This window comes from Castor canadensis, chromosome 5, assembly GCF_047511655.1.
Source record: "Castor canadensis chromosome 5, mCasCan1.hap1v2, whole genome shotgun sequence".
Classification (NCBI taxonomy): domain Eukaryota; kingdom Metazoa; phylum Chordata; class Mammalia; order Rodentia; family Castoridae; genus Castor; species Castor canadensis.
In genome coordinates this window covers 62,009,194-62,297,551 of record NC_133390.1, presented here as the reverse complement: position 1 = coordinate 62,297,551, position 288,358 = coordinate 62,009,194, and the positions used below count along the sequence as shown (strand labels likewise).

Sequence of the window (288,358 nt, the reverse complement as noted above, 5' to 3'; positions counted from 1 at the left end):
CACAAGGTAAGCACTAGAAAGAGGAAAGGAAGAAGAAATGAATGGGAATGTACATTAAGTGAGTCTAATGGTGGGAAACAGAAGAGTTTCAAATCTCACAATCTCTAATTCCTTAGTGAAGGCTCTATCATGATCATTTGTAGAGAAAAGAGACAAAAGGGTAGAGTTGGAGATCTGAGGCAAGTAGAGCAGTGTGAAGTAGCTGCTGAGAACAGGAGAGAATCATAACTAGGGAAATGTAGGACCGTTACACAGCAGTAAGGTTAGATACCACTTAAACTGATTTACTGATTTTCTCAGCAGCTTGTGTGCAGTTAGATAGATAGCTGGACTGACTGACAGTTTGGATTGTGCCAGGACAGTGTACAGAATACAGAGGAATAAGATTTACTACTGGTAAATATTCATAGGAATGATAGACTACAGAGTCTAAGCTAAATAATAAAGGATATAGAAACAGGAGGCTCTGACTAAGAAGGATGGAGATCGTCTGAGAGAGTAACAGTCAGAGCAACTCAGAGAGCTCTGAAGGATCAGAGATGGCAATAAGAGTGCATGGAAGGGCTGCAGATGTAGTTCAGTGATACAGTGCCTGCTTAGCCTGTGGGAGGCCCTGGGCTTTAGCCTCAGCACCAAAAGAAAAAAAAAAAAAGAGAGTTTATGAGTTGAGGGAGTTCCTGCCTCATAGCTTCAGTCTTTTCTGTGAATTATATGATGAAGTTATTTGTTAAAAATAAAGCAGACTATGATAAAGTCTGAGATTTAAAGAGAAAGGAGAAGGTTTTTAAGAAAATGGAAAACAGCAGACTAACAAATTAAAATTGCTGGCAGCATACAGAACTTAGTTGGTTATAGAAATCAATTTATAGTAATACCAATCTACTAATTCTAGGATAACTTAAGAAAGGTAGTTATATTGTTTTGGCATAGATATTGTTCTGGAAATTTAACTTTTTTTCAGAAAGTTTTATAAGTAATGCTTTTTGTACACTTGTGTGTGGGGAAAAACCTTTTTCAAGTTTGACTCTGAACTATTGGCAAAAGATAAATACATTCAACTAGTGCACCATTATTTCTGTAGATAAAGTTTATGATTGTATTAAATACATAAAACCTTTATCTTTACAGATAATGAAAAGATAAATACATATAATGATTGAGGGAAAACTGTGAAATACATGTCAAACTTACGGAAAAAGGGCATCAAGGACTCTCTGGCCAGTGAGTAAAGGATGATTGGCTGGCAGTTTCTCAGTGACAGGCCGAACCTGGCGGACAGGCCACACCTGGACCATGCTGAACTTCTCCTTTACACCTTCAAACTCGAGCTCCAATACAACATCCTATAGAAGCAGCGAGATTTTAAGTATGGTCAAGTTTACCAATGTCTCTTTCTCCAAAATTTTAAGTATCTCCAGATTCTTCTTGGGGATAGAAAGGTGATACACAGAAGTAAGAAAGGAGATTTATTCTTTTAATTGTGAATCTTTATATAAGGTCCTATTTTTTAAGCAGGTACATTACAATTTTAATGATTAAAAAAGTTTAGTGAAAGTTTTTTGGAAAGGAGTATACAAAGGAACAGAGTAGTCAAATTATATGTAAACGCACAGGAAAGTCTCAAAGGATATACAAGATGCTGCTTAGACTAGGGCGAGGTGAAAGTTTCATAATTACTTTCTATTCTGTTTTGTTTATTTTATTATAATGATCTTAAATGAAAAATATCTGAGCCAGGGGTGGGGCAGCACCCCTGTTAAGAACCCTAAAATATTAAATAATATTAGATGTTTTGAAGTATTTAAATTAAATATTTACAAAAACAAAAAGGTAAAGATAACATGATGACACTTGTAAACACTGAGATGGTTTCAGCTACTCACAAAGTTCAAGGCCCTGTGGAAATCTGCAATTTTGTTGATACATGAATTTGAGTTGTCTGCTGTAGGGCTGTTCCTCCATTTGGGATGAGTGAGTTTCTAAGCTACAGAGGAAGTCTAGAAGATTGCCTAGAATTCCAATCTTAACTCTTGTTCTCTGTATGTTGTAGAGCACAGACTTATGCTTGTGAAATGATAAAAATTATTCCTTACTACATTTTATAAGAAGGAAATTATGTTATAATGGTTTTCTCATAGTTATCTTTATACCTATAGACACTACTATTACTACTACAGCTCTATTGTGTTTAATATTATGTAAGTATAAACAAAATTAAAGGGTTAAATTTTAAAGGAGGATTTCACATAATCCATTAAACAATTAACTATGTGATTACTGATTAACAATTAAAAATCAAGGCTTGTTCATTCTATGCCTAAATAAATAAAGGATTTAAGCAAATGTACTAGCAGCTGGGTGCCAGTGGCTCACACCTGTAATCTTCACTACTTGGGACGCAGAGATAAGGAGGATGACGATTTATGCTAACCTGGGCAGACAGTTCACAAGACCCTATCTCAAAAAAATCCACCACAAAGAAGGGCTGGCAGAGTGGCTCAAGTGGTAGAGTGCCTGTCTAGCAAGTGTGAGGCCCTGAGTTCAGACCCTGGTACCAAAAATAAAGTAAAATAAATATACTCTCAGTTAAGAAGTTAGGAAAATGTTATACTTCTTTAAAAAGAAACCCTATGATCCACTTTTTGTATTCCCAAGTCCAAGTTAAATAAAAACACTCTTAAGAATAACTGTAGGTCTGGAGATGTAGCTCAGTGGTACAGTACTTGCTTACTACGTATAAAGATCTGCGCTTGATCTCCAGCACAAAAACATATATATATATATATATATATATACGCATATACATATGCAAATATATGAGTTACTCAAAACCTTTACATTAAATATTATTTCTTTAACTACTTAGTGCGCTAAAACTAGTTGTGTATAGAAAGGGCCATCCTTTTATACATAAAGTCCAAAAGATACTTACAGAAGTATCATAATTCCCAGGTGGAGCAATGTAAGTTACGGTTCCCCTGTTTCGTGGAGGTAACATGATTTTGTGTTTGATGAGTGAGTTTTCTTTGACAATTCCATAAATATCTCCACCAGTGATATGACTGCCAACCTTGAGAATAAATGCATTTACTGTTTAATGTTCAAATAAATGTCAAGTAGACTCACCCCTGCTCCTATACTTTAAATCATTTTGCATTACTTATCAAGAAAACATCAGTTCTACAATTATTAGTGCATTTAAGAAAAAACTTTAACTTGTATTTCCATAGTCTAATTTTATTTGGACTGAATACACTTAACATTCATTTCACATTCTTTCACCAGCTTTAGAAATTTTAGGTTATACAGACATACCCGTAGGTTTTTGCATGGTGTAAAATCCCATTTGAGATCTCTGCTAAGAGCAGACACATTCACTCCTCTGGGAATGTAGATACTTTGGGTCTGACTACTGATATCTGACAGAGGCCTTTGAATGCCATCAAAAATGGCTCCCATAATGCCAGGACCAAGTTCTACTGAGAGGGGTTTACCAGTGCGCAGTACAGGGTCTCCAACAGACACACCAGCTAGAAACAGTGATTAAGGAAAACTTACACCAGCAGAGTAATATATATGACTTGAAAGAAAACAAGAATATTAATTTGAGTCTTAAATAACCACAATTCTTTTGAAAAGGAGAAGGTATTTGCTTGATTGGGCACTGTTTAATTTTCAAATCTTGTAATTCAGATTGATTTTATCTACTTGCTTTTTAGCTTAGCAATATCAAAAAACTGAGCTTAGGGCTGGCAGAGTGGCTCAAGTGGTAGAGTACCTGCCTACCCAGTGTGAAGCCCTGACTTCAAGTCCCAGTACAGCCAAAAATTGAGGCTGGGATGCAGTTCAATGGTAAATTGCTTGCTTAGTATGCATGAGGCTCAGGGTTCAATCCCCAGGACCAAAAAATAAAAGACAAAAACAAACAAACAAAAAACCTGAGCTTTACAAACATATGACACTATTGACAAGAAAAATGAAGCAAAATAATGAAACTGTCTATTATCTTAACCTACTAGTTCATGTAGTGTCTGACAAGATATCTACTATTCTTGTGTTAACCTCAAAAATTTAAAGTATCCTGGGCACCACATGAGTTTGCTGCAGTTGCCCAGACTACCTTTGCACAATTTTGGAACCACAGGACTAAAAATAGAAGCAAAAAAACCTCTCACTAATTCATCATTTCAAACATACTACTAAAGAGTAGCAGTATACTTCTAAGAAGAATAGTAGTATCTGGGCAAAAACTTAAAATCTTACTAGCTGAGGAAGTGACTTTGAGAAGGAAAAGAATAAAACTTGCAAATATGCATAGTGAATCCACCTTGTTCTCTAGCACTCATTGGTTGGAGAAAAATAGTACAACTTTAATTGAGAGCAATTTAGCAATATCTATCAGAGTTAAAAATGGATAAACTGTGAATTCATACTACAGCTACACTATAGCACTATTGATAACACAAAATTTCTATCAAGAGACTTGATTAATTATGGTAAACCCATAGGATGGAATTCTATGTAGCTATAAAAAAGAATAGGAACTTTGATGAATTGCTCTAGAAAGGGTCTCCCAAATACATGATTTCATTCCCAATATCTGATTATGAATTTTTTTCTTTTAAAAATCTGTAAACCTACAACAAAACTGAAAGAATTTTTCAGTGAATACCACTAACTCAACTACCTAGATTTTATAATTAACATTTTATATATTTCTCACATTATCTACTCATCTACAGTACAGATACTTTTAGGTGAAAATAAGTAAAGTACAGAGTAGTACATGTCTATGCTATCTTGTGGGGGAAGGGAGGAAGGAAAAACACGTATTTTCATTTGTTCAGAAATGCAATTTAAAAACTAGAAGGATACACAATAAAAGGAACTAATAAAAGTGGCTACGCATGTGCGTGTGTGCTTTGAAAACTGGCCAGATAGGACAACAAAGGTAGGGAGAGTTGTTACTGTACACATTTTCATTTATTTTAGATCTTCAATTTATACAAAGGAGAGATTAAATATGGGCTCGAGGTGTATCGTGGTTCTGAGTGCATGTTTAGCATGTGTGAGACCCTGGGTTTAATCCTGAGCATCCCTGCTAAACATGACTTCTATTTTTTTAGGTGTGATTTTGTTTTTCATTAGGTTACTAGTTATAGGGAAACTAGTAACCTTCAAGTATACATTTTAGAATGGCAAAAATGTGGTGTGAAATAAAACATGATTAAACACCCAATGAATTAAGGCTGATCTTGAGAATAAACTAAGTAAAAGACATATATTAAAAACATGATTCTTCACAAGGTTAACTCTTATCTCTTTTTTCCATAGGAAACTGAAAATGACAGTATGCTTAAAAGCCAACATGATACTAATCAAAAAGGATTTCCTAGCACTGAGGCTGTAACATAACATGTCATCCAGTGCTACCCATTAGAATAAAGATAGAGACTACTGACTGGGTTTAATTATGGATTTTTTTTTTAAAACAGAAAGCACAATTGGAGGACTTTAACTACACAAATCAATACTGTTATTATATTTATGCCATCTACAATATGCGTCCTTCTAAAAAGAAAGTCCTATTGGATCTCCCAAAGTTTGTGAACCACTAAGGCATTAAGAACAGTGAGAGTTCAGAACATAGTACTAATTTCTTCAAATAACAGCACTAATTCCAGTGCTTTTTTTCCTTTTTAACATACTCATGTAAATCAGGTCTCTTCAGAACATCTACATTTCATGCTTCTAATGTCACTGGTTAGTGGTATCTTTGGCTTAAATCATAAATTTCAACAGAGAAAGTGGCAGAAAACTTTACAAAAAAAGGATACATGTTTCTTCATATACTTGAATAGTAGCCATGTCACCTTCTAATCGAATAATCTCTCCAACCAACTCACTGTGGCCCACTCTCACCAATTCATACATGGCTGCACCTGCCATGTCACAGGCTGTAACCACTGAGGAGAACAAGAGACTGTTTTGATGACTTAAGACTTTAATGCTCTGTGAATGATTACAGATAATTTAAACATAACAGTAAATCCAACAGCATGTCCTTTCATAAATTCATAACTCCCACTTTGGAACATTCCCACAGTTTCACATAAAGATGTATTTTTAAAAATGATATAAAGAGGTAAACAGAACAAACCTGTTAGACTAAAGGTTATTGATTTACATAATATAAATGAAAACTAGTTTCAAATGTTTGACGTTCTATGTGCAAACTTTTATGTGGTAATATTGAGGTCCATGCTGACCAACCCAGGTTACTGTAATACATGTAATGATGGATTTTGGGACAATAAAAAACCAAAATTTTAAAATTAGAATAAGAGTTTTAGAATGCCACACAGTTAACAGTTTGCTAAACTGTCACCATTTCTCTTGAGAGGTAGCATTTTTGAAGTAGCATCTTTTCTCTTAACATGTAAGAACAGAGATTCTTAAAACTTTGTTGGGACAAGGACATTTTTGATAACTAATGATAGCTATACATAGAAAAACTCACACATGCAACTCTAAATAGTTTCTTAGATCATAGGATGTTTATAATTAGTCATCATCACTGGACAAGATACCAAGTAAGAATCCCTATTTCTTATAAATACGGAACTAGAATTAGAACTTACTCTTTTGGACCATATTATCTAATAAGCAAAATTTATTTTTTTGGAAGAAAGAAGGTTGCATTTTAAGAGATTCATTCATAATAATTAGCCTCCTGATGTAACTGATTAGAACCATGGGGCCTGGCAGAGTGGTAGAGTGTCTGCCTAGCAAGTGTGAGGTCAAGTTCAAACCTCAATACTGCCCGCCGTCTCCCCCCAAAAAAAATACACAAGAGAAAAAAAGAACTATGGAGAGACATTATTTCAGTATTAATACTACCAAAGTATTGATATTTAATTAAACTACATTAGAAAACAAAAGATTTCTTCATTTCAAAAGTACTTCTACATCTTACATATAGGAAAAATTAAGATGCACTGAAATGGTATTTCATAAGCCAATAAGGATGTCATTTCTACATTATTAAGTACTTAGGAATTAGAAATTGGGGCAGTATATGGCACATTTCCACACAATATTTTTACCTAAACTCTTTGGTGTTGTTCTTTTGCCTTTTCTCTAAAAGTTCTATGTGTAGTCTGTTTGTCCTAAAGACCTTTATGATTGTTGAGGTGAAAACTATTTCTCTAAATGGCAAAAGAAACTGAAAACAGTGAAATGTTTAACTTTTTATTACTTGCCAAAGAAGCTCAAGATCAAACAGCAGTTCTTGGAGAGGAAAAACAAAAAGCGTGGGGGAAGGGAGATGTAACAGTAACAAATCAATGAGAAGGTTTCATCTCAGGAAACTATGAATAGCTTTTTGCAGTGGCATTATTTAATTACCAAAATGAATATTGAAATGAGTGTATTATTCAAAAAGAAATACACCAAGGTTTGGCAGAATGGATATTAAGTTTAAAACTGCTTTCCAGGAATGAAGGCATGGCTCAAGTGGTACAATGCCTGTTTCACAAGTGCAAAGCCCTGAGTAAAACCCCAGTTCCACCAAAAAAATAAAATAAAATAAAATAAAAAATTCTTTCCACTATCAGTATCAGGTCATAAGACTTCTTTTCCATAGGTAGCAAGTTATGTGACATCTAAAGTAATCATTCAGGTGAATGTATAAACCCACAGAGGAAAAGCTGGTATTAAGAAATGCTCTGAAGACAATTATTAAAGTTCAAAGTAAATTAACAGAGATTAGCTGAATGTCTATAATTTGTAAGGTAACACATATTAAAAACCATAAACTTTAAAGCTTTTTATTTCAGATTTAACAAAAAAATTAAGATATACAGGTAAAACTCTAAACACTAGTTATACATTGACTTAAAATAAACAGTATCACAAAGTAGCACTTCAGTAACTATCAAATTTATATGCTCAATGCTAGATGAAGCCTTATGATGCAGATATTACTTCAGTTTTACAGCCATTATACAATCTTTTAAGAACAACAACAACAAAAATCACGTATGTGAACAGAAACTTGTGTATTTCTACTTAAATCACCTTGAAAAGCCACTAATCAAAGTTGAAAATCCTTAGGCTTGAGATGATTAAGTCTTACTTACCAGGTCCTGAGACCCCATGCACATAACCAAATGTGCTTTCTCTATCTTCATCAAGTATTTTGGGTAGCTTGGAGAAATCCATTATGTTAATTTACCTAAGGCAAAAAAAATTAAGTTATAATTATAAACCCTAAAACAAAAGAACATAGGTGGCCAACTCTCATCTTTGTTGTATTCTTAAATTGTTATATTTTTTCACAGTAAAATATAGAATTCTTAAAACTTAGCTAAAACTAAGTCATTCCTAGATGTTTTATGGTTATAAATTATAATAGCCAAATTATATCTCTATGCTGCATATTCCATAGGAAATACCAAGGAAAAACAACAAAATCTTTTCAATTATTCATCCATCCCTTCAATACCTTCTTTTTCCTAATTATCTCTGACTTCCTTGCGAAGTATTCCTAATTATTTCATACAGCCTCACAGCCTTTTTTGTACAGGCTGTTCCCTTCTCCTAGAATGCTTTTTTTCCCAGCTCTAAATCTCCTTCAGGTCTCTATTCAAATGTCACCATCAGAGGCTGCTCTGCCTATCTATTTAAATTGTAACTTCCCTCTTTCATTCCTTGCTTTATTTTTTAGTACAGCATGTTTCACTATGTAACAAATTATATATTTTATACTTAATTTTTTATTAACTCTCTTTAAATAGAAAGTTTACTTTTGGCTGCTTGTCTAACTTAATAATTATTGACAATTTAATATGAGAGATGAAATACATGTCCTCAAACTGCTATAAAGTTAGAATCGAAATCATTAGGTGATAAAGTGTCAAGTTATATATACTAACTTAGTAAATGTTCAAGGATTATAATGTTTAAGGAAGACATCTTGAAGGTCAGGTAGAAATTGCATAATACGGTAGGAAAGGAATGATAGCAAACACATTCCAGATGAGGCAATGATAAAAGAGATAGAATATTCAAGAATAGCAAAGAGAATGACTGGTACAAAAAGTTTATATTAGGGCAACAGTGAGAAAGAAGGATAAACTAATAGATAAATCAACTGAATGTCAAGAAAAGTAGTATACTTTACTCTATGAAAAAAAGAAATGGCTGGAGATTGAAAGAGTACTAATGAGAAGACCGGTGTTCAATTCTCGCATATCAATGGAATTCAATCTATTAAATGCATGCTGAGGGAGCTACTGGCTTCTGGGCTCCACTACTTCTCTAGCTGTAGCCTTTCCTTTCTCTCTAATAAATCCCACTTTATATAAAAAAATAAATTAAATAAATGCACGCTGAGTGCTTCTTAAGGGAAAGGTACCTATGTTAAGCTTAGGAATGAGTTGAGTCAAACACTTGACTATTTTCAAGGAGCCTTTGCTGGCTTTACAAATTTGCACAAAAGCAAAATATCCTAGGTGCTCAATTGAGGTAAAATCAATATATTGAGAACAAAGGAGAAACTGACTCCAACATGGAGGAGAATGTGGGAGAAATACAAGTCAATGTAGCAGAAGTATAACTGAGGTCAGTTGAGTCTAGATAAAAAGAACAGAGCAGAAAACCAAATCCTAAGCTTCAGTGACTAACCTAAGCAGGACTGAGCAGTGTTTTTCAGTATTTTGGAGCCACTGAAGGACTGGCAACCATATATATTCCATGGTACATAATTTGTAATCTACTAGTTAAGATATCAAAAAATTGGGGAGGCAATATAACAGTGAAGTCATTAACGGTGAAGTATTGGTTTGATTTAGTGCTATAAGAAGGGGGATGCTTGACAAGGCTAAAAAAGTAGAACTGAATGATTCTAACCAAACTATGGAGACAGTAAAGTGATCAATAGTTACCGGAGCTCATAAGGAGTGAAGGATGAATGACCAAGCAGAGTAGAGGGTTTTGGAGCAGTGAAGCCTCATGACATTGTAGTGGGAAGACACATCACTAAACATTTGTCCAGGTACAAGGAGTAACAGTGATGTGTCATGCGAGTTTCGTTAATTTTAATAGCATACTGCTCTGTTTGTGATGTCGATAATGAGGAAGGCTACTACCCCTGTGCTGGGCAGGGGTGGAGTATATGGGAAATCTCTGTACCTTCTGTTCAATATTATTGTTATTCTAAAACTGATCTGAATATAAAGCCTTTTTTTTTTTTCTGAAGAGTCAGGGTGAAAACAAAGATTAAAACCACACAGAGAAATGGGAAGCCTTACAGGTGAGCAGAATATGGTGAAGAGGTTACAGAAAACAAGAACACAGAGATAGGAGACTAGCAGCAAGTTGGTAGTTATTGATACAAGATGAAGATAGGGTTCAAGTAGTTGGACATAATGGAACTGAATTAGAAAGAACCAAACAAACCACATAGTATAGTCACCAATGCCATAAAGGAAACAGATTCTAGTGTCCTTGTAGGGAAATTAAATTGGAAGATGAATAGTCAAAAAAGGAAGTAAAGAATAGAGAAAATTAGTTTACTAGGAAATTTGGCTTCCTGAGTAAGAGCAGGTATGGGATTGAAAAGACTAACATATAAAGAGTCAAAACAAGATTGTCTTGTCTACAAACTACTAGGTGATAGGACCAAAGTGAAACAAAATGTAAAGATAGACACAGAGAGTTAGGAAATGGGTTGTGAAAATCTTCAAAAAGTAGTGGACAAACTAGTAAGGTCGAATATCAGTCTTCAGAAAAATCAAACACTTTTCAAAGTCACCTGACAATCATCTAGACTACCTTCCTCCCCAAATATGGGTATTTCCTCTTTAGCATTCATGATACATGGTCATCTGCCTATATTAAAAGTGGAAACACCATCAGATCATGAGTCAGCAGACTTGGGATTATATTCTAGTTCTACCATTACATTCTAGTCTACTGTAAGACAAACCGGACAAATCAAAATCTCTTAGTATCTTCATTTGAAGAATAAACTACTACTTAAGTTGTGATTAAATCACACGTTTTAATTTTCCTTGCAAAATAATGCTTACAACAATTTCATCAGTAATACCATTCGAACAGCACCTCAACTTTGAAAAAGCTGTTCTACTTTCAGAAATTTCCTCTTAAGAATTTTGCCTCTCTACAACAGTTTAAATCCATTTCCCTATAACTTTCACCCTCTTGTCCTCTCAATTTCGGAAGCCAGAGTATGTTCCCTCTTCAAACAAATCCTCCTTAGGGCCTCTGCTGTCCCTCAAAGAGCAATTTTTTTCAGGTCCCTCACATCCTAGGCTACCCTTTTCTGGAAGTATTGCATGATGTCAGTCAGTGTTTCTTTTAAAACAAAGCAATGAAAATAAAAACTGATATTCAAGTTGTTGTTTAAGTGATACTAAAGAGTATCACTTCATCTATTCTGGATACTTTTCGTTGAGAGATAAACCATAGTTTTGAGCCAGACAGATTGAGTTTGAATTTGTAAATTGTGTCTTGGGCAAACCAAATTCTGTTACCTCTTGAGCCTCAGTTTCATCTGTAAAATCTAGTGGGGTTGTGGGAGACACCTAACAGAATGCCTAACAGAAAAGAGATACTGATGACAACAAATTTTATTCTATTAATACAAGCTAAGATTCTCTAATTTCTAAAAAGTGTCTAATGCATTATTCTCTTCTTATTAGAGCAAAATCTAGTCACTTAGCTAGTTTTTTCCTATAGCTAAAATGTGTAATGTACTATAACTTTATTTTCTAAAAACAAATGGATTTTTAAGCATCAATGATGTGCCAGCTGCTATATTATAGATAGAAAATATAATGGAGGAAGACACAGTCTTTCTTCTAGTCCTCTTCTGGCACAGTGGGGTAAAAGAGAAACAGGCAGTTAAAATTAGGTAATACATGTTTTCTCATAGGAGCAACACAGCCTGGTTTTGAATGCAAAGCAAAGCTATCTAATCTAAACTGGGGCAGTAAGAAGGTGACTTAGAGGAGGTTATGCTGAGACTAGAAAGATAAACAAGGAGGCATTAGATTATACAGTAAAGCACTGGGAGGAGGCAGGGAGGTGTTCTAAAAAGTTTAGAGGCAAAAAACATTCCTGTTGTGATTTTAATTTTTATTTACATACTTTCTCTTTAAAACTGAACAGTGAGGGCATCAAGTGTATGAGTAGTGATTAGTGGAAATCAAATGGATCTGTTCATGATTCACCTGTCTTGTGGGTTTGTCAGTCTGCTGGATAATCCTAGCAACCATGGGAATTGTGATGAATCTGTGGTTTTTAACTTCTTAAAATTTTTGAGCATATTTTATTTAATTTATGCTAAAGATAGCTGACATCAGGAACAATGACATTAAACTAGTAAGAGAATCAAGAGTCTAAGTGATCATTCTGCAAATTTACCAAGCTGATTTTTTAGCAGATACACAAATTTGTGTCCATCTGATTGATATTCTTATACAGCAAAACAAAACTTTTTTTCCTGTAGTTCTGGGATGATTTTGCTTTTTAATAGTCAATGTTAAGAGGAGAAAAACATAAGGATTCTGAGTAATTTAGCTTTGTTTACTTCATTATATTATATGCAGAGTAGTGGTTGCAAATACATCCGCCAAACAGCTCTTATCACTTTATTATTTTTATCAGAACATAAGACAATTATTGAAAACATCAGTTTTTAAGGTATAAAATTCTTTTTTCCATTCTGATGTTTTAACACATTTAAATTTTAACCTCTGCTACAGCCAACACAGACCTTTATATGTGCTGTGCTGAGGCCTGGAATATTCATTCTTTCCTTAGACCTTGCCTTGGCTTATTTCTTCTTCTTATTTGTGTCTTTGCTCAAATGTCCAGGCCCAAGTTCACTCATGTAAAACAGTCTTTCTCCTACCATTGTCATTCTAAGTTCTCTAACCCTGCTTTTGCTCACAGCACTTGTGACATCTGAAATAATGTATTTTTCTTTTTAATTTACCTACTTACTGCCTATGTACTCCCAAGAAGGCTAAGTTTCATGAAGGCAAAGAAAAATAAGCACTAAGTGAACAGTTGCTGAATAATTTTACATTGCTATAATCACCTCAATTTCACAAATGGGAAAACTGAAGAACGGAGCATTTAAGTAACTTTACTCAAGGTAACAAAGCTAGCCAGTGATAAGACTTCTATATAATCTTTCTTCCTTCTACTGGAAGTGCTAACAACAGAAACGGTCAAAAGAGTACAGGTAAAATACCAAAGGAAGGTAACATTGAGATCCTTGTGTAGATATGAGATGCAGAACCCATACTCTTCTTCAATGAGTAACAGGGAAGTGTGGTCAGTGGAGAGCCAGCAGCTAGCTGTCTGCCCCTCAGGGTCCTCCTCAGCTGCAGGTAGCAGCCTTGCTCACATTTGCACCCTTCAAGAAACTGAAAAATGCAAAGGCATAAAGGCTCACCCAGCACAGCCATCATGATGGATGATACTCTCACTTGCAATACTCCAGTTCTCTCCAATGGAATGGCTGAGCATTTTTTTTCTTGGTGGTACTGGGGTTTAAACTCAGAGCTTCACACTTGCAAAGCAGGCGCTCTATTGCTTGACCCACACTTCTAGTCCTTAGGCTTTGTGTTTTTGACCTCTTCCTCTGCCCAAATCTGTTTTCACCCCATTTCTTTTACATGTTATTAATCCCTAGTAAACATCTTCCACAACAAATTTTTTTCTTGGCACCTGTATTTGGAGAACCCAAAACACTGAAATAATGAACAAATTGGAGAGCTCCTTGGATAATTGAAAACTACCTGACACTGGAACCAGCACAATTTTTGGCCTGTTTTCTGCTTTAGTTTTTTTGTAATTCATTATTTTGCAAATGGGGAAAGGGAATTCAAATGTGAATTTAGAAAACAAGTCACACAGAGTGTAGGGTTGCGCTCAGTCTCAAACAACTGACATGGAGGTCAGTGAGGCACCCAAAGGACCAAAGGCTCACTTTCTGCAAGAACTTGCTGCCCCTCACCCTTCAGTGTAAACTGTAAGGCCAACCAATGGTAGTTATGGACTCCTAAGATTCTATTTAGTTTCTATAGTACTATTTTATGAGGACACTTGGAAAATGTTTTCCTAGCTCCAGGAGTTTGAGGCTCCAACCTCTTAACAATTAAACACTGCAAGAAACTTCCAGAATTGGTCCAAGGTAATAGGCCATCTTGAAGCATTAAAATTTTAATTTCCATTGTGCTAATATAAGGGTTCTTATTATACTTCTCAGGTTTTTTTCACCAAAATCACCCCAATTATAGAAAAATATCCCACCAACATAACAGATTCTGGACAAGAAGTAGGATGCTATAGCAGTCTACTGTAGGCAGAGAAATTTCTTGGTATCCATTTGTATATTCTCTTAAATTCAAGCAAGTTTTGCATTCTACTCACCACATACAATATCTGTTTTACAAATAAAATATGAGAGCACTTTCTCTCCAGAAATAAAAATGATTCACCAGGTAGACCTGTTATAAAGACATGTTATAAGCAGTTTCATAAACACTGATACAGCATAGCAACCCTTCTTCATTATCTATAAAAAGAGCCAAAAATAACCTACTAAAATCTTCTACTTTTCTTTTAAATGCTTATGTCTCTGTGAAATAGCACAGGTTTTAAAAAATGTTAAAATAAAATCTCCTCAAACACTAACTTTCAGTCAGCAAATTATACAGCAAGATACATTTACATTAAAATTAATCTTTGGGCCTAGCGCTAATGGTTCATGCCTGTAATCCTAGCTACTCAGGAGGCAGAGATCAGGAGGATTGAGGTTCAAAGCCAGCTAGGGCAACTAGTTCACAAGACCCTATCTCAAAACAAACAAACAACAAAAAAAAAACACTATTAAAAAAGGGTCTGGTAGAGTGTTCAAGGTGTAGGCCCTGAGTTCAAACCCCAGTACCATAAAAAAAAAAAAAAGTAATCTTTGGGCAGTGTGTCATTCCTGTAATCCCAGCTATAGGGGAGGCACAAATAAAAGAATCACAGCCTGAGGGGAAGAAGTATGAGAGCTGATCTGAGAAATAACTAAAATAAAAAGGGCTGGGGGGTATGGCTCAAGTGGTAGAGTGCTTGCAGCAAGCACAAGATTGTGAGTTCAAAACCCCAGTACTAAAAAAAAGTTAGTGTTATCCCAAATCTGTGATATAAAGTTTAACTATTATATGAATTAATGCTACATAAAATCATTTATAGGACTTTTAATAACTTCTTCTTTATGAAATATACCATTATTCTTGCTGTTTTCAATCATGAGAAAAATAAAAGAATAAATACTGGGGTTGGAGATGAAGCTCAGTAGTAAGAGGGCATGCTGGAGACTGGGGTTCCATCTCTGGCATTGCCAAAACAAATAAGCAAACCTAAACCAAAGAATACTTACTACATTCTTTCATGAAAAGTATGACATACATGGCTGCCATTCATAGAAAAATCAACTCAATGATTACAATTAAAAACTGACCTTTTTCACCCCTAGTATAAGAATAAAAAATAAAAGTAGTAAATACAATTTACTTTTTATAAATTCCTGTAGTCACAAATTACAGGTGCCTCCCAACATTTGTGAAAGACAAAAAAAAAAAATTTTAAAAAGACCCCCAAACCAAAAAACAAACCCTGCTGCAGAAAAGGAAAAACCCAGAAGGCAGCAGAGGCAACCATCTGACTAATGACTCATCAACTCCTCCCCCAGAGGCACTGTGGAACACTGCAGAGGGAAATAACACCAGAGGCATTTTTTCCCCCTTCCATTTTACAAGGTAGACTATACTCCAAATTGCTACTGGTACTATACCTAGTAATGTCATTATTTAAAAAATAATTCTTTTTACTACCAGAGTTTTATATGATACAGCTGCTGAAAGAGAGGAGAAGGTGATAAGTAAAAGCTAAGTACTAAGTTTCCAACACAATATATACTCACATACAAAATCTTGGGCAGCTTCTTTAAGTACACTCTAATTCATTAAAGAATGTCTTTGGCAATCATAGATTTTTTTCTTAAAATAAAGAATCCAGTAGATTAATCACATATCATTTTCTTTCATGAATTATCTGTGGCACAGAAGGAGTTATACTCCCAGCCCCAAAGACTTTAACATAGATGTTCATAGCAGTTTTATTCATGATGGCCAAATAATGTAAACACAAACCAAATATCCATAAACAGGTAAATGGAGCAATAGTCAGCAGTAAAAGGAAACTAAATGACACATGTAATGACCTGAAAGAATCACAAGGTAATTACACTGAAGAACCTCAAAGTAATTACCCCTAAGGTTACATATGTATAAGATTCTAACAATGCAAACTAACCTAGAGAGATAGGTCAGTGGAGGTTGCTTGAGAATGGGGCACAGGAAAGAATGGAAGGAAAGGATTACAAAGAGGTCAAAGGAAACTTCTGGGGTTGATGTTATATTTAATATGGATATACCAATTGTAATGAGGGTTTCATGGTGATATATATATACATCAAAACTTACCCAACTGTATGTTTTAAATACATGCAGGAATGTCAATTATACCTCAGCAAAACTGTTTGTAAAACAAAGCACAAAGTGTTGGCAGTATGACTCTTACAAGGGCATAGTGTTTACACAGAATATGTATTTATTCTTGATTTTACTTGTCAACTAGTGGGAGTAGTTACAAAAGTCTATGTCCTGGGAGAACCTAGTAAGAAAATCTTTTAACCTTGGGAACATAGTAAGGCAATAGATGAAAACTTAACCAAACTGTTTTTGTCTTTTTTTTTTTTTTTTTAAAGAATCAATGTATGACTCCTGATGAGACTGTGTGGGAACCCATTAGTCAGGTTCAACCTATCCTGGGATTTTCCACATAGTTTAGGAGCATAGAAATCAGATATGCATCTGAAATACTTTGTCCTCTTTCTTTTCACAGTAGGGTCTAATAATTTATCAGCTTATAGTATGTTGGGTGAACATTTATGAACATCTTAACCCTATTTGAGATTTTGTGATGCTAGGCATAGAAGGGTTTGTCTTGAGACACAGGCTAAGCTCTTCACATTTTGGGTATCAAAGCTGAGCTGGTTCAATGGCTCATTTGGAGGCAGAAGATAGAGGAAGAGTTACTTCCTGTTGTTTTATACTGCTCTAATGTGAGACAGAATTAGTAAGTAATAAAGAATTGTTATTGACAGCCTGATTATCTCTACTTACAGCTATTTCCCCAACTCTCCCTTTTCCAATACAATATCTTTGGGAGGATGAGATCATATTTAAAACAAACATACACACCCCACTGAACAATAGTGGGCATTGTATATCCACATTCAAACCCTACAGCTATTCTGGCTGGAAACCAACGGATTCTGTAGTTTTGAGTGTCTACTTTGTTAATTGAAGAGTTTGGTGTCAATTAGCCTGCCTTTTAAATTCAAGATTGTGAAATCTCTTACATAATTGTTTTGGTACACAAAATCAGCAACTTTCACAATTATCAACAATTTAGCATTTTACTACTTCAATAATATACATTCAATCTTCAATTGCTAGTATTTCAATGTAAATCAGATAAGGAACATTTCAAGTTATATTTAAAATACTTCTTGTTAAATTTAAAAGTTGGAAGCCCAGGACTAGGGGGATGGCTCAAGTGGCAGAATGCTTCAAATGCAAGACCCTGAGTCCAATTCCCAAAACTGCAAAACAAAACACTAAACATTTTGATGATCATTCTTTTTCTGCAATTCACTGCACACACAGACATGCACAAACACGTAGTTCTACATACATGTTTCTATGGATACTCTTTCCTCTCCCTTTTTTCTCCCTTCTTTTCTTCTTATTTCCACATAAGCACACACACAAATGTTTTTCACAGTTTCATAAAAAATGGAATCACTTAAATTTTTCTCTACACTTTGCCATTATCATTTGATACATGATGGAAATCCTTTCAGAATTATTTGGAAATCCTTCCAAGTCACTAATATAGATTCAACTTCTACCATTTAATGATTTCATAACATACCATAATATGGGTGTGCCCTAATTTATATAATACTCCTATTAATAGGCATTCCCATTCCCAGGATTTTGCCACTACCTACATTGTGGCAATCAACATTTAAGAGAAAAACTTTCTCACTTACTTACTGGTGTTTTTATTTCTAAGGAAAAGATTCCATGGCATGAGACTGAACTGACTGATGAAAGAATATATGTATTTTCAGTACTGACACATGCCTTATTGTTTATTAAAAAACCTCTGTCACAACTCACATCTCCATTATTGTTTTATGAGAAAATTCTTCCTTGCACATCCCCACCAGCAGTATTAGCACCTAATTTTTCCTAATTAGAGATGTATTTCATTATTATGTATTAGCAGTAAGGTTATACTTTTCATGTTTGTTGAATGTTAGGTTTTTCTGTGTACATCTGGTTATATGTTTTATCTGTTTCTATCATGTGGACTTTTTCTTAATTTGTAAGAATTTTTATAAATGTTAACTCTCCATTTGTTACATGTATTTCAAATATTTCTTTCAATTACTTGTCCTGAGTTTTATCACAGAATTCTTTACTTATATGTAGTCTCGTATGTCTGTCTTTACTTATATTATTTTCAGGGTTTTTTTTGTTGTTGTTGTTGTTAAAGCACTAGTGGGGTTTAAACTCAGGGCCTCCTACCTAAGTCCTCCTGTGCACCTCACAGGTACACACCACCATGACTGACTTGTTGGTTGAGACAGTGTCTCACTAACTTTTTACACAGGCTGAACCTGAACCATGGTCCTCCTAATTCCAAATAGCTGAGATTACAATCAGCCACTATGCCTGATTGACTTTTAAGTGTTCTGCCTTTGTTTGCATCTTATATATAAAGGAAATTTGGGACATTAATATTTTAAATGTTTTCTTGTTGACACTTAAATCTTTCATCAATCTGCATAGACATCTGCATATGTTGCAAGGTACTGGCTCAGTTTTATTTTCTTCTAGATGCACAAATTGAATCATTTACTTTTACCACATATATGCCTTTCCTCTGCCAGGGATGAAATGTCACTTTGTCACAAAGTAAATTCATTTAACTACTGGGATTTACTTCTGTTTTGCCACATTTAGGGCCGGAGGTGGTAGCTCTATGGTAGAGCACCAAACTACCAAGCCACAAGCAGAGTTCAAATCCCCTGTGCCATGGAAAAAAACAAAAAAAAGGTAAGAAAATTTCGCTGCACTAACATGCTTGCATCTAAAAATGTATTTACATCTAAGAAAATGAAATAACTTAGTTATATAAGTCAAAAACAATTTCTCGATATTCAAGTAATTTTAAAATGAATTATTTCAATCTCTTAATTTCTATATCAAATTAACAAAATTGCAATGTCTATGGATTGTAGGAACTCAAAAACACAGAAAGTATAAAAACAAATTTTAAATCTTTCTTTCATGTCGTAACGTAGTAGAGATAATTGCTATTTTACCTTCCAACTTTTTCACTGTATATGTACAAACCCTACTACACATATGCCCTTTTTTCAATTTGAAAGCTATCTCCAATCTAAGCGTTCTCTATTTTATCTTTAAATAAGCATTTTTTGAAAATTAAAGTAAAAAATAGCTAAAACAAAACTTATAAAATCTAGTTGCTTTTCACTGCTCAAGTACTTCTGGAACTCTTCTGAATCATATTAGGCACCACTCACTTTATTCTCAATGAAATGAGTCTAATAATTTTTCAGAAAGGAAACAAAGCATAGCATGTTGTACACCTACTTTTTCAAAAGGTTTTTCATCAAAAGAGCAATAGTTTCAGAACTGGGACCAGTACCACAAGCCTGTAATCCCAGCACTCAGAAGGCAAAGGCAGGAGGATTGAGTTCAAGGTCAGCCTGAGCTACGTAAAAAAAATAAGTTTCTACAGATACCATTAAGATTCGAAATTGAAAATTTTAGTCATAATAATGATACAAAAAATAGCAATAAATACTCATAGACTATCAGAATTAAAAGCATAGGTATAAGAATTCAAATATGAAAATATTTATGATATTCCATCAATTATTAAAAATGATTAATTTCAGCAATTAAATTTTAAAAAGCTAAAACAAGAAACAGACAGGAGGGATGTTTCAAATAAATCATTAGATAATTTTATTTATAGTAGCAACTAATTTTACAGGTACTTCTACTGTATACTATATATACTACATATAGAAGAAAATACATAAACCAAAGGCGTTTGTTTTACAATAAGAAAAAGAGAATAGCAAAACTTCAAATTCTCTATAAAAATTAAATGAAAAACATTCTTATTGGTCAGAATTCATTTATTTATAATAAATATAATAAAAGTGAATAAATTCATTTATAATATTTCACTTATTTTAATAGAGATGTCATTAAAGAAAATATTCAATAATTTCTTAATAAAATACTTTCCTTAAAGCAAAGGGATACTATTTTTGTCAGGGTTAAAGTAAAATATAAACTCATGATAGCTATACTTCAGTTGTTATTTAATTTGCTGACACTTTCCATTGCAAAACCACTAATCCCTGCGTCATCCATTTAGGAAGGGATAATTTTTACTTTAGTTCATGTCTCTAACTGCTCCCTATATTCGTCTATTTCATCAGGCTAAAAGTAGATATTATAACATTTACTTTTTTTAGGCAAAAATTGTAAACTTTTAAGTATTAACTCAAAAGTCCTTGCTTTACATCTGTATAATTTTAATATAGTTCTATCATCTACTGTAAGAATAAAAATTTTGAATTAGAAGAACTGTCTGCTTAACTTGATCCCATGTACTAATGATCACAAGATTTAGAAAATCTTTAAATAGAAAATACTAAAATCATTGCAGTTACCAAAACAGGGGACTTTATACTGAACTTTCTCAGCTCCTACTAATAAATACATTTTTGAGCCCAGGAGATGCAGTGAGATCTAGGGCTCAAAATACAAATAAGGAAAATTAAAAAAAAAGGAATCTTTCTTAGAAGTAAATTTTTTTCTGTTCCTTTGTTCCCCATAATAGTCTCATTTCAAACTCTACTCCCTTTTCTGTACCTTAAACTTGTTGCTCAAAAGGGGATATTCATCAATTTTGTATGGTATCTTAGGTCTCCTTTCGAAATTCAATATATAAGCCAAAAATGGTGGTGCATGCCTGTAATCCTAACCCTAGGAATGAAGGCATCCCTTGAAGGCTGAGGCAGGAGGATAGAGAGTTTGAGGCCATCTTGGGCTATCATCCAAAACCCAACCAACCAACCAAGAATTCAGTATATGAAATCAAAGTAGATGTAAAGTAAGTAATTAGGTATTTTCCCTGGCATGATGACACATACCTGTGGGTCCAGCACTCAGGAGGCTGAAGCAGGAGGATGACAAGTTGAGGCCAGTCTGGGCAACATAGTAAGACCCAGTCTGGAAAAAAAACCTAAATTAATTTTACAAAGTGTGTACTAAACACTGTACATTCATGATCTAATTTAAAATATCTATGGGGCAGATTTAACTATGAGTAAACTTAACCTTATATCCATAGCTGATAAGACGGAGGGCTAAAATCTAAACCCAGGTCTCTGTGGTTGGGAAATCTATCTGGGTGAGGTCAATTGTGTGTTGCTCTACATTCACATACCACTTAGTTTTCAAGATGCTTTTGCTGAATGAAGATCCTCTCACGTACAGTCTACTGCTATGCCACTGCAGCACATGCAGAGCTGCTTTCTTCATTCACAACAGCTCACTCCTCTTCCAGTCCCTCCCACATCTGCATGATAGCCACCTGCTGTGAAAGTTAGTAGGTCACTGTATCCATTCTATTGACTACAATTTGGAAAATTAGTATTACTGAAGAAAAAACAGAGGAATACAAAATATTGTGCAGTGGCTCATACCTGTAAACCCAGCTACTTGGGAGGCACAGATCAAGAGGATAGACATAGAACTTCAAGGTCAATGAGGCCAAAAAAGTTAGAGGCCCCCATCTCAACTAATAAGCTGGGAATGGTAGTGTGTCCTTGTGGTTCCAGCTAAACAGGAGACCAGAAATTGGAGGACTGAAGTCCAGGCCAGCCAGGACAAAAACTGCAAGACCCTATCTGAAAAATAACTAAAGCAAAAAGGGCTGGGGCCATGGCTCAAGTGATAAAGTACCTGCAAGTGCAAGGCACCGAGTTCAAACTCCAGTACAGCCAAAAAGGAAAGAAAAAAAAAAAGACTGTGTAGTAGTCTCTAGGACCGAGTGGCTACTTTAGTTCAAGGGAGAAGGACACATTCATAGTGATGATGATAATCTGTAAAGGCAGGGAAAACAAGAAGGACCTCAAGGTAAGAAAACAAAATGTCAGGGGCCATAATCCTTATGGGTTATCTAGTGGTGGACATTATTGCATAATTCCTCAAATAAATATTAAGATTCCTACCTGTAACATTCAAACTGATAAAACTAGTCTCAAAAATGTCTTCCAAACTTCAAATCACCTGTGTGTGTCAAAGCTGTTTTTTCACTTTCAATCCCCCAGCAATTTAGTCACTAATTCCTGCTGGTATTCTTCCAGATTTCATCAGTGGTCTAAGTTGTTGCCTTCACAAGTTCCCTACAATTACAGGAATTGTGAAGTAAAACTGCAGACTCACTCAACCTCTTCCATATTGCCATTTTCCCCACTAGTGCTCAATGCTTTTTTAGCTAGTTTTCTCATGCCCATTTTGGTACACTTGGACAGAACTGGTTTGGACTTCCAGAGCACTTAAGGAATTTTTATTCAGTGGAATGTCACCTAGGCAAGGAAGCAACATGATTGATTTTTTTCTTTCTGTAGAGATCAAGGACCCTCATTCTGGAGAAAACTAATGGATAAAAGTTATATTTACATTTGCAATAGTATGGCTTATATAAACCCATCAACACATTAGTTCTACTGTCCAGTATAGATAATAACTACAAAATGCTAAAACTGTAAACTCAGCAAGACTATATTATCTATAGTGCTTTGGCACAGCAAGGCAGCAAGATCATCCAGGTTATGTTTTCTAGTAAGGAGTATCAAATAGGCCAGTTTTTCTTTTTTATTAAATTGCTAACATTCAAGAGTTTTAACTTGTAGCTTTCCTTAGCAAAACAGGACTGGGATTTATTGTACAGAATTTGGAATACACAGAAACTAACAAAAATAAGTCAGTCTTACCCATTACTCAAAGGTAATGCTCTTACTTCCTCATTTTCAGCTGACTTTTTAATATTCTTCAATTACATTGGTTAGAAGACTATGAAATTTAACTGAGAAAAAGGTTTTTTCATATTAAGAAGGGGTACAATTCAAATTTTATAAATCAAATTTCAATTTTGTGACACCTTTCAACTTGAAAGAAACAAGGAACTTTCTAAGTTTGCAGCACAAATAAAAGAGTTTAGCCCCAGACTGAAAAACATTCTTTCCAGAACATTGTTTGGAGTTAAAACATTGGCTACTACTTTACATATAAAATGGGAGTACACTGGGTAAGGCAAAACAATTTCTGTTTTTTCACAAAATACCATCCACCAACATCAGAAGAGGTCACCTAGAGTTTTACAAAAGGGAAAAGCTAAGGAGGAACACGAATGTTACCTAACAAATTTGCTGCAAAGCTGGTCACAGAATTCATTGTGGGCGGCAAATTAAGTAGGATTTTTCAGGGAGAAAAAGCAGAAGGAAGCCAAAGGCAGAAAATATCAAAGTATGCAGAATCTAGACTTAATCTCTTTGCCTTTAAGCTATGGTCAAATAAATTTGGTTTAATTTCCAGCCCGTTCAGATTCCAAGGGATTATTTCCCTTTCAGGAAAACCTAGTCACTTTTCCACAAGCTAGCCTGGGCCTCCTGCAGACCCACAACATGGCCACACCATCTTTCAACGCCTCCCCATTCGATGAGACTGTCGCATTACCAACACCCCCGTTCTGAAGACAGTGTTTTTAGTCCTTTAACCGTCCTCTCTCTTAGGGAAGAAAAAAGCGTAAGCCTTGCTTTTACCATTCGACCCCACCCGAAGCATGTGAATACTCACAGAACCTCTCCTGCAAGGATGTCAGATAAAACCCTTATGATCACTGAGAAAGCACATTCGCAGCGAAGCTTTCCAGTGACTGCAGTGAGGGCCGTATTAGTGACATTCCCTCCCAAGCCTGTCTCACTGGAGACGCCTCTGCCTCCAGGGTTTTTCCTACCTTCCTGCTCACCAGGTGAAGGCCTTGCCAAAGAACTGAGCTTTGGGGAATGGGACTTGGCGGCTGTTGCAGACCCCGAGGAATGGTTGAAGCAATGATATACTACATGAAGCCCCAAAGTCTCCAGATAGGAAACCATAATGGCCGCACTCACTCTCAACCCCGGGAAGGTGGACATCTCAAGCCCCATGTAGAGGGGCGATCACAGTGAGGGGTCGGGGGGGTCAGGATATCTGTAGAAATAAATGAGCTCCTTGCCAGCGCAGAGTGACAGCGGAGAAGCCCGAAGCAGCAAAGGCCACGGTTCACCCTCTCCCTTCTCTATCTCCTCCTACCCCTCTTGGATCCCCACCAGTCGCCAGTTACCGGTTGCCGCTCACCTGCGGAGGCGCGAGGTGCAGAAACAGTACAGACCAGGGACCCAGAGAGTCTGTCACTGAGGGAGGGGAAGTCTTCAGCAGCAGGGGGGCGGGGCGGGCTGGCCAGTCACGTGACACCCAAAGCTCCGCCCTGCCTCCCCCGCCCAGGCGCGCTGGGTCTCAGAGGCTTGAATTATTGTACATCGCTTGAATGTTATTTTACTATTAAAGAAGAAAGCAAACGTGATAAAAAAAAAAAACCAACAACAAAGTCTGTGTGGTAAAGCTGCAGTGCAGAAGGCGAGGATGGCAAGGGTTAAAGTGCATTGCTAAGGAAGTGACGTTCGAGCCACAATGTAGGGACCGGAAATGGCGATGGAGTTCCGTCCCTGTGGGGCCCACCGGTAAAATCCCAGGCTGTAAAGCTTAGGCCAATCACGTGATTTCAAAACTTGAGGCGTGCTGGAGGGTAGCCAAGTTATCCGGCCGACTGTTAATTACGTTTGCTTTAAAATCACATGAGTTTTCCACGGGCTTCTTTGTATGTAGAAGAATCGATTTTATAAAACCTTATTAGGAGACGAGCGACTGAAGGTCACTCCAGACTACAGACTGGAAAGAAGGTGGCGGGAAGAGATTGTGTTTGCTGATGTGGGAAAGCAGGAAGGGTGGAAAAATCCGGATTTTACCGCCAGGGCCTACCAAGCAAGCCACACAAGTTGTGTCGTAATGGGTGGGAGGAGGAGCGTGACGATCGTAGGCACAACCCTGGGGAAAGATGGAGGTTCAATAGTGAGGTGGGGGGTGGGGGTGGGGGGGGTGTGCGTGAGGCGCGCAGTGCGGCTGCGCAAGAGGCGGCGGACGCGCCGGCGCGCAGAGGGGGCGGGGTGAAAGGTCACAGCGCGGCGGCGGGTCTGGCTGGCTGCGGCGGCGGGCGGGAGCCGAGTGCACCGTGTGCACGTGTGGAGGAGCGGCAGCAGCAGCAGCAGCGCGGCGGCGGGAGCCCTCTCCGCCCCCTTCCGATACTCAGGGCAGTGCTGGGTATCCGCGGCCTCCGTCACTCACTCAGCTCTTTCTCGCGGCGAGGAGGCGGGCTTGTGGGGTAGAGTGGCCTGAGCTGAGGGCGCGGAGAGCTCGGGGCGGCGGGGACGACGGCTTCGAGAGCGGTGGTAACGACGGCCTCAACAGGCGGGGAAGATGAAAGGGTGAGGAAGGGCAGCCGGGCCGGGCCCAGGGGCAGGGTAGAGGGATGTGTGGAGAGAGGCCCGGGACGAAGACCCGGCGGAGGGTGTTCGGCGCCCGGAGGGGGCGGAGGCGAGGCGAGGCTGTTGGCGGGCGGAGGAGCCGGCGCGGGCAGGGGGTGGGGAGGCCAGGGTTGGGGCCCGCCGGACGAGTGTGGGCTCAGTGGGGAGCCGGGGAAGCTATTGTGAGGCGCCTAGGGCACCCTGCTCCCGGCCCACACGGTGTCCGGGTTCCTCTTGTTCACATCCAGACTCCGTTTTATTCACACTTGCGGGCCGTGCAGAACCTTTTTTTGGCGGGGAGGACTTGCTCTTTATGCACAGGGATGAGTATTAGGAGCTGGTGAGTCAACTAGATTAGGGTTGGGTCAGAACGAGTGGAGGAGGGGGAGTGAGCGCGAGCTGTGTGGACTTGGGGTGCCAAAATGTTTAAGGAAGTCCTGCGGGGTCAGTAGGTGGAGCTATTGCTCTAGGAGTTTGGGTTGCCGGGGGTTCTGAGTTACTACGCCTTCTGCAGTTGACTGGCGAAGTTAGGCTTTGATCTCTCGGTTTCCCTCTTGGATAAGATTAGGAATAGTTTTAGTATAACTGTTTCCGTGTGAATAAAATGTCTCCTTGGCATTCGTTTATGTAGTGTTTTAACAATAGGGAAAGAAGTGGGAGCTTATAAATGTTGGACTCGGTAGGAAATGCCCGAGTTTTTCCTGTTACCGTAAGTCGGTTAAGACTTGTAACTGATTTAAGTTAGTGAAGCTGGTCGAACTCTTTTGAGAGTGAAGTTAAATCACTTTTCCAGGCAATGTCATACTGCCTAAAATAAGGGTCTAAAGATTATCTCCGTGTGTCTGTTTGTAGTTGCAGCAGATTCCGAGAATGTTTGATTTGCTTTTAGATCTGTAATATATTTTCTCACTGTGATTTTAACTAATTTTAACTATTGGATATTCATTTCAATGTTGAAAGTCTTGGAAATATTTGCTTCACTTGAATCTGATACAGAAATTTGATTATTTTATATGTGATCCAACATATTTGCGAAGTCTTGTTTTTCTGGTAAATGGTAATCCTTAGGTATGGATGCTGTCTCTGTTCATTTTTTGTATCCTAGTTGCCATACACTCATGTTCTGTTAAAACAATAAAAATGAGGCTGAAGAGTCCCCAGGGTTGAAACTATGTGATGGTTTTAGAAAGGTGGACTCCAAGAACATTCTGAATGTTTAGTTCCAAAATCTTTGATCTAGCTCAGTCGCCGTAGGGTGTACTGTTCTTTCTGATACTTGGCAATAGAAATGGGGCCAAACAATTCTATTTACTATCTACTTTGAATTAGTACACTCATGAAACATTTGTAGGCAGATCCCTACAAATAGTTAGTAGTCAAATAAAACTTTTTAAGAGTTGCAGAATCTAAACCTTACGCCAGCATCCATGCATGAAATTGAGGCTTCAGTTATAGTTCTTACTATGTATGATCAGTAGCTTAGAATTCTGTTCTTGACCGAACAGTTTTAAGATGATTTCATAGAATATTGAATTCTCCGCTTAACTCTCAGGTAAGATGGGGTTTTTATTTTATTTTTGCTTCTTAGATTTTTTTTGTTTGTTTGTTTGCTTTTTTGGTGTTAACTGGGGTTTGAACTCAGGGCCTCACTTGCTAGGCAAGTACTTCACCACTTGAGCCACTCTAACAGCTGTTTTTTGTGTTGGGTATTTTTGAGATAAAGGCGTTAAAAAGATATTAAAAGTTCTTGAGTTCCAGAACTTGTATCACCAGTCACAATGTGGTCAGTCTCCTGATTCTTGATTTGGAAAGTCCTCTGGAAGACTGGTCCTGTTCCATGGTTTGCTAAGTGTTTTATAATATATTGCACTAACTGGACAGTAAGTTGAATAGAATATCTGAAATTCGAACCTGCAGAATCCCCATCTCCAAATCAATCTATTTAAATGTTGAACATTAGTGCCTCTTTAAGCTCTTAAAACTTACCTGGTTTTCCCTCATACTTTTAGTATTTTTATTAATAGTTGCAGTAGAACATTCCATTGTATTGACATGTATTTGCCTTTCCTTCATAGTAGATAAATTTCCAGTTACTAAATACTGCATGTGTTTATATACATGTCTGGAAATGTGAGATATATTAGAGATATTACTCCATTTAAATGAAGTGATGTTTTTTAGTAACCAAGGACATTGTGGCTTGAATTTGTGGATGGTAAGCTGATTATTTATATCTCTTATTCCTCTCTAGGGAAGATGACATTCAAGCAAGAAGAATGCCATAGACAGCCAAGACTGGGGTGGCAATGTAATTAGTCATCAGAGTAATAGTAAAACTAAAGCCATTTTCTCTTCAATTATAGTAAAGAGGTCCAAATTAGTTCTAATAAGAGTGTCTTTAAAAGGGATACGAATGCATGTTGCCAAAGTAAAATTGGGAAAGTAGGTAGAACTAATATATAGAACCATGTCCATTACTAATTGAAACATTAAAGGGAGCCACTTTGACCAAAAATTACTAGAAAATAAAGTAATAGATTGTGTAGTCAGAAATGAAACCATGCTAAAGAATTCAGAATAATGATTACCTCTGAGGGCCTATGGACTGGGGAGGGGCATAGGACATCTTCTCAAGTGCTGGAAATAACTCTGTATCTTTGTTGATTACTAGGCCATACATGTAAAATGTTGAATTGTAAACAAGGTCTGTGATGTCTTCCATATGTATCTTTGGATTTTTTAAGGCAGGGTCTCACTTTGTTGCCAAAACAGTCCTCTTGTCATAGCAATCCAAGTAACTGAGATGACCACTGTGCCTGGCTGCTATGTCAGTAAAATTCTTTTTTAAATATGATACTGCTGTTTTTTGTCAGCCAAACAAAAGCCTGAAGTAGCTTTGACAAATTTTATATACCTGCAATTCACACTCCTCGTTTCTGTAAAACTAATAATTTGTGGATTGTTGGTTAAATGCTGAATTTTAACAAATACTTTGTAATGTCTCCTTTGCTATGTTGAGATGAATTCATATAAAAAAATCTATATGCAGGCGGGGGGGGGGGGTGGGTGGGAGAAATGACCCAAACAATGTATGCACATGTGAATAAACGAATAAAGAAAAATTTACATGCAACACAATTTTTAAAAGTCAATGCAATGTCCTAAAAGAAAGGAGAAATAAACTGAAAATTAATTATAATAAGATCTATTCCAGAATGTAATGACCAGGTACAATTACACTTTAAAGTGTAAGAAGGTCATTTATTTGCATATATCTGTAAATAGTCATTGTATAATTTAGAAAATATATCAGCTACCTATCCTGGTGTGTACATCAGTGACTTGTGCTGTGTTGCCATCAGTGGAGTGATTTCTTTTCTGAAATGTGGGTGACTGTTAGTAAAGCTCTGAACAAAGTGTAATCAAGAATTTCTGTATTAGACTATTTCACTGTCATTCAGACTGAGCACTCATCTATTTCATCAAGATATATATTCCCTATTTATCGTAATTTCAAACATTTTGACCACTGTTTAATATTTCTGCATTTGTAATCAGCAGAGTGGGAAATCGGGACTACTATTGTGATCGGTATAAATTATGTGTTTCTGTTACTGCAATTTATGACCAAATTAATTTTATATTATTGCACAGTAACTTATAGTCAATTAAAAATCTCTTCAAAGTCTTATAAAGCATTATTTTTCAAACTTGGTGTTTTTGCCAGACCAACCTCATAGCTATGTTAAATTTCACTTTGCTATTTCATCCTGTGGATATCCTTCTGTGGATTAGTTATGGCTGTCAACTTTGACATTTGAAGAGAAGTACTTAATTACCCAAATGCTTTTCCTTCATCTTTTTTTTTTCTTTAAATAACATGGCCTGTAGACCAGTAGAAACATTCTTTCCATAATGTAAATGGATTGTAGTTTAAAGCTACAAAATTATATAATGGTACTATCACCCAGCCCTACTTTCTGCCTTCTTCTTTCTATCAATTACTAAAATTAATTTAGTGCTTAACTTACTGGCGAAATATTTGTCTTGTCCAGTTGGCTATTGTGCAGTTGAAATGGGCCTTGTATTGTTAAGTAATTGAACTTTAAAGTTTAATTTAAAAAGTTGGTTATTGGACAATTTGAAGTATATTTGAAATGTAAATATGTATCAATATTTCCTGGAAATATTAGCATCTGAATTGAAGTATGCTATATTAAAAAAAAACCCAACAACTGGGATTTAAGCATTTGGTTTTGGAAAAAAAGTCTTTCAAGTAACTACATATAATCTTAATATATTATTTCTGAGGTGTGAGTTTTTTTTAAGTGAAAAGGTACTGGCATTTTTTTTTTTTTTTTAAGCTCCTATACTTGTTACCAGTTGACTTCCAATTTATACTGTCAGCGGTGTATTAGAGTGCCCTTCTTTTTCCACGGGCAGAATCTGAAAGGGAAATTTGAAAAACTGTAAGAAAATGGAGGAAGGTAGTGGCTACCATCTCAGTCAAAAGTTGTATAAATTTTCATCTGGGATGTGCTGTGTACACTTGAACGTTTGTGAAATGATACAAATAGCTAGTAGCTTCCTTACACATTCGTTTTAAGTACATACTCATGTATAGCCTTTTACTTTGCTGACTAGATGATAAATGCATTTTTCCCTTTTTAAAAAAAATTTGTTATTTAGTGAAGTTAGACATTTTCCACCTTCAGTGGTCATTTATATGTATCTTTGTCATTTAGCCTATTTGTGTAATTACTTGTTTTTAATTGGGATATTGGTTGCCTGAACGTCAGATTACAAAACAATCAAAGATAATGCTCTTGAGATAATGGGTTAAGACATTCAGATTAGTAAATATTGTCAGAGTGATGTCAGTTAAGACCCAGATCATTTGAAAGAAAATTTAAGGTATATTTGCATTGTTCCCCTTTTAATCTATATGGCTTATTTATCTTAAGAACAGAAGCTTACTGTGATACAAACAGCATTAACTAAAAGCAACCAAGTTTTAGTTCATTGTGCTAAATGATAGCTAGCAGTAGTATTACTTCTAAGTTTCTTGAAGTCTGAGCTTTGTTTCATTGTCTTTAAAAGGAATGGCTTGATCTTGAAAAGAGTGGCCAGAGATTTTAAATCACAGGCAAATTCTAATCTAAGTGGTTGATATCTTTGAGTTTTCAGACTACAATAAGAGGTGTTACTAATACCTTGTATGACTTCTATACATGTCACATGTTTGGCATTTCTAGTCTTTGTCTGCACTGCCCCTCTCTGTAAAGTAACAAAAAATGAAACCTTGGAGTTAATATTTGAATTTTTTTCTTTAAAGTACTTTCTTATTTTGTTACTCTGCCTGTCTTCTTCATGACTCTTAATCTTTACTCTCTGTAACAATGTTGTGGCGTCCATAATCTATTAATGAAAAAATTGGTACAGAAGCTAGCCAAGGAGGCTGTGTGTGGTGCTCATGTCTTTAATTCTAGCTACTTGGGAGGTGGAATTTGGGAGGATCTTGATTTTAGGCCAGCCCAGGCAAAAAGTTAGCAGGTGCTCACCTGCCATCCCAGCTGTGCAGGAAGCAGAAATGGGAGGATCATTGTCTAGGCCAGCCCAGCATAATAAAAATAAAACACAAAGCGCTGGGGGCATGGTTCAAGTGGTAGATCCACAGCCTAGCAAGCATTCAAGGCCCTGAGTTCAGACTCCAGTTCTGGGATTTTTAAAGTAGTTTTGTATGGCAAAAAAAATCACCATCATCGTCAGTGGGGTAAACTAAATGAGTGACCATAGCTAGGTGATGAAGGGCTCTGTATGTGTGCAATGTTAAATACATTTCAGTTGGTAGGATATGTATAGCAATTGAAAGATTTTAAGCAGAGAAGTAGTCATTAGGTGGGTGTTGTAGAAAGATTATTCTGATTACATTGTGATGGCATTATCTCCTTGGCTTTGTCATTAGACTTATTAGAATTCAAGCTGAAATGATGGCCTGAACCATCATGCTAAGAGAAAGGGTATAGAAACAGGCAGTGGAGACAGTTGGAAGCAGAACTGATAGGGATTAAAATAGGACAAAACGTGTTTTTTGTCGCTGTGACAAAATACCTTATGTAAACAATTCAAAAGGAAAAGTTTTTGTTTTGTGTGGTTTTGACTCATGGTTTCAGAGGTTTCTGTCCGTGGTTAGCTTGGTTCATTGGGCCTGTTGTGAGGCAGGACATCATGGTCGTTGAAGCATGTGGCAAAGGAGGCTGCTCACCTCATGGTAGCCAGGAAGCAGACAAACACAGGAAGGGGCAGGGACTAGAAATACATTTTGAAGGTACCCTCCCCCCGACCCCCCCAGTGACCTGCTTCCAACCAGGCCTTACTTTCTAACACCCATTGAATGTGAACTCATCAATGGATTGGCCCATTGATAAAGTTAGTTTTCTCTTGATCCATTAATCTCAATAGTGCCACCAGCTGAGGACCAAGCCTTCAACACATGAACCATTTGGGGAGATACTGGATATCTAAAAAGCACATAAGAATACATCAAAGCTGAATTTGTATATTGGATGAAGTAGACACTACGAAAGATGATGTGGTCAATTTTGAGTAAATTGAATTTTAGATAACTATGGAGATCACCAATAAGCAGACAGAAACTATGGAGATCACCAATAAATAATCAGAAATAATATGCTTGAAGCCTAAAATTTGGAAATAGAAACATTAACATTTACATGATAGTAAAAGGAAAAGCCACCTCTTTGAAGGAACTCTCCTAACTGAATGTGAGAATGGGAATGGAAGAAATTTTGACAGTAATTTGAATAGATTATGTCCTCGAGTTGTGTGTACTTTATTAGTAACCAACCAAATGGTGAAATTTTTTAGAGAGCTGGTCCACTTTACCACCACTTTTTTGTTGATGCCTTGCTAAACCTTCAGAGCAGTGACTCAACCATAGGCATACTTCCCAGCACCCCTCCATGCCTTTCCAATTAGTGGTAAATGTGGAAATTTTTTTCACTCAGTAATGGGAGAGTTTTGATACCTAGTGGGTAGAGACTAGGGATGCTGGTAAACATCCTTCATCCCTCTCTTCCTCCCCCAACAAGAATTATTCCCACTCCAAATGTAAATAGTACTGAAATTGAGAAATGCTACTCCAAAATCTAGATGAAATGAGAAAGCCCATCTGAAATTATTGAAAGTAATTAAGTAATTACTTGAAATATGTGAGGGCCTTCTCTACATCTTATAATTTAGTAGAAAAGATAAAAGTATAAAAATAACTGCTTGAAGCAGTGCAGAGATGTTGAGTCTTGGAGGGCAGAAACAATATATTTCACATGAGGTTGAAATCTCTGGGATAAAAGCCTCATGAGTTAATATTTAAGCTATGCTTTGATAAATCCTTTAGGCTTTTAGGTTGAAGGAATTTATTCTCTAGAGAAGTCTTTTGTTCATGTACTATACTAAAGGGAAAAGTTTAGCACTAGATTACTACTAAGAAAAATTACCTACCCTCTAACTTCTGGAAAGTTTTTAATCAGACTGATCCTTGCTAAAAAATGCTTTTGAGTTTCATGCAAATACACCTTTATCAGTACATATCAACACACACACACACACACACCCTGGGGAGTGAAGATGACTCTTTTAAGAGAATGCAGTATGGCTGATCTTGCACTACAATGGGAGTTATTGAACAAAGATCTGATTTCAGCTTTATTGATAATTGTAGCTACGAGCACATTTGTCTCAGGCTTTTATCATCTGTAAAATAAAAGCAGAATAGACCCAATGGTTTCTAAAGGCCCTCTTCCAGATGAAACTACACAAGAAGGGACTAAGTAGTTAAGATTCTATGCCAAGGTATGCCGTATCCATTGAAAATAAAAGCTTTTTATTTTATTTTCAGTTTTTGCTATATAACTTTAAAAAGTCACATTTTATATGGAATCTACTTTTGTGGAGTCCTACCTCCATCTTGTGGCCTTTCAGAAAATTGCCATTAAATTCGTTTTTGCACCTATGGACATGACTGGCATTATTACCTTTAATAATTCAAAACATACAATGTTTGCTGTAATGTGAAGGTCCTCATCAAACTTAGTTGAAAAATTAGTTGCCATTGTAACAGTTTTAATAGGTAAAAGTCTACCTATTATAGGGGACTCTACTTTCTGTGATAAGACCTTTGTCACAGAAATAAGTCCATTATAAAGGGGGTAAATTGGGTCCCATTTTCTCTCACCCCTTTTCACCATTTTATGATGCAATAAGAAGACTTTAGCAAGATGTGTGCCATTGAACTGTGAGTCACATGTAAAGTTCTGTTGTTTATAAATTTATCCAGTCTATGGTATTGTGTTACTGTTGCTGAAGATGGACTAAGATAAGGTGCTGCCTTTTTGGGGGAGAGGACAGGTGTTTGAACTCAGGGCTTTGTGTTTGCTAGGCAAGTGCCTTACCATGTGAGCCACACCACCAGCCCTTTTTTCTCTTTAGGTTATTTTTCATATAAAGTCTTGGTTTTTGCTTGGGCAGTCCTCAGACCACAATCCTCCTGTCTATGCCTCCTGTATGGCTGGGATATTAGGCACATGCCACCATAACTTGCCTTGTTTTTGAGATAGGGTCTTACTAACTTTCTGCCCTGGCTGGCCTCAAACCATGGTTGTCCTGATCTCTGCCTCTCAGTAGCTATGGCATAAGCCACTGTACCTGGCCAAAACAGTACTTCTTGTCTGAGATATGAGTCTCTTCATTTTATGACATGGCTTGTTTTGTAAGCCGTGAGTAAATGTTTCTCACTTCCATGTTGAAAGCTCAAATGTATGTAAGATACAACTAAAAAAAAGATTAGTTTTGTGCTGACACAGTTGATAGTTGATGGGCTGTATAAAGAGGCAGGCAACTAGCAGCATCTTATAGGGCTTAGTACAATTATCTGTGGGTACTTTTGCAATTGGCTGTTGTTTCTGTCAAAGTCTGTCCCACTTTTAAATCCTGAGTCTAAAAACATATATGAAGGTGACCTGGGATGATTATAGATTTGAAAATCAAAAGAAGATAGCATGTCACATGAAATTATTGAGCAAAGAATAATGTAGTTCTTGTAATTGCTGTCTTCAGTTTCTATATTTAGGGTTGTAAAAGTCAAAGAAAAACAGTGGGTCACTTGGCTGATTTAACTTTGACACCTACAACTTGAGGCTTATCCACAGAGAAGTCAAACTAGTGATAAATGAAGGCAGTCTACATTGTTAAATTTACTAGAAGTAAGCTGGCAATCACTGTACTGGTCCAAAAAAAAAAAAAACAAAACATGTTTCTGGGTCAAACAATACTAAATTTGAGCCACAGCTGCTCTATTAGTTTGTGTCATTCATAAATCAACATACAGTATACCAAAGTAAAATCAGCTCTGATCATGTAGCATAATTTTTCCAGGGACATACTCCATTTCTTTATGCCTATCTTCAGCCTCTATTTCCCTCACAGTATTCCCAGATTTAGAATTGTACACATGCAGTGGGAATTTTACCAAAAATAGTTTCTTTATTCTTGGGGAATAGTTAGGAGTCCTTGAGTGGATGGCCTGAAGCCAGAGAATACTGAATCCTATACATACTCTTTTCCTATACATACAAATCTCTAATGAAGTTTAACTTACAAATTAGGCACAGTAAGACACTAGTAACAATAACAGTAAGATAGAAGAGTTTTAACATACTGTAATAAAATGTGAATGTGGTTTCTCAAAATGTCCTATTGTACTGTATCCTTCCGATATGAGATTATACAGTACCTATGTGATGAAATAAAGTTGAGGTGAATGACATAGGCATTAAGCAATTAATTAAGAGTTACTTGATTACAATCACTGCATAACCAAGATGGCTACTACAGGTAGGTACCATATACAGTGCAGGTACACTGGACCAGAGGATGGTTCATGGCCCAGGTGGGCCTTGAGTGGGAAACCAAAAGGATTTGGCTTGCTGTTTAGAATATTGTTTAGTTTAAAACCTGTGGATTGTCTTTTTCTGGAATTTTCCACTTAATTTTCAGGCTGTAGGAAAACAAACTCTAGAAAACAAAACCCCAGATAAGGGAGGACTACTATAATTTAAGTGAGTGTTAAACTGGATAGCATACATAATAAGCTTAATTACAAAAGAAAAGGTTCTAAGGTGGAACTTTTCACTTGGGAACTCCCTAATAATACATTACTGCTGGAAATGTAAATGATGCAGCCACCATGGCAAATAGTAGTCTAGTGATGTATTGCTATTCTATTACTACTGGAACAATTACTACAAACTTCATGGCTTAAATAACACACGTCCATTGCTGTTCTTGATATAAATGTCTGAAATGGATGTCACTGGACTTAAAAGTGTTGGCAAGTATAGTAATTTAAATAGTATGCAAAAAAACTGATGACGACCTAGAATCTCAGCATATGACCTTGTTTAGAGACAGAGTCTTTGGAAATGAAATAGTGGTCATACTGGATTAGAGAGGATCCTAAATCCAATAACCAGTAACCTTCTGAGAGGACATAGTGGGACAGAGTCCATGCTGCAGAGAACACAAGACCACATAAAAGTAGAGCAGAGATTAGAGTTTGAACGCTACAAGCCAAGAAATGCCTAGGGCAACCAGAGGCTAAAAGAAAACGAGGGATTCTTACCTAGAGGCCATGAACCTATTGATAGCCTGTTTTCAGACGTCTAACCTCCTGAGTGGTGTTTCTGTTGCTTTAATCCACTGATTTGTGGTCATTTGTTAAACCAGCCCTATGAAAGTAATACAACAGAACTCTGTTTATTCTAGAGTTTCTAGGGGAGAGTCCATTTCCAGGTTCTTACAATGCGTCTGTATTCTTTAGCTCATTCTTTATCTCATTCTTCACTCCTCCCCATCTTCAAAGTTGGTGTATGGAGTGTCATGAAAACTCTTGTATCTTCCTATTGCCACATTACTCTAGTTCTTAAGGACTTCTGTGATTACATTGGATCCATCTGGATAATCTTCACATATTTTACATCTAAAAGGTACTTCATCCATGTAAAACAATTTATGCAGTGTACTTTGGATTAGGACATTTTCATCCTTTGGGAGCCATTTCATGCAGTTTAGTTTAGTTTTGCTTTTTTTTAAATTGCCATACAGCACTGTAATCCTACATCTTATTTATCTATATCATAATGAAATACTGATATTCAGCAACAAAAGAACCTGGGAAACCTTGAAAACATGCTACATGAAAGAATACTAGTGGGAAGGATCACATTATTATGTGATTTCATGTATATGAGATATCCAAAAAGGGCAAATCTGTAGAAAGAGAAAGTAAATTTTGACTGGCTGGGGTTAACAAAAGGATTGCAGTATAAACAATTTTGGGTCTGGTGGGAATGTTTTAAAGCTAAATTGAGGTGATAGTTGTACATCTTTAGAAATAGTCAAAAAAATCGTTGAATTTAGCACTTAAATCAGGTGAATTTTATGGTACATCTATTATACCTTAAGAAGGCTATCATACATCTAAGTTGAAAGCTTGTAAAAGAAAACCAAAGTCTTTGTGACCTTGAATTAGGCAATGTTTTGTTCCTCCCCCAAACCCTAAGGTATTGGTGATTGAACCTAAGGCCTTACAAATCGCCCAAATGCTAGGCATTCATTTTACCATTCCATCCCAGACCTTTTTAAATTTGAGACAATGTCTCACCTTAATTACTCAAGCTGGCCTTGAACTTATTATCCTCCTATCTGAGCCTCCCAAATAGCTGCTGGGCAAAAATTTCTTGGGTAAGACACTAAAGACACTAAAAACCATAATTCTAAGAGACAGTTATCAAAATGTGAAACTTCTCTTAAAAAGTACTATTAAGAAATGCAAAAGGCCAGCTGAGGTGGTGAGACATGCCTGTAATCGCAGCTAGCAGAAATCAGGCAGATCACAGTTCAGAGCCAGCACAAGTAAAAAAGTTAGCAAGTCCACATCTTAGTCAATAAGCCATACTGGATGGCACATTCTTGTGGTCCCTCCCAGGTATACCAGAGGCCATAAAAGAAGGGATAGTGGTCTATAGCCAGCCAGGGGAAAAACAAAACCTACCTGAAAAATAACTAAAGCAAGAAAGGGTTGCTTTCTAAAGGGTTGGGGGCTGGGGTCAAGTGGTAGAGTGAGCCCCCCCCCCCAAAAAAAATAAATAAAAAGCTGCAGGCTGGGGAAAATTCATTGCAACATGCATAACTTACAGAAGTCATACCCATGATATATATGTATTCAAAACTAAGAAAAGTCAGTTTAAAAAAATCAGTAAAAGATTTGAACAGATGTTTTTATTACTGAAAGGCATATAATAAATTAAAGCTACAGCAAGATATCACTACAACCTATTTAAAAAATTTTAAAATAAAATTTAAAGGTTGATAATGCCAGATGTTGGTGAGAATGCAGAACTGGAATTCTCCTCCTCTTACAGTACTCACACTCATCATAGGTATTTACTAAAAGAAATAAAAACTTACATTTACACCAAACCTGTATACAAATGTTTATATCAAGGTTATTCATAATCACCAAAAACACGCCTGCACAAGGCCCTGGATTTAATTCCCAGTACTGAAAAAAACAAAGAAAAATGATAAACCGTGGTGTACCTATGCAATTGAAAGCTACTCAATAACAAGCAGAAATGAACAAGTACCAGTACAATAATGTGGTGAATTGCAGAGACATTAGGCTGAATCAAAAGCCAAACAAGGGCATATATTTTGTGATACCATTTATTTGACATTCTTGAAAAGACAAAGTTAAATAAAGCTAAGAGAAAATGAGCCCTAAAAAACTGGAAAATAAAGAACAACTATTAATTGATACAAACTGAAAATTGCAAGCTGGTGTGCTTGAGTAAACTAAATCAGTAATTAACATTAAATTTGACTGAAACAGTTATTCCGGTTGTCTCATTAAAGGAATAGGGCTCAAGTATATGCTTTGTACATACAGATACACTGTTTGTTTGCTAAGAGATGGGGGTTTCATTGTGTTGCTCAGAGTAGCCCAAACTTCCAGGTTTAAGCAGTCCTTCTGTCTCTACCTCCTAACTAGCCAGGACTTGAGGTGTGTACCATGTCATCTGGCCATACTTTGAATCTAAGGATACAGGGAAGTTAAAATTATAAAGTATATATGACAGAACATTGATTAGATGAAAGCTGTACATTTGTATGATGAACAAAATAAGATGAGTATCATCAGCAAAAAGGAGAGATATTTCAAAATTATGAAAGGGTCAAGTTATCAGCAGCTCATTACATTCCCAAATTCTTAGGTTCCTGCTAACAACTTGAAAATACATAAAGTAGAAAAAATTTTAAAATACACAGAAACGTTCCTGAAGCAAACATGGACAGAGCTAGAAAAGCAAGAAAGAACACTTCCAAACTTTTGTTGAGGCCAACATAATCCAGAGAAGAAAGCCTATCAAGAAGATTGATTACAAGGAAAGAAAACCAGGTGTAAGCTTTCTTGAAATATCATTTGGACAAAGAGGAGGTAAAAGAGGAATACAGCCAAGGATCGAATCCTTCAACAGAGATTGGGAAAGCTACAGCTGAAACAGATTTGGGGAAGATCAGAAATTCAGTTTTCAATATGTTTACTTTAGGCTGTCTACCAGAGATGCTTCAGATGTGAGAATTTGGAACTCTGGAGTTGCACTTTAGGCTAAAATCTGGAAGTTGGCAACATAACATTGTGAGACTAAGATCATCTAAGTATTTTATGTAGAGAAGGTAAAGTTAGGATTTGAATGTGAAGTATCCATCAAAAAGAGCCCATACTGGAGTTTGGTCCCTAAAGGTGGTACTGTTTTGTGAGGTTCCTTATTCTTTGGGAGATGGGGCCTACATAGAGGAAATGGGTCACTGGGAGGTATCCTTGAAGGTCTGTATCTTGTGTGTGTGTCTGCTCCACCCGTAGAATTGGTTCTCCTCCATTACCCAGCTTCTTTGTATACACATACAAGCACACTATATATCTTTATCAAACTTACTATATATTGTTGCTATTTTGATTGTTTTACTTTCTCCTTATACTGTATCTCTCTACCTTCCCACAGAAAAAAATCCTAGTCATCTTTCAAGACCTTCCCCAAGGTCTCTTCCACTCTATTTTAGTACTATTAATAGAAAATTGTACTGTATATACTTATCTTTTCCTAGTAGGTATAAAAAAACTCCTTTGCATATTTATTAAAAGATCATTGGTTTATGATGAAACCCCTTACTATGTACAGTTTCATGTACACCAATAAAAAACTGATTTATGCTTTGAGTGAATAATTCTGATTTCATACAACTGTAGAAAAGTGTGAGGAAAACAGTCTAACAAGGATTTATAGTCACAGAATTCTCAAAAGCTCTATTGAATTTTCTCAGCTGTTTGTGGTGTTATACACCTATAGTCTCAGCTACTCAGGAGGCAAAGATAGTAGGATCACTGTTCAAGACCAGCCAGGGCAAAAAAACAACCTGGGAATGGTGTTTCATGCATGTAATCCCAGCTGCTTGGGAGCAGAATCAGAAGGGTCATAGTCCTAAGGCTGGCTTGGGCAAAAGTGCAAAACCTTATATGAAAAACTATACTAAAAAGCAAAAGGACTTGGGCATGGTTTAAGTGGTAGAGTGCCAGTACCACTAAAAAAAAATCCAAAACAACAAAAAACTATTAGAGATGTTGAAGTTAAACAAAACAAAAACTTAAATTGAAAGTTCTTTTGTTTGGTTGTTTATGGTTGCATGACTATATGGTCATTTTCTTGACATTTCTACATATCCCTTAGGCTTATACTGTTAATATTACACATCACAGGCTTTTAAAAAAAGAGTTAAACAAGGAAAGTAAAAGCTGCCTATTCTCCCATCTAGTACTAACCAGGCCCGACCCAGCTTAGCTTCTGAGATCAGATGAAATCAGGAGTGTTCAGGGTGGTATGGCTGTAGACAAGCTGCCTATTCAGTAAGGATTCAATGTTATTTATTGTATTTAGGCTTTCTCTGTCTATCCTAATGGAAACTTTTTTGTTTTAATAGTTAACTTTTATTAGACCCATTCTATCTTACTGTGCTATATAACCACCTTTTATCTTCATGTAAGAAGTTGAGAAATACCTGGTCGTTATCCTTCAAGAATACACTTGAACTCAGGAGACAGAGATCAGGAAGACAGCAATTTGAAGCCAGCTCCAGGCAAATAGTTCCAGAGACCCTATCTCAAAAAACCCATAATGAAAAAAGGGTTGAGTGGCTCCAGCAATAGAGTGCCTATCTAGCAAGACTGAGGCCCTGAGTTCAAACTCCAGGGCTGCCAAAAAACAAACAAACAAACAAAACACCAAAAAATTTGAAGCCTAGTAATTAGTAATCACCAAGAAATCATTCTTGAAGATTTTAAAGCCTCAAGTTCTTCTTACCATTTAGAAGCTTAACATCTTAGCTAAGTTACTCTTTATTGTTGTTTACATTTAAGCTTCATAATGTAATTTTTCAATCACTTCTAAAATACAAAGTTTAATAGGACTTAACAACAAAAAAAACGTAATTAGGGGATCTGCGGAGACTGGCGCTGCAAGTTGTGTTGCAACATTGGGTTGGTTTCAGGGTTTGTTCCACACCTTGTGGAGAGCACTGTCAAAGGAGGTGAAGGTTACAGACCACCTCTGGGACAAATACTATCATATCCCAGAGTACAAGAACTGGAGAGAAAAGGATTGTAGAAGCAGCAAGTAAAAAACCGACTCTGAAGTTAGAGGGCCATCCCAACAGAATGAAAAGCTTGGATTAGAAGAACAAAAAAGATTCCACACCTCCTATGGAGGAAATACTAAAGAATGAAATACACAGAAAAGAAATGAAAATAAAAAGCAAAAGATTTTTATGAAAAAGGAAAACTCAGTAAAGAGACCAAGGAAGAACTTCTGCCTCCACATATTCAAAGTGAGGTTGAAGGGCATGCCTCTAAGTCCATTCAGAAAATGCAATGGGGTGATTTTTTTTTTTAGTTGTATGAAATGAATCACCACACCCATTAGTGGCACAATGGTAAAAGTGTAGGTAAGGCATGATCCCCTTATTTTAAAGAGTCCTGTATTTTACAGAGTAACAGTATTTGCAGATTTTTTTTTTTTTAAAGATATGAGCGGTAGACAGTAGGGAAGTGAGCCCAGTAGATATTCATAAACCCAGTTTTAGGGAAAGTGTCATTTACTTCAGCCTTAAAGAAGAAAAAAATCAGGGTGTGCTTTATTTTATGAGGAAGGCAAGAATCCTACACAGGAAATTCATGAGAGTTTTCAAGTACTTAGAAGAAGACCCTATTTACTCGTGGCTAGAATGCAAAGGAAAATTTTTTACTTTAAATCTAGAATTGGAAAGGAAATTAAAAAACAAACCTGTGTCTGCTAAGAAGATTCATGTGCTGAGATTTTTAAACAGAAGACGTACACTAATATAAAATAATTGCTTGAAAATTTAAAAATTGAGACAGGAAGGCTGAAGTTCTAAGTGATAGTTAACTAAGCCTAAAAAGGGTACTTGATACTATAATTTGTATGTTGGAGCTAGAGTCTAAAATAGAACAAAATTTCTTTCCTCAAATTTTGCTTCTAATTCCTTAGCAAGCAAAATGTTATCCAAACTTGACATTGCAGAGTGATACATCTTAAAGAATTACAGCATAATATACTGCATCATATTTACCCCTGACCAATTACATTAACTTTAAAATTTTATTTTTTTCCTTAGTCCTTGGGTTTTATTTGCTTTGATTTTTAATTATTTTATTTTGCTTTTTTCAGTACTGGGGCTGGAACTGAGGGCCTTCAACCTTGAGCCACTCCACCAGGCCTATTTTTGTGAAGGGTTTTTCGAGATAGGGTCCAATGAACTATTTGGCGGGGCTGGTTTTGAACTTCAGTCTTCCTGATCTCGCCCTCCTGAGTAGCTAGGATTATAGGAATGAGCCACTGATACACCTGGCTTACCTTAAATTTAACATTCCAGAAAATACTGTTTTAAAAACTACTATACATTTAAAAACATCTTTTCAAGTATTTTTTTTCTGTATAAACAAAAGTCAGATTGTCAGAGTTAGGGTGTACTTTTTTCTTCACAAAACAATGTATTACAATATTTGTGTTAATAATATGTACGTAGGCTGGGTGCTGGTTTTTCCCAGCAACACAAAAAAAGGCAAATAATGTATATAAGCAACTCTGTTAATAATAGTGCTCGCAGTAAAAATTGTGTAGATTTATATTCAAGTTTATCCCATTTGATCAGACTTAGTTAATAGGACATATTAAAATTGGGTTGCTGTTAAAAATTTCTTTTTTTGATACTTTTACAGGCAAAACAACTTTTTATGAATCTGAAACTTTTTAGCTTTAATCCCTTTTTCCATGGAACCAGTTGTTTTGATTACCTGTGATTTCTTAGAAATGCTCCTATTACATTCTTGATAGTAATTTTTAAACTGTTATCTTTCAAAATGTGGATTCCCTTGTTTTAAGAGATTTCTGGTTCTGAAAGGGTCTTGGAAGTATCTAGGAATGTAAAGCTGAAGCACCCTATTTGTGATTCTGGTGTAGGTGGTTCCTGGACCACAGTTCTTAATGAACAGAATGCACATAATTATCATGGACTTGAGTTATTTTCTTAGTATAAATTTCTGGAAGTAGGATTAGTTGAACAAAGGAGATGTACTTTTTAGGCTTCTTCTTTGTATTCATAGTGCTAGAGTGTTCTCAAGAGATATATCTGTTTACATTCTCATCTGCAAGGTATAGTATAAGAATACCAGTTGTGTATGCCTTGCTGAAGTTAGGTATTATCAGTCTTTTTGACCAAGTAATATACACATATCTAAATTTTTTGAACTGAAAACTACGTGGAAAATTTTGGCATTTATTGTAGCTATTAATTTGGTCTTCTTAGTAGCTGTTATAAGTTAGTATATTTGTCCCTAAATGTGTACAAAAGCCCTAAATAGAATTTGGGTTGAATGCCTGTAAAATTTGCTTGTAAGTGGAATCTTTCTAGGAATATAAAGTCACAATAAAGGAAGTCACAATAAAGGGTTGGACTTGTCAATCTTAAGAAAAATAACTTGGTACCCTTTAAATATGATCATCTTAACAAATGAAGCTAATTATATATTATTGAGTACATTTTGGTTTGTTCCAGTAGCCGGATCGAGCTGGGAGATGTGACACCACACAATATTAAACAGTTGAAGAGACTGAACCAGGTCATCTTTCCAGTCAGCTACAATGACAAGTTCTACAAGGATGTGCTGGAGGTTGGCGAGCTAGCAAAACTTGGTATAATATGGTTTTTTCCTTCCTTTTAAAAATTTGTGTTCTTCAACAGTACCTGTTAACATTAGTGGATGAGTTAGTAATTTAGTTTACTGTTTTTACAAGTGAGGAAATTAGAGCTGGTCTAGGTTTTGAGAAAAATCAAGATAAAAATACTTGAATTTTTAAAGGAAATACTTAGTGTTTTTTATTATTTAGTGTGCACATATATGTTATCACAGATCAGCTTTATTACAGAGAAAGCTTACCTTAGTGTAAGAGGTTTGAGGCCATTGATAATGATAGGATAGCTGATTAAAATTTAATGCTGATAGCAACAACTTAGTCTTTTAGAAGGGGAGGGGGAGATTAAATAAAATATGTTATTTTGTCTACTGAACTTTGTATCTTTATATTTTCCATGGCAGCCTATTTCAATGATATAGCTGTAGGTGCAGTATGCTGCAGGGTGGATCATTCACAGAATCAGAAGAGACTTTACATCATGACACTAGGATGTCTTGCACCTTACCGGAGACTAGGAATAGGTAAAATTGTGGGGGGTGTTTTGTTTTGTTTACTTCTTCAGAAAAGCATAAGTACATTGTTACTGATTTGAACTATTAAGTCAACTTCTTATTTCTTTCAGGAATACTGGGAAAAGGGTTACTGAATTTTATAGAATGAAGTGAAAATTAGTACTATATTAATATAATTCAATTGGAAACCCTGTATAAAGTTGTCCCCTTTTGTTCACATTTTGCTTTTTATCTATCTGGAAGTGTTTGTATAAAAAGGTTGCTCTTCTAATAGTTTTAAACATATATAGCTATTATAGACAGAGAACAAAAATTGGAAAAGTAAGGATGTCTAGTATATACCTCATAAATTCTGTATTAGGACTCAATAAGGACTTAAAGATGACAAATAGGTGTGGAATTTAAAGGTTGATTTATGAGGTTACTTACTTGTTGTTTGTCTTAATAGGAACTAAAATGTTAAATCATGTTTTAAACATCTGTGAAAAAGATGGCACTTTTGACAACATCTATCTGTAAGTAAAATAATGTTCTTATCTAAAGAGTTTAGTAAATTGTCAGTAGAAATACTATTTAAAACTTTGGAAACTGCTCACTTACTGTATATTTGAAAATGCCATGAAAGTATAGTTATCCCTTGATATCTGAAGGGGATTGATTTCAGGACCCTCTACAGATTACAAGCATCTGAGAATGTTCCATCCCTATAGAAAATGGGATACTAGTTACATAAGGCCTAAGCATATTCTCCCATATACTTTTTAAATTTTTTTATTATTTTTTTTTAATTATAGAATTTTTATTAGGATATATTTTTAAAAAATTTTTATTGTTTTATTATTCATATGTGCATACAATGGTTGGGTCATTTCTCCCCCCCGCCCCCACCCCCTCCCTTATCACCCACTCCGCCCCCTCCCTTTCCCCCCCACCCCCTCAATACCTGGCAGAAACTATTTTGCCCTTATCTCTAATTTTGTTGAAGAGAGAGTATAAGCAATAATAGGTAGGAACAAGGGTTTTTGCTGGTTGAGATAAGGATAGCTATACAGGGAGTTGACTCACATTAATTTCCTCTGCATGTGTGTTACCTTCTAGGTTAATTCTTTTTGATCTAACCTTTTCTCTAGTTCCTGGTCCCCTTCTCCTATTGGCCTCAGTTGCTTTTAAGGTATCTGCTTTAGTTTCTCTGCGTTGAGGGCAACAAATGCTAGCTAATTTTTTAGGTGTCTTATCTATCCTCACACCTCCCTTGTGTGCTCTCGCTTTTATCATGTGCTCAAAGTCCAATCCCCTTGTTGTGTTTGCCCTTGATCTAATGTCCGCATATGAGGGAGAACATACGATTTTTGGTTTTTTGGGCCAGGCTAACCTCACTCAGAATGATGTTCTTCAATTCCACCCATTTACCAGCGAACGATAACATTTCGTTCTTCTTCATGGCTGCATAAAATTTCATTGTGTATAAATACCACATTTTCTTGATCCATTCATCAGTAGTGGGGCATCTTGGCTGTTTCCATAATTTGGCTATTGTGAATAGTGCTGCAATAAACATGGGTGTGCAGGTGCTTCTGGAGTAACCTGTGTCACAGTTTTTTGGGTATATCCCCGAGAGTGGTATTGCTGGATCAAATGGTAGATCAATATTTAGCTTTTTAAGTAGCCTCCAAATTTTTTTCCAGAGTGGTTGTACTAGTTTACATTCACACCAGCAGTGTAAGAGGGTTCCTTTTTCCCCGCATCCTTGCCAACACCTGTTGGTGGTGGTGTTGCTGATGATGGCTATTCTAACAGGGGTGAGGTGGAATCTTAGTGTGGTTTTAATTTGCATTTCCTTTATTGCTAGAGATGGTGAGCATTTTTTCATGTGATTTTTGGCCATTTGAATTTCTTCTTTTGAGGAAGTTCTGTTTAATTCACTTGCCCATTTCTTTATTTCTCCCATATACTTTAAATCAACTTAGATTACTTATTATAACAGTGCAATGTAAGTGCTATGTAAGTATTTGTTATACTACATTGTTTCAGGAGTGATAAGGAAACAATAGTGTACATGTTGAGTACAGGTGTAGTTTTTTTCCTGAATACTTTTAATCCAGGATTGGCTGAATCCACAGATGCAAAAACCATGGATATGGAGGGTGGGCTATAGTTAAGATGTTTTATTTTAATAATAGTCATGGAACCTCAGACAAAACACATATTGAGAACTTCAAAGTCATACAGATAAAACCTGGATTGCAACCCAAGTGTTCAGAGTTCAAGATCACTAATACCATTATATTATCTTTTCTCATGTCATACTGTTTGCAGTCTTGTGTGTTTTGTTCAGGGTTGTCAGTTACTTGCTCATTTGTACTAGAGTTTAATCAAAATCAGGGATGGCCTAACTGAGATTATACTAGGATCTCACAAAACTGCAGTTTAAGGGCCAAGACTGAGATCACAGCCAGGAATTTGTTCATAATTCATTGTAGTGATGAAAGATACTAAATTATGCAATGTTATTTTGAGGAGTGATTAAGAATGCTCAAATTTCTTCATTTTAAAATGCAGCATATTTTCTGTTAGTCATAATAGGGCTTTTGACTCATCCCTGTGGTTATTTAAGTCATTTTTAATTACAGGAATCTTTTCTCCTTTTACAGTCAAGTATGAAAGAGCCCTGTCTGTTAACTGTTAGACTAAGGACTATTAATGAGCCTCCTAATCTTAATCATCTACCTGGCCAATGGAAGAATTAGTTTAAAAGTATAAGATTGTCAGATAGTTTTCTGATATAATTAACTAATCTTGTTGACTACTGGTAGTGTAAAGAATGTAAAAGATGTCATGATATTCTGATTTCAACCAGTTTGAAGCCATTCGTGATAAAGACTTAAAAACTGATGAAATTTTAAATTACATTTTGTTTGTTGTTACCCTCTTACATCTTAGGCACGTCCAGATCAGCAATGAGTCAGCAATTGACTTCTACAGGAAGTTTGGCTTTGAGATTATTGAGACAAAGAAGAACTACTATAAGAGGATAGAGCCTGCAGATGCTCATGTGCTTCAGAAAAATCTCAAAGTCCCTTCTGGTCAGAATGCAGATGTGCAAAAGACAGACAACTGAACAAATTATAAATGAACTTTCTTGCACTTGCTTGTCGCCAAATAAAAGAGAGGCCCGTTGATTCCCCCCTGCCCCCTCTTTCTTAAGCTTTCTGTCTCTTTGTTCTTGTTTTTCTTTTCTTTCCTCTAAAAGTTTTAATACTTTCAAAGACTTTTAAAAAATAATCATGTTTGGATTGTTTTAGGTTTTTTTGTTGTTTTTGTAAGGTGGTTGGATTGAAGAAAGGACAGTAGATTTGTTTAGTTTCATAGTTAAGATGTGGTCCCAAATATTTGGGCATCAGATGATTTCAAATTTTTTAGCTGATTTTTTTTTTTTTTATGTCCTGCTTTCACATTGAAGGGCAGAGTCTACAAATATTTGTTTATTTGAAAAGATAAAAAGAAGCAGCAATATCCTGTTCTCTAATTCATAGACAAGTTTAGTGTGTTTGTGGTACTTTTGAGTTTTTAAAGACTTAATTTGTGGGATGTTAATCCCTAGACAATGCCTTCACTCCACCTTTAGTCCTTCTGAGCATTCTCAGGAGTTAGACCTTGTTATCTTAGTAAAAAAAAAAAACAAAAAAATACTAAGCTTATTTAGGTTTTTAAAGCAATTGTTTTTTCTTTTGCTGATGGGTGGGGCAGTTTGGTAGGTAGGTAGTGTTATATTTTGGTCTAAGTATTTTGAGTTAATTGAGTATTTGCTTTTTTGCTGATGAGTGGGCTGGTTGTTAGCAGGTTTGTTTTTCCTGCTATTGATTGTTACTAGAGGCATTAACTTCTAGAGTGTGGGTTGGTGAGATTAATTTTTTTTTTTTTAATATCCCAGCTAGAGAGATGGCCTTTAACTGACCTAAAGAAGTTTGTTGTGATTTAATTATTTCCTACTATCCTTTTCTTTCAGTAAGTCCAACAATAGTTAGTCTACCCTTAAAAATTGAGTTGATGTCCTTGTAAGTCAGTATCCCTAAATAAACCTGAAGCAGGTATTTTCTCTTGGACATATTAAGAAATACCTAAAAGGAAGCTTATATACATTTGGCACAATAAATTCATTTAATATCAACTAATTCAGGCTGTTAAAAATATGGCCACTGAACATTTGATTATATAGGAAAGAATATCTAGACAGTATTTTTGAGAATAAAATAGCTATGCTATTGCTTATCTGTTGGAGAACATCCCAGATTTGCTTACACTCTGTGCCTACAATATTGAGTTTAAGGATTTGGAATAAGAGGAATTGTTAAGCAGATTGCTTCTATTCTTGGAAAGGTAGAAGTATAAAGTGTTAATGATGCAAATATCACTGTGATCTCCTCTACTGACAGGTCTAGTTTATGCTAGATCATTTTCTGGCACGTAGGGAGTAGCTTTGACAGGTTGATAACTTTTTGTAAGATGCGAGATGTCTGAAATTCATTTTCTACCCATTGTCCCATCTTTAATATTTAGAATTTTTAGATTGTCAGTAGTGATGGTTCAAGAAATGTTCTCATTTGACTTTAAAAGAAAGTTTGAGTCATAATATTTGTCCTTTTATGTAAAATTCTAATGTAAAAGTCTCATCATCTCTGAATAGGTTAAATGATAATTACTTCACAAAATGTTTGTGTACACTTTATAACCTTAAGTTTCTGAGAATGTGAAAGTATAAAGTAAAATAGACTTCAGCAGTCTTAATTGAGTGCCAAGAAAAATACAGAAAAGGAAGGTGATGGATAAACAAGTTTATAAGGTTCTAATCTTAAGGTAGTAAAAATGGAGAAAGATCATGTTGGTTTCTTGGGTATCAGTTCCTTAAAAGTCTAAATCTGAGCTTAAAGAAAAGTTTAGCAGTAAGCACCTTTACCTTCATGGATAAGCTTCAGCTTGCTCTTGCCAAGAGAAGAGTGCTTGAGTTACAGAAAACATAATTAGTTTGAAAAGTCCGCCTTTTTGTAAACTTCCAAATATCAAAATAGATTTTGATATATGAATGAGTTTTCTGAGATGACACTGCCTCTATTTCTATAACATTTCACCTGGACTATCTAAGCAGTCCTATGAATGTATCCCTAAATGCGGTTATTGAAAACCGAATAGCTGCCTCATGAACTTAAGTACATGTTATTTAAAGAGGGAAAAAATATTAAGTTTGAATTGAGTACATAGGCTTCCTATCATTAGTTTCTTTTTCCACACCAGTCAATGACTTAACCTAAATTCTCAGTATGTATAATGGACTAATTGTCCTACATCAAAGTTGTATTAAATAATTCCATCCACTTACAGAGGAGGAAGATGTGGAAGAGGTAGAAGCTAGGCACCAGTTCATATACCTATGAGTTAAGCAATTAGTTGAGTTGGTTATTTTTGAATGATAAAAATACCTTTGAGGTAAAACAGCTCTATTAACTGGAAGATCACAGGATATATCCATCATATTTTTCAGGACAGATAGTTTTTATTTGGGGCAAATAGGTTAAAATTATACTATATGGTATTTGCATTTAGGTTCTAAAAGAATCTGTAGAGAAATCTGTGCAATATGTAACTTGCCCAGATTAGTTTTCATTTGGGGAAATGAGTTCTGAAGTATCTCCAAAGCAGTTTACTCATCAATTGAAAGTCCTCCAGAGAACTATTGGGAAACCGTGGTGTATGGTGGTAGAAAACAAAAGCTCCCTCAGTTTTTTGGAGGGAAAAATACTTAAATGGCTAAGTTTACTTGGTGCAGTTAAGAATTAAATTTGTCAATTTAACATTGCTGTTACATCTGAAATAAACTATGTGATGTTCTGCTAGTGATCTGTGATGTCTATAAATGTCAAAGGAAACCCTGCATTGTGCCGAATTCTGCAGTCTATAATTATACGTAGTCATTTTGTACTGTTGCCATACTGTTTTACTTACTTTCATACTACTTTAAGATCTAGTTTAAGACTCATGAGAACAGTCTAGGTGTAATTGAGGCACCCTAATCAGATCTTTTGGAACTTAATCAAAATACTGCCCAGTATCTGTAGTTTAATCACAGTGAGAGAAAAACAGATCCAAGGAGATGTCCTGCTTTATTATCAGTGTAATTGTTTAAAATGCCTGTCACTTTAGGCTGCAGTTGCCTAATTAGTAATATGTATTGAGTATAAAGGATATTCAGATATTTTTCTTTTTTGTAGTGAGTTTAGTAGTTCAGTGAGTTTGAGAATTGCTTTGTGCTTGTTTGTCTTCTAATACCAAAAAAAAAATTAATTTTAAAGATTTTCCTTAGGGATTGGAGATATGTAGCTCAGTGATAGAGTGCCTGCTCAAGATTCTAGGTTTGATCCCTAGCATCGACCCTCCTTTCACCCCATCCTCCCAAAAATGTCTTTAGTGAAATTAATTCCATATGCTTAATACTTCTAGACAAAATAGTTTTAATTAGGAGTTTGCTTATTCTGCTGAAGAAACAATGGATGATCATTATCCATTGTCTTAGTTGGCAGCCATGACTGCATCATCTTGAAGGCTTCATTGGAGCTGGAGAACAACTTTTGTTTGCTCACATGGCCTCAGTTCCTCACTATGTGGGTGTCGCCATAGGTCTGCCTGACTTAGCTGGTAGCATCTGGCTTTCCACAGAGGCCTTAATCCTCCAGAATCAAATTTTATCCAGCAATAAGTGGGAGGAGAGGGTTAATGTGAAGCAGTTGCTATTTACACAGTTTAGGAATTTAAATCTTGAAAAAATAATGGCTTTTTAAAAATTAATTTGTGATGAAAACCTAAATCTAATTTGGGAAGATGAACTATTGGATAGAATATTTTGGTGTTTCTGAACATTGACTTATATGCTCCTTGTTTATTTTACCGTCCTCAAAAACTTAAGATGTCTGAGCTCATGAAGGAGCTAAGTAAATGAAAGCTTGTGTTAAATGGCTGTAGCTTTAACAGGATATCTGATTAAAAGGTTTTTATTTCTTTGGAGCTTATCTAGTTAGCTAATCTTTGAGATACCATACTGGCAATATCGAAAGTCCTTTATTGTAAAGATCTGAACAATCTTCAACGCTACTTGTCACTATCACTATCAGTCTTCTACCCTGAAGCATTGTAAAACTGTCAGGTACTACATGTGTTTCACTTAAAATTTTTTGTACAAATGTATTGAGTAACTGTTAAGTTCTGGAAATACAGTAGTGACCAAGGCAGATAAGGTCTATGGAACTTTAAAAAGTAAGTAAAATTGTATTTTAAGTAGAATTCATGCCTAAGTGAAGGTGTCTCTCTACTAAAGTGAAAAACAAGTCCTCCATGAATCTTGATTGTCCTTTAGCTTTGGGAGGGACTTGGAGAGAAATATTCCCTACAGTGACCTGTTTTTAACATTTAACATTAGCTCAAATATAAACAAAAAAGCCTTAATTCCTATAAAAGGACTGAGTATGAAAGGGAATGGAAAAGGTGTAAGTTCAGAATTTATACCCGAGAAGCTATGTATTGTAAAAGTTTGACACCATTGTACATAATTTGTTTCCCTAGACTTGTAGCTTACCCATTCTACACTGCCTCCCTCAAGCTACAATTTAGAAATAGCAGACTAGCTCAAATCTGGTGATATTTTAGCAGTAGATCAAGTCAGACAAATGAGTGAGTGACCTCCCATATAACACAGTTTAATCTGTTGAAGAGCATATTGCAAATATACATACCTTTATCTATCTATCCAAAAAGTAAACAGCTGCTGCAGGTTGCTGGTGCCTCCTGCCTATAATCATAGGTACTCAGAAGGCAGAAATCAGGAGGATTACAGTTATAGGCTAGCCCAGGAAATAGTTCATGAGACCCTATCTCAAAAATACCAAACACAAAAATGATCTGGCATAGTGACTCAAATGGTAATGGTGCCTGCCTTGTAAGTGTGAGGCCCTGAGTTCAAACCCCCACACTCCCCCCCTGCACGCGCACACACATACACACAACCTCTTTCTTCATAAGTTTGGTTTCTGGTAATGTATCTTCCTGATGTAGTCAACTGTAGGAATATAACTTATTAGGAACTTTATTCAATTTATGTTCTGTATAAGCAAATCTCCATGAGCTCTGTTTACACTTAGCCTGTGCAAGTGACTTCATGCTGTCTTATTAGTTAAAACACGTAATACCTATAAGTGCAACTAATACCACTACTCAGTACCTACTAGCTTCCCCTTAACAGTTTAAGGCCATCCCTGAGAAACGGTTCACGAGACCCCATCTCCAAAACAACCAGAGCAAAATGGACTGGAGGTATGGCTCAAGTGGTAGAGCATCTGCTTTGCAAGTGGGAAGTCCTGAATTCAAACCCCAGTTGCCCCCCTCCCAAAAAAAGGGGGGGACTGGATCTGCTCTGGTGATGCCTAATACTGCTAGGAAACATTACATTGTTTTCATTTGTCAGGTACTGTATTGAGGTGGGTGGCATAATTTTACAAAATTTTGGAGAAATTTTTTAGTTTGACTCAGTACACAAAAGGAATAATCTTTTTAAATCTCTTTATCCACTCAGGTTACAAAACAGTTTGCCTGAGTTTTGAAAGGTTAAATCCTTTGCTGTCTGAATAACCAATAGGAACATAAGTACAATTAGAGTGAAGAGGGAAAATTTTATTTTTTTTAAACAGCTGAGTGGATGAGGAACTGAAAAACTTGACAGTGTTATTTCAGTACAGGAACTAAAAGATGAAAACATACCAGGAGCATTCTTTTCACCAGTTAACAGCCATTTACACTGATCACAAAGGAGTTCTTCAGTAAAAACTGTGCTTTATATCTTTGTACTTTATACAAAGTACAAGGTTCCTTTGGAGCTTACAAAGGAAGATGTATTGAGTGAATTTACAGAAGATGAAGAGACAGCATATTACAACATGCATACCCACCAGGAAAGTTAGAATTAAGGTTAGATCATTGAAAATAAATGTGTTTAGAGAATTATCTCTATAGAGATAGGTCACAAGAAAGAGGTATGTCCCTTAACAGGTAACTGATTAGCAAATAAAAAAATACTCTAGGACCAAAGTAATTGAAACAGGAAATACTAGGGAAAAGATAATATGGTAATTGCACATATAATTTTCAAAGTGTTGGATCTGGGCTACAAGCAATAGCAATCAGATTTTTAGGCAGTAAGAGATTTAAATAAATTATAAATGTGTGCCTTAAGCTCAAATTTTTTTTATTAAGAACTAAAATTTACTTCATGCTTTAAGACCTTATATATAAGGAAAGCATTGAGATACTTTGATAATAGGGTTCACAGCCGGTGGCTCATGCCTGTAATCCTAACTACTCAGGAGGCACAGATCGCAGAAGGATTGTGGCAAATATTTGCTCAGGCAAATAGTTCGTGAGACCCTATCTAGAAAAACTCTTCACAAAAATGGGGCTGGCAGAGTGACTCAAGGTGAAGGCCCCTGAGTTCAAGTACCACATGCATAAATAAATAAAATACAATGAGGGTTCACAAAGGAAATTAGTAATGTAAGTGGAGTTCCAATAAATAAGTAGTTAACAACAGGATTCTTGTCTTATGTGAATTTTATTTTTATCCTGCCTGGTCTAACTCCACTGCTTGTGCTGGATGCATATATTACACATTAACTGGGTTGGGCACTGTGATGCTATTGCACAGCATTGCCTGTAGCTAACAGTACTATATGTATTTAAAAGTTTGCCATGTCTTAGGTAAGCATTCTTGTCACAAGATAATAAACGGGGTGGAAGTAAACTGGGAAGTGATGAATATTTTATGACATTGTGGTGATGGTTTCCCAATTCTTTCCCAAATTCTTTTTGGAACTTTTCCAAATTCTTCAACTTGTATATACAAGTGTTCAGCTTATTGTTATGTCAGTCAAGAAATTAGGAAATAGGAATGCTGTATCAGAAGCTGTGTGGTGTAACTACAGAAATACAAGATAATTAATGCATATGTGAAAGAAAGGAGCTCGGTTTACATAAACTGGAAAAAGGAGAGCCCTTAAGGGAAGTGGGAGAAGGAAAGAAATAGAATGCAATAAATTTATAACAATAGAAAAATCAAGCAAAAGCCATTTTGAAAAAAATGATAGATGGGCCAAAAAAATAGACACAAATCGACAATATCAGAAAGAAGAGACATTACTACAGAATACATGATAAAATACTATGAACAACTCGGATGAATTTAGATGAAGCAAATTTTTTGGGAGGACAAATTACTAAGGTTACTTGAAAGGCTAGCAAACGTTAGATTCATGGTAGAACTTCACTCCTTGGAATATATGCCTGTGAAAGTAACAAAAAAAAGTACATTGATATTTGTTGCAGGATTACTTAGAGTAGAAACAAGCAGGTGCTGTAACTTAGGAGGAGGCTGCGATGACGGTTGGAGGCCAGTCCATATATATAGTTTACAAGACCCCATCACCAAAGTAACCAGAGCAAATGAAGGTGTGGCTCAAGCGGTAGAGTGCTTGCTTTGATACTGCAAAGCCCTGAGTTCAAACCCCAGTCCCATCCCTCCATAAAACAATACAAATGTCCTTCAACAGATGAGGATACAGAAAATGCGCAATGTCCATTCAATGGAATATTGAGTTGTAAGTGAATTATTTCAATAAGTAAGTTTTCAAAAGAAACAGTGAACATATGTATACAAAATGTAGGAAACTGAATTTGTAGTTAAATTCTTTCCCACAAAAATTCATGCCTAAATAGTGAATTTTATCAAATGAAGAAATAATACCAATTTTAGATATCCAAGAAAATGGAGTATTGCCCAACCCATTTTATGAGAACATTACTGGTATCAAAAGTAGACAAAGACATTACAAGAAAATTATAAACCAAGATTCCTCATGAATATAAAGACAGACAAATCCTTAAGAAACTTAGCAAATGAAATCCACTAATATATTGAAAAGATGTGTCATGATCAAATAGGATTAGTTCTAGGAGTGAAAGTCTGATTTAATGATTGAAACGTCAATTTGTGTAATTCATATTAACCTTAAAAAATTATCTAAATATATGTAGGAAAAAGTACTGGACAATGAATTCAACACATTTATAAAAAAAATAGAGGAATAAAAAGGAACTTAACATGAAAAGGCTATCTATACAAGCTTACAGCTACTGTATCATACTGGTGAGAGATGAATCCTTTACCCTTACCGTTGGAAAGATGACAAGGATAACTGCTGTCACTGCTCTTTGTATTAGATGCCCTAAGCCAATGAGAAAAAAAGCAGGGAGTTGGGAAGAAAGAAGTAAAAACAGTATTTGCAGATAACAATTTTTTTAAAGATGCTAAGATATCTTTATTATTGAAATTAATAAATGCAGCAGGTTCACAAATATCAATTGTGTTCTCACCAGCAAAAATTAGAAATTGAAATAAAAACAGGGTTGTGGATTTAGCTCAGTGGTAGAGCGTTTGCCTACCATGTGCAAAGACCTGTGTTCAATCTCCAGCACCAAAAATAAAAACATTTAAGGGATGAGTTACAGAACCCAGCAAGGTCCCAGATTTGATCCCCAGCCCCCCCAAAAAATAACATTTATAATACAGAAAATACGAAGTATTTAGGGCTGGTAGAGTGGCTCAAGCAGTAAGACTGCTTAGGAAGCGTGAGACCCCAAGTTCAAATGCCAGTGCCACCCCCCCAAAAAAAAACCTATTTAGGGATATACTTGAAATATATGCAAGATGTACACAGAAAGCTAACACATTGCTGGGGAAAGTACAGACTCAAGTGGAGAGAGACAATATGTTCATAGAACTGAAGATTTAATATTGAGTTGTCACCTCTCCTCAAATTATAGATCCTAGTCAAAATTTTAGCAAGCTTTTCTCTTTTTAACTTGGTAAGATTCAGTCTATATGGAAATGCAAGGGACCTAAAGCAGTTTAAACTGTTTTCAAAAGAAGAAAACTGAAAAACTTACAGTACTTCATGACTTACAAAGCTGCAAAAAGATAATGATGTTGACATAGATAAATGATCAGTCCTACAGAACAGTCTGCATCTGCACTTTCAGGGTCATCTGAGTTTTGTACAAGGTACAAGTGCAGTTTAGTGGAGAAAGGATAGTCCCGTCAACAATTAGTGTTGGACAAATCAGATTTCCCAATACAAAAGTATGAACTTTGACCCATACCTCCACACGATACAAAAATTAATTTAAAATGCACCATGGCCAGGAATGATAGCACATGCCTGTGTACTCCCAGTTACTTGAGTAGCTGAGATAGGAAGACTGCTTGAACCCACAGAGTCTGAGACCAGCTTGGGCAACACAGTGAGACCTACTGCAAGAAAAATTAATAAATGCTCCTTAGATATAAAGGAAAACATAAAGCTAAAACATCTACACAACCTGTTAGAGATTTCTTACATACAATGCCATAAAAATAGTTGATAAATTGGACTTAGCGATACTGTCTGAACAACAGTGTTGAGAAAATGAAAAGGAGCCAGGCATGATGGTGATATACACCTGTAGTTCCAGCACTCTGGAGGCTGGAAAACAGGTCACAAATGAGACTGGGGGGTGCAAGGAAGAGCTTGTAAAGCATGCAAATAATCTTTGAGCAACACTGAAGATCAGATTCTGTCTAAAAGTGGACTTGACCTAGAGACAGAGTTCTCTTGGCCACTGTATTTTATCACCATATAGGCACTGTAAGTGCCTAACACCTAGCCTGAAAACAGCTGTAGTGTGGTTATATGTTGTCAATCATCTCATATCTAGTGCAGTAAACCAGTGTTAAATGGGCAAAGCTAATGAACAGATAGATCCCTGGCTGGGATTTTACTCTTCACTTACAACATGAAGAGTAAATTAAAAAGCTAATATTCTGATCTTTATCAAACAAATTGCAATTATTTTCCACTTCCGAACCATGACAGAATGTTATTAATGTCTATTTTTAAACAGGGATTCACAGAACTCTTAAATTGTTTTATGGATCATCATAACTACTTGTTTGGTTCAATTTTAAAATTGATGCACTGTAGTTTAGGAAATTATGTATACCTTAGGTTTGATGTGTATTAACCCAAATGCCTATATTCTTACAACAGTAGAAATCATTTCTTATAGTTGAACATATTAGTATTATACAATTTCAAGTGGTGGTATTAGTATTACTGGTTATGGTTTTGATTCGTAGGGTCTCATCTGCAGCTTGGATTTGGGAGTGTTAAGTGCATTCTAAGGCTAATTAAAACTTCATTTGCCTAGGTGGGAAGAATTTTTTTAAATTTCAGACTGCTTATTAATTGCTATAGTTCTAAAGCAACCTTAAAGACCTGCTTCATCATAGCTTTTCAAAACGCGCACGAGTGTAAGATGGGAGCTACTGTTGGCCTTTACCCCATTTCTCAATGGCAATTTCTGCTTTCTCTGTACACAGGCTCAAGTTAATTCCCCCTCTTCTATGTATGCACCTTCTGGAAGTTACATGGATATGTGGTTGAGGAAGAGCTTGGCAATCTTTCACCACCACTAGGTGGAGGGCACCTTTTTCGGGGTGGGAGGGGTGGAGAAGCAGAGCGAAACTAGGAAAAGGTAGCTGTGACCCCAGTTCCAGGGCTCTAAACCCACCTCGGGGTTAAGAGGGCCCACGGGATTCCATTCTAAGACTCGCGGCCCTACGCCTCCAGCGTACAGGGCTCTAGTAATCCGAGTTTAGAGTTCCAAACCCCATCCCCCAACACCACACGCTCCCTTCCCTCTGCTGGGAACACCCCAGGGCATTTCTGAACAAGGCCATCTCCAGTTCGCAGGAATCATGCTTTGTTACAAATAAAGGACGACCAGTCCACAGCGCACGAACTCGAGCAGCACCAGTTGGACAACCATCTTCCAGTGAAAGGGAAGCCAAGACGTCCTTTCTCCACCACGTCTTCTGACCGAGCGGACCTCCCGCCTTCCGCCCTTCCAGGCTCAGAAGCGCGGTCTAATTCCGAAAGCCTCCTGTGCCGCTTCCTCTTTACTTTTTCGACTTCCAAACTCCCACTGAAAAACGTGAAAAGCAGAACAGAGAGGAGGATACAAAAGAAGTTTCTGAAAACATCTTCTTTTCTAGGTTCTCAAGGCGTCCCCTTTAAGGAACCAGGCCCACCTCTTTCCCATTTACCTACTGGCTTTCCTTCCTGCCTGTCACTCTACCTTTAAGAATATTTCCTGTTCTTTCAACCCAACTTGCACACCTCCGGCCCCCCTCCCCGTCCGGCCCTCCTCATTGGGCAGCCCCAGGCCCGCTCCCTCCTAGGTTTTCTCTCCGCCTCTTCCCGCCCTCTAGCCTAACACAACGGCGTCTCCGATTCTGATTGGGTCTTACGGAAGCCTCCCTAACACCGGACTGGTATGATGAGGGGCAGGGGCGGGGCCACGGCGCACCCAGGGTAGGCTGTTCGCGTGCCGAGCAGTGGCCGCGGGAGGGGCGGGGAGGGGCGGGGGGAGGGGGGCTGGGAAAGTTGAGGCCGCTCTGCCGCCGGGTCTCCGGCCTTGAGGGCTAGGGCTCGCTGCGGCTGCGGTGGCCGCAAGAAGAGGCAGCGGGGGCGGGGGGAGAGGAGGGCTTGGGCCCGCGCTCCCCCAGCCCCGGAGGAGCAGGCAGCGGCTGCGGACGGGGAGATTCGTCCGGGCGGTCACATACCCCTGCTTTCCCCGTCTGGGATCATGACCCAGGCGGGGGTCCCCGCCGCCGCCACCCTCGCGGCCGAGAGCGCGCAGTTGGCGGGTAAGTGGCTGCGGGAGGGGGCGCTGACAGCCGGGGCGGGGGGCGGGGGCCGGGGCTGCGGGGGCGGCTCCGGGGGGCGGCTCCGGGCTCAGCTCCACCCACCCCCTCCTTGCTCCGGGAGGCGAGAGCTAGGCAAAGTGTGCCTCCTTCCTGGGGATCCCTGAGTGCGGAGCCTGACCCTGTGTGAGCGCTAAGCGGTGTGTGCACCCCTCTTCTCCCCGACCTCCCCGCGCCCCCTGGTGCCAGGCCCGTGGGGCGTTTGCCCAGCCCCCCCCCGATGCGCGCGGGACGAGCGAGGCCCCATGCGGTCTCGGGTGCATAAAGAGCCGGGCAGCCAGGTCCGCACCGGATGGCCTGTGCCTGCCCCCTCCACCTTTCGTGTCCCCGTCACCTCTGTCCGTGGCCTCTGACTTTCCTTCCGACCCGCTCGTCAAACTCAAGCAGCTTGCTTTTATCTCTCACCCCTGTGTCGGAGAGTTAGGCTTGCGTTTTTCTTTTGAGAAATCCATCTTTTTGCTATCTGAATAGGAATCTTTCAAGCGAATAGCAAACTCCTATAATCTACTTCCATATTTCCTGAAGAAACATGAGGTTTCTGGCTCTTGTTCAAGTTTAATAATTTGATTATTGAGTTCTGCCCTACTCACTCTTCCACTCCACTTCACCCCTTTACTTTGAGACGTGGGCCTTTGCCTTTATTAACTTAATCTGGAAATTAGAGACTACATAAATCTACCTGCCAAGTCCTAAATAATATTCAGATAACATTTTTTACCTTTAAGTACGTATAGGGACCTAACACCGCACACAAACAAGACATTTGGCCAACTTTGCAGGTAACAAAGATAGTTGCTTACTTATAAACAAACGTTCAGATTTCTTGAGTGAACCTTATGGTGAGTAATTGGCTCTTGAAAGGTATCCCCGAGTTTGCACTAAGCAAACAGACTTGCTTTTGAAGGATCAACAGGCTGTCATATTCTCAATCACTTTGATGACTTTCTCCCTCCCCCACAGGACTCTTGTTTAATGTGGTTCAGAGTTGCTGTGTGGGATGCTTGTGTTTTCCTTTATTTGTAAAGTATTCTGCAAGTATTTGTTAAAAAATAAGTAAAATACATGTAGCTATTGCACAAAGAGTAGTGTAGCGTTTCCAGGTACTACAAGAATGAATACTTAACATCACATTTTGCTCTACTCTAAGCAATATGGTTTTTTTTTTTTTTTTTGTATAAATCAGTATTAGATTCTCTTGGTGTTTAAGAGAAGTTTTGCAGAATCTGAACATGGATGCAGCATTCTCTAAGGCAAAAACACTGAACTGTGGGGATGAAAAGCAGCTTCGAATTGAATAGTTGTTTTCTTTTTTTTTTTTTTCTTTCATTTTTCTTTTATTATTCATATGTGCATACAAGGCTTGGTTCATTTCTCCCCCCTGCCCCCATCCCCTCCCTTACCACCCACTCCGCCCCCTCCCTCTCCCTGCCCCAATACCCAACAGAAACTATTTTGCCCTTATTTCTAATTTTGTTGTAGAGAGAGTATAAGCAATAATAGGAAGGAACAAGGGTTTTTGCTGGTTGAGATAAGGATAGCTATACAGGGCATTGACTCACATTGATTTCCTGTGCGTGGGTGTTACCTTCTAGGTTAATTCTTTTTGATCTAACCTTTTCTCTAGTACCTGTTCCCCTTTTCCTATTGGCCTCAGTTGCTTTAAGGTGTCTGCTTAAGTTTCTCTGCGTTAAGGGCAACAAATGCTAGCTAGTTTTTTAGGTGTCTTACCTATCCTCACCCCTTCCTTGTGTGCTCTCGCTTTTATCATGTGCTCATAGTCCAATCCCCTTGTTGTGTTTGCCCTTGATCTAATGTCCACATATGAGGGAGAACATACGATTTTTGGTCTTTTGGGCCAGGCTAACCTCACTCAGAATGATGTTCTCCAATTCCATCCATTTACCAGCGAATGATAACATTTCGTTCTTCTTCATGGCTGCATAAAATTCCATTGTGTATAGATACCACATTTTCTTAATCCATTCGTCAGTGCTGGGGCATCTTGGCTGTTTCCATAACTTGGCTTGAATAGTTGTTTTCTAAAATAGCTGTTTATGGATCATCACAGAGGTAAAATGCTAAAGTTACAGACTGTGCAGTTAGTGAGCAGATAATGTATGAGAAATCGATGGGTTGTTTTCCTATTTTCAGAGTTTACCCTGTCGACAAGGGGAAAGAAAGATTAAAGAAACTGAGTATTTAACTCAGTTTAGAAGATAAGCTTCAACAGGTAATCAGCTTAGATTTCTTGCTTATAAACAGGGTCTTTAATCAAGCTTGGATCTTAACTATCTCTCACAGTTACCCATTGCCCAGTGGTTCTCAGACTGAACTGTTGATTAGAATCACGTTGTGTAAAGGTGATTCTCCTAAATTTTAATGACTGTGTCATTTCCCTCCGAGATTACTTTTGTATTGAGGAAAGGCTGACCATCAGCATATTTTTTAAAGCTTTCCAGGGCTGAGAACTATCTTTGTATAGAACAAAGTCCAAACTGCTAGGGCTGTATTCCAGGCTTTTCTTTTTCTTTTTTTTTTTTTTCTTCAGGGAGGGAGGCAGTACTGGGGTTTGAATTCAGGCCTCCTGCTTGCTAGGCATGCACTCTACCACTTGAGCCATTCTTTCAGCCCTTTTCGGTGTTGGGTATTTGTAAGATAGGGTCTCAGAAACTATTTGCTGTGGTCTCAAGCTACGATTCTCCTAATCTTTGCCTGCTGAGTATTTAGGATTACAGGTGTGAGCCACCAGCACCAGCTCACATGATATTCTTAAATACCATTGCAGCATGGCAGGACTAGAACCCCACCACCACAGGAACTGTGTTCTCTTTATCTTTGTAGTCCCAGTGCCTAACATTGAATTTGTCGTTAACAGGCACTTAATAAATGTGTGCTGAATGTGTGAATGACTGCCATGTTATGTATTATACAAAGAAAACTAAATACATCTTTAACATGGGTTGATTTGGCATTAGTTGACTTTGCTATTAAATATTATGTCTTGTACTTCTGTTATAGATTTTTTAAGGATTGGGGAGGGAGTGTAATTATAATTGTGACAGACCATTTAAATATATAATTTTGTATCCAGCATACACAGGCATGTATCTTGAGTCTTTTGCTGTGATCATGTTATCCATAAAATATTTGTGAAACTCTTGCTAAGAGAAAAGCTGCTAACTGTCCAATTGGGTAATTTTTCTTTTTCTCATTAAATTTTCCATATGGGTACAATTGCACTTATTCAGAAGCCCAGATCTTTTAATTAGATTGGTAAGGCACGATAAGTTACTCTTATTAATGTGCTAATACTGTGTTTTTAATTCAGTTCATCAAGTATTTATTGAGTACTTACCATGTGTCCAGTGTCATTAGGTGCTGAAAAGAATACAGAAATAGTAAGTGGTGAACTCAGCTCATAGGAACTTTTTGAGAGGATGGGGCACCACTCTCAGCAAATAATTAAGGCACTTACTGTAGTATTCATTAGATGCTAAATTAAACAAAAATACCTAAAATCGATGATGTCATAATTAATAATGAAAAATTAGGAAAGAGTAGATACTCTTTCAAAAGACATTTATTACACTCCTTGTAGCATGTTTGCTTGTCCCAGGGGTAAGGCAGTTTAGAAGCTAGCACCCTATGTTCCCAGTGCGAGACACTGGCCCTGGACCTGGAGGAAGCAGAGAAAACCTTATTCACAGATTACTGTGTGTCTATTCTAACTTGTTCAGAGGCTTCCTGAAGGACTGTGCAAGCTGCTTGTCTCTGTTTCACCTACCTCAGAACCTTACTCAGGGCAGAAAAGCAGTGAGCATCCATCTGCATACAGTAAAAAACCAAAACCCAAAAAAAAAAAAATAAAAAAAAAATAAAATACACTCTTGTTGTGTACTAATTGTTGAGAACAACACAAATATGAAAAATGTGATTTCTAGTACTTAGAAGCTTAGGGTCTAGTGGGAAGAGCTAAGTTTATAGAGTATACTTATGTTAATTCATTATGTAATGTTGGGACCTGTGAAGAAGGATATTTAGTCTAACCGCTGAGGATCAGAAAAAGTTTCAAAAAGGATAATATGAGTTCCCAGTTGGAAAATTGATGCGGGCATTCCATTAAAAATAACAGGTATAGACACATGGACATGAGAGAGCATTCCTTGCTTAAGTTCCTTCAAGTAGACTGATAGGAATAGAAAGTGGGGGGTTAAAGAGCGGTAACAGATGTTCTCAAACTTTCATCCCTGAGAGGTCTGAGCCTTTGTAGGACAGAAGTAGTTTACTCGTAACTTCTCTCTAGTCTCAGTACCAAGAGGTGTTGTCCTGATGTGCCTTCTCCTGACTGACCTATATGCTCCTGTAATCTCTTTTGTGTCTCATTGCCTGGCTGCGTGCGGAGCCCTGCACAGCATTACTTCGCAGTTAATGAAGTCTTTATTGGGTCCCTGGTGAAAAAATTCTCACATCAGCTACTATCATTTCTCTCTCTCTCTTTTTTTTTTTTTCCTTTTTTTTTGGCAGCATTGGGGTTTGAACTCAGGGCCTCATGCTTACTAGGCAGGCACTCTACTACTTGAGCCACTCTGCCAGCCCTAGCTACTATAATTTCTAAAACAGCAAAAGTCACAGAGAAGGAGACAAAAATTTGTGGTGCCACCATGGTAGGTACCACTTTTACCTCTACATCACTTGCAGGACCAATATCTCTGGTTATAAACAACAGAAATTGCCAGGCATGGTGGCACATGCCTATAAATTTAGCCTTTGGGAGGTGGAGGCAGAGGGATTGGATAGTGCATTTGAGGTTAGTCTGGGCAAAACCATGTCTCGTTATAGGTGTGCATACTGGTGCACACCTATAATTCCAGCTACTTGGGCGGAAGAGATAAGGGGATCTCAGTTCAAAACCAGTCCCAGGCAAAAAGTTATCAAAATCCTATCTCAATAACAAAGCCTTGGTATGGTGACATACACCTGCAATCCCAATTACTTGGGAAGTAAATATTATTTTGTTTTGTTTGTTTGTTTGTTTGTAGTACTGAGGCTTGAACTCAGAGCCTTCACCTTGAGACACTCCACCAGCCCTTTTTTGTGATGGGTTTCTTTGAGATAGGGTCTCATGAACTATTTGCCTAGACTGGCTTTGAACTACAGTCCTGATCTCTGCCTTCTGAGTAGCTAGGATTGTAGGCATGAGCCACCTGTGGCCGGCTTGTTTTATTTATTTATTTATTTTGACACAGAGTCTCACTGTATAGCCAAGGCTGTACTCAAATTTGTAATCCTCCTGCCTCAACAACCTGAGTGCTGGGATTACAGGTATATACCACCATACCTAGTTAATACTGTGCTCTTTAGGGAATAATGACAAGGAGAAAAGTCTACCTATGTTCAATATAGATACAGTTCCCAATATTTTCAATCCAAGGTTAGTTGAATCCATGAATGTAGAACCCTTATATATTGAAGGCTGGTTGTACTGTAGATTCTGGAGGATGAGAGGAACATGATGAATTTGATGAATTAGAAAGAAGTATTAATAAGACAATGGGATCTAAAATCCACTGGAGAACAGGGAAAAGGTTGAGAGCAAAAAAGACTGAAGAACCAGACATGTGCAAAAGGGGACTGAATCTAAGGTGTTATAATAAACAGGAAGAAATGAACAGTGTAAAATGAATTGCTAGGATTTGGTGAAATGATTTGAAGGTTTGAGGGAAGTTAGAGCTAAGTTAAAGTTTTGGTGTCACTGATAAAATGGAGAACTTCAAAGTAGGTCTCTCCAAACAGACTTGTTTTATAATTAAATGTTCTGAACAGTTTTGCCTAGCCAAAGATTTGGAGCAAGATCAAAGTTGAAAGGTAGCTTTATAAAAAGATAATGGTTTATACACAGAAAAAATTGGAAACTTTTTATGGAGAAAAGAAACAGGAAAAGGGAGAGCACTGAGACTTGGAATTCAAATGAGAAAGAAAAAGGGTTCTTATTAGCAAACAAAGATGCATATGTGAAAAAAAGGAATACAGCCTGGAAGAGAGCATTTGAGGGAAAGGGAGAGATCAGAGGCCTCAAATGCTTTTGTGAGTACACTGTAACAGAGAAAAGATCTGTGATGTGATGAAAATAGTCTCTGGCCTCCAGGGAAGAAGTTTTGGTTGGTTGGAGCAATCTGAAGACATACTGCTATGGGCTTAGGAGGGATTGGCCAATGCTAAGAAGTTTCACGGGTGGAGCAAAATAGAATGGAATGATAGAACATTCTTGTTTAATATGAGGGAAATCTTTTCATTGTGGAAGCAAAAGGCAGATGATTAAGAAGAAAATAAAGTGCTCATGAGGAAAGAATCAATGATAGTGTCCCTCTTTACAGTTTTAGGGAGATATGGAGGGGTAACAGATTAGATGTATAGAAATAAATAGGGGTGTCTTAGGGCCCAGTTAAGGAAATCATACTGGATGATCCCCATCTTCTCAGTTAGGGGGAAAGGAAGAAAGATAACCAACATTGAGCCCCTGCTATGTACTAGGAAGCTTGCTACAACCATTGAGTGTATTATCATGTAAACTCATAATAGTCCTTTAGGGGCTGGTGATACTATCCCAGTTTTAAAAAGAGTGTGCTGAGATCAAGAGTACTTATTTCAAAACCAAATAGTAGGTGTCAGCCTTGAGGTGACATCAAAGGCTATTCCCATAGTTCAGTGGTTGATGTGGAGTGAAGGATACATGGAAGCTTGACAGCAGTTGTATTAATGGTTGCAGTGATTGTGCCTGAGAATCATTTTAGGAGCTTTTTGTGTATATGTGTGTGTGTGGTACTGGGGTTTGGACTCAGGGTTTTATGCTTTAGTCATGCCCTGGCCTTTTTCGCTCTGGTTATTTTGGAGATAAGACTCTTGCTGCTTTTTGCCCAGACTGGCCTGGACCACCATCCTCCTATTTTATGCTTCCCCTTGTCACTGGGATGACAAGGTTGTGCCTGTGGGCCACCATGTCCAGCTGTTTTTGTTTTTTGACATGGGGTTTGTCTATATTGCCCAGGCTGTCCTTGAACTCTTGGACTCAAGGGATCCTCCTGCCTCAGTCTTTTGAGTAGCTGGGACTACAGGTGCTTGTCACTGTACCCTGTTCCATTTTAGGAGCTTTAAAAAAATTTGGAGATGGGGTACTAGCAGAGTGGCTCAAGTGGTAGAATGCCTTCCTAGCAAGTGTGAGAGTCTAAGTTCAAACCCCAGTACTGCAAAAGAAAGAAAAACATCAAAACCAAAAAATTTCATAGCTGGGCACTTGGGAGGCTGAGGCAAGGAGGATCACAAGTTCAAGGCTAGCTACATATTGAGACCATCTCAAGACACACATAAAAAATTCCTACATCCTACCTTTCATCCAGTAAATTCTTATTATCTATTATGTGTCTAACATGGTTCTAAGCACTAAGAATATGTCAGCGAATGAAACATATGGAGATGTCTGCCCTCGAGGTCATTACATCTGCTGAATCAATCTCTACAGTTGAATCTTTGGTGGTCCTGACCATTATTCAAGTTTTAGAATCATTGCTATAGCAGTAAGTGATGAAAGACAGCTTACTGAGTGTGGCTTCATAGTGAGCTTCCTCTACACAGATGACACTCAGAGCATCAGTAACAGAAAACATTACTGGAAGGTGTTCCCTGTCCTGTGTTAAGGGAGTAGCATAAGATCAAGGAGCTGGACTTTGAATTCACTGACCCTGGAGTCAGTTATACTACAGGGGAAGCTTATTCATGATCATAATAATATTCAGCATTTGTATAGATTTAGCTGTATTAGCTACCAGGGACCATTGTTCATTCAACAGTCAGTGGTATAACAACACAGTGTGCACGTTGTGTTAGGTCCTTGCGATACAAAGTCGTCTCTGCTCTAAGGAGCTTGGACATGTATGGATATCAGTTGATCATTAAAAAGAACCCTGTGAGTAGTGTGAGGGAGCCACTCTAGAAATACTTTATGTAGCTATTAGGGTTGAACAAATCAAAAAAATGATTGTAGATACTGGTTTCTCACTGTCAGAGAGAAAGATGTTATAGGTCACTAAGGAAAGACTGTATTGAGTCCTGTAGTGCTAGATTAGAATCAGAGATATAGGTATAAACTCATGTTTATTTTAATATAAATACAGATAGATACAGAAATTAGGATAGATATATGTGTCTGTATGGGTTAGTAGACATGCATATATTTGCTAACTTTGTCTGCTGAGAGGGTCTAGAAGAAGTGATATCCCAGTAGCAATTAGTACACTCAACACCCAGATCTTGGTTTTTAAATTCCATTCTCTACTAAAAAGAGCAGACTTTCCCTAGAGAAATAGCTGATTCTATGATGAGAGCAAGGAAAGAATAAAATGAGCCTTGAGCTTTTCACAGTGCTAAAAAGTAAGGAAGTACTAAAAGGGCACAAAAACCAATCCAAAAGAGCACTCTGTGGCCAAAGGTTGAACAATTTGAGCAACAAAATAACTTTAGCACTGAGTTATGACCAAAAATAAAATAAATGTCCATATTGATATAAATAAATGATTGAATAAGTTCCTTGCAGAAGAATTCTTTAAAAATCTATTTAAATAGTTCCTCTCCAAGAGGTACAGATTAATTCTGTCTCTATGAGTATGAGCTAGACTTAGTACTCACTCTTTCTATCCTCTATTCCAGGGAATAGAAAGGGGTATACAGTGACATAACAGTAATTGTTTGAGAAGTGTTTCAAGGAAATTGAGGAGGGAAATTGGGAGGAGGATAAAAACTTTTTATAACTTAAATCCTTTAGCATAAGCTGAGTAGTTCAAAATAAGCATATTTTATTTTTATAATTACAAATAAGGCAAACAATAAAGAATTAGAAATAGGACAGAAATGGGAAGGGTAGTGTGTACAGATTAAAAGCACTGAGGAACTTGTGAAAAACACAAAGCACATGGATTCAAATTAATGGCTAAACCTTGTGTGGAACCTGCAGCCTAAACTGCAACCTAATTCAGGATCAAAGTGAGTTTGCCAAATTCAATTCTGGAAAACTCCAAGGCACAGACACTATGAAATTCAAAGTGGATTGAGGGTGGTCAAAAGGTATCAGGTATCATTAATTACCAGCCTTCAAAACAGCTATACCAGGACTTACTAGAATACCTAATTACATTTGCACATAGGCTAAGCTGCTAGAGCATATCTACATAAATGTATCTCCAATATGGGCTTTAGTTCCAGAGAGGACATCAGTACCCTACTTTACAGAATTCGGATTGCCTCTGTGACTGTGGAGCTCTTTCCTTCAGAGGCATCACCTGGATATGACCTCTTCTATGCGTGATACTTTCCATAGCAGAACTCCTATAATGGACATGCACATTCAAGGCAGGGAGGAGTAATTTTCACATGTATTAAAGCAGCGGTTCTTAGTGGTAGGTGCACATTAGAATACCGAGAGAGGTGTTTTTGTTTTATTTTGTTTAGATTGGGGGGGGTGTGCATTGTGGAGTTCTTTTGGGTAGGACTGGCGTTTCAACTCAGGGCCTGTGGTTGCTCAGCAGGCGCACTACTACTTGATCCACATCACCAGCCTGGAACGCTTTTTATTTTAACTCAGATTGAAAAAGATAAAAAAAATTGGAATTATGAGGAAGAAAAAGTTGAGGTAATAAAACAAGAACATCACAGAAGAAGAAATATAAATGATTCATAACGTGAACTGGCTTTCAGCCTCATTGGTCATTACATACAATAGTATGATACCTTTTGTTGCCTTTGGATTCATAAAACTTTAAAAGGTTTTTACTGCAGTATTTTTCCAGCATTGTTTTCAGTAATAAAAAAGAAAAAAGAGAGAGTAAAGATATATTTATCAGTTATGGGTCATTTATTCTATGAGGTACCATATAGATATTTAAAAGAATAAGGTAAATTGACATGTGCTTACCTGGAAAGAGACCTGTTATATATTTTAATGTTAAAGCATGTTTTAGAGTGACACATAGGATGCCTCTTTTTAATAAAAAATTTCTGCAGATGAGATAATACGTATATGTAGATAACCTGTAGAGAACTAGAAAAATTGATTACAAATCTGTTCCAATGGGAAAAGATAGAACTGACTAGCTGGTAATGGGTACTTTAATTCTCTCCTCAAAAAAAAAAAAAGTGTTGATCGTGTTTATTGTGTTATTTTACAGTATTTGTTTATTTACTTAGTGTTGTGTTGAACACAGGGCCTTACAAAGCTAAACACATGAGCTACGATCCCAGTCCCTTTTTCAGTGTTTTAAAAATAATTTAACTGAAACTACATATTATTTAGAAATCAATAACTATGAAAATATTGCATCAAAAAAAGACTGAGGCCAAAGTTGTACCTTGAGAAAATAATATAGCCAAAATACATTTATGAAAAAGACTAAAAACTGAATTTGTATTTTGGAATAGAAGTGCATTTATGTGGCAAAAATTAAAATTTTATGTAGGAATATATAAGCTTTCCTCAAAGACAGTCTTTATAGAGATACTCTGTGCATTTATAAACATATTTTCTCCCCATTCTAAAAAGAGAAGTATTCTATGCAACAATTGGTAATCTAAAATTTAAAACAGTATCATGTACAATAGCAGTAGTTTACTAGGGCTGCCATAATAAAATTCCACATACTGAGTAACTCAAACAGTAGAAACTTACTTTTTTCACAGTTCTGGATGCTAGCAGTCAAGATGAAGATCAAGCTGTTGGCAGATTTAGTTTCTTTTTTTATTGGTGGAAGTGGGGTTTGAACTCAGGGCCTTGCACTTGCTAGGCAGGCACTCTGCCACCTGAGCCAAACCTCCAGCCCCAGATTTGGCTTCTTATGCTTGGGTTAGAGGCTAAGCTTCTTGCTGTGTCCTTACATAGTCATCTGTGTTGTCTGTGTCATATATCCTTGTAAAAAGGTTCCAGTTATATTAGATTGATTCCTACCTAATGACTCCATTTTAGCTTAATTACATTTTAAAATGTTCTTTTTCCATATGAACTGCAGATGGGGGAAGTACATGATCCAGCTATAGATAGATAGATAGATAGATAGATAGATAGATAGATAGATAGATAGCTGCAGAGTGCCTTGTATGCTAGAAATACTAGATTGAACCATCTGAAACTACAATTTCAAGAGGTCAAAAGGGGCTTAGGGATGTAGCTCAGTGATAGAGCACTTGCCTAATATGTGTGTGCCAGACCTTGGGTTCTGTTCCCAGCATGGAAAAAAAAAAAAAGGGAAAGTTGAATATGGTTAGCTTCAGATGATTCACTATCATACTATGACATTTCATCAGTCTCCTTTTTGATGAGCCTTTTGGGTGTTTTCTTGTCTTTTGCTACTTCAAACAATATTGCAGTGACTGTCTTTGAATAAATGTCTTTTTGTGCAAATATGAATATATATGTAGAGTAAATTTCCAGGAGTTGCTGCATCAAAGAGTTGTGTTTCTGTAGACTGGTTGTGGGCTGCTCAAGAGGGAGTCAGGCTATGCACCCTTCCAGAGGCCTCTGACAGAAAGGACTGGAGGTGGACTGTCCATATAAGGCCACTGGTCCTTCTCTATAAGGCCAGAGGTGGACATTGGGGACAGAGAGAGTATAAGATTCCAGGTGGGGAGAAGCATTACCCACATCAAAGTACTGTGTTGAGATGTTCTCAGTGCATTATTTTGTGAGGAAAATTACTGGAGCATTTTTTATTACATAATTGCATCCACAGTGTTATAGATCTGCCCTAAATTTTATCCAAGGAGTGTGATCACTGTACGGAGGAGATTTGAACTGGCAGTGGAGAGTATTTCACACTATTTGAATTTGATGTGTCCTGTTCTTTCAGTGTGTCAGTTACTAATGGATACATAACTAATTGCTTGGGGATATGTAGGAAGTATCTGGAATTGATACCACCAGATGGTTAAAAGTGGAGAGGCATTGAGGTATACCATATTATAGGTATTTTGTTTAAAATTTCTACAACGGCCAGGGATTGTACGATTTAATTTTTTAAGACCCGATGTTCTCTTTGAGTTTTGTTATGGAATAATTTCTGTATTAGAAGTATTTGCAGTTTATATGTGGAAGAGTGAAAAGAAGGTCTAAAAACTGCCACACAATTTACAGTTGTTATCCCTGGAGAGTGGGACTATACGCAAAGAAACTTTTCCATTTAAATTTATACATTTCTGTACTCTTTGAAAGTAATTTTTATGCAAGGAATTAATATATAGTTTAAAAATAAAAATTAAAAACTATATCCAGTTAATTATGCCTTTGGCTTTTTTCTTCTCTAAATACAGGTTGGCTGAGATTCAGTGAAAGACAGTTCTAGTGGCAGAACTTTAGTATTTCATGTTCTTCTAGCACATGTCATTGTATCTCAAGATTGACATTATGAACCTTTGCAGCTAGAAGTGTCAAATAGAATAGTGATATGATTGACAAGAAGGTTCCAGCAGACATTGTTGATGGACAAAAGAAATTGGACTTCAGGTAGCAGTTACAGAAAGCCTAAGACAGTGTAATACATCATAAGCAGGTCCTCAAGTTCTCTCTAAGATACAGAAAATAGCTGCTGAAACTTCATCACAGCATTCTTCTGGGTGTGACAGCACCCTGTCCTGTCCCTGCATTGCCATGTAGATACAGTCATGCTCTGTGTAATAGGCTTTGGTCAGTGATGGACCACATACAGCTGTGGTCCTATAAGATGTATCACCCAGTGAAGTCTAGTTTGTGCAAGTACACGCCATCATGATGTTTGCCCAGTGACAATATCACTTAATGACACAGTTCTCAGAAGGTATCCTGGTAGTTAAGCAATGCATGTATGTCCAAAGATTTCAACATTAAGGAATTGAACCAGGTAGATGTGATAATAGGTCATGACATGAAGAGGATTTTTTTTAACCTAAAATGTTGAAAAGAGAATTGCAAATAATAGCCCATATGGCAAAATACAGGCAGAAAGCACTAAACAGAATGATAGAAATTAGAGTATGATTAGAAATGATGTAATTATGACTGAAATTTAATGAAATGGAGAAATACTCAGGTTAAATAAAAAGCAGAACGCAAAATTGTTTATGGTCCAACATTTGTGAAAAATCAGGTTTATATGAAAAAAAAAATCCAGAAGGGAATCTATAAACATCTACAGTGACTTTTGTTGATTCTAACTGAGAGATGTGATAGAGGGTAGTTTTAACATTTTTATTTTTCTTGTTCATCTAAGTATGTATTACTTGGTATTATAAGGAAAGACTTGGAGCAAGGTGAGGAAGATACAGCTCTTTTGTTATGGAGTGTAAAATGGACTGTGTTGCAGTGGCTGTGACCCAGCCAGGGACTCATGCTTAGGTGTGATATAATTTCAGCGCATCATATTCTAGTCCAGTGGGGTAAGTCAGTTTGACTGTAGAGGACTGAGGGTTTCCTGGGGAGCTTGGATAAACAGAACACATTTAAAAACTGCACATCTATGTACACATTCCATAAAATGTTTTAAATAATGATAGAGCATTTAGGAATGCATTCAACAATAGCAAAGCAATTAAACATAGAGATTGAAAAGACTGTCCTAAAACCATGGACAAATGATATTTAGGCAATGCATTGTAAAAATGTTTCTTTATCTACTTTGTGGTACTGGGATTTGAATTCAATGCCTGTGCTTCCTAGGCAGGCGCTGTAGTACTTGAGCCACAACCGCAACCAGTCCTTTTTGCTTTAGGGTTTCTTTTTTTTAGTATTTGATTTTGAACTAAGAGCTTGGTCCTTGCGAGGCAATTGCTCTACTGCTTGATTCACACCTCCAGCCCATGCTTTAGGTATTTTTCATACAGGGTCTTATATTTATGCCCAGACCAGCCTGGACTCTGATCCTCCTATTTTTGCTTCCCATGTAGGTAAGATGGCAAGCATGTGCCATTATACCCAGCTTTTATTGGTTGAGATGGGGGTTTCATGAACTTTTTCCGCAGGCCAACCTCAAATTCATAATCCTCCTGCCTCCACTTCCTGCATAGCTGGGATTACAGACACTTCTGTAATCTACCATCCTGGCATGTTTTATTGCAATAATGTCTCACTAACTTTTTTGTCTGTGTTGGCCGTGAACTGCAGTCCTCTTATCTCTGCCTCCCGTGTAACTGGGAGCATGTGCCATCACAACCAGCCCTTTCAGTATTTTAATTGGAAATATTTGGGGCTCAAGTGCTTTTAAAACACTTGATAAGCCCTGAGTTTAATCTTTAGAACTGACAAAAAAAGTAAAATAATATCTAACTTGAAGTTGTAATGGTAAGGAAGTTAGATTCTTTATTGTATCCAAATACATAACTTAAATGAACCCTTCCCAGTGCTGTAATTTGCTTTTTTGGTGGTAAGAAAACACAGTTTGCCCCTGAACAGTTAGACCTCATTTTTTCCTAAATAAATGCCAGCATTTATTTTGGTTATGTCACATTTTCTTTATAGTGGGAGATTGGAGATGATAAATCACTAAATAGAATTTTGGAAGTATATGCTGAAAGAAATCAGATACACACAATGATGAGAAAAAGGATGAATGGAGAATTTCAGATTATTCGGAGACTTTTATCAAAGAGTTGCCTTTTTTTTTAAAACAGCTCAATTAGTATTATTCAGCAGTTTATGTTCATAGAGTTCTGTAACAATTACTATAATCTAATTTTAGAATACTTCATAAGAAGTCCTACCCATTCGCAGTCATTCCTCATCTCACCTTCTGCCTATGGATTTTCCTGTGGACAATTAATGAAAGTGGGGTTGTACAATATGTAGTCTTCCGTGACTGGCTTCTTTCTGACAATGCTTTCAAGCTTCAGGCTGTGGCATGCATTTGTACTTCATATCTTTCTGTCACTCAATAATTTTCCATTGTGTGAACACATCAAATTTTATTTTTCCCTTCATCAGTTGATAGACATTTGGGTTTTTTCTGCCTTTTGGTTGGTAAAAATATTGCTGCTGTGAACACTTTCGGTTCTTTTGGGTATATATCTAAGAGTAATGGGTCATAGAGTAACTCTGTGTTTAAATTTTGATGTGGTGACAAACTATTTTACAGTGTGATTGTACCATTTTTCAGTTCTACCATCAATATATGAAGACTTCAGCTCTTCTGCATTCTCACCATCACTTGTTATTGAATGGTATTTGTCTGTCTGTCTATCTTTATCTATCTATCTATCTATCCATTCACAGCTATGCTAGTAGATTTACATTCCTTAGTGGTCAATAATGTTTGGTATCCTTTCATGTGCTTATTGGCTGTTTGTACATCTTTGGAGAAATGTCTATTCAAATCCTGTGTCCATTTTCTTTCTTTTTCTTCCTTTCCTTTCTTCCTTTCTTTCCCTCCCCTCACCTTTTGGATTGAGCACTAGGCAATCACTCCACTACTGAATTATAACCCCACCCTCTGCCCATTTTTAAGACTCAGATGTCCTTTATTTATTGAATTATATAAGTTCTTTATGTAGTCTATGTGTGATTTCTTATTAGATTTAAGATTTGTAAATATTTTCTCCTTTTCTAAGGTTTGTTTTTTTTTTAGACAGGTTCTTGCTATGGAGCCCTAGACTTGCAGTGTAGCTCAGATTGTCCTCAAACTTGTCATCTTCCTGCATTAGCCTCCCAAGTGCCAGTATTACCAGGCCTGGCTCTTTCCACTTTCTTGATGGTGTCATTTAAAAAACAGAAGTTCTTAATATTGATGAATTCCAGTTTACTATTTTTCTTCTGTCTCTTGTGCTTTTGGTGTCATATCTAAGAACTTTATGTATTATTGCACTGAGCTATTACATATAATTCATTTTGACTTAAATTTTACATGTATTTTGAGGTAAAGGTCTAACTTCATTCTTTTGCATGCTCCAGCAACCTTTGTTGAAGTCTGGTATTAACATACTTGTCAGAAACCAGCTGGTCAAAAATGTGAGGGGTTACTTCTGTGCTCTTTATTCTATTGATCTGTGCATTGTCCTGCACTGGTTCTTCTCTGTCTTGATTAATGTAGTTTTTATAGTAAGTTTTGAAATTGAATACTTCATCTTTGTTCATCTTTCTTGTATTTTTACTTTTAAAACTGTGCCAACAGTAGAATTCCATTTTAAACATGTAACACATGTCTAAAGCAGATGATTTGAATGTTTTATGGAAAAATTATAAATCAAGTTGCTTTTTATTTACTTATGGCTTTTAGTTGATTTTTTATTTTCTGTGAGCCAGGTCTGTAGAAAAGTTTTCTGAGCTAGATATTGCAATCTACTTATCTCCAGGAGCATAAGATGTTGATTGAAAAAGAGAAAGTATGACAGTTGGAGACATAGTCTTGTGTACACATGTACAGTACTGCATTCATTAATGTGAGAGAAGTACTGTGAAAATAGTTAAGGACTTGAGCTCCACAGTTTGATAGAGCTAACAATCCTACCTCCACATTTATTAAATACATGTCTTTAGGCAAATTGATTAATGATTTTCAAACCATTTACATTATAAATTAGTGACTGTTAAATGAAAAATGTATAAATCAGAAGATTTAAGATTAAATAATACTTTTGTTTTCATTAGTATATATTAATGGCACAAAATAATGGATTTCATTTTGACATTTTCCTACATGCATAATGTATTTCAATAATATTTACCCCCATTACCTTCATGTGTTCCCCCTCCCTCTTCTCCTGATCCCCTTCCTCTTCTCTAATAGCCCCCTTCTACTTTTATGACCGTTTTTCCCTGTATTCCACATGTGAGAAAAACATTGGATACTTGTCCTTCTGAGTCAGACTTTTTCACTTAACATGATGATTTCCAGTTCTATCCACTCTCCTGCAAGTGGATGTCAAATATTGTTTGTTCACAGAACATTCTTTTTGCTTTTCCTTTTTTTTTTTTTTTTTTTGGTGGAACTGGGGTTTGAACTCAGGGCCTCACACTTATAGGCAGGCGCTCTACCATTTGAGCCATACCCCCAGTCCCTCTGTTTCACTTTATTATTTCTATTTATTCACCCTTTAAAGTGTACAATTCACTTCTTTTAAAGTATATTCACAAAGTTATGCAGTTCTCTTCACAGTCTAACTCAAGAGCACCATCCCAGAAAGAAATCCATACCCATTAGCAGTCACTCTTCATTTCCCCCCCTCCTGACCCTGGCAACCACTAATGTACTTTCTGTTTATTTTTTAAGACTTGCCTATTTTGGATATGTCATATAAATGCAGTAATATAATATGTGGCTTTTAATGTCAGTCTTCTTTCACTTAGCATAAGTGAACCTAATTTTTAAGTTTCATCTGTGCTATTGTGTGTATCACTACTTCGTATCTTTTTATTGCTGAATAATGTTCCATTGTCTGTGTATATCACATTTTGTTTATCCATTCATCATTTAATGGACATTTTGGTTGGCTCAGCTCATTTGTGAATGAACTTTTGTGTGAACATATGTTTTCAGTTCTCTTGGGTAGATACTTAAGAGAAGAATTTCTAGGTCATGCAGGAACTCTGTAACCTGAGGAAGTGCCAAACTGTTTTCCAAAAAGCCTAGCTACATCAGCTGGGCACCCATGGCTCACGCCTTTAATTCTAGCTACTCAGGAGGCAGAGATTAAGAGGACTATGGTCCTGGCAAATAGTTCGTGAGATCCTATATGGGAAAAAACCCATCACAAAAAAGGGCTGGGGGAGTGGCTCAAGCACTAAGAGTGCCTGCCTATCAAGGATGAGACCCTGAGTTCAAACCCCAGTGCCAAGAAACAAACAAAAAGACCTACATCATTTTACATTCCCACCAGCAATGTTTGAGATAACAAAACATTTTTGAGTGTGTATTTTTTTAAAAGAAACTTCAGGGGATTAAGTGCCAGGGACTACAAGAGAACTGTTTGAGATACTAGCAATATTCTATATGTTACATGGGGACATTCATATATAAAAATCATTGAGCAGTGTACTTAATGTTAATGGCTTTCTATATGTAAATTAAATATTTATAATAAATAAATTCTTATTTCACTATGTTCCTTTTCATTTGCCAACTTATGGATTGATGTTTGGAAGCCACTAAAGTCAAGATAAAATCTGAACACATTCATTAGGTATAGAAACTTCCCTTACATTCAGTCCAAGTTCTCCTTGTGCCCTCCCTGCCACTTTCCCTCCCTCCTTCCTGTGTCTCCAACAGTCCTACTACAGACCAGAGACTCACTATACTTTTTTTTAATTGCAGTGCCTTCTACATAACCTTTTTCCTTTCACCTCCACTTGACAAAATTCTACTTATTTTCCAAGACATCACTTTTTTTGAACACTTAGAACTCCTAAGAAACATACTTAGTATTCTGTTCTCGCATACTATTTTATTACCACTTTTTATATTCATTTAAAATTTTAGTTTTTTATTTTTAGAAAACAACACCGTGATATCTTTCACATACCATGCAGTTTGCTCATTTAAAGTGTACACCCCAGTGGTTTTAATTTGTTCATAGAGTTGTGCAACCATCACCACAGTCAATTTTAGAACATTTTCATCACCCCAGAAAGAAACTCCATGACCATTACTAGTTGTTTCAGAAAAACCCAGTGTATGAGAACCAGCCACCAAAGGCAGAAGGTGCTGAGACTGAAGAAAGAGGCAGACAAATCCAGGATTGCACAAAATGCAATTTACTAGTGACTTATGCACAGAAACATGTCTTGGGCATCAGTAAGACAGGAGGATCCCTGCACAGTGAGGCCGGAGGAAGGGGTTTATGTGCTAAGCTAGACAAAGGTAGCCTTCTGCTAGCCAAAGTGTACCTGGACTTTCTCAAGGAAAAAAAAAAAAAAGTACCTATTAATATGTCAAATGTCAGCTAAGAAACTGTCCAGACCTCAGTGACCAGTACAAAATGCTCAGCTGACTTATCTTAACGACTTTGTTTATCCCACAGTGTTTGGAATGTTTACCAAGGTCACCTGGTAGGCAAAATGGCAGTTACAACCAAGATGACTGCAGTCAACTATAACAGTCATTCTCCATTTCTCTCCTCCCACACCTTAATTCACTTTTTAAAACTTTTAATTTTAAATAGGTGTAGACTGACCAGATGTTACAAAAATAATGCAGAGTCCATGCATGTACTCTTCACCTAGCCTCCCCCAGTGGTGATATCTTACATAGCTGTAGAACAGTATAGAAATGTGGAAGTTGACATTCACTAATGGATTTGTTACTCATCTTTTACTTATCTTTTAAAACATTTCCATTTCACTAGCCATGTGTATCTATTAAAGTTTATAATAAAGTTACTTAAAATTATACAAAATTTGGAATTTAGTTCTGTGGTCTCACTGGCCACATTTCAAGCCACATGCGAGTAATGGTGACTATATCGAACCACACAGATAAGGAGTATTTTCAGTATTGCACAGAAGTCTTTTGGGCAGCATTGAGCTAGTCTGTGCTTTCACTGAGGAAAGATACACCTTACTCATTTTTATATTTGCAATTCTTAGGACAGTGTAGGTACTCAACCTATACTTAATGACCTAGTCTAATCCTATCCTCTTGATTTACATGTGAAGTAACTCAGACACTGTTGTAAGGTGATACCTAGCTATTCAGTGAGGAACAAAAATGAGTTTTGACCCCTGTCTCATGCTGGTAATAATATGGATCACAGAAGAGCATCCTGACATTGGGTAAAGGTGTTTTGGATGGGGATCAAAAAAGAGTAATTGCAAAAGAAAAATTTATTTAGAGTTACATTTCATCAGGAACTTTTGCTCACCAAAAGACACTATTAAGAAAAGGAATAGGCAGGCCACATAATGGGAAATCATATTTGCAAAATATATTTCAATCAATGGACAGGTATCCAGAAGGTATAAAGAATACAATATAGCTGGGCACCTATAATCCTAGCTACTCAGGCAGCAGAGCTCAGGAGAATTGCGGTTCGAAGCCAGCCTAGGCAAATAGTTCCCAAGACCCTATATTGAAAAAAACCCATCACAAAAAATTGCTGGTGGAGTGGCTCAAGGTGAAGGCCCTGGATTCAAACCCCAGTACTAAAATAATAATAATAATAATAATAATAATAATAATAATACAGTATATAGAGACTTTCTATAAAGAGAACCCAGTTTAAAAATCAGCAAAAATTATTAACAGACAAAAGAAGATCTACAAGTAGACATAATATGCACATGAAGTGCGTTCAGTGTCATTAAGTATCTAGGGGATGCAAATTAGATTATTAGATGCCGCTGTGTGCCAACCAGATTGGCTAAAATTAATAGATTGACAGCACCAACTGTTGGTGAGGATGTGGAGCAACCAGAAATTTCTTACACTGGGGGTCAGAGTGTAGAATAGTATTATCACTAAGGAAAGAGTGAGATAAATGTTCTTATACACGTCTTTTTGTGGATATTGTCTTTCATTTCTCTTGGGTAATGATCAGAGTAGAATTGCAGAATGTATGATAAACAGTTTCACTCCTAGATACTTACCCAAGAGAAATGAAAGACAATATCCATAAAGAGATTCCTACAAGAATATTTCTGGCAGGTTTATTCACGATAGCCCAAATATGCAAACAACCCATGTGTCCACCTGTAGAAAAAGGGTAAACAGACTGTTGTAAATTAACACACAGTTAGAGATTCATACTTAGGAATAAAAAAAAAACTACTGGATTAATTTAAAAAATATTATGCTGAGTGAACACTTGAGGCAAAAGACTTCTCAGTAAATTTAATACAAAATTTTATGGAGGAAGCAATTAGGATAGTGTTTGCGTCTAGAGTAGGGGAAGAGATTGACTAGGAAAAGTCATGAAAGAACTTCTGGTGGTAATGTTCTGTACTTTGATGAAGGTTTGTCACATAGTTGTGTGAATTGTCAAAACTCATTGTATATTATATTTGTGAATTGTGCATTTATGTGAGTTTCACATTAAGGGAAAAAAGTTATAAAAGAAATCATTTTGATGTAAGTGATCTGAGGACCATATCAGAGAACCATTGAGTTTAACTGTATATCTATATATGTGTATGTATATGTGTATAAATACACACACACACGTGTGTGTGGGAGTGTGTGTGTGGTACTGGAGTTTGAATTCAGTGCTCTGTGCTTGCTAGGCAAGCACTATATCACTTGAGCCACACCTCTAGCCCTTTTGGCTTTTAAGTTATTTTTCAGATAGGATCTTACTTTTTTGCCCAGGCCATCCTCAGACTACTGTCCTCCTACTTGTGACCGCCCACGTACCTGTGAAACCCACATATAAGATGGCTGACTCTACCTCTAGATAATTCTTACTATCAGTAAAGTAGGACTAAGTTTCTCTAACTTTTTTAGAGAGAGAGGGAGAGAAACTGTTGTACAATTAATATGTGCTAACTTTAAAAATGAAAGTGCAAATTCCTGGACCCTCCCAAGCCTTATTTGTTTAATCTGAGATAAAGTCCTGAAATCAACCTTTTTTTTTGGGCACATATAGTGCACAGGTCTGAGGGCTGTCATCCTAGTGTCATTGCCTTGATGGAAGGTGTCTGAGTAAGTTTCCAGTCACTTCTACAAGAAGTGACTTGAAAGAAGGAGGAGATAGGAAATCTAAGGAAAGGTGATTGTAGAATTGAGGGCAGATCTTAGTTTAAGACATACATGGAAGACCTTAGGAAACCCATGGGCAATGAGGATCTGAGAGACAATAAGGATGTGTAAGAGAAGGGAGAATCCCCTACTGGGAGCCATCCACTGACTGGAATCACCATCTTTATAGGGTGGAGCATGGGTAACCCATTGGCAGGGGATCTTTTTTTTTTTTTTTCATTTTTCTTTTATTATTCATATGTGCATACAAGCCTTGGTTCATTTCTCCCCCCTGCCCCCACCCCCTCCCTTACCACCCACTCCGCCCCCTCCCTCTCCCCCCCAATACCCAGCAGAAACTATTTTGCCCTTATTTCTAATTTTGTTGTAGAGAGAGTATAAGCAATAATAGGAAGGAACAAAGGTTTTTGCTGGTTGAGATAAGGATAGCTATACAGGGCATTGACTCACATTGATTTCCTGTGCGTGGGTGTTACCTTCTAGGTTAATTCTTTTTGATCTAACCTTTTCTCTAGTTCCTGTTCCTATTGGCCTCAGTTGCTTTAAGGTATCTGCTTTAGTTTCTCTGCGTTAAGGGCAACAAATGCTAGCTAGTTTTTTAGGTGTCTTACCTATCCTCACCCCTCCCTTGTGTGCTCTCGCTTTTACCATGTGCTCATAGTCCAATCCCCTTGTTGTGTTTGCCCTTGATCTAATGTCCACATATGAGGGAGAACATACGATTTTTGGTTTTTTGAGCCAGGCTAACCTCACTCAGAATGATGTTCTCCAATTCCATCCATTTACCAGCGAATGATAACATTTCGTTCTTCTTCATGGCTGCATAAAATTCCATTGTGTATAGATACCACATTTTCTTAATCCATTCGTCAGTGCTGGGGCATCTTGGCTGTTTCCATAACTTGGCTATTGTGAATAGTGCTGCAATAAACATGGATGTGCAGGTGCCTCTGGAGTAACAGTCTTTTGGGTATATCCCCAAGAGTGGTATTGCTGGATCAAATGGTAGATCGATGTCCAGCTTTTTAAGTAGCCTCCAAATTTTTTTCCAGAGTGGTTGTACTAGTCTACATTCCCACCAACAGTGTAAGAGGGTTCCTTTTTCCCCACATCCTCGCCAACACCTGTTGTTGGTGGTGTTGCTGATGATGGCTATTCTAACAGGGGTGAGGTGGAATCTTAGCGTGGTTTTAATTTGCATTTCCTTTATTGCTAGAGATGGTGAGCATTTTTTCATGTGTTTTCTGGCCATTTGAATTTCTTCTTTTGAGAAAGTTCTGTTTAGTTCACGTGCCCATTTCTTTATTGGTTCATTAGTTTTGGGAGAATTTAGTTTTTTAAGTTCCCTGTATATTCTGGTTATCAGTCCTTTGTCTGATGTATAGTTGGCAAATATTTTCTCCCACTCTGTGGGTGTTCTCTTCAGTTTAGAGACCATTTCTTTTGATGAACAGAAGCTTTTTAGTTTTATGAGGTCCCATTTATCTATGCTATCTCTTAGTTGCTGTGCTGCTGGGGTTTCATTGAGAAAGTTCTTACCTATACCTACTAACTCCAGAGTATTTCCTACTCTTTCTTGTATCAACTTGAGTTTGGGGTCTGATATTAAGATCCTTGATCCATTTTGAGTTAATCTTGGTATAGGGTGATATACATGGATCTAGTTTCAGTTTTTTGCAGACTGCTAACCAGTTTTCCCAGCAGTTTTTGTTGAAGAGGCTGCTATTTCTCCATCGTATATTTTTAGCTCCTTTGTCAAAGATAAGTTGCTTATAGCTGTGTGGCTTCATATCTGGATCCTCTGTTCTGTTCCACTGGTCTTCATGTCTGTTTTTGTGCCAGTACCATGCTGTTTTTATTGTTATTGCTTTGTAATATAGTTTGAAGTCAGGTATTGTGATACCTCCTGCATTGTTCTTTTGACTGAGTATTGCCTTGGCTATTCGTGGCCTCTTGTGTTTCCATATAAATTTAACAGTAGATTTTTCAATGTCTTTAATGAATGTCATTGGAATTTTGATGGGAATTGCATTAAACATGTAGATTACTTTGGGGAGTATCGACATTTTTACTATGTTGATTCTACCAATCCATGAGCATGGGAGATCTCTCCACTTTCTATAGTCTTCCTCAGTCTCTTTCTTCAGAAGTGTATAGTTTTCCTTGTAGAGGTCTTTCACATCTTTTGTTAGGTTTACACCTAGGTATTTGATTTTGTTTGAGGCTATTGTAAATGGAATTGTTTTCATACATTCTTTTTCCGTTTGCTCATTGTTGGTGTATAGAAATGCTAATGATTTTTCTATGTTGATTTTATATCCTGCTACCTTGCTATAGCTATTGATGATGTCTAGAAGCTTCTGAGTAGAGTTTTTTGGGTCTTTAAGGTATAGGATCATGTCGTCTGCAAATAGGGATATTTTGACAGTTTCTTTACCTATTTGTATTCCTTTTATTCCTTCTTCTTGCCTAATTGCTCTGGCTAGGAATTCCAGTACTATGTTGAATAGGAGTGGAGATAGTGGGCATCCTTGTCTGGTTCCTGATTTTAGAGGGAATGGTTTTAATTTTTCTCCGTTAAGTATAATGCTGGCTGTAGGTTTGTCATATATAGCTTTTATAATGTTGAGGAACTTTCCTTCTATTCCTATTTTTCTTAGAGCTTTTATCATGAAATGATGTTGGATCTTATCAAAGGCTTTTTCTGCACCTATTGAGATGATCACGTGGTTTTTGTCTTTGCTTCTGTTAATGTGGTTTATTACGTTTATTGATTTTCGTATGTTGAACCACCCCTGCATCCCTGGGATGAAGCCTACTTGGTCGTGATGAATAATCTTTTTGATGTGTTGCTGAATTCGGTTTGCCATTATTTTGTTGAGGATTTTTGCATCAATGTTCATTAAGGAGATTGGCCTATAGTTCTCCTTTTTGGAGGTGTCTTTGCCTGGTTTTGGGATAAGTGTAATACTGGCTTCATAAAATGTGTTTGGCAGTTTTCTGGAAGGGGATCTTTGAGAGCAACTGCTTTCAAGAGGTAGGGAGAATTCAGGATCATTGTGCATGCTATCTGTTGCCAACCCTTGTCCCATGGATACTTACATTTACTGATTTTTCTTTTTTGTAGTAAGAAGAAAGCATAACCTATAGAACATCTTCTGGCAGAAGATGATAGATGTGGATCAGAAACAGGAAGTGCTGGAAGCCAGAAATCAAAAGTGAAGAAACTCTGTAAGCCCTGTGTGAGAAAGGTGACAGATTGTTCATGTATTGACTTACTTGCCTCACATTATTAATGTATGGTCACCTAAGCAAGTACATTATTTTTAGGTCCATAGTTACCTTCATAAATTGTAGGGAGAAGGTGGAATGGGATAAATTGGTGGAAATGAGTTTTTAACTACACATTTCTCTGCAGACTTTTTTCAGTCAGTACTTTCTGTGTCATTCCCTTTTACTGACTTCTCAGGACCCTTCTTCCTCCTTTCTAAGGCTGGAGTTTATCCTGACATAGCTCATTAATACTCATCACTAACATTTAAAAGATCTTTATTACTGGCAGGCACCATGGTATTGTGCTCTTCCTGCATTCTTTCATTCCCTTCTCAAAACAACCCAGCGATATGAATGAAACATCTGAGGTTCTAAAGGTTAGGTAACTTGCCCAAGAGCTTAAAGCTACGAAATGGCAGAACCAGACTTTAACTCCTGCTTTCTGACTTCAGGTTCCATATTTGGTGTTGCCTTTCCCCTCTCAGAGGGAAAAAGAGAAGCCACATTTGCATCTCCTCCAGTGTAGCAGAACAAGTATCCCAACTTGGCAGGCCTCTTTTGGAAGGTTGTCAGTTCCTGGGATTTAAAAGCATTAAAGTTTTTATTGTGAAATTTTTTTTAAATTAGAGAACAGAAAGAAATCACCTATAATATTGCTGTCCTTACATGACTACAATTAATGTATTGTGTTTTTGCCTCCAGGGTTTTTTCCCATATGTATATATATAAAGTGGGGATGTTCTCATATTTTATCTATTAGTAGAAATTTCATGCCCATATGTCTTAAAGAAGGACCAGCACATGATTGAATAAATGAATGTTTGTTTCCATGTAGGGAATAGTACGTTTGTGCTTTCTCACTTTTTTTTTCTGTGTTTAGAGAGGGAGATCATTGTAGTTTAAATTTTGTATTACGCTTCAGTGTTACAAAGTATATACTCTGCCAAAAAATTGTGTGTGTGTGTGTGTGTGTGTGTGTGTGTGTGCGCGCGCGCGCACATGCTCTCTCTTTCTCTGCCAACTCAAGTTTATGTTCTGCTCGTCAGGTCTTGCTCATATTCATATCCCATTTAAATTGTTTTTGACTTATACGCCCATAGTGATCTTTTCTACTTCAGTCTTCTAAGACTTTCTGGCAGTACCTCACATTTGACATTCACCACTTTTACATCTGCTAGTCATAATATTTTTTGACCTTTTTTCGTTTCCCTTTATTTCTCTTTTCTCCCTCCCTCTATCCATTCATCCCTTCTTCCCTTTCATTTTTTGAGGCAGGGTCTCACTATGCAGGCTAGGCTAGCCCTGAACCCCCAGTCCTCCTTCTTCAGCCTGTAGAGTGCTGGGATTACAAGCTTGTGTCTTGTTCTCTTATACCTTTTCCATCCATAACATGTGATCCAGTGTTCTTTTCAATATTGGTTGTATTTTTTAAGCATTTTGGTATTCAAATCAAACTGCCATTGGTCATTTCTTTAATCTAGAATGATTGAAATATCTGGTGTATCTTTCCATCTCTTTGCAGGTTCCTGTCACTTTCACCATGCCAGAAATGACAAAGCATGAGACGCCTACAAAAAAACAGCACGGGTATGTATCCACCACCCAAAAGTAATACAGTTGGGGCAGGTAAGAAGCAAATTAGTTCCCATTTTGCTAAGTAGGTAGTTCTTAATGAGCTTGCATTTGGATGAGTAGAAAGTATTTAGTATAAAGATATGTGTGATAAATAAAGATTTACTGAAAATGGTGGTATATAATTAAATTTTACCTGTCTTCATTTTACCAGCAGTGTAACAAGTAAGAATGATCATCAGTAGTTAAAACAGCATACCAAATTGATGCTAAATGTTTACCTTCTTAATGAAATTTTTACTAGCGTACAGTATTAATTTTTGTAGGCAAAACACTTAAGTTGTAGTTAATTTGAATAGATATTTTATACCATTAGGCATTAATGCCAATATGCCTTTCTGCAAATTATTACTTTCATCTTCTTATAATATCCCACTTCTGAATTTTTGGCATTTTGGATAATGTCTCTTAGAGAATGATAATGTATTGGGTAACTCAAAAAGGGAAAAATCAGTGTTTTTTATTTTAGTAGGGCTTTTAAGAAAACGTGAGAGTTTGGATATCCTATGTATACAAATGCAGAAGATGGCTCAAATGCCAATTCTCAGGGCAAAAGTGTACTCTTGGCTGCCATATTTTCCTCCCTGGGTATTACAAAGTTATTATCTACTATTGCTTGCTTCTCCTACACTCATTCCTACCTCGGTGTTAGGGCAAACATACAAAAGTCACCTGCTAGGTACATCACTTTGAGAATTTACTTAGAACTTAAATTACATTTTTCAAATAGTTAATGTTTTCAGTGATTGATTCTATTCTCAACCCATGATTTCTGGGCATAAAAGAATAGAGATTTATAGTTACTTCCAGAAATTATCTTTAAATTTATATGGAGGTTTATGCAGCCAGATTTTCATACCATAAAATGTATTCAGGAAAATTTCTTCAGATAGTTTTTTATTCATTCAAAAAATACAATTTTATAAAATTTATTTTTATGGTTCTCAAACTATAAAGTAGTTAAAATGCTTTCCCATTAATTTTTTTCATGTTAACTTTTATCTATACTTTTTGTTTCAGAAAAAAAAACCGGGAGACACACAATGCAGGTAGATATAATAATTTAAAATTTACCTTGTTATTATTTTTTTGCTTTTAAAACGAAATTATACCACAGTTAATTAAAAGCTTTTATCTTATAAGCACAGAATCATTATTTGTTACTTTTTAGGAATGTGTACCTTTATTGTTTCTAATTGGCAAAACATTCCCAAAGTGTCATGGAGATGACTTCCTAACATCTTCTGATTTATAGTCTGTTTGGGAAAGTTAAGAAATTAGTATTCCTGAAGCTGGTGTTTGTAGGAATTTCACCCACCAAGGAAACCCAGATATACTTACTTCTCCTCAGTAGAATGAAGGTTACCTATCCGCATAAACTCCAGAGGGGATGGCTACCTAGAGGAGTGAGGAAAAGATGAGCAGATCTTAAAGGGACTTGAACAGTCTTAAGTTGTACGGTCTTCATTTATAGGAGGAGATGTAGGAATTAAATATTTGATCTTAGCTCAAGCATTAAAAGTACAGTCCAAATTCAGATAAGCATACATAGTTAGTTGTGCATACATTTGCAGTTTGGCTCATCTTTTAGTAATTGACTTTCCACTAGGGACTGCATTCAGACAAAAAAACAATTTAGAAGTTAATTTCTATTACTCTATAAATGACATCCTCCTTTCCTTAAGTAAAGGATCTTTGGGAAATTTTTTCTATGAAAAGATGTCTTGAGCACTGGTAGAATACTGCTGTTTTCCAGAATGAGAACTTTACTGCTGTTGAAACCCCATTTATCACTATAAAGAGTCTTAATATGTTTTGTCATTGTTGTTGTTTTCTTTTGGTTTGTTTTGGTTTACTTTTTTGAGACAAGATCTCTCTATGTAGCCCAGGCCAGCCTTGAACTCATGATCCTTCTACCTCAGCTTCCCATTTGCTCAGATTATAGGCATGTGCTGCCACACTTGGCTTATTGTTTTTTTAACTCCACATATGAAAAAGCAATCTTCTTTTATAGCAGCAAATTTTATTGTTAGAAATTTCAGAGGAAAGGTAAATTATATGTTACTGTTTTTTGGTTTTGTACCTGCAAATTAAGACTAATGTTTTAGCTATATGAACTAAATCTTTTTATTGGAATCACTTGTCTCATGATGTATACATACATCCTGACTGTTACTCACTAACAGTGAGTAATTAAATGTTATTGGAAAGGATGCCCTTTGTGAAGAAAAAAAATACCTATTTTATAAAACAAGTTCTACCTAGGCTATGATCTGAAAGATGATCTTAGAAACTCTGGAATTCTTTATGAGAAAGGAAGTTCTTAGAAAACTTCCTAACAGAAAATAGCCAATAGTTGCTACTCATAGTGTTTTACAGAAATTATTTAGATAATCTCTTGTGTATTCTAGCTCCTTTTAAAGTTGTAGCATATAACTCATAGTGTCTTACAGAAATTGTTTAGAAATGAGAATTGTATCCTCTTGCTCCTTTTGGAGTTGTACTATGTAAGTCTGGAACTTTTCACAGTTAATTGAAAAAGTAGTCAGTTGCTTAGTCAGTTGCCCAGTCAGTTGTAGTTTCTTCCCTATCCAACAGGAGAGAAACATGGACAAAGTGGACATCCCAGGAACCAGAGAAAGCTAAGCTAGTGCCTTTTCTGGTGTATTTTAAGATATGATTAATAGCTGTTTCCTTCCCAGAAAGGCCCTCTTCATCCTAAAATGCATGTCTTCAGGTTCTTTAATCTGTGGAAAAAGGTCTCATTTGTTTAAAAGAGCAATTTTCTGATAGTTTATTAGTGGGTCCTTTAAATTTGGTTGTCATTAAAATCTCTAGTAGTTACTTGAACTATAATGGAATGATAGCCTAATAATAACGCAATATTAAGTCATTCTTTTTTAAATAATTTAATGTAATTGTTAGAGATGATTTTATTTAAAATGCTAATAAGTGTTGCTTATGTCCATTTTTATAACATTTACCTTAAAATACTACATTCTTTGAAATCTTAGGTGTTTATTATAGTGGTTTTTCTTCAGTAGATAACGCTGTTTTTGATTTTACTGTTGTGTGTGGTGCTAGGGATGGAACCCGGAGCCTGTGCATGCTAGGCAAGTGCTCTGTCACTGAGCTACGCCCCCACAGTAGATAATGTTTGATAGATATTTCTAAGGGATTTCTTTGCCTAAAATTTCTTTGTCCAGAGAAAAAAGGGCACTTTGGCAGAATAGTATACGATTTGATGAATGGATTTTTTCCCCTCTATTTAGTGGAGAGGCATAGAAAGAAGAAAATCAATGCTGGGATAAACAGAATAGGAGAACTGATTCCATGTTCCCCTGCTCTGAAGCAGGTAAGAATCCATGCATATTTTCATTCACTACTTGTGAACGAACAGACAACTTTCTAAATCATTTTGATTCTTAGAATGATTATTTTTGTTCTGTGTCATTTAGGGTGTTTGGGGAGTTAACAATTGCTTTTTTAAAATTTGCTTTATTTTCTTTATAACTAACTTTAATTTTCCCCACATTTTGGACAGTCTCTTGATACAGTTTTCTGCATTCGCAGTGCACCACATTATTTTCAGACCCTTTTAAATTGTGTTTTCTCTGAATTATGTAAGTTCCATTACTATGTCTATGTGCCACTCAGTTTACTAGGCATTACTTTCGTTTTCTGCCAATTTGTATTCTTTACTCTTTTCAAGTTCTTAGGTAGAATCTTCCAGGGATTCTATTTCATTCCATTCCCCTCCTTCCTCCCTCCACCCCCTGGCCCCCTTTTTTTGAGACAGTCTTGCTATGTAATCCAGGCTGGCCTGGAACTCACTTTTCTCCTACCTTAGCCCCTAGAGTGCTGGAATCACAGGCTTGTGCCACCATGCCTGGCCTCTCTTTCCCCTTTCAACTCCCAGTAGTACTTAAAAATCTCAGCTTAATGCATGATAGTTTCCCTAATGATGATAGCTTTGGGTTTCTTCTGATAATGAGGATAAAGCAGGCTTATTCAAAACAAAACAAACAATTGAAACAATATGGAAGCCATTTAACTTTTTAGGTTAAAAACATTGTCATTCCACTCCGAAAATATAACAACTAATAAAATACTGTTACCCATCTATCCAGATATGGCTTCATAAGTATGTATTTCCAGTGCTACTTCATACCTGCTTTGTCACTTTAGGTGGCACACAGTGGACTTTTGGTTGTGGATACCTTTCTACATATGATCTCCTTTGTTTTTAATGGTTGTGTAGTATTTGGTCATAAATGGAATATCATTTATGGTAGCTGTTTTTTTAATTAGTTATGATTAAATAATATATGCAAAACCTAATATATACATAGTAAATAGCACTAAAAAGTTTAAAACAACAAACATTATCTACTTCTCAACCCTAACACAGCTTTCAAAGGCAACCATTCTTAAATAAATGATATTTAACATTATACTTCTAAATAATATACTTATATTACTGTATCTTAATTTTTACATTTTAGATATTAACTATCAAAATTCTGTTATGCTTTGCTCCTGGCCTCCTCTTCCCTGATCCTCCCCAAATGATTATATCACGAGTTTTGGTTAAATCAGGATTCAAATTTTATGTTATTAAGTCTATGTAAAGGATGGCTTGGCTCAAGTGGTAGAGCACCTGCCTAGCAAGTGCAAAACTCTGAGTTCATACCCCAGTACCGTCAAATAAAAAAAAAATTATGTAAGGCCATGTAAATACTGTTTGTGGTTGAGCCAAGGATTGTACCGTTATGTTTCATTTCATGTAACTTTTGATGTTTTGAGGTTATTGCTTATAGTTTTTCATTTGCCTGATTTTCTGTATACTCACCTCTAATTCCTTTCATGTGTCCAACAAGCCCTTAGAATAGTTTTCTAGGTGGTCAGATGCACCATATACTTTACGTTTTCCCTTTGAGACTTTATTTCTAGAACCTTTTGTCCTCCATTTTCAATCTCAATCACTTGGTCTCTTCCAGCTCTCCTGTTTTTTAATTTCTGCTTTCATATTTTTAATTTCCAGGAATCTTTTTCTTATTTTGTGTTTATCCATTTTCATACCTTATGTTTACTCCATGCATTCAATATTATCTCATCTCTGAATGTTTTATAGGCTTTTTCCTGAAGCTTTCTTCAATTTTCTGTCTTTGTCCCCTTTTCCCTTTTGTTTAGATGTTTTATCTTTCTTTTTAGAGGCTTTCCTTAAATGGTTAGTGATATGTGGTTCTTTTATCAGATTTGAGAATCAGTCATGAAAAAGCTGATCAAGTAGGCTTGTCTTTTGGTGGTCCCAGAAGACAAGCTTGCATGATTAGGTGGCATACCAGTTTTTGTTGTGATGATGATGTGGTAGTGATGGAACTCATTTCAGTATTTGTAGTTTTTTCCCTTTGGGGGTAGCTATTGTTTTCCAAGGCAGAATCTATCAGTTTCTTTCTTGGGAGTAGAAATGGTTGAAGGACAGTTTAAACTTGTTTGCTTGTATTTTTCTGAGGCTGGATCTGGGACAGGGACTAGAGTCTCATGCTTCAGTTTTGCTTTACCTTGTTTTCACTTAGGACGCTCATCTTGTTTACTTTTATGCCATGTATCCCTGAGGTTTGAATTTTCTGGTTCAAATTCCACAGAAAATAAGCTTGTTTCCTGTGGTTGGGTCAGGAAGAGGAAGTCATCCAGCATAGGATATATGTCTGGGGAGGTGGTGTGTATTACTGCTTTATTAAGAGCCTTTCAACAAGTCCCTCACCTGCATTCTGTAGTAGCTGGTGGTTCTCAGTATTGAAACTTCCTAGGATCTTGGCAAGCCAAATCAGCTTGCTTCTCAATATTATCTTCCCTTGGTAAGGAGTTCCACTTCAGTTTGTTTTCATTCTCCCCATAGGGTAGACTTAGATTTCTACAAATGAATTTCTTAGCCTTAGTAAAAAAATGTACTATTTCCTTAACACAGCGGCAGACTATATCTTCTGGTTTGTTTTTCTTTCTCCACATGTTAATGTACAGTAGCTGCTTAGTAAATATTAGAAGTTGCCCAGTAAAATTTTATTTTCCTACTCTTGACTTTCATTCCTATGAGTTTCTGAAGAAAGGAAACCATAACCATTTCAGTTCTTGGTGTCTACAGTGTACAAAGGAATTCAGTATTTGGCCTCCAGAAACAAAGCAGTTTAAAATTTTTCTTTGCTATTGCTATATGCTCTGCCCTCTGTCTACAGTAGAGGGACAGGTGGCTGGATATTATCACATTCCTCTTATGTTAGGATTCTTGTGTTAAGAAAGGACAATATTAGTTTTCTCTTTTGAAAGTAAAGAGTTTCCTGGGTTTATATATTGGGTCTCTGTTGTGACTTGGTGTAAGGAACCCAGAAGTGAAGCTTGGTGAACTAAAGCACTAACTTCCGTGGATTCCTACATGAAAAGAGCTGTTCATAAAAGACTGGAGATATGCAGTAGTATACATGCTGGATTAGAAATTATTGTTCACTGCCGTATGTTTAATGGCCAGAGGAAGAAACCAGATATAACTTTGTTTGTTAGTGGTAGACTGGTAAGTAAAAAAAATACAGCCATTAGAAAAAAAATTAAGCTTTTAAATGCTTCATGAAAGTATCTACAAGATATATCTAATTTTAAAGAGTACAAAATGGAGATGGGGATGTAGCTCACTGGTAGTGTTTACCTAGCATGCACAAGGCCCAGGATTTGATCTCCAGTACCACACATGCACATAGATACAACATATTGCTTATTGCATCCTTCTGTGTGGGTTTTTATATAGACTGTCATGTATTGACAAATCATGTATCCTTCTAAAAGGAAGGATATAAAAGTAACTTTATGGTGGTTGCCTCTGGAACAGAATCTGGAGTACGAAAACACAATGGTATATTACTTTTCAGTGTGTATCCCTTCATAATATTTACTTTTTTGCCATATGTGCATTTTGTTTTAAGTTTTTTTAATTATTAAATATAAAGGAATATTTTGATATAAAATTCAGTCTTTTTGAAAAAACTTAGAAGTGGAATATACTGAGAGCGTGACACCAAAACTCAAGTGACATTTCTTTTTCAACCTATTATATAGGATAATTTATAGTTGTAGTTAAAGAGTAGATAATATTACAATCTGAAATTTTTAAATGGTCTTGAAGGCCCTCTTTGGCCTCTTCTACCACCCCTCCTGATGTACATTACCCTGGCCCTGCTTATCTTCTTGCTGTCCTCAGACACACCAAGCCCAGCCCTGCGTGAAGGCCTTTACTTTCTGATCTTACTCCCTAGACCACTTCCCTCATATATTCAAAGGGTGTGCTTCCTTTTACCTCCTTTAGGGTTTTGCTCAGGTACCACCTTACAGAGAGGCCTTTCCAAGGTCTCTATACCAAAACACTGTAGCAGAGTGTTTTAATGCAGGCTGCTGTAACAAAAACACTAATGACTGAGGGGCTTTAACAACAAAAATTTAGACTGGGTGCTGGTGGCTATAGTTCCAGCTACTTAGGAGACAGAGATCAGGAGCATTGCATTTCGAAGCCAGCCTGGGCAAAATAGTTCATGAGACCCTATCTCAAAAAGCTCTTCACAAAAAAGGGCTGGTGGAGTGGCTCAAAGTGTAGGGTTTTAACTCAAAAAAAAAAAAAAATTCTCACTTTTCACTATTCTTGAGGCTGAGAAGTCCAAGATCAAGATTCACACTTGGTAGAGAGACAGAAAGATCATCTTGCTCTATCTCTTCTTAAAGGGCACTAGTTCTGAAGGTTCCACCTTCATGACCTAATTACCTCTTAAAGACCCAGGCTTCAAGTACCATCACATTGGCATTAGGATTTCAACATTGGAATTTAGTACAGGGACACAGTCTTGCAGTTCCTAACACAGAATAACCTTCACCATCACTTTAGCACCTCCTTCCTTACCCTACTTCATTTTTCTTTGTACTGATTCTTATGGTGTATCTGTAATTTTATTACCACCTATTAATTTTACATATATATTTATATTCTTCAAGGGCAATTACTTTGTCTGTTTTACTATAATATCCCAGTGCCTAGAACAGTGCCTGGCTCATGGTTCATATTCAGTAGATATTTAGTAAATGTAAAATGAACAGTAGAAGCTTTTAAACGTGGTACATTTTTTTTCTCTGAAAAGTTACATATTGCATATATGTGATAAAGCCAGAACTTTATGTTTCTTCTAGCAAGCTCTTACCCTTCAGTGAAACTTTTAAATGGCTAATTTTCTTTGGCAGAGCAAGAATATGATCCTGGACCAAGCCTTTAAATATATAACAGAATTGAAAAGGCAAAATGATGAGCTTCTGCTTAATGGAGGAAACAATGAACAAGGTAAAACTTTAGAGATTCTTTTTTGATATTGGTTAGATATTTAGGGATTTTTGTTACCATGAAATTTATTTTAGGGTATAGAAGGCTTTCCTCCCCAAAAATGTAAACAGAAAAAATTAAGTCCCTGCATTCAAGGGTCCTGGGAGAATAGTGTTGCTAATAAAATCATTTTAGTTTAACTCTTCTCTCTCCTTTCTGAGCAACTGTAATCCTGCATGCATGTATAATTTTGATTATGTATGCAAAATATTAATTTTGATTTTGGACTCTTCTGTGTATTTCACATTTGTCTAACTCATGATATTAATAACAAATCTCCTTTATTCCAGTTGGATCTTGCAGTTAGGGGAATCCTATAAGAGGATATAGGGAGGAGTTCTGATCAGTACAATTTGAAAACAAGATAGGTTATGCCTATGCCAAGTTTTAACTGTGCATCAACTCAAAAAACCAAAATACTCGGATCACAGTTATTTACACTGATTCTGTGTGTGCATCAAACTGCTGGATCATTTAGTGATTTTTGATTTTTTAGATGTAACTTTCACACTGTCAAGTGAATTCTGTTTTTCCACCAGCATTGGAGAGAGGCTGAAAAGAAAAATATACCAGGAAAGTGTAAAGCTAGGCTGGTAGGCCAGTTTGAATAAGCCTTTATTTATGGCTCTGACAAGAGCAGAAATGAGGCAGGCTAGAAGTAGGAAAAGTTGAGGGCTCATGTAGGTTGCCCAGGGATGGGCCAGACCACTCTCACCTGCCAGGAACTGCCCATGTCCCTCCCCATTCATTCATTATTGGGTGGGAATCTCCTGGGCCTGCCTGCCCTTCCATGGGGTAGTGTAGGTTTTAAAGGCACCTAAAAAAGAAGAGCACACTCTCTGCTGTCAGACTCCACCTGTGCCCACTGTGCCCTCTTTTCCTGCGTCCCTTCCCTCACCTGGCAGAACAGGTTGACTCCGCTTTCCTCATCCTACCTTACCTCATCCATGTGCTCTGCTTGGATTTTTTCCATTTGGAGCACAAAAACGAGGATATTCTGATCATCAGCTGCACTGGTGCCGGTAACAGAAAAAAGAGTTTTCTGTGGTAACTCAGTAGTCCACCTTAAAAGGAGACAAACAGGGCAGAATTTGCTAAGGTAGAGGCAGTGCTGGGCTGTGCTTATTGTAATGAGTGGGAAGGATATTGGAAAGCATACCCAGGAAGTCAGCATTCAGAATTCTTTCTTTACTTTTAGTTAAATAAGGACTTGCCCCTTTCCTACTCAGCTGTCTTTTGTGGCCCAGGCTTTTGTGTTAGGTGTGGGCAGATAGTTAAATACAATAGTAATTGATAATGATGCGTAAGCTTCTCTAGTGAAGGCTACTTTAATTTCATAGCATATAGACTGAGATAGTTATGTTACCATAGGGAAAAGGGAAGCTACTGAAATTTTTTCAGGTGTTTCGGGTTCAGAAAAAGCTGAACAGTCCGGCCAGGGATTGGGGGCAGCACCTGAAGCAGTGTAAGCTTGGCTATGTTGTATTCTCTTTCATGATCATTGTTCCTCTAGTTCTTTTTGTGCATCTGCTTGATCATCTTTTCCTGTCCCTACTACTTTGTCCACACGGTGGTCCAGCACAGTAGTCACAGCAATGGCCTTGAAGTCAGGCCCGCCTAGGTTTGAGTCTCCACTCCATTTTCTCACTCAGTAGCCTTAAGCCACTTAACCTCTCCAAGTCTCAGTAACCCTATCTTAAAAAGAGGATAATGATAGGAACACCTGGCTGCTTTTAGGCAAACTATGTAATTATTTCCATCCAATTCTCACATCTAAAAATCATGATAATAATAGGTAGTTCCCATCTTATCTCTTCCATAATACAGGTAAAGCATTTACATACTAAAGCCTAGCACATAGTTCATGCTTGATACTATTGGCTGCTATCATTGTCATTATATTATTAAATGAGACACTGAATGAAAAGTACCAGGCAGTAAATGTGCAAAAGTGAAAGCACTGGCAATTATTATTTGGTTCATGATTGTTCTTTAATTTCTGATGTCCGTTGCACATTGGCATCTTTCTTTTGTTTCTTAGTTTAAATGAGAAAAATGATCTACTAGTCTCAGCTCATCCTGGTTGAAATGGAATTACTATTGAGGATTGGCTGCCTTTGGTGGGGTAGAAATAAAAATATCTACCACTATGGCAAGGCAGATGGATTATACACAATTACCTAGCATAAAAACCAGCAACCCTGTGGGTAAAGCTATCTCCCTTAGAAAGGAGAGGGATGTAACACACACTTTCAATGCTTTGCAGTGTACCTGCCTTGATCCTACCACCAGAGACACAGCACTACCCGTGGTCTCTGGGTGTTCTACCTCTTGACTTCTGATGTGTTCTCCTTCCTGTCAGTCTCCACTTTTTCAAGTGGTAAAATAGAAACAAAAGAAACTAAGAGCCTGTCTATTACCTCCACAAGTTGTATTAGCTGTTTCAGCATTTGAATGGTATTATATGGATATTCAATGTGATTTTCCTAGCATGTTAGCCTGAAATCAGTATGCCTTCTCTGGTTTCACCTGTGTAGCTGCACTACTAGAAAGTTTTGAATTGTGAATTTTGTGATTCTTCAATGGCTGGCCTTTAAAGATACGTACTTTTAAAAGATGGGATAGTGATTCAAGGTACCCTGCTAAAAAGAAGAAAAAACTTGGATTAGCAAAGAGCTTAAGATTCTCAATTGAAGTGTTTAGAATGATAGAATTAGAATTCAGTATCTTAGTACATAGTTCTTTCTTAGTTATTGTAAATACTGATATTCACCAATATTTAAAAATTTTATTTCTAATATTTTAGCTGAAGAAATCAAAAAGCTTCGGAAACAACTAGAAGAAATCCAAAAAGAAAATGGCCGATATATTGAATTGCTGAAGGCAAATGATATATGCTTATATGATGACCCCACAATCCACTGGAAAGGCAACCTTAAAAACTCAAAGGTGTCTGTTGTTATTCCGAGTGACCAGATCCAAAAAAATATCATTGTTTATTCAAATGGGAGTCAGCCTGGTGGAAACAGCCAGGGAACAGCTGTTCAGGGGATAACCTTTAATGTTGGTCATAATTTACAAAAACAAACCGCCAATGTGGTGCCAGTACAGAGGACTTGCAATCTTGTGACTCCTGTGTCTATTTCTGGAGTTTACCCTTCTGAAAACAAGCCGTGGCATCAGACCACAGTTTCTGCATTGGCTGCCAACCAGCCTGTTCCCCTTTGTCTTCCTGCTACAATTTCTACTCAAAATTTTCTTGAGCTTGCCACCTCTGAAAGTGAATCAAGTGTGCTCGGTACCACTGGTGGCTCACTAATTGCTGTTTCAGTTGGGCCTGAACCTCACCAACATCATTCCTTGCACACATGTCTAAATGATCAAAATGATTCCGAAAATAACAGTGGGCAAGAGAACCCCAAATTATCAAAGCAAACAGCCCCTTGTGCTATAAGCTTCCCCCCCAGCAGCTCAACAACTGCCACTAAAGTGCACCATGGAACAAAGTCCTGCCTGAGCAAACAGGACTTCAGAGGTGATTTGCAAAGCACCTTTGTTGTTGCAGTTACCACCACAGTCTGCTCCCAGCTTCCCAGATCTACAGGTGATTCTTCTCCAGTGAGCATTAACAAGAGCACTGACTCGACAAGTACAACCTCAGTGGTTGCACCATCTGTCCCTGGAGTAGGAAAGACCACCACTGCAATAAGCACTCTTTCTGCAAATGCTTTGGAAAGTGGTTGGACTCTTTCTTGTTCTTTGCCTTCTTCAAGTGTTAGTGCTTCAGATTTGAAAAATATTAGTAGCCTTACTCGAATTTCTTCAGCTGGAAACACACAGACAACATGGACTACTTTGCAACTGGCAGGAAACACTATTCAGCCCTTAAGCCAGACACCATCTTCCACTGTGACTCCAGTATTAAGTGAGTCTGGTACCAGCCCTACCACAGGAAACCACAGTAGACATGTGACTACAGGCATCAGTTTAAATAATTCCCTTCCAGCAGATGGGCAGCCAGTTGAGCAAGTAGTGGTAACCTTGCCTTCTTGTTCATCTTTACCTATGCAGCCACTAATTGCCCAGCCACAAGTTAAAGCTCAGCCTCCAAAAAATATCCTTCCACTGAATTCAGCAATGCAAGTGATTCAGATGGCTCAGCCAGTTGGGTCAGCTGTCAATGCAGCTCCAGCTAACCAAAATGTTATCATTCTTCAGCCACCTAGCACGACCCCATGTCCAACAGTGATGAGGGCAGAGGTTCCCAGCCAGACAGTAGGTCAACAGATTGTCATCATACAGGCAGCTAACCAGAATCCATTGCCACTCCTCTCTGCTCCCCCTCCTGGTTCTGTTCGACTCCCTGTCAATGGAGCCAGTGCTATAATAGGGTCTCATAATTCACTGCAAAATGTTTCAACTCCCCAGACTTTTGGAGGAAAGCATCTTGTCCACATATTACCAAGACCTTCATCTTTATCCACATCTAATTCAACACAAACTTTTTCTGTTACCATGTCAAACCAACAACAGCCTCAAACCATTTCCTTAAATGGACAGCTCTTTGCTTTGCAGCCTATGATGTCTTCATCAGGAACTACAAATCAAACCCCTATGCAAATTATTCAACCCACCACCAGCGAAGATCCAAATACCAATGTTGCCCTGAATACATTTGGTGCTTTGGCCAGCCTCAATCAAAGCATATCACAGATGGCTGGGCAAAGCTGTGTACAACTGTCCATTAGCCAGCCTTCCAATCCTCAAACTGCTGCAAATAGTCAAACCACCCCAGCTAACTGTGTTTCACTAACAACAACTGTAGCACCTCCCATGACGACAGATAATTCAGCCATGCTACCCAGTACTTACAGTCTTGTGACCACTTCCTCAATGAACACTGTCCCTTGTTTGCCACCTACTGTGAAGTCAAAAAGATTAAATAAGAAGCCAGGTGCCAAGAAATACTTAGCAGCTAACAAACCAGCGTGCCCCCTGAATCCAGGCAGAGATGTGGGCAAGTTAGAGTGCCCTAGCACCGAAGGCTCAGGAGAGCCATCATCTAGTGACGGACTGCTGGAAAGCCTCCCTGTTGTCCTACCATCTGTTGCTGTGTCCCAGGCAAATAGTGTTTCTGCTTCACATTCTTTGGACGTTCTAAATTCTGAGTCCATAATTCCTGAGTCTGTGTCCAAATCCAAGTCAGAGGAAGAGTCTAGCTCACCCTCCCAAGAATCTGAAACAAGTGAACGTTTTTCAGTGGGCCCAGCAAAATCCAAAGATTCTACCCCTGTTTTGCAACAAGAGACATCTCAGGATAAACCAACTAGTGTGTTGTCAGATACTACCAAGTCCTGTGCTTCAGCCAATGTGCTAATTCCATCTCCAAATGATCCTCAGATTTTTGTTTCTCAGGTTTCTGGTTTGTCATCCACCACAAGCACTACAAGTACTGACTGTGTTTCTGAGGTAGAAATCGTCACAGAACCTTGCCAGGTCCAGAAAGACTCACCAGACACAATGCAAACTGCAGGTCTCTTAAAGGGACAGGGTCTAACTACATTGCTGTCTGATCTTACTAAAGAAAAAGACCTTCAGAAATCATCTCTTTCTATCCAGATGGATCATCCTGATTTTCCTTCAGAAACTTCTAAGATAGTTGATTCCAGTGTCGATTTACATCCCAAACAGGAACTATTACTGATGAACAACGATGATAGAAATCCACCACAGCATCATCCCTGCCTCCCCGATCAGGAAGTTATTAATGGTTCTTTGCTCACCAGTAGGCAGGCCGACTCTCCCATGTCAACCAGCTCTGGCAGTAGTCGGAGTTTCTCAGTTGCATCCATGCTTCCTGAAACAGCTAGGGAAGATGTGACCAGCAGTGTGACAACTAATACGTGTGATAGCTGTACCTTTGCAGAACAAACTGATATAGTAGCTCTTGCAGCAAGAGCCATTTTTGACCAGGAGAACATTGAGAAGGGAAGGGTTGGCATCCAGGCTGATACAAGGGAAGTTACTTCAAAGCCTTCCGAAACATCATCTTTGGAGGGAGATCAGCCTTTCAAATCACAGATCCCTAAAGAGAATGGCACAGGGCATGCAGAAGCAACACCAAATGAATTTGACTCTCAGGATTCAGTTGAAGTAACAGTGGATCGGCCCCTTGAAAAACCAAGTTGTTCTCTAGGAATTAAAACATCAAATGCCTCCTTACAGGTTTCAGCTTCTCAGCCACCAAGCCTCACCAGCTTAAGTGTAAATAATCTTATCCATCAGAGCAGCATCAGCCATCCTCTGGTCAGCTGTGCAGGGTTAGCCCAAACTTCAGAGCAAGCAACTATTCCCACAACAGTTAATCTTACTGTTTCATCCAGCTCCTATGGCAGCCAGCCTCCTGGACCATCTCTGATGACAGAGTATTCCCAAGAACAGCTAGATACTATGTCTACTACCATACCAAATTCACAGATTCAAGAGCCCCTCTTAAAAGCAAGTCATGAAAGCCGTAAAGATTCTGCTAAGCGCACTGTCCAGGATGATCTCTTACTATCTTCAGCCAAACGTCAAAAGCATTGTCAGCCAGCCCCCCTCAGGCTTGAAAGTATGCCTTTGATGAGCCGAACTCCAGACAGCATTTCTGATCAAACTCAGATGATAGTTAGTCAAATCCCTCCCAACTCTTCAAACTCAGTTGTGCCTGTCAGCAGCTCAACACATGGAGAGGGCCTCACACGATTATTTCCACCTGGTAACAACTTTGTGACTCCTACTTTGAGGCAAACTGAAGTTCAGTGTAGTTCTCAGCCTTCGGTTGCTGAGCAGCAGCAGCAGCAACAACAAACCCAGGCAAATCAACATCTGCAGGCCCTGCAGCAGCATGTTCCAGCTCAAGGGGTCTCTCACCTTCACAGTAACCATCTGTATATCAAGCAGCAGCAGCAACAGCAGCAAGCAGGGCAGTTAAGAGAGAGGCATCACTTGTATCAACTACAGCATCATGTATCTCATGCAGAGAGTGCTGTCCACTCCCAGCCCCACAGCGTGCACCAACAGAGAACTCTACAACAAGAAGTTCAGTTGCAGAAAAAGAGGAATCTCGTCCAGGGCACTCAGGCCTCTCAGCTTTCCCTACAACCAAAGCACCATGCAACCGACCAGTCCCGACCCAAAAGTGGTCAGCCACATCCCCACCATCAACAGATGCAGCAACAGATGCAGCAACACTTTGGAAGTTCCCAGCCAGAGAAGAGCTGTGAAAACCCTTCAAGTAGTCGGAACCACCATAGCCATCCCCAGAACCATCTCAGTCAAGATATTATGCACCAGCAGCAAGATGTTGGAAGCAGACAGCCAGGTTCTGGGGTTTCTTCAGAACATGTATCTGGGCATAATCCAATGCAGAGACTTTTGCCATCAAGAGGCTTAGAGCAGCAAATGGTGTCGCAACCAAGTATTGTGACTAGACCTTCAGACATGGCCTGTACTCCACACAGGCCAGAGAGAAATCGAGTTTCAAGTTACTCTGCTGAGGCACTCATTGGAAAGACATCTTCTAATTCAGAGCAGAGAATGGGTATATCGATTCAGGGTTCCAGAGTTTCGGATCAACTTGAAATGAGAAGCTATCTTGACGTTCCCAGAAATAAGAGCGTGGCTATTCATAGTATGCAGGGTCGTGTGGACCACACTGTTGCTGCAGATATCCGCCTTTCTGATTGTCAGACATTTAAGCCAAGTGGAGCCAGTCAGCAGTCCCAGGGTAATTTTGAAGTACAGTCTTCAAGAAATAATGAAATAGGTAACCCTGTATCATCGTTGAGGAATATGCAGTCCCAGGCTTTTCGAATTAGTCAAAACACTGGCCCACCACCAATCGACCGTCAAAAGAGATTACCTTATCCTCCAGTTCAGAGCATCCCAACAGGGAATGCTATCCCACCAAGGGACAGTGAAAATACATGTCACCAAAGTTTCATGCAGAGTTTGCTTGCCCCTCACCTTGGTGATCAGGTCATTGGGAGCCAGAGGTCACTCTCAGAGCATCAGAGGAATACACAGTGTGGTCCATCTTCTGCAATTGAATATAATTGTCCACCAACTCATGAAAATGTTCATATTAGAAGAGAGAGTGAGAGTCAGAATAGGGAAAGTTGTGACATGTCTTTAGGTGCAATTAACACCAGGAACAACACCTTGAATATTCCTTTTTCAAGTTCTTCTTCTTCTGGAGATATTCAAGGTCGAAACACAAGTCCCAATGTTTCTGTACAGAAGTCCAATCCCATGAGGATTACTGATAGTCATGGGACCAAGGGCCACATGAACCCTCCTGTCACAACCAATATGCACGGGGTTGCAAGGCCAGCTTTGCCACACCCATCTGTGTCTCATGGAAATGCTGACCAAGGGCCTCCTGTACGTCAAGCTAACTCTTCAGTTCCCCAGAGATCAAGGCATCCCATGCAAGACAGCAGTGGTTCCAAAATTCGTCAGCCTGAAAGGAATCGCTCTGGAAACCAAAGGCACAGTAATGTCTTTGATCCAAGTCTTCCCCATCTTCCTCTCTCTACTAGTGGTAGTATGATTCTTGGACGTCAACAACCTGCTACAGAGAAGAGAGGAAGTATTGTTCGTTTCATGCCTGATAGTCCCCAAGTACCTAATGACAATTCAGGTCCTGACCAGCATACGCTGTCACAAAATTTTGGTTTTCCTTTTATTCCTGAGGGTGGCATGAATCCACCAATAAATGCTAATACTTCTTTCATTCCACAGGTTACTCAGCCTAGTGCCACTCGAACTCCAGCCCTCATTCCAGTAGATCCCCAAAATACTTTATCCTCCTTCTATCCCCCATATTCTCCTGCTCATCCTACTCTGTCCAATGATATATCGATCCCCTATTTTTCTAATCAAATGTTCTCCAATCCTAGCACAGAGAAAGTAAACAGTGGAAGTTTAAATAACCGATTTGGATCAATTTTATCTCCTCCCAGACCTGTTGGCTTTGCTCAACCTAGTTTTCCTCTTCTCCCGGATATGCCACCAATGCACATGACCAACTCTCACTTATCCAACTTTAATATGACATCTTTGTTTCCAGAAATAGCAACAGCTCTTCCTGATGGCTCAGCAATGTCACCTTTGCTTACAATAGCGAACTCCTCTGCCTCTGACTCTTCTAAGCAATCCTCAAACAGACCCGCCCACAACATAAGCCATATTTTAGGTCATGATTGCAGTTCAGCTGTTTAAATACAGATGAACTAAGTGTAAAGGTATTGGGTGAGATAACAAGTGTACTTGTATGTGCATTCAACATACATGTGCTTCGAGAGAGAGTGTGTGTGTGTGTGTGTGTGTGTAAAATCATTTTTCAGTTAGCTTCTGATTGTAGGGAATCCGTGGCAGAGATGATGCAAATACTGGGTTGTCAGAGAGAAGCCATCTTTTAATTTTAACTGCATCATGTGCTTTTTTATCTTCAAAGCAGATTTACTTCCAAGTTTGATTTGTAATATTATATTCCCTGAATACTAATCAACTGGACGTTGATAAGAGATGATCTTGGCATGTTCTGGATGGTCGGTAGGGGCTGAAACTTTCAACTTGATTATTGACAATGTGTGTAAAATAGATAGTTGAGTTGCAATCCAAAAATCTAGGCAACCTGATAGAACATGATGGCACAAAACAGAATGCTAGCCGATGTCAGCATCTGGAACAATTCCTTACCCATGGCAGGTGTTGAATTGATATTGAATTGAGTGCCCATAGTTAAACTCAATGAGTTAGCAAATAAATGAATTATTTAATCAGCTTTTATCCCCAAGATTTGGTGTGGGTAGAGACTTCTTTCTTAATTGTAGTTATTTATAAATTAGCTGAATTTTATTTCTTAGGCTTCAAAGTAGGAAGCCACGTTATCCTCTAATGTGCCAAGGTCCTTTAAAACAAAAGTCTTCCTTAAACACTTAGCCTGAAAAATAGAAAGCTGAACGGTAGAGCGCATAAGTGTTCTCCATTCTGTACTTGCATTTTACATCAGGCCATAAAGATAAAAGCAGTTACATTGTGGAGTTCTTCACGGACCCAGATAACCGTTAGTATTTCATCTGTTGAGTTTTGATTTGATATTCTTTCTTCATTCTATGTATTTGATCTTGAAATAAATTCTTTTCCATTCATTTAAATGTCAGGACATTTATAATCTACACATTTATTTGAGCCTTACTTTTAAAACATTTCTGAACAGAGTTTTAAGCTCTCGGTATTTTCATTTACTGATACTTATATTTTAAATATGGCATTGTGTATCACATCATTATCCTTAGTAACAATTACAATGAGAAAATGAATTTGTTATTTTTCTTGATGGCAGGTGTGAAATGGTGCTTCAAAAACTTAGGGTTTAAGTATGTCCATGTGTACATGTATGTGAGTATATGTGAAAACAGATTTTAAAGTATAACTTGGTCTTAACTATTCCACAGTGTATATATACTTCAAAATATGACATGCACAATAAATACATATCTTATGTTGATTAAGAACAAATAAATAAATTTGAGCAAAAAAAGGCCTGCCATCTGAAAGTGGGAAATTGAGACCTGCTAAAGAATAGAAAAACTTGATGTAGATGGTTTTTTTAGCCCCTCCCCCCCAACTGAAGTTAATAATTTTAAAACACATATATTTAATTTTAAAAACTGGAAAAAGAAACCTATATGCTGATTTTCTTAAACCTGTTAAACCCATGACTTTGTTGTTACAGTCTGGCAAAAATGGAATGGGGAGGGAGAAGTGCACATAAAGTGTCCTGTTGCTCTGATAGACAAGACAGTGCAGAAAGCAGCACTTTTTTATTTTTTTCCATCTTAAAAAAGCCTCCCAAGGACTGGTCAGAGCAGTTACCAGTGAATACCTCTTCTATAGACTCAGTGAAAGGGTCACTTGTGCCTCTTCAACTGTTCTCACCAATGTTTCTGCTGCCAGCAAAGCAGCCTCTTGGGGGAAAAATTATGTAAATAAGAGAAATCTGTGCATTTTCCTGTGAAAATGGTTTTGGAGAAGTATTTAATAGAAGAGTTTCATGAACTTAAGACAGTGGGTAAACACGGCAGTTAAAGCTTTTTATTGAAGGAAAAAGATCTGTGACTTGCTTTTTAATTCTCTTCACTGATATTTAAGCTTTAACAATCAGATTTTTCTGTGTAGTTGGTAGGTCCAATCGTCTAGCTTCAAGAAGGGCAGTTTTCTATTTGGTCATTCATTCTCCCTCCCTCCTGTCTTTCAGCTGGTCTCTCACAGGTACATCTACACATGACAGTGGCTGTTGAGTTCTGAAGGAAGGATTGCTAGGTATATTTGAAACTGACAACACGCTGTGGAGAAACTTTTTTTTTTTTAATTCCTTTTGAGAGTTGAATCTTGCTATGTTGCCCAGGCTAGTCTTGAACTCCTGGGCTCAGGCAGTTCTCCAGCCTCTGCCTGTGGAATAACTAGGACTAGAGGTACCCACCACCACCCCAGCTGAGAAGCTCAATTTGAACATTGTAAGCAAAGTTCTCAAAGTTTGTTAATTTCAGGTATTTCTGTAGCATTGGTTGTATTTTACTGCTCAGCTAGGTTCAGATACAGCATTTGTATTTCTCAGAGCTTTCATTCCATTAATATAACACTTGGATATTAACTGGTATCAGGCTGATCTGACCACCTAAAGAAAAATGTGACCAGCTACAAGTAATTGGGCTCCTGCTTACATGTGGCTCTTACCTTACAAACAATTCATGTGTATGTTAGCGGTCATTTCATATATGGACCCAAATCTGAAAGTGTTCATACCATAGTGCTCTTATTTGATTGAACAGCATGAATATTGATTAAGTCATAATTAGATAATAGGTTTAATAATTAGAGCTACATGGTTTGTGGGAGAAAATTGTTCTATAGTACCTAGTGATGTCCAGTTACAATTTTTTGGTAAAGGCAGAAAATGTAGTCAGATTTGGTTATAATAAATGTAAATGTTACTCTTAGCTTGCTTACATATGACTCTATAAAGTAAAACCATCTCTACAATTCATTTTGTAACTTCTAGAAACACAAAGTTAAGTCTGAGTTGTGAGAGTCATTGATTAAATCATTTTCTTTTAGCATTATTGATCATGTAAAATTAAAGTGGTTCATTTAACATTCTACAGTAAGTTCTAATGAAGTGGAAAATTCTGGATTTCTCTGTAGTATGTTTCATAATTTTCAATGAATTTGTTAAACACAGGAAATGTATTCGTTTTGATATTTAATTTTTTGGAAACTAGATTGTTTTAGGAAGCTTTATGTGTTGTTTTATACCACTTCAGGGAAATTTTTTTTTTTTATTGTAAGATCTCTTGGGATACCAGAGATAGCATTTTTTTTTAAAGTAAAGTGCAAGAATTCCACAATGATGACTTCTAAGTGTTGACATATCTGAGCTGTGGGAAGGGAATGGAGGGAATGTTATTTTGAAGTTTTCCAGTCACATATCAGGGTTATGCTGACCTGCAATGGAGATCAACTTTTCAAAATCAGCCTTCTTAAAATACACAATTATAAAATCATTTAAAAGATACTTCATTTCCTTGTTCTTGCCTTCTAACATTAGCCATTTCATGGAGAGACTAAAACTGATACTCCAAAAAATGTAGAAGCACATATTTTAGTGAGAGTAAAATTAAAAGTTTTGAGAAAGGTTAAAGACTTATAATATGCATCTTGTCAGCTTTATCTTTCCTTTGATGCATAAGTACTTAAATATTTTCTTCCATCTGCCTCGTGTCATTTAGGTGACAGGGAGCCTGGTCTTCTCCTAGTAGGATAGTGACTCCTTTGCCTGGAAACATTTTTTGGGACTACCACCCAGTAGGTCAGTGTATGGTAGTTACACTCCCAAATCAGTGAGTCCCACTTTCTGGGTTTGGGAATTACTGTGCCACCTGTTCTCCTGAGAGGCAACAATTTCTCCAAGCAGCATTAGTTTAAATTTGATCTATAATAGCTCAGTGTGCTATTTGGCTCTAGACCTTGGTTGGTGGGCTTGGTTTTTTCCCCATGGTGGAATGAAGAAAGGGCGAAGGTGGCGCCCAAATGAAATGGCTTTGAGTGGGTGTCCTCATGAACCTGGAAGTCCTGTAATTCTGTTGTTTAGATAAATGCTGCCTTTACCAGGAGGGAATGTGCCTAGGGCTATGTACCCCCCAGAGGGCAATAGTAATAGTCACTGACCAGAAAAACTGCTGTGGAGTTAATCTCTCAGTGGTGATTTTATGGGACTTACATGCAAATTAAATGCAGAACTTAATTTCTTCGCATGCCTTTTTGGCTGATTGTTACCTTTTTTTTACCCCCCTTCTCCAAACTTCTACAAAAAAGGGTCCTTTTTTGACTTAACTATACTGTCTTTATTCTACTCTTCCTTTGTTGCTTTCTACTAGAGTGAAACTTAGTGTTTCTCCTAGAGTCTGTGGGGTTCTCCATGTTTAGACAGGCTGTCCAGACAGGTTGGGAGAAAGCATTGAGGACCTTGTTGAACGCAGAGCTGCTAGTTGTGTCCCCCTGCTTTGGCCCTGGTACTGCTCGTTACCTGAAACTGTGCCTCTGGTCCACAGACTGGATATTGGAACATATCCCTTGCCCACTCCTCATTACAGCGAAGGACCAGCCCGGACGGCACGTGCTGAGTAGTCAGGCACCTTGTAGAAGACATGCTATAGCTGATGTTCCTCACTGCTGCCTTATTATTCTCTGAGCCATCTTTGAAAAAAGAAAAAAAACTAGTTAGTAGCCAAACTCTTTTTAAACACAGCTTGTATGTGGTGGTCATTCAACATTCTGATGTTTAGATATGTGTAAGCTCAACGATAATCTTTTTCTAGCACATACATGGTCAGATGCTTCATAAACGAGTCACCTTGAGTTGAGAATGTTGGGCATAATATGCAAATATGTTATTTTGGGTGACTGCATAATCTGTCACTAGAAATTTCATGAGATATAGAAGATAACTTCATTTGTAACTAATACTTTTTTTTAAAAAGATGATCTTTACATTTTTTTGGCTGTCGTGTGTACAGCTGTACAACTGTGGCACAGGAACTTAAAATTTGATCCATTTAAATCCCTTCACTTTTGTAAGACCTCTCTCCTCTTCCACCCCTGAAGTCTTAAAATCATTTTCACCTGTGAGGTTGTTCTGGTAAATGATTTTCCCTGCCTGCTAACCTGCCTTAAGGTCACTGAGGCACGGACTTGATTATTGCAGTAAAGTTTACAGGGAGTTGAACTGTTGCTTTTCCAAGACGAAAGGGACCAGATAGTGTTGCTAGAGATGCTGCAGTTGCTACTGTGAAGACGATTCTTCCACTTTCAGCAGGTTATATATGTATAGATATTTTTTCATTTTGGTATTAAAAAAAGTTGAAAAACCTGAAGAGAACATTATTACCTTCACAAATTATTTATAGATACACTGGGTGAGAAGCTTACTGTAAGGCAGTCACCAGGAAAAAACTAATCTTAGTGCTTCAGTAGTGTAATATTTGTATCTATTACCGAGCCAGCAGGATCTGCTGTGCACTGTGTCCTGTTTCTGTAAATTAGCTGGTTTGTAATTCTAATGGTAAGTAATCTGTTTTGTAATGGAATCAGAGCAGATATGTATAATATGATCAGGATTGCCCTACAGTTGTAAATAAGAATAGGCCCTGTTTATTTTGACATCTTTTTACAAATGCGTTGTATTAGGGTGTGAATATTCCGAACCATGCTCTTGTTTAAAGTTTTGAAATTTTTATTGTTAAATGTAACATTTTAATGGTTGTAATAATTATTTGTATAGATATGAATATGGTATTTTATTTAAGAAAATAAACTTTGCATTTTGCATAGTGAGTTGTTGCTTCTGGTCATCGGCTGTGCCACTTCAAGCTTGCTTGTCTTGCATCCTGAACTTTTCAGGTAATCTTTAAATTTTGCTGAGTATCTGAAAAAAATCCCATGACACATTTCCATAGAGTTTCTGTTCCTAATCAGTCAACCTCAAATCAGAATTATGAGCAGAACTGTATTGTTAGAACAAACCATACATCTCTGTACTCATCATAAAAAGTAAAGTCGGAATTTCAGATCTGGAAGAATATGTAGAAATAATCCAGCTTAAACTCTCCTCTGAGCATCGTTTAGTGGAGGAGCCTGGAGCACAGGACTTTGAGATAAAGGTTAGATCTCTCACTACAGCTAGTATATCAACTTAATTAAAACTTATAAACATGACTTGAGAGGGAAATTTGAGAGAAACTTGTATAATAAAAAATTTTATGAAGTTGGGGTGTCCTTTCATAGAGTCTATATAACTGAGGCTGGACTAAACTTGTTACACAGCCCAACTAAAACAGTATTTTCCTTGTCCTAGCTTCTTGGGAGTTCAAACACTGTCTTTCTCACAAAGGAAAAAATGTGAACATCTCTGGTGGAAAATAACAGTACAGGGAATATATGCAATGTCCCGGAAACATACCCAGGCACGGTGGTACATGACTAATTCCAGCTACTCAATTAGTGGAGGCAGGAAGATGCCCAGCCTGAGCATAGTAAGACCCTATCTGAAAAACAAAAGGGCTTGGAGTTCAATCCCAGCACTGGAAAAAAAGGTCCACCACATTCCCCCCAAAAAACAATCACAAATGCTGATGGTGTAGAACAAAAGGAGCTTCCATTCATTGTTGGTGGGAATACAAAACAGTGCAGCCACTTTGGAAGAGAGTTTGGCAGTTACTATAAAGTCAAACACTTAACACCTTACCTAGTTACCACATTCCTAGGTATTTACCTAAGTGCTGAAACTTACATCCAAACGAAAACCTGTATATGAATGTTTCTACCAGTTTTATTCATAATTGCCAAAAACTGGAAGTAAAGTCAACAGAGAAGTAGTTAGGCATATCCAGATGGAATTCTATTGGAATACTATGTGGCAATAGAAAAGACACACTTTAATTATAAGGAAACAGATTGGAAGAAAAGGATGGGAAAAGACAATGTATACACATCAAAAAAGTTGATAGGACTATACTAAAAACAGTGTTATGGTCTGTATTTCCTGTTGGGCCTGCTGCTCCACCCTACACCCACCATAAAGCAAAGTAATTCAAAGATTTATTACTCAGGAATATGCAAATGTATAAAGTGAGGCGACTCCATGGGTGAGCTTGCCTACCACCTAAAAGAAGGCTCTCTAATGTTTGGAAAGGAAGAGAGGAAGAGACTTGTCATTTGAGCATAAATGGTAAGGTAGGTATCAAATATGCAGAATATAAATAAGACAGGAACTTGCAGGTGGGAGTTTGGATGTCGCTATGAGAGGGCTGATTCTGATTGGCAGCCTGGCTGTGTGCTGGGCAGTGGAAGACTGCAGGTGGAACAGGTAGCCTTCCATGTGACTTACTGAGCACAGTAGAATTAAGTAGCGTTCAGATGTCTGATTGTCATTTTACTGTGACTTACTGCTTCAAACACTATTTTTCCACACAGCAAAGAGACTTTAAGGCAAGTATTCCTAGTGAAGAAGGACATTTCAGAACAAGTGATCAATTGTAAAGGAAGATTTCAAAACCCTAACTTTGTATGCATCTTATGGCCTGCCTTTAAATATATATGAAAAATAGGATTAAGAGGATAGCCAAATGCAAATTGTTATTTCAAGTTTTAAAACTTTTTAGTGAATGATACAACAAGCAGTGTGAGTCAGTTTTTCATTGTTGTGACAAAACACCTGACATAAACATCTTAAAATGAGGAAGAATTTATTTTGGCTCACAGTTTCAGAGGTTACAGTCCAAGGTTGGCTGACTCCATCATTTCTGGACCTGTGGTGAGGCAGAACATCGTTGGTAGAGGATGTGGCAGGGCACAGCTGCTTGCCTCATTGTGGCCAAGAAGCAGAGAGAGACAGGAGGAAGAGCCAGGGATACCACATAACCTTCAAAGGCATGCTCCCAGTGACTTACTTCCTCCAGCCACACCCCACCTCCTAAAGTTGCTATCACCTCCCAAAATAGCACCACCAGGTGGGCACCACGCCTTTAGCACTTGAGCCTTTTGGAGAATACTTCATATCCGAACCAAAACGTTTAGTATTCATGTGCAAGATTTGAACTATCAGCCAAGTTGACCTAGCTGACATTTCTAAAGCAAATGCAGAAAGCACATTCTTTTCAAATTCCTACAGCACATTTAGAAAACACATGCCATAGTCAGAGCCATAAAGCAAATAGCATACATTTGAAAATGTTAAGATCATTGTCTGAAGTCTCAGTAAAATCAAAGTAGAATTGAAAAAAACTTTGGAAGTGGAAGATTTTTAAATGTTCAGAAATTAAGCAACACATTTTCAAATAAGCTATGAATCATCAAATTATGGTAGGGGTTGGGAAATTCAAAGTATTTGTATGATTTTATTAGCATATAATAGTTATATAAGAGAATACATTCTGATGTTTACATATGAGCTTACAATATATCCTAGCTAGATCACCGCCCCCCCCCCATTGTTCTCCCTCTTTCCCTCTCCTCTCTTCTTAGAACAATTTCAACAGGTTTCGTTACTCTTATCATATAGGAATACAAAACACTTCCACCATATGCACACACCCTCATTCTCCCTTTCCTTGTGCCCACCTTACTAGCACCCAGCCCCAGAAAAGGTTTATTTTTAGGAAATGTTTTAAACAGAAAAATAAAACAACATTTCAAAACTGTGGATATAACTAAAGCACTAGAGGGTAAATTATTGCTTAATATGTAAAAGAGTTTGAAATCAGTCATATAAACTTCTAGCTCTAGAAGCTTAAAAAAACAAAGTAAGTCAAAGCAAAATGTAGTAGAGCAAAAATCAATAAAATATAAAGCATATATGTCATAGAGAAGATCAACAAACCAAAAGTTACAAAACAAACAAAAAGATAATCTCCTAGGAACTCCAATCAGGAAAAAAGGAGAGAAAACAGAAATTACCAATTCCATGAATATAGAAGAGGACACCATAAAGCATAAACAGATACTAAAGCATAAAAGATTATTTTAAATTTTATGCCAATAATATTGATAATCTAGGAGAAAGGAAAAAAATGTTTAAGAAATACAACTTAACCAAAATCAACAAAAGAAGAAATAGAAAATCTGTGTAGTCATTCTTGTTAATGAAATTGTATCTGTAGTTTAAAGTCTTCTGTTACAGTTGGGATCTGAAGTGTCCTCCCAAGTGCTCAAGAGTTGAAGTCTTAGTCCCCAGTGCAATAATGCTCAGAGGTGGGGCTCAAATCCACCACCATACCTGGCTGCAGTGAGGTGAGTAGCTTTCCCCTGCCTCACTCTGCCTCCAGGATGTTCTGCCTCACCACAGGCCCAGAAACAGCAGAGCCAAGTGATCATGGACGGAATTTCTGAAACCAGGAGCCAAAATCTTCTCTTCTATGTGTTGATTTTCTTTGGTTTTTGTCACAGCAGCAGAAAGCTTACTAACACATCTTCCTACCATATATTATATGATTCTGTTTCTATGAACTGTCCATAGTTGGCAAACCTACAAAGACAGAAAGTACATTAGTGGTTATCTAGAGTTGGAGGGCTTGGGGAAAAATGAGGAGTAATGGATAATGGGCATCAGGTTTCTTTTTGGGATAATGAAAATGTTCTAAAATTGATTTTTCTGATCTGAATACACTAAAAACTGTTGAGTTATATTCTTTTCCTTCCTTCCTTCCTTCCTTCCAGACAAGGTCCCACTACCTAGCCCACGCTAACTTTGAACTTACTATATAGCGGTCTCCAACTGCTTTTTTTTCTTTTTGGTGGCACTGGAGTTTGAACTCAGGGCCTTGTGCTTGCAAGACAGATATTGTACCACTTGAGCCATACCTCCAGCTCTCGGCTTCAAACTCTTGATTCTCCTGACTCAGCATCCTGAATGCTGAGATTATAAGTATGTGCCATCGAACCTAGCTTTGAACTTCATACTTCAAATGGATTAATTCTATGGTATGTGAATTATATCTCAATAAATCTGGGCTCCTTTCGCTGCAGATGGAACCCAGGGCCTATGCATGCCAAGCATGTGCTCTACCACTGAGTAAAGCTGGGTTTTTAAAAGAAATCTCCTACAAAGAAAGAAAACTTCAAGCCAAAGTCATTTCAGTGGCAAATTTCTCTTAACACTAAAGAAAGAAGACCTTTACCCAAACTCAGGAAAGAGAGAAAGAGGGAACACTTCTGAACTTACTTTAGGAATATATTATAACTTTGATAAACCTCAATGTCAAAATCTGGCATGATATTACAGTAAAAGAAAATTATAGGCCAATGCCCCTAATTAATATAAATATGAAGTCCTAACCAAAATGTCAGCAAATTCAGTCTAGTGATAAAAGAATAGTATACCTTGACCAAATGGTGTTTATTCCAGGAATTGCAGTCTTCTTAAACTTTTTTCAAATCAATTTACAACTCAATGTATTAACAAAATAAAGGGGAAAAATTAAACAGTAACTCAAAGAGTTGATAAAATTCAGCATCCATTTATAGTAAGAGTTTATACAAAGTAAGACTAGATAAGAACATTGTCAATCTAATAAAGTGCATAAGTAAAAATGCAGGCAAAATCTACAGCTAGTATCATGCTTGACATTCCCCTGATGCTGGGAACAAAGCAGAGTACTTTCCAGGCTACTTAACACCCATTGGCATTCTCCCCTTGAGCACTGCCAAGAAATAAAGCTTGTCACCAAAACCCATAAAATGTTGTTGAGAGAAATTAAAGGACATTCAAAAGATGCCAACATGATATGTCACTAAGATGTCAACTCCCCTCAGATTTATCTATAGTATAAGACTCACACAATTGGAAATAAAACACTGCAGGGATTTGGGGGGGGTTGGAAATTGACAAACTGACTCTAATTTTTTTTTTTTTTTGGCAGTGCCAGGGTTTGAACCCTCATGCTTGCTAGGCAGGTGTGCTACCGCTTAAGCCATTCCATCAGCCCTGCTTTGTGTTGGGTGTTTTGAAAAGACCATCTTTTATTCATTGCAAGGCAATTGTCACCTTTGTCATGAATCCATATGTGTGTGTTCTTTTTCTGAAGTTCTTGTTTCCTTCTATTGCCTACTCTCTATTCATGTGAACTATTTGCCTGGGTGGGTCTGGAACCGCTGTTCTCCTATGTCAGCCTCCCAAGTAGCTAGGATTACAGGCATGAGGCACGGGTGCTTGGCCTTAGAACAGCGGCTCTTAAATGTGGTCCCCAGAATCTCTGGTGTTTTCTAAGTCCCTTTAGGGAGTCTAGGAGGTCAGAAGGATTTTCATGGTAGTACCATGATGTGGGCTCCTATACCCTGCGTTGACATTTGCTCTGATTGTGCAAAAGCAATGGTGGATGAAACTGCTGGCAAGGTACACAAATCAAGGCAGTGGAACCTCACTGTACTAGTGTCATTGTATTCTTAATCACCGTAAACTCAGAGTAAAAAGTCAGTTCACTTTAGAATGTCCTGATAAAGCAATACAATTTATTACGTCTATTAAATCTAGACTCTTGAGTACACTCCCTGTTAACATTCTTTTTAAACACAACCTTAATATTTTGCTTTCAGTGCCCCAAGGAAAGCAAACACAAAGCACTGCAACTGCAAAACTACACATGATGTTTAGCTCAAGGAAAAACATTAATGCAATTGTTTGAATTTTGGTAAAAACAGTGGCTTTTTTTTCATGGAATTCTACTTGTAGCTGAAAAAGTTACTAAAATCTATAATTATTCAGATGTAGGTATTTGGCAGACATCTTTCACAAATGAATGAATCAAGCCCATCACAGTATCTGCCACTTGACCTTGATGACTTCTCAGTAGACTTTTCTAATGAGGACAGAGGCAATATTAATAAATAACATATTATGTAGGTATTAATAAGCATATAATGAAATGTGCAAATGTTTGGAGGGTTTGCATTATTTCGTGAATCAGCTTTTCCAACTGATTAAAGTATGCTGTTGCAAAATCATGAATGGGTAAAATGAATTATTCAAGTGCGAGGTAGAAGAGTGGATTTCCATGTAGCAACATGAAAAGTTCACCAATGGGGTTTCAATTGCACAGTAAGCTTTAGTAGTAGCATCAAACACGCATATCCACAATTACCAGAAAAGGCTGCTAAAGTTGTCTTCTCCTTCCAACAGTGTGCTTCTGTGAGTTAGATTTTCTTCATATACTGAGAGCAAAACACATACTTCAGCAGAGTGAATACAGAAGCCCTTGCAAGGTGAGATAATCCAGACTCAGAAACTCAGAAAGACAAACATGATATGAAAAATGACATGAATGTAGAAGAGGGAGTGTTGAGGGGACCAGTGGGAGGGTGAAAGAAGAAAGTGATGGGATCGTGAATATAATCAAAACATATTGTATGCATGTATGGAAACAAATTGTAAAAAAAAAAAAAAGGGAGCAGAACAGAAAGATCATTAGAAGCGATGAGTGTGACCAAAGCACACTCTATGCACGTGTGGACCTATCACAACGAAATCCGTTTGTACAACTAATATATGCTGGTAAAAAAAGAACTCCAATTTTAATTTCTAGGTTTAAAAAAAAAACCATATGGGAATCCAACTATCATCTAGTGTTATGATTTGCTGTCTGCCCAAAAGGCTTGGTCCCTAGCTGATGGCTCTAAGCAGAGGTTATTATATCGCGAGGGTGCTAACCTCATCAACGGACTAACGCATTAATGAGTGCAAAATTGAATGGGCTATTAGGATGCCAGGACTAGCTGGAAGAAGTGGGTCACTGCGGGGCGTGAATGTCTTGGAAGGGTGTCTTGTCCCAAGACTCTTCTTCTCACTCTCTGCTTCTCAGCCACTCTGGGGTGGAACAGCCTTCCTCCAGCGTCCTGTCTTGCCATGGTGTTTGTACCTTGTTATAGGCTTAAAAGCAATATGGCCAGCTGACTATGGACTGAAACCAATACATCTGTGAGTCACAATAAATTTTTCCTCCTTTATATTGTGTCTTTCAGATATTTTGTCACAGTGATAAAAATCTGGCAGGGATTGATTAGGATAGGCTAGAGAATGCCGGAAATGGTTTGTATTTAATGGTGGCTACACTGGTGTGTGTGTGTGTGTGTGTGTGTGTGTGTGCTTGTACATGCATATATACATACATATATATATGTGAAAAATCACTTAGGATGAGTACACGTATTATACATTATTGAATATATTTTATATTTAAACAAAATGGTTAAGAAAAACTATCCAGGAAAGTTTGAACTGATGATGGTTTTCTCTTGTTATATTTCCCTTGAGTCAGTAAAATCTGGAAGGTATTGTCCCATCATTCCCCTTTGTTTGTGTGTGCTGCTGGGAGTAAAGCCAAGACCTTGTGCATGGTAGGCAGTGCTCTACCACTAAGCTACACCCCTTCCCTACCGCCATTCTTCAGAAAAAGACAAGGCCCTGGCACTGCTTTGTATCTGGCTCCCAGGTTACCTAGCTGTGACTTTGGGGAAGTGGCATAACTACTTCATGTCTTAGTTTGTTGGCTGTTCTTACCTGTTTATTAATGACTGTCTTGCCTGCTTTAAAGGGTGTTGTAGAGGACAAATGAAACTTTATACCTGAAAGTGTTTTCACACCATTGCAAAGGAATATATTGTAAAGTGGCAATTATTTTCTGTGAAGTTCCTCATTTCCACCTCTCCTACATGTGAGACTAGAACGCAGGCCTCCAGTAGAATCTGCCCCGCTGGTCAGCGTTAATAGTTGTTTTGGCTATTTCTTCTTCCTGTGAGAAATGAAGGTGACAATGTTAATCTGCTCCCTAGATCAATTCAGAACCTAGGTCTCATTGGCTAATTACCATCTCCGTGCCTCTTAATTTTTCACACAACCAGGGAAACTACAGGTTTTCAGGAAGATACAGAAGTCCAGCTTTTAACTAAGGTTGTGCTGTGCATGTCTGTTTGTTGGTATTTTCTTATATCACTTAATCACATCAGATTTGTGGTCTGCAAGAAGGCTGCAGCCAAATCATAACATTGGACTTACTGCTTCAGGGAGTTTTCTGGGAATTCATGGTTCAATTAGGATAGGTCCCATATTTTTGAATGATGCTGTGGGGTCAGTGTGCAAACTCACATTAAATATGTATAACAGATAATAAAGTTGAACAGACATCTTAGTATAAGAGAAGAAAATTGGTTAACATGTCCCTGTTCCAAACCAAGTTGTGGTGGCTTTTTTTTTTTTGATGCTATTTCTAGAAAGCAGAGAAATATTTATCACCATTCTCATCAAACCCCAAATGAAGAAATATGATATCCCAATTCTATACAGCTAGTTCCTCTGCCTAAATTTGGCTGACATGGAAATATTTCCTTACTGAAGCAAAGTGTTGGATCTAGCAATCAAGTACAAAGATGGTCTAATTGGTGGGAATTGCAGACTCTGTCTCATCCATTGAGTTGGCACAGACCAGTTTCAGAGGTAGCTCTGAAGGACTTTTGATTCAAAATTTTTTGAGTCTTTGAATGTTTTTTAGAAGCTAAGAAAACCCATTGCATTCCTTTTATTTCTCTCCATTTAAAATTTTGTTTTTGATCCAACAGGCTCCTACTGGCAAACTAACACTATGTTATGTATATTTTAATTTAAAATGAAACTTTGGGCTACAGCCATTTGCTAAGTGCAATCATTGAATTTATAAAAAGGACTTCGGTTCTGAACTTTACAAACTTAGAAACAGTTGCAATAGTCCTCACATGAATCCAGCTGTTCTAATATAGAGAGCTTATGTGAACCAAAGGCTTTGTAGGTTTCATTGTCACTTGGATTTATGTTGCAGTAACACAGCTTCTGAATTTTGGAAGAGCCTTCTCTTTTTTTAGTATGACCAGTCGTTACATAATTCTGTATGTTCCGCACATGTGGATACACGCTTAGGTAAGCATTGACTCCTCATTGCAGCACAGTCTGTCTTCCTTTTCTTTGCCACTCATGTCTGACTGTTTAGCCAGGTTTCTACACAAGTCATTTCACCTAGTGAAAAGGGACGTCTCTAAGTTTCAGTTTCTCCATCTGGAAAATGGGGGTAACAGGAATAGTCCTCACTTCTTAGGGGGGTTGTGAAGATTAGATATGGAAATGTGGGCACAACCATTGGCAGAGTGCCTGATGGTGAACATTTGCTGTTTTGTGATCAGTTCTGCCAACTCCAATGTTTTAGGGTTGGAGACGGGCGCTGAGGGCAATAGTAAGACCCCTGAAAAGTGCACACTGGGAACTTCATTCCCATGCTTGTCCTGTAGTACAGAGGAGAGGTTTTGGTCTTTTCTAAGAGTTAAGGAGATGGAACTGTTTTTGTTTCTTCAAGGATGAATTAAAAATTATACCCATCCCAACCATCCCTCTTTTTAGATTCTGCTGGGATTAAAATGGGGACTTTCTCCAGGTGCCAGTGGCTTACACCTGTTTATTAATGCCTGTCTTGCCCACCTCAAAGGATGTTGTAAAGGACAAATGAGATTTTATATCTGAAAGTGTTTTCACACCATTGCAAAGGAATATTTCATGTAAAGTGGCAATTATTTTCTATGTTCTTCCTCATTTCCACCTCCTGTACACATGAGACTGGAATGCAGGCCTCCACTAGAACCTATTCCACTGGCTACTCAGGAAGCAGGGATCAGGAGGATTGAGGTTGGAAGCTAGTCCCAGGCAAATAGTTCACAAGACCCTATCTCAAATATAATTGACACAAAAACAAACAGGGCTGGCAGAATGGCTCAGGTACTAGAGCACTTGCCTAGCAAGCATGAGGCCCTGAGTTCAAACCCCAGTGCCACCAAAAAAACAAAAACAAATGGGGACTTTCATTTTTCTTTTGAAATGTCTGAGGTTGTCAGTTCAAAGCACTTCTTTCTTTCTTTCTTTCCTTCCTTCCTCCCTCCTTCCCTCTTTCTCTCCTTTCTCTCCTTTCTTTCTCTCTTTCCTTTCTTTCTCTTTCTTTCTCTTTCTTTCTTGTCTTTCTCTTTCCTTTCCTTCTCCACTTTTATCTGGAAGACAGCTACTCTACTCCTGACAGGCCAGGCTGAGAGTCCACTGGGATGTCAGCTTTCCCATTAGTTCAAACATGACATCTTGAATACCACGCATAGTAGTTGTACCTGTCTGTATTCTCAGCTCAGTGGACCCCAAGGATCTCCTTTTGCTTTTGATTTACCTGAAAACAAAATCAAACCCACCACATCAAAAGTTTGGCCTTTTCCCTTAGTCCCATTCCCCTTCCCTAAACTTTTTAATAGAGTTCTCACTAAAACAATATTCTACATGCTCTGTCATCTGTCACCAACATTCTTACCAGTGCTTCCTGTGAAGTTAAGCAATGTTCTTTTCCTTCTAGCTGATTTCTTCACTTTCATTACTCAAAAAGTAGCTATCTTTTCCTTCATGTCCTAATCCAATCTAATTTTCCGTCTGGTTTAAAGCCACCTTCCACATAGATCTTAGTCTCAGGATGAAATTATACTTCATCCTCTTTAGACAGCTTGGATCTGACTTTCAGTTGAGTTTCCATTTGCCTTCTGGTTTGACATTTAATATTCTTTTATTTTTTTTAATTTTTATTTTTTTATTATTCATATGTGCATACAAGGCTTGGGTCATTTCTCCCCCCTGCCCCCACCCCCTCCCTTACCACCCACTCCACCCCCTCCCTCTCCCCCCCACCCCCTCGATACCCGGCAGAAACTATTTTGCCCTTATTTCTAATTTTGTTGTAGAGAGAGTATAAGCAATAATAGGAAGGAACAAGGGTTTTTGCTGGTTGAAATAAGGATACCTATACAGGGCATTGACTCACATTGATTTCCTGTGCGTGGGTGTTACCTTCTAGGTTAATTCTTCTTGATCTCACCTTTTCTCTAGTTCCTGGTCTCCTTCTCCTACTGACCTCAGTTGCTTTTAGGTATCTGCTTTAGTTTCTCTGCCTTGAGGACAACAAATGCTAACTAATTTTTTAGGTGTCTTACCTATCCTCATACCTCCCTTGTGTGCTCTCGCTTTTATCTTGTGATCAAAGTCCAATCCCCTTGTTGTGTTTGCCCTTGATCTAATGTCCGCATATGAGGGAGAACATACGATTTTTGGTCTTTTGGGTCAGGCTAACCTCACTCAGAATGATGTTCTCCAATTCCATCCATTTACCAGCAAATGATAACATTTCGTTCTTCTTCATGGCTGCATAAAATTCCATTGTGTATAGATACCACATTTTCTTAATCCATTCGTCAGTGCTGGGGCATCTTGGCTGTTTCCATAACTTGGCTATTGTGAATAGTGCCGCAATAAACATGGGTGTGCAGGTGCCTCTGGAGTAACCTGTGTCACAGTCTTTTGGGTATATCCTCAAGAGTGGTATTGCTGGATCAAATGGTAGATCAATGTTTAACTTTTTAAGTAGCCTTCAAATTTTTTTCCAGAGTGGTTGTACTAGTCTACATTCCCACCAACAGTGTAAGAGGGTTCCTTTTTCCCCCCATCCTCGCCAACACCTGTTGTTGGTGGTGTTGCTGATGATGGCTATTCTAACAGGGGTGAGGTGGAATCTTAGTGTGGTTTTAATTTGCATTTCCTTTATTGCTAGAGATGGTGAGCATTTTTTCATGTGTTTTTTGGCCATTTGAATTTCTTCTTTTGAGAAAGTTCTGTTTAGTTCACTTGCCCATTTCTTTATTGGTTCATTAGTTTTGGGAGAATTTAGTTTTTTAAGTTCCCTATATATTCTGGTTATCAGTCCTTTGTCTGATGTATAGCTGGGAAATATTTTCTCCCACTCTGTGGGTGTTCTCTTCAGTTTAGAGACCATTTCTTTTGATAAGCAAAAGCTTTTTAGTTTTATGAAGTCCCATTTATCTATGCTATCTCTTAGTTGCTGTGCTGCTGGGGTTTCGTTGAGAAAGTTCTTACCTATGCCTACTAACTCCAGAGTATTTCCTACTCTTTCCTTTATCAACTTTAGAGTTTGTGGTCTGATACTAAGATCCTTGATCCATTTTGAGCTAATCTTGGTATAGGGTGATATACATGGATCTAGACTCAGTTTTTTGCAGACTGCTAACCAGTATTCCCAGCAGTTTTTGCTGAAGAGGCTGCTTTTTCTCCATCGTATATTTTTAGCACCTTTGTCAAAGACAAGTTGGTTGTAGTTGCGTGGCTTCATAACTGGGTCTTCTATTCTGTTCCACTGGTCTTCATGTCTGTTTTTGTGCCAGTACCATGCTGTTTTTATTGTTATTGCTTTGTAAAATAGTTTGAAGTCAGGTATTGTGATACCTCCTGCATTGTTCTTTTGACTGAGTATTACTTTGGCTATTCGTGGCCTCTTGTGTTTTCATACAAATTTCACGGTAGATTTTTCAATCTCTTTAATGAATGTCTTTGGAATTTTGATGGTAATTTCATTAAACATGTGGATTACTTTTGGGAGTATTGACATTTTTATTATGTTGATTCTACCAATCCATGAGCATGGGAGATCTCTCCACTTTCTATAGTCTTCCTCAATCTTTTTCTTCAGAAGTGTATTGTTTTCCTTGTAGAGGTCTTTCACATCTTTTGTTAGGTTTACACCTAGGTATTTGATTTTTTTTGAGGCTATTGTAAATGGCATTGTTTTCATACATTCTTTTTCAGTTTGTTCATTATTAGTGTATAGAAATGCTAATAATTTTTCTACATTGATTTTATATCCTGCTACCTTGCTATAGCTATTGATGGTGTCTGGGAGCTTCTGAGTAGAGTTTTTTGGGTCTTTAAGGTATAGGATCATGTCGTCTGCAAATAGGGATATTTTGACAGTTTCTTTACCTATTTGTATTCCTTTTATTCCTTCTTCTTGCCTAAGTACTCTTGCTAGGAATTCCAGTACTATGTTGAATAGGAGTGGAGATAGTGGGCATCCTTGTCTAGTTCTGGATTTTAGAGGGAGTGGTTTCAGTTTTTCTCTGTTAAGTATAATGCTGGCTGTAGGTTTGTCATATATAGCTTTTATAAGGCTGAGGAACTTTCCTTCTATTCCTAGTTTTCTTAGAGCTTTTACCATGAAATGGTGTTGGATCTTATCAAAGGCTTTTTCTGCATCTATTGAGATGATCAAGTGGTTTTTGTCTTTGCTTCTGTTAATGTGGTTTATTACGTTTATTGATTTTCGTATGTTGAACCAACCCTGCATCCCTGGGATGAAGCCTACTTGGTCGTGGTGAATAATCTTTTTGATGTGTTGCTGAATTCGGTTTGCCATTATTTTGTTGAGGATTTTTGCATCAATGTTCATTAAGGAGATTGGCCTATAGCTCTCCTTTTTGGAGGAGTCTTTGCCTGGTTTTGGGATAAGTGTAATACTGGCTTCATAAAATGTGTTAGACAGTTTTCCTTCCCTTTCTATTTCATGGAACAGTTTAAGGAGGGTTGGTATCAGTTCTTCTTTAAAGGTCTGATAGAATTCAGCAGAGAATCCATCAGGTCCTGGACTTTTCTTTTTGGGGAGACTCTTTATTGCTGCTCAATTGCATTTTGTGTTATAGATCTATTCAGGTGATTAGTTTCCTCTTGGTTCAGTTTTGGATGCTCATATGTATCTAGAAATCTGTCCATTTCTTTAAGATTTTCAAATTTATTTGAATATAGGTTCTCAAAGTACTCTGATGATTTCCTGGACTTCCATGGTGTTTGTTGTTGTCTCCCCTTTTGCATTCCTGATTCTACTAATTTGGGTTTTTTCTCTCCTCATTTTAGTCAGGTTTGCCAGGGGGTCTGTTGATCTTGTTTATTTTTTCTAAGAACCAACTTTTTGTTTCATTTATTCTTTGTATGGTTTCTTTGGTTTCTATTTAGTTGATTTCAGCTCTTATTTTTGTATTTCTCTCCTATTTGTTTTGGGATTTGCTTGTTCTTGTTTTTCTAGGAGTTTGAGATATACATTAAGTCATTGATTTGGGATCTTTCAGTTTTTTTAATATATGCACTCATGGCTGTAAACTTTCTGCTCAGGACTGCCTTTGCTGGGTCCCATAGGTTCCAGTAGGTTGTGGTTTCATTTTCACTGACTTCCAGGACCTTTTTAATTTCCTCTTTTATTTCATCAATGACCCATTGTTCATTAAGTAATGAGTTATTCAGTTTCCAGCTGTTTGCATGTTTTTTTGTGTTTACTTTTGCTGTTGAGTTCTAGTTTTATTACATTGTGATCAGATAGTATGCATGGTATAATTTCTATTTTCTTATATTTGCTGAGGCTTGCTTTGTGCCCTAGGATATGATCTACTTTGGAGAAGGTTCCATGGGCTGCTGAGAAGAATGTATATTGTATAGAAGTTGGATGAAATGTTCTGTAGACATCAAGTAGGTCCATTTGATCTATTGTGTATTTTAGATCTTCGATTTCTTTATTGATTTTTTGTTTGGATGACCTATCTATTGATGATAATGGGGTGTTAAAGTCTCTCACAACCACTGTGTTGGAGTTAATATATGCTTTTAGGTCCTTCAGGGTATGTTTGATGAAATTGGGTGCATTGACATTGGGTGCATATAGGTTGATAATTATTATTTCCTTTTGGTCTATTTCCCCTTTTATTAGTATGGAGTGTCCTTCTTTATCTCATTTGATCTACGTAAGTTTGATGTCTACTTTGTCAGAGAGAAGTATTGCTACTCCTGCCTGTTTTCGGGGGCCATTGGCTTAGTAAATCTTCTTCCAGCCTTTCATCCTAAGCCTATGCTTATTTCTGTTGGTGAGATGGGTCTCCTGTAAGCAACAAATTGTTGGCTCTTCCTTTTTATCCATTTCATCATCGGTGCCTTTTGATGGATGAATTAAGTCTGTTAACATTAAGTGTTAGTACTGATAGGTATGTGGTGATTCCTGTCATTTAGTTATCTTAGTTGTTTGAAGGTTTGACTGTGTGTACCCAAGTTGATGTTACTATCTACTTTTTTGCTTTTTCTTTTCCTGTAGTTTGGTGCTGCCTGTCCTTTCATGGTTATGTTGAGTTTCACTTTCTGTGTGCAGAATCCCTTGAAGAATCTTTTGTAGTGGTGGTTTTGTGGTCACATATTGTTTTACTTTCTGCTTATCATGGAAGACTTTTATTACTCCATCTATTTTGAATGATAGTTTTGCTGGGTAGAGTATCCTGGGGTTGAAGTTATTTTCATTCAGTGCCCGGAAGATCTCGCTCCAGACTCTTCTTGCTTTTAATGTTTCTGTTGAGAAGTGTGCTGTGATTTTGATGGGCTTACCTTTGTATGTTATTTGTTTTTTCTCTCTTACAGACTTCAATATTCTTTCCCTAGTTTCTGAACTTGTTTTAATGATGATATGTCATGGGGTAGTTCTATTTTGACCTGGTCTGTTTGGTGTTCTGGAGGCCTCTTGCATCTGTATGAGAATATCTTTCTCTAGATTTGGGAAATTTTCTGTTATTATTTTGTTGAATATATTATGCATTCCCTTTGCTTGCACCTCTTCTCCTTCTTTGATGCCCATGATTCTCAAGTTTGGTCTTTTGATGGAGTCGGTGAGTTCTTGCATTTTCTTTTCACAGGTCTTGAGTTGTTTAAATAATAGTTGTTCGGTTTTTCCTTTTATTACCATTTCATCTTCAAGTTCTGAGATTCTGTTCTGTTTGTTCTATTCTGCTGGATTGGCCTTCCATTTTTTTTTTTTTTGCAATTCTGTTTCATTCTTTTTTCTGAGGTTTTCCATATCCTGGGTGGTTTCCTCTTTATTGTTGTCTATTTTTGTCCTGAGTTCATTTATCTCTATCAATCATGTTTTATGGTTCACTTTGGTGTTTATACAGTGCTTCTATGATTTCCTTTATTTCTTCTTTTGCTTTTTCAAATTCTCTATTTTTGAATTTCTTGAGTGTCTCCTGTACATTTTGGTTGACCCTATCCAGTATCATCTCTATAAAATTCTCATTGAGTACCTGTAGTATGTCTTCTTTTAAATTATTCTTGTGGGCTTCATTGGGTTCTTTGGCATAGTTTATCTTCATTTTGTTTGAGTCTGGATCTGAGTATCTGTTTTCTTCATTTCCCTCTGGTTCCTGTACTAATTTTTTGCTGTGGGGAAACTGGTTTCCCTGTTTTTTCTGTCTTCCCGTCATTGCCTTGGTGTTGTTACTGTCCCTGTACTATGTGCAATTAAGTATTTTCTGGCTTGTAATAATAGCACTAGTGATATTTAGAAAAGAAGGGTGAGAGGGGATAGAAAGCAAAGAAGTTAAAGGAAAGGGAAAAACAAATAACCAAGTAGAAAAAAAAACAAAGAAACAAACAAAAAAAGTTTCAAAGATATAAACAGGGAGGGACAGTGTACTAATCAACCGTAAACTGAAAAGGAATTAGAGAGACAGAGAGGATTGAAAAGAAAAAATAAAAAGAATGAAGATAAGAATAAAAGTAAAAAATAAGTAAATGAAAGAAAAAAAATGTAAATAAAATAAAAAATAAAATAAATTATTATTTTTTAATTTTGTTTTTATTTTATTATTCATATGTGCATACAAGGCTTGGGTCATTTCTCCCCCCTGCCCCCACCCCCTCCCTTACCACCCACTCCACCCCTTCCCTCTCTCCCCCACCCACTCAATACCCAGCAGAAACTATTTTGCGCTTATTTCTAATTTTGTTGTAGAGAGTATAAGCAATAACAGGAAGGAACAAGGGTTTTTGCTGGTTGAGATAAGGATAGCTATAGAGGGAGTTGACTCGCATTGATTTCCTGTGTGTTTGTGTTACCTTCTAAGTTAATTCTTCTTGAACTAACCTTTTCTCTAGTTCCTGGTCCCCTATTCCTATTGGCCTCAGTTGGTTTTTAGGTCTCTGCTTTAGTTTCTGTGTTAAGGGCAACAAATGCTAGCTAATTTTTTAGGTGTCTTACCTATCCTCACCCCTCCTTTGTGTGCTCTCACTTTTATCATGTGATCAAAGTCCAATCCCATTGTTGTGTTGCCCTTGAACTAATGTCCACATATGAGGGAGAACATACGATTTTTGGTCTTTTGGGTCAGGCTAACCTCACTCAGAATGATGTTCTCCAATTCCATCCATTTACCAGCAAATGATAACATTTCGTTCTTCTTCATGGCTGCATAAAATTCCATTGTGTATAGATACCACATTTTCTTAATCCATTCATCAGTGGTGGGGCATCGTGGCTGTTTCCATAACTTGGCTATTGTGAATAGTGCCACAATAAACATGGGTGTGCAGGTGCCTCTGGAGTAACCTGTGTCACAGTCTTTTGGGTATATCCCCAAGAGTGGTATTGCTGGATTAAAAGGTAGATCAATGTTTAACTTTTTAATTAGCCTCCAAATTTTTTTCCAGAGTGGTTATACTAGTTTACATTCCCACCAACAGTGTAAGAGGGTCCCTTTTTCCTAGCTGATGGTGGCTATTCTAACAGGGGTGAGGTGGAATCTTAGTGTGGTTTTAATTTGCATTTCCTTTATTGCTAGAGATGGTGAGCATTTTTTCATGTGATTTTTGGCCATTTGAATTTCTTCTTTTGAGAAAGTTCTGTTTAGTTCACGTGCCCATTTCTTTATTGGTTCATTAGTTTTGGGAGAATTTAGTTTTTTAAGTTCCCTATATATTCTGGTTATCAGTCCTTTGTCTGATGTATAGCTGGGAAATATTTTCTCCCACTCTGTGGGTGTTCTCTTCAGTTTAGAGACCATTTCTTTTGATGAACAGAAGCTCTTTACCTTTATGAGGTCCCATTTATCTATGCTATCTCTTAGTTGCTGTGCTGCTGGGGTTTCATTGAGAAATTTCTTACCTATGCCTACTAACTCCAGAGTATTTCCTACTCTTTCCTGTATCAACATTAGAATTTGTGTCTGATATTAAGATCCTTGATCCATTTTGAGTTAATATTGGTATAGGGTGATATACATGGATCTAGTTTCAGTTTTTTGCAAACTACTAACCAGTTTTCCCAGCAGTTTTTGTTGAAGAGGCTGCTATTTCTCCATCGTATATTTTTAGCACCTTTATCAAAGACAAGTTGGTTATAGTTGTGTGGCTTCATATCTGGGTCCTCTTCATGTCTGTTTTTGTGCCAGTACCATGCTGTTTTTATTGTTATTGCTTTGTAAAATAGTTTGAAGTCAGGTATTGTGATACCCCCAGCATTGTTCTTTTGACTGAGTATTACTTTGGCTATTCGTGGCCTCTTGTGTTTCCATATAAATTTCATGGTAGATTTTTCGATCTCTTTAGTGAATGTCATTGGAATTTTGATGGTAATTTCATTAAACATGTAGATTACTTTTGGGAGTATTGAAATTTTTATTATGTTGATTCTACCAATCCATGAGCATGGGAGATCTCTCCACTTTCTATAGTCTTCCTCAATCTCTTTCTTCAGAAGTGTACAGCTTTCCTTGTAGAGGTCTTTCACATCTTTTGTTAGGTTTACACCTAGATATTTGATTTTTTCTGAGGCTACTATAACTGGAATTGTTTTCATGCATTCTTTTTCAGTGTGCTCATTGTTAGTGTATAGAAATGCTAATGATTTTTCTATGTTGATTTTATATCCTGCTACCTTGCTATAGCTATTGATGATGTCTAGAAGCTTCTGAGTAGAGTTTTTTGGGTCTTTAAGGTATAGGATCATGTCGTCTGCAAATAGGGATATTTTGACAATTTCTTTACCTATTTGTATTCCTTTTATTCCTTCTTCTTGCCTAATTGCTATGTACTATGTTGAATAGGAATTCCAGTACTATGTTGAATAGGAGTGGAGATAGTTGGCATTCTTGTCTGGTTCCTGATTTTAGAGGGAATGGTTTCAGTTTTTCTCCATTAAGTACAATGCTGGTTGTAGGTTTGTCATATATAGCTTTTATACTGTTGAGGTACTTTCCTTCTATTTCTAGTTTTCTTAGAGCTTTTATCATGAAATGGTGTTGGATCTCAACAAAGGCTTTTTCTGCATCTATTGAGATGATCAAGTGGTTTTTGTCTTTGCTTTTGCTAATGTGGTTTATTACGTTTATTGATTTTCGTATGTTGAACCAACCCTGCATCCCTGGGATGAAGCCTACTTGGTCGTGGTGAATAATCTTTTTGATGTGTTGTTGAATTCGGTTTGCCGTTATTTTGTTGAGGATTTTCACGTCAATGTTCATTAAGGAGATTGGCCTATAGTTCTCCTTTTTGGAGGTATCTTTGCCTGGTTTTAGGATAAGTATAATACTGGCTTCATAAAATGTGTTAGGCAGTTTTCTTCCCTTTCTATTTCGTGGAGCAGTTTAAGGAGGGTTGGTATCAGTTCTTCTTTAAAGGTCTGATAGAATTCAGCAGAGAATCCATCAGGTCCTGGACTTTTCTTTTTGGAGAGACTCTTGATTCCTGCTTCAATTTCATTTTGTGTTATAGGTCTATTCAGGTGATTAATTTCCTCTTGGTTTAGTTTTGGATGATCATATGTATCTAGAAATCTGTCCATTTCTTAATGATTTTCAAATTTATTTGAATATAGGTTCTCGAAGTAGTCTCTGATGATTTCCTGGACTTCCATGGTTTTTGTTGTTCTCTCCCCTTTAGCATTCCTGATTCTACTAATTTGGGTTTTTTTTCTCTCCTCATTTTAGTCAGGTTTGCCAAGGGTCTGTTGATCTTGTTTATTTTTTCTAAGAACCAACTTTTTGTTTCATTAATTCTTTGTATGGTTTTTTTGGTTTCTATTTTGTTGATTTCAGCTCTTATTTTTATATTTCTTTCCTATTTATTTTGGGATTAGCTTGTTCTTGTTTTTCTAGGAGTTTGAGATGTATCTTTAGGTCATTGATTTGGGATCTTTCAGTCTTTTTAATAAATGCACTCATGGCTATAAACTTTCCTCTCAGTACTGCCTTAGCTGTGTCCCATAGGTTCCGGTAGGTTGTGTTTTCATTTTCACTGACTTCCAGGACCTTTTTAATTTCCTCTTTTATTCCATCGATGATCCATTCTTCATTAAGTAATGAGTTATTTAGTTTCCAGCTGTTTGCATGTTTTTTGTCTTTACTTTTGTTGTTGAGTTCTAGTTTTACTGCATTGTGATCAGACAGTATGCATGGTATAATTTCTATTTTCTTATATTTGCTGAGACTTGCTTTGTGCCCTAGGATATGATCTATTTTGGAGAAGGTTCCATGGGCTCCTGAGAAGAATGTATATTGTATAGAAGTTGGATGAAATTTTCTGTAGACATCAAGTAGGTCCATTTGATCTATTGCATATTTTAGATCTTGGATTTCTTTATTGATTTTTTGTTTGGATGACCTATCTATTGATGATAATGGGGTGTTAAAGTCTCTCACAACCACTGTGTTGGAGTTTATATATGCTTTTATGTCTTTCAGTGTATGTTTGATGAAATTGGGTGCGTTGACATTGGGTGCATACAGGTTGATAATTATTATTTCCTTTTGGTCTATTTCCCCTTTTATTAGTATGGAGTGTCCTTCTTTATCTCCTTTGATCAATGTAGGTTTGAAGTCTACTTTGTCAGAGAGAAGTATTGCTACTCCTGCCTGTTTTTGGGGGCCATTGGCTTAGTAAATCTTCTTCCAGCCTTTCATCCTAAGTGTATGCTTATTTCTGTCAGTGAGATGGGTCTCCTGTAAGCAACAAATTTTGGGATCTTCCTTTTTAATCCATTTCATCAAGTGGTGACTTTTGGTGGGTGAATTATGTCCGTTAACATTAAGTGTTATTACTGATAGGTATGTGGTGATTCCTGTCATTTAGGTGTCTTAGTTGTTTGAAGGTTTGATTGTGTTTACCTAAGTTGAGTTTACTCTCTACTGTCTTGTTTTTTTCTTTTCCTGTGGTTTGGTGCTGCCTGTCTTTTCATTGTTAAGTTGGGTTTCACTTTCTGTGTGCAGAATCCCTTGCAGAATCCTTTGTAGTGGTGGCTTTGTGGTCGTATATTGTTTTAGTTTCTGCTCATCATGGAAGACTTTTATTGCTCCATCTATTTTGAATGATAGTTTTGCTGGGTAGAGTATCCTGGGGTTGAAGTTATTTTCATTCAGTTCCCGGAAGATCTCACCCCATGCTCTTCTTGCTTTTAATGTTTCTGTTGAGAAGTCTGCTGTGATTTTGATGGGTTTACCTTTGTATGTTATTTGTTTTTTCTCTCTTACAGCCTTCAATATTCTTTCCTTAGTTTCTGAACTTGTTGTTTTAATGATGATATGTCGTGGAGTAGTTCTATTTTGATCTGGTCTGTTTGGTGTCCTGGAGGCCTCTTGCATCTGTATGAGAATATCTTTCTCTAGATTTGGGAAATTTCCTGTTATTATTTTGTTGAATATATTACGCATTCCCTTTGCTTGCACCTCTTCTCCTTCTTCGATGCTCATGATTCTCAAGTTTGGTCTTTTGATGGAGTTTGTGAGTTCTTGCATTTTCTTTTCACACGTCTTGAGTTGTTTAATTAATAGTTCTTTGGTTTTTCCTTGAATTACCATTTCATCTTCAAGTTCTGAGATTCTGTCTTCTGTTTGTTCTATTCTGCTGAATTGGCCTTCCGTTTTGTTTTGCAATTCTGTTTCATTCTTTTTTCTGAGGTTTTCCACATCTTGTTTGATTTCCTCTTTAATATTGTCTATTTTTGTCCTGAGTTCATTTATCCGTTTATTCATCATGTTCTCTGGTTCACTTTGGTGTTTATACAGTGATTCTATGGTTTCCTTTATTTCTCCTTTCGCTTTTTCAAATTCTCTATTTTTGTTTTTTTGGAATTTCTTATGTGTCTCCTGTACATTTTGGTTGACCCTATCCCGTATCATCTGTATAAAATTCTCATTGAATACTTGTAGTATGTCTTCTTTTAAATTATTCTTGTGGGCTTCATTGGGTTCTTTGGCATAGTTTATCTTCATTTTGTTGGAGTCTGGATCTGAGTTTCTGTTCTCTTCATTCCCCTCTGGTTCCTGTACTAATTTTTTGCTGTGGGGAAACTGGTTTCCCTGTTTTTTCTGTCTTCCCGTCATTGTCTTTGGTGTTGTTACTGTCCCTGTACTGTGTGCAATTAAGTATTTTCTAGCTTGTAGTAATAACAATGGTAATATTTAGAATGGAAGGGTGAGCTGAGATTGAAAGCAAGAAGTTAAAGAAAAGGGGAAAACAAATATACAGACAAGAAGGAAAAAAACAGAACAAGGAATCAGACAAGAAAGTTTCAAAGGTATAAACAGGGAGCGTTAGTGTACTAATTGACAGTAAGCTGAACAGACATTAGAGAGACAGAGAGAGGATTGAAAATCAAAAATAAAAAAAAAGATAAGAATAAAAATAAAAAATAAGTAAATGAAAGAAATATCTGTATATAAAAATGAATTAAAATAAAATGAAAAATAGAAAATGAAAAAAAACCCAAAAAAACAAAAAACCAAAAAAACCTCCAAGTTCAAATGCAATGCAGTTTCAGTCTTAATAATTTGGGTGTCCGTCTCAGTCTCCAATCCTGGAGATGGTGCATCAGATGTTGTTCTGCAGTTGTCTCATCAAAGGGGTTGCATAAAGTAGAACAAAACTACACACATACACACACACACACACACACACACAAAACCTGTACCAAGTGTTCCAAGTTCAAATGCAATACAGTTTCAGTAAGTTTTTCAGCATGCAGGTGTAATTCAGTTGTTCTCTCATCAAAGGTAGGGAAAAAAAGAAAAAAAATAGTCTGGAGACAGTTCTGAGAATGGTTTCTGCAACTGTGGCTTGCCTGCCCGCTGTTGTCAGCCTGCTGTTGCTGGTGGCGTTATTTATGCAGATCTCTGGGGTGAGCTTAGCACTCACCTGGCCCCGAAGGCTTTGTTTTCTCAGAGTTCTCCTGTGCGGGAGCCTCTGCTACCAGCTTTCCTCTTTCCAAGCACACTGGGAAAGGTGACACTGCACCCACGTTGTCAGGCCTGTGTGTTTATTTACAGTTCATGTGGGAGATGGGTCTTCCCCCCTCTCCTGTGGAGTTTTCCTCCCACGGCCACTTTCACAAGCTTTCCTGCTCCTGATTACTAGGCGGTGCTGCTGCTCCTGCCAGCCGCCATGTTTGTTTACAGTTCACGTGGGAAGTGGGTCTTCCCTCCTCTCCTGTGGAGTTTTCCTCCCTCCGCCACTCTCAGAAGCTTTCCCACTCCTGGTTGCTGGGCGCGCGCCCCCGCTCCCGCCAGAGCCTGTCCGGCCTGCCCAGCTTGTTTATTTACAGTCCCGGGAAGGATTCCCTTCCCACAATCTTCAGTGCTTAGGGCACCCCACCCTCTTTCCCACATGTCTTTATTGTTCTTATTGCTTATTAGTCAGTTTCTCTTTTTTCCCCGGTTGGAGGTCAGTCTGACCAGGGGGCTATGCTGCTCTGGCCCAGGCTTGTCTGTGGGAGTACTGCGGTACCGTGAAGCTCACCTGGTCTGCATCTTCCCAAGCCATCTGGGCACAGTGACTGGTGGCCCGGGGGCCCTCCTGATTTCTCCGTTTAACATGAAGTGGAGATTCTCTGCACCGGCTGGAGGTTTGGAGGGGTCAAAGTTATGCCTCTTCTCAGTGATTATGCCTGCAAAGTGTGTCTCCAGTGTCTCTCCAAGATTTCACTATAGGAGGCTCACTTTCTGCTTCCTCCCTCTAGCTGCCATCTTGGAACCCTCCTAAAATAAATTAAAAACAAAAACAAAAAGAATAAAAACCCTCCAAGTTCAAATGCAATGATGTTTCAGTCTTAATCATTTTTTTTTGTTTGTCCCTCAGCCTCCAATCCTGGAGATGGTGCCTCATATGTTGTTCTGTAGTTGTCTCATCAAAGGGGAAACATAAAATAGAATAAAACTGCACAAAACAACAACAACAACAAAACACCCACTAAGTGTCCCAAGTTCAAATGCAATACAGTTTCAGTAAGTTTTTCAGCATGCAGGTGTAGTTCAGTTGTTTTCTCATCAAAGGTAGGGAGAGAGGAAAAAAAAGAGTCAGGAGACAGTTCTGTGAATGTCTATCTGAGGCTATGGCTCACCTGCCCATGCTGTCATTCTGCTGTTGCTGGTGGCGTTATTTATGCAGATCTCAGGGGTAAGCTTAGCACTCACCTGGCCCCGCAGGCTTTGTTTGCTCAGATTTCTCCTGTGGGCGAGCCTCTGCTACAAGCTTTCCCCTTTCCAAGCACACTGGGAAAGGTGACACTGCACCTGCTTTCTCTGGCTTGTGTGTTTATTTACAGCTCACGTGGGAGGTGAGTCTTCCCCCGTCTTCTGTGGAGTTTTCCTCCCTCCACCACTCTCACAAGCTTTCCCACTCCTGGTTGCTGGGCGCATGCCGCCGCTCCTGCCCTCTCCGGCCAGGCCCGGATTGTTTATTTACAGTTCCGGGAGGGATTCCCCTTCACCCTTCTTTGGCGGTCAGGGTGTCCCTCCTTCTTTGCTATGTGTCTTTATTGTTCTTTTTGCTTATTACTCAGTTTCTCTTTTTTCCCCGGGTGGGGGTCTATGCTGATCTGGCCCAGGGATGTCTGTGGAAGTACCATGTGCTGCTTAGCTCACCTTTTGGTCCACGTTTTCCCAAGCCGTCTGGGTGTGGGAATCTGGCAGCATCCAGGGGCCCTCCTGGTTTTTTTGTTCAACGTGAAGTGGAGATGCTCTGTGCAGGCTGGAGGTGTGGAGGGGTCAAAGTTTTGCCTCTTCTCGGTGGCCTTGCCTGCAAGGTGTGTCTCCAGTGTCTCTCCAAGATTTCACTTTAGGAAGCACGCTTTCTGCTTCCTCCCTCTAGCCACCATCTTGGAATCCTCCCTACTTTGCTGACATTTATTATTCTTACCTAAAGTCAGTTTTGTTCTCCTGGGTGCTCCATCCAAATAATTATTATGTTGTGCTGATACTTGAATGTCAACTGTATGAGAAAAATGATTTTCCTATCAAAGTATTTGTTACCCTCTTAGATTACTTAAAAATTCCTCGGGTCGCCATCTTAGGTGACTTGCATGTTTAAAGGGTCCTTGCTTCTTCTTCCTCCAAGCCTTTTAGCCAATCGGGAAAGATTCTGAACCTTTGACCTGGACAAATCCCAGGTGAGGGGCAGGTACAACTGTGTCAGGGATATAAGGAGGAGCCACAGTCGGCCATTTTGTGCTTGTGCATTTGCTTAGCAGGAGTGAGCATATACTTGTACCCTTTTGATCAAGGGAAATTGCCTTGTCAAGTTTTTCTGACTCTTGTCTGTCTGTTTGCAGCACCAGAGGGTCTTTAATTCCAACAACTGGATATTCTTCTACATATATGGAGCAATCTTAGCAAGAAACTTATTTCTCAAAGTCACTCATTCTTGGGGGCAGGGAGGAAGAGGGTTGAAGGAGAATGATGGAGGGAATGAATCTAATTAAGATATATTGCAAACACCTATGTAAGTATCACATGTCCCCCCATGTACAACTACTATATGCAAATTTTTAAAAGGAGGAAAAACAAAGTCACCCATTCTTTGAGAGTAAGCATCCGTCTCTCCGAGAGGCACAGCCACCTCTAATGACTCTATGTCTTTCTATCATTTGTGATAGAACTGGAAACCACAAGAGAAGGCCTGTACCTCCATGGAAAGGCTTCTTATGGAGAATTGCAGGGCCAAAAAGTCTATTTAAGAGTTTGGCTGTAGAGACATACAATGTTGTATCAGCAATTAGAGCTTCATGTTTGGGAATAAAAATTGCTCAGAATTATTTGGATTTTTTTCTATTCTGTACCTACTAATAAGATTCCTATAAGGCCATTCTCTTCTTATAGCTCTTTAACTACTTATAATGAACAAATTATAATTATTTCTTTCATGTCTATCTCCCTCTTTCTTTTTTTTTTTTCTTTTTGCAGTACTAGGGTTTGAACTGAAGGTCTTACACTTGCTAGACTTGATAGGAAGGTGCTTGACCACTTGAGCTACTCCGTCAGCCCCTCCCCCTCTTCCATTTTTTTTTTAAATAGGAAAAAGTTTATTGACATATTGGAAAGGGTAATGGACTTTGAGCTAGAACCACATTGTGTATGGAAATGTAACAGACATTAGAAAAAGTCAAACAACTTTATAATCTTTCAGATTCTGTGTAGGCTGTAACTAACCAGCATATTGTCAGTGATGAGTGTATGTATGCTCTCACCCTCTATCACCTGCTAAATAAGCAAAAAATGAAAATACACATAGAAATAAGACAAAGATTATGTTTTTCTCCATTGACTTTTCAAAAGAAATAGGGATAAACTGATCATCTCTGGTAAAATTGAAGCAAATTTATTAGGAACTTGTCAAGCTTCTCAGATAGAATACTAGAATGGCAGTGAAATTTGACATGGAGACAAAATAATGGAATGATGAATAAATAATTTCTAATGGAATGTCATTTTAGAATGATATGGACAATTTCAAAACAGAATAGTATCAGGAGTTTGATTTATTTTTCTTTTTTTTTTTTTTTTTTTTTTTTTTCATTTTTCTTTTATTATTCATATGTACATACAAGGCTTGGTTCATTTCTCCCCCCTGCCCCCACCCCCTCCCTTACCACCCAATCCACCCCCTCCCGCTCCCCCCCTCAATACCCAGCAGAAACTATTTTGCCCTTATCTCTAATTTTGTTGTAGAGAGAGTATAAGCAATAATAGGAAGGAACAAGGGGTTTTGCTGGTTGAGATAAGGATAGCTATACAGGGCATTGACTCACATTGATTTCCTGTGTGTGGGTGTTACCTTCTAGGTTAATTCTTTTTGATCTAACCTTTTCTCTAGTTCCTGGTCCCCTTTTCCTATTGGCCTCAGTTGCTTTAAGGTATCTGTTTTAGTTTCTCTGCGTTAAGGGCAACAAATGCTAGCTAGTTTTTTAGGTGTCTTACCTATCCTCACCCCTCCCTTGTGTGCTCTCGCTTTTATCATGTGCTCATAGTCCAATCCCCTTGTTGTGTTTGCCCTTGATCTAATGTCCACATATGAGGGAGAACATACGATTTTTGGTCTTTTGAGCCAGGCTAACCTCACTCAGAATGATGTTCTCCAATTCCATCCATTTACCAGCGAATGATAACATTTCGTTCTTCTTCATGGCTGCATAAAATTCCATTGTGTATAGATACCACATTTTCTTAATCCATTCGTCAGTGCTGGGACATCTTGGCTGTTTCCATAACTTGGCTATTGTGAATAGTGCCGCAATAAACATGGATGTGCAGGTGCCTCTGGAGTAACAGTCTTTTGGGTATATCCCCAAGAGTGGTATTGCTGGATCAAATGGTAGATCGATGTCCATCTTTTTAAGTAGCCTCCAAATTTTTTTCCAGAGTGGTTGTACTAGTCTACATTCCCACCAACAGTGTAAAAGGGTTCCTTTTTCCCCACATCCTCGCCAACACCTGTTGTTGGTGGTGTTGCTGATGATGGCTATTCTAACAGGGGTGAGGTGGAATCTTAGTGTGGTTTTAATTTGCATTTCCTTTATTGCTAGAGATGGTGAGCATTTTTTCATGTGTTTTTTGGCCATTTGAATTTCTTCTTTTGAGAAAGTTCTGTTTAGTTCACATGCCCATTTCTTTATTGGTTCATTAGTTTTGGGAGAATTTAGTTTTTTAAGTTCCCTGTATATTCTGGTTATCAGTCCTTTGTCTGATGTATAATTGGCAAATATTTTCTCCCACTCTGTGGGTGTTCTCTTCAGTTTAGAGACCATTTCTTTTGATGAACAGAAGCTTTTTAGTTTTATGAGGTCCCATTTATCTATGCTATCTCTTAGTTGCTGTGCTGCTGGGGTTTCATTGAGAAAGTTTTTACCTATACCTACTAACTCCAGAGTATTTCCTACTCTTTCTTGTATCAACTTAAGAGTTTGGGGTCTGATATTAAGATCCTTGATCCATTTTGAGTTAATCTTGGTATAGGGTGATATACATGGATCTAGTTTCAGTTTTTTGCAGACTGCTAACCAGTTTTCCCAGCAGTTTTTGTTGAAGAGGCTGCTATTTCTCCATCGTATATTTTTAGCTCCTTTGTCAAAGATAAGTTGCTCATAGTTGTGTGGCTTCATATCTGGATCCTCTATTCTGTTCCACTGGTCTTCATGTCTGTTTTTGTGCCAGTACCATGCTGTTTTTATTGTTATTGCTTTGTAATATAGTTTGAAGTCAGGTATTGTGATACCTCCTGCATTGTTCTTTTGACTGAGTATTGCCTTGGCTATTCGTGGCCTCTTGTGTTTCCATATAAATTTCACAGTAGATTTTTCAATCTCTTTAATGAATGTCATTGGAATTTTGATGGGAATTGCATTAAACATGTAGATTACTTTGGGGAGTATCGACATTTTTACTATGTTGATTCTACCAATCCATGAGCATGGGAGATCTCTCCACTTTCTATAGTCTTCCTCAATCTCTTTCTTCAGAAGTGTATAGTTTTCCTTGTAGAGGTCTTTCACATCTTTTGTTAGGTTTACACCTAGGTATTTGATTTTTTTTGAGGCTATTGTAAATGGAATTGTTTTCATACATTCTTTTTCAGTTTGCTCATTGTTAGTGTATAGAAATGCTAATGATTTTTCTATGTTGATTTTATATCCTGCTACTTTGCTATAGCTATTGATGATGTCTAGAAGCTTCTGAGTAGAGTTTTTTGGGTCTTTAAGGTATAGGATCATGTCGTCTGCAAATAGGGATATTTTGACAGTTTCTTTACCTATTTGTATTCCTTTTATTCCTTCTTCTTGCCTAATTGCTCTGGCTAGGAATTCCAGTACTATGTTGAATAGGAGTGGAGATAGTGGGCATCCTTGTCTGGTTCCTGATTTTAGAGGGAACGGTTTTAATTTTTCTCCGTTAAGTATAATGCTGGCTGTAGGTTTGTCATATATAGCTTTTATAATGTTGAGGAACTTTCCTTCTATTCCTAGTTTTCTTAGAGCTTTTATCATGAAATGATGTTGGATCTTATCAAAGGCTTTTTCTGCGTCTATTGAGATGATCAAGTGGTTTTTGTCTTTGCTTCTGTTAACGTGGTTTATTACGTTTATTGATTTTCGTATGTTGAACCACCCCTGCATCCCTGGGATGAAGCCTACCTGGTCGTGGTGGATAATCTTTTTGATGTGTTGCTGAATTCGATTTGCCATTATTTTGTTGAGGATTTTTGCATCAATGTTCATTAAGGAGATTGGCCTATAGTTCTCCTTTTTGGAGGTGTCTTTGCCTGGTTTTGGGATAAGTGTAATAGTGGCTTCATAAAATGTGTTTGGCAGTTTTCCTTCCCTTTCTATTTCATGGAACAGTTTAAGGAGGGTTGGTATCAGTTCTTCTTTAAAGGTCTGATAGAATTCAGCAGAGAATCCATCAGGTCCTGGACTTTTCTTTTTGGGGAGACTCTTGATTGCTGCTTCAATTTCATTTTGTGTTATAGGTCTATTCAGGTGATTAATTTCCTCTTGGTTCAGTTTTGGATGATCATATGTATCTAGAAATCTGTCCATTTCTTTTAGATTTTCAAATTTATTTGAATATAGGTTCTCAAAGTAGTCTCTGATGATTTCCTGGATTTCCATGGTGTTTGTTGTTATCTCCCCTTTTGCATTCCTGATTCTACTAATTTGGGTTTTTTCTCTCCTCATTTTAGTCAGGTTTGCCAGGGGTCTATCGATCTTGTTTATTTTTTCAAAGAACCAACTTTTTGTTTCATTAATTCTTTGTATGGTTTTTTTGGTTTCTATTTCGTTGATTTCAGCTCTTATTTTTATTATTTCTCTCCTTCTATTTGTTTTGGGATTTGCTTGTTCTTGTTTTTCTAGGAGTTTGAGATGTATCATTAGGTCATTGATTTGGGATCTTTCAATCTTTTTAATATATGCACTCATGGCTATAAACTTTCCTCTCAAGACTGCCTTAGCTGTGTCCCATAGGTTCCGGTAGGTTGTGTTTTCATTTTCATTGACTTCTAGGAACTTTTTAATTTCCTCTTTTATTGCATCGATGATCCATTCTTCATTAAGTAATGAGTTATTTAGTTTCCAGCTGTTTGCATGTTTTTTGTCTTTACTTTTGTTGTTGAGTTCTACTTTTACTGCATTGTGGTCAGATAGTATGCACGGTATTATTTCTATTTTCTTATATTTGCTGAGGCTTGCTTTGTGCCCTAGGATATGATCTATTTTGGAGAAGGTTCCATGGGCTGCTGAGAAGAATGTATATTGTGTAGAGGTTGGATGAAATGTTCTATAGACATCTACTAGGTCCACTTGATCTATTGCATATTTTAGATCTTGGATTTCTTTATTGAGTTTTTGTTTGGATGACCTATCTATTGATGATAATGGAGTGTTAAAGTCTCCCACAACCACAGTGTTGGCGTTTATATATGCTTTTAGGTCTTTTAGGGTATGTTTGATGAAATTGGGTGCGTTGACATTGGGTGCGTACAGATTGATGATTATTATTTCCTTTTGGTCTATTTCCCCTTTTATTAGTATGGAATGTCCTTCTTTGTCTCGTTTGATCAATGTAGGTTTGAAGTCTACTTTGTCAGAGATAAGTATTGCTACTCCTGCTTGTTTTCGGGGGCCATTAGCTTGGTAAATCTTCTTCCAGCCTTTCATCCTAAGCATATGCTTATTTCTGTCGGTGAGATGAGTCTCCTGTAAGCAACAAATTGTTGGATCTTCTTTTTTAATCCATTTTGTCAAACGGTGTCTTTTGATGGGTGAATTAAGTCCATTGACATTAAGTGTTAGTACTGATAGGTATGTGGTGATTCCTGCCATTTAGTTATCTTAGTTGTTTGAAGGTTTGATTGTGTGTACCTAACTTGATGTTACTCTCTACTGTCTTGCTTTTTCTTATCCTGTGGTTTGGTGCTGCCTGCCTTTTCATGGTTAAGTTGGGTGTCACTTTCTGTGTGCAGGATCCCTTGCAGAATCTTTTGTAATGGTGGCTTTGTGGTCACATATTGTTTTAGTTTCTGCTTATCATGGAAGACTTTTATTGCTCCATCTATTTTGAATGATAGCTTTGCTGGGTAGAGTATCCTGGGGTTGAAGTTATTTTCATTCAGTGCCCGGAAGATCTCACCCCACGCTCTTCTTGCTTTTAATGTTTCTGTTGAGAAGTCTGCTGTGATTTTGATGGGTTTACCTTTGTATGTTACTTGTTTTTTCTCTCTTGCAGCCTTCAATATTCTTTCCTTAGTTTCTGAACTTGTTGTTTTAATGATGATATGTCGTGGAGTAGTTCTATTTTGATCTGGTCTGTTTGGTGTCCTGGAGGCCTCTTGCATTTGTATGGGAATATCTTTCTCTAGATTTGGGAAATTTTCCATTATTATTTTGTTGAATATATTACGCATTCCCTTCGCTTGCACCTCTTCTCCTTCTTCGATGCCCATGATTCTCAAGTTTGGTCTTTTGATGGAGTCGGTGAGTTCTTGCATTTTCTTTTCACAGGTCTTGAGTTGTTTAATTAATAGTTCTTCGGTTTTTCCTTTAATTACCATTTCATCTTCAAGTTCTGAGATTCTGTCTTCTGTTTGTTCTATTCTGCTGGATTGGCTTTCCGTTTTGTTTTGCAGTTCTGTTTCGTTCTTTTTTCTGAGGTTTTCCATATCCTGGCTGTTTTCTTCTTTATTGTTGTCTATTTTTGTCCTGAGTTCATTTATCCATTTATTCATTGTGTTCTCTCTTTCACTTTGGTGTTTATACAGTGCTTCTATGGTTTCCTTTATTTCTTCTTTTGCTTTTTCAAATTCTCTATTTTTATTGTCTTGGAATTTCTTGAGTGTCTCCTGTACATTTTGGTTGACCCTATCCAGTATCATCTCTATAAAATTCTCATTGAGTACTTGTAGTATGTCTTCTTTTAAATTATTCTTGTAGGCTTCATTGGGTCCTTTGGCATAGTTTATCTTCATTTTGTTGGAGTCTGGCTCTGAGTTTCTGTTCTCTTCATTCCCCTCTGGTTCCTGTACTAATTTTTTGCTGTGGGGAAACTGGTTTCCTTGTTTTTTCTGTCTTCCTGTCATTGTCCTTGGTGTTGTTACTGTCCCTGTACTGTGTGTAATTAAGTATTTTCTAGCTTGTAATAATAACAATGGTAATATTGAGAACGGAAGAGTGAGCTGAGATGGAAAGCAAGAAGTTAAAGAAAAGGGGAAAACAAATATACAGACAAGAGGGAGAAAGCAGAACAAGGTATCAGACAAGAGAGTTTCAAAGGTATAAACAGGGAGTGTTAGTGTACTAATCGACAGTAAGCTGAACAGACAATAGAGAGACAGAGAGAGGATTGAAAATCAAAGATAAAAAAAATAAAAAATAAGTATATGAAAGTAATATCTATTTATAAAAATGAATTAAAATAAAATGGAAAATAGGAAATTAAAAAAAAAAAAAAACCAAAAAACTTCCAAGTTTATATGCAATGCAATTTCAGTCTTAATAATTTGGATGTCCGTCTTAATCTCCAGTCCTGGAGTTGGTGCCTCAGATGTTGTTCTGTAGTTGTCTCATCAAAGGGGATGCATAAAGTAGAACAAAACTACACTCACACACACACAGAAGAAAAAATAAAAAAAAAAAGCCCCACCAAGTGTCCCCAGTTCAAATGCAATAGTTTCAGTAAGTTTTTCGGCTTGCAGGTGTAATTCGGTTGTTCTCTCGTCAAAGGTAGGGAGAAAAAGAAAAAAAAGCGTCTGGAGGCAGTTCTGAGAGTGGTATCTGCAACTGTGGTTTGCCTGCCTGCTGCTCTCCGCCTGTAGCTGGCGGCGTTATTTATGCAGATCTCTGGGGTGAGCTTAGCACTCACCTGGTCCCACAGGCTTTGTTTGCTCAGAGTTCTCCTGTGTGGGGGAGGGGGGCCTCTGCTACAGGCTTTTCCCTTTCCAAGCACTGGGAAAGGCGACACTGCCCCGCGTTGTCAGGCCTGCGTGTTTATTTACAGTTCACGTGGGAAGTGGGTCTTCCCTCCTCTCACAAGCGTCCCTGCTCCTGGTTGCTGGCGCGCCCCGCTCCCGCCAGAGCCTCTCCGGCCGCCCGGCTCGTTTATTTACAGTCCCGGGAAGGATTCCCTTCCCCCAATCTTCAGCGCTCAGGGCGCCCCACCCTCTTTCCAGCGTGTCTTAACTGTTCTTATTGCTTAGTACTCAGTTTCTCTTTTTTTCCCGGGTGGAGGTCAGTCTGTCCAGGGGGCTATGCTGCTCTGGCCCAGGCTTGTCTGTGGGGGAACCGCGGTACCGCGAAGCTCACCTGGTCCGCGTCTTCCCAAGCCGTATGGGCGCCGGCCACTGGCGGCCCCGGGGGCCTCCTCGGTTCTCCGTTTAACGTGAAGTGGAGATTCTCTGCGCCGGCTGGAGATGTGGAGGAGTCAAAGTTATGCCTTTTCTCGGTGATTATGCCTGCAAAGTGTGTCTCCAGCGTCTCTCCAAGATTTCACTATAGGAGGGTCGCTTTCTGCTTCCTACCTCTAGCCGCCATCTTGGAATCTCCCTGATTTATTTTTCTTAATTTCTTCTGTGGTCTATAATTAGAATGTTTGCAGTGATTACATTTAATTCTGAAATGTAAGTTGAATGGAAGGGTGTTTAATGAGTTTTGACAGATTAGAATTTTTCTGGAGGTGAGAGAGAGTGACAAAGAGAAACAGTAAATGTAAAAGGCATTGGGTTTACTAAATATTGTAAAATGAAAGCAATGGGCTAACTTTGCTTCACTTATGTACAAATGTATTTATTTGAAAAGGATACAGAATTATTTATATTTCCTATGGCAATGAGTCAAAGACGAGGTAGTTTTAAATTTGAGGGGAGCAGATTTTACTTGGGTTGAAAGAAGCTTCCGTGTTGTCTGTCTTCCTTATTGGATTGTGAACAGCGTAATGGAGAGATTGTGCAGGTATGTGTTGCCCATTGCTGTGCCCAGGTCCTCACGGTGCTCAGCCCAAATGCTTCCTGACTGAAGGTGTGTAAGTGAACAGAGAAGTGGTGAGAAGGAGAAAATAAAGGGGAAGGCAGCCCCTGAAAAAGCAGATTACTTCACAGGTTGTCCCACTTTGAGGGAGCAGGAATGAGGGTATTTCCTAACCTACAGCTATTTAGGAAGTGGGAAGAGTTTCATTTCTCTAAATTGGGGGAGCAAAGTGAACTCTACATGAACAATGATAACTACCTTGTATATGGTAACTGACTTTGTATTCCAGTAAGAATTCCAAGACCACTATTCAGGAAATTTGCACAGTATAAAAATCCTTTGTGAAGTCCATCAAAGAGGGCTCTCCTCTGAAACAGGCATCCCGTCCCAGCTAAAACTCAATTACTGTGGTATTCTAGAGACTCATTCAGAAGGTTAACTTGTGACTTCTCCCAAGCTTATTTGGATTCAGTTGTGTTAAGGCTTAAGATTTAGCAGGCATAGTTGACAATGGTGCCATAGTGAAGTGACATTAAAACTTGGTTGTATAAATGTATCTTCTCTCTGCCCAACAGTGGTTAAAACAAAACAAAACAAAACAAACACTAAGCAAGAGTTTGAACTGCTTCAGCAGAGTGAATAGTGTATTTGCTCACAGGAATTTTCCTTAGTGTCACCAGAAGACATTAGAGTTGCAGAGAGTCATTTGAAAACCTGTGTGACATTCACCACGCTTCTTCTTTCTTGGACCTGTTTGGTCACCTGAGACCTGAAGCTTCCTCCTTACAGAGCTTGAGCGTCCAGGCTTGCCTTCCGGGACAGCAGGTGACAGGGCAGGAGAGTACGGGAACACTGCTAGTGGTATTCCCTGATCCATGGGGGTAACAGATCTTCAAGAGAAAAAAAAAAGAAGGGTTCCTTTCCTTTTAGATACCCGGGGCAGAGACAGCAGCAATGAGGTGTGACACTATACACAGCCAGACTACCCACTGTGCCCTAGTTTTCTTTGGAGCATTTTTTCACCTGAATTAAAGTAAGTGTGTTCAGGCCATGAAATGCAGTGATAAAGGGCAAGGAGGAGGCTGGGGACTGGAGATGTGATGATCTGGGCAGTGTCTCTGAAGGCGAACCTCCTAGAACTAAAGATAGGAAACAGAACAGGCAGCTTCAATGGAATGCCGAAAGAGAGAGAGAGAGAGAGAGAGACAGAGAGAGAGAGAGAGAGAGAGAGAGAGAGAGAGACAGAGAGAGACCCCCCCCCAGCCAGCTGGTAGAGTGCTGGTGCCCTGCCCGCCCCCCCTTGCTGTGGAATTCAGGAGATGAGAGTTGAGAACCTTTGCTGTGCTGGTACTGTTCTTGGTGCCCTGACATCTTTGTCATTCTCATATAATGTCATGAAGATGTGCTAAGGATCAGAGGGTATCAGCAATTTACCCAAGGTCAGCAAATAGGTGGACATAGTCAGACTCAAGTCTGACTCCATAATCTTCTTCAGACTTTATTGTTCCTGCCACGAAGGTTTCTCTTTGTTCCTCCCTTCTCAAGTTTAGTCAGAGAGACATCACCCAGAATGAGAAACATTTGGGTATTATGTGATTTACTGACACCTGCATGTTGCAACCCCACAGAACTTTCTGCTGGGTACTTAGAGTTACAAAGGAAGCAGCTGCCACTGTTTGTGCCCCCAAGAAGCTGGCTCAGGGATCACCTTCAGTCACGGAAAGTCCCTTCTCCAGATAGACTCTGCTTTTTCACTGGCTTCTCTTGCTGCTAAAATAAAATCAAGCTAATCCTTCAAGCATCCAGCACAAACAGGTGGGGTTGCCTCTCCAGCATTTGTCAGAGGTGTGAAGAGGTCATTTTTTATGTGCACAGTTTGGCCTCTCTGGCTGCTGCATCTCTGTCTTGCTCCAGCTGAAGTGCTCTTATTACTTCTGTGCTTGCTCTGCCAGGAGCCTCTCATAGTCAGGGCTTTTCTGTTCTTTTCTGTTACCCTCCCACTGAACTTGGTCTTCAGAATTAGCCTTGCTTTTGCTTTTAAAGAGTAAAGTAAATGAATAAAGGAGAAAGTTAGCAAAGGCATTGTATTACATATGAATGATGTACTGGCGAGCTACTAAAATCTCTGGTTTCTCTCTCTACCCCAGCACTCATTGATCTCACACTTGTACCTCAGTGACTTTCTCATGTCCTCCAACTATAAGATCCGTGCTTTAGAAAGAATTAGCAACACATCAAAGCAGGCTTCATCTGAGGTTTTAGTTCTGCTACACAGAATAAAACCCACCATGATGTCTGACTTTATAGCACAAGATAGACAATGGAATGCAGTCAGGACACAGCAGCATGGTCCATCCCTTCCTACAGGGCCCTCCCCATTTCCATTTTACCCCTCTAAACCATATCAAAATGGATAATGTATCTTCAAATTTATTCACTTCACAGGGATAACTTTGTGGACTTTGTTGTTATTTCCTTAATGGATCCTTTTTGGATTAGAAACCATGAATGCCTTGAAGGAAGTAGATAAAGTCAGCCATAGTTAAACAGGTTTGAACATGTTTTTAGATGTTAGATTAACACAACCATTTAATTGGTGGCCCTCTTCCAGCTTATAGAAACCAATGATTTTTAAGGAATAAAGAATAACAGAAGACCAATCACAAACTTGGGGGCATTTTGGAAAAAACACGCACATAAAATATTTCATGGAAAGCATCTTTGCGTTTTTAAAATCCAGAAAAGCTTGCAGTTCAAACTTCCAAAGTACATATTTGAACATTATGCAAATATTCGAGAGAAAGAATAATAATTTTTTAAAAGAAGAATGCCTGATCCATTTCTTTAAAGAATGATCAGGAAAGCAGAGGTGAGAAGTGCCTTCAATTTCACTAGTGTGAAATGTGTGTGTGTGTGTGTGTGTGTGTGTATATGTATATACACACACAATTACACATCTACTTTTTGATGATGTCATATTCCAGGCAGCTAGAGAGCTTGGTCACAATGCAGCTTCTCGAAGGCAGTTACCAGATGGAATAAGAAGGGACCTGGGAGGCCGAGGTTTTCCACACTTTATTGGGGAAAGAATGAGAGTCAGGTGCAACAAGAGGTAACACTAAGTTAGCTGTGCTCTTTGCAACCAGAGAAGCAGGGGAACTTGAGTCCATCCTGAGTTGCTTCTGAAGCACTTCTGGGAGAAAGTCTGGAACCCTGACCTATGTAAGAAGCAGATGAGGGTCAGTCACGGAGGGCTTGAACAGTGGCTATGGTTAGAACACTTACTTCCCCCCTAAAGGTGACATGGGCACAGAACTGTGGGACTTGGGCTATAAGCACTGTTCCTCTGTTGAATTTGTCCAAGGAGCCCAAGTCCTTAAGATGAGGCCTGTCGGCTTGAGTTGATGTTTTTAGTCTTAGCACTGTTAAGTCACTTTTCTCACTGCACCTGCTGCTTGAAGAGATTTTCCCATTTCCTGTCGCACCTTGGAGCCTGAGTGGAAGCCTATGGAGTAACAGGACCTTCCCAAGAAGGTAGAGGCAGAGTGAAGGGGTCACAAACAGCAGTGAGATGACACTAGAAATAGGTGGGCACCCAGGTCTTGGTCCCAGTGTTGGTGATCTGTTCAGAGGAGTGTGCAACAAAGGCCAATTCCAAGTCCTTATGGTGTTAGGATCTTGTGGGAATACAGCGTTCCTTCCAGGGAAGCTTCTAGTTGGGACTACCCGAACAGCCATATCAGTTGGGTTGGACCTTAGGTACCCTCTGAACTTCCCCACCATACTCTGAAGAATCCCTTCTGGGACCTTGGAAAATGAGAAGGTGGACTAGAGCAGCAGGTGTCTCAGACATGTGAAGGTGACCACACTGAATTTTCTGGGTGGGAAATTCAAGCAGCTGGCCTGTTGGGCATGGCGACAGCTTTAGGGAAGAGTGTCATATTCTGACAGCTCTCAGGTGAGAGTGGGAGGTGCCCCATGTCTAAGTTGCAAACAGCTTGAGTGTTCTCAGCTCCCTAGGGTTTGCCTGTCCAGGGAGTGTTTTCCCTTCAGCTCCTTCTTGAGGTGTTGATGGCCATCAGCTGCAGTCATTCCTGCGCAAACGCAGATGGAGTTGACTCCACAGAGGCTAGTGGAGCACTGAGCACCAAGATGGACAGCTCCCTCTCCCTTCGTAATGCTGAAGGCTCAGAAGACAGGGATCTGGTCTCTACGAACCACATCCAGGTCATCGTCCAGAGTTAACAAAACCTGAAAGGAGGGGGACAGAACCATGAAAGGAGTGCACGGTGTCAGCCACCCTATGTCCCTGCTTTCACTCTGAGACTCCCACCAACAGAAAATTGCACATTCCCTTACTTGGTTTCATGTCTTCTGCAGCGATCTGCAAGGCCTGGCTCGCAACTGACACTTATTACAATTATATGGTTCATTTATCAATTAATTTAGTACTCATGAGAGTTGCTGAAGATACACAACTTGGAGACCTTACATTCAAGAGAGGGCCTTAGACACAAAACAAATACATGAGCACAATACAGTATGTTAGATAATAAGCTGTGTCTGCACTCAAATTTTAAAAAGGAGGGAATGTAGGAAGTAAAGAGTCGGGGAATGGTAAAAACTTAGGTAGGGTGGCTTGGAAACTATTACTTGGAAGGTGACATTTCGGACAAGACCTAAAGGAAATGAAGTTTTCCTGTAGGGTATTGCTGTATAGGAAATGGACTCTTCTTCTCCATTTCTCACTCTCTCCCCACATGGAATCTTCAGCTCCACTTTTGTTATCTGCATCTCCCTCACCGAGGGGACTGTCAAAAAGAAAAGCCCTAAGGAAAACGTTTGTGCAGATTCGTTGAACTTCCCACACTGGCCACTAGGGGGTAGTCCTGCTCTACTCTTGAGGCTGTGTGGCTGCCCTGCTTCAAGAAGATGGCCAGGGGAGCTCAGGAGTCTGACACTGTCAAGGGAGCCTGGACACAGGCCCCATGGACTCTGGATTTAGAAACGTCAAAGCAGGATTAAAGGAGGCTGGGAGCTGCCACCCTAGGTTGACATAAATATGCCTGGCTTCTTGAAAAGGTTTGGACAACACAAGGACCACAGGAGAGATTTGGAAGAGAACTAATTGAAGGTAGCAGGAGCCTGGTGGCCATGCTGAGGCTCTCTAGGAATCTATAAAATGTCATAAACTATTCAGTGAGACTGGAGGAAGGGAGGACGCGAGTGTAGCATGGGAAGGTTGAACCCAATATCATGAGAGCGTTAGCAAAGGCTGACAGTGGTTCCTGGGAGGAACTACCAAAGGACAGAACGAGTAGCAAAGAAGAAATCAGGTGGTCAGTCTATTGAATTTGCAACGTAGAACTGGAAAAGAAAATGAGAGAGGAATGTAAACGAGGATGTGAGGAATTGCAGAAGGAAAAAATGAGAATGTAGGGAAAAAGCAAGCAACAAAAAGATATGGTAACTCACCAAGAATGAGAAAAACAGGGCAGTGGCAGAGAGGAAGTGCCAAATGTCATGGTCATCAAAGAAGTCCAACAGGATACACTCCCGGTTCCTCTCCCTGGACTCGGCCGGGGCTCCCTGAAGAAAGGTTAGGCGGGACGTGGGCAAGAGTCCCCCATCCAACTGTTTCAGGCTTTGACCTCCAGGAAGCTAGAAATGCTACTAGACCTGCACACAAACACTTGTACACGGATGTTCACAGCAGCAGCAGTCCCAGTAGTCAAAAAAGTGGGAACAACCCCAAAGCCCACCAGCTGGTGAGTGGTAAGATAATGTGTGGTGCGGTGCCACAATGAAGCACTTGTCATTCAGTGAAAAGAAGACACGAGGTGTGGACACATGGACCGAGGCTGCATGAAGAAGCCTGACTCCGAGACCACTTATCTATTGAGTGATCCTGTCTGTTGGAAGTCTCCAATACAGCAAACCACAGGTTTCTGAGTGCTATCAAACTGGGGAGAAATGGAGTGGCTGCTTATAGTTATATGAGTTTTCTTTTTGGGATGATAAAAAATATTTTAAGATCAGCTGGGTACTGGTGGCACATGCCTGTAATCCTAGCTACTTGGGAGGCTGAGATCAGGAGGATCAAGGTTCAAGGCCAGCCTAGGAAAATAGCTCACTAGACTCCACCTCCAAAATAACCAGAGCAAAATGGACTGGAGGCATGGCTCAAGTGGTAGAGCACCTACTTTACAAGCATGAAGCCCTGAGTTCAAACCCCAGTCCCAATACAAACAACAAAAAATGTTTAAGATCAATTGTGGTGATTGTTGTGATGGAGTGCTGAGGCATAGGCCTCAGCTATAGCACTGGTTTCAGAGGCCTCAACTTTCCTATCTATGTAATGGGTGTGTTGGTGGATGGCGATTGTGATGAGAAAGATGGAGTAGATGCACTAATCAAGGTTTCTGCACATGTTAAACACCCATTGGGAACAGAATCGTAACACAATGCATAATGAAGATCAAATTTGCAGTGTCTGCAGTGCTTATAAATTTATGAAGTGTCACCCTGATAATGATGACTGAATGCCACTTGAGCATTTATGCATGGATACTAAAACCCATTCTTCTGGAGAAAACTGTCAATTTAGAGAATGTGAAACAGATAGAAAGCAACAAATACATTAAAAGAGATGGAAAGGTCAGAAAAGCAAGACGGAGAGAGAAAGGAGAGTTGTACTCTTACCTCCCAGCTACTGAGATTCTGGAAGAAAAAATACAAGGCAGCAGCCCACACCACCGCGGTGGCCACGATACAGAAGAGTGGCACTGGGAGGACCCTCTCTGAGCTGCGAACCTGCGGGAGACGCAGAGATGGGGAAGCTGGAGCCACTGCTGCACCAGGTCAGGGCACTGTCAGCTTCCCACCCGCTCGTACCTTCATGATGATGTAGAAGGCCAGGTACAGCAGCAGATTGCAGATGAAGATGCCCAGCATGTAGGATGCAAAGTCCCTGGGCCGGTAGATCAAGCCAAAGAGGGCGCTGGGGACACAGGGAGAGAGGGTGTTGGCAGCAGAGAAGGTGATTTGTAACAGTGTTGGCTTTTCCACTGTCCTGCCTCATTTTTTATTTTTAAAGCAGAGGAGTTCATTTAGAAATGAGCTTATAGGGCCAGGTGTGGTGGTACATGTTTGTAATCCCAGCTATGTGGGAGGCAAAGGTAGGAAGATCATGGTCTAAGGTCAGCCAGGGACAAAAATGAGACCCTATCTGTAAAACAAATTAAAGCAAAAAGGGCTGAGGGTGTGGCTCAAGTGGTAGAGCACTTGTCTAGGAAGTATAAGACCCTCGGTTCAAACCCCAGTGCCACAAAACAAATGAGAGGAAGGAAGAAAGGAAGAAAGGAAGGAAGGAAGGGAGAAAGGAAGGAGGGAAAGAAGGAAGGAAGAAGGGAAGGAAAGGAGGGAGTAAGAAAGGAAGGAAGGAGGGAGTGATTGAGGGACAGAGGAAGGGAGGGAGGGAGGAGAAAAAGAAAAAAGGGGACCCAAATATAGACTAGCGATGCTAGAGGTTGGGAAGTAGAAGGCAGGGTGGATAAAAGGAGGCTGGATTTGATCAGTGTGTCTCACTAAAGCCCATTACTATGTACAATTGACACATGTTAGTAAAAATATAAAATTCTATACAGTGTGTTGTTGGCTTTCTTTTGTCTCTATTTTGATTCACTGATCATATTTCTTTTTCTTTTTCTTCTTGTTTTTTTTGGTACTGGGGCTTGAACTCTGGGCCACACCTTGAGCCACTCCACCAGCCCTTTTTTGTGTTGGGCTTTTTTTTTGAGATAAGGTCTCACAAACTGTTTTCCTGGGCTGGTTTTGAACTGTGATCCTCCTGATCTCTGCCTCCTGAGCAGCTAGGATTATGGGCGTGAGCCACTGGTGCCCAGCACTGATTATATTTCTGGTTTTGTGCCACTTTCCTGTTTTATAATATGTTAGGTTAACTGTTTTGGCTATCCCATACTATCTCATTTGATAGCCTCATGTGGCTATTTAAAGTTAGTTAAATAAAAATTAAAAATACAGTCCCTCAGTCACATTAGCCCCATTTTAAGTTCTCAGGGCCCACATGGTAATAGTGATGGGAATTGGAGAGTACAGTGCAGGACAGATATACTATTCCAGAAAGTTCTAGTAGATAATGCTGGGCTAGTCACTGTTCTCCTCTGCCCCTCCTTCCTTCTATTAATTTTCCTTTTCAGAGATCTTTGAAATTTCTTCCTAATTAAGGCAAATACATTTTATAATAAAATTCCATTAACTTAATTCCAATTCTAGTTCTAAATTTATACATTCACTTGAGAACAGATATCTTTACAGTAGTTAATCTTCCCACCTAGGCCCTAACATTTTTCTTCATTTTGTTAAATTTTCCTTTATATCTCCTAATAAGGTAATTAAATTTTCTGAAGAAAGATTCTGCACATCTTTCAAAATTTATTCCTAAGTACTTCAAGTGTAGAGATGTTATTAGTGGACTCTTATTTTCTATTCCAACTGATTTGGTTCTATATGAGACAAGAAATTTCTTCCTTCTAACTTCTGAAATCTTCAGTATACCAAAAAACAAAACAAAACAAAATAAAAAACCCCTTATTTGGCTTTTATTCAAATTTACCAATTATTAGCATTTTGCCACATTTACATTATTATTCTTGCCCTGCCAGCTAATCTCACACACACACACACACACACACACACACACACACACACACATGCGTATACATACACACATACATACATCTGTATGTGCATGTGTGCTATATACCTCTGTCTACACACACACACACACACACCATTTTCTTTATCACTCATATGGGAGTGATTCCTTCTAAAATAACATTCATATTAAATCGCTCCATGTCTGTGTGAACCAACTGAAAGAGAGATAACCCTCTACCAAGTAGTCACAGTGCTATGTGTCATTACAACTTATACATCCTTGTAGGACCTGGTGTTCCACAGAGCTGTGTGAGAAGAAAGAGGCTATCTACCTTGTTTTCTGAGCAGATTGTAGGTTTGGTTTTGATTTTGTGAGAGACAGAGATATGCCTGGTGATTCTGAGCCCAGGGGATCAAAGCCATGGGTTTTTCATTATGAAGTTGGTCCCTTTTCTCTTACCATCTTACAGTGTCACCAAGTCTGTGGAGTCTGCTTCTAAAAGGGTGGTCAAGAAGAATGCTGCAGGTGACCACTGCCTGCCTCATCTCGACTTGTTCCCAAGCACAGGAGGTCACCAAAAGGTACAGACTTTACTCTCAAGGTAATGTGACAACATTGTGGGAAGTTTCTTTCAGAAGTCATGTCCCCCAAATAAGATTCAAATTCTCATGACTTGATTCTAAAGGCACACCTCTTCATTCCTTCATGTGTCCTAATGAGTGCAAGGAATTTTTCTATCAAAGATCATTGACTCAGAGAAGCATCTCAGCTAAGAGCTGAAAACAACCAGAGTTACTTAATTTTTGTTATCAATAAAATATCTCACATGTTCAAGGGGAGACAAGATTGCATAAAATAATTTCAAGTAGAAAAAATACATCCATTAGCAAGAAAGAAAAATTCTACAGAAAAGAATGATGACTGGATAGTCTTTATTGAAAGTTCTACAAAATAATTTTAAAATGTGTGCAGTTTTACACTTATTGGCATAGTTATCTATCTAGCTATCTGTCATCTATCTATCTATATGTTATTCATCTATCATCTACCTACCTACCTATATATATCATTTATCTATCTGACCTATCCACATAGATGCTTATCTTGTTGAGCAAATGAAATCAATCATAATACTTTAGAAGAAGCCACCAATGCTTCTAGTGTTCTTATTGTAGGAAGAAAAATACCTTTTGATTAAGTCTCTAGGATAAGTACAGTCCTGCTCTCTCTTTAATTTCAGATTTATTTGTAAAAATGACAAAGGAAAGTTAAATCATAGTGTTATAGACATTAATAAAGAATAAAACATATTTTCCTGAGACACTTACAAGGACCAGTTGACCAGATTCCCCACAATGAGCAATACCATTCTATCCTGGGAAAAAGGAAAACAAATATCAAATGAGAGACTGCATATAATACTTTTATTGTAACCTACTAAAGTGAAAGCATCAACTCTGGGAAAACAATTGCCTTGCTGAAAAAAATTGTCCATGGTTCTAAAAGAGCCTTTCTTAAGATATCCAGCATCAATCCTCTACAAGGGCTACAGAGCAAGGCCTCTGATTGCAAACAGATGTGACTTCATCCTTGTAAAAAAACTGTGGTCAGCAAAGCAGGACATGGCTATTCCCTCCCATCCCCGAGGTTTAATGGATCTGGGCAACTGGGTCCACTTTTCCATGGGAAAGCTGGACATGTGTACTGATTACTCAGTTCTTAGAATTCTGACACCAGTGCTATGTGAGTGAGGACTGTCTCTGTTTTACATCACTTGGTAGCCTCCACTGCAACTGTCAGGACCAACCATAGGAGTTAGACTTGTTTCCATAACTGTGGCTCCAAGGAGGCCCTGCAACCTATAGGCTCCTGGTCTCAGTAACAGACAGTCTTAACACTAAAGTTACCGAGTAAGGGAGAAAAGATGGTAGCCCGTCTTATAGCACAATTACTGTGGTAGAGTTTCGTTCACAATCTATTGTGAACTTTGCATATTACTTAAAAGTTTCAGGCACTATTTAATTCAACTTTTAATAGTTTAAATTGCTACTTTACTATTTAAAAGTGGTGATTTTCTGTCTTTGTTTAATGGAGAACCTGCACAAGATTTTTTTTTATTTTTGGCAGTACTGAGGCTTGAACTCAGGGCCTCTTGCTTGCTAGGCAGGTGCTCTACCATTTGAGCCACTCTACCAGTCCTTTTTGTACAGGGTGTTTTTGAGATAGGGTCTCTTGAAGTATTTGCCTGGGCTAGCTCCGAACCATGAACTTCCTGATCTCTGCCTTCCAAGTAGCTAGGATTTCAGGTGTGAGCCCCCTGCACCTGTCAGCACACAATTGTTTTATCAGCTTTATTCATAATTACCCAGATGTACTTTAGTAGGTGAATGGATAAATAAACTGCTGTACCTTTAAACAATGGAATATTATTTAACACTAAAATGAAAGGAGCTGTGAAAAGACATGGAAGAAACTTAGATGCATATTACTAAGTGAAAGAGGCCAACCAGGAAAGACCACACATTGTACGATTCCAATTACATGGCACTTTAGAAAAGCAAAACTATAGACACAATAGTGGTTGGCAGGGGTGAGGGTAGAGGGACAGGTGAACAGAGAGAGCACAGAGGATTTTTAGGGCAGTGAAACTGCTCTGTGTGACTCTGTAATTGTAGTACATGCAACACAAGGTATAAATACGGGCTGAGTGATGATGTGTCCATGCAGGGTCATTGACTGTAACCAGTGTACCATTCTGTCGGCAATGCCGATAGTGGGGAGGCTCTGCACGTGTAGGATCAAGGGTGTATGGGAAATCTTGGTATCTTCTGCTCAACTTTGCTGTGAACCTAAAACTGCTCTCTAGCTATCAAGTACTGTAAGTAGAAACCAAGAAAACAGACAGAACATGAATGGTCTCACCTGTTCACAGCCAAGGCACGTATAACTCTCAGAATACCCACAGATCCTCATAGACTTTTTAATTCTCACCTGAACAACCCCCTCCAGCCTCAATTCTCTCAAGTTTTTAGTGCCTGTAACTCCTGCCCAAGCTCTAGAAGGCTAAACAATCCCCACATTTCTTTATGTAAGAATTTGTCTGATTACAAAAGATTAGCAGGTGTTTATTGAATTCTTGTGTGCCAGGCCCATATGTGTCACTAGATCTGACCACAGCACTGAGCAAAGGCAATAGGCTCATAGGAGGTAGGTAGCTGTCCCATCCATCACTCCCATGTCACTCTGACCAGGACAGAGCCGGGGCAGGGGCCTGATCTCCAGGCTCAGTGTAGAAAAGGATAATATGCTGAAAAGTAACCATCAAACAATAACCACAGTTTAAAAAATATTCTTGCTCATTATAAAAGTCAAACAATACAGAAATGCATAGTGTGGAAAGTATAAGTTCCTAATGAAAGTGGTCAGAATGACCATGTGGTTTATAACTGCTGTCCTGGTGTAAATATTAATAGCATGCCTTTCACTTTCACAAGGGCCCACTTTGCATGTGTATAGGATATTCTGTCTTGCTCCTCCCCCACAGCATTTATCCCTACTCAAATCTTAGCATATATGTTTTCTTTTCTTTACAGACCAGCAAATGTTGTTTACAAGGATGGGACCATACTAGTTTGTCTTTTTAAAGGCGGAAGCAACACTCATCTTTTCCCACTGACGACTCCAGCCACTCTGGGCCATCTGGTTCTTTTGGGTTTTGGAGCAGAGTGGCTGCCCCCCACCTGGTCCTCCTGCTGTTCCTCTACTTTCTGGGAGAAGGCCAAGGAACAAGGAAGCATGCACGTACCATATACAGAGGCCGGCTACACTGCTGGACACAGTCTGTGTAGAATACCATAGCAGCCCGCCGGAAAATTCCCAAATCTGTTGACATAATTGCACGATGAGAAGGTTTCGTCAGTAAAATACAAATACTGGAAAATGGCACAAGCTTTTGAGCCTGGGTGATTTCATCTTCACTTTATTAAAATGCAGCAGGGTGCTTTGCAACAAATGGGTGAGCAACAAATGTATGCTTTAAAACATGCTTTTGTCATGGTGGGGGCACCATATCCATGCTTCATACAGCAGAAAGGCAAGCAAGATGGACACGAATAACAAGCCCTGCACATAACTCTGAGCTGGTGACCCTTATTGTTTCCTTCAGCTAAGCTTCCCTTTGCTTATAGTTTACCCTGGTGGCAGTTCCTTTAGAACAGAGGCATTAGGGCCCCTCAAGCCCATCTTAAAACATATGCTCTCCCTACAGGATGGGAAATCTTAGCTTAAAGGTTCCAATCTGTATTTCTCCATGTGGTTATGAGTTAGTAAGGCTTGAACCAAGAGATCCTGAGCCATCCTCAGCAGGTACAGAAAGCCCATCTGTACTGAAACAACAGTCAGAATAGTCAAAGGAATGCAAGTTAAAATGTCAAGAAAACGACAGGAAAGGTTTTTGGAAATGCGATCTGCAAAAGGAAGGCATGAAATGCCATCAGTGTGGATGTTATCACTGCGACACAAACAGTCAAGGTCAAAGGCGGAGAAATCTTTCTGTTAAGTTGTCCACATTTGTTGATATCAAATACAAGACTGGGTCTGCCCAGAGCCAGCATTTCAAGGCCTCTTCAAGGCCTCTTCAAGGCCACTCCATAGTGAACTTAACCAGGATGGGGGGGCCTGGCCATGAGACAGCCCAGAAGAGGCCCACAGTAAGCTAGGTTGGAGTGCAGCCTGGCCTCTGGCACTTCTCTCTAGAACTCCTTTCCACAGAGCCTGCCCAACCTGGAAAGGGGGTGTCCAGGGAACAGAGCTGGCAGACAGCCAGGTGGGTCACTTTGACAGGAATCAATCTAGAACCTTAGGAAGGGTGGCAGGAGATTACCTGTGTCAGAGACATCTGAATCAGTGGGAAGCAGAGAAGAAATAAGAGAAAGAAATGATTTGTAAGAAGGAAGCCACACAGGTAAACTACAGGTCATTTTATTTTTTTCTTAAAACAATGACTATAATTTTATTTTCTAATTGTAAAAGTAATGTTTGCTCCCTGTAGCGAACACAGCCTTTCTGCCCATCTCAGACATTTTGAAGTTTATTTTCAAAGACTGCACTGAGACTTTGCTCTCGCTCTTCTACCTTTGTGCACCAGTGCATTTATAATCCAGCTTTTTCTCATGAGCAACCCCTGAGCTCTTTTTCCTGGGCTCTGGGATCACAGTAGTGATCTGGGCAAGTTGTTTTCTGTCCTACTTATGAAATGTTCAGTCTCATCCCTGCTGCTTTGCCTGTGTCTACATTTGTTTTCTGTGTAGCCTGAGGGCCACAGAGAAAGAAGCATGTGATTAGAAAGCAAAGGGAGCGAACAAAGAGAGGCTGGAGTTGGCTAAACCACTGTCCAATCCAACTTCCTGCCTTTTGACTAACCTTAAAACACACTTGTTGTCACAAGGAAATAGCAAGTTTTCCTTTTGACACTGGCAAATCTGTAATCATCTGAGGAAGACTCCCTTGGTACAGAACTTGAAAATATTTAAATTCCAAGTGGCCCTTCCCACTTGACATGTGTCTTTTTTTCCTGCACCATGCCAGGGAGGCTGACTTGTTTGGACTACATCAGTGGGTTTCCTTACAGTCCTTGGAGGTGGACAGTGGGGAGCCCCACTAGGATCTGTGGTACCTTCTCTGTGAGGTTGCATCAGGCTGGCCGTGTCTGTCAGCCAAAGGTTATTGCTTCTTGCAGAGTGACTTTCTCTTCATAACACGTTTTGGTAACCACTTTCTCCCTATCCTTTTGGGTTTGTGAATTGTAAAGGCTTCACTGCTACCAACCCTAGGCTGCCTTACTACCCTGACATTCTCAACCCCACCCAGGTCTTGCAAATGGCTCCTTTGTGAATAAACCCTCATCAGTCTTTGTGTGTGGCATCTTATTCCTGTTGGAATCCTCATACATCATTGCAACATGTTAAATTCCTCCTTGTTTAAAAGGCAAACTAATTTAGTGTTGCATTACTGTTATCACCACCAGGATTATGTCCATAGTAACGGACATTACCATTACCTATATCTATTTTTATTTTTCTCCTCCCTAAATTTGGGAGAAAGCAGAATAATTCTAAATTATTTTCCTTTGGAACGTTTGGTTTGTATGACTTACTCACCTTGGCTCTGGAAGATAGGGCATGACCAGAGCACCCCATCAAATGTACTGTACAACTGGCTAATTGGCTGGGGCACGTGGAGGTATACTGGCTATGAAGGGTAGGTAGATCATGACCATGTCCAAAGAGAAAATTAAACTGTGAAGGTAAGAATGTATTTTATTTGATTTCTACCTTCAAGCCATTTGTTTACATTGAATTGCTACTAGACCTGGGCAGAGGGGTTCCTTATTTCAGAGTGTCCTCACTACTCCATGAGTGAGCAGTCTGCAGGGTAAGGGCACTAATCCTTCCTTTTCTAGATCACATTCTGGATCTCAAAATTCCCTTCCCAGAAGAGGTGACTTTGAGCCTGCTCTTGGAGCCTGCGTAACTCCCTGCCTTGGTTTATCCTCCTGAGGCAGATGGCACTGTTAGCGCACACCTCTAACGTCAAGGAATGGCTAAGTGGTGGCTATATGTGAGGGAGGAGGTTGGACATAGGATATTGGACAGGGATGTCTTTATGTATATCTGAGACACCAATTAAGATAAAGGACAGAGCCAGAGGTAAGGGAACAGCTTGTTCTACAGTGTTCTTTTGAGAGACCAAGAATTCTAAATTGGAACCCAGATCTAGCTTGTAATGGGGATATATTTCTTCCTTCCTTCCTTCCTTCTTTCCTTCCTTCCCTCTTTTCCCGTCTTCTTTTTTCTCATATTTAATAGTATTTAGCCTGCTTTTTAACTTTGAAATATTCACATATTTGGTATGTGTACTTTTATTTTCATTCTTTCCCTTAGCTCTGAAAATATTAGGAGTAGGTAGGCCCATGATTATATATAATAATTTATTTTGAAATATACAAATGAATACTTAAGTCTGACTTCTTGGATCATAAGATAACTTTTAAAATTTAAATGCTCTAAAGCAACTTGAACTTCTCCAATATGTGATGATGACTGACTGACAGAAAATCACAAACTGATTTCTGTAGAACATTCCAGGGTCCCTAATTGGTCCACATTGTCTGAGGTAGTTTAAAAAGGCATCCTGCTTCTAAGACTGGCAAGCTGGTCTCAAAAAGTTCTAGCTCTAGAATCTGGTAGTAATATATGGCTCATTCTTGACAACCACTTAGCATAGCTTGAGAAATGCTCCTTTTTGAATGCTGCAGATGGAAAATGTTCCTCTAGGTGGGACTAGTGGTATAATGAGCATACCGTTCTTATAATATATTTCAAAGTTTGGTAGATCGTGAAGTGTTTGCAGTTAGGAGCTTGATGTGTGGCTCAGCTCTGAGGTATGGCAAACTTAGATTCTCAGATGAAAACAGAAATAGTGGTAACAGTTTATTGTAATCCTATAAGGAAGAAGTTCTTAGAGATAATTAAACACAGCATAGACTTCAGAGCATATATTCATGACAATCAGCAACACTTTCATTTAGGATCACTGAGGCAGTATGCTCTCTCAGGGGAAGTCAATCCCTTACCGCAGAAAAACAGATGACTTACCTATCTTGAAACGACCCATGTAGTATATCTGGGTGCTGAGGGCGAGCGAGGCCAGAATATGGATTGCAGAGAAGATGACCCAGAACCACACATCATTTTTCCCAAACACCTAGGAGTAAAGATGGAGGTTAACTTGATCTAGGGCTGTCCCAGAGAACTTATGAGAATCACTGTCTCTTAGGCATCCATAAGGGGTCAAAGATTGAGTCATATGTGCATTTTCAACCCTTATCAGAACTCACAAGGATCTTACTGCACAGTGGACAGGAAAAAGAATGGCTATCCGTGCACATGAAAACCAAAGAGAGAAGAAATAGAAGAGGCAGCTGTAGAACAATGATGAAGGGGCAAGACGCCTAAAGTTTGGGATAATAATCCTCAAATAACTGAAGACAGCCAACACTTGTTTCCCAAGCACATTTAGGAAGTGGTTTCGGTTCTCTCAAGTTGGTCTTTCCAATCAGCTTGGATATATCTATTCCAATCTGACATGAGTCAGACCCCAGCTTAATATTGAAACTACCACAGGGTAGTTTTACAAGTGCCTATTACATCCTTAGAAATAACCATCTAAGTAACTAAGTAAGAGTGCCATGAACAGACCAATGAAGAGAGTGTGTGATGGGCCAAGGATTATGGTTAATTCAAACCCATGCACCTGAGGCCCAATAAGGAAAGAACAAAAGTTCCCCCCAAGAGGGCACTTTTCAAGAGCCAGAGTGAAGACAGATAGGGACGCACCACTCCGAGGACGGTAAGCATGATGACCACAGCAAAGGAGGCATAGGCAGAGTAGGCACTGGCGTTGATGTCTGGATGGCGCGTCTGATAGAGCTTCAGCATGCAGAGGCCCGCAATCATGTACATGAATGATGTGTCTGGGGACACAGAGGAGGATTCAAGACAAGAAGTTCAGTAGGTGACAGATGCATTTTCTAGATTTTTCTTCAGTTTCTGAGTACTCTCTCACTTCAGTCCATGGAGTATTTGCTGCCATCAGACTGTGGGGAAACCTCCAACATGTCAGCCTCCCTAGGCACATTCTTTAGGAAGATCGCATCTACTCCATTTCTAACCCCCCCACACCAACTCCAAGCTGTTCTTACCTAACAAAAGAATGACATCCAATAGGATAAATAATCAACTAGCCCCACTTGCAGGAGTATTTGCATTTAAAATACTCATGTTCAACAATGGTGACAGTTTAGGCAATGTGACAATGAGTTTCAGGTGGGTGTAGGAGTTTGTATGAGCCCCCTGAAATACAGCATGGATTATAGCACATATATGTACAGCTTTATAGCCTGGTCAAGGAAAATAGCTAGACATTAAATGCAGCCTAGCTGCATTGGAATTGTGGAGAGGCAAAGTAAAACAACATAATGCCCCACATTACTCAAAAAATTTAGCATAAATTAAAGTGCCTGATGATAACAAATGTTAGTAATGGATGTGGGAAATTAGGAACTATCGCACAGCTAGCGGGAATAGGAATTAATACTCTGGAGAGAAATTTGTTAGTTTTTGGCAAAATAGAAAATGTACAAACCAAGTGATTCAAAACTTCTACTTCTAAGCCAGGTGCTGGCAGCTCATGCCTATAATCCTCACTATTCAGGAGGCAGAGATCAGGAGGATTGAGGTTTGAAGCCAGCTCAGGAAAATAGTTCATGAGATCCTATCTTGAAAATACCCAAAATACACAAAACAGGGCTGGCGGAGTGACTTAAGTGGTAGAGTGCCTGCCTAGCAACCATGAGACCTTGAGTTCAAACCTTAGTATTGCCCCCCCCCAAAAAAACCCCACAATTTCTACTTCTAGATATACCAGGGACCCTCTGTCACATGTGCACAGGAGATCTATGTAAGAATGCTCATTACAGCAATGTATGTAACAGCAAAATATTGTCAACATCTAAATGTTCAATAGAGGAGCTGGTAAATGTGACTTAATTTATAATAGGATATGACAGTCTTTAAAAATGAGTGAGCACATATTTTCTGGTTTACTTTTTATTTTTGGAAGTTCTGGAGGCTGAACTCAGGGTCTCATACTTGCTAGGCAGGTGCTCTACCACTTGACCCATTCCTCAAGCTGAACTCCACATTCTTGATTCAATTTTGATTGTCTTGGAAAGACTGTTGTCTTTCCTCTGTTGTGGAAAACAGAGGTTGCAGAATACAATGTGCTATGTTAATGTTAACTTACCACAAATATAGTACAACTATAAACACAAACTAGAAGGATAAATAACAAATTAATCATAGCTGTTTCCTCTGGGGAAAGGAGGAAGAAGGTGAAGTTTGGGAAATGGTTCAAAATAGGTTCAAAATTGTTTAACTTTATTATACTGTTTTATTTCTTAAATAGTAGGTCTAAGGCAAATATTTAAAAGTATTCAGATTCCTTAATTTTGAGCAGTGAATAATGTTATTCTCTGAAGTTTTTCCCATTAAAAGTTAACAAAGAATGTCTGTGGTGGTAGTTTGACAGTCAGAGGTCAGAGAACAAATGACTACTTTAAAAATTATTATCCTTGAGTGTGAGCCATTGTGACTGGCCACCAGCTCAGTTCTTTCCATCCTCCTCTTTTTTTTGTGTGTTTTGGGGCAGGGTCTTGTTATGTAGCTCAGGCTGTCCTTAAACTTAAGAGTCTCCTGCCTCACCCTCCTAAGTGCTGGTATTGTAGGCACGAGCACCTCCACAACCTTGGTCCGCCTTCTTCCTCCTTAATAGCATTTCAGTACTGACTTGGTATCTACTGTGTTTTCAATTCAGACATGCACAGTACTCAGGAGGCAACTCCCTGGCTTCAGGAAAGCTCACCCTACTCTTGGTTCCAGGGATGGGTCTGATTGGTTAAAAGGTAACCCCATCTCCTTTTCTGATTGGTGTAGCAACTCAGTCCAGAGCTAAGCAGCACTTAAAGGAATGACTCATGGATGGTCTCATGACTGGTTAAGCTATTGAGGTGTTATTATCCTGGAGTTTCTTGAAAAGAAGTCCCTTGTTCCTAAGTGAAGGCTCCTGGAAGTCAGCTTGAAATCTCCTCTGAAACTGGGGGATGGAGACATGAAGTCAGGATCTGCTGTGGCCACTTTGTGCCACCCAGAAAGAAGTTAGTCTCAGGATAAAACCAACATACTGGCTGGGTACAACCAGAGGGGTCATACAGAGAAAGGGAGCCAAAGCAACCACAGCCTTTTCTACCTCTGGCCTTTTGGACAGTGAGCTGACAGATGCCATTATTCAATTCAGTCTGAATTGGATTTTCTATTACTTTTTCTTTCTGGAGCAGTCTCACCATCCAGTTAGACCAAGTGATACTGAGCGGCCGTTCCGAAAGTCTGCTGGATTCTAGCTGTCTGGGCCCTAACGTGTAGCCCATTGCTGGCCTTTGGAGCTCACTATGGGATCATCATTCAGTGTTGAGTGTTTTCTAGTCTAAAAGATGGTCAGAGAGAAAAAGTGGTACAACATGTGGAAGTCATGCTCTGTGGTGAGGTGCTCTCAGATCATTTCGGGTCACACAAAATGCCTTTTAATTCTTGCAAGTATGAGCGTGATATTTTTGGAAGGGTCCCAGGATAAAATTCCCATAACTCAAATCTATGTACTTGATATAAATTTTAATTACCGAACTGGAAATTGGAGTAATTAGGGCAGACATGGTAACAAGCACTGAGCACTCCTTCCATCATCAGTGCGATGCCCATAGCATAGAAGAGACCAAAGTGTTTGGGAATCCCGTACTCCTAAAAAGGGAGAAAGAGTGATCAATAGACAGACACTGGACAGACAACAGATATATCCACGGAATCTGGAAGCTCCTGCTCTGGCCTCATGTGGCTCATTGCAATAATATATTACCATATCCTCAACACAGGTTCCCCTTCCTCTTTACAGATCCTGTGTGGAATCCTAATCCTTTCCAGTTCCTACCTCGGATTTGCCCACTCTCTCCTCACCATAGCAAAGATGTCCTTTGCTTCCAGGGCTCTTCGATGGAGAACATCCCGGCGCAAGACTATCAGGAGGAAGAGGAAGCCCAGAAGCACGTGGCCCAGGTTACTGAGAATATTGTTGAAGGCACTGTAGGGATGAGTGAGAAATGAAGAGAGTGAAGGCAACAGAGGAGTCTGAGAATGAACGGATGCACAAATGAGTGAGGGAACTCCCCTTTCAGTGCTTCCCACAGCTAACCTTTCCCTAAGATTTCAAGATTGGAAACTCCTCAGAAATCCTCACTGAGCTAACGCCTTCATTTTAGGATGCTTACTTAGCTTGTGATAACATATCCTCTCCTCCTAGAAATTCCTCCTCACATCCCTAACACCTGCCCAATCTTCTCTTGTCCCGATGGCACTGGCAGAGTGAATCTTGGGAAAGAGAGCTGATCCAGTGATGCACATGCATTTCATTTGTACTGCGAGAGTGACTTCTCATGGGTGGACCCAAATTTCGTATCAATGTCCAGCTCTCTAACTGTGGGTTTTTAGGATACGTGTCGGCCAATCACAGTGAGCAGCTTTATTTTGGGAAGTCGAGGCTGATTCAGCTCTGGAGCAAGAAGCCAGGTTCCCACCTCTCAGGCAAATGCTCTTTTCATTTCACCAAGTTCTGGGGGTGCAGGCCTGGGGATAAGGTTTGAAGTCACCAACAGCTGAGAAAAGTGCAGGAAGTCCTTATCTGTCTGAGCTTAAGCATGTTCATCTACAGCTGGAGGGAATAATATGTATGTCATGAGGTGGTTTAACAGATTGAATAAGATAACAGCTGCCAGCTCTTGCCTGTGAACACAAGCCATCACAGACAGGGACCTGGTGGTTTCAGAAGGCTCACTGGTACTCCAGAGCAAGGTATTCTTAGGAATGTTGCCTGGAGCCGTCACACAGGAATGCAGGAAGCATAGCTAGTTTCAACTTCTGGGTTTAACTCCTCTTTACTCCAACTGCAGTAGTTATCCATAGTTGTTTTTAAAACCTGAAGTCCCATTACATAGAAAGGGATCATTAATGCCTCATGAGCAACCACAAGACTGGATTTACCTCAGGACGCCCAGGGGATGAGCACAGAGGAAATTGTAGTAACAGATGTCCTGGTTGCCAGTGACATTTACCACCTGTAAAATCAAGTGTGAGAAGAGGAAATGTGGTTTTTTTCATCCTCTGAGCACTACCTGAAGTCACAAAGAACAGACATGGCTCCCGGAGATGCCCTGTCAGTGATTAACAACATAACTACTGCTCCTAGTCAGCAGGGGTGGATCACTGTCACCACGTTACACAGCACAGGCATGTTTCCTGGAAATGTGAGCATGTTTTATTGGATGGAAATATTCTGTGCACCCCATCAGGTGGCCTCAAATGGAATTCAACTAAGTGTGGGTCCTTTGTTATCATAAGAAAAGGACTATGAACTGATGCTAGCATTGAGACCTGCCTTTTAAGTCTGTCTCTCTATGTCCTACCTTCTAGATTAAAGCTGTCCCATCCTCTGGGTGACAAGGACAACCACCAAGCAGGTACATGAGGAAAACTGTTCCTTCCGTATTTATCCCCTTCTCCATCATAAGCCTACACAAACCACAGCGCAGCTGTAGGTTCTCACAATGCCCCAAAGTATGCAGAGAAAATTTAGATTATAAACAGTGCCGTTAAAACCTCAGGAAGTCCTTGTCCTCTTATATAACAAGTATGGAATGCACTAAATATTTTTAGACCATTAGCTCTCAAATGTGGCTGTACACAGGAATCAATGGGAATTTAAACAATATTGATGCCTGGCTCACTCTCAGAGACCCTGAAGTACTCTATGTGGGGTACAGCCTGGAGACTGGCAATCCTAAAAGTACCCCCAAATAATTGTAATTCACAGCAAATATGAGTACCACTGCATAAAAACACCTTAGCCTTGTGCTGTTCTAAGTGGGCTTTTTTATGTATAATAATTTCTAGAGAATTTATACTTAATGTGACCTACACCCCAAATTAAATTCCCTCTTAAGTGTCCTGGCTTCTAGGGTTCTGCAAAGGAGCAGCAGGGATTCTCAAGTTATTTTAATATTAACTTTGTGCAATCGATGTTTAAAATTTTGGGTTTTGTTGTTTTAATATTTTGTTAGTTTCATGAAGTTTTTTTAAGGTTATAAAAAATTATCTTCAATAAGAAGGCACAGACTCAATTAGACATCAAATTTCTTTGTTTTGTTCTGGAACTTTATTTACTCTACTCACTATTTCATGGTGATCAGAAAGCTCAGACTAGTAAATAACAGGCGCAATTGATAGATATTATGAACAAAGGGGTGCAAAGTAATAATTTTATTTTATTTTTCATTCCAATAATTTTAGTTTGGTGGGCAAGCCAATATAAAGATTTCCCAAGTCCTCTTGTGATCAAGCAATTGGGAAAGAGATTGAAAGGTCAATAAGAATTTTTATAGGGACTGCATGTTAGTGCTATATCTACAGACAAATTTGAAGATTGAAATTTATAATTTTCTCTCCACTTTAAAAAATTCATAATTTAAATAGTAATTTGTAATTATCTCCATATATACTGTGCCAATCTTTTATTTAGGTTCATTTCTAGACACTGTAAAATCTCTATTTTAACCACATCTCTGTGTTCATTTTCTGACTACTGTTGAAATGTTGAAATAAAATAAACTTTTTATATATGTAAAAAAAACCAAACAAACAAATTTCTAGTTGAAGAAAAAAAAAAGGTCAGTAAAAGCCAGATGTGATGATACATTCTTGTAATCTCATCACTTGGAGGGTGAAGTAGGAGTTCAAGGCCAGCGAGACCCTGTCTCAAACACTCTCCAACCCCCAAAAAGGAAAGTTCAGTTAGACATGAAGCAATGGTGAAGTCCAGTTGGAAGGCAAATGGGAAATTAATTCTTGAACTGATCCAAAGCTAAACCTTTCTCTGTAGATCACAGTGAAGACTGTCCCTGCAGGTTGGAAGCTGGGATTCAAGCTGGGCAGCACTTACCGTCTGGTAGGTAATGACTAGCTGGACCACAGGCAGTGCATAAAACACAGCGATGGTGATGATGTTCCTAATCAGACAAAAAGGACCAGAAATAGTTATTTCCAAATTGACAATTTGCTTAGTTTTTAAAAATGATGCTTCCACCTCATAACTCCATCATTAGCTTGCAAAGCAATTAGAAGCTGATGATACAGTTCCAGTTTCTCCAAACTTTGCATTTGAGGATTTGGTAGACAGTATCTTCACTAAAAAGAGGGTGAGGAAGAAAATAAAAGCTCCCCTTGGTTACTGCTGTTACTCTTGGTTACAGAGAACACTGAAACTATTAACTAAAATTATATATTTAAAGGCTAATGATTAGTGTCCAACAAATAATAATTTTTTCCCCTTGTTGTACAATCCTTTGTAGAACAGTATAAAATCTGCTTGTGGTTTATCCACATTATTAATGACACATCTTCTCTTTAGTGTGTTGTTAAAGTGAGTAGAGTGCAAGTAAAGGGCGAGGGATCACATGCAAAGGGTGTAGCTCTCCTAGCTAACTCTTAGTTCCAAAATGATGGTCCCAGTATGAAATTTCATATGGCTCCATTGTCCCTGATTCCCCTCTAATATTTGCATTTAAGTAAAAGAGCATTCCTCAAGAGAAAAGAATGGGAAATGCAGTTACAAGGGGATACCAGTCAACCTGAAGCTTTCTGAGTGAAGCTCAGCTTCTTGGCAGGGTGTAGACTGGGTTCAGGAGTGTGACCATCACAGATCTATTTACCATTAGCTGGTGACATCATCGCCCATACTTGTGTCTCATTAAGCACTAGCCCCTTGTGACATGAATGGTTGTAGCTTTTATAAAGAAAACTAATTTAAATTTAAAGAATGTAGGCGGGGAGGATGTAGCTCAGTGGTACAGCACTTGCCTAGCATGTGTGAGGCCCTGGATTTGATCCCCAGTACCACAATGAATGAATGAATGAATGAATAAATCTGAGTAATTAATTTCTTAAAGGAGCATGGTCCTACTTACCAAAAATAAATCTTATATTTTTTGCTGACAATTCTCCGGTCCTTCCTGGACAGATCTGACAGGTAAAGGAACATCTGGGATGCCAATAAAAAAAGAGAATGCAAGACTTTACTTGGCTTTTCTTGTATGAGATACAAAGGAGAGCATTACAAATTTCAATTTAATCCCTCACTAGGAATTAAAACTATCCCATAAGACTTTTCTTTTAATTTTGCCCCAGGATACCTTAATAAAAATCCGAATATTTTTCATTTTTCCTTGGACTGTCAAAGACTGGCTGAGGTGGAAAGCCAATTAGGATTCTTGAATGCTTCTGATCTCTCAGGTATTGATTTCCTGTCTTTCAGAGTATCCACTGTGTGGATCTTGAATCACTTAAAGTTGAAATTGTGCATTTCTTTTACTGGGTACCATATCATATAATAAACATATGCCAGAAAGAAATGAGCTTTACTCTTAATATGTAAAAAAAAATTGGGAACTTTTCTAGGCACACCCCTCAAATGTATCTCTTCTTCCATCTGGTTGGATCCCTTCATCTTTTCTTGTCCACAGTCAGTCACTTCAGATGCTGAGTATTTAATGCTCTATTTAATTTTCTTCCTTAAGAAAAAAGTGCTAATTAACAGAGTATTGCCTTTAGTCTTTAGCTATGTTTTGTCTAAACCCTCCAGGAAATTTGACTTTCTGTGAAGGAAAAAATAAATAAAAGAAAGTGAGGCACTGGTGAAGCTTATTCTACTGCCAAACTTCCTGCTGTCTCAAAAAGTATGGCCAGGAAGAGGGAAGTACCTTGGTCCGGATGATGTTTTTATCACTCTCAATATCTGGCATGGTGTCAAAGTCACTCTCCTCCACAGAGCTGTCTGTGTCTGACTGGCATGGCTGCCCACCATCAGAGGAGGACACCTGTCTCCCAGGACTGGAGGTTGACTCATCTGAAACCAAAAACTCATCTTCCTTTAAAAGCCAAGAACAGCCTATGGAGGCTATTCCTCTGCAAAGAGCACAGTGCTGACTCATTCTAGAAAATACTGCCTGGGTCAAAACTAACTCCTTACCCAGGGGACATGCTCTTCCTCTCATACCTTTTTAGTTTACTTTCATTTTTTTCTTTTTTTCTATTTTTACATTTAACTTGTCTATTTCTACAGCTGAAAGCATATTAGAATTTAAGGGCATCTGCTCTGTTTACTATTTGGATGCAAAATAACATTGTGCTTTTATTTCATGTTTCATATCTTACAATATGAACATGAGTATATAGACATACACATGCATAGTTATGTATAGCATCTGTCACATGGATGTGTAAGCATACACATATCCAGCAGCTATACATTTCCCACACATAAGGTACTGAGACACAGAAATCCCCCACATGCCATGTCTAGGGTTATATAATGATAACGACACTCTCAGGAAGCAGGGTTCTTCTGTTCCCATGAGTGTTTCCCAGAGCAGATGGGATTTGTGTAGCCTGAGCACATGAGCAGAGCCTACCTTCCGTTTTATTTCTTCTGTTCAGATGGTTTTAAAAATCTTGTTCTCACCAAACTAAAAATAAGTAGCCTACACTGAGCCCATATGCTCCAAGTTACAGAAAAACAGGGCAGAAATGCAGAATTCCCAGTGCTTCTACACTGGCATTTTAGGAGCACCATTCACAGGCTTACAAGCACCATGGAAGGGGCAGGCAGCTCAGAGCACTTCTACCCTAAGAAGACAGGAATGAGGATTCTCCCCTCAGGCTGGGTTTGCCAAGTGAATGACAAGGTGGCAGTGAGCAGGCTCAGTTGTGAAGTTAGCCAAAATGAAGGACTGTTAGCTACAGCCATGTTCACCTGCAGCACTGCCTGTGTCTTCTGACTGCCCTTACTCCACTGACACCTGAGAATGAAACAACCGGTCAATTGATGTCAGGCTTGTGGTCACATTTTTCATGCCCTAAAATCAGGCAAAGGTATGAAAAAGTCCCCAGGGGTCTTGATAGTTGATGGCAGTCATTGTAGGAAATTCTGTTCAAGTGTGATTAGCAGATACAAGAAACTAAACAATAGAACTGCAGAAAATCAGTGCTGGAAGGAACCTTCCAGATTATTCAACCAATTCATCTTATACATAAAAGACAATTTCATAGGATGACTGGCTTGCCCATGCTCCCGGTGGTTAGAGACCTTAGAGCCCTTTGTATGCTAATTTCTAGAGAAATAGGAAACAATCCCACCAACAGAATCATTATAGGAAATACCTATCGCCCCATAATTGCTCCCTTCAGGTGTGCTGGCAGAGATGGGCTGTGACACTGCCATATTTCCAGAGCCTGTGAAAAAAAAGCAAGAGGCAGACACTTTATATTCAGCTGCTTAAACAGAACACAACTCTAAGTAGCTCAAATTATTAGGCCATAATATTTTAATTTTGATTTTCATTATGTTCTAATACATAAATCATCAAACTGTGGTCCACAAGTCAAATCTAGCCTGCCACCTGTTTTCATTTGGCCCTAAAACTAAGATTTTTTGTTTTGTTTTGGCAGTACTGGGGTTTGAGCTCAGGGCTTCAGGCTTGCTAGGCAGGCGCTCTACTGCTTGAGCCACACCTCCAGCCCTTTTTACTCTGGTTATTTTGGAGATAAGGTCTTGCTTTTTGCCCAGGCCAGCCTGGACTGCGATCTTCCTATTTGAAGCTATTTAACAGGCATACACCATCATGCCCAGCTTTTTTTCTGTTGAAATGGGGTTTCACAAATTTTTCCCTCTCAGGTTAGCCTGGAACTGCTATCTTCCAGGAGAGGGGAGGGGCGGGAGGAGGGGAAGAGAAAGGAAAAGGGGAGGGAAGGGGAGTAAGCCTCTGAGTTAGTTTGGGATGACAGGTGTGAGCCACCACACCCAGCTACTGGTGGAGATGGGGTCTTGTGCACTTCTTGCCCAGGCTGGCCCTGAACAATGATCGTACTGATCTCAGTTTCCCAAGCAGCTAGGATTATAAGTGTGAGCCACCAGCACCCAGCTAAGATTTGTTTAAATTTTTAAAAAAATTTTTGGGAAAATCAAAATAAGAAGAAAATTTCATGGCAGATGACATTTGTATGAACTTCAAATTCCAGCATTCATTCCTAAAGTTCTATTGAAACTTAACCACATTCATTTGGGTATAAATATGGCTGCTTTTGTACTATAGTGGCACATTTGAGTAGTTATAGCTTAGATTTTATAGTCCAAAAAGCCTAATATAGTATTTGACCCTTTCCAAAAAAAATTGTCTGATTCCTTCCTGATAGTGTTGATGGCAATGATACTGTCTCTTATCAGAAGATTCTCAAATTCTTTGTGCTCCACATAGAAGCATCCAGGCAGGATATATGGATGTAATGGAGTTTATTAAAAGTTAGGGAAGGGAATTACAAGAGGCCATGGTGGGACCAGGTGGAAGACAGAAGCAGAGAAAGAGTCTTTCTCTTTTCCTGGTGTTTTAAAAACTCATGCTAACCTATAGGAAGGGCAGAACCTGGTGATTCCTAACTACCAATAATCAATGAGTGCGGAGGGACATGGGTGGTCCCTGGGCCAGGCGGAGGTGGTTTGAGTTGTTTCACACCAGGGTACAAATAACCTACACACATCTGCAATTGAAAAGAAGGCACAGAGAAAGAGAAGAATGTTCAACCTGAAATATAATATTAAGTCATATTTGTTCTGAGAGTCCCAGACTTTCCTGAATTCTAGCCTGGCTCAACTGCGTCGCAGACTCATAGGAGTAAAGGGTCTGGAATCACTGTGAGGATGGCAACCACTGAACAGGAACATCGGAAACAAACTTCTAGTGTTAGGCCATAGTAGTTTATGGTTTATTTGTTATACTTTCAGCAGTCGCCTAACTGTAGGTAAGAAGGAAGTTACTGTACAGCCTGGAGCAACAAATGATGACAACATGAATTAAGGGTGTGGAGGAAGACAAGTTATTTTGCCGGATATTTAGGGCGTAGAACAGGCACACCTGTTGACAACAGGTTGTTGACAATAAGATTAAAGTAGACTCCAAGGTAATGTTCCAGTGAAATATAGTACTCCTAGTAGCAGAAAGAGTGATGTCATTGCTCTGAGAGTCTAGAATGTCTCTGGAGCCACCCCACCACAAGTATCAGAAAAAAAAGAAAAACCTCCCAGACTGCTTGATGGCTCCTAGACAAGATGCTGTCCCATTGAGTTTATCCAAATTAAGAGAGCACAGCAGAAACCACAATGAGCAGGCATCTAGGCAGTTCTCTGACTCTGACTTAGTGTGCCACCAGATTTGCAGGAGCCAAGATTGTCTAAGGAATTTCCTAAGAATATTTCCTCACAGGTTCCTAAGCTTTGTGAAGGATTTGGATATTGTCAGGCTGGTGAGAATTTTGACTCATTCCTCTTTCTGACAGGAGAGCTTACTGGTGTCATGTACCAGACAAAGAGAGTCTGGGAGAATTCACAGTCTCTCTCCATCTCTCTCTGTCTCTGTCTGTCTCTCTGTCTTTTTCTCTTGGGATTGAACCCAGGGCCTCACACATGCTAGGCAAGCACTGTAACACTGAGCTACATCCCTTCCCTGCTGGTCAGTGTCTTTTATTACTGTAGGGAAATAGATTTTCAGTGAAGAAACCTAATTAAGGATATTCTACAATATCCTGACTGTAAATATATTTTTATGTCTTCACTGAAAATATAGTTCATTATAAGTTGCAGGAAAGCTAAAGCGTTAACACATGTAAAGGAACCAAAGGCCTCAACAATTCCTAGGAGTCACAGTCAACTCTCTTCATCCAGGTCTCAAACTTCATTTCCATTGGTGGGTAGAAAACACACTCATAGTTTCTCAAGCCACTCTGTAGGCTTTGTTTATTTTTAAACTCCTTGTGTGCCCATTCATTTCCTCTGTGAAGAAAAATAACTAAATGCCAAGTTCAAAACTTTAAGCTGGGTGATGAGAGACAAAGCTGGTGGCCTTAGAAACTTGTTTTCGTTTCTTCTTTTGGCAACTTAGTCAAGAGTTGGCTCAGCTGGACTGCTGAGGGTTCCCAGGACTCTCAGAATGCAGATTTTGATCATCAAGATGCATACTCCCTGGCATTGCTACTAGGCTTGATACATTTATTGTTTAGAGAAATTAGATCCCTGACCTTCCTTGGGCTAATGCATAAGTATGCAACAAGGCATCAACACTGTAATCTACGCTTTTCCTCCAAGTTAAGGTAAAGAAGCAGGTTACTTTAAGAGTGAAGTATGCTTGTGGAAGATGTCATGTGCACTTTGACTGTCTTTTTGACTTAGGGCAGTTTGACCATAGTCATAACATGAACCTTTGCTGCTGCTTCTGCTACTATTACTATTTGACCACAACAAGCACCACTGCTGTTACCACCACCACCAGTGCTGCTGCTACTCCTACTGCTTGGATTGCTATTTCTTCTGGCTGGGGTTCATTGAAAACTTACTTGTCAGGACACTGTTTGACGTTCTTTCAACAACCCTAAGAGGCGGGTACTATTATCACCATTTTAAAGATGATGAAATGAAGGCATTGAGAGAGATCAAATAGTTTACTCAGTCACTCAGCTAGTGGATGGATAGTGATTCATTGTACTGTTCTCTGTTAAAACTTATCTTTTTATTGTATATTATAAGATGTACATGTTTTGATATACGCATATGTAGCAAAATGATTACTACAGGTAAGCAAACTGACGTATCCATCACCTTTCATAGCTACCTCATTTTTTATTGTAAGAGCACCTAAAATTTATTTCTTTAGAAAAATTTCAGTGGAAAATAGAATATTATGAAGTGTAGTCCTCCTACTCCACGTTAGCCATCTAGACTCATTTGTTCTACAGAGCTGCAAATTTCTACCCTTTGACCTATAGCTTCTCATTTCCTTTCCGTCCCTGACCCAGGTAACCACTATTCTATTCACTGTTGCTATGTATTTAACACTTTTAAAAAGCTTCCACCTATAAATGAGGTCATGCAGTATTTTTCTTTGTGTTTGTTTTATATCACTTAGCAGAATGTCCTCCAGGTTTACCCAAGGAGATGTGTCACAAATGGCAATATCTCCTTTTAAAAGGTGAATAATATTGGATCATGTGTTCATGTCACAAAGACACAAAACTTATCTTCCTTCCTTCCCTCCCTCCTTTCTTTTTCTTTCTTTCCTTCCTTCCTAACTTTCCTTTCCTTTCCGCTTCCTTCCTTCCTTCTTTTTGGCAGTACTAGAGATTGAACTCAGGGACTCATGCTTGCTAGGCAAGCTCTCTGTCACTTGAGCCATGCCCCAGTCCTTCTAGTTTGTACATCACCATGCTCAGTAAAATTTATCTTCTTAATTAAAAACTGCAGGGATTGTCCTTCAAAATATGAATATCTGGCAACAAATATGTTAGTTTCATGAGTGCCCGAGAATGTCTTTCAAAAGAGACAAGGATGAGAAGGGGATCAGGAACCAGTGTAAAGATCAGTTAGAGATGAATCAACTTGGGTTGAACACATTTGTACATGGAAGCAATGCTTGGAATCTCTCTTTATAGCTGTCCTTAACTCAACTAGCAAAAACGCTTTGTCTTTCTTATTATGCTTATGTCTTCTCTTCAACAAAATTAAAGATAAGGGCAGAACAGATTCTGCCTGGAAGTGAGGGTGGGGAAGGGGAGAGAGGGTGGGGGCAGGGGGCAGGGGGGAGAAATGACCCAATGTATGCACATGTGAATAAATGAATAAAAAATAAATAAATAAAAGAGACAAGGAGGTTGAGGCTCATTTGCACCTCCATTTAATAAATTCCTGTTTTAAAAAAATAAGCTGCATGTTTGCTTGTTAAACTGATTGCTGCAGCTTTCTATGCCGCCCCTCCTCTCTGTCTAGCTCACTGCAGGGAGCCTCGTGGTGGACCCTATCTCCCTCTCATTCCTAGGAATGCTGTTGTCTTTTACATTTTCCTCAGTCTTTCACATTTTTCTCTTCTCAAGCTTAAGCTTCCTATTTTTAACCTTTAGGCTATGTCCTTTGTTTCAAATGTAATTTTAAAAAATATTAAATGTGTAAATAACAAATAAAGAATGGCATCAAAGTCATAAATCTCAGAATTTCTGGCTTTTCATTGTTAGTGGTATACGATACAAGCATCAGTGTGCTTAAGAAAATGCCTGAGTTCAGTTATAGGAAGGCAAAGTGGTTCGTGGGAGCCTATGTCTCGTGTGTGTGTGTGTGTGTGTGTGTGTGTGTGTGTGTGTGTGTTCAAAAGAAAAACAAAACCAAAAGCTAAAATCAAAGCAAAGAACAAATGACAAAAGCAATCACTGTTTCATTAGATGACAAGTTCATTAGAAAGAAAAGGCCAGCTGTGTAGGTCTGTTCAGATTTCCCTGATTTCTGTCCTCTTCTGTGGCTTGTATAGAGCATGAGCTGGTTTTGAGGCATTTAACTGGCCTTGTTCATTTTGAGGCAACTACAAAGCCATGGACAAGATCACCAAGGTTTTCATGTGCAATACACTGCAGATAGAAAAGCGTTTTAGTTCTGTGGTCTTATCTATGTGCAGTTTAAATAGGAGCTCACCCAACATGGGATAACAGTATTCTGTTATTCTGAAAGTCTCACGCCTTTCAGAATGCAAAAATAAGCTGGGCATGTAGCTCAGTGTTAGAGTTTGCCTAGCATGCATGAGGCCCTGGGTTTGATCCCCAGTACCACGGAGGAGGAAGGGGTGAAGAGGGAGGAGAGGGAAGATGCAAAAACCTAAGCATTTGCTCCCAAACTTCAAGTATGAGCATGGTCATATTTCTATTTTTAAAAGAAAGCAGAATTAAGCACAAAATATCAGTGTATAGGACAGATTGAGCTGTTCTGGCTGGGAATAGCAGACATGTGAGATTGTGAGTGAGCTCATTTTTTGTATATTTTCTCTAAGCATGAGTCCCTTGCCATCTGTCTGCTTCACTAGCAGAACAGAATATGCTTTCTTTTCATGCTAAATGCCCCATGTGAGGAGAAAAATTTATTTCCTGTTGAGCATGCTCAGATCTTTCAGGACCTCACATTTACAGGAATCTTGCCCGTTTCTGTCCATGACGGAGGTTGGAAGCTGCTGAGGGAGTCAGAAAGGATGTGCACTCACTGCCATGAAATTTTATTTTTACATCAATTGGCTACCTGCCCTAACTAGTCTCACATTTTGTCTCAAGAGGTGAAGAGGAAGTAAAGAAAACTGTTCATCTTTGCAGAAGGATGGAATACTAAAATTCTTCTTGAAGAAAAAGCTGTACAAGAAAAGTGAAGAAATTTAGAAAAATAAGAGTAGAGAACCAGAACTAGAATTTGAGACCCATGATAGAGAGGCTGTAGGTTTTTGTTTGTTGAGTCTCCTAACACACTTCTCATCTCATCCTGAGGACTCGGCTCTTTGCTAAGGAACTGATTTGGTGATGGGTTTGATTGGTGCTATGGTTTGGATGTGGTCTGAGTGTATCTCCCAAAAGAGGGTTGGTTTTCAGTATGGCAACGTTCAGAGGTGGTGGAAATTTTAAGAAATGGGCTGTCATGCAAGTTAATTTGTTAATGGGGCACTGCCCTTGGAAGGGATTAATGTAGTTCTCATGGGATCCTGGTTAGTTCCCAAAAGAGCAAATTATAAAAGAGCAAGTCCGGTCCCTGAATCTCTCTGCTTCCTGTCTTGTTACATGACTCCTCTGCCATGGTGTGATGTAGGCAATGCGGCCCTCGCCAGAGGCTGCCCTGATGGTACTGCCCGATCTTGGACTTTCAGCCTCTAAAATTGTAAGCGAAATAAACCTCTTTTCCTTATAAATTGCCCACACTGGAGTACTTTGTTATAGTAAGAGAAAATGAACTAATAGAGTTGTCCATTTTTTTTCATACCATACTGGGGTTTGAACTCAGGGCCTTGTGCTTGCTAGGTAGCCAGCTCCTCTACCCCAGCCCTTGGTTCTTAAACTTACAAACTTATCAGGATTGTCACCTCTCTCATTTGAGAAAGTAACCTCCAGAGTTCACAGTGGCAGCTCCTGTTGCTCCAGATGCCTGCAAGGTAACTAAATTTAACTCCTTAAGTAGGATTTGAAATGCTGGGTTTCTCCACTGACAGAGCAAGTAGAGGAAATGTTTTTAGAGCACAGAGTTTTTGCTAGTACCCATCAGATTAACACAGAGCCCTTGTCCTTCATAGTAAGTGATGACTGGAGAATCCCGTATCCAGACACTCAAATCACAGTAAAACAAAGTTCCGTCATGGACTCTAGGATAGCTCTTAACCAACACTATCTCCACTTGCCCAGGCTCCAGGGCTTGTTGCTGCCTTCATCCCATGAAGTATGAAAGGAATTCTTTTGCTTTTTAGTATAGTTGGGGCCAACATTGACATTTTTCAAATGCAACTTAATTAAGCTACTGTGGGCATGTCAAAGAAAAACAAAGGCAGTGTGGCCAACAGATTATTTGGACACAGCTTTCCTATCATGACCTAAGACACAGCTATCGCCAATTTGGTAACATAGGAACATACCTTCATTTCTTCCACCTAATGGAACCTACGGTGAAAGCACTCCACCGCGTTCCTTAGATGTCTAGCTCTAGTGATGTGGGTAGCACAGGACACCAAGTTTTGTGGGGTTCATGTTCAGAAGCTGCTCCTAGTATCTGCTCTGGCCCAAGCCCTCGGGACATTTCCTGCAGCTATGAGCTCCACTGAATTCCCGAGACCTATAGTCACACTGATCTTAACCTTGGGAGAAAAAGACATTTCATCCCCATGTTCTTCTCCAAAGTTCCTTTCTGAAATGGTTCACATTGGCTTTCAGATTCATTGCTTGCTCGCCTCTGGTTCTGGCTCCTGGCTGGTGTCTCAGTCCTTTGCCCCATATGACTGGAAGTCACAAACTGGTTCTTTCCTTGGCCAGCCAGCACTGGTCTGCTCCTGTTTTTGTTTTAAGCAACTAGTTTTGGTTCTCCAGTGGTCACGGGGCATTAGAGGTAGTGCCAGCTTCCTGTACCCTCCCCACATTACAAAGGCTCCTTATCTTCTCCCTGTTTCAGTGCCCTTTGTGGTGAGCATACAGGTTTCCTACTTCCTTATTGAGCTGGCATTTTGTCAGACATCCTCACCTGTGCCTGGTAGCATTAAAGTCAGTGATTTTCAACAAGAGAGAAGAGGGGAGCAGTTTTACCCAGGTGGACATTTGGCAGTGTCTGGAGACACTTTTAGTTGTCACATGAGGAAGTCTATTACTACTGGAATCTAGTGGGTAGAGGTGAACAGTGCTGTTAAACCTCCTACAATGTACAGGACAGCCCCCAGCAACAAAGAATTATGTGGTCTGTAATGTCACTGGTGTTGACTTTGAGAAATCCTGATCTTGGAGAGAGAAGACCTTATGTTAATTCTAAAAGTAGGTTTATTTCGTGTGTGGGTAAGCCTATTCCTTTATAGGGACTAGTTTAATAGTAAGTATATGGTTCATTCTAGGCCAACAGAACATGAGAAGTTGCTGGAGATTTCTGAATAGTTCCTTTCCTCTGACATTGTCAGGTGAGGGTGTGAACCTTGACCCATCTCCCCACCAGCCCTGGGAGTAAAACAGAGCTGAGGGAATGGCAGAGGAATGGACAAGAGCCACTGGACTCCATCAGTCCTGAGGCCTACCCTCTGTTCAACTTCTAGGCATAGGAGCTTCTTTACTCTTTAAGCAGGTTTGACATATATTTGTTGTGGTTGTTATTGTCATTTGCAGCCACCTAAATCTTAATGATACATCTTTACTCCTTTTGGTCCCTCATTTATTTCTGCTTGTCATCTGAAGGGTGCTTCTAGCTCTTATCTAACTTTCAGAAGCTCCCAGTCGTTGGACAATGATCTGCTTTGAGTTTCAACTCTGTGGATTTATGCTTTGATGTTCAAGAGACCTTCTGAACATGGAATTCCTTTAATTATTTTTGCAGTAATAAAATGACACCACTTATACAATAAAGAATAACAGACTATCTATTTAGAGGGTATCTATTGGGATCCAACCAATTGGATTTAGGCCTAAGTTCAACAAGTCCTAAAATAATAGCAAAGCCTGGGGAGAATTGTAGAAAAAAAAAGATGTGATCCAGCAAGAAGATAAATTCACCAAAATATTTTATAAATAAAAGGAAAGTAGCACTTAGCACTTTAAAGCCATGAGAGCAGGTGTTCTTTTACAGTCTCTTATATTTGCAGCTTAATGTTTATTAAAACAAAGTGCCTGGTGGCTGGAAAAATAGACATGCTGATTTTAAGGAAGACAAATGTAAGGTAAAAAGCAAGTCCAGAAAAGGGAGAAACATCCTGCTGGGTTGGTGGGGGGAGTTAGTGTCTTTCTAAGATTCTGTGAACTCAGTTAAGTGTGGAAAACACAGAACTAAACATCTGCTACATGTGTCTTAAAAATCAAGTGCTACTTCATCATCCCCGTTTCAAATTCTCACTCTGTGTCAAACAGCTTATGAGTAATTTAAGTCAATTTTGGTTTTCCAAAAATTAGTACATTTAAAATTTTAAGTTTTAATAAAAGATCAAGCAATTGAATTCCTTTGTGGATATTCTTGGAGTGGAGGAAAGAAAGGGTAGAGGACAGTGGTCAGATATTTATTTATTTACAAAGTTATTATATTCTTCATTATGCTTGATAGCCTCAAATATTTCAGTTTTCTAGCTACTTACACCAAACAAACAACAAAAGTTTCTATCTCAATTTGGGAAAAGTAAACTGTATGAGACTTGACACAAGAAATTCTTAACTATTATTCCCAAATCAGGTTTGGGTAAATTAGATATGAATAGTTATGTCCTAGAAAAGATTAAACTTTTAAAAAAGGAAAATGACTGACAAGTGGTCTGTGGGTAATTACAAGGGACACTGAAAGTAAAGTGTGTGCTATACCAGCAATTGCCCACTGAAACACTGGGTCTCAAAACCTCTGCCTTCTGTAGAGAGACTGCAGAGATGATTACTCTGGGATAGAGATCAAGGGAAAGATCGTAAATTGCAGACTCAAAAGATGCACCAAAAAGGATGTTACCACTACTCAGTATCATTCTGTATTAAAGCCAGAGTTTTTCTTACCATCATTGGAACCAAAGCTTCCATCAACGGATTTCCTCTGAAACCTGCGAATAAGCACATATACATGCTCCTGAAGACAGTGGAAACCTCAGCATTTTACATTTGTTTCTTGTACACTTTATTGCCAATTTGTTTTGGATGTGGAGATATTGGACCCATGACACATTATTGGTAAGCACATAAAATAGTGCAGTCACTTTGGAAAACAACTGGCAGTTCCTCAAAAAGTTAAACATAGTGTTACCCTATCAGCCAAAAAATCCATTCCCAGCCATCCACGTCATTCATTCATTAATGCATTTCTTTATTCATTTCAGATACAACTCACATACCGTAAAATTCACTCTTTAAAGTACACAACTAATGAGTTTTGGTATGTTCACAAAGTTGTACAACAGTTACCACTATCTAATTCTAGAATATTTTCATCACCCCCAAAAGAAACCCTGGATCCATTGGCAGTCACTCCTTTCTCTTTTCTTCCTCCAGTCCCTGGCAATCCCTAATCTACTTTCTGTGTATAAATTATCCTATTACTGACACTTTATATAAATTAGAATCATGTTGCATGACTTAGCATAATGTTTTCAAGGTTTATTTATGTCATTGCACGTATCAGTACTTTAGTCTTTTATGGTTGAATAATATTCCATTATATGTATATACGGCATTTCATTTATTTGTTTTCACTTGATTGACATTTTTGTTATTTCTATTTGTTGACTATCATGAATAACACTGCTATGAAAAGTTACATACACATTTTTCTGTGAGTATATATGTATGAAGACATGTATTTCCCTTATTAATATATATAAGCATATATATCCCATTCAAATTTGAGATTTTCTTGTTTTTGCCTCTGGAAGAAGTGAGATTACTGGCATGAACCAGCACATGTGGCTAGTATTTTATTATTTTTGATGTTTTGTGAGTGGAATTGTTCTCATAATTTTATTTTTGTATTGTTCATTGCAAGCATATGGAAATAGAACTGATTTTTACATATCAATCTTGTATCTTGCAATCTTGGTGAACCCAGGGTTTCTTTTGGAGTAATGAAAATATTAGATATTCAGTAGTGATGATGGTACAACAGTGAGTAAACTAAAAATCCCTAAATTGTATACTTTAAAGGGATGAATTTTATAACTTGATGAATTTTATCTCAATAAAACTGTTTTTTCCAGATGTAATATTTGGGAATATAATAAAAATTAAAATGTGAATTACCCTCTTCTAATATGAGCTTTCTTTTTGGATGTGAGGTTGGAGGGGTGACAGGATAAAAGTTGGGGGCCAAAGAGGAAAAATATTCTTATTTACTTCCAGATGAAGATTCTAGAAGTTATACCCTTGATCATGGTATGTTTGGTGGAGGAACTTCTCTGTTGTTCTCAATCACACCAACCTCATCCCTGCCTCAGGTCTTTGCTCTTGCTCTTTCCACTCTCTTCCCAGAGCTGGCTCCTTTTTACCATTCAGGTTGGAGTTTATTAGGCCTTCCCTGCTGATCAAATCAAAAGTGGTATCCCCAATTTAACCATCCCATGGCTCACTGCTGAGTTTATTTTCTCCCAATCACTAGCTGGAGTTAATTTCTTTATTAATTGCTTACTTGCTTGTATGTTTTGCCCCTCTACAATGGAAACTCCAATAGGGTTAGACTGCAGGAGGATGAGAAACCAAATGTAGCCAATGGCCAGTCTAGAAGAGCCAGTTTCTAGATGACCTGTCAGCAGGTCTCTGTGATGTGTCTAGCTGTGATCTCTGAGCCCAGTCCAGATTAGCAGAGTCATCTCAACCCCTAGATTTGTGAACAGATATAAATATTCATTGCTGTATGCCACTGGAGTTTTTGTGGCAGTTTTTTTTTTTAAGCAACATTATTGTGGCAATGGATAACTAGTAAAAGAATCAAAGGGAAACTCAGGTTTGGGCAGGTGGACTTAATGTGTGGCAGGGTGGTTTAGAAGAAAACCAAGAGAACACATATGCAGTGCTTGGCCTCAGTCCTGCACATTCATTGTAAGGGGTTTGATAAATGTGTGTTGAATGGGTTGGGGTTGAGGGGTGGGAAGGAAATGGTGTTTAAGTGCGATTACAGCATCTTTATTATTAAGTGCTAATACAGCACTGAAGACTCTCAGCTTCTTGAGGGCAAGGGCCATGTCTTCTATAAATATTTATAATCTTGAACTCATAGCATTACTACAAATCCCACATGTGTTAATAATGAGATAGAGAGGACTCACCAAGTAAATGACATTATGTTGAAAAGACTGGCTTCATATGGTTTTGTAGAAAACTTTGCTTAGTTCGATGAAGGAAGAATTCTCTTATTAGCATTTCCCCTCAGTGTGTTCCCCTGTTTAGAATGCCAGATGGTGCTTGTGTCTTCAGATTTCCATTTTCAATTTGTCTATACTTGGAAAGAATCTATGCTTGTGTATTTGACTGTAGGTAAATAGTCTGCACCTAGAAGTTTCAACAGAGCCTTAAACCACAATTTTCAAAAACTGTGTTTACTTCGGTTGGCTGAATAACAGCTTTAGAAAGATTGATAACTGGCTAGCCACTAACTTAATTTTTTATCTGTTTGTGTATTGGTTGTACATAGTAGCTGACTAAAGAGAAGTAATTCTGTTTTCTAAGATCTGACTCACAGGAGAGGAGACAGTCCTCCTAAGTGAGGCAGAAGACAGGAACTTCCTTGCCATGACACTGGAGCTCATCTGAGGCAAAACTGGAAATGTTTGGTCACTTTTTCAGTTGTATGCTGGCTCAGATACCAAGCTTTTGGTCAGCCTTCCTTGGTCAGGGCTGTCTTGCCTCACAAGGCCTGCCCACTCGAGACCCATCTTCGCAGCCTGCCTAAGACTTAAGTATCAGGAGTCAGGTTTGACAGTTCAAATCCTAGCTCCTTCATTTATCGGCTGTTAAATTCTTGGTGAAATTGCTTAACTTCTCTCTGCCTTAATTTCCTTAACCATCGCACACTGATAATAAGAGTAGCCTGCTCTTGGGGCATCGGATGAGATAATCTACTTGGAGGGCTCAGCACACTGCCTGGCCCAGAGCAGGTACTTGTCGATGTTAGTGGCTATGATAAATTGAGTTGATATCAGTTCACGTGCATACTCTCCAGATATAAGATTCTCCTATAGCCTGAGGGTTTTTTTTAACTTTACTTGAAAATAATTTCAAATTACAGAGAATTTAAAGAATAATAACAGAATATACAGCATCTACCTACCCTTACCTATGTTCACTTAGTTGCTTTGCTTTTATTCTTCTTTCTGTGTTTCTCCAAAGATATTCTGTACAATTTTAAATTAAAGTAGTTGCATATGTCATACTTTTATCTCTAAATGTTTCCAAAGGTAAAGCTATTCTCTTACATAACTACAATGCCATTATCAAATCCAGCAAATTTAACATTGACATGATACCTTTATCTAACCTACTGTTAGATTCTGACTGACCCAATAATATCCTTTATAACAAGATCCGATCTGAGATCAAGTATTGTCTTTAGTTGTCATATCTACTTATTTTCCTCTAATTTGAGACACTTGCATATCATTTGTCTTTTATGATTTATTTTATGTCTATTTTTTCCCTATGATTAGATTCAAAATAAGCACTTATAGCATGCTGTGTAAGTGATGCTGTATCCTTCTCCGAATGTCAAGTTTGGAGGCACATGATGTCCACATTTCCCTTGGTGGTATTAATTTTGATCACCCAGTCAATGCATTTCCTTACAACTACTAAAACATTTGTGAAGGGTGTTTAGGTCCTTCTTTTACTTTATGCATATGGACTCATGGATTTCTATTTTTTAATGGCTTATAATCCATCATTTTTAACTATTATGGTCTTCACAGTCTCTTAGATTTGGCTAGTGGTGGTCCTGGGGTATTTCTGAAGGTGCCATCTCAACTCAAAAGCTTCACAGAGGTCACAGAAGGAAGATTTTGAGTCAGAGAAGGGCCTGTGTCACTCCGATTGCTCTATCACTGAGGCAGCAGAGATATCTTTCTATAGACAAGGGTTCATTTTGCCTAATGGTCCCAAACTCTGTGCTGACTTTGCTTTCTTTAGAAGTTCAAGAGGAGAAGGAACATTTGTTTATTGTAAGCCTCCTGCCATTCTTTTGTAGTTGTTTCACAGAGAGTACAACAAAGACTGAATCCACAAGGCTCAGCCTGCTGAGAGAGGCAAGGAAAGATTGGGTTTTTTTTAATTAGGGGCTCCAAATTCTTAGCAAGGGACATCTCCTTGGTCAAATTACAACACAATTGCTCCCTCTCCCCACCTCCAGGGATATTTTACTGAAATACTGATGTTACAGGTAGAAAAACAACTGGTAAAAGGTATCAAAGTGTGTTACTCTTGTTATTTATTAACCTCAAGATATATTTTAGGCATTAAATTTACCTTTTTTTTGTAGTACTGGGGCTTAAACTCAGGGCTTATACCTTGAGTCACTCCACCAGCTCTATTTTTTGAGATAGGGTCTCACAAACTATTTGCCTAGGCTGGCTTCAAACCGCAATTCTCCTGATCTCTGCCTCCTGAGTAGCTAGGATTATAGGCATGAGCCACCAGAACCCGGACAAATTTATTTTTTGATAGAATGTTTAAAGCTGTTTCCAAATATCCATCTTAGAAAGAACTAATCATTTCCTACATTCTGTAGGATTTACACTGAGCTTTTTCTGACTTCAAAAATAGACAAATTGCTTTGTTGAGGTTTCATTATATTTTTATTATAATGAAAACAGCCAACTTTCTACCAGCACTGGTTTTGTGCATGGCCTTGACATAAACACTGCAAATTATGCTATTATTATCTTCCTTTACAGATGAGAAACCAAAAGCACAGGAGGTTAATTAACTCACCCAAGACCACACAATCAGTGGCTGAGGTAGCTTTGCTCAAAGCATTATACAGAGGTAGGCAAAGAGGGCCAACCGTTTTTGGAGCTCTGACCTACCTCACATAATGAACAAACACAACAAACAGGCATCCCAGGTAGAAGGACAAGAAGATGAAGACACTGAAGACACTGGATTTCACATAAACGGATTCTGAGGAGAGAAAAATAACTTTGAACTTTGGCCAGGTTGTCCTGTTTAAAGGGGCCATACTACCTCCATCATACCCACTCTCTTTTTCTCTCTCTCTCTTCCCCTCTCTCTCTTTCGCTCCCCCTCCCTCCATCTCTCTCTCCCCTCTTTCTCTCTCTCTTCTCTTTCTTTTTCTTTTCCTTCCTTCTTTCAGTGCTAGGGATGGAACCCAAGACCAAGTGCTCTACCACAGTCGTACACCTAAGTCCTCTCCTTTCTTTTTGACAGGGATTTAGCAAAGTATTCCCGATTCCCTTTTCTGTCTCTAAGGCAAATATACTTTAGTTTTCTTATGAATCCTTCTGAGAGGATGACATTAGTATTGAATTATATGAGAGATTTCTTGACATAAGAATCTCTCCATCACATTCTAGAGCCAACACTGACCTTTAATGGAAGGAACTATGGTCACTTTAAGGTTCTTTGTTCGTTGTAGATTCCAGGTCTGGTTCTCCTTTTCTGGTAAAAATGAAACAACAATAGCAACAAAAACAAGGCACAATGGGCTAGATACTAGATTCGCATCCTCTCTTCTGAACAGCTGTACAAAAATGTCTAGAATCAACTATGGATACTGAACAAGAGCTAAAGGAAAAATCTCACTTTTAAACCTCAAATGATCTAATATCCTTTTTGGTCAGGACTCTCAATTTGGCCTTTGCTTGGTTGCATTTTGGTAGCACTAACTAATGTGTTAATGAAATGAGACTGAAGCTTTCCTTCTTCATTGAAGAAGGATTTGACCTTTCCTCCCATACCCACAGACATCTGAAGAGAAAGCTGCAGAAGTAGAAAGCTATCTTTTCCTTCAGTCTGCATTGTTTTCTAGCCAGTGAAAAGTTGTTTTTTCCTTATACAGTCACCAAAGGGCTCATAGTTTATCAAGGAACATTAGACAATGGTAAAACTTCAGAGCAACACAGCACATTAACAGAAACTTCACCTAAACACCAAGGGGACCTTGCTATACATGTGATAAACACCCTTTGTGTTGATGGGGTATATCTCATTATCAGAGGACCTATGTATTGAATCAACAGCTGATTCTGTTCCCAAGGCAGTGCTGGGTAGTTACACACAGCTATCTGCATACGACTAAGAGTTGATATAACCTCTTATCATTAGAATAAGGTGTCACACTTGACTTTCTTACTATCTTACAAGGTACAATACTGGCAAGTGGAATGGCGAACTTAAATTTTCCTTATACATTCTTATGGAAATGATGGCTACTGATAAATATAAGTGGCTCCATCATAGGAAACTGATTATAGGATATAGGACTTTTTCCATCGTGTAAGATCTTTACTTCATTTTAAGGGAGTGGGTGCCAGTATGTGTGGGAGGGCATAAGGAAAGGATGAAAGAGGGTGAATATGGTGAATACATTTTGTATTTGTGTATGAAAACAGAACAATGAAACCTGCTGAAGTTGTTTTAAGAAGGAGGGAGGGAGAGGAGGGAGATCAATAGAGGAGGTAAATCTAATTAAGATGTATTGTAAGCACATATATAAATATCACTATGCATCTCCTGTACAACTATTATATACTAATGATTTAAAAAAATCTCTACTTCACAGCAGCAAATATTTGTTGAATAAAGGGCCAACTTTACAGTGAACTGACTATATATGATCTGAGGGAGTATAAGACTTAAAACAGTTGAAATGTTCTAAATGACTTTTTGTAGTGTCAATTGTTTTCTTCTTTTCTCAAGTATCTCTCAGGACTGCCTTTCCAAGTCACTGCTGATGGACCCTTAGTAAGAACTAGAGATGCGTTTTTGGCTTTACTTTCCCTCTCTTCCAAGTATTCCTCACTTTGTCTTACCCTGGATGAAGAATGATCCTCCGCAGGCATAATCTTCAGGTTTTATCACAAACACCACAAAGAACTGTTCATCTGGAAAATCCTTCTTCTGTGTAAGACATAACAACCTTATGACAGGCAGGTAAAAAAGGCAGCAAGAAGAAAGTACTTCGGGGTGGGAGGCAGAAAGAAAGAGGAAAGAGAAGACGAGTTCACCCCCGCCCTCTAACTCCTTAGAAAAAACTTTTACATTCCCATGTTCTACTCCAGATTATCTACAATAATTGTTACATTTAGGAAATTAAATAGATACACTGTTATGATTTCAATTCATTCTGTGTCCATTTGAGTGCTAAGAACTATAAATGGGTATCATACAAATAATAAGGTCAATGGTATATATTTATTGGTTAACAATCATATATTATTTTTATTTTAAAATCAAATAATAAATAACTTTCCTAAAAGTCATGTAGTCAGCAATTAAATAAGTAATGCAGGTTAGGGAGGCAAAGTACTCAAGTGAGGAGACCCGAGTTGTGATCCTGATTTTGACATTCTGTGTCTTCTCTGAGTCCCAGTTTCCTCAATGAAGTCGGGAGCTACATTATAGTTCTCTGGCATTTTTTAAATCATCCCCAAATATCTGGCATTATGTTTAACTCACTAAGAAAATGTTTTAGGACTAAAGCATGGCCCAAAAGAGAAGTACTAATTTATTGCCAAATACATCCATGGTAGACAGGAGCTGTGTGCTTTTACGTCATTGGTTGTGTCCCAGATGATGTAAAATCTGAAGTTCCTTACTGTGGTTATTTTTCTGCTTTTTTTGAGACCACATAATTCTGAGATGCTGAGGAAGTAATAAACACTAATAACAAGAGTAGATATTTGGCATATAAAATCTGAGACCTTCACAAATTAAAGTATGACTGATAGAAGTTTTTAGGTCATTAATTGTCTTCATTCTTTGCTTGTCATTCACTGAATGATATTAACTTACCTGGAGAACAGATCAAGTCACAGGTTGCTTAAGTGTCAACCCAAAAGCAGGGGCAGACTCTGAATATCTCTCTCTCTATATTTGATATAAATTACCATTGAAATAATAATTAAAAATATCAAAGGAATAAATTGTTGCACAAATATGGCTCATATTCCTTTGAACCTATCATTCTGTCTAGAGTTAAAGTCATCTTTTTGTTGCTCTTACTGATACAATTTATTAGGATATGTTTAATTTCTATAAATGGATCTGATAAACTTCAGTCTAAATTACCACTCATCAATGAGTAGATTAGAATATTCTGATTTTATCTCCCTAAGCAACCTGTAAGGTATATATCTATTGCACCAAGGGTTCCCAAAAATCTCTATGAGGATAAGAACACCTGGCAGAATAACACTGTTCACCATAAGCCAGGCTTTGATTTCAGACACAGCTGTCTTAGTTTTTAAACCAATCAGGAAAGAAAGAGATCCAAGTTACACAGTGGATTGCCATCTCTTTTGAATGCTGGTCCAGTAGGTAAACTGTCTACAAACTGAACATTGTCATTCACAATAACAACCATAGAAGCAATGTCTTACCTGTAGTGTGATGGCAGCTTTCTTGGTCATGGACTGATAGACACCATTAAATTCCACATTGTGGTCAAGATCATACACTGGGCACTAGAGCATGCATAAGGAATAAAAAAGGAAAGCATTACTAATGTCATACCACACATAGGTCCTGTCAGGGCCTTTCCAAGTGGATCACAGAGCAGGAGAGTCTAAGCAAGAAACCATGAAGTTTTCTGCAGAATGGTCATGAAATGATCCTTTAAAAACTTGGTGCCTTGTCCTCTAAAGTCAAGGTCATTTTATATTGGTAAGAACTATGCAAAGATGGTCTTAAAGCATATAATACCTTCCCTATTTTTTGTTAACATCTTGTGAGACAGAAAGGTCCTATTGTTACAATAAAAAAATTAAAAACAGAACAAATGATAGGCTTCTATTTTATTTTTTTCATGAAACCCAGAAATTGCTCTTCTTTGTCATGATCCATCCTCTTCCCCTCCTTCTTTCTTTTATTTTTGTGAGATGTCAACCCTTCTTTATCCCTCTAAGTTAATGTCTTCAAACATGGACTGCCCACTGATGTGCACAAGATGCTGTTTTTATAATTTAGTAGTTTTGGGGGAGATACATGGTAAGAGGATGGCATGGTCCCCCCTCTTCTCTTTCATTTATTCTGGGATTAATATTACACATTAGAATGTTGACAAGTCTCAGGACTCACCATTATGTTCTGGACTGAGACTACAGAACATGGATAAGCCATTTCAGACACCACTTTAATGATAACTGAGTCCACATCTTTGGGAAATTTGTATAGAAAATACTAAAAATGAGAAAAAGGAAAGACATGGTTTATTAAAATTAAGAAATGTTAACAGTTATGAACTCAAACTATTTTCACACGAATGAGATTATTTTCTCTACTGTTAGGCACAAAGTTCAGATGCAAATCTCAATGAATCTTCATTATTTCAGTCAGTCATTCATCTCATACATATTGAACAACTAACTGCTCTAGAGCTCTGTGCCAGACATTTGGAAGACAGCAGTGAGTAGGACAAAATAGCCATTATGCACACAATGGTGCTGTTTCATTTTATGGTATGACAATTACTTTTTTAACTAAACTTTACTATGCTTCATTCCATTTTCTACATAAGAAGCTTCCTCTCTTACTGCCCCAACCCCTACACTGTTTTCATTTAGGGATATGCAGGCTGTAATAAGAAAGGAGATTTATTTCTGTGTGGTCATTACGAAACATGAAACTCTACTCTGAAGAGCAGATAAACCTGTTCTTTAAGAATTTTGATCACCTTCCTAAAGGAAAGACCAATCCTTCCTCTAGACCTTTTGCTGAAGAATCTATTTCCTGGATGGAATATTTTGTTTCAAAGACTAAACCCTACATCTGGGGTAAGCTAAGGCATCTTTTAAAGTGCTTCTCAAATATAACAAAATCAGAAAACATTTCTAATAGAAGTGGGGTTATACTATTTACCTAGCTATATTATGAATCCATGGGGAAAATGTATTACTTCTTTAAGTTTTAAACATAAAATGAGGAAGAAAGGGGAATTCTAAATGTTACAACAGGATGAGAAGCTATGTCAAGTTTATGGTTAAGATTTTAAGGAAACCAACACGAACAAGTCTGATATCCTAGGACTCTAACAAATCTATCACTTTAAAAGATAGGCAAAACGTGAAAATTTAATCTTGTATTTCAACACCCCCTCTATTAACCCTTTCTTGAGAACTAGTGCAATAAAAATAGATTTAAAAAAATAATCTAAAGGTTTCTAATGGGGAAAGATTAAGGCGTATCCATCAATGCTGCTGTCTGGGAGTCCCTCCATGCCTTGTAACAAGTAGCAATACCCCCAAGAGCTCACTTCAGTTTGGAGTTTGATTCAAGTATGTATGATACAGGCTCTTCAAAAAGTGAGGCACCTGGAGGTTCCAATGGGTGCTTTTGGTTCTTAGGGGATCCTTACTTTGTAATTCAAGAGCATTACCATCATTACTGTTAGTGATGATGAGCATCATATATGTTCCTAGAGATGGTAGTAACTAGTCTTGTGCAAGCAATCGGCACTTACAGAAGCCTTATCAACATGCCAAAGCATTATCAAGCTTGTTTATCTCTTTTATTAGAAAGAAGCAAATGGAAGTACCCAAAGCAATGGCTGGAATTTAGGTGAAAAAATCACCATGTTAGTCCTGACTACCTGCCCAGTTTCTGAATCTAGTCAGTTCTGCAACAGAGGCTGATAATGACTGTTGCAGGTTGCCTGAGGATGTGCACTCCTTTGGTTGAGTTTATAGGAACAAAAAAATCTTTCCTGGGCTGGAGGTGTGATTCAAAAAACAGAGTGCTGAGTTCAAACCCTAGTAACACCAAAAAAAAAAAAAAAAAGGAATAAAAAAAGAAAAATCTTTCTTGTAATCAGAGGATGGAAAATACAGGCCAAAATGGAAACAGTGAAGAGGAAAGTAAGACTTTCACAGATAACAAGGACTATGTTTAATAGTTCTAATTACATTTCACTCTAGTTTGGAATTTATATACAAATTATGCTTTAACATTTGTAAACTTTTTAAAATAAAAAGGAGCCATAATATACATTGTCACTGGTTTTCAGTTTATAAGCACCCCTCTTAATGAATAATACAATTCAGCATATCATATTCAGTGTATCATATTTATTACCCTCAGTATTTAGTATATCATATTTATTCATTCAGTATATCATATTTAGTATATAATAGTTATTTAGTATATTATATTTATTATGATATCCTATATGGATCATTCAGCATATCACATTTATTATAGCTCTCTGTACAAGACTTCTAGACTTGTACTCTTTCTGTAGTTAGAGTACAGGTTGTTCCCCTTTTTTCTAGATATCTCCCATTGCACCTAGTAGTTAGTGTGTTCTAAATAGGACTTGAACTTAAATGATCACTTAATTCACTTAAATGGTGAAAAAATGGTTGAGGGCAGCAAGTTGTGGTATGGCCCTTTCCTGACACTGAATGGCAGTATAGATGTGGTACAGACACTTTCATTGAAAGGGGGAAGTTTAACTCTTAAAAGATATGTTGGGGGCTCAGATGTAGCTCAATATAGCACTTGCCTAGTGCTCTGGATTTGATTTCTAGCACTGAAAAACAAGAGGGAATATGTTCACACAAGTCTGGGAGAGTTGATTTACATATTTCTTCCCAACTCTATGTTCAATGTCATCACTTTGGCAGCTTGAAATTAGCCATGATGAAGATAGTTACACCCAGGGAATGGGCAGAAACTACAAATCAGTGCTTCCTAAGGACCAATTATTAAATATGCAGACTACAGGCATTCCACACCTAGCTTTTCCCGTTCCTTCTTTATGACAGGGAAAACTAATGTATTTCGCAAATAATATTGTAAAATTTTTAAATCGTGTTATTTTTATTGTATTTTCAGAACAGTTACTTGTATATCTATTTGGTGTCACCCTTTCATTCCCTGTCTCCCATCCCATCTCAACTATCAGAACCATAATGACAGAAGTTGTGTCTTTCTCTTCCTCATCCTTTTGTCCCCAGCACTTAGTACAGTTTAACACTGTGCTTGGGACATAGTAGACACATGATTTTGTTCAATAACAAAATTTTTTCTTTGTGCCAAAGAACACCTGAAAGCAAATGTCATGCCTCCTATTTCCAACCATTTAAGGTAGTAAGATTAATAAAAATTTGTTTAAAGTTTTAAAAAGTGGTAAGATTAAATGTGTCAAAAATCTCAGCAACATGAGTAACAATTCAGAATACAAACATAGGTCAAACTGTGAAAGATCAAGGCAACAGCACATGCTGACTCTCCTTGTTTCATGATTTCTGTTACCATGGGCTCCCAATAACTCTTGGAATCTTCACTTACCTGAGGTTGCGAGGGGCTGGCAGTGAAGTGAAAGGCAATATTTGTCCTGAGAAATGTAAGTGGGAAAAGTGAGAGAAAAGCATGAGTTAGCAGGCAAAAATAATTTATTTAAAAGGAAGCCATCTTCAACTAGATGTACGATAACCTTACCTTTTGTGATGGGAGTTTGGTTTCATCGAACTGATACACTTTGCAGGGACTTGGGGGTTCAACTCTCAAAAATGATGAGATTAGGGAAAAAGATTTTTTATATATTTAAATATCCATGAAGCCATACCAGTATAAGTAAGTACTTCATTTACTTTTATGGACACTTTTGCTTTGGACTCACTTCAGATTTTAGAATCAAGCACAGGATATAGGGATGAAAAGTGGGCTGTGAAAGAGGAAATGCAGGTATGAGGTCCTTTTGTATAATGTAGGTACCACTTCAAAATAACTTTGATGGATCCATTGGCAAAAAACTGTTTAAAAAATGGTGAATAGGTGATCACCATGGGATAGTCCCTAGAGGTAGGAGTATGTTCTTCTCCCCAAGTGCCTGAAACACTTGCTGAAATTCTTCAAGATTGTGTCCTTTTTGACTTAGGCATTACCTTCTAAGGCCCATCCTTAAAATTTAAAGACCACCAAAATAACACAATGAAGTTATTTGCTTTCCAAGTAGAAATTTACTGCGAATTGTTTTATTAGATACTTAAAACAGCACTGATCCAGGCACCGAGGAAAGCAGAGTGTGAGAAGTATGTAGGAAGCACAAATATGTGGCATAGAGTGCTGTGTGGAGTGAACTTCTATGAAACAGTTCAAGAGGCTGGAAAACACAAAGATGAGTGTGTTCTCTATAGCTTTGTAAGGGCTGCTTTTGGGCTTTTGCTCTTTTTGTCTCTTGCCTCATTATCTTGGTCTTGTAGATCACTCACACAAGTCTACTGCACCCTCAGTTTTCCAGTCTGCTGAGACACCACCTTGGGAGTGGTGGCATGCCCCTACTCTTCCAATGGGCATCCCTCCCTACATTGCTGGGAGTCAGAACCTGAACTTCAGGATACCTTATCATCTTCATTCTATAGGGCTGCCTAAAGACTCTTGCTTTCCAATCTTAATGTTTCTTTTATAAAAAATAAATAATCTTCTAAATTAAACATTCCTTTGGAAAGCTATATGAAGACATGTAAGTAAGAGGCATAATTAGAAGTGTTATTTAGCTTTTCTTTTCTTTTTTTTTTTTTTCATGCTGGGGGCTGAACCCAGGCCTATGCTTGCTAGGCAAGCACTCCACCACTTGAACCACGCCTCCAGCTAGAGGTGTTATTATACATGGAAATGTCATGCGGAAACTCCCTGTGTAGCGATCTTAAATAAAAACGTCATTCTTTTTCTTTTACAAAATTAGAGAACAGGAGGGCAGAACAGGTCCTGTCTGGGGAGGTTGGTACCAGTGGTGGGGGGAGGAGGTGGGGAAAGGGTATAGGAGGGTGAATAGGGTGCAAATTCTGTGTACACATGTAGGTAAATGGAAAAATGAGACCTGTTGAAACTGTTCCAGGAATGAGAGATAAAGGAGAATAATGGAAAGGTGAATTCAAAGATGATATCTTTGATATATTGTAAGAACTTTTATAAATGCCACAATGCACTCCTCACCCAGCATAGAAATAAAATAATAAAACATTTTTAAAAAAGAACAGATAAAAAATTTGAGCCATGATTTAGGCTGACATTAGATTGAGCTCAGAATTTTATTCACAGCAGTGAAGACAGTTTTTGCATATTCACTTTGACAGAAATCCTCATCTATATGAAAGATTTGTTTTGTTGAGGCACAATTGAAAATTTCTGGCCTTAAGTCATCTAAAGAAGCCAAAGTCAGTGTTAAACCCAGTTGTGTGTCTGCTCCAGAGAGTCCACAGCACAGTCAGGAACTGCAGTCTCTGTGTGGCCTGGGTGGAGCCCTTTCAGCAGTGTGGGGAGTGTCACCTTCTTGTACCAGGGCAACATGAGGTCTTCAGCCCTCTTGTTGGCCTGGTCAGAAGAACAATAAAGAGAACACTGATTTTCTTGGCTAGCAACAGGCAGTATGAGATTTCCTGAAGCAACCTGTATACTTTGGCCAGAAATTTGATTTTTTGATCCCCTCTCCACATCATGTGAATTCCAAATGCAATATTGAATTTGATATATGTACTTTGTTTTCTTCCTGTTCTTTGTATTTTATTTGCTAGTACAATGCACAAAAACTTTGAAAGTATATTATTGTCTTTAAGACTATTACATTTAAATCCTTTCTCCTGGAGTCAACAGTATGTGCAAAATGAATATTGTGTCTGTTGAGAATAAGACATTCTGTTTCTTCTTCAGTAGTTCCTAATGGGGCTGGGCAAGGTTTGTTTTATCAAGTGTTGTTAGCCAACATCATGAAGCTATTTGAAACTCAAAGGAACCTTTAGAGAAAGAAGCATCAAGTTTTTGATATATTTATTTTAAAAATTAAACATAAGAAACAAATGGTTATTCAATGAATATTAGAGACTAAAAACCAATTTCATTTCCTTCCTTTGGCTATTTAAAGGAGAGAGGAGGAAAAAAGAAACAGTCAAGAGAGGAATGCAGATAGGGACGATGGGGAGAAGAGGTGGGATGGGGGCAGGAGGGCATGGGAAGGAACAGAGAGTAATTTTCAGGAGAGCAATTAAATCAAAGAAAAACAAAGGAGGGTTGGGAAGAAAAGGTGAGTGGAAGAAGAGACACACACTGAAGTTCAGTTGTTTTTGAGGTGAGGCCCAGAGAGTCACAGCGTCTTGCCTCATATCAGCCAGTTACTGACACAGAGCGAGTGGGTGTTCTAAATCTTGCTTTGTTTGTTGAAGGAAATGTATTCTGTTATTTCTGGGCTATGGACTTCAGAATGTCATTCCCTCCTGTCTCTTGACTGCCAACTGCCATGAGCTCCTTTCACCACCCCAGCTCTTCCTTCAGCCCTCTTGTCATCTCTCACCCTCTGCTCCTCGTCCCTCTGGTCTGTATAAACTTTGTACATGCATTAAATCCTATCCTCTACCCTTCTCTGGGACTATGTTTCTACAAATATCCAATGCCCCTATTAATTTAATCTGCCTTTCAACTCTTTCATTTATAAATGTACTCTAGCCTCAACTATTTTCAAAACAAATACCAAACAAAACTTCAACAAAATTCCTCCCTTAGCCCTGTTTCTACGTTTCCTCTCCTTCACAATTCAGCTTCCTAAGAGTATTTCACTCTTGTTTCTTACTCATTCTTTTCTCTGCCCACTGCTGTCAGGATTCTTTCCTCACCATATCCTTTGCTGAGGGTAACAGGCGCCTCTTTTCTCAGTCCATGTGGGCAGCTGTAACAAAATCCCACAAACAGGGAGCTTATGTTTTCGTTTGTTTTTGTGTTTGTGTTTTGCAGTGCTGGAGATTAAACCCAGGGCCTGTCACAAGCTAAGCAAATGCTCCTACCACTGAGCTACGCCCCCAGCCAACTTATTAATGACAGAAATTTATTTCTCATATCCTGAAGGCTGGGATGTTCAAGTCCAAGGCACCTGCAGATTTGGTGTCTAGTGAGAGCCTACTTCCTTATAAGTGGCAACTTGTCACTGCATCTTTATGTGGTGGAAGACATTAGATGTCTCTTTCAGGTCTCTTTTATAACAACACTAATCTACTGACCAATGGCCTTATCTCCTAGTGCCATCATCTTGGGGGTTAGGATTTAACATATCAATATCAGACAATAGCAACTTGTTTTTGGTGGTACTAGAGATTTTGTTTGGCTTGGGTCTCCTAGGCAAGTGCCCTATGCCCACAGCCCTTTCTTGTTTTAGTTATTTTTTAGGTAAGGTCTCCCATTTTTGCCCAGGGCAGCCTAGATTTTGATCCTCCTACCTATAGCATCCAGTGGAGCTAGAATGATAGGCGTTAACCACCCTGTTCAGATTCTTTCTGTCTTTTTTTTTTTTTTTTGGCACATTGGGTTTGAACTCAGGGCCTCATGCTTGCTAGGTAGGCTCTGTACCACTTGAGCCACACTCCTAGCCTTCTTCCCAGCTTATTGATTGAGATGGGGTCTCACTAACATTTTGCCTGGATGGGCCTCAAACTGTGATCCTCCAACCTTCAGCTCCTAAGAGGCTGGAATTACAGGCATGCAGCACCATGTCCACCCCAGACCGTAGCATTTTCTAATTGCTAAGCACAGTGACTTAACCCTGAAGGTTCTTTACCTTTTTGTGACATTTGATATTGAAAAATACTTCCTCTGTCTTAAAACACTTTCCCCTGGCCTCAATGACATCCACTTCCTAGATTTTCTCCCATGTTTCTGGCTGTGCCTTCTCAGCCTTTTTTGTTAGCTCCTATTTTTCAAACCATCCCCTAAATGAGAATATTACCCACAGTTTTGTTTTTGAGTTTCTAATTTTCTTTAACATGTTTGCATGAATACATTTATATTCATTTGCCACAAATACTACAAAAACTCAGGTGAATCTGAAGTCCCTATGTCCAGTCCAGGGCCATTTCCTGGGCTCCAGTCACAGAACAGAGATCCCCAGCTGGACTTTTGCACTTGACCTTCCCTCCACCCCTCAAACACCACCTGATCACTGCAGAATGACTGCTATTTCCCAGGAGCCTGCATCACTATGTCTTTCTGACAGTAAACGTCACCAGATGCCCAGCATCACTGCAGAAATCATCCCAGACTCTTCCTTTTCTATCATCTTCCATACCTGAATGATCACCATGTCCTACTCATTCTGTCAGTGTAACAGTAACTGAGATCTATCCCCCAGCACCGTCCTTGCCTAGTATATCAGTAATAAGAAAGAAAATTGAAAAGTAGTGCCATTCTTTACTGTAGTCTCCCTCGAAAACCCAAGGATAGTTACCTAATATGACACAGAGAAAAATGGTCTAAATGCCTCTTGCTCCATCCCTTTCCTCAAAAAAATCTACTTCTTTTCACAGCATGGTAGCTGAGCTATCTCACACACTACCCTTACAAAAAAGATTCAAGATCCTTATTTAGGAGGCTAGAGGAGGGTCAAAGTTTGTAAATATTCATATGGAACTATAAATTTATTCTGTCACATTTTTTTTTATTTGTGAATTATCCTTATGTATATTATTTGACTCTTTCTCCCTTATAACTATGTTGCTGCCATAATATGTTCAGGTTTTAATTTTTTTTTTTTTTTGGTGGGACTGGGGCAGGGGTTTGAACTCAAAAAAGACTTTGTGCTTATAAAGCAGGCACTCTGCTGCTTGAGCCACATCTCCAGCCCATTTTGCTCTGGTTATTTTGGAGATGGGATCTTGAGAACTATTTTTCCTGGGCCAGCTTCAAACCACAGTTCTCCCAATCTCAGCCTCCCAAGTAGCTAGGGTTACAGGCACCAGACACTGGCACCTAGTTTAATCATTTTTTATTCCATATATTCAAGTAACTTTTCATTTGTCTGTTTGCTTCTGCTCTTTGCCCTTCTCCAAAACATCTTACATGCTGTCTCTAAAGTCATCTCTAAAAATCAGATATATTCATGTTTTCCATTGCTTAAAATCCTTTAGTGGCCCCATAGCCTGAAAGGTGGAGTTCCAGTTTTCTGGTTCTTAAAGATTTTAAGGGACAAGGTTGGGTACTGGCCCTATGCCCATAAACTCTGATTTCAAGAATAGCTTTCCTGAATTTTCCACTTGGTGCTCTAGCTGTAACTCAGACCTCACCCCTGTATATCTTACTGGTACATATTCAACACTTTGCCAGACAGCAGTACTTCAAATTCAACATGTCCAAAAGTGAGCTAATCATCGCTTCTTCCCCACTTCAAAATTCTCACTTTCCCTTAGCAGCACCACCATCTGCAAGCTGTGAGCTCATTTTTGTTTTCCTCATTTAATATGGGCTTATTTAGTTTGAGAAAAAAGATTCTAAGCATCAGGCTGCTCACAAAATAACCCCACTGATCAGCTTTGAAAACAAATATTAAGGCAATTACACTAATTATTTTTCTAGAGGATGCATTTGAATGAGAGTTTTGTGAACTCTCATTCACAAAAATAACACTGATGCATTTGCGTTGAACAGCTCTCCAGTACTCATGTGTGGTACAGCACATAGGCCTCTAGCACAAAGCTGCTCTCAGGTGCTTCTACTAAATTCAATTGCCTTTGCAGTTAGGGAAGCAACTACTGGAATCTTGTGTAAATGGAAAGAAGTGTACTCTCTTCATAGCAAGAGATTATTTTGAAGACAGTTGATAAAAACCACATATCCTGTTTATTGCTAAGTCACAAAGAGGTATCAAAATCAAAAGCAAAAATTACAGGCTAAGACTTAACAATGCTACTGTGAATATCAAAGGAAGTGAAAATCAGATTAGGCTAGGACAATATGAATTAATGAATGAGGGAAGATCAAGGATAGGGAGGACAGCGAGCATGTGTTGAAGATACTGGGGAGAGGATCTAGTGAAACTTTATTCTTATACAAACACCTCAGTAAATAATGTGGTGAGATTTCTAAACCCCACTATTTGCTTCAGAGTCATCCTCACTGTCAGTACTGTCATCCTCTCCTTCCTCCTTTTCATCATCCTTGAGTAACTCCTGATGATCAAACCTTGTCTTCATTAGCATCATCATGCAGTAGGTCCCCTCCTCAGCACATCTTCTGCCCCCCACCCCTCAGACTCTGCCTGCACACTGGTCTCCTTCCTTCAGGGAGCTGCTCTGCAACTCTTCTGACTTACCAATCTTCATCCCTACTCCTCCTTTTACTGCTCCTGTTCATTTTTTTCCAGACTTTGCAGTAGAGAATCTACCTTTTGTTTTATCTGGGTTGGCTCCTTCTCTCTAACCTTGTCTCCCTTCAACCTTCTGGACGGGAAGATCCCTGCTGTCAACTCAGAATTGAAGCCATTTTTGCCCTTTTGTTTTTTTTTTTTTTTAATTTTTTTTCTTTTTTTTTTTCTTTTATTATTCATATGTGCATACAAGGCTTGGTTCATTTCTCCCCCCTGCCCCCACCCCTTCCCTTACCACCCACTCTGCCACCTCCCTCTCCCCCCGCTCAATACCCAGCACATTTTTGCCCTTTTGTGAGGTGTTTCTCAATACACACTGGTGTTTTATTCTAATTTTTTTTTCTGATGGGACTGGTGTTTGAACTCAATACTTTGTGCTTGCAAAGCTGGCATACTGAGCAATATGAAGATGACCTCCCATCATAATAATCCCACTGAAAGTCACAGTCCAAGTCAAAAGAGGAGCTGAGTAGAAGGGATGGAGAAGGGTGTTCTGGTATTGACCAATACATCTTTGCTGTAGATCTCTTGATACTTGCTTGTACTGGCTCACTTTTAGTTCTGCAGCAAGATTAATATCTAAAACCTGGCTAGCAGGCATTCTGCCATCCTCTCCTGCTACAGCAGATGGGGCTTTTCTCTTGCTAGCATACTGGACAAAGGCAAAGCCCTTACGAGTAGAGAAACCCCCAGCTTTGCCATACTTCAGAAGGCTGCCTTCACCTCAGACTTCTAGGCCACAAGAGTGTTGAAATTCCCAATGAAAACACAGGAGTTCATTGGGCCAGGATATGTCTTACTGGTGACACTGTTAGTCATTTATGCTTGACATCTCTTACAAAGTGAAAAATGTAGCTGAAGATCAAAAAATCTCACTCAAGCAAAGTTCCACTAACTTACTCAAGTGATTTGTAAATAGAAGGAGGGTTTAGAGAAGAGATTCCCTTCTGAATGCTCTACTCCCAGGTTCTACATGAAGTTGACTGTGACCTGAGCTTGGCAACATGGCCACCACTGCTCAGTCTTCATCTCTTCACAAAATATGATGTCATTTTTGACTCTTCAAGTTCCCTTTTCCCTCACGCCCACTCAAATTTTGTCTATTTCACCTCTTAAGTTCTTTAAGTCACTTTCTCATTACTTATGTCAACCATTTCATTAGCCTTCTAACGTCTCTGCATCTGGTCTTGTCCTCTTCAAATCCAGTCTCCACACAACTATCACAATGTAGACAACGGTCTCAATTTCTCAACACCTCTCTTCTGCTCCTCCCACCCAGGATCAGGTACCTGCTTACACCCATGATCCTCTTCTGTTCCCTGCTTACAACTACACAGTGCAGCTGCACTGAATGCTGGGCACTAGAGTTTGGGAAAAGGAGAAGTGGCATAGCTGTGTATGCATGTGGAGTGGGAGGGAGAAAATGGCAAGGAGTAATGCTGTAAGGCAGAGTTGTCTTATTTTAAAAGCTACATTTGAATAAGTAGATGCTTTATGAAATCGAGAAACGTATAGAGGGACATAAAATTGGGAGGACAATTTTAAACGGAGAAAAGAAATAACATGTCAGAAGCAGAATTTAGTCTTGATTTTTGTCCTTTCTTATCTGTGTGTTTGGACACATCACTTCTTGAGCATCAGAACTTGGCACAGTGGTGCATACCTGCTTTTCAGGAGATGAAATCAACAAGATCAATTGGGCCCATGAGTTCAAGGTTAACCTGGGTAACACAATGAGACCCTGACTCAAACAACAATAGCAAAACCACCAAAAAAACATTTTGAGGCATTCTGTTGCTCATCGTAAAAACGAAGTGGGTGGTTTAGATTCGCAAAGGTCTTTCAAATGTACAATTCTAGAAATAAAAGAACTGGCACTGGTGGCTCATGCCTATAATCCTAGCTACTCAGGAAGCAGAGATCAGAAGGATCATGGTTTGAATCCAGCCCTGGCCAAATAACTCATGAGACCCTATCTTGAAAAAGCCCATCACAAAAAAGGGCTAGTGGAGTGACTCAAGTGATAGAGAGCCTGCCTAGCAAGAGTGAGGCCCTGAGTTCAAACTCCAGTACAGCCAAAAAAAAAAGAAAAATGCGTTTCATGCACGTTCTAGTTTGCCACTCAAAATGTATGACAAGGGCTGTGGGTGTTTCTGAAATGGTAGGGTGCTTGACTACCAAGCACAAGTCCCTGAGATCAATCCTTATTACTGCCTTCCTCACAACCCTCCAAAAAAGGTATGACAGAAACTGCAATATTGGTAATTTTTGAGCTAATTCTTGAGTGCTTCTCTCACGATCTGGAGGCCAGTTCTTACCATAATCCCCAGTTCTGCCCCCTTACCATTATGCTGTGGATTTCTGGGTCACTAGCAGTGCTGATGGAACCACAGAAGAAGAAACACATTTAATCTCAGCTATCATCTTTTCTCAGGATTATCTAGAGCAAAAACGCTTTAGTCACCATGTGCATTTTAAAATGCTGTCAATGTCTGTTTGCTGAGACTAAGTCATATCGTAAGAGGTGGAAACAGAAAACAATGTGACAGAATAATTTGCAGTTTCACCAGCATGCAAGTCATTCATTAACACTTGCACAGAGTTGTGATCTTATGACTTCAGTTTCACAGAATTTAGTTCTCCAAATGGTCTGATTACCTCACTGAAATCCAGCCCTACAATTCACACACACTGCCACCAGGTGACAGGGACAGGTCAAAGATGCCAATCAGTAAAGGCAAGGCTTCTCTGAAACTTCAACCCACACTCTGTTCAAGCAATGCACTGCCAGTCCTATCAACTGTATTACTGTGAATTCCCACTGGTTTTATATCATAAGCAGATTTAAAACTTATGCGTCACATTTAGGAAGCACTTTAGGGTAGTGGTTCTCAACTCTGGGTACTAACTAGAATTACCTGTGAAACATTAAAAAGTATACCAGTGCCCAAACCTTCCTGCTACAGATCCTGATTTAATTGATCTGGGTGGGTCTAATCTACCAGAGAATATATCTCTGCTTGGGTTTTTGAGGAGGTGGGAAGAAGAGAGTGTTCTTTGCTCTTAACATGATCACAACACCAGAATTAATGGAGGGACTCAGAACAAAATGCTGTGGCTACTTCTTTAGCCTTCTGAAAAGTCACTCATCTATCTATCCATCCATCTCAGTGGATTTAGCTCCATGTCAATAGGTATAGAGAAGATCAAGATAAATATTTGATTCCTATTAACAACTCCACTGGCTATAGACCTTTGTACAAACTTTAAAGAGGGCTTTGTGGTAGAATAGAACATTCTGATCAGAAAAGTAAGCTGCAAAAGGAGGTAGCACATATACCATTTAAAAATACTCTGAATTTTAAAAATTATCTTTTTATTAAAATATAATAAATGTATAGCAAAGCATGCAAATTATAAGTCTATATCTGAATGCGTTATTACTAGGTCAACAGAACCATGTATTTAATATTTCCCACTCAAAGGTGTCACTATCCTGACCTCTAATATCATAACATCACTTTGATTGTTGATAAACTTCATATAAATGCAAGTGGTATGTATTCCTTTTTGTCTGGCTGCTTTTGCTCAACATTGTGAGGCTTATCCTTGTTGTCAGGTACATCAATAAATTGTTCATTTTTATTTTTGTACAGTATTTCACTGAACAAATGCCACACTCATGTATGTATCTAGGAGTTGGGTGTATAACTAAGACTGGCACGGCTTTGTCAAGTCCTTTGAATTACAGTGCTTTTGGCTGTTATAATGGAATCAATCTCATTGTGGTTTTAACTTACTTTTCTGATAGCTAAGGAAGTTGTACTTTTTTGTCCATTTGGGGAGCTTCTTTGGCAAAGTGTTCAAATTTCAAGCCCATTTTTTTTCATTGGGGGTGGCTGGTTTATCTTATGTTTAAGAAAGCAAGGACAAAAATAATACTGGTCACTGTAGAGAAAGCAAAGCTGCATTCTTACCTACACTCCTAAACTGGAAAGAGAATGCTAATAAAGATAGGAAAATAGCTTGAAGTTTTCTTTAAGGGAGAAACAAAACTTCCTTCAGGAATGTGGCAGAGGTTATCACTTAACCACTGCCAAGAGTACTGTGCCATTAGTAACTCTTGTCTGCATTACAGACAGGATTGGACCTTCACACAGACCCCAGAAAATACGTACCTACCTACAAGGTCATCTACCCTTTTCCCTCTGTACCAGGCCCCACTGCTTCCCTCCTGCATAGATTAAGGCCTTTGCAGGAGAGTTCAGAAGGTGCTGAAATAATATGCTGAGTGGCCCATTTCCTTGCCAAGGGCTGATCTATAAGGATAGAAGCTGAACTGAACATCCACAAGCACAGGAAGAGCAGAACACAAACAGAGAGAGGCCACGTGTGCCTTGCTCACCGGATCTGGAAGTGCTTGATCTTGGTGACCAGCAGTTTGTAGTGGGCTCCTAGTGGTGCCATGGATGCCACATCTACAAAGATCAGTTGCTCCAAAGGTCCTGTTTCGTTGGTTGCTTTTGAGGGACATAAGGTGCGGCTGACTTCCTGGTAGTTGTAGCTCCTCTGGTATCTATAGCAGCCCATGGAGGACAACATCAGCAAGAACAAGAAAAAGACTCAGTGAGCAAGCAGTGGGAGAAGTCTATCACACTTTATTTCTCTCCAGATTTGCTTTCAAGTCCTTATGTTTGAGATTTCAGACCAGACCTATTGATAGTAATATTAGAAGTCTTGTTAACACTGGGTTGTGAGACGTAGTAACTGGACATGAGGACTATTCTGTCCTGACCAGTTCACTGAGCGGTGTCTGTATTACATTCAACCAGTCTCCTAATTCGATGAGGGAAAAACATAAAATTTTATGGAGGGGACTGTCCTGATAAGACAACTAATTGATTCCATGTTTCTACTCTTCAAACTTTTGCTAACATAGAGGGCAAAGAAAGTCCTGGAACCAAGTTGAAGCTATCAGAGTTAGTATTTCAATCCTTAAGTTGAAGTTTTAAAAATGATAAAATACTATCCTAGGTATCAATTTCTGTATGTTCTCTGTTTTTTTCTTATTAGTACATATGTAGTTCTACCTTGCAAAAATATGAACTCCATGAGGCCAGAGACTTTTTTTTCCACTGTGATATCCCAGGCACCTACAACTTAGTAGTGCTATCTAAACACTATTGAATGAAGACTGCACCATTTTGAAGAATGGAGTCGGTGTTGCTTGTTTATGGTGACTGCTGGGCCTAGCCCATTGAATGGGTAACGGATGACCTACTTTCCATCCAAGAGCTATAGAATGTTAGTAGATTTTAAAACTCTAGGTAGAGTGTTTATCTGAAATTCAAAGGAAACAGAAATTGAACAGAGCTGAACAGATTGGAATATGCACCATGACCGTTTGCACTTAGCATGTATAGTATCTCAGAATTCCCATGTCTGATTTCTCCTTTCACTAGAAAATATCAATTGAGATCTAAGACACTGAAGAAAACCAAGTGTAGTGAAGTTCCCTGGGAAAAGATCACTTACAATCCTTGGAAGAGCAGAGGAACCTGCCAGGATAGCACCTCTTTCTGCTGGCGAACCACCACGAGGACTGGGTAGTCAAGGTTCTCAGAAGAACTGTTCACATACACCCGCACGGCGGTCACCTGCATGTCAGGGCAGAGAGAAGTAAGGCAAAACGTGCACACACACACACACACACCCATATCTGCCATCTGAGGCTCAGGAAAACCGACTTCTGACATTGCTTCTCATGATAGATCATCCAAATGCCCTAACTGTTTCTTATTTGTATTGTAAACCAGAGTGGGTCTCAACCTTGACCACAGATTGAAACTGTGCCAGGGAAACTTGAAAATAAACAAACAAGAAAACCTGATACCTGGGTACAATCTGCTAAAATTTTGCTTCAAGTGGTCTTTGGTGAGGCCAAATTATGGAGTTTTAAGTAATGGACTGAAGAATTTGAACAGAGTGATCAATACAAGGTTTTGAGAATAAGCCCAGAATAGAAAAATAATACCGATGTGTATTTCTTCTTATCTGAATATAAATACAAAGATACAAGAATTTAACTCCTCTCCCCTCAAAGATTACCCTACAAGACCCTCAACTGCTGACAAACTTTAATTTTGGTTTGGTAACTTATTTTATATTTCAAACTGAAATATTATGGTCAGGTTTCATTATAGCCTAACAGATGGTCTGTTGCTCCCACCCTTCTTTTTGCCCTGTTCCAAGGTATAAATCAATCCCCAACACAAGAGGCTCTTTTCCACCAGCAGTTCCTCAGCATTTCCTTTTCCACAGCAGTTCCTTTTGAACATGCATGTCAACCTAAGATTTAACCCTACAGCTGCTTTAAAGCTAGGAATTTTGGCCCTGGAGCTAGATGGTTTTGGCGTTTTCCTTCAATTTTTAAAATATCATAGGCAATAGGGAAGAAAACAAAGGAGAAGAAAGGCAAGGCAAAAAAGAAAAGTAAATTTGATCTTCCAGATACCTTTTTTAGGGGAAAGAATATGAAACAAACAAACAATTCTGTTATGAAATCCTAAGATCTATCAACGTTCAAAATGCAAACTGAGAGTGGGAAATAGAACAGCATGGACATCTGTATTCCCATTAGTTCTCTTGTATTATTCTCCTTGATCAAACTACCACTTTGCTTTTTTAACAGTAGGATACTCTAAGAGAAACGTATTAATTTGATAAGAGGTTTTTGCTCATGCAGGGAGCGTTTCTTGTGCCTACACTCCACGTGTTTCCATGGAAATTATGCTGCGGCTGTTAATTGCCAAAACCATGTCTCTGGTGCAGGCCTCTTTCCTAAGCTCTGAGAGTTTCACAGGAACCTCAAACTCAACATGTTTAAAACTCTCTTCACTCATAACTCATATTTCTTCAGAATTCCTTTGCTTGAATGGTTCCACCATTCAGCCATTCATCTAACCCTGAAACCTGGGCATCATCCTCAATTCCTACCACCTTGACTTCCTCTATCAATAGTTCTACTGTTTCTAACTCCTTCATACTGTCCATACCCAGAGCCTCCTTCCACCCCCAAGGACACTGTCATAGCTCAGTCCTCTGTCCCTGTGCCCCTCCTTGACAGCCCCTATCAAGACTTCCTAGCCCCAGAGCAGCACCCTCTAGGATGTCAATTTCTTCTGTCACTTTCCTGTTGCAAAGATCTTCAGTGGCTCTGAAGAATTTTCAGATTTATCCCAAAGTAAGAAGAGTACTATAATAAAGAGTCATATGTATATCATCCAGCTTTAATAATAATTAGCAGATGCATTTTATTTCACTATACCTCCTATTCCTACATGTTACCCCTACTGGATTATTTTGTGGTACACACAAAATAGCATAATTTAATCTATAAATAGTTCAACTTGTATCTCTAAGAGATAAAATCTTCTCTCTTTAAAAACAGACACAGTATTATTATCTCATTTAATACAATTATTCATTCCTTTAAATTATCCACTTAGTGTTTGGAGTTTTTCAGTTGTTCCAGAAATTGCTCTTTCTCAGTTCTTTTTAAAAATTATGAGTTGGGCACTAGTGGCTCATGCTTGTAATCCTATATACTCAGGAGACAGAGATCAGGAGGATCATAGTTCCAAGCCAGCCTGGGTAAATAGTTCAAGAGGCCCTATCTTGAAAATTCCCAACACAAAACAAGGCTGGCAGAGTGATTCAAGTGGTAGAGCACTTGCCTAGCAAGCGTGAGGCCTTGAGTTCAAACCCCTAGTACCGCTAAAAAAAAAAAAGAAAAAGATGTAAGGATCCATACATTGCATTTAGTGGGTCATCTGAAAAAAAAAACTCTTTTAATCTGAAAGGTTCCCCTTTCTCCTTTGGGGTTAAGGGCATTTGTTAAAGAAAGCAGCTCACAAAACAAGAATGAGGAATATTTAAATTTTATCTTTTCTTTTTTTCATACAGCTCTACAATTATCCCAGTACCACTATTTGTGTGTGTGTGTGTGTGTGTGTATGTGGTACTGGGGTTTGAACTCAGGGCCTTCACCTTGAGACACTCCACCAGTCCTATTTTTGTGAAGGTTTTTTGAGGTATGGTTTCATGAACTATTTTCCTGGGCTGGCTTCAAACTGCAATCCTCCTGATCTCTGCCTCCAGAGTAGCTAGGATTACAGGCATGAGCCACTGGCACCTGGCTCCAGTACCACTATTGAAATTTATTTTTTCTCCTCTGATTTGATCCCTCAAGACTCTTCTTAACCTCTTCTCTGCCTGTCTTTCTAATTTGTTGCCAACCCCTCACTGTCTTGTCATGCCTGATTCCTCACAGTCTCTCAAAAGGACCATGTTCCCAGTGGTGACTGGGCTGTGGGTAGCCTCCTCATCCTTAAAGTCATCCTTTGGGATGTCTTCCCTAATAATATCCCACACTACCAAATTAACTGGTGTTCTGTCTGTGTGGCACCTGAATACCTGTATTTGGCATGATTATACTGTGTAGCATTGTTAACTATAGCCAAATTTATTACTTTTTTCCTTCCTCATTTCTTCTATCTTTTAAAATTGATATGTAACTCACACACCACACAATTCACTCTTTTAAAGTATGTAATTCAATCATTTCTAGAATGTTCTGAATTCTACAACCATCACTACTAATTATAGAACATTTTCCTCACCCCATAAATAAAACCTATATGTATTAGCAATCACTCCTCATTCCTTACTTCCCCCAATCCCTGGCAGCCATTAATGTAATTAATCTAATTTCTGTTTCTATGTATTTGCCTATTTTGGGTGTTTCATGTAATGGAATGGAATAATGCAGTATATGCCCGTTTATATCTTGTTTATTTCTCTTAGCAAATGTTTTCTACATTCATCCATGTTGTAGAATAGATTAGTGCTTCATTCCTTTTTATATTTTTAAATAATATTCCATTACATGAATATACATTTTATTTATCCATTCTCCAGTTGGTGACATTTGGGTTATTTACACTTTTTGGTTATTATAAACAATACTGATATGAACATTTATATGTAAGTTTTGTGCAAACTTATGTTTTTCATTTGAGGTGTATATATCCATGAGTGGATATGCAAGTAGGGAAATATGGTAACTTTATGTTCAGCTGTTTGAGGAACTGACAAAATTCTTAAAGGGGTGCAGCATTTTGCATTCTGGTAATTTACGTAACCAACAATGTATAATGTGTATATATCCTTGCCAACGCTTGTTACTGTCTGTCTTTTTTACTATAGCCATTCTAGTGGCTGTATCTTATCGTGACCCATGTGATATTTTAACTTAGCTTAGCTGCCGGGCTCTTGTAGGAAGCTACAGACTTAATCTTTGGTATCCTTCATGCCTGACAGAATTAATTACCTCAGAAGCAGCTCGCTTTAGGTCATACAAACACCAGCATTAAATAGCATGTGTTTTTAGAGCATATTACATCTATAGCTGTCAGAACTAAGGCAAAGCTAAGGAAAGCTGAGAAATAGGAAAGATTCATGTTTACCTTGTCTGCTTCCCTTTTATTCACTTAGGATGCAACCTCTGCCAGGGGGATTATCCTCAATTTCTTTGTTTCACACTTTGAGCTAAGGCAATGATTCTCAAACTCTACCAATTCAAATCCCACAAACCAACCCCCACAATTTCTGATTCAGGGGATCAGGAATAGGACTTAAAACTATACATTTTAAACATGCTTGCTGAGGGATTCTGATGTTCTTGGTTTGGGTTCTACACTTGGGGAAGTTCTGTTCCAGAGACACGATTTAATGGACGCCTCCTTTTATTAATAACTGGCTAAGTTAGTACGAGATGCTTGCCCGTGAGATGACCAAGGTTATAGCAGAGCTGGATGCTGGAGTTTGTTGGGATGAAACTGGGCCTTCACAATAGAGGCCTCATTGTCATGTTTACCGCCTAATTTTCATCTCCACTGTTCATCTCCACACCCTAATTTTATTCCTGGTCTGGTTCTTATAATTTTTATTATTACTTAATAATGATTTTACTAGCTGTAATAAAAACAAACTCAGAGATACTGGCATAATAAATTGCAAAAAAAAAAATGTACTAGAATTGGAGATAGAAGAAACTGGGCAGTTTTACAAGATGAACAGATAATGTATTACCCCCAGGATAGGATAAAGAGCTCTGTTCAAAATTTGCTTCCTTTCCAGAAGCTAATGTGCAGCTGAGGAAATTGGATTACATTTGCAGCAGTAAAGTAAGCGGTGGAAAGGTAAATCTAAATGAAGGTGAGGGCATTGACCATGCTTAATGGACTCTGACACTTTGTAACAGAGAATTCTTAAGAAATAGGATTTTTCCTCCTATTGCTTCTTCCTGTTGTCATGGCAACAAGAGTACTTTTATTACATAGATCTTGTTTATTGGTATGTTTTCTATAAGAAGGAAATCATTACAGCTAAGAAAGAGTAATTTAAGTATCTTCATATCTAATATTATATAGATCATGATTATGAAAGGTCTTAAAACTTAGAGACTCCCTTTTTCATCTTTTAGAACATGTCAGTAGGGAAACGTTTAAAATTATAAGTAACAAATTTTTGTCGCCTATAAAGGAGGAAAATTAGTTTAAATTAAAATCAAGGTTTTTTTGCTCAGATAATGAAATGGCAGCCTCTATTAGCTGGAGCATCAGATTAAGACTCAGAAATTATTGGTTTCCATTATTAAGCACATCAGTGTTAACCTGTATGATCTTGAAAAACAGACTTCACTTATTAAACAGCTACAAAAGTATTTGTGGATGGTCACTTTGGTAAGGTGCAATTTTTTTTTTTTTTTTGCTAACTAACTCTGTTTAGTTCTTACTAACTGTTGTGTTCACTGCAGATGTTAAGGTGTTCCCTCTCTCTGTCCCTTTCTTCCCTCACTGCTACCATCATTCATCAAACATCCTCTGAGGACTAACGCTGACACAGCAGCTATGGAAGGTGCTAGGGATATATTAAAGGCAACCCTACTCTCTAAGAGATGTGTAAGATTGTCAGAGAGACAAATAGAAAATCTGCCCATAACAGCACAACGTGATGAGTATTACGATAGCAGTGTGAGCAGGTGCTATCGTCACACAGAGGACAAAGTGACTACCCTTATGGGAGTCAGGGACAGCACCACAGAGACTTCTTAAGTTAATAAAGTTGGGCTTTTCCACAGAAGTCTTGCCTAAGACTGATTCATACAGTTAGAGAATCTTCTCTCTGGGAAGGTGTTCAGGGACATCATTAACCAACTCTCCCAATTTATGTACCTGAGGCATTGAGGTGATAGGACTTTCCCAAAGAGACGCAGCTATAGAAGAATCGTGATTGAACCCAGCCTTTCTGGGTCTAGTCTCCATACAATATGTGGTCAAAATACACTGTCATCACTATTTTGAGGCCTTGATTCCACCTCACAACACTGTGCATCTTCTCCTCTTATGCCACTAAGAAATCAAGAAGCTACAGAAACACCATAAATGAAGAGTCAAGTCACAGATTAGGACATGTTTGTTATGCAAATATCCTTGTAATGACAGTATAAAAAATGTTCAGTCAACACCTTCCTGTAAGATATAAAGAAATCAAGAGACTTATAAAAGATTGTCTCCCAATAATGGTTACTTTGGGGGATGGAAGAATTAGGGTAAACAGACAACTATAATTGCCATGAGTCAGTACACATGTGTGTGCTACATTATTTGCTGTAATTGTTTGTGTAAAATGTTTCACAATAAAAAAAGCCCAATATCCTTGCCTTTGTTGTTGGCAAGTGGTGAGCAATAGCTGTCATTTTATACAGGTGTTTTTCAGGGATGTGGCAAATATGTAGTCCCCCAAACACACTCTCATTGCTCTTACTCTACACTTGATCTTAGCCAAAGGGTGAAGAAGCAGTCATTGCTCTAACTCTAGTGTTTGACTTGCTTATTCTAGCTTCATTGATTAGAGTTTCTCTCTCCTCCCTCCTCCTCATGCAAAAACTGTATTTCAGGATGTAGTACTAAAGAAACACAATTAGCTGCCTCAGTTTTTGGCTCAGCTAGCTGCAGAACTTTGACTTATCTTTGGTCTCATTCACACATTCATTTCTCCTTTTGTTGTACCCTGGAAAAGAAAGATGGGAAGGAGACCCAGATGAAGCTGATACTAAATTGAACAGGAATGTCTTCGCCTGGACTCAGTGTCATTGGGTTAGTTTCCTGGAATGGCCAAAACAAAGTAGGACAAACTGAGTGGCTTAAAACAACAGGAAATTTATCTTTCTGATTTCCAGAGGCTAGAAAACTGAAATCATGGAGCAGCAGGACCTTGTTCTCTCTGAGACTAGATAGAATTCTTCCTTGCCTCTTTCTAGTTTCTGGTGGTGTGACAACTTTGGCATTCATTGGCTTTGAGCTGTGTCAACCCTTTCTTCCCCTTTGTTATCACATGGTATTCTCCCCATGTCTCTGTCTTCATATGCTATTTTCCTCTGTGTCCGAATTTCACTCTTCTCATATTGGGTTGTAGCCAACCCTATGACCTCATCTCAGTTTGATCATACCTGCAAATACCCTACCTCCAAATAAGGTCAAATTCACAGGTTCCAGGGGTTAGGGCTTAAACATATATATCTGGGACAATAAATCAACCCATAGCATTAGGTTTATAGGATTTTAAAGCAATAAATCATTTTCCAAAACGCTACCTTCCCTTGACTGTCAGCTTGTACTTACTTGCTGTTAAAGTAAATTATAATGGACACTGGGCCAAAGAATCCTTGAGTAGACAAAGACTGGTAGGCCACATATATGACATTAATTTAGCTTTATTTGCTAACTTCACCTGAGCTATTTCCTATAAATGCCTTTGTTAAAGAAAAATGAAACTTAAAGCTAACCAATCAAAAGCTAAAACTAACATACCACTATGTCTAGCAGGATACACCAAATAAAGCAAGGAATAGCTATAACTAATCAAATATTTTCTTTACTTCTGCTTCATCCTATCAAAGCCTTTCCCTTGTGGTCCTTTGGCTTGGCACCTTCTGGTTTGGAGCTGCCCAGTGGTGAATTGTTATTTGCTTCATAAACTCTAAAAGAAGAAAAAAAACTAGTGTGCCTTAGTTTACCTGGCAACACTGCCAAGACCCTTTCTGAGCTTGTGTGTCACAGTTGGCTGAGTGAAGGCAGGACTGCTGCCACTGTCCATATGTGACCGGTGTATGAAAACAGCCTCCTCTGAGCAAAGCAGCCATCAGTCCTGGATTCCCTTTCTTATTAGAGGGCAAATGTCCTATTACATGAGGCACTTCTTGCCAAGATTTCCAAAATCACTGCAGCGAGCTGAGCTGCTTCAATCACTGCTTATTCTTAACGGTACACATTGGCATAATTCTTGTGACTTACACATATGACAGTTTAAAATCCCATCAGCCCACTTCAGCCTCAGTAAACTATCTTCTTGTGACACTTGTGACACAATGAAGAAAGATACGTGAACCTGGATCTCACTTCTGGCACTAACATCCATTAGGTGGGTGACCTTGAACAAAATCTCTTAAAGTCTCTGTCCTCAGTCTCCTCAAATACAGAGGAGTACGAACAGTGACACCCAGGGTGGTGTCACCAGGCAATGGTGTGGGACAGTGCATGGGACCTGCAGCACACCACGCAGAGAGGAAGGTAACACGCCTCACCCGTGCTTTGGGTTGGAACAGTGCTTTTCCATTCCCATCCATCCATTCCTTGACTCTCTGTTGCCCTGTGTGGATGCACACTTACAAGCCCAATTGCCCCTCGCAAAGGAGAAGGTTATATTATTCATCTCATGTAGGGTATTAATTTCCTTTCACAGCTTGGTTTCCAGGAACAGCTCACTCATCTTATTGAAAAGAGCAGTTTGCCCCTTGGGAACTATTTACCCACTGTGCTTTTAGATTCTCAACATTGTATTCATATCGCTTCTCTAAGAATGCTTTATAAACTTCACCTTGCTACACCAGTTTGATTATGCCACTAACAATCTAGACATGAGTACATTTATATATGCCTTCATCTTTTGGTTTATGGTCCAAATTTTATGTTAAAAATTTCAATTCCAATACAAATAGGGGAAACCACTGAAGAGATGTATGAACATCGGTGGGCTAGGAATACAGAACCATGTGTGGTCAGACTCCAGCTACTTTATAGTAAACTTTATTCATTCAATAAATATTTGACTCCCTATTCTGTGCCAGACATTGTTCTGGACACAGGAGCTAAGAGTCAGCAGTGTAGACATAGTTACTCTCCTCACAGAGACCGGAAGTTTGCATGTGGGGTACTGATTAAACAAGCTGTATTATTAACTGTCAAGTTTCTATGGGATACACAGCATAGACTTTTGGGAGAGAACTTTCCTAAAGGATGAGTACAAACCAGAAAAAGGGCAGAGCAAGAAAAATAATGGGAATGATACAGTAGACACATGTTAAGGGTGGAAAGAGAGAAAGAGCGAGAAGCATATTTGAATAACTAAAACAAAATGTTTGGCTGGAGTATGAGGGGCATACGGGGCCCAGGAAGCCTGAAGAGTATGTGAGTCATGTTAGGGAGGTTGGGGTTTTATTCTAAGGACAATAGAAAACCTTTGAAGGTTTGAAGTGCCACTGTCCTACTGCCATAGTCATCCCTGGGTTCTCAATGTTGTCTCTATTGCTACTTTGTCACATCACTGGTTCCCAAGTCACTCTCCAGGGAGAGCAGATCTGCTGGCAGCACCTGGAAATATGCTCAAGTCTGAGCTGGGCAGAAAGTGAATAAGCTGGGCAGCAGGGGGATGAGAAAGCAAGTGCCCAGAATGCAGCTTCTGTCATGGAAAGGGCTCTGCCTGCAACTGAGACTCAGGAAATAAGGACTCCCTCAAACACCTAGAAATGTGGCTCAGACACTGGGTGATCAAGCACAGCTAAGTTCCATATACTTGGGGCCTCTTTTCTATGAAACACCAAGACTATATGGCAGAAACAAAATGTTATCTGGATGTTTTTCACAGGAACTAATGCCAAGGTAAGTATGTCCAGAAGACCTGAATTGATTGTGGGCTGCCTTTGCCTTGAATTCCAACTACCTTTCACATCTCACCATGGCTTCTCACAGATTTTGCATTAGTTCCTCAGTCCCACTGGCCTCCTTCTGGCTTTGGCATCTCCAGGCTCAGTTCTTAGGAGATAGCCAGCAGCCTGTGCTGGTTCACCATACTCTGGGTAACTGAGACTGCTCAGATTTTCTCCTATATGTCTTGTTTTTCTATTTCTGTCTCTCTTTCTAGTTGTATCTTTCTTTTCAATCTATCTCTCCCCCCATCTCCTCCTGTGAGGGAACTAAAGAGGTAAACTATTTTATGGTTTGAAGCTGAGCCCAAGGATCTACTCTCTGGATTTTATTTTTATGTTGACTGATTGCAGTATAGGCAAGTTCCTTCTAAAGCTGTTCTGAGACATACTTAATTAATATTCAGAAGATAGAAAAGCACTAGGAAATTATTGTTATGGTTATATGAGTTATGATCTGATGCTCACCAGCTATTTATTTCTATAATAGAATTTATTGCTAGATAGGTGCCATTTATAACTTTACATAAGCATTTGCAGAGTGTATTACCTAAGAAACATCTTTCTAAACAAGACAAAATGATTGTCTCAAATAGCTTCCTCCTCAGTCTTCAAAGACAGTTTCCTCAGACAAACAGAAGCGGCCTTAGGGAGGCCATTTAAGAGAACAAACCATTTCTAACTGTGGAATGACATTGTGGTAGAGGTGACATGTCTTCCTGCAGTTCTTTTCTGATGTCTAGATGAGATGCTCCATAGATAAAAGGCCATGATGTCCAAGCTTTCTTCCCTGCCACATCTTGATCTCTGCCTCTATCTGAGCCCAGATAGCTGTTTTCTAACAATTGTCTTAGCTTGAGTGAATTCCACGAGGACTTTTAGTAGTGTTAGTCTGGAGGTTACACAGCACCCAAAAGCACTGCATGCCTTTGGAGAGACTCCCCAACTCCATCCCAGTTTTGTGGGTGGCAAGGATTCCACTGTGGATGCCAAAGGGTAGCCACATGGTATGATCAGACACTTGTATGCACCCACTCGGTGACTTCTATTGTGAGGAAAAGATAAAAAAGATGAATGGGGAGTTTAGAATTCACTGGTGATGGTGACAGAAGTGGGGTACATGGTAACAACCATATCTAATGACAGTGGAGGCACAGTTGCCTGGCTGAGCTCCCAACCAACCCATTCCAGCCACAAGACTGTTGTTATTTCCTGCAGCTTCATCTTCCTTGTTCTCCAGATATTTGGGCCTGGTAGCTTAGATTCGTGACTTCCCTAATATGCTTCTAACAAATTATTTTTTTGCTCATGTTAGCCAGTTGATTTCTGATGTTTGTAGTCAAGAATCTTGTTTGACCCCATGTCCCCTTTCCTCCCCTGTCACTTTCTCTCACACCTCACAAATATTTTGGAACCTCACTGCCCACAGAGCTCCCCAAGCCCCTGCACACCTAGACTTAACCATTGTTTGTCTCTCTCATTATCCCACAATTGTGATTCCTTTGTTACCCAGATAAACACTATTTCTCTCCTTGAAACCTATAATTTTTTCTACCTGGTAAAGGTAGTATGGAAGGAGAGGGAAGACAATACAGTATTCTTTTAGCAGGCAAGGGAGAAGAATAATAAAACTGTGACATTTTCATATTAAATTTTTGGCCCATGACATATGCTCCCAGTTAGGAGGCTAATTAAAATAGATATGAGTCACTTTGTCCACAACAGGGCAGTTAATCTAGAGGGACAGTAACAGTTGGTTAGTCCTGTTTGATGTGGCCTATCTTCATGAGTGATTATTGGGAAGCCAGAAATACCAGTTCTTAGCAAAAACACTCCTCTGAAGTAACAGACAGGCTAACCACTTGGGCATTTAGGCCTTTCAGACTTTGAAGAAAATAAAGCCTTAAAGGGATGAAAGCTGGTCCTATGGGATCCATAGGAGTCAGTGTAAGATCATGGCTGGTGGTGGCTGTGGGTTGTTGAAACAGGGAAGAAAATCTGCCAACTTCACATTTGACACAGTATCTACCCTGTTTGCCTGAGATGCACAGGCCAATGGATGCCTGGATAATTCACTGGGAGTGAAGGCACAATAACCAAAAATCTCTTGTTTCACTTTTTAGTAATTTTAAGGGAACCAGACATGAGGCTCTTAAATTGCATAGTCAAAAGACAGGAGTGTAAAAGTGTGACTGCAGTGTTTTAAAGTTCTTTTTATTGTTAGTGATGAGCATAATAGATGTACCTCTGTGGGAGGGAGAATGATTTAGTAGAAATATCTTGAGGAAATAGCCTCAGGAATTTGAGTTACATTGTTGGATTTTCTTCAAACTAGTTATGTTATTATGAGTTTTTGTTTGTTTATTTTTGTGAAACAGAGTCTCGATATTCAGGTTGGCCTTGAATTCACAATCCTCCTGTCCCAACCTCCGGAGTTCTGGGACTACAGTCATGAACCACCATGACTCATGACTTTGGACAAGCAATTATTTTGTTTACTTTCAGTTTTCTCTCATATCAAATGAGAAGAGATTGGCTGATTTCAAAGGTCATTTGATGGGCTAGGGGTGTGGTTCAAGTGGTAGAGCATCTGCCTCAGGTGTGAGGTTCTGAGTTCAAACCTTAGAACCATCCCCCCAAAAAGGTCCTTGGAGTTCTTAAGTTTAAAATGTTATTGGTCCATTTTTGTACTTTCAAAGTATATTTTATATGTTTCTTTTAGTGATGGAAAAAAGAAGAGAAAAAAGTCTTAAATGCTAACCCAATTACATTTCTGAAGCTAAGTGCACTTGTCAATGACAATCATGTTGATTTGAGTAAAGAAAATAATGATACATGAAATTAACACAAACGCTTAATGACTACCCAAATAACGTGTGCTTTTCCTCCTCCATAAGAGGTTTTAGGGAGACCAACTCTCCAGTAACTGAGATTATTCATCATGTCTCTGAACTATGAAGTAAATAATAATACTTATCTCTTGGAGTGAATTAGACAAAATATGTTTGCCATTAATAAAGCCTCAAACAACTAGAGAAGATCATATTCAGAGAAGAGGGAGAATCTTGATGCTTTGACCATGTCCATAAACAATTGAAAGCCAAAAAGGATGAAGGCTTGTGGAGTGGTTCAACTAGTAAAAGCACCTGCCTAGCAAGTGAGACCCCCAAGTTCAAATCTCAGTGTCACCAAAAGAAAGAAAGTAAAATTAAAAAGGGTGAGCGATACATAGAAACATAAGATACAACTGGAAAACGAGAGACAAAAGAATAGTCAAGATTAGTGGTGGTGGTTACAGAAAGGACTGTAGAGAAAGGTGATAAGAATAATGAGCATTGAGTATGGAGCTGCTTCAAAGTCTTTGTTTAAAGGTAGGTTGTAAATATGAACATATACATAGTACTGCAATGCTAAAAATATAGGGAAGTCTTTTCAACAAATGTTGCTGGAATAACTGGACATGTGCAAAATAATAACAATCTAGACAGAAAATGTATACATTTCACAAAATAACCCCAAATGAATCATATATTTAAATGTAAAATGCAAAACTATAAAACTCCTAGAAACTAACATAGAAGAGAATCCCCATGACTTTTAATTTAGCAAGAACTTTTTAGAAACAACACCAAATATGACCTTTGAACAAAGGTTGATAAGTGGTATTTCATTAAAATTGAGAATGCCTGCTCTGTGTAAGGCAATATTGAGAAAATGAGGAGAAAAGCCATGAGTGGGGATAAAACATTTACAAAATACATATCTGCTGAAGGATTCATATCCCAAATCTACAAAATAAACTCTTCAAACTAAAAATTGAGGACTCAAAAAATTCAATTTAAAAATAGTCAAAAGATCTAAACAGATACCTCACCAAAGAAAATATACAGGTGGCAAACAGGCACATGAAATGATATTCAACAGCATATGCCATTAAGAAATTACACATTAAGGGAGATTCCAAGATGGTGACTAGAGGGAGGAAGCAGAAAGCATGCTTCCTAAAGTAAAATCTTGGAGAGACGCTGGAGATACACCTTGCAGGAAAAACCACCAAGAAGATGTAAAACTCCAACACCACCACACCCCCAGCCCATGCATAGCATCTCCACTCCATGGTAAATGGAGAAACCAGGAGGGCTCCCATGCTGCCAGACGCCAGCTTCTACCAGCTTGAGAGAAGCAGATCATCAGGTGAGCTAAGTGGCGCGTGGTACTCCCACAGACAACCCTGGGCCAGATCAGCATAGCCCCCTGGACAGACCGATCCCACCCAGGGAAAACAGAGAAAAAAACCAAACTGAATAATAAACAACAACAATAAAAGAGACATGTAGCAAAGAGAGTGGGGCACCCTGAGCGCTGAAGGAGGGAAGGGGCAATCTCTCACGGAACTGTAAATAAACAAGGTGGCCAGAGAAGGCAGGAGCAGTGGCACCTGCCCAGCAACCAGGAGTGGGAAAGCTTGTAAAAGTGGCAGTGGGAGGAAAACTCCACAGGAGAGCAGGGAAGACCCACTTCCCATGTGAGCTGTAAATAAACACGCAGGCCTGAGAATGCGGGTGTAGCGCCACCTCCCTCAGTGTGCTTGGAAAGGGGAAAGCTTCTAACAGTGGTGGTCATGCCCAGAAGAACTTTACAAAGCCTAAGGGGCTGGGTGAGTGCTAAGCTCACTCCTGAGATCTGCATAAATAAAGCCTCCAGCAACAGCTGGCTGACAGCAAGGGGCAGGTAAGCCACAGCCTCAGATAGACATTCACAGAACTGTTTCTAGACTCTTTGTTTTTCTTTTTTTTTTCTCTTCTTTGATGAGACAACAACAGAACTACACCTGCATGCTGAAAAACTTACTGAAACTGTATTGCATCTGAACTTGGGACACTTTGTTGTGTTTTGTTTTTCTTTGCTTTTTTAGTTTTTTTCCTTTTGATGAGACAATGACAGAACTACTTCTGAGACACCATCTCCAGGATTGGAAGCTGAGGGACTAACACCAAAATGATTAAGACTGAAACTTTATTGCATTTGAACTTGGAGATTTTTAAAAAAATTATTTTACTTTATTTTAAATATTTTTCTTATTTTTATTAATTTATTTATTTTTAATTTTTATTTTATTTATTTATTCTATTTTTTCTTTTATCCTCTCTCTATCTCTCTAATGCCTGTTTAGCTTACTGTTGATTAGTACACTATCTCTCCCTGTTTATATCTTTAACACAGTTTTTTGTTTGTTTTGTTTTTTTACTTTTTTTTATGTTTTTCTCTTTTTCTTTACCTTCTTTGCTTTCCCTCTCCTCTCACCCTTCCATTCTAAATATCACCATTGTTATTATTACAAACCAGAAAATACTTAATTGCACACAGTACAGGGACAGTAACAACACCAAGGGAAATGATGGGAAGACAGAAAAAACAGGGAAACCAGTTTTCCCACAGCAAAAAATTACTACAGGAACCAGAGGGAAATAAAGAAAACACATACTCAGATCCAGCTAAAACAAAATGAAGATAAACTATGCCAAAGAACCCAATGAAGCCCACAAGAATAATCTGAAAGATGAAATCCTCCAAGTAATCAGTGAGAATTTTATAGAGATGATACTGGATATGGTCAATGAAAATGTACAGGAGACACTCAAGAAATTCCAAGACAACAAAAAATAGAGAATTTGAGAAAGCACAAGAAGAAATAAAACAAACCATAGAAGCACTGTATAAACACCAGAGTGAAACAAAGAACACGATTAATAAAGAGATAAATTAATTCAGGACAAAAATAGACAATATTAAAGAGGAAACGACTCAGGATATGGAAAACTTCAGAAAAAAGAACGAAACAGAAATGCAAAACAAAATGGAAAGCCAATCCACCAGAACAGAACAAGCAGAAGACAGAATCTTAGAACTCGAAGATGAAATGGTAATTAAAAGAAAAACCGAAGAACTATTAGTTAAATAACTCAAGACCTATGAAAAGAAAATGCAAGAACTCACTGACACCATCAAAAGACCAAACCTGAGAATCATGGGCATTGAAGAAGGAAACAAAGGGAATGTGTAATATATTCAACAAAATAATTACAGAAAATTTCCCAAATCTAGAAAAATCTATGCCCATACAGATGCAAGAGGCCTCCAGAACACCAAACAGACCAGACCAAACTATTATCATTAAAACAACAGATACAGAGACTCGAAAATAATATTGAAGGCTGTAAGAGAGAAAAAACAAACAACAAACAAAGGTAAACCCATCAAAATCACAGCACACTTCTCAACAGAAACATTAAAAGCAAGAGCTTGGGGTGAGATCTGGGGACTGAATGAAAATAACTTTAACCCTAGGATACCCTACCCAGCAAAACTATCATTAAAAATAGATGGAGCAACAAAGGTCTTCCATGATAAGCAGAAACTAAAACAATATGTGACCACAAAGCCACCACTACAAAAGATTCTTCAAGGGATTCTGCACACAGAAAGTGAAACCCTACATAACCATGAAAGGGCAGGCAGCACCAAACTATAGGAAAGAAAAAGCAAGAAAGTAGAGAGTAACTTCAACTTAGGTACACATAATCAAACTTTCAAACAACTAAGACAACTAAATGACAGGAATCACCACATACCTATCAGTACTAACACTTAATGTTAATGGACTTAATTCATCCATCAAAAGGCACCATTTGATGAAATGGATTAAAAAGGAAGATCCAACAATTTGTTGCTTATAGGAGACCCATCTCACTGACAGAAATAAGCATAGGCTTAGGATGAAAGGCTGGAAGAAGATTTACCAAGCCAATGGCCCCCCAAAACAGGAAGGACTAGCAATACTTGTCTCTGACAAAGTAGACTTCAAACCTACATTGATCAAACAAGATAACAAAGGACATTCCATACTAATAAAAGGGGAAATAGACCAAAAGGATATAACAATTATCAACCTATATGCACCCAATGTCAATGCACCCTATTTCATCAAATATACTCCGAAGGACCTAAAAGCATACATTAACTCTAACACAGTGGTCGTGGGAGACTTTAACACCCCATTATCAACAATAGATAGGTCATCCAAACAAAAAATCAATAAAGAAATCCTAGATCTAATGCACCTAGTTGATGTCTAATCCATAGATCAAATGCACCTAGTTGATGTCTACAGAACATTCCATCCAACTTCTACACAATATGCATTCTTCTCAGAAGCCCATGGAAACTTCTCCAAATTAGATCATATCCTAGGGCACAAAGAGAGCCTCAGCAAATATAAGAAAATAGAAATTATACCATGCATTCTATCTGATCACAATGCAATAAAAACTAGAACTCAACAACAAAAATAAAGACAAAAAACATGCAAACAGATGGAAACTGAATAACTCATTGCTTAATGAAGAATGGATCATTGAAGAAATAAAAGAGGAAAATAAATGTTCCTGGAAGTCAATGAAAATAAAAGCACAACCTACTGGAACCTATGGGACACAGCAAAGGTAGTTCTGAGAGGAAAGTTTATAGCCATGAGTGTATATATTAAAAAGACTGAAAGATCTCAAATCAATGACCTAATGATATATCTCAAACTCTTAGAAAAACAAGAACAAGCAAATGTCAAAACATATAAAAGGAGAGAAATAATGAAAATGAGAGCTGAAATCAACTAAATAGAAACCAAAGAAACCATACAAAGAATTAATGAAACAAAACATTGGTTCTTTGAAAAAATAAACAAGATCAACAGACCCCTGGCAAACCTGACTAAAATGAGGAGAGAAAAAACCAAAATTAGTAGAATCAGGAACACAAAATGGGAGATAACAACAAACACCATGGAAGTCCAGGAAATCATCAGAGACTACTTTGAGAACCTATATTCAAATAAATTTGAAAATCTTAAAGAAATGGACAGATTTCTAGATATATATGACCATCCAAAACTGAACCAAGAAGATATTCATCACCTGAATAGATCAATAACACAAAATGAAATTGAAGCAGCAATCAAGAGTCTCCCTAAAAAGAAAAGTCCAGGACCTGATGGATTCTCTGCTGAATTCTATCAGACCTTTAAAGAAGAACTGATACCAACCCTCCTTAAACTGTTCCATTAAATAAAAAGGGAAGGAAAACTGGCTAACATATTTTATGAAGCCAGTATTACACTTATCCCTAAACCAAGCAAAGACACATCCAAAAAGGAGAACTATAGGCCAATCTCCTTAATGAACATTGATGCAAACATCCTCAATAAAATAATAGCAAACCGAATTCAACAACACATCAAAAAGATCATTCACCACGACCAAGTAGGCTTCATCCCAGGAATGCAGGGGTGGTTCAACATACGAAAATCAATAAACATAATAAACCACATTAACAGAAACAAAGACAAAAACCACTGGATCATCTCAATAGATGCAGAAAAGGCCTTTGATAAGATCCAACATCATTTCATGACAAAAGCTCTAAGAAAACTAGGAATAGAAGGAAAGTTCCTCAACATTATAAAAGCTATATATGACAAACCTAAGCCAGCATTATACTTAATGGAGAAAAACTGAAACCATTCCCTCTAAAATCAGGAACCAGACAAGGATGCCCACTATCTCCACTCCTATTCAACATAGCACTGGAATTCCTAGCCAGAGCATTTAGGCAAGAAGAAGGAATAAAAGGAATACAAATAGATAAAGAAACTGTCAAAATATCCCTATTTGCAGATGATATGATCCTACACCTTAAAGACCAAAAAACTCTACTCAGAAGCTCCTAGACACCATCAATAGCTATAGCAAGGTAGCAGGATATAAAATCAACATAGAAAAATCATTAGCATTTCTATACACTAATAATGAGCAAACTGAAAAAGAATGTATGAAAAAAATTCCATTTATAATAGCCTAAAAAAAAATCAAATACCTAGGTGTAAACCTAAAAAAGGATGTGAACGATCTTTACAAGAAAAACTATAAACTTCTGAAGAAAGAGATTGAGGAAGACTATAGAAAGTGGAGAGATCTCCCATGCTCATGGATTGCTAGAATCAACATAGTAAAAATGTCTATACTCCCAAAAGTAATCTACATGTTTAATGCAATTCCCATCAATTTCCAATGACATTCATAAAAGAGATTGAAAAATCTACTGCTAAATTTATAGGGAAACACAAGAGGCTACGAACAGCCAAGGAAATACTCAGTCAAAAGAACAATGCAGGAGGTATCACCATACCTGACTTCAAACTATATTACAAAGGATTAACAATAAAAACAGCATGGTACTGGCACAAAAACAGATATGAGGACCAGTGTAACAGAATAGAGGACCCAGATATGAAGCGACACAACTATAACCAACTTGTCTTTGACAAAGGCACTAAATATATACGATGGAGAAATACCAGCCTCTTCAACAAAAACTGCTGGGAAAACTGGTTAGCAGTTTGCAAAAAACTGAAACTAGATCCATGTATATCACCCTATACCAAGATTAACTCAAAATGGATCAAGGATCTTAATATCAGACCACAAATTTTAAGTTGATACAGGAAAGAGTAGGAAATACTCTGGAGTTAGTAGGTATAGGTAAGAACTTTCTCAATGGAACCCCAGCAGCACAGCAACTAAGACATAGCATAGATAAATGGGACTTCATAAAACTAAAAAGCTTCTGCTCAACAAAAGAAATGGTCTCTAAACTGAAGAGAACACCCACAGAGTAGGCGAAAATATTTGCCAGCTACACATCAGACAAAGGACTGATAACCAGAATACATAGGGAACTTAAAAAACTAAATTCTCCCAAAACTAATGAACCAATAAAGAAATGGGCAAGTGAACTAAACAGAACTTTTTCAAAAGAAGAAATTCAAATGGCCAAAAAACATATGAAACAATGCTCACCATTTCTAGCAATAAAGGAAATGCAAATTAAAACCATACTAAGATTCACCTCTCCCCTGTTAGAATAGCCGTCATTAGCAACACCACTAACAACAGGTGTTGGCGAGGATGCGGGGAAAAAGGAACCCTCTTACACTGTTGGTGGGAATGTAAACTAGTACAACCACTCTGGAAAAAAATTTGGAGGCTACTTAAAAAGCTAAACATTGATCTTCCATGTGATCCATGTCATTCTTGGTGACATACCCAAAAAACTGTGACACAGGTTACTCCAGAGGCACCTGCACACCTATGTTTATTGCAGTACTATTCACAATAGCCAAGTTATGGAAACAGCCATTATGCCCCATCACTGACGAATGGATTAAGAAAATGTGGTATCTATACACAATGGAATTTTATGCAGCCATGAAGAAGAACGAAATGTTACCATTCGCTGGTAAATGGATGGAATTGTAGAACATCATTCTGAGTGAGGTTAGCCTGGCCCAAAATACCAAAAATCGTATATTCTCCCTCATATGTGGACATTAGATCAAGGGCAAGCACAACAAGGTGATTGAACTTTGATTACAAGACAAAAGCGAGAGCACACAAGGGAGATATGAGGATAGATAAGACACCTAAAAAATTAGTTAACATTTGTTGCCCTCAATGCAGAGAAACTAAAACAGATACCTTAAAAGCAACTGAGGACAACAGGAGAAGGGGACCAGGAACTAGAGAAAATGTTAGATCAAAAAGAATTAACCTAGAAAATAACACATATGCACAGGAAATCAATGTGAGTCAACTCCCTGTATAGCTATCCTTATCACAACTAGCAAAACCCCTTGTTCCTTCCTATTATTGCTTATACTCTCTCTTCAACAAAATTAGAGATAAGGGCAAAATAGTTTTGCTGGGTATCAAGGGGTTGGGGGGAAGAGGGACGGGGTGGGGTGGGTGGTAAGGGAGGGGGTGGGGGCGGGGGGAGAAATGACCCAAGCATTGTATGCACATACAAATAAAAAAAAAAGAAATATTACAATGAAAATTAAAAAAAATTTGTATGGAAACACAAGAGGCCATGAACAGCCAAGGCAACACTCAGTCAAAAGAATAATGCAGGAGGTATCACGATACCTGACTTCAAACTATATTACAAAGCAATAACAATAAAAACAGCATGGTGCTGACACAAAAATAGACATGAAGACCAGTGGAACAGAATAGAGGACCCAGATATGAAGCCACACAACTATAAGCAACTTGTCTTTGACAAAGGAGCTAAAAATATACGATGGAGAAATAGCAGCCTCTTCAACAAAAACTGCTAGGAAAACTGGTTAGCAGTTTGCAAAAACCTGAAACTAGATCCATGTATATCGCCCTATATCAATATTAACTCAAAATGGATCAAGGATCTTAATATCAGATTACAAACTCTAAAGTTGGTACAGGAAAGAGTAGGAAATACTCTGGAATTAATAGGTATAGGCAAGAACTTTCTCAATGGAACAGGAACTAAGAGATAGCATAGATAAATGGGACTTCATAAAACTTAAAAGCTTCTGTTCAATAAAAGAAATGGTCTCTAAACTGAAGCGACCACTCACAGAGTGGGAGAAAATATTTGCCAGCTACATATCAGATATCAGATAACCACAATATATAGGGAACTCAAGAAACTAAATTTTCCCAAAATTAATGAACCAATAAAGAAATGGGCAAGTGAACTAAATAGAACTTTCTCAAAAGAAGAAATTCAAATGGCCAAAAAACACATGAAACAATGTTCACTATCTGTAGCAATAAAGGAAATGCAAATTAAAACCACACAGATTCTACCTCACCCCTGTTAGAATAGCCATCATTAGCAACACCACCAACAATAGGTGTTGGCAAGGATGCAAGGAAAAAGGAACCCTCTTACACTGTTGGTGGGAATGTAAACTAGTACAACCACTCTGGAAAAAAATTTGGAGGCTACTTAAAAGCTAAACATTGATCTTCCATATGATCCAGCAAGACCACTCTTGGGGATATACCCAAAAGACTGTGACACAGGTTACTCCAGAGGCACCTGCACACCCATGTTTATTGCAGCACTATTCACAATAGCTAAGTTATGGAAACAGCCAAGATGCCCCAATACTGACGAATGGATTAAGAAAATGTGGTATTTATACACAATGGAATTTTATGCAGCCATGAAGAAGAAGGAAATGTTATCATTTGCAGGTAAATGGATGGAATTGGAGAGCATCATTCTGAGTGAGGTTAGCCTGGCCTAGAAGACCAAAAATCGTATATTCTCCCTCATATGCGGACATTAGATCAAGGGCAAATACAATAAGGGAATTGGACTTTGAGCACATGATAAAAGTGAGAGCACACAAGGGATGGGTGAGGATAGGTAAGACACCTAAAAAATTAGCTAGCATTTGTTGCCCTCAATGCAGAGAAACTAAAGCAGATACCTTAAAAGCAACTGAGGCCAATAGGAGAAGGGGACCAGGAACTAGAGAAAAGGTTAGATCAAAAAGAATTAACCTAGAAGGTAACACACATGCACAGGAAATCAATGTGAGTCAACTCCCTGTATAGCTATCCTTATCTCAACCAGCAAAAACCCTTGTTCCTTCCTATTATAGCTTATACTCTCTCTACAACAAAATTTGAGATAAGGGCAAAATAGTTTCTGCCTGGTAGTGAGGGGTAAGGGGGGTTACGGGATGAAGCAGGGTGGGGGGCAGGAGAGAAATGACAGAAACATTGCCTGCACATATGAAAAAAATAAAAATTAAAATAAAGAAATTCCACATTAAAACATGGAGATGGCCTTATACACCTATTAGCGGGACTAAATTGAGAACACTGACAACATCAAATGCTAATCAGGTTGTGGAGCAAAAAGAACTCTCACTCACTGTTGGTGGGAATGTCTGTACAGACATTTGGGAAGAAAAATCGACAGTTCTTACAGTGCTAAATATAGCTTTATTATATGATCCAGTAATCATATTTTTGGTACTTAACAAAGTTGAAAAGTTATCTCCACACAAAAGTCTGCACAAAAATATTTACAAGACCTTTATTCATAAGTACCCCAAACTGGGAACAATCCAGTGTGTCCTTCAATAGAACAATGGATATACAAACTGGTTCATGAGAACAATGGAATATTATTCAGCACCAAAAAGCCAAGAAAGACATGAGAGAATTTTACATGCATATTGCTAAGTGAAAGAAGCAAGTCTGTAAAGACTACATGCTCTAAGATTCCAACTGTAGCAGAGGTCAAACTTTACCTTTTCCCTCTTAAGGGTCCTGGCTGGGCCTGAGAATTAAACTGATATTAAGAAGGATTAATAGAAGAAAAGCATACAAAGTTAATATGAGTTTTATGTGACACAGAAGCCCTCATAAAGATGCAGTTAGAATTGAGTACTTACATACTGAATTAGACAAAGAATAGTAAACTGTGAAAATGTGACAGAGGCAAAGCGATTTGAGTAGTTGACTTTTCAGAGAAGTGGCCAGGAAGATAAGGGTTACAATGTATAGCAATGTATAGATTTCCTTCCACCTCAATGTACCATCCTCCATGATAAGAAGGCTACAATTCTTTTAGTTTAAGGAGGGCATTTTTCATGTGGAATTTTATTCCCTGATCTTGAGAAACAGAAGGAAGGTCAGCTCAATCTTGCATCTGCTGTTTTTCAAGTGCCTTTAGTTAAAAAGAGTAAGTATGCTGGAATAGCATATTTTGGAGTGATGTGTTTTGACTTCCTTTACAACTATATGAAATTCTGAAGAGGAAATACTTTGGAGAAGGTTAAAAAAATCAGTGATTATTGGAAGTTTACAAGAAGAGAAGGAGGGATGAATTGAAATACAATATTTTTTGAGGGTGTGAAACTACTCTGTAGATACCATAAAAGTGGATGTGTGGCATTAGCATTTCTCCAAACCCATGAAACTATACAAGAATGAAAACTAATGAAGCTATAAATTTTAGTCAACAATAAATATAATGTATCAATACTGGTTTATCATTAGTGTACTACATTAATGCAAGATGTTAACAATGGGGGGAATTTTGTGGGGGACTGGAGAGAAAGAAGTAGTGAGAAAGCAAATAAAGTAGAAAAATATTTGTATCTTACATTAGGTAGAGGGAGGGGCAAATTTTTAGTAATATTCTTAAAGGTCTAAGGAATCAACTGTAAGTACCCCAGACAGCCAGAGAATGCTTTTACTCAAGACAACACATTAGTTCACAAGGCTGATTTTGCCACCATTTCAGAAATAAAGAGTTTTATTCAAACACAACACTCTGAGCTTAACTGAAATATAGGTGATCATCATCTTTAAATCAAACAATGCTTTCTTAATTACATATTGACACTCCTGGCCAGCCGTGACACTGTAGAAAGCTGGGTCCAAAAGAAAGTTCTTTAAAATTGTGATTTGAAAACTAACTCTAAATCTTGTTAGTGATCCAAATAGAGAGAAAATCGTACTCCCCTTTACCTCCTTCAATCCCCCGGCACTGTTCTTGGGAGTGGAGAAGTGAATTACTGCAGCTTTAAAGCTTGTATTCAACTTTTTCTGGACACATTTTCAATGTAAGATACCTTTGAGCCAGCTTCACACTTTTCATATAACCCATTGCAAACTCCCCTGTTCAGTCTTGTACAAAATCAGTATCTCCATGTCCTTCTTCCCAAAGGCAAAATCAATTCCCTTTTCTATTATAGTTGCTCAAATAAACTGAGGGAATGAAAATTCAAAGACTCAAAGTAAGAGATTAGCAAATACATTTTCACTACTTTATCATTAATATCATTTAAAATACAATTTACATTTGCTGCAAAACACTTGGCTTTGAGTTTTACACATGTTCCTAGAAACTTAGTATACATAAAAGCCAAAGGATCTTAGATTTGAGGATTTTGTTTCTATTGCTGGCTTTAGTTTTTAAGAAAGGCCCATGACATTTTATTTTATTTATTTCTTTTTTGGTCTGCAAAGTCAACAAAAGTACAAAAAGATCTTAAAAGTTTCCATTTTCAAAATACTCAAGAAAAAAAAGAGCAATGATTCTAAAAGTGTTACGGGTTTTTAAGCACAATAAATGACTGTGACTGTATCTTCTAGTAGCCCCATAATGTGTTTGATATTTTCCTTTCAAATAATCACAAGGAATGGGGAAGCCCCAATTCAAATAGCTAGACAGATGTGCCTTGGATTCATTAATGCACAGTCTTGCTGTGTTGACATGGAACCTCTGTTAGCTCCGGAGTTAAACAATGCAGGAAAAGCTGGCTATAAACTCCAGGGTGCTGCATGGCAACCTGTAATAACATCAATAACCATTGGTTACTTCCATGTGAAAAGAGTACAGAAAAGCTGTCATCTTCAGCAGCAAGGAGGTTTCACAGTATCACAAGTATATTCAAGAGAGATTCCAAGATGGCGGCTATAGGTAGGAAGCAGAAAGCGAGCCTCCTATAGTGAAATCTTGGAGAGACGCTGGAGACACACTTTGCAGGCATAATCACTGAGAAAAGGCATAACTTTGACCCCTCCACATCTCCAGCCGGTGCAGAGAATCTCCACCTCACGTTAAACAGAGAAACGAGGAGGGCTCCCAGGGCCGCCAGTGACCAGCACCCAGACGTCTTGGGAAGACACGGACCAGGTGAGCTTCGCGGTACCGCGGTACCCCCACAGACAAGCCTGGGCCAGAGCAGCATAGCCCCCTGGACAGACTGACCTCCGCCCAGGGAAAAAAAGAGAAACTGAGTAATAAGCAATAAGAACAATTAAGACATTCTGGAAAGAGGGTGGGGCGCCCTGAGCGCTGAAGATTGGGGGAAGGGAACCCTTCCCGGGACTGTAAATAAACAAGCCAGGCGGTCCAGAGAGCCTCTGGCGGGAGAAGGGCGTGCGCCCAGCAACCAGAAGCAGGAAAGCCTGTGAGAGTGGCGGAGGGAGAAAAACTCCACAGGAGAGGAGGGAAGACCCACTTCCCACGTGAACTGTAAATAAACATGGCGGCTGGCAGGAACAGCAGCACAGCCCAGTAAGTAGGAGCAGGAAAGCTTGTGAAAGCGAAGGTGGGAGGAGAACTGCACAGAAGAGGGGGGAAGACCCACCTTCCACATGAACTGTAAATAAACATGCAGGCCTGACAATGCAGGTGCAGTGTCACCTTTCCCAGTGTGCTTGGAAAGGGGAAAGCTTGTAGCAGAGGCTCCCGCACAGGAGAAATCTGAACAAACAAAGACTGTGGGACCAGGTGAGTGCTAGCTCACCCCAGAGATCTGCATAAATAATGCTGCCAGCTACAGCAGGCTGAGAACACAGCAGGCAGGCAAGCCACAGTTGCAGATACTACCCTCAGAACTGTCTCCAGACTCTTTTTTTTTTTCTTTTTCTCCCTACCTTTGATGAGAGGACAACCGAATTACATCTGCAAGCCAAAAAAATTACTGAAACTATATTGCATTTGAACTTGGGACACTTGGTGGGGTTTTTTTTTTTTTTGTGTAGTTTTGTTCTACATTATGCATCGCCTTTGATGAGACAACTACAGAACAACATCTGAGGCACCATCTCCAGGACTGGAGACTGAGACGGACACCCAAATTATTAAGACTGAAACTGCATTGCATATAAACTTGGAAGTTTTTTGGTTTTTGTTTTTTTTTTTAATTTTCTATTTTCCATTTTATTTTAATTCATTTTTATATATAGATATTTCTTTCATTTACTTATTTTTTATTTTTTTATCTCTGATTTACAATCCTCTCTCTGTCTCTCTAATGTCTGTTCAACTTACTGTCGATAAGTACACTAACGTTCCCGTTTATACCTTTGAAACTCTCTTGCCTGAAACCTTGTTCTGCTTTCTCCCTCTTGTCTGTATATTTGTTTTCCCCTTTTCTTTAACTTCTTGCTTTCCATCTCAGCTCACCCTTCCATTCTAAATATTACCATTGTTATTATTACAAGCTAGAAAATACTTAATTGCACACAGTACAGAGACAGTAACAACACCAAAGACAATGACGGAAAGACAGAAAAAACAGGGAAACCAGTTTCCCCACAGCAAAAAATTAGTACAGGAACCAGAGGGGAATGAAGAGAACAGAAACTCAGATCCAGACTCCAACAAAATGAAGATAAACTATGCCAAAGGACCCAATGAAGCCCACAAGAATAATTTAAAAGAAGACATACTACAAGTACAAAATGAGAATTTTATAGAGATGATACTAGATAGGGTCAACCAAAATGTACAGGAGACACTCAAGAAATTCCAAGACAACAAAAATAGAGAATTTGAAAAAGCAAAAGAAGAAATAAAGGAAACCATAGAATCACTGTATAAACACCAAAGTGAAAGAGAGAACACAATGAATAAATGGATAAATGAACTCAGGACAAAAATAGACAACATTAAAGAGGAAAACTGCCAGGATATGGAAAACCTCAGAAAAAAGAACGAAACAGAACTGTAAAACAAAACGGAAGGCCAATCCAGCAGAATAGAACAAACAGAAGACAGAATCTCAGAACTTGAAGATGAAATGGTAATTAAAGGAAAAAACCAAAGAACTATTAATTAAACAACTCAAGACCTGTGAAAAGAAAATGCAAGAACTCACTGACTCCATCAAAAGACCAAACTTGAGAATCATGGGCATCGAAGAAGGAGAAAAGGTGCAAGCAAAGGGAATGCGTAATATATTCAACAAAATAATAATGGAAAATTTCCCAAATCTAGAGAAAGATATTCCCATACAGATGCAAGAGGCCTCCAGAACACCAAACAGACCAGATCAAAATAGAACTACTCCACGACATATCATCATTAAAACAACAAGTTCAGAAACTAAGGAAATATATTGAAGGCTGTAAGAGAGAAAACATACAAAGGTAAATCCATCAAAATCACAGCAGACTTCTCAACAGAAACATTAAAAGCAAGAAGAGCGTGGGGTGAGATCTTCCGGGCATTGAATGAAACTTCAACCCCAGGATACTCTACACAGCAAAGCTACCATTCAAAATAGATGGAGCAATAAAAGTCTTCCATGATAAGCAGAAACTAAAACAATATGTGACCACAAAGCCACCATTACAAAAGATTCTGCAAGGGATTCTGCACAAAGTGACACCCAAGTTAACCATGAAAAGGCAGGCAGCACCAAACCACAGGAAAAGAAAAAGCAAGACAGTAGAGAGTAACATCAAGTTAGGTACACACAATCAAACCTTCAAACAACTAAGACAACTAAATGGCAGGAATCACCACATACCTATCAGTACTAACGATTAATGTTAACGGACTTAATTCACCCATCAAAAGACACCGTTTGACAAAATGGATTAAAAAAGAAGATCCAACAATTTGTTGCTTACAGGAGACTCATCTCACCGACAGAAATAAGCATATGCTTAGGACGAAAGGCTGGAAGAAAATTTACCAAGACAATGGCCCCGAAAACAGGCAGGAGTAGCAATACTTATCTCTGACAAAGTAGACTTCAAACCTACATTGATCAAACGAGATAAAGAAGGACATTCCATACTAATAAAAGGGGAAATAGACCAAAAGGAAATAATAATCATCAAACTGTACACACCCAATGTCAACGCACCCAATTTCATCAAACATACCCTGAAAGACCTAAAAGCATATATAAACTCCAACACAGTGGTTGTGGGACACTTTAACACCCCATTATCATCAATAGATAGGTCATCCAAACAAAAACTCAATAAAGAAATCCAAGATCTAAAATATGCAATAGATCAAATGGACCTAGTAGATGTCTACAAAACATTTCATCCAACCTGTACACAATAAACATTCTTCTCAGCAGCCCATGGAACCTTCTCCAAAATAGATCATATCCTAGGGCACAAAGCAAGCCTCAGCCAATATAAGAAAATAGAAATAATACCGTGCATACTATCTGATCACAATGCAGTAAAAGTAGAACTCAACAACAAAAGTAAAGACAAAAAATATGCAAACAGCTGGAAACTAAATAACTCATTACTTAATGAAGAATGGATCATCGATGAAATAAAAGAGGAAATTAAAAAGTTCCTGGAAGTCAATGAAAATGAAAACACAACCTACTGGAACCTATGGGAAACAGCTAAGGCAGTCTTGAGAGGAAAGTTTATAGCCATGAGTGCATATATTAAAAAGATTGAAAGATCCCAAATCAATGACCTAATGATACATCTCAAACTCCTAGAAAAACAAGAACAAGCAAATCCCAAAACAAATAGAAGGAGAGAAATAATAAAAATAAGAGCTGAAATCAACAAAATAGAAACCAAAAAAACCATACAAAGAATTAATGAAACAAAACATTGGTTCTTTGAAAAAATAAACAAGATCAACAGACCCCTGGCAAACCTGACTAAAATGAGGAGAGAAAAAACCCAAATTAGTAGAATTAGGAAGGCAAAAGGGGAGATAACAACAAACACCAGGAAGTCCAGGAAATCATCAGAGACTACTTCGAGAACCTATATTCAAATAAATTTGAAAATCATAAAGAAATGGACAGATTTCTAGATACATATGATCATCCAAAACTGAACCAAGAGGATATTCATCACCTGAATAGACTTATAACACAAAATGAAATTGAAGCAGCAATCAAGAGTCTCCCTAAAAAGAAAAGTCCAGGACCTGATGGATTCTCTGCTGAATTCTATCAGACCTTTAAAGAAGAACTGATACCAACCCTCCTTAAACTGTTCCATTAAATAAAAAGGGAAGGAAAACTGGCTAACATATTTTATGAAGCCAGTATTACACTCATCCCTAAACCAGGCAAAGACACCTCCAAAAAGGAGAACTATAGGCCAATCTCCTTAATGAACATTGATGCAAAAATCCTCAATGAAATAATGGCAAACCGAATTCAACAACACATCAAAAAGATTATTCACCACGACCAAGTAGGCTTCATCCCAGGGATGCAGGGGTGGTTCAACATACGAAAATCAATAAACGTAATAAACCACATTAACAGAAGCAAAGACAAAAACCACTTGATCATCTCAATAGATGCAGAAAAGGCCTTTGATAAGATCCAACATCATTTCATGACAAAAGCTCTAAGAAAACTAGGAATAGAAGGAAAGTTCCTCAACATTATAAAAGCTATATATGACAAACCTAAGCCAGCATTATACTTAATGGAGAAAAACTGAAACCATTCCCTCTAAAATCAGGAACCAGACAAGGATGCCCACTATCTCCACTCCTATTCAACATAGCACTGGAATTCCTAGCCAGAGCAATTAGGCAAGAAGAAGGAATAAAAGGAATACAAATAGGTAAAGAAACTGTCAAAATATCCCTATTAGCAGAGGACATGATCCTATACCTTAAAGACCCAAAAAACTCTACTCAGAAGCTTCTAGACATCATCAATAGCTATAGCAAGGTAGCAGGATATAAAATCAACATAGAAAAATCATTAGCATTTCTATACATTATCAATGAGTAAACGGAAAAAGAATGTATGAAATCAATTCCATTTACAATAGCCTCAAAAAAAATCAAATACCTAGGTATAAACCTAACAAAAGATGTGAAAGACCTCTACAAAGAAAAATATACACTTCTGAAGAAAGAGATTGAGGAAGACTATAGAAAGTGGAGAGACCTCCCATGCTTATGGATTGGTAGAATCAACATAGTAAAAATGTTGATACTCCCCAAAGTAATCTACATGTTTAATGCAATTCCCATCAAAATTCCAATGACATTCATTAAAGAGATTGAAAAATCTACTGTTAAATTTATATGGAAACACAAGAGGCCACGAATAGCCAAGGCAATACTCAGTCAAAAGAACAATGCAGGAGGTATCACAATACCTGACTTCAAACTATATTACAAAGCAATAACAATAAAAACAGCATGGTACTGGCACAAAAACAGACATATAGACCAGTGGAACAGAATAGAGGACCCAGATATGAAGCCACACAACTATAACCAACTTGTCTTTGACAAAGGAGCTAAAAATATACGATGGAGAAATAGCAGCCTCTTCAACAAAAACTGCTGAGAAAACTAGTTAGCAGTCTGCAAAAAACTGAAACTAGATCCATGTATATCACCCTATACCAAGATTAACTCAAAATGGATCAAGGATCTTAATATCAGACCCCAAACTCTTAAGTTGATACAGGAAAGAGTAGGAAATACTCTGGAGTTAGTAGGTATAGGTAAGAACTTTCTCAATGAAACCCCAGCAGCACAGCAACTAAGAGATAGCATAGATAAATGGGACCTCATAAAGCTAAAAAGCTTCTGTTCATCAAAGAAATGGTCTCTAAACTGAAGAGAACACCCACAGAGTGGGAGAAAGTATTTGCCAACTATACATCAGACAAAGGACTGATAACCAGAATATATAGGGAACTTAAAAAACTAAATTCTCGGAATTCCAAGATGGCGGCTAGAGGTAGGAAGCAGAAAGCGACCCTCCTATAGTGAAATCTTGGAGAGACGCTGGAGACACACTTTGCAGGCATAATCACCGAGAAAAGGCATAACTTTGACTCCTCCACACCTCCAGCCGGCGCAGAGAATCTCCACTTCACGTTAAACGGAGAACCGAGGAGGCCCCCGGGGCCGCCAGTGGCCGGCGCCCAAACGGCTTGGGAAGACGCGGACCAGGTGAGCTTCGCGGTACCGCGGTTCCCCCACAGACAAGCCTGGGCCAGAGCAGCATAGCCCCCTGGACAGACTGACCTCCACCCGGGAAAAAAAGAGAAACTGAGTACTAAGCAATAAGAACAGTTAAGACGCTGGAAAGAGGGTGGGGCGCCCTGAGCGCTGAAGATTGGGGGAAGGGAATCCTTCCCGGGACTGTAAATAAACGAGCCGGGCGGGCCGGAGAGGCTCTGGCGGGAGCGGGGCGCGCCAGCAACCAGGAGCGGGGACGCTTGTGAGAGGAGGGAAGACCCACTGCCCACGTGAACTGTAAATAAACACGCAGGCCTGACAACGCGGGGCAGTGTCGCCTTTCCCAGTGCTTGGAAAGGGAAAAGCCTGTAGCAGAGGCCCCCCTCCCCCGCACAGGAGAACTCTGAGCAAACAAAGCCTGTGGGACCAGGTGAGTGCTAAGCTCACCCCTGAGATCTGCATAAATAACGCCGCCAGCTACAGGCTGAGAGCAGCAGGCAGGCAAGCCACAGTTGCAGATACCACTCTCAGAACTGCCTCCAGACGCTTTTTTTTTCTTTTTCTCCCTACCTTTGATGAGAGAACAACCGAATTACACCTGCAAGCCGAAAAACTTACTGAAACTGTATTGCATTTGAACTGGGGACACTTGGTGGGGCTTTTTTTTTTTTTCTTCTGTGTGTGTGTGAGTGTAGTTTTGTTCTACTTTATGCATCCCCTTTGATGAGACAACTACAGAACAACATCTGAGGCACCAACTCCAGGACTGGAGATTGAGACGGACATCCAAATTATTAAGACTGAAATTGCATTGCATATAAACTTGGAAGTTTTTTGGTTTTTTTGTTTTTTTTTGTTTTTTTTAATTTTCTATTTTCCATTTTATTTTAATTCATTTTTATAAATAGATATTACTTTCATATACTTATTTTTTATTTTTTTTATCTTTGATTTTCAATCCTCTCTCTGTCACTCTATTGTCTGTTCAGCTTACTGTCGATTAGTACACTAACACTCCCTGTTTATACCTTTGAAACTCTCTTGTCTGATACCTTGTTCTGCTTTCTCCCTCTTGTCTGTATATTTGTTTTCCCCTTCTCTTTAACTTCTTCCTTTCCATCTCAGCTCACTCTTCCATTCTCAATATTACCATTGTTATTATTACAAGCTAGAAAATACTTAATTACACACAGTACAGGGACAGTAACAACACCAAGGACAATGACGGGAAGACAGAAAAAACAAGGAAACCAGTTTCCCCACAGCAAAAAATTAGTACAGGAACCAGAGGGGAATGAAGAGAACAGAAACTCAGAGCCAGACTCCAACAAAATGAAGATAAACTATGCCAAAGGACCCAATGAAGCCTACAAGAATAATTTAAAAGAAGACATACTACAAGTACTCAATGAGAATTTTATAGAGATGATACTGGATAGGGTCAACCAAAATGTACAGGAGACACTCAAGAAATTCCAAGACAATAAAAATAGAGAATTTGAAAAAGCAAAAGAAGAAATAAAGGAAACCATAGAAGCACTGTATAAACACCAAAATGAAAGAGAGAATACAATGAATAAATGGATAAATGAACTCAGGACAAAAATAGACAACAATAAAGAAGAAAACAGCCAGGATATGGAAAACCTCAGAAAAAAGAACGAAACAGAACTGCAAAACAAAACGGAAGGCCAATCCAGCAGAATAGAACAAACAGAAGACAGAATCTCAGAACTTGAAGATGAAATGGTAATTAAAGGAAAAACTGAAGAACTACTAATTAAACAACTCAAGACCTGTGAAAAGAAAATGCAAGAACTCACTGACTCCATCAAAAGACCAAACTTGAGAATCATGGGCATCGAAGAAGGAGAAGAGGTGCAAGCGAAGGGAATGCGTAATATATTCAACAAAATAATAACGGAAAATTTCCCAAATCTAGAGAAAGATATTCCCATACAGATGCAAGAGGCCTCCAGGACACCAAACAGACCAGATCAAAATAGAACTACTCCACGACATATCATCATTAAAACAACAAGTTCAGAAACTAAGGAAAGAATATTGAAGGCTGCAAGAGAGAAAAAACAAGTAACATACAAAGGTAAACCCATCAAAATCACAGCAGACTTCTCAACAGAAACATTAAAAGCAAGAAGAGCGTGGGGTGAGATCTTCCGGGCACTGAATGAAAATAACTTCAACCCCAGGATACTCTACCCAGCAAAGCTATCATTCAAAATAGATGGAGCAATAAAAGTCTTCCATGATAAGCAGAAACTAAAACAATATGTGACCACAAAGCCACCATTACAAAAGATTCTGCAAGGGATCCTGCACACAGAAAGTGACACCCAACTTAACCATGAAAAGGCAGGCAGCACCAAACCACAGGATAAGAAAAAGCAAGACAGTAGAGAGTAACATCAAGTTAGGTACACACAATCAAACCTTCAAACAACTAAGATAACTAAATGGCAGGAATCACCACATACCTATCAGTACTAACACTTAATGTTAATGGACTTAATTCACCCATCAAAAGACACCGTTTGACAAAAAGGATTAAAAAAGAAGATCCAACAATTTGTTGCTTACAGGAGACTCATCTCACTGACAGAAATAAGCATATGCTTAGGATGAAAGGCTGGAAGAAGATTTACCAAGCCAATGGCCCCCGAAAACAAGCAGGAGTAGCAATACTTATCTCTGACAAAGTAGACTTCAAACCTACATTGATCAAACGAGATAAAGAAGGACATTCCATACTAATAAAAGGGGAAATAGACCAAAAGGAAATAATAATCATCAATCTGTACGCACCCAATGTCAACGCACCCAATTTCATCAAACATACCCTGAAAGACCTAAAAGCATATATAAACGCCAACACAGTGGTTGTGGGACACTTTAACACCCCATTATCATCAATAGATAGGTCATCCAAACAAAAACTCAATAAAGAAATCCAAGATCTAAAATATGCAATAGATCAAGTGGACCTAGTAGATGTCTACAGAACATTTCATCCAACCTCTACACAATATACATTCTTCTCAGCAGCCCATGGAACCTTCTCCAAAATAGATCATATCCTAGGGCACAAAGCAAGCCTCAGCAAATATAAGAAAATAGAAATAATACCATGCATACTATCTGACCACAATGCAGTAAAAGTAGAACTCAACAACAAAAGTAAAGACAAAAAACATGCAAACAGCTGGAAACTAAATAACTCATTACTTAATGAAGAATGGATCATCGATGCAATAAAAGAGGAAATTAAAAAGTTCCTAGAAGTCAATGAAAATGAAAACACAACCTACCAGAACCTATGGGACACAGCTAAGGCAGTCTTGAGAGGAAAGTTTATAGCCATGAGTGCATATATTAAAAAGATTGAAAGATCCCAAATCAATGACCTAATGATACATCTCAAACTCCTAGAAAAACAAGAACAAGCAAATCCCAAAACAAATAGAAGGAGAGAAATAATAAAAATAAGAGCTGAAATCAACGAAATAGAAACCAAAAAAACCATACAAAGAATTAATGAAACAAAAAGTTGGTTCTTTGAAAAAATAAACAAGATCGATAGACCCCTGGCAAACCTGACTAAAATGAGGAGAGAAAAAACCCAAATTAGTAGAATCAGGAATGCAAAAGGGAAGATAACAACAAACACCATGGAAGTCCAGGAAATCATCAGAGACTACTTTGAGAACCTATATTCAAATAAATTTGAAAATCTAAAAGAACTGGACAGATTTCTAGATACATATGATCATCCAAAACTGAACCAAGAGGAAATTAATCACCTGAATAGACCTATAACACAAAATGAAATTGAAGCAGCAATCAAGAGTCTCCCCAAAAAGAAAAGTCCAGGACCTGATGGATTCTCTGCTGAATTCTATCAGACCTTTAAAGAAGAACTGATACCAACCCTCCTTAAACTGTTCCATGAAATAGAAAGGGAAGGAAAACTGCCAAACACATTTTATGAAGCCACTATTACACTTATCCCAAAACCAGGCAAAGACACCTCCAAAAAGGAGAACTATAGGCCAATCTCCTTAATGAACATTGATGCAAAAATCCTCAACAAAATAATGGCAAATCGAATTCAGCAACACATCAAAAAGATTATTCACCACGACCAGGTAGGCTTCATCCCAGGGATGCAGGGGTGGTTCAACATACGAAAATCAATAAACGTAATAAACCACATTAACAGAAGCAAAGACAAAAACCACTTGATCATCTCAATAGATGCAGAAAAAGCCTTTGATAAGATCCAACATCATTTCATGATAAAAGCTCTAAGAAAACTAGGAATAGAAGGAAAGTTCCTCAACATTATAAAAGCTATATATGACAAACCTACAGCCAGCATTATACTTAACGGAGAAAAATTAAAACCATTCCCTCTAAAATCAGGAACCAGACAAGGATGCCCACTATCTCCACTCCTATTCAACATAGTACTGGAATTCCTAGCCAGAGCAATTAGGCAAGAAGAAGGAATAAAAGGAATACAAATAGGTAAAGAAACTGTCAAAATATCCCTATTTGCAGATGACATGATCCTATACCTTAAAGACCCAAAAAACTCTACTCAGAAGCTTCTAGACATCATCAATAGCTATAGCAAGGTAGCAGGATATAAAATCAACATAGAAAAATCATTAGCATTTCTATACACTAACAATGAGCAAACGGAAATAGAATGTATGAAAACAATTCCATTTACAATAGCCTCAAAAAAAATCAAATACCTAGGTGTAAACCTAACAAAAGATGTGAAAGACCTCTACAAGGAAAACTATACACTTCTGAAGAAAGAGATTGAGGAAGACTATAGAAAGTGGAGAGATCTCCCATGCTCATGGATTGGTAGAATCAACATAGTAAAAATGTCTATACTCCCAAAAGTAATCTACATGTTTAATGCAATTCCCATCAAAATTCCAATGACATTCATTAAAGAGATTGAAAAATCTACTGTTAAATTTATATGGAAACACAAGAGGCCACGAATAGCCAAGGCAATACTCAGTCAAAAGAACAATGCAGGAGGTATCACAATACCTGACTTCAAACTATATTACAAAGCAATAATAATAAAAACAGCATGGTACTGGCACAAAAACAGACATGAAGACCAGTGGAACAGAATAGAGGATCCAGATATGAAGCCACACAACTATAAGCAACTTATCTTTGACAAAGGAGCTAAAAATATACGATGGAGAAATAGCAGCCTCTTCAACAAAAACTGCTGGGAAAACTGGTTAGCAGTCTGCAAAAAACTGAAACTAGATCCATGTATATCACCCTATACCAAGATTAACTCAAAATGGATCAAGGATCTGAATATCAGACCCCAAACTCTTAAGTTGATACAAGAAAGAGTAGGAAATACTCTGGAGTTAGTAGGTATAGGTAAGAACTTTCTCAATGAAACCCCAGCAGCACAGCAACTAAGAGATAGCATAGATAAATGGGACCTCATAAAACTAAAAAGCTTCTGTTCATCAAAAGAAATGGTCTCTAAACTGAAGAGAACACCCACAGAGTGGGAGAAAATATTTGCCAACTATACATCAGACAAAGGACTGATAACCAGAATATACAGGGAACTTAAAAAACTAAATTCTCCCAAAACTAATGAACCAATAAAGAAATGGGCATGTGAACTAAACAGAACTTTCTCAAAAGAAGAAATTCAAATGGCCAGAAAACACATGAAAAAATGCTCACCATCTCTAGCAATAAAGGAAATGCAAATTAAAACCACACTAAGATTCCACCTCACCCCTGTTAGAATAGCCATCATCAGCAACACCACCAACAACAGGTGTTGGCGAGGATGCGGGGAAAAAGGAACCCTCTTACACTGTTGGTGGGAATGTAGACTAGTACAACCACTCTGGAAAAAAATTTGGAGGCTACTTAAAAAGCTGGACATCGATCTACCATTTGATCCAGCAATACCACTCTTGGGGATATACCCAAAAGACTGTTACTCCAGAGGCACCTGCACATCCATGTTTATTGCGGCACTATTCACAATAGCCAAGTTATGGAAACAGCCAAGATGCCCCAGCACTGACGAATGGATTAAGAAAATGTGGTATCCATACACAATGGAATTTTATGCAGCCATGAAGAAGAACAAAATGTTATCATTCGCTGGTAAATGGATGGAATTGGAGAACATCATTCTGAGTGAGGTTAGCCTGGCTCAAAAGACCAAAAATCGTATGTTCTCCCTCATATGTGGACATTAGATCAAGGGCAAACACAACAAGGGGATTGGACTATGAGCACATGATAAAAGCGAGAGCACACAAGGGAGGGGTGAGGATAGGTAAGACACCTAAAAAACTAGCTAGCATTTGTTGCCCTTAATGCAGAGAAACTAAAGCAGATACCTTAAAGCAACTGAGGCCAATAGGAAAAGGAGACCAGGAACTAGAGAAAAGGTTAGATTAAAAAGAATTAACCTAGAAGGTAACACCCACGCACAGGAAATCAATGTGAGTCAATGCCCTGTATAGCTATCCTTATCTCAACCAGCAAAACCCCTTGTTCCTTCCTATTATTGCTTATACTCTCTCTTCAACAAAATTAGAAATAAGGGCAAAATAGTTTCTGCTGGGTATTGAGGGGGGGAGCGGGAGGGGGTGGAGTGGGTGTTAAGGGAGGGGGTGGGGGCAGGGGGGAGAAATAAACCAAGCCTTGTATGCACATATGAATAATAAAAAAAGAAAAATGAAAAAAAAAAAAAAAACAAAAAACAAAAAACTAAATTCTCCCAAAACTAATGAACCAATAAAGAAATGGGCAAGTGAACTAAACAGAACTTTCTCAAAAGAAGAAATTCAAATGGCCAAAAAACACATGAAAAAATGCTCACCATTTCTAGCAATAAACGAAATGCAAATTAAAACCACACTAAGATTCCACCTCACCCCTGTTAGAATAGCCATCATCAGCAACACCACCAACAACAGGTGTTGGCGAGGATGCAGGGAAAAAGAAACCCTCTTACGCTGTTGGTGGAAATGTAGACTAGTACAACCACTCTGGAAAGAAATTTGGAGTCTACTTAAAAAGCTAGACATCGATCTACCATTTGATCCAGCAATACCACTCTTGGGGATATATCCAAAAGACTGTGACACAGGTTACTCCAGAGGCACCTGCACACCCATGTTTATTGTGGCACTATTCACAATAGCCAAGTTATGGAAACAGCCATTATGCCCCATCACTGATGAATGGATTAAGAAAATGTGGTATTTATACACAATGGAATTTTATGCAGCCATGAAGAAGAACTAAATGTTATCATTTGCAAGGTAAATGGATGGAATTGGAGAACATCATTCTGAGTGAAGTTAGCCTGGCCCAAAAGATCAAAAATCGTATGTTCTCCTTCATATGTGGACATTAGATCAAGGGCAAACACAACAATGGGATTAGACTTATATTAGCACATGATAAAAGCGAGAGCACACAAGGGAGGGGTGAGGATAGGTAAGACACCTAAAAAACTAGCTAGCATTTGTTGCCCTTAATGCAGAGAAACTAAAGCAGATACCTTAAAAGCAACTGAGGCCAATAGGAAAAGAGGAACAGGTACTAGAGAAAACGTTAGATTAAAAAGAATTAACCTAGAAGGTAACACCCACGCACAGGAAATCAGTGTGAGTCAATGCCCTGTATAGCTATCCTTATCTCAACCAGCAAAAACCCTTGTCCCTTCCTGTTATTGCTTATACTCTTCCTACAACAAAATTAGAAATAAGGGCAAAATAGTTTCTGCTGGGTATTGGGGGGGAGAGGGAGGGGGGAGTGGGTGGTAAGGGAGGGGGTGGGGGCAGAGGGGAGAAATGAACCAAGCCTTGTATGCACATATGAATAATAAAAGAAAAAGGAAAAAAATGTATGTTAGTAAATGTAAAAATGATAAAATAAAATTTTAAAATTCTTAATAAAAAAATAAAATAAAAAAAACCAAGTATATTCAAGTCCCTCAGTCCTTTAATGGAGATCCACAGCAAGAAAGGACACAGAAGATACTTTAATCAGTTGAAACTGAAGTGAGAAAGAAGAAAGGCTGACAATCTCTGCATATTGTATCAGATGCCTTAAAAAGACATCTCAAAAGGGTCCATGACAGCAGTAAAAGTAAAACAAGGAATGACAAAACAACAAAAACAAAACCAACACCATCGCAAGTTACTGATTTAGAACTCAGCAAGAATAACAGCTATTAAAAAAAAAAAAAGGAAGGAAGGAATTCCAGTACAAGTTCAGCACATATGCACATGTGGCAGGAGCAGAGGGAAAAAGCAAAGCAAACCAAAACAAAAGCACTTCTCAGCAGTAAACAGTCCTATGGGAAACTTTTCAAATGAAAAACAAAACAAAACCCTAACAACAACAGCAACAAAGAGAATAGCTTTTAGGAAATAGTAAAGTTTGTATTTGCTTGATTTTATAAGCTAGAGTTAGAAATGTTCTTTTTGATAAGAAGTTTATCCTACTTTTCTGTAGCTAAGAAAAAATTAGAATCTGAAACATGGTGGAAAAATATCAGAACACTGAATCTTAATGGTTGAATAAAGATTAAGGAGATGCAATCATCTCATCTCATCATTGGGAATAATAAAGCTCAGGAAACAGGATTTGTTGAAAGTCCACAGGTAGCCAACAGAATAAAACACAAGTCTCAGTTGAGCACAAGTGGCTCATGCCTGCAATCTCTGCACTCAGGATGCAGAGATCAGGAGGATTGAGCTTCAAAGCCGTCCAGGCAAATAGTTCGAGAGACCCTATCTTGAAAAATACCCAACACCAAAAAGGGCTGCAGAATGGGTCAGGTGGTAGAGCACCTGCCTTGCAAGTGTAAGGCCCGGAATTCAAACCCCAGTACCACCAAAAACAAAACACACAAAAAACCACAAGTCTCTTGGCCTCTTGCTCTATACTCTTCCCCAATATTGGTCTGCCTTAGTTGTTTATTGTCCTTGCCTAAGTAAAACTTCTTCATTGTTAAGTATTTAGAAAAGACATAAAAGTACAGAAAGAGCATCAAAATCTCCTATACTCTACCATTTAGAGATAATGCAAAGTTTATCATATTTCAAAATGAGAGATGAAAAAAACCCCTTTTATTTTAGTAAAATGTCAACTGAAAAATGTAGAAGGAACAATGAATTAGGAAATCACTTCTTGGAAACCATTATAGTGGTACCTGACCCAGGCAAGACAATCAGTGGATGCTAACACTAGGGTTGAAAGTCTGATGAAGCATGGGATATTCACATGGTCCCTAGGTATTGTTCCACCATGTGCTCTTTCATTCCAAAGGAAAATAGTAATTTTCCAGTGGAGAAATCTGGAGGAAACCATTTAACCAAGTAGTCTATGTTAATCACACGGTAATAGGAAAACCCAGTATCATGTGACTCGGATATGATGCACTAAGGGTACAACATCCATCCTGCGGTGTTACTGCCAAAAGGCAGACTGTGAATCTAATAATGAAGAAACACCAGACAAACCCCAATTAGGGGACAATCTTCAATAACTAGTTATACTGTCCAAAAAAATGCTTAGGTCTTGAGTGACATAGAAAGAATAAGGAAAGTTTCCAGATGATGGAAACTAAATATTCATGACAGCTTAACAATGTGTGCTCTTGTATTGGATCCAGAACCAGAAGGAAGAAAAACATACACGTGTGCTTATTTGTGTATTTGTATACACGTACATTGATAGTTATATATAATATAAATATACATACACTTATGTATACATATATATAGGTATAAAAGGCATCATTGGAAAACTGGTGAAATTTGATTATGGCCTATAGTTTGAATAACAGCATTATATCAATGCTAATTTTCTGATTTGTGGTGACAATCTAATGGCAATATAAGAGAATGGTCTTGCGATAAGGGATGCCCATTAACGTATTTAGGGACAAAGGACTACCTTGTCAATAACTCAAGCATTTCCGGAAAGAATGATCTGCTTATAGGTAGAGTAATAAAGCAAATATGACAAAATGTTAGCAATTGAGAAATATGAGAGAATGGCACATTGGAGTTCTCTACACTGTTCTTCTAATTTTCCTATAAGTTCAAAGTTATTTCAGAATTAAAAGTTACAGAAAAAAGAAGCAATGGGTAGAGGAGTCTGGGAAGATGTGGTCAACAGCATAGATAAGGAACTTCTCTGAATATCCTCTGTGAAAATTGGGATAGCAGAACCAAAATTCCATGGAGAACCCATAAGTGATAAGGTAGCCCTAGAAATCCCAAAACAAAATATCCATAGCCTCATCACCTCTAGAGCATTAGCAACTGTGTAACTGGAAGTAGAGGAAAGGCTTGAAGCTTTGATGGTTGGGATAATGAGAGTGCTCACTGACAAGAATGGAGGGCCAATCTGAAAGCAGCAGTGGAAACTAATTTTCCTGTAGGCTTTAGTTTGTGGGTGAGTATAAGAACACTTCAGGAAGTGGAAGTAAACAACATTCTGGAACAGTGTTAGTCTCAGGAATTCCCAAAACAAGCTACTTAAAACTCCCTTCTTAGACAAAGCTCCTGCCTGAATGGAGTCTAAATGAACAGTATGGAGAATATAAAAATGAAGGAAAGAGAAAGTCTCTATAAAACAGTGGAAGGAAGCTGCTGAGACAGGTCCCAGACAGAAAAATCATAATTTGATCGTTTCATACATGCAACAGAAGAAAACTGGGAAAGCTACCCTGATCTACCTTCCCTTCTAAAAGTAAGAAATATCCATCTAATGTAAAGGTTAGCAATAGACAAGACTGTAGCTGAATTCCATACTAAGTCACTCTATGTAAAAAGAAGCAGAAGACACCATTTAGATGGTGAAATATTCCAGAAACCTATACATAGGAAACAGATAAAAATTATTGCCTAATATTTTAAAATTATTTTTAAAATTGTGAAAAAGTAAAAAACTGTTAAGAACATAAATCAGAATTTTAAAAATTCAGAAATTTGATGATTAGAGAAAATATAATTTAAAAGATAAGGTAACAGCTCAGAAAAAATTAGAAATAAATATAAAAATTGTTTTATAAATGAATATTAAATTTGAAGGAACATGAGAGTATAATAAACACCTTGATAATATATTAATAAAAATGAAAGAAAGGAGGAAAAACACTGAGTTCAGGTAGGAAATAGATAAAAATGATTCTAGAAAAATTCTGAAGATAAACATTGAAACAAACCAAAACTTTTTAAAACAATAAAAATTATTTAAAAATCTTTGAATTAAAAAAGTCATTGAAGTTATACATTGAAAGATTATACTACATACTTGGGAAAAATTGGTCTACTAGATATAGTTTAGTAAAGTTATTGGATTTTAAAGAAAAAGGGCAAAAAGATTTTCAGGGGTCAAGACAGGAAAATAAAGTTATTTATAAGAAAAATGAGAATCAGTTTATCACGTTAGCCAGAAAACAAAGTAACAAGTTTAAATCTTAAAGAAAAAAGGTGAGCCAAAGATTTTATATCCAGCCAAGCAGCCCTTCAAGTACAAAGGCTACAAACTGTTAAGAACAGGCTTAAACTCTGGGAATATTGTTCCCATAAGTTCTTCCTGAGTTACCTTGTAGGGAATCAGCTCTAGACAATCAAAATGACTAGAAAACATTACCATAAAGACTAGTTGGGAACTTAAGACAAAATGTTGGTTATGAGGAAGATGGTGTAGCTATATTCTCAGAGACTATATATTCTGACAATGCAGACACTACCCCAAAATGTGTGAAAAGTGGACAGAATGTGAAAAGTAGAGTACACTCATTAATTTATTTTAGGTATTAGCTAGGTATTTAGGTTTTGAGTTGAAAGGGAGGGAGAAAAGGGTATCAGCTAATGTCAATATTGAGAAGTAATGGACAATAGACAGAAATAGAGGAGACTGCGGGTTGTATAAGCAAAAAAAAAAAAAACCATTAGAACAAAAACAAAAACTTTGTGTGTCTTTTCTTTGTTTGGTGCACATGATAAGCAAGTACTCTACCATTGAGCTACTTCCCTAGCCCAAAGCAAAAACTTTATTTAAAATTTTTTATTAATAATCATAAATTTTAAAATAATTACCAATAGAAGAAAAGAGGAAGGAAATAAGATGCAGAGGACAAAGACAGAAGCTAGACTTTCATTATTTCATGTTCTACAGATTTTTTTTGGCTTTTAATTTTCAAATAAAATTATGAAGCAATTCCTAAAATCCAGAAGTAAAATGAAACAAATGAACCTAACAAGTTCATTAACTTAATGAGCATAACTGCCCTGAAAAGAACTATATTTCATTAAAGCACAGTAATTAAACTTGACATCATGATGAAATATTTTCTAAGTTTACAGGAAGCATAAAAAACAAATCTTAAACTGTTTCCAGTAATCTTATTGTTGGTGATAATTTTAGCATTTTTATCTGAAACATTTGCTTCTTTATTGTGGGATAAAGTAAGTAAGTAAATAACTAAGTTGATCTTGTTGAGAATCAGAATTTCATACAATGAGGTATGAAAGAAAGGAGATACAGATGTAACATCAATGAGATCAAGTAAAAATCCACATTTTAGATTTGAATTGAAAGTGATAGCATTGACCCATGATATAATTAATTCCTTAGCTCTGTCCACTGAAAAGGCTTAGAAAAAGTTACCAATCCATTAGCAACAAGGGCTTCTAGCTCCCAAACTGTGTTCTCTAAAACTTATTTCTCATTCCAAGGAACCTGACCTTCCTGAAGAAATGGAGTTTGAACTGAAGGCCTTGTAGTTGCTAGGCAAGTACTCTCCCACTTCCCATGCTCCCAGGCCTTTTTGCTTTAGCTGTTTTTCAACTAGGGCCTCATTTTTTCGCCCAGGCCAGCCTGAACCACAGTCTTCTTACCTCTGTTTCCCGAGTAGTTGGGATGACAGACACACACCACCATACCCAGCTTTATTGCTTAATTTTTGCTTAGGCTGATCTCAAACCACAATCCTTCTAGTCTCCTTATCTCAAGTAGCTGCAATTACAAGCATGAGCCACTATGCCCCATCAATAATAACTTTTCATACAAGAAAGCAAGGGACTTTTCAGAGGGCACTTGGGTTTTATCAAAAGAATTCAGGAGTCAACTTGAATTGGCCTTACTGCCTAAAGATGAACAATTTGATCTTAAATAAGGATAAAATCAGCAATGGATTGAAGTACATCAAATATGTTTAGATCTGTAGCTAATAATTATACTGAATAAAATCTCATTGATCATTGCTATATGATGCTGGGAGACAAAATCATTATTTTCAAATTGGTAAATAAAGGTAAAGAATGAAGCAACCAAATAGCCAAGTAGACACTAACTTCCCATTATAGAAATATTCCAGCTTATGATATGGACAGAAAAAGAAACTCTGCCAGAAAAGAAATCAGATATATATTTCCATATCTGAAATGCCTCTCCCCTTCCTTTGTGCTTATCTATCATGACCTTTTCAAGTTCCATTTCCTCCAACAGAGCTATGTGTAGAACATACAACTTTTCTTAAGTTTTGTGGTTCAGGGAGTAGTACTGTCCAATAAAAAGAAAATGTGAGCCACAGAGGTATTTGTAAATCCTCTAGTACATACACTAAAAAAGTAAAATGAAATGGATGAAGTCAGTTTTATAGAAATAATTTATTTTACTCTAGTACATCTGAAAATATTATCACTGATTCACATAATCAAAATATTGGCATGTTTATGTTACTTTTTTGCACATGGGCTTCAAAAATTTGGTTTGTATTCTACAACAGTGTATCTCACTTCAGACTAGTCATACTTCAAGTGCAAGATAGTTGCATGTGGATGGTGGCTACCATATTGGACAGCACAGACTTACAGAATCTACATAACTTAGCATATAATGACCAGGCTGAGCAGGCAGAAGGCAGGTCTTCCATAGTATTAAATCCATAACTGGAGTAATGCTAGTCCCTTAACACCCTTGGGACATGCTGGTGCCTTTTTCAGGGCCATAGAGAAAAATATGGATGTGAATTCTATGGGCTGAATATTTGTGTCACCCCAAAAATTCACAAAAGAAACCTAATCCCCTCCTCAAATGGTATTTTAAATGGGGCCTTTGGGAGGTTAATTAGTCCCAAAGGTGAGATTAGTGCCTTTAGAAGAAGAGACATGATGGACCTTGCTTCTCTCTTTGCCCTCTTGGCCTTTTATGGACACAGCAAGAAAGTGGCTGTCAACAAGTCAGGAAGCTGACCTCACTAGACACGGGATCTGCCAATGGTATTTGGTGGTAGCAGGACCAGTCATCCAGATAATGTGTTAATGAGATGATTCTTTCTTCCAACAAGCACTAGTCCTGTTCAGTGAGAGGACGTGGGAAGACAGCAGAGGAGGCTTCTTGGCTTCAGTACATAAAAAGCTAGCATTTCCTGTGTAAGGCAGACCTGAAGCTACCACATGGAAGCTTTTAACTCTGCTCTGCATCTAGTAATATACTATGGTCCTCAATGTCCATGAGTGATTTGTTCTAAAACTTCCTGTGTGTACCAAATTCTGTGGATGCTCAAGCCCCTTATATAAAATGACATAGTATTTACCTATAACCTATATACACCCTCTTATATCCTTTAAATCATCTCTCCATCACTTATAATACATGATACCATGTAAATAGTTGTTGTACTGTATTCCTAGAGAATAATGACAAGAAAATGTCTGTACATGTTCACTATAGATGCAGTATTTTTCTTGAATATTTTAAGTCTAAGGTTGGTTGAATCCATGGATAAGGACCAACAGATATGGAGGGCTGTCTGTATATAGCTAGAAGTTACCACTGGAGTGTGTCCAGATGTACTACGCATCTCTCTCTCTCTCTCTCTCTCTCTCTCTCTCTCTCTATTCCTTCCATCTATTTCATACTGGGGTTTTTGAACTCAGGGCCTCACACTTACTAGACAATTGCTCCATCACTTGAGCCCCGCTCCAGACCCAAATTTCATTGCTCATGAGACTGGATACACTTTTTGAATCTGGACTCAAGAGACTGTTCTAACTGATTCTAGATATACAACTACTGGTTGATATAATTAAAACTAATGATTGCTCCTTGGGCATAAAAAAATATAACATGTTATTAAAAGACATTTCTTTAATAAACAGTTAAAATTTTATGACAAAGACTGAATTCTGTTACTGAAAGCCTCAGAGAAGACAGCCTATCACACAGTGGTCAGGTTTTTATTTAAAGGGTGCTTGTCACCATTTAGCTCAAATAGAAACATTGATTATTTCCTCCACCTATCTCTACAAGGGGATTCTCAGTAAACCTGCATTTTTTCCCTTGTCCAAGTCAAACACATCCCTGGTGACTTTCCCAACAAAGGTGATTTCCTTCTATTTTGGCTGAACCCTGTGGTTACAGAACACCCTGTTTGTACAGTGTAACCCTTCAACGGAGTCTTCAGAAACTTCCTCTCCAGAGAAATGAAATGAAGCTGACATTGCCTAACCTGTACCTCGACCATTAGAATGGAAACATTACTCTTCTTTAAACTGGTCACTCCATTCTTTCAGTGATTTTTAAAAAAATGGCGATTTCATATTTACATTACTACATGCCCAGAAGGCATATCAGACTTTTCCAGGTGCTGAGTTCAGCTAACTTTGTGTGACACAGCTTGGTGATGTTATTCTCTGGTATAGTATTGGATTTGGGAGGTACAGTGGCTTGCAGAACAGGAACAAAGGCTCCCACAACCCCTTCCTCTCTTTACCACAGCCTAAACTGAGAGAACAGACTTTCTTCTCCAAGGCAAAGGAAAAATAATGGTGAACAAAAATGAAGAGAAAGAAAGAAATGTGTACTGGTATTAAAATAATTGAAATACTTGTTATCTGCCAGTCTCATGGTTCTCAACTTTATATTTTTCAAACGAGTAACATTTTAATGACATTTTAAGGACTGCTTGCTGTTGTTGACTTTTTTATTGTATTAAGCAAATTTAAAGACTAATTACCACTATTGTTTCATAAAATAAAGGGCATTTTAACATGCATACAGGGAAAGTAGGACATAATAGAATAATTTTTCCAAATTATGTTTTTCATAAAACAAAATTTTTATATTTTTATCTTTTTCTGAAATGATCTCACATATTTCAATCTATTAAATTGAAAACAACATATATTTTATTTTATTTAACTTCAGCTTAAACATTCTTTATCTCTTTATTATTCATTCTTTTTTTTTCTGGGATTGGCAATTGACCCCATACTTGGGCAAGCTCTCTACCACTTGTGCTATGCCCCCACCCCAGCCTGGTTTTTAAAAAATTGTTGTGCTGGGTAGGGATACATTGTGGCATTTACAAAAGTTCTTACCATGTAGCAAATATATCATACTTCAATTAACCCCCTCCACCACCGCCATTCATTCTCTTTTACCTCCCCTCCCCCCATTTCTGGAATAGTTTCAACAGGTATCATTTTTACATTACATAATGTGTACACAGAATTTGCACTATATTCACCCTCCTACACCTTTTCCCTGCCACCTTCCCCCTCCCACTGGTACAAAACCTCCTTCCCCCTTGCAGGACCTTTTCTGTCCTCCTATTCTCCAATTTTGCAGAAGAAATAAGAAAACCAAGGACATTTTTGCTTGTTTAAGACAACTATACAAGGAGTTTCCTAGTGACATTTCCATGTATATATGTATTATAACCCAAATTGGTTCAACTCCTTTTTTTTTCTTCATTCTACCTTAGTCCCTTTCTTATGGTGATTTCAACAGGTTTAAAAATTCTATATTCATTCTTGTATAGAGAGTACATCAACCATATTCACCTTCTTAATTTCCTTCTTTTACCCTATCCTTCTCGTATATGACTTCCCATTAGTGTGACCTGTTTTTCATAATATTGCTGCATTTGTATTAGGTCTATATTCCACATATGAGAGAAAACATGCGACTTTTGGCCTTTTCAGTCTGGATAACTTCACTTAAGATGATGTTCTCCAGTTCCAACCATTTACCTGCAAATGACAAAATTTCATTCTTCTTTGTGGCTGAATAAAATTCCACTGTGTATAAGTACTACATTTTCTTAATCCATTCTTCAGTAGTGGAGCCTCTTGACTGTTTCCATAGCTTGGCTATTGTGAGTAGTGCTGCAATGCACATTGGTGTGCTGGTGCCTCTGTAGTAACCTGACTCATGTTCCTTCGAGTATATCCCTAGAAGTAGTATTGCTGGATCATATAGCAGATCTATTTCTAGTTTTTTAAGGAGACTCCATTCTGTTTTCCATAGTGGTTGTACTAGCTTACATTCCCTGAGCAATGTATGAGGGTTCCTTTTCCCCCCATATCCTTGCCAACATTTGTTGTTGTTTATGTTCTTGATGGTAGCCTGTTTTTGTCTTTTCACATAGGGTTTTGTTAACTTTGCCTAGATTGGCCTCATGTAAAGATCCTTCTGCCTCTGTCTCCCGAGTAGCTGGGATTACAGGTGTGAGACACCACTTCTGGTTTATTCATTTATTTTTACAAATGACATTTATAAACCTCTTATGTGCATTAGTTACTGAGCTACAGAGATGAACAGAATTGTGCACTTTCCCTCAATATCTTAAGGTTTGCTAAGAAAGTAACCTCAAATGCAAACAGCAGCCTGTGATGTAGAAGAGGAACTCACACAGTATTAAAGGGAAAAGGCAATATTAAAAAGCAATGCTAAAAGGCAGTCAGTCAGGGCTGGGGGGTGTGGCTGTAGTGGTTGAGCACCTGTCTAGCAAGAGGCCCAGTTCAAACCCCAGTACTAAAAAACAAAAGCAACTAGTCTGCCAAGCATGGTAGAGTATACCTGCAATCCCAGCACTGAGGAGTCTGAGGCAGGAGCATCCTAAGTTCAAGGCTAGCCTGGGCTACATGGTGAGACATGTTTCAAATAATAAAACAAAAAAACAAAAAGCAGTCTATCTCTAAGCAGAACTATAAGACATACCAAAGCCTAATGTCAGGATTTACTATGCACATGTAATTGAGTATCCTTACCAATGATTTTGGGTGAAGCTGACACTGCACCCTAGAGATCATGGGGTTTTCGGACACTGCACCCTAGAGATCATGGGGTTTTCGGACACTGCACCCTAGAGATCATGGGGTTTTCGGACACTGCACCCTAGAGATCATGGGATCACAGGGCTAGGAACATCCCTTCTGTGAGATACATTAGCCAGTGGTGGGCATCCCACACTGGGTAGGAAGAAGTACCTCAGGTGGAGTTTGGGAGATAAAAAGTGCCCCTCCCACTTGTCTGCAATGGGGACACAGACCACTCTGTGTCCACACAACCACTCTGCTTAGGACAGGACACACAACCTAAAGTTCCAGGAGGATGGGTGAGGTGAGGGTTGTGGGGACAGTGCAGTAGGATTTGGTGCCAGACTGGAGATGGGAGATTTAGGGCACTTCCTCACCAAGCACACGGAAAGATGTCTGAGAGTAATGACTTGGGCCCATACCCTCAATATAAGCCTCCTTCTCTACCTGAAGCAAAGGGGGAGGAGGGTTATGATCTGGAGTGAGAATCAGGGAGGGAGGCACTTAGTGGTATTGAAATCATCTGGGTATGTAATTTCTCAGAGGAGTAAGGAATATTGGCACAGTAAGGTACATAATCACATTTTCATGGGAAGAAGATCCAGAGCACTGGAGTTTCTCTCCTCCCCCCGCCCCCTTGCCGGGTACCTTACCATAGTTGAGGGAAAAAGATATGCATTTTCTTACATTATATAATCAGAGTATATATGTCAAAGGCTTAGTTATTGGACACCCCCCCCCACCTCACGTCAACTCTTGACAGTAACAGACCTAGAACTTTCACACAATTATTCACCCATTTTTAAAATCAAAGCCTCTACAGATCAGCTGACAGCTGCAGCTCCAATGCCTTTGACCCAGGTCTTCTAGCTTCTCTGAAGCACCTACTGTTAGAATGGTACAGAAACGCAGGAAGTGACTATGGACTACACAGAGGTTCTGCAGCTTGCATCCATTCTCACACGATTTCCATTTTAGATATAAAGCAGCTCTCCCTCCCCATGCGCTATGAAATAGAAGGGTCTTGAATCATCCAAAGGAAATGAGATTCCTTTCCCGGAGTGGGAGTAGAAACAGAGCTCTGTCCTCCCCCACCCTCCTGCAAACCTAGAAATCACGACTTTCCTAGAGAAAGGCCCAGTGAGGAGCCAGGACCCGCAGAAGATGCCGGGGAACCTGCTTCTGCAAAGCCCAGAAATGTCAGTGCCAGAGTCTGGGGCGGCGCGAGGTGAAGGGGAGTTGTCCTCGGGAGACTGGCTGTCTGTCGCAGCTGGGGCATAGCAGAGATTGATTCTCAGGGGAAAGGGAATGAGGGTTTCCTAGTCCCCGAGGTCTCCAGAGGTCAATTCTCAGGGGACCCCAACGCAGCGAGGGAGTTCTGCTATCTGGCAAGTTGTAGGAGTGGAACGAGAGAGCGAGCGTCTTACCTGGCCAGGCTGGCTGGTGTAGTTGAAGGAGTAGATGTTCTCGGTGCTGAGGCTCACCACCCCGCTGTAAACGTGATCGAAATCGGCACCCCTGGCGGGGTCGTGGGGATTGAGGCGCGGCGCTGGGGACTGCGTGGGGGGCGCCGCCGCCTGCAGGAGCCAGGGCAGCGCGCAGGGCAGGGCGCAAAACAGCGCGATCTGCGGGCAGCCGCGCATGGTGGGGGGCACCGGAGCCCCGCGGCAGGGCCACCCTGGAGAGGGGCCGAACCTACAGCTGGTCCTCCCAAAGCCGCGTGCGGGGCCGGGAGCCCGCCAGCTCCAGCGCAGCGCGAGCGACGTCTGGCCAGCCCCGCCGGCGAGTGCTGGCTGAGCGCTGGCGAAGGGACGATCAAATATTGATGTGCAGCCTGGGGTCTCCAAGGGAGGTCACGGGTGGAGAGTTGCCGGAACCAGACAAGTGGGGGCGGGGGATTGCTGCTTTCCCCTTCGGCTTTTAAGTCTTCCCTTTCTCATAGCTGAGAGTCCCATTTATTCAGACAGAATTCCCACTGATCTCTACCCCCTCGACCTCAACAAAATAACAGCAAAAAAGGCATCGGAGACATTAAAAAGAAATATTTGCTTGTCTAGAAAAATCAACTTGACCAGTCATCGAGGGGGAGATAAGGGCCGTTTCAAATTAAACGTGCACCCTGGCTGCAGGCGAGCAAATAGAAAGCAAAATAACCTGTTCCCCAAGAGGGTGCAGGTTGCTACCTGCAGAGAACTCCTGCGGGTGTGAATGGCTATTCTCTAGTCTCCGTTCTTTAATAGAACTCCTTCTCCGACACCTGTTTTATTTCCTTGTTACCTTCTATTCTCCAAGGACAGCCTCACGTCATCATTTTCCCTATCCCTCGCCATATGTGTATGTATGTAAATATGTACAGTAATAAAAAATAGATAGGGGAAGGAGGACAATTTCCAGCTCTGCCTGAAGTCTGATTCCGGAAGCTGTCAAAGTAGACTCAGAGAAACTAGATTTATGCTGAAGGCACTTCTTTCTGCTCCAGCCTCTTGCCTGCTTTACCTCTGCAGGGACTTCTTCCAGATTCTCCAAGAATTCCCTGGATTTTTTCTTTTTTCTTTTTCTGGGATGGGGTTCCACTATGTAGCCCCAGGATGGCCTGGAACTCATGATCTTCCTGACTCAGCCTCCGAAATGCTGGGATTACAGCTCTGAACCACTATGCCAGACTCTAAATCGCTTTCCCCCATTTTTATTAGCACATATTCATTGTCAATTCCGAATAGCCTTACATGTACATTGGTTAGATTGCCCCTGTCATCTCTTCCTGGCAACATCCTCCCAGACCTACTTAAAGCAAATTGCAAGAGGTTTCATTGTTCTATTTCATATATGTATATGAAGTCCATCAATCATATTCCCTCACCTTCATCTCCTCCATTTCCCCTCCCCCTCCCTTAAGTACTGCCCCCCCCCCACAATACCTATTTTACAGTCCTGGTTTTCATTTTTAATTCCAAAGTCAATGTTCAAGGGGTTTCTCCATGTATCCCCCAGCTGTGAATATACTTTACTTTGATCAGTTCAACTTCCTCTGTTACTGTTTTTTAAAGGACAGAAGCCACAACCCATTACAAAATGGAAATGCCAGGGAGGCAAAATTTATGGAATTATCACAATGAAAACCCCTTGTAACAGTGTACTCAATAAAAAATAATAAAACAGAGAATTAAAAACAAAACCTTTTTATACCTCCTCCAAAATTGGTGGATTAGATTTAAAGGCTCACAGAGGTACATAAGGAGTGGAGTAAGGGAGGATCCATAGGAAGTCTTCAGAAAAAAAAACAGTCACAATTTAAGTGTGAGAAAGGACTCACTGTTTCATTTTAGCATTAAGTTACTTGCTAACTAGAAAAGAATATAATTGTTAACCTGGAGGGACATTAAAAAGAATCAATAAAGAAGAAAATGATATTGTTCAAAGAGTTAAGATTACAGATTACAATCTTAGTGCTTGCTGTTTGTATATTCAGCTTCTCACAATAGGATTTTGGCATTGTCCAAATTCTGACCTAAAGCTTTTGCAGCTGTCAGGAGGCGTTTGTGGACTTCATTGAATTCCTATAATTTATTAAAACATCAAAAATAATTGGAATAACTTTGGTAGAAAGTTCTACAACTGTGCAATCAGAAAACAATGCTGATGAAAGATTGTCATAAACAATTCCTTACTAGGACAATGTTCACTTTTTAAAAAATGTTCTTAAAATGTATGAGCATGTGAGCAAAAATATGACTTCAAAGAAAAGCCTGGAGTAAAAATTTAAAATCAAGCTCAAGGCTTTTGAGAAATATAATATTTTCATCCAGAACTTCAACATCTTTGTATTGTTGTATTGAAAATGTCTATGCATCTTTTTCAAAGTCTAGCAAATTTCATGAACTTGAAACTTATGAAGGCCTTTGAGGTTAGTTAGGATAGCTAGTTCAAGTGGTCTCTAGAGATGTAGGATCGTGGAACCCTACCTAAACATATGAGACATGAAGAACAGGCTGTTTCACAAGGCAACATGTTCCTTTGGGGACAAGTCTCATCTTTAGAAAGATAATTCATAACCTTGTTGAAATCTTCCTCTCTTCCACTCCTTTGTCCTAGTTCAATCCTCTGAAGCCATAGAAATGAATCTGACCCTTCTTTCACACGGCAGTCTTGTAGATATTTGAAGGGAGCTCTGAACCTTTTTTCAAGGTTTTATCCTATCTTTAAGCCATGAAATTAGATGCAATTGGAACAGATCCTTTATCAGTATGAAATTAGTATTAAATAAAAATTAAATATACTTTAAAGCCATTATAGGCGGTGTTTACACCAGAAAATTTGAATTATATATTTTAGATGACTCTCTGCTATGATCTAATCTTTATTCTAGCCCAAATCCATGAAGTGACATTAGGTAATTAACATCTCAGAATCACAGACTGTTGTAAAGATTAAAGGGGGAAGAATGTATTTAAAAGGATATTTAAAGGTTTAAAGTACCTTACAAACAAGTATTATTGGATGACTAAAATATAAAATATGGTCCATCAGGCAACTGTTTTTAATATCAACAATGCCAAAATCCTACTGGAAAGATTAAATATATAAATGGGTACTGGCAATAGAACTCTGACCTTCTACAATATTCAGCTCAACAGTCAATCTACAACCTTAGCATTACCCAGTCCAGAATGCCAAACCACAACCTTGGCAGAAAATGGTACAGACATTAGGACTAGTTCACTGAGTCACATTTCCCAGCTTTTGCCCTGCTTTCAACACAGGCTCAATCAGAGGAAGCCAGGCATACTTCCCAAACCATAAAGGGCCCTTCTTCTAGCCAGCCTTCAGTTTCCCCACACCAATATCAAACCAGAACCTACCTGAAACCTTCCTCCCCATTTTTTTTTTTTAGATATAAAGCTTTTTCACACACTGCCTGCTTTTGAATATTTGCCATCACTTGTGGTAGATGAATTGCTTGCCAGCTCTGGACATCTCTATTTGTTTTCATTTGTGTAATCTTCATTTATTTCTGTAAGTTTTCCTGAAGGTTCCACAGAGGTACTATTTGCAGTGCCCTCACTGTGGACTCTGGTTATCTACCAGGTGTGGTTACTCACCAAGGTCCTTGTGACTTGCTGCTTGCATCTGATATGTTAGGTCAGCACAGCATCTGAATCTGCTGTCTTTGCCTTTGAATTGTTAGACTATCTCATCTCATTTTGTTACCCAGGTTTTGCTATTGGTTCCCATTGTTCAACATCTTTGTTGGAGTCAGGCCATTTCTTTTTATTCCTTTTTTGCTCTCTCCTGCTTCTGTTTTGTGTTGTGCTATCTGGAAGTGTTAACGAGTTGTCACAAGGCTGGGGGTGTGGTTGAAGTGATAGAGTGCTAGCCTGGCAAGCTTGAGACCCTAAGTTCAATTCCCAATACCATCAAAACCAACCAGCCAACCAATCAAACAAACAACAGCTTAAAAAATGTAACCAAGCACATGCCTATAATCCCAGCACTATCAAGGCTGATGCAGAAAGATGGCAAGTTCAAGGCCAGTCAAGGCTGCATAGCAAGACCCTGTCTCAGAGACAAAAACCAAAAAATAATAGAACACAGAATAGTAAATCCTACTTTTCTTGTTCTCCTCTTGTCTCTCTGTATTCAGTTCTTCCTCTTCTCCCTTAACCTCTCTTTTTCTTCTTCCCCTTCTGTAGACCCACTACCTTTCTGCAGCAACTGTCCTAAAACCCCAAATGCCATCTGTCTGTAAGTATCCATCATTCTCGTATGCCAGGCATGCAGGCAATTGTGGAATTCATTATTTTATTAAGTTTTTTTTAGATAGATTCTCACCATGTAGCCTGGGCTAGCTTGGAACTCACTATGTAGCCCAGGCTGGCCTCAAACTTGTGATCTTCCTACTTTTGCCTCTTGAGTGGTGGGATTACAGATGTACCACCATGCCCAGTAACAACTGTAGAATTTAAACCTTGGACCCAAGATGAATTAAAAGCTATAATTAAAGATTTTCCCAAACCCAAACAGAAGAACAAATACCTATAGAAGAATATGGAATTCTTTGGGGGTACATATGGCTCAGGGGTAACTGGCCCATATCAACTTGTATGTATGTTGGTTAGACTCTCAGATGCTAAATCCTGAATGGCAAAAGCTGATTGGACTGACCCAGAAAGGGACCTTCAGAGACTCTCTTGCCACAATAAACCCGAGAGTCAAAACAAAACAAGAGAACCAGAAAAATAGGTCAAAGTTTCAACAAAGACATAGGAGGTGTGGCTCAAATGGTAGAGTGCCTGCTTTGCAGGAGTGAAGCCCTGAGTTAAAATCCCAGTCCCACCAAGAAAAAGAAAAGACATACTGAAACTTTTCTAATAAGAGTTATTTAGTCCATTATTTACTCATGCAAACAAACAAACTAATAAGCAAAATGTAACTATAAGAGATTTGGGGTAGATTAAAAATACCTTCTGACCACACTAATCTTTCTACATGACACCCTTAAGACATAGCTTAATGTCTTCCTAGGACTTCCTAGAACTAAACATAGCATAGAAGTAGCTATTTCAAATAACCACAGATTTCTATTGTCTATCAGCCCTTAACTATAACTCTTGGACCTTTGACTGAAAAACATTCTTTTGGGCTCTAGAATATCATTCTTACAATTTTATAGGGAGAGACATGCTTTGTGAATGGAATTGTAATTTAAAAATACACCAGGGGAGGCTATTTCATGAGGTTTCAGAGGACTCTTCTCACAATCCAGTTGTTTCTGCTCTGTATATCTTTTCATTCTCCACCATACTTGATGTATACTCCTGATAAAGGTCTTGACACTGTACCTGACACTCTATGAGCTAAAATTTCCACTGACATGGGAAAAATAAATGGAGCAGAATCTATTAAAGTTTAGAAAGATCCTATCAAACTGTTACTCAAACTTCTCCAATATCCCTTGAAGTTAAAACAAAGGAAAGCCTCAAACATATTGTCAAAGGCTTTAGATTCAAAGGCCTTTTCAAAACTGTACTAGGCTTTGAAACATTTCTGCACTGTTAGTAAAGAAACTAAATGGACAAGGAAATTGATTTGCTCAAGATCTTAGGGACACAGAAAAAAGTTTTTTCCCCTCACTTCCCATTAGTACCTATCCCAAATATTAACCTGTAATCAGTTCCTTTTCAAATTACTTGCTTCATTGTAGGGATTATTGATCTGCTTTATTTCCAGTGTGTCCCTGCACCAGGATAGTTAATACCTTTTTTGCCTTTATCCAAGAGGACAATATTATTCAGGGATTATTAGGCCCCTGGTATTCACTTAAACCTTTATCTTTCCTAAGCCCTTAATCAAGAACAAGTAAATCCAAATTTCCCTTGTTGTTCAGTTCTGATACTCTATGTACATGATCTCTTACCTTGTCCACAGAAGCCTATAAAAAGGATTCCATTTACTTATTCTCAGCCTTAGTAGAAAAGGGACATAAAGTTCCAAAATAGATAAATCACTATTTTGCAAAAACAGTCCATGATTTAGGCCATGCCCTATTTTAGGAGGATAAGCATTTTCTTTGGTTAGGCTAAACACTATGTAAACTTTTCTAGACCTTCACAAAATTACACTTGAAATGACTTCTAGGTCCAACTGGATATTTTTGACAATAGGTGCTAAGTTGTTTTTTTTTTTTTTTGAAATTGTGACACTTCTTTATGGGTGGGTAAGACCCCATTAAGAGTCTTCTTCTGGGAGCCCAAGTACTTAATGAGCCTTCTATAATCTGAAGAAGGCTTTTCAACAGCCTCTTTCCCTTAGCATCCTTGAGTAGGGGGGAAAAAAACCCCAAACAACTCTTTTGTCTATTTGTGCATGAGTGTTCTGGACAAACCTGTAGGTGTTTAGCAAGTTCATAAGAACTATCAAAAATCCATTCATTTACAATAGCTTCTACCTCAATTCGGTTGCAAAGGTGTTGTTTCAGGGCAATACTGCCACTATAAAACTTGTTGAGTTAGTTCATGGCTTCCTGCTTGATGTTACGTTTCTTCAAACGGACAGATTTTATAACTGAGGACACATACACTTCTTGGTTAGTCTATTAACCTCATGAGTTTCTGCTATCTTATGCTGCTCACATTATATGCACTTCTGCAGCACTTTGAATCCTACCAGTCTCCTGACCTTATCAAAAGAAGAGGAAACTCATGAATGTCTTACCTTATAAGTAAAGGTATAGAAACCATAAGTAACTTCCATTGAGAATTTTGACCTTGTAACATTTGTTGATGAATTATACCTTAAAATTGAAACTGGAGATTGCTGAGTTATCAAAAATGCTACTACTATTTGAGCTTTTTCTTTAAAAGATAGTTGTTTACTTGAGATAAAATCAGCTCAGATTGCAGAATTGATCAAATAACCAAAGATCAGGGAGCAAACATGTATCAGGTAGCAGGTGTCCTTCTGAAGTAGTAAATGATGTTTTAGAAACAAAAAGTGTTCTCCTCTCTGCTGGGATTCCCACCAGAAATGCACATGTTGGGGAAGTTTTACATACACTCCTGTTTTCCAATGAAGTGGCTATCATAAAGATTGATGCCCATGTCTAAAGAGACAACATGGAAGCTAAAGGAAATGCTCTAGCATACTATTTTGCCAAACAAGTAGCCTTAAGGATATCCGAACTAACTCCTTAAAAGATAAATCTCTGGACAGAATACAGGATGTCATTTTATAATATGAGCATTTAATGCCTGACTTGGAAAAGGAAGAATGAAAAAAAATGTGATTGTATCCATCATTCATATAATCCTTGGCACTCATAAAATGGCCATTTGGTGGCACTAGGTGATTTCAAATGGTTATTAGCTGAACTTCTCCATGAATCTATTAATGATAAAAGTATATTGATTAGTATCTTTTCTCATTTCATTTCCTTCCTTCCTTCCTTTTTCTTTTTTGCAGCAGTACTGGGGTTTGAATTCAGGGCTTCATGTTCTCCACTGGAGCCATGCCTCCAGTCCTTTTTGCTCTGGGTATTTTTGACATATTATATTGCTTTTTGCCTAGGCCAGCCTACACCATGATCCTCCTATTTATGCTTCCCACAGTAGCTGGGATGACAGGCATGTGCCATTGAGTTCAACTATTGGTTGAGATGGGGGTCTCAGGAACTTTTTTGCCCTGTGTGGCCTTGAACCATGATCCTCCCAATCTCCATCTCCTAAGTAGCCCTTGATCTAATGTCCACATATGAGGGAGAACATACGATTTTTGGTCTTTTGGGCCAGGCTAACCTCATTCAGAATGATGTTCTCCAATTCCATCCATTTACCAGGGAATGATAACATTTCGTTCTTCTTCATGGCTGCATAAAATTCCATTGTGTATAGATACCACATTTTCTTGATCCATTTGTCAGTAATGGGGCATCTTGGCTGTTTCCACAACTTGGCTATTGTGAATAGTGCTGCAATAAACATGGGTGTGCAGGTGCCTCTGGAGTAACCTATGTCACATTCTTTTGGGTATATCCCCAAGAATGGTATTGTTGGATCAAATGGTAGATCAATGTTTAGCTTTTTAAGTAGCCTCTAAATTTTTTTCCAGAGTGGTTGTACTAGTTTACATTCCCACCAACAGTGTAAGAGGGAAGAGCCAAATTCTTAAGGAGTCTTTGAACACCTTCAGATGGGATTTCTCTATTTTCAGAATGGGCTAAATGATTTTCTTGCTGAAAATCTCCAGTTGCTCAACTTTCTGCTTCCAACCTGGGATACACCAACTATTCTGTGAAGTAATTATGGCACATAGTTTACCATTATAAAAGAGAACTTTGGCAGGGTGCCAGTGACTTATACCTGCAATTCTAGCTACTTGGCAGGCTGAGATCAGTAGGGTCACAGTTCAAGACCAGCCAGGACAAATAGTTTGTGAGACCCAATTTCTAAAACAACCAGAGAAAAATACACTGGAGGTGTGGCTCTAGTGGTAGAGTGCTTGCTTTGTAAGTGAAAAGACCTGAGTTCAAACCACAGTTTCACCAATAAATAAATAAACAAGAACTTTTTAAGGCATTATCCTTTCTCAATTAATATGAAGCCCTTACCACTACAAACTTTTACAAAGGTTGAAAGAACAAATGACATCCTTAAATTAAAATGAGCAAAATTTTCAGAAATCATTGAGCTTTCTTGGCTAAAAGTACTCCTGCTTGCTCTTATGGCCACATGTTCCATTCTCTTGAGAACACATGCGAACCCTTAATAGGAAGGCCTATGCATTTAGAAATTTCACCTCTATTAGACCCTTTCCTGCTGCATGCAGATTTGGTAAAATATTGCAAGGGACTCGTGCTCTACCTAGTCCTATCAACAAGTTGAGGTCATAGCATCTTCTGAAATGGGATCTTCTTGATCATCAACCAGAAAATTTCATTTATAGAAAGAGACATTGGATAAAAATTGAGCCTTGTTGGAAAGAATTTTATCAGGTACTATTGCTATTACTCTATCAAGCCAATCCTTGATTTCACGTTTCACAATTGTAATTAGCTTCATGGTTTTATAATGAAATACCTGAGATAATTTATGAAGAGAAAAGTTGTAATTTGGCTCACAGTTTGAAGGTTCTAGTTCAAGATCTGGTAGACATATTGATATGGGCTTCTGGTGGCATGTCAAATGGCAATGGTGAGGTACATGTGGCAAAGCAAACTACTCATCTCATGACCAGGAAACAAAAGAGAGAAAGAAAAGGGCCCACAATTTCCTAGCACGCCCCCAGTGACTTAAGGAGCTCCTACGAGGCTCCATCTCTTAAAGGTTCCACTACCTCCCAATATTGCCAACCCGGGGACTAATCTTTAATACATGGGCCTTTAGGGATGTTAAGATCTAAACCATAGCAATAACTAAAGAAAAAATTCCACACTATTGGAAGACTACTCCAAGAGGAGCTCTCAAACTGAAAATTCTCAGGAAGCAGGCTATCTCTGGGAATAGGCATTTGACCCAAGATCTTAGGAATAAGGAGATGACCTCTGAATGGACAGCTTCTACCCAAGACCTTGGGCCAAGCTCGCTATTTCCTGTTTTGTTTTCAACCAGCTTATTGATAAGCATTCTTCTTATTTATTATAGATCACTGGCCCAAAATGGCCCCTTTTCTCTTCCCCCCTCCTTGTCATTATAATTGCTAAATTAGAACATGCTAATTCTAACACAATTCTAGCCATTACCATCAATCTTATTATCAATAACAGATATGCCATCTATTATTGGACCCCAATAATAAAAACCTGTGGATTTAGTATCATCAAATGGGATTGTAGGGACTTATAGATAAGGTCTGTTACACCTATATCTACATGGACAAATGACAAACACATTAACCTATGACTTTGCTAGTTTCCCTTCTAAAAAAAAACCCTCCAATTATTAAAATATACTAATCAGATCCAAGGTATTTCTACAACAACCTTCTAAGCAGACGGATCACCTTCAGAAGCCTAATACATATTTGTGTTAGTCAGGCTTTTTGTCACTGTGACAGACACTTGACAGAAATAAAAGGAGGAAAGATTTATTTGGCTCTTAGTTTCAGAGGTTTCAGTCCAAGACTAGTTGGATTTGTGTTTCTGAGTCTGTGGTGAGGCAGAATATGGTGGCAAAAACTGCTTACCCCATGGCATCTAAGAAGCCCAGAGTGAGGAAAGTCCAGGGACATGGTCTATCATTAGGGTCCCCCTTCCAAAAATGCCATGCTAGGAACCCATCAAAGAATTAATTCATTGATTAGGTAAGAGCCCTTGGGTTCCAATCACCTCTCAATAGTGCCACCAACTAAGGATCCAACTTTCAATACAAGAGCTTTTTGTGGGAATACTTCATATCTAAACCACAATAATATACTAATATGTAACCTTGGTTTGACTTCATGTCATGTTTTTTTTTTCTTGGATCTGCATGTGCCCCTATAGGACATATGGCCCTTTTTGCCTCAGACTAACACTCCATGCACTTTAGTGGTAGTATTCCAAGTCTTGTCTGTGCACAGAGACACTGGTTCTACAAACCACCAAGGACAGAAATTCTGACTCAAATACATGCTCCAAAAGGAGCTTGATTATTTAAGTACGGGACCTGGAGGAATTACTAATTCATCATTTATGTGAATAATCAAAGCAGTCTTCTCAATGGTGGGAATCACACAAATAGAAAATACTGTAGGCAAAAGTGACTCTGGTAAAAGTTGTTAAGGAGATCACTTCAGCCCTAGAGAGAACACGGGTCAGTCTCAGTTCATTTGCATGAACAGTAATGGATGACTGAATTTTTCTTGATTTCTTGTCATGGGGGTGTCTGTGCTATTGCTAATATTTCTTCTTGTATTTTGATCAGTGAAACAGGCAAGTTAGAACAGGCTTTGCAACATCGTAAGGAAAGAGCAAATTGATTATGTAAGATAGATGGCCTATTAATTGTTTTCTTGGCCTGGATTGGACAGTTGGGGGATCCTGGTTCTGAAAGGTCCTACAGGTACTATTAAACATTATTGTTAGTGTCTTAGTTGTTATGATGTTAGTTCACTGTATTCTTTCTAAAGTGTTAAAATGTTTCTGTGCAGCTACTCTCTTTCACTTGCTGATTGTGATGATGACACAACAGAAGGGTCAGAAAGGTCTTGTAATATAGTTGACTATGGAAATAATTATAGAACTCCAAAGTGATGGAGATATGCATCTCTAGACTTCCCTGCCGGGTTGTGACCAGCACACCTGAAATGGCGGATGAAAGATTACTTGAATATAGGAAACAGTGTAAGAGAAACCAAGGGGAAGACTAGCTTGGGATTAGCTAGCTCCCCAAATCCGTTTGCCTTGCAGCTTTTATTGAGTACACCAAATGGCCAAAAAATATTTTTGCAAGCAATCAGTTGTATTGCTGGCATCAGCAGGAAAGGCAGGTAGCCTAGCAGATTAAGATCGGAGAGATGGGGACAGGAATTACAATTACTCTTAAGCAAAGGTTTAGAGGTCAGGGAACAGGCAAGTTCCAAGTACCAAGATCAAACATTGAATGGATGCCTTCATTTGTCCTGGAGGAGGTACCTTCACCTTTGTCCTCCTTTTTACTATCTCTTTAATCATGCCTGAACCCCAGGACTTCCCTGAATTGGTCGTAATCTTGCAAGTGGAAGAATGACCAAAAGAAGGGACTGAGAGACTAAAAATTGAAAAACGACAACAGCCAGACCACATATGACAATAAAACTTGACCAACAACTTCTGCAGTAGTTGCCCAGAATTGTCAGGACTTGGTCATGACTGCTACTTCCCTATTTTTTTTTGTCTCTCTATATTTGTTTACCTATCTTTACATTTTATAAATTATAAAATAAAAAAAGTATTATTATTACAGTGGTACTCATGATGGGGTTTTCTCAATATAAAAATAAATCAATATAATAAAAACATAACACACAGTTGTGGAAGTATTAAAGATCTCTCAAATGAGAATAGAGGTAGACAATTTATTCAGAGCTTGATATAGCAAGTGATCTAGTCATCATCACTTGCATTTGTCAATGACTCAAAGGTCATGGTAGAATTCTTGAGGCCCACCACACACACACACACACACACACACACACACACACACACACATCCCTAATAGGGCAACAGGAAGAGTTTATAATGAAAAAAGGGAACTCTTCAGGAGTTCTTTGGTTAGATGTTGGCAAGGGGAAGCTGGAGGTGGATTAACCAGTAGCAGGATATCTTATGGTTTGGGAGTACATGTGGACCATATCTGGAGCAACCAGAGAAAGTCAAATAAACAGCTTTCTTGAGGTATGGTAGGCACATAAAAACTTCACACATTTAAAGCATACAATTTAATGTTTTTACACACACACACATTCTCACCCTTGTTATATACACATAACTGACAGTGTCACCACAATTAAGATAATATTGCACATTCTCGTTTCCTTCTTCCTTTAACTCTCTCTTACCCCTTCCTTCCCCCCATTCTATTCCCAAGCAACCACTCATCTGTTGTCACTGTATTAGTTTTCATTTTGTAGAGTTTTATGTAAGAATTGCAGAGTTTGTATTCTTCCATTGTTTGGCATCTTTAACTCAGCATAATTATTTTGAGATACATTCATGCTGTATTAATAGCTCAATAATTTTTGTTACTGAATAATGTTCTCTTGTATGAATACAACAATGTATTTTTCCATTCATCCGTTGATAAATATTTGGTTTGAGATAATAGTGTTTGGCTATTCCAAATAAAGCTGCGACAGGAATGCATGCATAAATCCACGTAAGAACATATATTTTCATTTCTCTTCAGTAAAGATCCAGGAATTGAATGACTGGATCATATGTTAGTGTGTTTTAACTTTGTAAGAAATTGCTAAACTATATTCCAAAGTTGTGAACCATTTTACATTACTGACAGCTATGTATTCAAGGTGTGCTTTTTCTACATCTTCAATGACACTTGGTCTGGTCACTCTTAATTTTTAGCCATGTTAATTAGGAGTGTTGTGGTAACTCACTGTGGTGTTAACTTGTATTTCTCTGATAACTAATGACATTGAGCACCACTGAACATATCCTATTTTCTTATTGTTGAATTTTGAGAGTTTTTAAAATGTTTTATTTAAAGTATATACTTGGCAAAGATTTTTCACCCAGTCTGTGGCTTTTTTGCTTTCTTAACAGGTGAACTGGAGAGAAGCTTTAAATTTTGATTGAATCTAATTTATCAATTTAGTATTTTATGGGTTTACTGCTGATATCATGTCTAAGAAATTTTTGCTTAGTTCACAGATTTTCTTCAATGTTTTTTCTTAAGGGTTTTATTTTAGGTATTACATTTAGGTCTACAAATTGCTTTTAATGAATTTCTTGAATGTTGTGGGAGGTATAGATCAATTATTTTTCATATGTATATCCAATTATTAAAAAAAAGCTCTCCTTTCTCTGCTGCATTGCCTTTGCATCTTTTCCTTATTTCCTTTTCTTTCTTTTCTGCCTACTTTTAGATTAATCAGGTATTTGTTTTATTATTCTTTATCTTTTTTGGTAGCGATAACTTTTTAATTGTTTTAGGGTATACAGTATACATCTTCAGCTTATTACAGCATAGCTTCAAATGGTATTGCAATACCATTTGAACTTCTATTTGTGTTATCTGGCCTTTATGCTATTGTTACAAGGCATTGTACTTTTACATATATTATAAACATCACAATAAATTCTATATTTTTTAATAACCAATTATATTCTAAAGAGATTTAAATAATAAGAAATATAATCTTGTATCTGTACCCCAGTAGTTATCATTTTTAGTGCTCTTCATTCCTTCATGTAGACACAGATTTCCATCTGGTATAATTTTCTTTCAGCTTGAAGTACCTCCTTTAACATTTTTCATAGTGAGGGACTCTACTGGTGATGATTCCTATTAGTTTCTATCTGTGGGAACATCTTTATTAAAATTTTTTTTTATTGTGCTGGGTGGAGGGTACATTCTAGCATTTACAAAAGTTCTTACAATGTATCAAATATATCAACTTGAATTTACCCCTCAACCATTCTCCTTTATCCCCCCCATTCCTGGAATAGTTTCAACAGGTATAATTTTTCCATTTTATCTTTGTTTTTAAAGATATTTTTGCATGGATAGCTTTCTAGGTTGAAATGCTTTTTTCCTTTTGATATGTTTAAGCTGTTGTTCTACTTTCTTGCATTGTTTCTAATGAGAAATTAATATCCTTATTTTTGTTCTGTGTATGTTTTTTTCCCCTCTGGTTTAAGATTTTTTTTTTCACTCCTGGTTCTGAGCAATTTGATTACGATGTACCTTGTAGTTTTTTAGTTTTTTTTTTCTAATGCTCATGTTTCATTGAGCTTCTAAAGATGAAGGTAAAGATGAAGCCTGTGGGTAAAGATGCTGGTAGGAGGACTGAAGTAGAAGTTTATGGAAGCTCTTGTTATGATGAATGTTATCAATGAAGTAGAAGCATGGCATTGGCTGGAGTGAGGATAGAGGAAGAGATATTGAATACAGAGAAAGTATAAAACTATCATCTAGTTAAAACGAACTCCCTCCAAACACTGTCCCTTCCATCAATCCTACCAAAATATATAACAGAGTACAGATCTCAATCATTAATTTCCTTCCTGGTGGCCTATTAATCTTTGCATTTCAACTTTCCTGAGGAATATTCAAACATTCCTGTAAGTTTAGTATCTAGTTAGCATTCCTTCTTACTGCTTTTCCCCGTTTTAATCTTACATTTGTGTCTTTAGTAGCTTTCTGCTACTACCTATAAGCTTTTTGAGGACAAGCACCTTGCCTGTTTTTAGTTCCCACTGAACCTAGCTTAGTCTTTAGCACACAGGTAGCTGGCAATCAACATACAGAGATAAGTAGGTAAAAGTAAAAATTAAGTGCGATACTGTGAAGCCTGGTGTGAACAACAGGTTTCTTTTGGAGAACTCTCGAGGCCCTGGCTATCCTCAATGCTGTGGCCTGAAATCCGCACAGAGCGCACCAGGTGAAGGCAAGCGACACAGTGACTCTGGTCCCTGAGCCAGCGCCCGTGCCAGGCTTTGAGAAGCTTCGGCGCCACGGGCTTGCCGGATTTACGTCAACGCGCGGGGCGGGGCTCTGGTAACCCAGGCAACAGCCCGGAAGCCGCGGGTGGCGGTACCCCGCGGCGCGCTCCGCACTTCTGGAGTCTGAAGTTTAGTCGCCGCGGAGGCAGCAGTGGGAAAACGGCGAGGCAGGTTGAATGATGGAAGCGTGCAGTCCGCGGGCCCACCGAACCTTAGGGACCGGGCCATATACAGGGCGGGAGGACGGGGGCGGAGCTCTGTCCCTTGGGGAGCCTTACCACTGAAGCCCCGACAGCGGCCTTATCTTGAGGGTGTGTGCGTTTCAGAGTGTTTCTGTCTAAGCGCTTCCGCCATGAACCAGTGGACGTGCTGCGCATGCGCACAGGTTTCTGCGGTGGGGTGGGGGCTTCTGCACTAAGCTAAATATTGGGGGTGCTGGCTTGTGGCGTTCAGAGGGTTTATGTCCAGAAGGAGAGAGACAGACTACTCAGGGTACTTTGGGGCAGCGAGGGTCATTTAAATCGATGGATGTTAGGAAAGGGCTTTTATGAAGGGGCCGCCTGAGTGAGTTTTGAAGAGGTATGGGTGAAGAGAAGTTAGGGAGTGAAAATCTGAAGGGTGTTTCAATCAGAGGGAAAAGAATGGTTGGAACGGTATGTGAAGGTGAGAGGTTGATCCTAGGATTTGTGGGAGATGTGAGAAAAAAACTGGAAAGAAAGGTCAGTCTGCCCACATGGGAAGGAAACTTTGAAACTGGAATCTTCTCAACAGTGGGGTGCCATTAAAATCTTGGGAAGGAAGGAAGTTAATGATTGAGATCTATACTCTATTATATATTTTGGTAGGATTGATGGAAGGGACAGTGTTTGGAGGGAGTTCGTTTTCCTTTGGTCAGTTTCCAACACTAGTCAGAGTAGATTTAATGCCAAAATCCCATCCTAACCTTCCTTGTTTAAGTCCTTAAGTGGCTTTCTGTGGTCTGTTGCATAGCGTTCAAATTGCTTTCCCCCCTACCCCCCATGATCTGCTGTCTTCCTTACTTTGTAGCCTCCTCTTAGCCTGTCACCCTCTCGAGTTTGTCTTCATTAAACTGAACCTCTGAAACTCTGTAAATGTGTTTTCCCTTTTCTGGGGCATTCTCCCCCCCGCCCCACCCACTTTTTTTTTTTTCCATACTTTAGTTTTCAGCCTTAGTAGTTTTGAATTAGGGAGAGGGGGCAGTCTTTTCTCATTGTGTAGAACAAGTTAGGTACTTCCAAGGCACATGGGATTTATTTCCCACCTTGACTTTTTATTGTAATTAGTTGTTTAATTGTGGTCCTCCGAGAAATTTAAATTCTATGTAAGGGTATAGACTCTTCTGTTTTCTTGCTCTATTTGATGTCTGGCTCTTAGCAAGTACTTTCAGAATATTTGTTGAATGAGTAGGTAATGAAATGAGTGACATTAAGTGAGAGAGAAACCAATTAGAAATAATGAAAGCCTGGAGAAATATATTTCTAATAGAAATGGAGAGGAGTGGACAAATGAGAGATACAGTTTATGGAAAGAATTAATAGATAATGGCATTTGACTCACTAAGTGACAAAAAGGAACAGGAGATGATGCTCAGGTTTTAAACTGTAGGAATGAGAATGATGGCAATTCTGTAAATTCAGCTTAATTCAGCAGATGTTTACTGAGTCAGCCAATTATGTATCAAAAACTAGAGGTTTGGAGATAATGTGGATAATGAGCTGTGTTTTGATATACTGTATACAGTATGCAGTTAGAAATGAATATTTGGTGTTTTGAAGAAAGGTGTGAGTCATTGATTTCGGATTCAGTTTCACGGTATGTTTGTGTTCCTGATGTATTCGTAATCTTCCTCAAGTGATTAGGTTCAATCACTGGGGAAGAGTGTGAACTCCCCCTGGTGATATAGAAAGTAAGCTCTATGAGAGCTGGTACCATACTAGTCTTACTTGCAGTTTTACTTCCAATGCCTAACTAGTGCCAGTTATGTAGTAGGCTCCCCCCAAAATAATTATTGGATTGAGGGAGAGAGTATTTTTTGGAAAAATGAAAGGACTGTGATAAAACTGCATGAGAGTCTTTGATTAGGTTTTATGTGAAGAGAGGAGGCTTACATATTCTGTGAAGAAAAGGAGAAAAAGGAGAATGAATGTCATGGAAGCCAAGGGAGTAAAGGGCTTCTAGGAGTGAGAGTCTATAGAGCAAGAAAGGGCCTGAGAAGGTCTGGGGATGTAACTTAGTGCAGTGGCAGAGCACTTGCCTCGAATGTGTAAGGCCCAGGGTTCCAAACCACCCCCCCCCAAAAAAAAAAAAGGGAAGTTATTAGTACCCTAGATTTTTCTCCAAAGAGGGGTCAATGCTCTGGGCCGTGCTTATTTTGTTTGATTTTTTTAGCACTCTGAACTATCAGAGTATCTCTAGTCCCACATTTTAGAAGTAAACTAAGCATACTTAATGATCTTTGGTTTCATAGGTGGCACAAAATTTCTTTGTTAAACCACAAAATCTAATCCCTGCTTAAGAAAAATATGGTCTCTATTGCTGTTGTTCAAGAGAACATTTTTCAGTGCAAAGGTGGGGACAGGGTTCCCTTGTTATATAAAAGGCTGAGGAGTGACTAAGGGTTAATAAATACAGGTGCTAAAATTCATGAAGTTTGTGATTAAAGGAAGGCCAGAGAGGGGATAACAGCTCAGTTACACCTTTGAGATCTTGTCAGGCATAGGCTGCAATTTAGAGTTGGCCTGTTTCCATGTAACAAATAACCACAAATTTACTGGCTTAACACAATTACACATTTATTGTCTTAGTCCGTTTTCTGTTGCTATAACAAATAATGCCTGAAACTGAGTAAAGAAGTTTATTCAGCTCATAGTTCTGGAGACTGAGAGATCCAAGATTAGACAGCTACATCTGTGAGGGCCACCTGCTGCTTAATAACAGGATGGAAGTTGGAAGAGGAAGTGGCCACCTGTGCAAGAGGCAAAGCATGAGGTGTACTCTCTCTTTATAACGACTCTGGTAATAAGTAATCCAGTCACAGGGGCATTAACCCAGAGCCCTGAGAATGGCATCAATCCCTCTTAATGATTTAATCACCTCCTAAAGCCCAATCTCCCTACACCTACCCCAGTGGTAATCAAATTTCAACATGAGTTGTGGAGGGGCAAACTGTATTCAAACCTTATTTATCTCACAATTTCTGTGGGTTATGAATTTAGACAAGGCCTATTTGAGTCTCACTACACTGTAATCAAGGTATCATTCAGTCTGTACTTCTCTGGATGCTCAATTTGGTAAAAATCCACTTCTAGTCTCACTCAGGTTGTTGGCAGAATTATTTCCTTGTGTTGACTGTATGACTGCCCCCTTCCCTGCCCCTTGCCCCTCAGTTTCTTATTGAAGGCTGCCCATAGGTCCTAGAGATTGCCTGCAAGTTGGGTTGCCTACCACAAGCCTGTTCCACAATAGTCACAACCTGGCCATCTGCCTCTTCAAGACAGTAGGAGAGCATCTTTTGCTGCAGTCTTCTAAGACAGTCTCATATAACTTAAGAATGATATCTGTCCTCACATTTGCCTTATTTTATTGGTTGAAACAAGTCAGGTCCTGCTCAAACTTAAGTGGGAAGGTGTTATTACAGAGCATGACTCGTTGGGGGTCATCTCAGGATGACTATGACTAGCTATATGAGGGTAGTTGTCTGTTGCCAGGCAACAGGGCACATCTTTGCTTCACTATTTGTGTTTGTCACATGAATATGGTTTCATTGAGTATAATATTTCCTATGTTAAAATTGATAACTGGTCCCATTTACATTAATACTTAAGCATTTGATCGTGTGTTTATATTTTCTTTGCTTAAAAAACCCTTTCTGTTTAGGTATTTTGTATTTACTTTTAGAAGTTATTAGCAGTGTACAAATTATTACTATGTTGAGGACCTCATGTGTGAAAGAAAAAAGTAGGTGGGCTTTTTTTAACAGCTGTTTTGATTTCTCCTATGTCAGATGCAGCCTTTGCATCTGTCAGCTTCATGACTGGTTTTTCAGAATTGAGTTGGTAGAATTTTGGCTTCTGAGTAAATGTAATATTTTAAATATTGTAACTTGAAGTAACATTTCCCCCTATATTTAAGAGTTCATAGGCTCATTTTAGAAAGTTGGGAAAATATAGAATGAAGCAGAGTTAACTCAATTTTAACAAAGTTTTCTAGTGTGTCATTCATATTTGGGTTTTGAGTTCAGCTTCCTTCTCTCTTCGTGTTTGTGTCACTTTGAGCAATGTAATATGCCTTCTTTAAACCTTATTTTTTCTCATTTGGGAAAGGAATTAATGATTATTGTCACCGACATCATCAGCAACACTTAAATAAGACTTAGTATGTTTTAGGCAGGGGTTTCAAACACCTTACATGTTTAATTAGTTACATTGTAGAGTCAGTGGCTGAGATGTGAACCCAGTCTGATTCTAGTCTATAACCACTGTGCCATAGTGTATCTCAAGACAGTACATACCTCCTAGAGGTGTGGGGTTAAATGTGAGGCTCTTGACACACACAAGTACTTTATTAATAAGGCACAGATTAATATCATTGAAGATATACCATGTGTGCAGTTCTATATTCTACTTTTTGCATTTGACTTCTTATGGTTTTTCCTGTCATTAAACATTTTTCTTTATATAATTTGAAAGGATGCATAATTTGTAACATGCATCTACTGACACTGCATGATTCTATGTTTCTGTCGAGTAAATGGGAGATAAAGGTCTTCATGGTTAAAATCTACTAGTTTCCTTTTCATATCTCTTAAAATAACAGCTTTATTGAGATATTCACATACTATAAAATTCATTCTGTTAAAGAATATAATTCAGTGAGTCATATTTGCAGTTGTACAACTATAATCACTATTTAATTCCAGAACACTTTCATCACCCCCAAAAGAAGTCCCATAACCATTGGCACTCTGTTCCCTTCTCCCTGGCAACCAGTAGTCTCCTTGATGTCTGTGTGCATTTGGGATTGTGCAATATGAGGCTTTTGTGTTTAGCTTTTCTCATAGTATTTTTAAGGTTCATCTGTTTTATAGCATATATCAAAAAAAAAAAAACCACCCTGAAACAACAACAAAACCCAAACCTTAGTTGTTGGTAACAAATGGTGCTGAGAAAACTGGATATCTATACAAGTAGAAGACTGAAACTAGATCCCTGTCTCTCACCCTGTACAAAAATCAATTCAAAATGGGTCAAAGACCTTAATGCAAGAACTGAAACTTTGAAGCTATTAGAGGAAATCAGGGAAAATACTTCAAGATATTTGGTCTTTGAAGGCAGTGATTTTCTGGATAGGACTCAAGAAGATCGGGAAATAAGAGCAAGAATTGACGGATGGGATTTTCTTAAAAGCTGCACATCAAAGGAAATGACAGTAAAAGATAACCTACAGAATGGGGAGAAAATCTTTCTCAGCTATTCGTCTGACATTAGTATTCAGAATATATAAAGAAGTAAAAAAATTAAATAGCAAAAGAATAGCTAATCAAATCTATAAGTGGGCAAATGGATTGAATAGACAGTTCTCAAATGAAAAAAATACAAATGACTAATGAATACAAGAAAAAATGTTCAGTGTCTTTAGCTATCAAGGAAATGCAAATTGAAACTACATAGAGATTCCATCTCACCCCAGTTAGAATGACTTATCAAGAAAACAACAAAAAATGCTGGCAAGGATGCATACACACTGTTGGTGGGATTGTAAATTAGTGTAGTCACTATGGAAAGCAGTATGGAGATTCCTTAAAAACTAAGGATAGAACTACCATATGATCCTACTATACCACTCCTGAATATATAACAAAAGAAATCAAAGTCAGCATACAAATGTGATACCTGCATACTCATGTTTATCACAGCACTGTTTGCAATAGTCAAGTTATGAAATCAGCCTAGTGCCTATCAATAGATGAATAGATAAGGAAATGTGGTATATATACATAATGGAGTATCATTCAGTCATAAAGGACAATGAAATGCTATTTGCAGGAAAATGGATGGAAGTGGAAAAATAGGTGAAATAAACTCAGAAAGACAAATAACCATGTTTTCTCTCAGGTAGAATGTAGATTTAAAAAAAAAGACATGAAACTAGAAGGGGGGCTATTTGGGAAGAGAAAGGGGACCAGCAGGAGGAGGGAGGTGGGATGAGAGATGACTATTTTCATATGCATATGAAAATACAATGAAATCCATTATTTTGCACAATAATATATGCTAATAAAAAGTTGAAAAATAGGGTCTAGTCATAGTAAAACAAAAACAAAAGCAACTTAGTTGTTGGGGTATAGCTAGCTGAATGGTAGAGCACTTGCCTAGCATGTGTAAAGCCATGGGTTTGGTCCTTAGCACCACAAAAACCAAGTAAAAAAACACTTAATTGTCATTCTCTATGTGATTTATATCCTTTGATGGATTATAAACCCTGAGATTAGATGCCATGTTTAAAGAATGAGTGTGATTGATCAGAGAGAGACATTCTAGAAGAGCAATGAGTGTGGAGAGCATATTCTTGAGAAACACTTGGATTTTAGTATCGTTATTACAATAGATTCAGTTTTTTAGTAAAGTATTTAAGGAAATGGGATGGGGATGTAGTTCAATGGTAGAATGATTGCTTAGCTTGCTCAAGACCCTGGATTCTATCCATAGCACTGTTCAATCAGTAAATAGTAAGCCAGTTGTGGCTCACACCTGTAATTCCAGGTACTTGGGAAGCAGAGATTGGGAAGATTGTGGTGGTTCGAGGCAAATCAGGGCAAAAAGCTAGCAAGACTCCCATCTCTCAGTTACCCTGGAGGCATATGTTGGAGTATCACAGTCTGAAACTGTCAAAAGTGAGATCCTGTATGAAAAAGAACCTGAAGCAAAAGTGAGGTGTGGTTTAAGTGACATTAACTGCCTAGCAAGCAAGAGGACCTAAGTTCAAACCCTACTGCTGCCAAAAAACAACAAACAAACAAAATCCCAAAACAAAACAAAAAAGGATTAGAGGAAAGTACTGGAGTTTTAGCTTTAGTCTAATTGGGAAAAAGGGATTAGGTAGGAAGTTCTGTAATTATTTTTGTAGGTAGAGAGGTTCTGGAATAGAAATCATGTATGTGTCATTTTTAAAAGTAATGTGTCAGGAACTATGGGTCTTTCTCTAATTTTTAAAATAATGTTTAACCCAGTGTCCATAGCATAACTATTTTAAGAGTGCCAAGCTAATGTTGCTAATTTATAAATTCTAGTTTAAAATCTAGAATCAACTCCATTTAGGTTATGTAAAATATATACTGGTACCCTGCCTATATGTCCTTTAAAATTTATATACTTTTCACATAAGTGTGTATCTACTGTGTAGTGTTTTTGAGTGTTAAAAATGCTTAACATAGAACTCCAATTTTCTTTTGTCCTCCCTTTCCTTCCCTTTGTATTTATATTGTTACTATGGTACGGGTATTTTTTCTACTAATTGTGAATTTTATGACTGGTGGCAAAGACTGACTACTGTCCTAGTTCTGTGCTTTAGGTCATGACTTCTGCATTCCCAGAGTTCTTTATTAAGCAAATAAATAAGTTATTGACTTAAAACCTCTTTTATTGTAGCTATTAGTATCAACCTTGTATTAGTTGTAAAATGAGAAAACCAGTTATTTTGATAGGCTGTTCCTTTCACTATGCTTAAATTCTTCTGACGTTTTAGGAGTGATTTTGTTTGTCCTAGATGTCTTCCTCACCCCCTCTGTCGATGCATAATCATTTCCTTTCCTTGTATTTTAAAGTTTTGATATTATTCCTAGATGTCATTGGTGAGAGTGAACCGTTATGGTTCCCGGGGAAGTGGAAGAAAAACACTGAAGGTAAAGAAGAAGAAAACTCCAGTGAAGCAAGAATGGGATGTAAGTCTAGGTGGGAGAGTAGTCACCATAGTGTTATGGTGGAGGACATGGTTTTAGTTACTTATGATGGTGTTCTCAAGGGGCTCACCATGTAGTAGGATTGGATGGGTTTCTGGGTGTGTTATATCATTAGTCTTGGAGGGAAGAGCAGAATCCTTTGGGGAGTTTTTTAGGTTGCACGTGTAATGGGCTGTAACTTCTAGCTCCTTTGAAGAATTGAAATCTTAAAAGCTGTGTTCTTAAACAAGAGTCTCTCATTTCCACTTTGAAAACTCATTGCTTTGGTAACTAGTTACTCTATGTCACTGAAGTCTGAATTTTTCTTGGTACCTGTTTTAGATTTGCCCTTAGCAACCAGTGATACTGTAATTATGTGGGTGGCAGTTTTTACTGAAAAAGTGGGTGGTGATCCTTGTTTTCTTACAGTTTGAATTTGTTGCTTACCCCAGAGACTAGTCAGTTTCAGTATAAGATTCTGTTAAGTACATGGAACATGAAGGCTAAGGGCATGGCTCAAATGACAGAACACCATTCCAGCACCTGGAATATGTGATGCCTGGTTCTTCCCCTGAATATCACCTGGTTTCAACTAGAGGATTGTATCTTTTGCAGCCTGAAAGTTTGGTTTGGACATTAGTCTTTTTTTTTTTACTTCAAGGTTTTTTTTTTTTTTTTTTTTTTTTATTTCAAGGGAGGACATTAGTCTTTAGGTGCCTTTCCATTGTGGAGAGTAACTAGCCAGGGATGAGTTTGGATCTCAGGGATTCTCTTGGACTTGGGTAGCAGGTGACCATCTTAAGCCAGATATCTTAGGCAAATTGACAGCCTTTGCAAGTGAAGCAGGAGACTTTTCTGTTTAGATTGTTTTGTTGCCATCTGATTGGCTGTAATGCTTATGAAAACATAAATATTGTCACCTCAGAGTTGTTATTTTGGAAAATTCAGTTTTTGTATAGAAAATCCTTGACCCAAATGTAAGTCATAGCCAAAAGTTAAGTCTTTGAATATATAAGAGACTATTTTGACTCAGTTTTCCTTGTATTGCTCATCACTTAGAAGTAAAACTCTAATTTATTTCCTGCTTGCTAAATCTGGGTAACAAAATGGCTATAATCATTTTTGAAAGCCCCAACTTTTAGGGTTGCTACCTAGAGCTGTGCAGGCTGTGCCCCACACGATTCCAAGGGTTGCTGTTTACGTGGACTAAGATATTCATGGTACCTCCTGGAGTTGACTCGCATGGTAGCCTGACCATGTTGGTTTAGTGCCTTTTTACATAAGTAACTATTTTCACATTTTATGAAATTATGCAGTGCCTATACAGTTCATCTCTTACTTTAATAGGTTCTATGCTTAAGTTGTTTATGAACACAAATTGAACATTTCTATAGTGATCACACTTACTCTTAGGAATCTTTACAATGACCTCATGGAATTCTGGATTTCAGTGGAATACAGTTTGAAAATTCTGACTAGTTAAGCTTTCTCATCTTGGATATATTCTGCCCTCTTTTATTTTTTATTCCTTGTTTTAATATAATTAAATACTTATTTTCTGTAAGACACCTAAAATATTCAGCCATTAAAATCCAGAAACTGTTATTATTTTATAAGGAAACGTAAAACCTCAAGGCTCATTTTTTTTTTTCATTTTGCAGAATACTGTGAATGATCTAACAGTTCATCGGGCAACTCCTGAAGAGCTGGTAAGTTGAACATTAAAAGTTAAGCTGTTTCATTGTTTTATTTTGTATTTGAATAGAAACCAAAGTTGCTTTCTGGAAGTTGTTGAGTTATATTTAGTTTTGTTTTTGACTATATAAAATAAAAAAGTGTATCTTCTGGACTTTCTGATTTTACCTAGGTATGTCAGTTAGTATGAGAAGTTTTTAGCTGGTTCAGTTCACAGTTCAGATGTTTCTGGTTTAGAATTACCCTGTTGATATCAGTATTTCTTCTCTATCTATAGATTTCTTCAGCATTATTTGCTGTTACTTCCTTGTGCAAAAATATTGGTCTAGTCAGTGTAGTCATTTCTCTTGAATATGCCATATGTATTTCTACATTTGAACTGCAGTTCCTGCTGCTTCCCTCACTTAGAAAAGTTTCTAGACCTTCTTTCCTTCCTATCCAAATCTTACTTTGCCCCTTTTTCTAGTTCAATTCCTACTTTTTAAAAAGCTTTTACTCTAGGTTTATATTTCATTTAATGAATTAATTTATTACTTTTAATTGACATAATTGTGATACTTTTGGATACTAATACATGCATTGATTGTGTCATGTCCAAATTATGATACTTATCTCCTCAAACATCTTTTTGGAGAAAACATTCAAAATCTTTTCTTTTAGATTTATGTGTAGTCACTTTACTGTGCAATGTACTATAGGTTTTGAAAAATAGCTTTATTGAGATTTAATTCATATACCATAAAATTTGCTCTGTTAAATAAAGTGTATTGTCTAATGCTTTTTTTTTTGTATATTCACAGAGTTGTGCAACCATTACTACTATCTAATTTTAGAATGTTTTCATCACCCCCAAAAGAAGCACTATGACCATTAATAGTCACTTCCTGTGCCCACCTCCTCCGTGCCTTTGGCAATGACTAATCTACTTCCTATATATATGGCTTTTCCTATCCTGGATTTTTCTTATCAGCGGAAAGACCTCTTGTATCTAGTTTCTTTATCTTAGCATGTTTTCAAGATTCATTCATGTTGTAGCATGTATCTGTATTTCAGGCTTCCGATTTTTCCACATCATTGTTATCATTACTTTTAGTTCTCCTAGTGGGTATAAAATGTTGTCTCATTATGGTTTTGATTTGCATTTTCCTCATGAAAAATGGTGTTGAAAAGATGATGAATCTCATTCCATGTGCTTATTGCTTTTTGTACTAGTATCTTCTTTGGAGAATTGTCAATTCAAATCCTTTTGTCATTTTTAAAACTGAATTGTTTGTGTTTTTATTGTTGAATTATAAAAAATTCTTTATACGTTCTGGGTATAAGTTCCTTATCAGATATATGATTTGCAGATGTTTTCTCCCATTTTCTTAGTTGTCTTTTCACTTTCTTGATGATACCCTTTAAGCATGAAAGTTAATTTTCATGATACCTAAGTTATGTTTTTTCTTTTATCATTTGTGTTTTTAGTGTTATATCTAAGAAAACACTACCTAACACATGGTTCACAAAGATTAATTACTCCTATATTTCTTTCCAAAAGTTTTATAGTTTTAGTTCTTATATTTAAGTTCTATGATTAATTTTAATTTTTGTATGTAGTGTGAGGTTGGGGTCCAGCTTCATACTTTTACAAGTGGATATCTAGTTCAAGCATCATTTGCTGAAAAACTCCATTCTTTCCCCATATTGTGGCAGTCTTGTTGAGAAATCAGCTATTCATAAATATAACGGTATGTTCTGCACTCGCAATTCTGTTCCACTCATCTATATGTCTACCCTTATGCAGTGCCACACTGGATTTTTAAAGCTTTGTTGTGAGTTTGAAGTACTGCTGTTTGAAACTGCTCGAAAGTTATCTCCTCTGACTTGTGGTTGCAATTACTACTTAAATAAGGTATTGAGTATATACTACTTAATGCATATCATTTATCTTTATATGGATATGCACAATTTCCCTGGTAGATTATTAATGCTTTTGAGAGATAGAGACCATATTTTATATATCTTTGTGTACCTATAAGTTTTAATCCTACTAAGTGCTCCGTAAGTATTTATTGAGGATTATAGTGATACCCAGTTGACTTAACATTTTTTAATAAATATTTTCAAACTCAGGTGAAAGTAGAAACAGAAATATAAAGAAGTCTCATGTGCTGTTTACCCAGAAATAATAGTTATTAAAAGTTTGCTAAAGTTGCTTCGCTTACCAGTTTTCTTCCTTTGCTGAAACATCTTAAAGCAAATCCTTTTGAGAGCACATCCTTTTGTACTTACATACTTAATTTGCATTAAAAAATATATATAAACATGGGCTGTAGGTGTGGCTCAAGTGATAGAACACCTGCCTAGCAAGCACAAAGTCCTGTACCCCAGTACCACCAAAAAGCCAACCAACCAAGTAACCATCCTAACAAACACAGAATCCCCAAAACATAACCACAATGTGATTATCATATCAAACAAAAATAAAAATACTTTTCCATATTCAAAATTTTCCTAAAAATATCATCTTCATTTGTTTTTTGTGAATCAGAATCCTTATATAATATTTGGTTGTTTGTATTTTAATGGATTGATTTCTTATTTACATGATGAAAATTCATCAGTATATTTTATTAGATGACATTTTAAATTTGCTTGTATTCATATTCCTGAATGCTTGCATATTTGGAAAGCTAAATGTCTGCTTTTATTCCTCAGTTACTTCCCTGAGCTCCTCCTTTCTAACTCTTTAAGACTTGTGGCTATATCTCTTCTGTCTTAGGAACTCCGCTTTCCTGGGTTTCTACATCTTCATGACCCCACTTCCACATGAAGCCATTGCAGGGCTTTAAAAACAAGGCATTATTTATTCTTGGTGGTGATGCAGTTATCATGAAAAAGGTGTGTCTTTGGCCATAGATGACTTAGTGGGTTTTGTGCTTTTTACATCATGTTCCATCACTGTATGTATGTATGTATGTATGTGTGTGTGTGTGTGTGTGTGTGTGTATTAAAGATGTCAGTTTTGACCCGTTAATTGTTTTTGTCACCCATTTTAGTAGTCTTAATCTGTGACTTGGAAAAATTAATTTGATAGTCTTGTACAAAGGAAGTAGAAATTAATATTATTTTCAGTATGTCTTTTAGCTAGATCTCTTAGTTTGCTCATGCTCTCTCTCTGTCTCCCCCCTCCTCTCTCTTGGACAGTTCTGGAGTTTGAACTCAGGGCTTCATACTTGCTGGATAAGCACTCTTCATGCCTCCAGCCCTTTTTGCTCTTATTATTTTGAAATTGCCCAGGCCAGCCTAGACCATGATTTTCCTATTTTATATTTCCTACCATAGCTAGAATGATAGATGTGTTCCACCTCTCTTAGCCTTTTTCTGTTGAGATGAAGTCTTGCAAAGTTTTTTGCCTGGACTAACCTGGAACTATAATCTTAACCTATTTCAGCCTCCTGTGTAGCTTGGGATGACAGGCTTGTGCCACTGTGCTCAGCTATTGGTTGAGGTGGGTCTCATGAACCTCTTCTCTGGGCTGGTTGCAAACCACAATCCTCCCAAGCAGTGGTTCTTCTCTGTTTTAGATTATTTTTGAGAATTTAGAGGACTATGAAAAATTTAGCTGTGAATTATATATACACATACAAATAATGTGTGCATATATTGTACCAGGAAGAAATGAAAAGTGGTAAATGTGGTCCCATCACATAAATAGGAATCTTCTTTGTTCCTGGAAACATTCCTTTTTATTTTTTTCCTTCTATGTAGATACGTCGTCATGAAATACACAAGTCGAAGAACAGAGCATTAGTACATTGGGAACTTCAAGAAAAAGCTTTGAAGAGAAAATGGAAGAAGCAGAAACCAGAAACTTTGAGTCTTGAGAAAGGAAGATTATCTATCATGAAGGAGGTAATGCTAAAATGCATTTTCTGTAGATGTATAAGAGATGGTAGAGTGGGTCAAGTGGTAGAGTGCTTGCCTAGATGTATAAGAAAAGAGATAAATTGGGTTCTTTCTTTTTCCCTTTATTTGATTTACATTAGAGAGACTCTAGTAGTTACTGCATTTTTGTACAGTGGTCTACCTGTGAACTTATAAAAGGCAGCAGAATTATGATTAGAGTCTAGTTTGGTGGCTTAAATTTTCACTCCTAGCCTTGTAACCTTAATTTGTTCACTTGACTTTTCAGCTTGAATTTTCTCATATTTAAAATGCCTGGTTGTATTCTTGTGAGATTTTATTTACAGAATACTTACAAAGTGATCATCACAGTTTTGTTATAATTATTTTTTTATGAATTCAATAGCAGTGCTATTACTTAGGGAAAATAGAATAGAATAGAATAGAATGTTACATGCCCACCCAACTAGGTAGTAGGCCTTTTAACTTTTGCTTGACCTTTTGCCAGATGTAGGGTATTTGGATAAGTAACCAGATATGTAGGAATAAACAATGTGGGAAATAAGAGGAAAGTAGCAAAATAATCATTTTTTTTTAAGGTTTGAGCTAAAATCATTGTAAGGGAATGTGCTTTGTAGTGTTGTTCTTTGTTCAGGTTAAAGCTTTTGGCCCTTGACTGTCTTAATGACCTTTCTTGGCAACTTTATTTATTTATTTATTCATTTTTTTTCATAACAGCTTTATATCATATTCTGTCTTTTGAGAAATTTCATTAGGGTTTCTAGTGAAGTAAGAAAGTATCACTCTTAAGCATCATCAGGAAGAATTGTATCACCCAAATAAATGTGTTCATGAGTTTGAGAAAAGAGCAATGGGCAGAGAGAGAAAGCTTTAAGTCACACACATTTCAATGTTATGTGCTTATTTCCATGGAAATGTTGTGGGCTGGTGTTGAGGGTTCTTGCCTTCATGGGCCAAAGAATTGGCTCGTGAGGCAGCTGATTGACTCATGGGACACAAGGTTGGCATACAGAGTAGGATTTATTAGAGAAAGAAAAGGCTGCAGCTAGAGCAGTGCAGCGGAGACCAGAAAACTGGTGGCTTCCTGCTCAGGTAAAGGCTGGGGTTTTTATGGACACTTTAACTCTGGGTTAGGGTAAGGGTCAGGTGGGTTCTTATCATTGGCCGTGGATTCGTGTGTGGGCTCTCTTTGTGAGCTGTCTGATTGCCCCTTATGGGTAGAAATAACCTTAAGAGCATTCTGTTTATCAGCCCCATGGCAGATTTATGAGACCATGTGACTCCTCTTCAGGGTGCAGGGCTCATAGTGCTCTCCATGGGGGATGAGATGCTCACTCATCTGTCCTTTAGGTCCCTGGACCCAACAGAAAGGTCTAAAACCAGAGGTCTGACCTGGGGAAAAGGCAGTCCCCTTGGAGGGCATCAGACTCTGGACTTTTGTTTCCCCTTTCATGGCTCCCGTGCATGTCCTGAATTTCTAATACAAGTAACTGATATGGTAGAAGCAGAGGTTGAAAGAAGAGTGGTGAGAGGATGAGTAAAACTTTCTTTGCCTTCTTTTGGTGGTGCTGCTTCCTCTGGCTCTGCTGTAGTGATTCTTAACCCTGATTGCACATTAGAATTAATTATGCTTGGGAAGCTCCTTTAAAAAAATAACTATGCTCAAAGATTCTGATTTAATTAACCTAGGGTGTGGCACCACATAGGTATTTTTTAGACAGTTTCCTGTGTAATTTTATTCATTTATTTATTTTTTCCTCCTGTATAATATTAGTGTGCTATAAGGCTTGAGAACTTCTGCTTTAAGTGAGATTTAAGTGTTTCCTTTTAACTATATCTTGGAAGTCAGTATTTGGAAATCTACCTTTTCTTTTTCATGGCCAGATATTATATAGATTTACTAGCATTTATCCAATGCTTTATTGGTGGATGCTTATGTTGTGTACTACAGTACAGTTTAAGCTTCTGGGAAGGACCTGCAAAAAGTAACGTAAACAAAGATTTAGTTTTCATGGAGCAGTTCAGAGGTAGGTGGTGGCTGGTCAGAGGAGCCTGCAGTTCTTCACTTCATGGCTTCTAACTAAGAATATTGAATGGCTTTTGCAGCTTCCTTCAGTTGTGTGTAAGCCAACAGAAAGTGACTTTAATATACCATCCAGAAGTTTTGGCATATGTCCCATTGGCTAGAAAATTACTGCATGGCCATTCCTTCCTACAAAGATTGTTGGAAAGTTTAGCTATATAGTTGTCTAAAACTTGGGAGTTGTGCTATAAAAGGGCAAACTGGAAGAAAGAATATTGGTGGCTAAGTAGGAAGGTATACCACCCACAGATTGCTTCTTAAGAATTTATAAAATCTTTACGAAAGCCTCCCTCTCTCTGAGTTGGACTTGGACCCTCTTACCATGGAACAAAATGGCAAGGATGATGAGTTGCCAATAATATTTCTCCAGGGTCTTTGACTGATCCTTGAAAATACAAGATGTGTACCACCACTTAAAAGTTTTAAGTTTATGGTCTTTAAACTATCTAGGATAGTAAATATATACAAATGGGCTTATAGAAATCAGTTTATTTATCAAGAGTGGATTTTATGAGAGGAGTGATAAACCTAGAAAGCAAAAGAAGGCTAATAATACTCTGATCTTTGGCCACTCAAACCATCTGTCCTAAGGAACCTGGGCAGATTAGCAGAAAGTAGAAGAGCAATGGCTTGACCTCATTGTAATTAATATCAGGTATCAGTATGGTTAGTAAGATTATTCCTCCCTAATCTTCTTCTGTCATTTTCATGTCTTTATCTTGCTAGGTCAGTGCCCCCCACCTTTTAAAATAGTAAACTTTTAAAAATTGCCATTAGGAAATAAGCTTTGTATAATTTTTCTAGTGTACTGGTAGCTTATACTAATCTATTTGCATTTTATCCTAATTGCATGTCTCACCAGGGATAGAAATTTGGTTTATGGGATAATATAATTTATCCTGTAATAGCATCTCTAGGGTGCCATATAAGCTTTTAGTGTACACACATACTTATGGCACCTCTGTGTTTGAGGAAGTGGTTATACCTCTATTGACACATCAGGAAACTTAAGTTTAAAAAGGTTAGATTTTGCTTAGTATTCTTTGACTAGGCCTAGAACCCCATCATCTGCCCCCAAATGTATCTTTGGCTTTAAAAATTTCAAAGCTTATTCTTTGTGGAAGGAACAAGTTTAGGATTTTATTCTTAACAGCTAAGCTTACTGACCTGCTTGGCCCTAGCAAAAGGGGAAAAAATAAGAATATGACTCATTTTTCTCTTTGTGTCCTAAAAGAATAACTGTATATAATTATTTCCATGATATAGAGAAATTCTTATAAGAATATTTGTTACTAGATGCTTTATTGATTTGAGTCAGAGTTGGAAACTGAACAGTTTCTTAATTTTGAGATTCGTTTCAACATAAGAATGCCATCTGGTGGTAGTAGATAAGAGTTGACTCCCCTTTACTCTTGCCTGTGACCATGTAATAATCAAAGTCCCTATGTTGATAGTGCCTAATCAGAAGCACAACTGTAGTGGTATTTTTTGAATTCCTATCTCTCAACCATAAAAATAATCAACTTGTTTGTAAATACAAAAGCATCACATTTTATATCATGTTTTTTAAGTCTTGGGTTATGACCTGTTAGTGTAGTAGATTGTGAGATCACTT

General features: G+C 38.3%; 5 protein-coding genes and 1 long non-coding RNA gene across 24 annotated transcripts in view; 4 read left to right on the top strand and 2 right to left on the bottom strand.

The window, feature by feature from the left end:
- Atp6v1a (ATPase H+ transporting V1 subunit A) overlaps window positions 1–24,836 on the bottom strand; it is a 49,919-nt gene extending 25,083 nt beyond the window's left edge. The window contains exons 1-8 of one of the 4 annotated variants that reach the window (XM_074073168.1): window positions 24,672–24,836; window positions 21,718–21,867; window positions 21,422–21,500; window positions 8,142–8,236; window positions 5,838–5,966; window positions 3,316–3,530; window positions 2,933–3,070; window positions 1,192–1,343 (exon numbers count right to left, since the gene is read on the bottom strand). In XM_074073168.1, the coding sequence (XP_073929269.1) occupies window positions 1,192–1,343; window positions 2,933–3,070; window positions 3,316–3,530; window positions 5,838–5,966; window positions 8,142–8,223 (716 nt within the window). In that variant the 5' untranslated portion in view covers window positions 8,224–8,236; window positions 21,422–21,500; window positions 21,718–21,867; window positions 24,672–24,836. The remainder of the gene's footprint in view (window positions 1–1,191; window positions 1,344–2,932; window positions 3,071–3,315; window positions 3,531–5,837; window positions 5,967–8,141; window positions 8,237–21,421; window positions 21,501–21,717; window positions 21,868–24,671) is intronic. The other 3 variants (XM_020181963.2, XM_020181964.2, XM_020181961.2) reach the window with 3 other exon arrangements.
- Window positions 24,837–24,933: 97 nt separating this feature from the next.
- Naa50 (N-alpha-acetyltransferase 50, NatE catalytic subunit) lies at window positions 24,934–48,546 on the top strand. Its single transcript, XM_074073169.1, has 5 exons — window positions 24,934–25,054; window positions 44,159–44,295; window positions 44,700–44,819; window positions 45,259–45,325; window positions 47,751–48,546. The coding sequence occupies exons 1-5, from the start codon at window positions 25,020–25,022 to the stop codon at window positions 47,926–47,928; spliced, it is 537 nt and encodes a 178-aa protein (XP_073929270.1). The 5' UTR covers window positions 24,934–25,019; the 3' UTR covers window positions 47,929–48,546.
- Window positions 48,547–59,374: 10,828 nt separating this feature from the next.
- On the top strand, window positions 59,375–109,640 carry Usf3 (upstream transcription factor family member 3). 10 transcript variants are annotated; one of them, XM_074073162.1, is made up of 8 exons: window positions 59,375–59,646; window positions 61,855–61,933; window positions 84,517–84,620; window positions 86,185–86,249; window positions 87,315–87,343; window positions 89,567–89,649; window positions 94,569–94,665; window positions 97,511–109,640. In XM_074073162.1, exons 4-8 carry the CDS (start codon window positions 86,203–86,205, stop codon window positions 103,966–103,968), a joined length of 6,714 nt encoding a protein of 2,237 aa, XP_073929263.1. In that variant the 5' UTR covers window positions 59,375–59,646; window positions 61,855–61,933; window positions 84,517–84,620; window positions 86,185–86,202; the 3' UTR covers window positions 103,969–109,640. The 10 variants fall into 10 exon arrangements, with proteins under 10 accessions (XP_073929263.1, XP_073929262.1, XP_020037542.1 ...); XM_074073161.1 differs by having other exon boundaries at window positions 84,517–84,640; XM_020181953.2 differs by lacking the exon at window positions 61,855–61,933.
- Window positions 109,641–115,706: 6,066 nt separating this feature from the next.
- On the top strand, window positions 115,707–156,262 carry LOC141423240 (uncharacterized). Its single transcript, XR_012447935.1, has 3 exons — window positions 115,707–116,064; window positions 152,918–153,049; window positions 156,042–156,262. It is a non-coding gene; the product is annotated as an uncharacterized lncRNA (long non-coding RNA).
- Sidt1 (SID1 transmembrane family member 1) lies at window positions 146,827–256,795 on the bottom strand. 3 transcript variants are annotated; one of them, XM_074073156.1, is made up of 26 exons: window positions 255,894–256,794; window positions 205,081–205,202; window positions 203,951–204,121; window positions 192,714–192,759; window positions 189,504–189,605; window positions 188,807–188,890; window positions 187,238–187,325; window positions 185,793–185,864; window positions 185,273–185,366; window positions 180,270–180,313; window positions 170,382–170,453; window positions 168,923–169,068; window positions 168,131–168,204; window positions 167,107–167,173; window positions 165,153–165,226; window positions 164,073–164,196; window positions 163,742–163,859; window positions 160,845–160,981; window positions 160,104–160,212; window positions 157,331–157,345; window positions 156,254–156,330; window positions 153,777–153,823; window positions 150,663–150,768; window positions 150,471–150,581; window positions 149,244–149,357; window positions 146,827–148,019 (listed from the first exon to the last, which is right to left on the bottom strand). In XM_074073156.1, exons 1-26 carry the CDS (start codon window positions 256,107–256,109, stop codon window positions 147,957–147,959), a joined length of 2,493 nt encoding a protein of 830 aa, XP_073929257.1. In that variant the 5' UTR covers window positions 256,110–256,794; the 3' UTR covers window positions 146,827–147,956. The 3 variants fall into 3 exon arrangements, with proteins under 3 accessions (XP_073929257.1, XP_073929260.1, XP_073929258.1); XM_074073159.1 differs by lacking the exon at window positions 189,504–189,605 and having other exon boundaries at window positions 255,894–256,795; XM_074073157.1 differs by lacking the exon at window positions 157,331–157,345.
- A 14,365-nt stretch (window positions 256,796–271,160) lies between these two features.
- The window catches only part of Spice1 (spindle and centriole associated protein 1), a 49,490-nt gene continuing 32,292 nt past the window's right edge, over window positions 271,161–288,358 (top strand). For 2 of the 5 annotated variants that reach the window (XM_020178207.2, XM_020178205.2), the window contains exons 1-4: window positions 271,173–271,410; window positions 278,961–279,059; window positions 280,718–280,765; window positions 284,505–284,648. In XM_020178207.2, coding sequence (XP_020033796.2) covers window positions 278,961–279,059; window positions 280,718–280,765; window positions 284,505–284,648 — 291 coding nt within the window. In that variant the 5' untranslated portion in view covers window positions 271,173–271,410. Of the gene's footprint in view, window positions 271,411–278,960; window positions 279,060–280,717; window positions 280,766–282,628; window positions 282,646–283,515; window positions 283,635–284,504; window positions 284,649–288,358 lie in introns of those variants that run through there. The other 3 variants (XM_074073154.1, XM_020178208.2, XM_074073155.1) reach the window with 3 other exon arrangements.

Bases quoted from the DNA above. Each gene is read 5' to 3' on its own strand.
- Naa50 (XM_074073169.1), top strand. From the start codon at position 25,020: ATGGCGATGGAGTTCCGTCCCTGTGGGGCCCACCG. The intron at 44,296-44,699 runs GTATAATATGGT...TTTCCATGGCAG, and splicing joins TGGCGAGCTAGCAAAACTTG to CCTATTTCAATGATATAGCT. The intron at 45,326-47,750 runs GTAAGTAAAATA...CTTACATCTTAG, and splicing joins ACTTTTGACAACATCTATCT to GCACGTCCAGATCAGCAATG.
- Usf3 (XM_020181956.2), top strand. From the start codon at position 86,203: ATGCCAGAAATGACAAAGCATGAGACGCCTACAAAAAAACAGCACGG. The intron at 86,250-87,314 runs GTATGTATCCAC...TTTTTGTTTCAG, and splicing joins CCTACAAAAAAACAGCACGG to AAAAAAAAACCGGGAGACAC. The intron at 87,344-89,566 runs GTAGATATAATA...CCCTCTATTTAG, and splicing joins CCGGGAGACACACAATGCAG to TGGAGAGGCATAGAAAGAAG.
- Sidt1 (XM_074073156.1), bottom strand. From the start codon at position 256,109: ATGCGCGGCTGCCCGCAGATCGCGCTGTTTTGCGCCCTGCCCTGCGCG. The intron at 185,865-187,237 runs GTAAGACAAAGT...CATTTTTACCAG, and splicing joins AGGATCATTCTTCATCCAGG to AAAAGGAGAACCAGACCTGG. The intron at 180,314-185,272 runs GTAGGTCAGAGC...GCTTATTCGCAG, and splicing joins GTGTTTGTTCATTATGTGAG to GTTTCAGAGGAAATCCGTTG.